Source organism: Melospiza melodia, chromosome 18 (genome assembly GCF_035770615.1).
Source record: "Melospiza melodia melodia isolate bMelMel2 chromosome 18, bMelMel2.pri, whole genome shotgun sequence".
In the NCBI taxonomy this organism is placed as follows: Eukaryota; Metazoa; Chordata; class Aves; order Passeriformes; family Passerellidae; genus Melospiza; species Melospiza melodia.
In genome coordinates this window covers 1,150,786-1,423,150 of record NC_086211.1, presented here as the reverse complement: position 1 = coordinate 1,423,150, position 272,365 = coordinate 1,150,786, and the positions used below count along the sequence as shown (strand labels likewise).

General features: G+C 55.3%; 15 protein-coding genes, 1 long non-coding RNA gene and 2 other non-coding genes across 28 annotated transcripts in view; 10 read left to right on the top strand and 8 right to left on the bottom strand.

Annotated features, from left to right (window-relative positions):
- The window catches only part of MSRB1 (methionine sulfoxide reductase B1), a 2,565-nt gene extending 1,915 nt beyond the window's left edge, over positions 1-650 (bottom strand). Inside the window, exons 1-2 of the mRNA XM_063171614.1 lie at positions 517-650; positions 1-128 (exon numbers count right to left, since the gene is read on the bottom strand). The exon at positions 1-128 is cut by the window's left edge and continues 15 nt beyond it. Coding sequence (XP_063027684.1) covers positions 1-128; positions 517-571 — 183 coding nt within the window. The 5' untranslated portion in view covers positions 572-650. The remainder of the gene's footprint in view (positions 129-516) is intronic.
- An 887-nt stretch (positions 651-1,537) lies between these two features.
- Positions 1,538-11,224, top strand: LOC134426501 (testis-expressed protein 2-like). Of its 2 annotated transcripts, none has more exons than XM_063171563.1 (13): positions 1,538-1,899; positions 4,445-4,607; positions 5,915-6,789; positions 6,873-7,073; positions 7,188-7,485; positions 7,940-8,154; positions 8,299-8,451; positions 8,541-8,640; positions 8,794-8,926; positions 9,025-9,162; positions 9,426-9,638; positions 9,904-10,024; positions 10,660-11,224. In XM_063171563.1, the coding sequence occupies exons 3-13, from the start codon at positions 5,926-5,928 to the stop codon at positions 10,783-10,785; spliced, it is 2,562 nt and encodes an 853-aa protein (XP_063027633.1). In that variant the 5' UTR covers positions 1,538-1,899; positions 4,445-4,607; positions 5,915-5,925; the 3' UTR covers positions 10,786-11,224. The 2 variants fall into 2 exon arrangements, with proteins under 2 accessions (XP_063027633.1, XP_063027632.1); XM_063171562.1 differs by having other exon boundaries at positions 5,884-6,789.
- Positions 11,225-11,676: 452 nt separating this feature from the next.
- Positions 11,677-20,023, bottom strand: RPL3L (ribosomal protein L3 like). Its single transcript, XM_063171585.1, has 10 exons — positions 19,871-20,023; positions 18,732-18,924; positions 17,392-17,560; positions 16,171-16,306; positions 15,264-15,450; positions 14,411-14,571; positions 13,748-13,849; positions 13,566-13,661; positions 12,922-13,041; positions 11,677-11,789 (listed from the first exon to the last, which is right to left on the bottom strand). The coding sequence occupies exons 1-10, from the start codon at positions 19,871-19,873 to the stop codon at positions 11,733-11,735; spliced, it is 1,224 nt and encodes a 407-aa protein (XP_063027655.1). The 5' UTR covers positions 19,874-20,023; the 3' UTR covers positions 11,677-11,732.
- A 747-nt stretch (positions 20,024-20,770) lies between these two features.
- On the top strand, positions 20,771-22,504 carry NDUFB10 (NADH:ubiquinone oxidoreductase subunit B10). Its single transcript, XM_063171612.1, has 4 exons — positions 20,771-20,973; positions 21,646-21,784; positions 22,044-22,183; positions 22,298-22,504. Exons 1-4 carry the CDS (start codon positions 20,826-20,828, stop codon positions 22,420-22,422), a joined length of 552 nt encoding a protein of 183 aa, XP_063027682.1. The 5' UTR covers positions 20,771-20,825; the 3' UTR covers positions 22,423-22,504.
- A 297-nt stretch (positions 22,505-22,801) lies between these two features.
- On the bottom strand, positions 22,802-25,310 carry RPS2 (ribosomal protein S2). Its single transcript, XM_063171604.1, has 7 exons — positions 25,152-25,310; positions 24,950-25,039; positions 24,424-24,531; positions 23,826-23,999; positions 23,573-23,732; positions 23,102-23,193; positions 22,802-22,922 (listed from the first exon to the last, which is right to left on the bottom strand). Exons 1-7 carry the CDS (start codon positions 25,305-25,307, stop codon positions 22,842-22,844), a joined length of 861 nt encoding a protein of 286 aa, XP_063027674.1. The 5' UTR covers positions 25,308-25,310; the 3' UTR covers positions 22,802-22,841.
- On the bottom strand, positions 23,293-23,429 carry LOC134426729 (small nucleolar RNA SNORA64/SNORA10 family). Its single transcript, XR_010030028.1, has one exon. It is a non-coding gene; the product is annotated as a small nucleolar RNA SNORA64/SNORA10 family (small nucleolar RNA).
- Positions 25,311-25,592: 282 nt separating the features above from the next.
- Positions 25,593-26,167, top strand: LOC134426538 (uncharacterized). Its single transcript, XR_010029997.1, has 2 exons — positions 25,593-25,639; positions 25,986-26,167. It is a non-coding gene; the product is annotated as an uncharacterized LOC134426538 (long non-coding RNA).
- Positions 25,795-25,919, top strand: LOC134426731 (small nucleolar RNA ACA64). Its single transcript, XR_010030030.1, has one exon. It is a non-coding gene; the product is annotated as a small nucleolar RNA ACA64 (small nucleolar RNA).
- A 1,081-nt stretch (positions 26,168-27,248) lies between the features above and the next one.
- On the top strand, positions 27,249-36,418 carry TBL3 (transducin beta like 3). The gene is made up of 22 exons (XM_063171564.1): positions 27,249-27,318; positions 27,468-27,519; positions 27,594-27,689; positions 27,898-27,945; positions 28,672-28,813; positions 28,907-28,991; positions 29,389-29,556; positions 29,929-30,004; positions 30,134-30,230; positions 30,850-31,046; positions 31,333-31,474; positions 31,809-31,867; positions 32,609-32,712; positions 33,089-33,239; positions 33,345-33,575; positions 33,735-33,805; positions 34,193-34,349; positions 34,709-34,767; positions 34,998-35,101; positions 35,241-35,312; positions 35,583-35,741; positions 36,214-36,418. The coding sequence occupies exons 1-22, from the start codon at positions 27,266-27,268 to the stop codon at positions 36,324-36,326; spliced, it is 2,436 nt and encodes an 811-aa protein (XP_063027634.1). The 5' UTR covers positions 27,249-27,265; the 3' UTR covers positions 36,327-36,418.
- A 1,337-nt stretch (positions 36,419-37,755) lies between these two features.
- NOXO1 (NADPH oxidase organizer 1) lies at positions 37,756-40,715 on the bottom strand. Its single transcript, XM_063171441.1, has 7 exons — positions 40,641-40,715; positions 40,463-40,526; positions 39,805-39,985; positions 39,395-39,576; positions 39,092-39,205; positions 38,512-38,629; positions 37,756-38,308 (listed from the first exon to the last, which is right to left on the bottom strand). Exons 1-7 carry the CDS (start codon positions 40,713-40,715, stop codon positions 37,756-37,758), a joined length of 1,287 nt encoding a protein of 428 aa, XP_063027511.1.
- Positions 40,716-49,871: 9,156 nt separating this feature from the next.
- On the top strand, positions 49,872-53,831 carry GFER (growth factor, augmenter of liver regeneration). Its single transcript, XM_063171610.1, has 3 exons — positions 49,872-50,099; positions 50,550-50,746; positions 51,553-53,831. The coding sequence occupies exons 1-3, from the start codon at positions 49,872-49,874 to the stop codon at positions 51,713-51,715; spliced, it is 588 nt and encodes a 195-aa protein (XP_063027680.1). The 3' UTR covers positions 51,716-53,831.
- Positions 53,832-61,190: 7,359 nt separating this feature from the next.
- Positions 61,191-77,963, top strand: SYNGR3 (synaptogyrin 3). The gene is made up of 4 exons (XM_063171607.1): positions 61,191-61,329; positions 69,830-70,070; positions 73,476-73,618; positions 75,924-77,963. Exons 1-4 carry the CDS (start codon positions 61,231-61,233, stop codon positions 76,131-76,133), a joined length of 693 nt encoding a protein of 230 aa, XP_063027677.1. The 5' UTR covers positions 61,191-61,230; the 3' UTR covers positions 76,134-77,963.
- A 1,954-nt stretch (positions 77,964-79,917) lies between these two features.
- On the bottom strand, positions 79,918-93,766 carry ZNF598 (zinc finger protein 598, E3 ubiquitin ligase). Of its 2 annotated transcripts, none has more exons than XM_063171548.1 (12): positions 93,518-93,766; positions 92,306-92,418; positions 91,009-91,138; positions 89,527-89,738; positions 88,148-88,365; positions 86,694-86,811; positions 85,516-85,700; positions 85,117-85,189; positions 84,000-84,745; positions 82,901-83,036; positions 81,995-82,139; positions 79,918-81,884 (listed from the first exon to the last, which is right to left on the bottom strand). In XM_063171548.1, the coding sequence occupies exons 1-12, from the start codon at positions 93,764-93,766 to the stop codon at positions 81,537-81,539; spliced, it is 2,673 nt and encodes an 890-aa protein (XP_063027618.1). In that variant the 3' UTR covers positions 79,918-81,536. The 2 variants fall into 2 exon arrangements, with proteins under 2 accessions (XP_063027618.1, XP_063027619.1); XM_063171549.1 differs by having other exon boundaries at positions 85,117-85,186; positions 93,518-93,699.
- Positions 93,767-105,903: 12,137 nt separating this feature from the next.
- NPW (neuropeptide W) lies at positions 105,904-108,067 on the top strand. Its single transcript, XM_063171613.1, has 2 exons — positions 105,904-106,352; positions 107,670-108,067. The coding sequence occupies exons 1-2, from the start codon at positions 105,948-105,950 to the stop codon at positions 107,703-107,705; spliced, it is 441 nt and encodes a 146-aa protein (XP_063027683.1). The 5' UTR covers positions 105,904-105,947; the 3' UTR covers positions 107,706-108,067.
- A 7,960-nt stretch (positions 108,068-116,027) lies between these two features.
- On the top strand, positions 116,028-149,007 carry NHERF2 (NHERF family PDZ scaffold protein 2). 3 transcript variants are annotated; one of them, XM_063171588.1, is made up of 7 exons: positions 116,028-116,271; positions 120,292-120,549; positions 139,658-139,834; positions 141,708-141,861; positions 144,024-144,067; positions 144,454-144,516; positions 146,524-149,007. In XM_063171588.1, exons 1-7 carry the CDS (start codon positions 116,062-116,064, stop codon positions 146,680-146,682), a joined length of 1,065 nt encoding a protein of 354 aa, XP_063027658.1. In that variant the 5' UTR covers positions 116,028-116,061; the 3' UTR covers positions 146,683-149,007. The 3 variants fall into 3 exon arrangements, with proteins under 3 accessions (XP_063027658.1, XP_063027659.1, XP_063027660.1); XM_063171589.1 differs by lacking the exon at positions 116,028-116,271 and adding an exon at positions 118,357-118,473 and having other exon boundaries at positions 139,655-139,834; XM_063171590.1 differs by lacking the exon at positions 116,028-116,271 and adding an exon at positions 118,360-118,473.
- Positions 149,008-149,913: 906 nt separating this feature from the next.
- NTHL1 (nth like DNA glycosylase 1) lies at positions 149,914-156,564 on the bottom strand. Of its 2 annotated transcripts, XM_063171587.1 has the most exons (6): positions 156,510-156,564; positions 155,023-155,246; positions 153,038-153,208; positions 152,249-152,408; positions 150,865-150,970; positions 149,914-150,351 (listed from the first exon to the last, which is right to left on the bottom strand). In XM_063171587.1, the coding sequence occupies exons 1-6, from the start codon at positions 156,562-156,564 to the stop codon at positions 150,228-150,230; spliced, it is 840 nt and encodes a 279-aa protein (XP_063027657.1). In that variant the 3' UTR covers positions 149,914-150,227. The 2 variants fall into 2 exon arrangements, with proteins under 2 accessions (XP_063027657.1, XP_063027656.1); XM_063171586.1 differs by lacking the exon at positions 156,510-156,564 and having other exon boundaries at positions 155,023-155,560.
- A 123-nt stretch (positions 156,565-156,687) lies between these two features.
- Positions 156,688-189,873, top strand: TSC2 (TSC complex subunit 2). Of its 6 annotated transcripts, none has more exons than XM_063171530.1 (42): positions 156,688-156,713; positions 157,999-158,156; positions 158,679-158,765; positions 159,377-159,487; positions 160,091-160,235; positions 160,363-160,480; positions 160,948-160,996; positions 161,332-161,457; positions 161,761-161,834; positions 162,171-162,297; positions 162,937-163,080; positions 163,285-163,422; positions 163,614-163,717; positions 164,503-164,584; positions 165,428-165,583; positions 165,715-165,831; positions 166,312-166,434; positions 166,714-166,820; positions 167,571-167,724; positions 168,450-168,572; positions 168,882-169,016; positions 169,475-169,664; positions 170,032-170,125; positions 170,607-170,709; positions 170,940-171,034; positions 173,473-173,601; positions 175,467-175,631; positions 176,339-176,491; positions 176,637-176,749; positions 177,273-177,494; positions 178,522-178,737; positions 180,286-180,354; positions 182,408-182,571; positions 183,733-184,217; positions 185,085-185,160; positions 185,409-185,495; positions 185,737-185,923; positions 186,711-186,850; positions 187,053-187,131; positions 187,640-187,731; positions 187,983-188,081; positions 188,646-189,873. In XM_063171530.1, the coding sequence occupies exons 2-42, from the start codon at positions 158,019-158,021 to the stop codon at positions 188,811-188,813; spliced, it is 5,484 nt and encodes a 1,827-aa protein (XP_063027600.1). In that variant the 5' UTR covers positions 156,688-156,713; positions 157,999-158,018; the 3' UTR covers positions 188,814-189,873. The 6 variants fall into 6 exon arrangements, with proteins under 6 accessions (XP_063027600.1, XP_063027599.1, XP_063027603.1 ...); XM_063171529.1 differs by having other exon boundaries at positions 173,470-173,601; XM_063171533.1 differs by lacking the exon at positions 173,473-173,601 and having other exon boundaries at positions 156,689-156,713.
- A 371-nt stretch (positions 189,874-190,244) lies between these two features.
- Positions 190,245-265,287, bottom strand: PKD1 (polycystin 1, transient receptor potential channel interacting). The gene is made up of 46 exons (XM_063171528.1): positions 265,049-265,287; positions 237,734-237,805; positions 237,169-237,240; positions 235,672-235,841; positions 233,116-233,784; positions 231,926-232,109; positions 228,632-228,846; positions 227,533-227,645; positions 227,327-227,453; positions 226,190-226,467; positions 224,912-225,640; positions 223,751-223,882; positions 222,195-222,370; positions 221,692-221,825; positions 217,515-221,137; positions 216,416-216,562; positions 214,854-214,997; positions 213,716-213,995; positions 212,394-212,610; positions 211,410-211,560; positions 210,165-210,317; positions 208,481-208,625; positions 207,066-207,668; positions 206,489-206,645; positions 205,979-206,231; positions 205,267-205,462; positions 204,513-204,683; positions 204,067-204,210; positions 203,412-203,622; positions 202,831-202,957; positions 202,157-202,273; positions 201,970-202,019; positions 201,613-201,818; positions 201,050-201,149; positions 200,330-200,448; positions 199,749-199,951; positions 199,097-199,291; positions 198,737-198,876; positions 198,027-198,154; positions 197,227-197,392; positions 196,540-196,665; positions 196,234-196,408; positions 195,520-195,807; positions 195,082-195,216; positions 194,506-194,820; positions 190,245-194,187 (listed from the first exon to the last, which is right to left on the bottom strand). The coding sequence occupies exons 1-46, from the start codon at positions 265,285-265,287 to the stop codon at positions 193,636-193,638; spliced, it is 13,047 nt and encodes a 4,348-aa protein (XP_063027598.1). The 3' UTR covers positions 190,245-193,635.
- Between the last annotated feature and the right edge of the window lie 7,078 nt (positions 265,288-272,365).

Below are 272,365 nucleotides of genomic sequence, written 5' to 3'. Positions count from 1 at the left end.
GCGCTCCTCGCGTTTGGCCACGCTGTCCTCCCGCAGGGTCTCGGTGAACGCCGGCCAGGGCGACGAGTGCTCGTACTTGGCACGGCTGGAGAACAGCTCATGGCCACACTTGGCACACACGTAAATACCTGCGAGAGGGCACGGCAGGGACAGCGCGGGGTCAGGTCAGAGCGGGGACACGGGACACACAGCACTCACATGGGGCACTGCCAGCTGCGGCTGCCGGACCCCGGGACAGCCCCAGGGAACCCCCGGGGCCAGGCAGGGTGTGGAGGGGCAGGACCCCCACTCCCCATAGGGGTTCCCGCAGGGCAGATCCCCACAAGGAATGGAACCCCCTATCGGGACCCCCGTCCCCATCGGGAGGATTCTCCCACCCCAACAAGGGCCGCAGAGAGGGGACCCCCGCCCGGATGCTCCGCAGAAGGAAACCCCCCAAACCCCCCTCAAACCGCTCCCCCGGAGGGTTCCGCCTCGCCGGGTGACCCCCCCGGAGCCCGCGGGGAGCCCCCTCACCCGGCTGGAAGTGGTCCTTGAACACCTCTCCCCCCAGGAAGGAGCAGAAGGACATGGCTGCGCCCGCTGCCCGTTCCGTTCTGTTCCGTTCCGTTCCGTTCTGTTCCGTTCCGCCGGCCCGGCCGCGCCCCCGCCACGCCCCCCCCCCGAACCACCCCCCTGTCCCTCCCCTCCTCGTGCCGCCCCCGTGTCCCGCCTCTCTCGGTGCCACCCCCGTGTCCCGCCCCTCTCGGTACCACCCCCGTGTCCCGCCCCTCTCGGTGCCCCCCCCGTGTCCCGCCTCTCTCGGTGCCCCCCCCGTGTCCCGCCCCTCTCGGTACCACCCCCGTGTCCCGCCCCTCTCGGTGCCCCCCCCGTGTCCCGCCTCTCTCGGTGCCACCCCCGTGTCCCGCCCCTCTCGGTACCACCCCCGTGTCCCGCCCCTCTCGGTGCCCCCCCCGTGTCCCGCCTCTCTCGGTACCACCCCCGTGTCCCGCCCCTCTCGGTGCCCCCCCCGTGTCCCGCCTCTCTCGGTGCCACCCCCGTGTCCCGCCTCTCTCGGTGCCATCCCCGTGTCCTGCCCCTCTCGGTGCCACCCCCGTGTCCCGCCTCTCTCGGTGCCCCCCCCGTGTCCCGCCTCTCTCGGTGCCACCCCCGTGTCCCGCCTCTCTCGGTGCCATCCCCGTGTCCCGCCTCTCTCAGCGCCACCCCCGTGTCCGGCCTCTCTCGGTGCCACCCCCGTGTCCCTCCCATCCACCGGTCCGGTCCCTCCCCGGTCCCGCCCCTGCGGCCCCGCCCCGCCGCCCGCAGAGGGCGCTGCGGGCCCGGCGGTCCCGGGGCGGTCCCGGGGCGGTCCCGGTACCGGGGGGACCCCGCTCCGAGCCCCCCGTTGATCCCCGGGAGCCCCGGCCCGGCCCAGCCCCCGCGCGGGCTCCCGGTGGCGGCGGCGGAGCGGGGGCAGCCCCGGCGGGGGCGCGGGGGGGCGCGGGGCGGAGCGCGGAGCCCGCTCGGGGCTGCGGATGCTCCGTCCGGCCCCGCCGGTGGCAGCGGGGCGGGCGCCAGCCCGGCTCTGGGCGTCTGTAACGGGCAGCGCGACCGCGACGGAGCCGCCGGTACCGGCTCTTCAACGGCGGTACCGCCACCGGTACCGGCAGCGCTCCGGCCCTGCCATCCCGGCACCGGCATCAGTCCTTGGATCCCGGCACCGGGACCGACCGGCCTCACTGACACCGGCACCGGCTCTCCTTCCCCGGCACAAGGTCCCGTGTCCCCGGCACCGGGACTGACCCCCCGTTATCCTCCCCCGGCACTGGGACCACTCCGATTCCCCGGCATTGCTCGTCCTTCTCCTCCACCGGCACCGACCGGCCCTTCCCGGCTCCCCGGGCCCCCCGCCTGCCGCAGGTACCGGCGCTGCGGGGCCCGGGGCGGGCGGCGGGGCCGGGCAGCACCGGTTTGCCCAGCAGGGTTGGGGGCGGTGCGGACCGGGGGTCCCTCAGGCGCTCCCGGCTCTGGGGATGGTGCGGGCACAGCGGGGACCCCCCTGTCCCGGGATGGGAGCGGGCGCAGCACGGACCCGCTGGTCCGACCGGGGTCACCGGGGGATGCGGGGTCCGACCGGGGTCACCGGGGGATGCGGGGTCCGACCGGGCCCGTGGTGGGCGCGGGGATCCCCGCGGGAGGAGGAGGTGACAGCCGGAGTGTGGCAAGGTGAGGGCTCTGAAGGTGAACCTGGGCAGGTTCCAAAGGGGCTGAGCTGCTGCAGCCTCCTTCTCCTTGCAGAGATCAGCAGCACAAATCCCTGCTCGGGGACTTTATCCACAACCTCTCACCGGCGTGAGTCCCCGGGTTTAGGCTCTGCTGGAAGCGGCGCCTTCCTTGGTGCAAGAGGAAGAAATTTTGGTGCTTTTTGGCCAAAAGGCGGCTGTGGCTCCGCCGGCCCGGCCATGCGGGGATGGATCCCCGCTCCCAAATGCAGCCGGGCGTTGCGGGACCCCGGCGTGGGGCCGCTGCCCTGTCGGAATTAGGTCAGGCTTCATCCAGCCCGGGCGGGCTGAGCCCCCGCCGCAGCCCCGCGATTGACGGCTCGGGGCAGGAAGGGCTCCGCACGGCGGGGAACGGGAGCGGGGACCCGCAGCAACACCGGCACGGCACGGAGCGAGGGAGGGAGGGAGAAGGGGGATGCGCTGCTTTGAAAGCGCCTCCCGTAAGATCCACCGAGATCAGAGGAGCGGGATGTCAGGGAAAGCTCCAAACAGACTCCGAACAGGGCCCCGCACAGCCCAGCGCTGTGGATCTGCAGGCGCTGGAAGGAGCTGCAGCTGCCAGGAGCTCCCGGCAGCATCATCCATCGGGAAACTGCTGCTCCCTGCAATTCCTGCGGCGAGGCTGTGCCGGAGGGAACGGGATGCATGTGGGGAGTGGCTGGACCCTGCCCCATGGCTCAGAGCCCCTCTGAGCTGCAGGGGCCACGCAGCTCAGGAAGAGGAATGGAAATTGGGAATGGCTGAGACACAGGAGTGAGGCAGAGCCCAGAGACAGGAAGGGCTCAGCTCCAGCCCTGGGATGCACGGGATGCTGGAGAGGCTTTGGCAGTGGCTCCTGGGGCTGGCAGGCTCTCAGGCATTCCAAAGCTCACCTGGCTCCTTGCTCCCCCAGCAGCACAAAACCCACCCCAGTATCCACCAGTAAAACCCCTGAGAAGCAGCGATGTGATGTGGAGCTGGGGGCAGGGGATGGAGCTGGGATCCCACCCTGGCCGGCCCGCTGGCCACAGTTACATCTGAGCTTGCAGAATTCCCTCAGAGCCACCCCAATGCTCCCTGATCCCGGGATAATGCAGGGACAGCCGGCTCTGTCACGGTGCTTTGTGCAGATAATTGGAGAGGGATTTCCAGCTCCTTTGGCTGCGTGAGGAAAGCGCTGCTGTGGTGCCACTGCCGCCCTAATTAACCACAGAGGACTGAGGGAAGTTAATGAAGTTGATATTTCAATTAACTCCCTGATCCTACAAGCAGAGCAAACACCAGGCAGGCGGTGCCCACCCGGAGCTGCCACCCTGCCAGGCTGTGCCAGGCCACCTCTGCTGCCCTGGCCACATCAGGGAATGTTCTAGGGGGACACACTCCAGGAGTCCAGCCCAAGCTGGGCCACAGCTTGTCTCTGTCAGGTTGTGTCAGGCCCTGGATTTGAACCAAAGCTGGGAGCAAGGAGAGGAATTTTGGGGCTGGAATCCAGGGAGAGGCTCACTGATGGTCATGGCCTTGGTGTGTCCTCACACAGCGAGGGGGGACACTGTCATTGGGGGTCCTGTGTCCCTGCCCTGCACAGGTGTGACTGTCCTGGGCTGGGTGTCCCACTCAGCAGATATCCCCTCAGCCCCAGTCCTTCTCAGGGGTGTCCTGGAAGGGGTGGGATCACCCCTGAGAGCTCTTTGCTGGCACCTCCATCATCCCCACTGCCCTGTGCCCCCATGAACCTACTCTGCTGCACCCGTGACAACCCCTGCAAGGACCTTCATGTCAGATGTATCCTGCAGAGAGCACAAAGATCCCCCTGATCCTGCAGGGCCGCAGCGTGGGCACCCACACACACTTCTGGGCACCCCCACACTCAGTGCTGGGCACCCCCACGCTCAGTGCTGGGGGCACCCCCACACTCAGTGCTGGCTCTCGGAGCCTGAGGCAGCAGCAGAGCCTCCCCCAGGGCTGCACCTGCCCCTGGGGTGCAGCCAGGACACCCAGCAGGGTCTGTCCTGCTGCCCACCCTCCCCAGAGGTGGCTGCAGCAGCAGCAGCAGCGTAGCCCCCCTGTACTCACCAGAGGAGAACTCCCATACAAACCCAGGCTATTATTATCTCTGTCTTCCACCGTGCTAATGGTCTCTCAGGAAACAGACTTCTCTTTTTTTTTTTCCTTTTTTTTTTTTTTATTTTTATTTTTTTTTTTAGCTTTGAAAACCCACGAGTGGTGGGAACGGAGAGCTGGGCACGGTGGAGTGAGCACCACAAGGAGCACCAAGGCCAGCACAGGGAGACACTGTCCCCTGACCTGGCAGGGACACGGAGCAGGGACCGGCCAGGACCCTCCAGGGAGCAGCCCAGGGGCGTTCTGGTAGGAGCAGCCCGGGGTGGTGGGCAGCACTGGGCATACTGGGCATACTGGGAGTGGCTGTGATGGGGCCATGAGAACCCTGCATGGTGAGGGGCAGGGACTGCAGTGCTGGGTGGGAGGGGGACAGGGCCCTGCAGGGTCAGGGGAGGGATCCCTTGGAACCACACACGGAATGCTTTGGGCTGGAAAGGACCTTAAAGGGAAGGGACCTTAAAGACCCCCCCTGCCATGGACAGGGGCACCTTCCTAGAGCAGGGCCCCTCTCAGGCCCAGCCCCACTGCTCATTTGCCCTGCTCACTCCTCCTCTGGCGGTTTTGGTGCCTTGCCAATGGTGCCAGCAGTGCCACCAGCACCAGCCAGGCTCTGCCAGGGGCTGGGGCAATCACCCGTGGATGATCCGGGGTTAACAAGTGGCTCCTGCAAAGGAGAAGCCAAGCAAGAGCTGAGATTATATAAAGGGGGCTGGAGGCAGCTGCGGCACAGGCTGTGATTAATTCCTGGCACCGAGGAGCTCTGAAGATCCAGGGCGGTGCGATGGGAGGATGAGGCAGCCCCAGGGTCCCTGGGATGCATTCCTGCTGCTGCTGCTGCAGGGCTGCTGTGAGGGGAGGGGGACAGGGAGGGGCTGAGCACTCCAGGGACCCGCTGGGGGCTGACTCAGCACCGCGGTGCCCTCAGAGCCCGTCCTGCAGATCCCTTCTCCCTCCCAAAATCACGGAGGGGACACGGCTCAGGGCAGGCCAGCCCATGGAGAGCAGCAGTGAGGGGTGGTGGGGGACAGGACAGCATTCCCTGAGGCCATGGACACCTCAGGACAATGGAAACTTGGTGTTAGAAAAACTTTTGTCCTCTGCATCCCCAGTGAAGGCAGAGATTGCTGACTGGGCACTGGGGCCGCAGCTTGGGCCGGCTCCAGTTTGGATCCATGCAGTGCTCGAAGCTGGGGCCAAACCATGAACGTTCAGAGGAGTCAGGGAGTCCTGCCCGCCGGCCTGGCAGCCCTGGGCTGGCGCTGGGAGCAGGGGAATATCCCGGTGTGGAAAATCCCCCTGTTTGGCTGCAGCCTGGCTGGCAGCTCCGGGCTCTCTCAGCCCCGTGGATAATTGCCTGGCTGGGGTTTATCCTCCTCGGACAAGCAGGTTCTCACACGCAGCCACGGAGGGAACAGGCTGGCAGCGCCCAGGCCCGTGTGAGGGTGCGGGGGATGCAGGAGCAGGGCAGGGATGGATGTTCTGTGCCCCGCGGTGACACGGAGGTGACACGGAGCCCTTTCAGCTCTGACAGCCGCTCCCCTGCCCCCCGGCAGTGCCGCCGGCGATGCGAGCCATGGCAGACCCGGCTGCGGTGGCAGCAGAGGCCTCTCCAGCCCTGGCACCGAGCCCGGGCTCCCCTCGGCGCGGGGACGCGGAGGCACCGACGCCGCACGCCCGGGAGGACGCGGGCGGCCGGGACGGCTGCGGGCTCCTTCCCTCGGCAGACGGGGACACGAAGCGTCCCCCCTCGCCCCAGCCCGCGGGGATGCTCCTGGCCGAGCTCCCGCGGGCCCCCCAGCCCCGGCTGAGCCCGGCCCGGTCTCGCACGGCTCCGCCGTCGCCCAGCGTGTCACCGTCCGAGAGCCGAGCCGCGCTGCTCCGGCTGCGCGACGCCAGGCTGGAGGACACGAGGCGGCGGCTGTCGGAGGCCGTGCAGGAGCCCCTGAGCCGCCTGAGCCGCCTGATGGCCGAGGAGAGCGGGCCCAGGGAGCCGGGGGGCAGCCCCGGGGGCGGCCGCGGGGCCGGGGGCCGCCGCCTGCGGGACTGGACGCCCTGGGAGCCCACGCAGAACTGCCGCTACGAGATCTGCTCCTACGGGGACGTGATCCAGGTGGTGGAGGTGGCACAGAGGGACGCGGAGCCCCCGCCGGTCCCAGCGGCCGAGGAGGCCCCGGCGGCGGCGCGGCCCGGGGGCTCCGTGCCGGGCAGGGCCCTCGGCGGCATCGCCCTGCTCGCCTACGGCTACCTGGTGCTGCCGCTGCCGCCCTACGCCGCCGGCCTCGGCCTGGGGCTGCTCTGCGGGCTGCTGCTCGGCTTCCTCGCCGTCCTCCTCCTCGTGCCCAGGGCTCCGCCGGCCGCTCGGGGACCCTGGGGCCGCCTGCGCCCCAAGCTGCTGCCGGGGGAGCCGCGGGAAGCGCCGCACCTGCAGGTAGGAGCGGGGGCTCCGGGATGGGGGCTGGGGGTGTCCCTGGTGAGGAGGGGAACAGCCGGCTGCCTCTCCCCGTTCTGCAGGGCTGGATGAACCAGCTGCACGCCTACGACCCCGAGCTCTTCCACCCGTCGCTCACGCACTCGGTGCTCGCCGTGCTGGACGGGGCCACCCTCAAGCTGTCCTACCCCAAGAGCAACATCCCGCGCCGAGCCACCTTCGAGGAGGAGATCCTGGACGCCGTGTTCGTCAGCCACCGCTGCTACGACCTGACGGACGCCAAGGTGAGCCCGGGGGTCCCCAGGAGCCTCCTTCCCACGGGGACCGCCCAGCCTGGCCCGGGCACATTCTGCTCTCGGTGCCCCCCAGCCTGGCTCACCCCGCTGTCGGTGCCGCAGGTGTTCCTGTGCCCCCCCAGCCTGGCCCGAAAGCGGACGTGGAACAAGAAATATCCCATCTGCGTGCTGCTGCCCGAGGCGGCCGGGGCAGGGGGCGGCGAGGAGCAGGGGGACACGGAGCCGCAGGGGGACGAGGGCAGCAGGAAGGTGCCGCCGGCCGGGCAGGACAGCCCGGGGGACAGCAGGGACAGGTGCCTGTACCTGTTTGGGAGGACGGGGCGGGAGAAGGAGGAGTGGTACCAGCACCTCGTGCAAGCCTCCCGTGGGACAGCCAGCGGCCACGGTGACACCAGGGCAGGTGAGGGGCAGCCACCAGGGCTGAGCCAGGAGCACAATGGGCAGCAGGGAGTGTGGAGGGACGGGGAGGAGCCCAAAGTGGAGCCAGGAGGGTTCAGGTGGTCAGCACAGGGTGGCTGGCATGTCACTGGTGTCATGGACAGGCGTCATGTCACCCCTGATGCCATCCTGACCGAACAGACTGGATATTAGTGAAAATTGGATATTAGTGAAAATTGGATATTAGTGAATGTTGGGTATTAGTGAGTGTGGGGTATTGGGAACATTTCTTTCACTGAAAGGGCTGTCCAGGCCTGGGGCAGGGCTGGAGTGCCCATCCCTGGAGGGAGTTAAAGCCATGTGGATGTGGCACTTGGGGACACGGGTTGGGGCTGGCCTGGGTGGTGCTGGGGAGTGGATTGATGACATTAGAGGGGTTTTCCAAGCTCAGTGATTCTGTGATTCCACCTCCCCAGGCACAGGATGGGCCCCACAGAGCAGCGGCAGCAGCAGCGGGGGCAGCACTGAGGACATCCCATCCACAGATCCCTCCAGGGATGTGTCAGGGAGCACTGAGGAGATTTACCTGGACTACAGCACCTACATGGCCCGATTTGTGCCAGCACAGGGGGCAGCCAGCCCGGAGAGGAGCCCCTCTCATGGAGCTCTGGGCAGCCCCACGCCCACAAAGGTGAGAGGGACAAACCCAGTCCTGGGAGCGGGCTGGAGGCTGCTGGAGCCACGCTTCCAGCGTGTGGTTTGTTTGAGCAGCCAAGCCCTGGGGCAGGGAGCACAGACAGCAGGTCCCACTGCTCACAGAGCCACCTCTCTGCAGGGGCTGGTGGCTGCTGTCCCCTCCCAGGAGGACACGGCCGGCATGGCCTGGATGAACGCCCTGGTGGGACGCATCTTCTGGGACTTCCTGAGGGAGCAGTACTGGGCAGAGCAGGTGTCCAACAAGATCCAGAAGAAGCTGAGCAAGATCAAGGTGAGAGGCAGGAGCATCACTCAGGGAGCCCTGCTCCCAAGGCCCCACGGTGAGTGGTGACTGTCCCCATGGGGGATTCCCTCCATCAGCTGCCGTATTTCATGAACGAGCTGACGCTGACAGAGCTGGACATGGGCACATCCATCCCCTCAGTGCTCAGTGCCTCCAGCCCCACCATCAATGAGCGAGGTAAGAGCCCCCCAGAGGCACAGGGACCCCAGTGCTGCCTCCAGGATGGCTTTGCAGAGCTGCCAGCCCAGAGCTGGGAGGGCTTGGCAGTGCCCAAGCAGCTCTGACCCCTGTGGTGCTGACCCGATCTCACCCTGTCCCTCTCCCTGGCAGGGCTCTGGGTGGACTTGGAGGTCACCTACAGCGGCTCCTTGCAGATGACACTGGAGACAAAGATGAACCTCAGCAAGCTGGGGAAGGAGAGCTCTGCAGAGGAGAGCGGCCCTGCAGAGGCAGGCAGAGAGGGGTAAGGAACCTGCCCGTGGGTGGGCTCACCCTGCTCCTCCTGCCCCGGCGAGGCGAGGCCGCTGTCCCTGAGCTGGCTGTGACCTCCTGGGCGGGCAGGGCCCGGCCACGGCTGATCCTGCTGGCAGACAGCGACGCCGAGTCCTCCAGCGCCGGCTCCTCCGACGAGGACGATGCCGCCGGTGCAGAGCCCGTGGGAGCCCCGGGGGAGCGGCTGCCCCCGCCCGGCACCGAGGGGTACGGGGGTGCTGGGGGTCTGTCTGGGGGTCTGTCTGTGCCACGGGGGGCTCAGGGAGGGGATGGGGGCGCACAGTGCCACAGCAGCACAGGGGCATGGGGATGGTGTCCATGGCAGGACACACACAGCACATTGTGGCAGCTTCCAAAGGGGACTCTGTCCCCATCCTCTGTCCCCGTCCTCTGTCGCCCTCTGTGCTGTGGCAGAGGGCTGGGGGACCCCCAAACCCAGCAGGGCTGAGCTGGGGCCCCCCTTGCTTTAGGCACGTCAGTGGGAACAGCACGAGCAGGAGGATCCTGCGCTTCGTGGATAAGATCGCCAAGTCCAAGTACTTCCAGAAGGCCACGGAGAACGAGTTCATCAAGAAGAAGATGGAGGAGGTGTCCAACACGCCGCTGCTGCTGACGGTGGAGGTGCAGGAGCTGGCAGGAACCCTGGCCGTGAACATCCCCCCGCCACCCACCGACCGTGTCTGGTACCAGCTCTCCTTCCCCTCATCACATCCTGCTGCCAGCGCCCCTTGCTCCCTGCAAGGGGCCATCCCAGGGCTCTGGGCTCATCTTGGCACCAACAACCCAAAGCTGCTCCCCAAAGGGGCTCACAGAGCTCATTCCTCTGGGTCTGCACCCAGGCCAGCACAGATCTGGGCACCCTGAGCTGTCCCTCCCTAAACCCCTCAGTGGCTGTGGCACACCTGTGATGCAGGTGATGCTTTCTGCCTGTTTGCTCTCCCCTCACAGGTACAGCTTCCGAGTGCCCCCGCAGCTGGAGCTGAGGGTGCGCCCCAAGCTGGGTGAGCGGGAGGTGACATTCCTGCACGTCACTGAGTGGATCGAGAAGAAGCTGAAGCACGAGTTCCAGGTGCCTGGGCTGCTGCTCAGGGCCTCAGCAAGCCCTGCTGAGCCTTGGGCATTGCTGCCATCGGGGAGAGGCAGCCTCAGTTGGGGCCAGTTGTTTCTGCAAAAAGCCAGCACTGGTCTGGTCTGGCCAGCTTGGAGCAGTGACAACACAGAACCCAAAGAACGAGTTCAAGGGCTGAGGAAAAGTGATTTCCTCCCATCATTTGCAGCCCTGCCCCAAGCAGGGAGGGTTCAGCCCCAGAAGAGCTGAATTCACCTGTCCATTCTGCTTTGGGGATGTTTGGGAGATTTGCCTTCCCAAGGGTTTGTGTTCAGCCTCTCAGCTCTGCTCTAAAAGCAGAAATATCCCCACAGATATTTAAGGCCCCCCAAAAGCCACCCATCTGGATGGTTTCCAAATGCTGGTTCCTCCCCTCTGCTGTGACCACCCCTGCAGCCATTGAGATGGCCAGGACAAACTGTCCCTGTTTGTCCCCACCCTGACATCCAGAGCTGGGACCCTCCTGGGGCTGCTGCTGTGGGGTGGGAGCCCAGAACCTCCAGTTTATCCCCACGTGGCTCCTGCCAAGCCACCTCCAGGAGTGTCCCCGTGCTGCTCAAACCCACTGATTTGTTACTCTGAATTCCTCTTTGCAGAAAATCCTGGTGATGCCAAACATGGACGATCTCATCATGCCCATCATGCGCTCTGGCCTGGATCCTTGGCCCCCCAGCCCGGGACCGCCCCAGGATCCACCAGCCACGGGGGACAGGAGGCTCTGAAGCACAACCCAGGGGCAGGGACACTGCCCAGAGCTCAGGGACCTCGCTGGGACACGGGACAGCCAGGCCTGGCCGCTGCCTGCAGCCCGGGCTGTGCCTGGATTCATCCTCACGCTCTGCTTGTGCAGATGAGCCCCCTCAGATCCTGCAAGCACACGTTCAGGGCACAGCCAGGCTGCTGGAGACCCAGGGATTCCACGGCCACGCTCCAGGACTCCTGGTCAAGCAGGCAGCTCGGGGCACGGGAGGGCTGGGCTTCCCACTGTCTGCTTCCAAAGAGGGTGCAGGACACCTGGATCACGGCACTGAAGGAGTTGGGATCGTTGCTGATCCAGAATTCCCAGCTCTGGGGCATGCCCCCTCCCCACAGGCAGCTGGGCTGCAAGGACAGCACGGGTGGGAAAGGCTCCCAGGTGAATAAATCCATCTCTGCCTGGCAGCCCTCTTGTTGTGCACAATTCCCACCTCTGCCAGGGTCCCAGCCACGATCAGGGGGCTTTGAGCAGGAGAGGCCCCCAGGCTGCACCTTCAGCTTGGCAAAAGCAGTGCTGGAGGTGTGTGGGAGAGGCAGGAGGGGACAGGCAGGGAGCTGGGCAGAGCCAGGCCATGGGCTGGCCCAGTATTCCCAGTGGAAACTGGGGCAGAAGTGCTGGAACGTGCTCTGCTCTCTGCTGGATGAGATGGGGGAGACTTCGTGGTGATTTGGGTGAGAGGGAAAAATTCACTGGGAGGAGAGGAAAGGGAGGATCCAGAGGGCAGAGCTGGCACTTGGCTGTCCCAGTTAGTCCCCATCCATGTGGGCCAGTCCCAAATGCCACTTTTCCCATCCCCAGCTGCTGAGGAGCCTGAGAACAGGCAGGACACCCTTCCAGAAGGAGAGAGGAGCAGGCATGGCTTGGAGCCCCTTTATTGCAAATGCCCAGCCAGGCAGCCTTGGATCTCTGTCCTCAGAGCTCTTCCTGCACACCTGGCTTCTCCTTCACCAAATGTTTCTTCTGGGGGCCCTGGAAGAGAGCAGAGAGGAGAGTTTGGATTTAGGGACACACAGACCTGGCTGTGTCCGGGCTGTGGTGACCAGAAAGGCAGCTTGGGCCATCAGCTAAAAAATGGGATTATCCCACAGCAAATCAATCCTACGGGAGCAGGTGGCAGGAATTACTTGTGTCCCTCAACTTCCAGACAAATGTGATGTTTTACCACAGAGTCCATGGGGCAAAATGGCAAAGAAAAGAGCTGCACCCAGGTCAGACCTCCTCCTGTCACAGCAGCTCAGGCTGGCAGTGACACAAGAGGCTTCTGACACTGAGCTGAAGGAAATCAGCTTAACCTCTAAAGAGCTCTGCAGAGGCAGTGCCTCACCAATCCCCCTGGCAGCACTAAGGAGGCTTAGCCAGCTTCACATGGCATTTCTGGCTGACAGGCCACAGCCAGACCCAGTTTACATCTGCGTGGGACACAGACACTTGTTTCTTTCCCTTCTCCCTCTCCTGGTTTACTCAGTGCTTCCTCCGCTTCAGACTCAGACTCACCCCAGCCTGGTGAAGGCTGCAAAACTATTCAGGAAACTGCTGTGTTTGGATTATTTAATTATATTATTTTTTTGCCCTGGATTTAAGAAAAATACACTGCTTGGCCTTCTTGAAAGCTTGTGACAAAAGCACCATGAATCTGCATCTGAATTTGACCCAAACTTTTTTTCCTATGAGAACATTAAAGCTATAAATCATTCCAAACAAATCAAAGCAGTGCACAATTCTGAGTGAAAGGCACCATATGGCCAAGACAGTGCCTGCCAAGTTAACTGCTTGTTTAAAACTTCCCATGGTGAATGTGAACTGGTTGCCCATATGGTCTTTTATTTGCTGGTTGAGTTGTCTTGGATCACTCACACAACCATCCTGTTCTTCCTCAGCATCATTTCTGCTGTGTGAACGGAATTCATGGCTGCCTTTAGGCAAGAGAGCCTCAAACATTCACTTGGCTGTTGTTGTGTTGATGAACACAACACAGAATCATGGAATCATAGAATCCTGGGATGGTTTGGGTTGGAAGGGACACGAAACTCATCCAGTTCCACCTCCCTGCCCATGGAAGATGCTTGGTTGGAGTCAGACAGCGGCAGCCTGAGGAACTCACCATGAAAGCTCTCTTCTCCTGAGCCGTCTGGAAGCGGCCATGGCCGAATTTGGAAGTGGTGTCGATGAATTTGAGCTCGATGGCTTCGTGGGCCCGGCGGCTCGTGTGCACCAGCAGGGACTGGGAAAGAACAGCCACAACAGCAGGGGAAGTGTCACAGAACAGCTGCTCTCATGGAAGCGGGGCTGGAATATCCTCTAAAACATCCCCTCAAAAATCTGTGTTCTCACAGCGACACCCTGGGACTCAGATGGGAGAGAGCTTGCAGAGCTGCTCTTTGCTCAGCATTGCACAGAATCACAGAATCAGCCAGGCTGGAAAAACCTCTGAGATCACCAAGTCCAACCTATGACCTGACCTTGTCACCCAGACCATGGCACTGAGTGCCACATCCATTCTGTCCTTAAACACCAGGGACTCCACCACCCCATCCCTGGGCAGCCCATTCCAGTGCCCACTCACCTTGCTGTGACAACCCAAGGTTTCATTTCTGAAATGAACCACAGCCCTCAGAGCTCTCCAGCTCCATCCACCTGCTGACACTGCACCAAGGACCTGCCCAGTGTCCCTGCCCAGCACTTGGAGGGTTCTCCGTGTGGGGAATGTGCTCCCGGGGAGCTGCAGCCCATCCCAGGTGCTCTCACCTTGCGCAGGGTGAGCACGCGCTTCCTGGTGCCCACCACGCAGCCCTTCAGCATGAGGAAATCGTTGTTGACCTCCCCGTAGTGAGGGAAACCACCCTGTGGGGAGAGCAGAGGGGTGGGTGGGCAGGAGAGCTGGCTGGGAGGGTCAGGGGGGCACGGCCCTGTCACCCCTCAGCCCTCACCATGGGCGTGATGGTCTTCTCGGTGATGTCGTAGTGCGTCGAGGCGTTGTTCCTCACCACCTTGCCATCCTCCACGTGGATCCCGTGGCCAATGCGGTAAATCTGGGGACACACAGGCAGTGGGGATGGAGGCTCTCCTGCCCCTTGCTGAGGAGCCTTACAGGGTGCCAGAATCTCCCACAGAACAACGTGGTTTTTGTTGTCGTTATATTGCAGAAGCTCTATAATCAGTACATTGCAAGGGTTCCATATTGCTAGAGTTTCATACTCCTTCATGTTTCTTGTAGGCAGCTCCTCCAGGCACTGACCCTGCCTTGTCCTCACAGGAACCAACTGACTCCAGTTCTCAGTTCCCCCTCAACCAACCAATCCACTATTTTATAACACTCTTCTTATTGGCTAAAGGTGTGGCCTGTTAACATCAGGCCTGCTCATAATCTTTAATAATTGGTTCAGCTGCAACTCTTTAGTGGATAAGATCACATCCTATACCACCTTCATTTACCCATACCGAATTGCCCTACAGGTTTTTGGCATGCCCTCAATCAGCAGGAAATCACCAGGAAGGACATGGAGGTGTCCAGGGGAACATCCGTGAGGATGCAAGGAGCTGAGGGTAGCGTGGGGAGGAGGGTGTGACAGGATGGAGCCCCCTGGCCATACCTTCTTGTTGATCTCGGTGCGGTGGTGGTAGCCCTTCTGGCCGGCCCGCGCGATGGAGTAGCCCACGCGGGCCGGGTGCCAGGCCCCGATGCAGGCCACCTTCCGCAGGCCCTTGTGTGTCTTCCTGGGCAGCTTCTTGGTGTGCCAGCGGCTGGTCACCCCTGGGGGCGTGGGGACAGTCAGCAGGGCCAGCAGGGAGGGCTGGGGCTGGGAAGGACAGTCCTGTGGCTCCCCTGAGGGACATTCCCTGAGGGACAGTCCCATGCCTCTCTTGAGGAACAGTCCCATGGCTCTCCTGCAGTTATCAGAGGAGGCCGTGTTGGGAGGAGATCAGGAGCTATTCTCACCTCCCAGGGCTCTGATCAGACCTGGAGGTCCCACGTACACACCCAGGGATGCCCACACCTCTGCACATGTGGGGTTTGTGAAATTCGCACCATCACAGAATGGTTTGGATTGGAAGGGACCATAAAGACCATCCAGTTCCAACCCGTGCCATGGGCAGGGACATCTCCCATTAGACCTGGTTGCTCTATGCACTGACAGTGCCTCAGAGCCTCCTGGGAGGAGGCCTTCACTGGCCTTAATCTCAGGGGAAATCCTTCCAACAGAGATTACCTTGTCAGCTCCTCTGTATCTACACCAGAGGTGCCCCTGTTGGATTTTTCCCTTGCTGAGATTAAGGAAGCCGAGCCCTGCCACACCAGAACTGGATGTCATTCTTTAGATGCTGAGGCTTTTTGCTACTCCCTCTACAGAAAGTGAGGGGTTTTCAGCATGGTTAACACTCCCCTACCCCAAAAGCAGCTGCTGGGCAGAGCCCTGTGAGGAGCACAGCCCCAGAGCCCTGTACCTTTCATGCCGTGGCCCTTGGTCACGCCGATGACATCGATCATCTCGTTCTGGCCGAAGACACTGTGCACAGAGATCTGCTTCTCCAGCCTCTCCCGCACCCAGTCCACCTTCTCAGCCACCGTGCCCCCGTTCAGCTGGATCTCCATGATGTGGGCCTTCTTCTGCCTCAGGGGGAGCAGCCTCATCTGCAGCACACCACGCTTTAGGGTGGATCCTTGCCCCACGGACAGGAGGGTGCAGCAGGGATGGGTCCCTCACAATTTGTGAGGGGCACAGGGGTGAGCAGGGCCACTGCTTCATCTCTCTGCCACAGCCACCCCCTTTCATAGCAGCCCTGGGTCAGCAGCTCTTTATAGCTGGGATTTTATGGAGCCAACTCCTTGTCCTTGAGCTCAGAGTCCCTGTCTGGCCTTGAGCCAGCTTAGCTCTCCCCCAGACCCCAAAGCAGCCCTTAACTCCAGGGATCAGCATTAAAATGGCCCTGTGTGTATCCAGGAATCAGCATCTGGCAAAACTGTGCCTGCCCGTGGGGTTATTTTTGCCCAAAACATTTGACACCAATTGCTAATTTGAGGTGATCATGAGGTCCATTGCTGACACAGGACTCAGGACCTGCCCAGGCTCTGCCCTGCTCCTGCTCTCCTCCATGGGGTGTGTGGGCTCCCACTGGGGTGTGGGGGCTCCCCAGGGATCCCAAACCACAGCCCCCATGGCAGCCCTGGAGCAGAGGGCTGGGAGGGCTCTGGGAGCTGGAAAGGTCAGCCAGCACCTCCTATCCCCATCTCACACCCTCTGCTCTCTCAGCCCCTCTGACCCCACCAAAACACCCCCTGATCCCATTTCCAGGCCCTTCAGAGCCGAGGAAGCCCCCGAGCCCCCTGTCCCTGCCAGGGGGAGGCTCTGACCTGTGTGTGCATAATGACACGGATGACCTTGCAGTACTTCTTCATGGCTGCAAAATCCTTCTCCAGCTGCCTTTTCCCAGCCTCATCCTGCCATTTCTTGCAGTACTTGGTGAACGCCTTCTTCTTGCTCTTGTGCCTAGGGACAGGAGTGGTTTAGCAGCCTTCAGAGCTGATAAAGGGCTGGTGACACTGCAGAGAGGGGACAGGTCACCCTGGCTGCCACCTGCTCGGTGGCACAAGGAACCTGTGGATACCTGAGCCTCGCCCGACTGTCGGGACCTTGAGGTGGGAAGAGGGAGGTGGATAATGAGCCCTGAAAAGGGCTCCTTCAAGGGTAATTCAAACCTTTCTGCGTGAGGAATGCAGTTCTCTCCCACTGACTGACTCAGCACCGTCAGAACAGGCACAAAATCAGAGGCAGGAGAAAGCAGGGACAGAGCCTTGGGGTGGGTGCGTCCCCATGGCACTTACAGGGGATTCCTGCAGCCAGGAAATCACTTCCCTGCTACCTATGGGTACCTGAGCCTCACCTGCCGGCCAAGGGCTCGGTGGGAAGAGGGATGAGCATGAAAAGGGCTGACAGGAGCAAACAGGGATCAGCGTGGTGGGTGGGTCTCCATGGCGCTGGGACAGGAGACACAATTCCCACAGCCAGGAAATTCGTGTTCCCACTTCCCTCTCTGCTGAGGGGTGTTGATATTTATAGGGGTCAGGGGCCACATTCTGCATCAATTTTCCCCCTGGCAAATCTGCTTTCAGTCCAGCTCAAGGATTCTGGTTAACTGGGGAGCCGAGGAGCTACACGAGGGAAAAGGAACCTGCCACACGATATTGTGGAGAGAGCTAACTTGGTTCAGCTATTAGAATAAATTTACATATGCAAACGCTGCTCCCCAGCACCGGGCTGTCTGCAGTGTATCCCTGTGCATGACTAAACAGGCAGCAGGCTCACTCCTCGGGATCTGAGCTGTCTGGGCATCCTGGGGAGCCTGTGGGATTCCTGCCAGGGATCCCTCACCGGCAGCCCCACAGGAAAACCCCACTCTGGGGATCTCAGGAGGTTGGAAAAGCCCTCCCAGATCATCCAGTCTGACCTGTGGCTGATCCCCAGCTTGTCCCCCAGCCCAGCGCACTGAGTGCCACACCCTGGGGTGCCTTGGTCATCTCCACCACCTCCCTGGGCATTCCCAGTGTTTGGTGACCCTTTCTGGGAGCCCGTACCAGTTCTTGTAGAAGCGCCGGCGGCACTCATCGCTGATGTGCTCGGCAAAAATGGTCTTGAAATTCCTCAGGCCCTTGGGGGTCTCGATGTAGCCCACGACCCCCACCACCACCATCGGGGGCGTCTCAATGATGGTCACGGCCTCCACCTCCTCCCGCTTGGACACCTCTGCAGGGCAGCAAAGGGAAGGGGTGCTGGGCATCCTCTGGGATCGTTCCCTGAAGGATTCCTGCTGTCACAGAGAGTGCTGGGGGCGAGCTTGTGTTTGATCTCAGCCAGCCACAGCCTCCTCACATCCCAAACTCACCATCCCAGTGTGCACAGTTCCACACTCAGCCCATGCTGAGCTTTGACCATCAAGATGTGGACAGCCAGGATTTAACCCAGCGCTGTGGGCTCCACTGTCACGGACATATTTTATGAAAAATCCTTTTGCTAGGATTTTTTTTCTCCTGAGAAGCTGAGAGGCATCAGAAACGAAATGCAAGCAATAATTATCTACTGCTGTGGAATGCAACAGGTGCATCTGTGATTGGTCTCATGTGTTGTTTCTAATTAATGGCCAATCACAGTCAGCTGTATCGGACTGTCTAGTCAGTAACAAGATTTTATTATCATTCCGTTCATTTCTATTCCTTGCTAGCCTTCTGATGAAATCCTTTCTTCTATTCTTTTAGTATAGTTTTAATATATAATTTTCTTTTCATATAATATATTATTAAATTTTAATATATTTAATATTTTAATATATTTTAATATATTAAAAATATAAACTAATTTATTTTAATATATATGTAATATATTTTAAACATATTTCATATTTTAATATATTTTAATATAATATATATCATAAAATAATAATATGGCCAGTCACAAGATTTTATTATCATTCCGTTCCTTTCTTTCCTTGCTAGCCTTCTGATGAAATCCTTTCTTCTATTCTTTTAGTATAGTTTTAATATATAATTTTCTTTTAATATAATATATAATATATAATATATAATATATATTATATAATATATAATATATAATATATAATGTATAATGTATAATATAATTAAAATAATATATTTTGTTTAATATATTTTAATATATTAAAATAAATTTATATATTTTAATATATTTAACATTATAATATATTTTAATCGATTTTAATATAATATATATATAATAAAATTATAATAAATCAGCCTTCTGAAACATGGACTCAGGATTCTCATCTCATCTCTCATCCTGGAACCCCTGCAAACACCACCACACTCCACCCCCCTTTCCATGAAGAGCCTTTCTTTTCCAGGAGCCCATTCCCAGTTTCCCTCCCGCCGCAGCCCAGCCTTACTGAGGCCGGGCCGGTGCACCTCGCGCACGGTGTGGGTCATGCCGGCCTTGTAGCCCAGGAAAGCCGTCAGGTGCACTGGTTTGCTGGGGTCGTCCTTGGGCCAGGCCTTCACCTTGCCGCGGTGCCGGCGGCTGCGCTTGTGGGGCAGGAAGCCCAGGTGGCCGTGCCTGGGAGCCGAGAACTTGCGGTGGGACTGCGGAGGGGAACACGGAGGGAGCTGCGCGCTCAGCTCAGGGAAATGGGGATAAGGGAAACACGGCAGGAACACGACAAAAACACAACAAAAATCCTCCCTTTCAGATTGGAATGGCACGGAGGTTCTGGGCTCTTCACTGAGTCCCAACAGGACAGGGGTTTGTTCAAGCTTCTGTCACGTACATGGAAAATGACATAGAATATTGGAATGGTTTGGGTTGGAAGGGACCTCAAAACCCATCCGGTGCCACCCCTGCCATGGCAGGGACACTTCCACTGTGCTCCAAGCCCCATCACTTGAACACTTCCAGGGATCCAGGGGCAGCCACAGCTGATCTGGGCGCCCGTGCCAGGGCCTGCCCACCTCACAGGGGAAGGATTTCTTCCTAACACCCTTTCTAAATCTACTCTCTGTCAGCGAATTTACTAAATTTCTGGAGAAATGATGCCACTTAAATAAAAAACTTAAAAAAAACATTGAAGGAGAAGTTAATTCTTTACTAGGTCTGTCCTTCTCTGCTCTTAATGATAACAATTTATTTTGTATCCTCTAGCACCAAAAAGGCCTGCTTGGAATTCCTGGGCTTCATGTCATCAAGGCAAATGGCACAAAACAAGCACAGCCAAGGATTGGGAAAACAGGGGAAAGGACGCCCAGAGGAACTGGCAACACGAACATGCACAGGTTCTACAGGCACCTTGAAAGCCAGGTGAGAAGAGATAAACACATAAACCTCAACCACAAGCAGCGGAGAGTTAGTCCTGCACACACTGCAGCTCCTTCCTAGCTCAGATCAGTGCCAGCGCCCGGCTGTTCTTTCCACCAAGCTCCTTTTCCAGCCTGAGTGGAGCTCTGAGGATTCTGCCCCGTTCCTGTGGCACTACCGGGAGCACAACCCAGCCCTGCTCGCCGACCCTCGCACACACAGCAGCGCTCTACCAACCATGGGACGTCTTCAGGCCAGGCAGCAGCAGAGAGAGGCTGTCAGGAGGTGCCTCCCCAGATTAATACTTGAGATGGGAATGGGTCTGAAGACACAAATTTAGCCGCTCGCTTCACCCGCCGCGATATTCATTTCATTCCTGGCAGGTTGGACACGACAGTTGTGGTGTGGTAAAGGTCACTTGCTGCTGGCTCAGTTTACGCTGCTCCCTCCTGAACAACTCTGGTGTGAATGGCAGGAATTGGGGCAGTTTCCTGCATTAGGGACAGTTTCCAAAAGGAGCACCACACACCCAGAGCTGTGAACACCTGCACCAGGTACCCCCAGCACAGGCTGAGAGTCTGTCAGCCCAGGATTGTGAGCCTAGCTGGAAAAGAGATTGAGACAATGCATCTCCGAATCACAGAGCTGTTTGGATTGGAAGGAACCTTAAAAATCATCCAGTGCCAATTCCTGCCATGGGCAGGGACACCTTCCAGGGATGAGCCCCATTCACTCAAGCCGGGGTGTCCCTGTGTGCAGGACCCAATGGCAATGGCACCAGAGCCATGGGCAAGAACCGATCCCAGACAGTTCCACTGGACACGAGGCAGAACTTTATTCCTGTGCAGTGACCGAGCACAGATCCCACAGAGGGCGTGGAGTCTCCCACGCCGGGGATATCCCAAAGCCATCTGCTCCCAGCACTGCGCCATGGGCTGCGGGATGGCCCTGTGAGCAGTGAGGGGACAGTCGGGACCCGCTGTGAGCAGGGAGGGGACAGTCGGGACCCGCTGTGGGCTCTGCCGGCCCGCCCCATGCCGGGCTCCCCTCACGGATGACGCACACCCGCACTACAACTCCCGGCATGCCCCGGGGCCGCCGCCATATTCCCGCGCCCGGCCCCTCGGGTCGCCGCCATGTTCCCGGGCTCCCGCCCCCTCAGGGGTCGCCGCCATCTTTCGCCGCCGCCGCGATGCCGGAGGATCACGACTGGGAGGCGTACAAGGTGCCTCCGACCCGCACCCCCGTCTCCGAGAGGACCACCTCGGTGCCCAACCCCGTCGACTACTTCCAGAGCGCCTTCAACTATGTCCTCGACTCGCCCGTCACCTTAATCCGAGGTACCGGCAGGACGAGATACCCTTCCCTGTCCTCCTCCCCTGGGAGCTGAGCAGCGGCGCGGGGACGGGGACACGGGGATGGGCACACCGGACACGGGGCAAAGGCGTGAGGACACGGGCACCTGCACAGGCAAAGGGCACGCGCAAGGACACAGGGACACCGGTCCTGACAGTAACGGTAGAGGGACAGGACACTGGGACAGAGGGACACGGGACATTGACAAGAACACAGCATGGACACAGGGACATGGGACACAGACAGATACACACATGGCCTGGACAGAGGGACAGCGCAGGGGACATGAGACACAACATGGACACGGGCAGACATGGACAGGGGACACACGGTAGAACACAGCATGGACACAGGGACATGGGACACAGACAAGAACACAATATTGGTAGTGGGACAGGGACATGAGATGTCATGGACACTGTGAAGATACAACATCAGGACACAGCTCGGACACTGGGAGTGTGCAGGGGATACAGGGACAGAATGACACAGGACATGGGACACAGCACAGAGGGGCAGATACACAGCTGGGCATGAGCTGGACAGTGCGGAGCCACTGCCGCTGCCAGGGAAGGTGGCACTGGACAGTGCCAGCCCTGTGTGGGCTGTGCTGCCCTCAGAGCTGGGCCAGGTGTGTGACCGGGCTGTCCCTGCAGGCTGGATCGAGCGGTGGCAGAACAGGAACAAGTTCTACTACTACCACCAGAAGTTCCGCCGTGTGCCCGACCTGAGCCAGTGCCTGGAGGGCGACTACCTGTGCTACTACGAGGCCGAGGCTCAGTGGAGGAGGGACAGGTATGGCTGCCCCTGCACTGTCCCCGGCTAGCTCACAGCAGAGCACACAGCCCTGGGACCTGCAGCGTTTTGGGGGATGCTGGGGTGCTGAGGCACCACCTCTAGCCCACCCGTGGCACATCTGTGTCCTGCTGTCCCTGCAGCACGTCTGGGCATGGTGACATTAGGGACCAGGACACTGAAAATCCCAGAGCTGGCATTCCACAGGGCGTCCTCAGCACTTGGTTCAGTTTTTCATTCCTCACCCTGTTTCCTGCAGGATGGTTGATCAGCAGATTGTGGAGATAGTCCGGGAAAGGATGGCTGCGTGCAAGCAGAGGGAAGGGCCCAACCAGTTCCAGAACTGTGCCAAGGAGATGGAGCTGCTGGAACAGGTTACCAAGGCCTACCAGGACAGATGTGAGTGTGGCAGCAGCACCCAGGGCAAGGGCTCTGAGCCCAGGGAAGGGGCTCTGAAATCACATCCCACACTCATCATGGAGGCACTGCTCAGGCACCCTCTTTCTTTTTCAGACGGTGAACTGGGTTTCCATGGCAATGCACGGACATGCCTGATGAAGCAGAAGCACAGGATGATGGAGGAGAGGAAAGCAGCAGAAAATCCATGCCCTCCAGGCACTGGCTCAGGTCGGCCCTGACACAGTTCCTCCCTCCGTGGTGCTGGTATCCCAGTGCATGTTGCTTCCTTGGCCTCCACAATAAACAGATCTGTACAGCTGGGCTCTGTATTCATTCTTTGAAGAGTTCTGCAAGCCCTCAGCTCCAGGCACTTGGGGCTGCCACTGATGGGGTTTGCCCTCCTCTCCTCCATGAGCCTCCAGAACATTCTGTGTGCTGCTCTGCCCTGGCTCTGACTTCCCTCACTGAGTGAAGATGAAGTGCCCAAGGCCAGGCTGGACAGAGGTTGGAGCAGCATTGTTCAGTGTAAGGTGCAACTGGATGAGCTTCCAGGACCTTCCCAACCCACCCCAGGTGGTTTAACCCACCTGCCCCAACCCCCATCACACCAAGCATGGGTTCCTGGTTCTCTGATCTCTTTATTGACCTACAAAACCCCTTAGGTGGTGGCCACAGCGGCTGCCTGGGTCCTCTGCACCGACACTCTGGTGTGGGTCTTGGCCAGATGATCAGTGAACTCCTGCAAGAAACACCAACGGGGTTATTCCCCCAGACCCCTCACGGGTTCCTCAGCACCACTCCCACCCCTCGTGTGCACTGAGGTTGGGGTGGCTCAACTTTATAGCTACTGAACTTTTGGGTAGAGAAATCTGAATTTTAGGGGCAATTTTGAGTTCTAAGTTACCAAAACACTCTTACCTGGTAGGGAGACTTGGTGAAGACAGTCTCTTTCCAGAGGTCAGGAGTCAGGTAGCTGTAGGTTTTGGAGATGGCATCGAAGGTGGCTTTAGCTGCAGAGAGATGTCACACACTGTCACACAGTGCCCGCCAACGGCTGCAGAACCAGCCCACTGATCAACCCACAGTTCCAAAATAGCCCCCGGTTACAAAAATGTAGAACTTTGAAAGGATCAGGGAGACCAGGGAGGGCCTCTCTGATGAACCCACAAAGCTCAGGTTGCTCTCTCTCTCCAGTTACGACGATTACACCACGGCACACAAGTGCAATCGCGCAGATTGGGAGATCCGGGAGTGTTGAACCCCACAGCTCTGTCACCAACTCTGGCAGAACCTGCAGCAGCACTGACTGCACTGGCAGCACAAATGGAGCTGCTGTGCCCCATAGGTGACAGAACTGTCCCTAAACCCCGTGGCAGCCCCAGAGCTCACCGAAGTTGCCGAGGGTGGCCGTGCAGCCCCGCGCTGACGTGTAGCAGTCATCGATGCCGGCCATCATCAGCAGCTTCTTGGGGACAGGGGCGGACACGATCCCAGTGCCACGGGGGGCCGGGATCAGGCGCACCAGCACGGAGCCACAGCGCCCGGTGACCTGCGGGGACACGGCGGGGTCAGCCCCAAGCAGAGGGACACAGCGGGGTCAGTCCCAGAGCACAGCCCGGGGCCAGGCCAGCAGGACTCTCACCTTGCAGGGCACCGTGTGTGGCTTCCCGATCTTGTTGCCCCAGTAGCCGCGCCGCACGGGCACGATGGACAGCTTGGCCAGGATGATGGCCCCGCGGATGGCCGTGGCCACCTCCTTGGAGCACTTCACCCCCAGCCCCACGTGGCCGTTGTAGTCCCCGATGGCAACAAAGGCCTGCAGCACAAGAGGAGTTTTCAGTGCTCCAGCCAGGGCTATGCATGGTGGTGTGTGCTTAGCAGGAACTCACAGCTCACCCCCAAACCTTACACACAGCTCTCAAAACCCGTTTCTCCCCTCAGAGTTCATCCTGCAGGCAGAACCAGCCAGGCACTGGAATTCAATTCCTTGCTGCAGCCTCACTATGGTCAGAACTCCCCACAATTCTCCAACAGCACTCCCTGCTTACACCCAAAACTTCTCCATGAAAACCCAGCACTGCTGTGCAAGAACAACTGAATTTTGCAGTGTCAGAAAAGTTTTCTTAACAAAATACTCATTTACTAGATGTCACAGTAACAGAGATTTGGAGTGATTAAAATGGCTCTGAAAGTGCAGAAAGGGAGGTTGTGAGCAGGAGGCTCCAGAAGAAGGGGATTACCTTGAACCTGGTGCGCTGCCCAGCACGGGTCTGTTTCTGCACAGGCATAATCTTCAGCACCTCATCCTTCAGCGAGGAGCCCAGGAAGAAATCGATGATCTCCGACTCCTGCAAGAGTCAGCACTGAGCACACAGGAATCACACAATCCTGGAATGGTTTGGATTATTGGGGACCTCAAAGATCAGCTAATCCAACCCCATCCCAAGGGCAGGGACATCTTCCACTGTCCCAGGCTGCTCCAAGCCCCATCCAACCTGGCCTTGGACACTTCCAGGGATCCAGGGACAGCCACAGCTGCTCTGGGAATCTGTTCCAGGACCTCACCACCTTTATAGGGAACAATTCCTTCCCAGTATCCCATCTGACCCTATCCCAAATCCCTTTCCAGCTCTCCTGGAGCCCCTTTAGGCTGAGGTGTCCCCAGAGCCTTCCCTTCCCCAGATGAACAACCCCGGCTCTCCCTGCCTGCCTCCACCCCTTGGAGCATCTCCCTGACCCCTCCCTTCCATGTCCACAGCAACTCACCTTGATGGGAAGCGAGAAGAGATAAATCTCCTCAAGAGACTTGATCTTCATATCCTTGACCAGGCGGCCGAGTTTGGTGACAGGAATCCACTGGCAGAGAAACCCAGGGGCAAGAGTCACCAGGTGCCAGCACCGGCCGGGGCCCGGCTCTGCTGGCCCATCCCGGGGACTGGCAGCGCCCCCGTCCCCGCTCCCCACTCACCTCCTTATCCTCGGCTTTCCCTCCGCGGGCTCCGCGGCCTCTCCCGCGGCCTCTCCCGCGGCCGCGCCCGCGGCCCCGCAGCCCGGTCCCGAATCCACCGCGGAAGCCCCCGCGGGCCGCTCCCGCTCCTCCCGCAGCACCGGCGTCGTCCGCCATTTGCTGGAACAAAGCGGGACGTCAGGCGGGCGGCGGCGGGCGCGGATGGGGCCGGATGCCGGGCCGGGCCGCGCGGTGCCGCCGCCGCCGCTCCCGCCATACTTACGTGATCCCTCAGCGTAGAAGGCCGCGCCCCGGCACCGCGCGGTATTTATACTGCGCGGGCATCTCGCGAGAGCCGCGCCAGTGGGCCCTGCGCGCTGGATGAGGAATAACTGCGGGCTGGAACGGGTGGTTTGTTGTTATTTATACAGAGCGCGGGGCGGGCGCGGAGCCCGGGGTGTAGGGGCGCGCACGGGCGGAGCGCGCAGAGCGCGGCGCGGCGGCCACAGGTGAGGGGCTGGCGTGGGGAGCTGCGGGTGCGGGCGGGAGTGAGGGCACTGCCGCACCTCCCTCCTGCCCTGCGCCTTCAGCCGCTGTAAAACTGCTGGGAAATGGGAATGGTGCTGCCCGGGAAGGCGCTCCGGGGGCCGCGGTTGTGCCCGGCGCTGTCTGAAAATCATTCGGGGTCTGCGGTGGCCCCGGGTGAGATAACGGCGCCCAGAGCATCGGGAACATTAAGCTTATTTCCCACGGCTGTGTGTGGGGAATGAAACCCATGTTCCCATAAGCGCCGTGCCCGGCGGTACCGGCACCGCGGGGTGTGGGGCTGTGTCTGAGGTTTGTTCCCTGATCCAGGTGCCGTTCCTGGGCGCTGAGAGCGCGGCCCCGCCACGGGCTGGGCTGGGCTGGCACTTCACGGCGATCCCGTCCCCGGAGGAGCTGTGAAGAGCACGGGGCTGCCGTGATGGACGGGAGTCACAGCTGGGAACGATTCGGTTTTGTATTTTGATGTGCAATAAAAGATGAAATGATTAAAAGATGGAGCGTCTTTCTTTTTTCTCATTGTCCAAAGTTCTCCTTTACGCTGTGGTCAGGGAGGTCTACTTTACGCTTCCTTGCGGCGGGGAGGGGCGGTTGTGCTGGAGAACGCTCCGGATGGCGGAAAAATGCAGCGCAGGGGCCGCTCGGGGCCGGGCTGTAGCCACTGTCCCGGAGGAACCGGGATTTCTCATCCCGTTCAGCGGGGCCGGGCTGTGGCCGCTGTCCCGGGGGAACCGGGAATTCTCATCCCGTTCAGCGGGGCCGGGCTGTGGCCGCTGTCCCGGAGGAACCGGGATTTCTCATCCCGTTCAGCGGGGCCGGGCTGTGGCCGCTGTCCCGGGGGAACGGGGATTTCTCATCCCGTTCTGCGGGGCCGGGCTGTGGCCGCTGTCCCGGAGGAACCGGGAACTTTTGTGCCGTTCTGCGGGGCCGGGCTGTGGCCGCTGTCCCGGAGGAACCGGGATTTCTCATCCCGTTCTGCGGGGCCGGGCTGTAGCCACTGTCCCGGAGGAACCGGGATTTCTCATCCCGTTCTGCGGGGCCGGGCTGTGGCCGCTGTCCCGGGGGAACCGGGAATTCTCATCCCGTTCAGCGGGGCCGGGCTGTGGCCGCTGTCCCGGAGGAACCGGGATTTCTCATCCCGTTCTGCGGGGCCGGGCTGTGGCCGCTGTCCCGGGGGAACGGGGATTTCTCATCCCGTTCTGCGGGGCCGGGCTGTGGCCGCTGTCCCGGAGGAACCGGGATTTCTCATCCCGTTCCGCGGGGCCGGGCTGTGGCCGCTGTCCCGGGGGAACCGGGATTTCTCATCCCGTTCTGCGGGGCCGGGCTGTGGCCGCTGTCCCGGGGGAACCGGGAACTTTTGTGCCGTTCTGCGGGGCCGGGCTGTGGCCGCTGTCCCGGAGGAACCGGGATTTCTCATCCCGTTCTGCGGGGCCGGGCTGTGGCCGCTGTCCCGGGGGAACCGGGATTTCTCATCCCGCTCTCCGGAGCGCTCCCCACGTGGTGCCGGTGGCGCCCGTCGCTTACGTCACTGGGGACCGGAAGAGTTCCCTCACTTCCCGGAAGTGGTGACCGGAAGCACGTGGGCCGCGGCCATGGCGGACACGGACCCGGCCGCCGCCGCCGCTCCCGTGCGCTTCAAGAGCAAGTGAGGGACCCGCGGGACCGGGCTGGGGCTGCGAGGGCGAGCCAGGGGCCGGGCCGGGCTGGGTCGGGCTGGGCTGGGACCGGAGCCCCCGGGCCGCCGCCGCCGCTCCGCTTTAACGGAGCCTCCCGGCGCGTCTCTTTCTCTTCCAGTTATGCCGCGACGCGCAAGATCGAGCCGTTCTACAAAGGAGGGCGAATCCAGGTAACCCCGGCTCTGGAGGGACATCCCGGCATGTCGCGCCTCCCGGCTCTAACGTTCCCCATCCCTTTCTCCAGATCAGCCGCGATGGGAAGTTCATGTTCTGCCCCTGCGGGAGCAAAGTCAACGTGATCGATGTGGAAACGGGAGCGGTGCTGCACAGCCTCCAGCAGGTGACCGGCATCCGCCTCTCCTGGGCGGCTTGCGAGGAGCCCGGGGGGTTTCTCGCTGTGGATACAAAGCTCCCGGGAGTGAGGAGCGCAGGGAGGGGGGAACCAAGCAAGCACAGGTCTGGGGTGATCAGCAGAGCCCTTGGAGAAGGGAGCTCGGAGATCCCTGCAGGGATGGTTCAGCTGTGGCATTTCCCCTCTGTTTTCCCAGGATGAGGAAGAGGATGTCACAGCGTTCGTGCTGAGCCCTGATGACGAGGTGGGTTTGTGCTGGGGGCTGTGAGCAGCCTGGGACAGGCTGAGCCAGGAATGGGGGGAATTTTGGAGTGTGTATGCAGGGCCAGGGCTTGGACTCGATGGTCCTTGTGCATCCCTTCCATGGTTCCATTCCATGCCCCGGTGTGCTTCCTGAGGTGCCCTGGGAGCTGTGGCTCACACCCACACCTGTGGCTCACACCCACACCTGCCCAGAGCCTGAGCTCCCCCAGCAGCTCCCTGTGCTGTGTGGCACTGACAGGAGCCCAAACCCATCCTGTGCCCAGGCTGTCCCTTGTCCCCATGTCCCCAGGTGCTGGTGACAGGCAGCAGGGTGCTGTTATCCATGGTTAGGGCTGTCCCCATGTCCCCAGGTGCTGGTGACAGGCAGCAGGGCGCTGTTACCCATGTCTCAGGCTGTCCCCATGTCCCCAGGTGCTGTTACCCGTGTCTCAGGCTGTCCCCATGTCCCCAGGTGCTGGTGACAGGCAGCAGGGCGCTGTTACCCGTGGCTCAGGCTGTCCCCAGGTGCTGTTACCCGTGGCTCAGGCTGTCCCCATGTCCCCAGGTGCTGGTGACAGGCAGCAGGGCGCTGTTACCCATGGTTAGGGCTATCCCCATGTCCCCAGGTGCTGTTACCCGTGTCTCAGGCTGTCCCCATGTCCCCAGGTGCTGGTGACAGGCAGCAGGGCGCTGTTACCCGTGTCTCAGGCTGTCCCCATGTCCCCAGGTGCTGGTGACAGGCAGCAGGGCGCTGCTGCTGCGCCGCTGGCGCTGGAGGGAGCCCAGGTGTGAGCGCAGCTGGCGCGCCGTGCACACCGCGCCCGTGGCCACCATGGCCTTCGACCCCACGGCCACCCTGCTGGCCACAGGTACGAGCCACCCTGTCCCAGGGCTGTGCCCAGCCTGGAGCTCCCACGGCTCTGCCCTCCAGAGCTCAGGGCTCCTCCTTCCTTCTCTTCCAGGCGGCTGTGACAGCACCATCAAGGTCTGGGACATGGTCAAGCACTACTGCACACACAACCTGAAGGGATCCTCTGGAGTGGTACAGTAAGGAGCTGTGCTGTTTGTCAGTCCCTGCTGTGCTGGGATATTGAGATTGAGGTGCAGTTCTGGAGTTAATGCAGCAGGAAGGCAAATTCCCAGCAGGTTCTGGGCTCTTCCTGCTGTTTGAGAGCAGGGTTATGGCTGGCTGTGCCCAGAGAGGAAACAGTCTGGTCAAGAATTTTCGTGGAGTTGTTTCACAGAATTTTCATGGAATTGTTTCACAGAATTCTCACAGAATTCTCACAGAATCATTGGGCAGGGACACCTCCCAGTAGGCCAGAATGCTGTGAGCCCACCCAAGCTGTGCTGCTGTGGGATGTGCATGGTTTAAAGGCTGCTGTGGGATGTGCATTATTCAGAGGCTGGGGTTTATTCCTGTGCTGTCCTCTGCCCTGCCCAGCCTGGTGCAGTTCCACCCCGACATCTCCCGCCTGCAGCTCTTCTCCTCCTCCATCGATTACAAGATCCGCATCTGGGACCTGAGCTGCAGCAGGTGTGTGGCAGTGCTGGAGGGACACTTCAGTGCTGTCACCTCGCTGGCCTTTGCAGATGGGAGCAGCCTCCTCAGGTATCCTGGCAGGGCTGCACCTCCATCCATTCACTCCTGCGGGGCCTGGCTGGCTTCTGCTCTGAGGGGAAGGGGTGGTGCTGGTGCTCGGTGGGTGTGCGTTGGAACCATTGAATGGTTTGGGGTGGAGGGACCTTAAAGGCCATCCAGTGCCACTCTGCCATGGGCAGGGACACTTCCACTGTGCCAGGGTGCTCCCAGCCCCATCCCACCTGCCTGTGTTGCTGGGAATATCCTGTGCTGGCACAGGGAATGCTGCTGCTCTCTCTCCCATGGCCTCTCCAGAGAGGCGTTGAGCTCCCACAGTGCCCCATTTGCACCCAGGGCCAAGCTGGACAGGTTCAGCACTAAAACTGAGCTTTCCATTTGCAGCTCTGGCCGTGACAAGATCTGCATGGTGTGGGACCTGGAGAGCAGGCAGAGCAAACGAACTGTCCCTGTCTACGAGGTGAAACTGCTCTTTGTCCCTTCCTTTGAGGCCATGGTCTCCCTCTTCAGGGTCTGCATGCTGTGAAATCAGGTTTCTCCCCCTTCCCAGGGGTTTTCAGCTCAGCCTGTGCCTCTCTGACTCTTGCAGACCGTGGAAGCTGCTGTGCTGTTGCCTCAGGAGGGAGACTTCTCTCAGCTGGGTGTGAAGAATCAAGGGCTGCACTTTGTCACAGCTGGCAGCAAAGGTGAGTGACACTGAAGGGTGGCACTTGGGTCACTTCACTGCTGTTGTTGCCAGGCTGTGTGTTCTCCATGGCAGAAGCCTTGGGTGGAGAGCAGAGCCTGCTCCTGAGCTCCTTGGGCAGGGTGGGTGAGCAGGAACAGGATGGAACAGGCACAGATCCAATTACCACTCATACAGATTTATCTCTACATTCAAACTCGATGAGTTTGAGTGAACAACCAAACCCTTGGGGCTTTTCCAGCCACTGCAACCTGCCCAGTCTTGCCTTGGAGCTGGGTGGCTTTTCCACTGTGCTTTGGATGGTGTTCCCTGGACATGCACTGTGTGAGGCGGTGGCTCTGCCATGGTTTCTCCTGTCTGTTCCCTGTGTGCAGCAGTGGCTCTGCCACGTTTTTTCCTGTTTTTTCCTGTTCTTTCAGGCATTTTGAGGGTGTGGGACATGGCCACAGGTGCCTGTGTGCACAGCCAGGCTGTGCCCTGTGTGAAGCAGTGGCCCTGCCATGGTTTCTCCTGTCTGTTCCCTGTGTGAGGCAGTGGCTCTGCCGTGGTTTCTCCTGTCTGTTCCCTGTGTGAAGCAGTGGCCCTGCCATGGTTTCTCCTGTTTTCTCCTGTTTTTCCAGGCATCCTGAGGGTGTGGGAGGCAGCCTCGGGTGCCTGTGTGCACAGCCAGGCCGTGCCCTTCGCGCTGCGGGAGGAGCCCAGCGAGCGCAGCCTCTCCCAGTGCCAGTTTGTGCCCGCCAGGAACGAGATCCTCACCGTGTCCATGGAGCACAACATCCTGTTCTACGATGCTCAGAGCCTGCAGCTCAGGAAGCAGGTGACAGCCCCAGCCTCCCTGTCCCTCTGTCCCTGCTCCAGGACCAGCTGTGCTCTGGCAGAGGCACCAAGGGCACCCCTGGCTCCAGCCTGCTCTGGGATTGCTCCATGGGCAGGGAATTCCACTGCTTTGGGGGAATGCTGCCCAGAGATGAGCACAGGAGGGAGAAAGCAGAACAGACTAAGCCAGAAATGCCTCCTGTGTGTAGAAGTTACAGACAGTGTGAAATGAAGAGCAGCCACTCCCACCTCCCCTTCAGCTCCATTTCCCTCTTGGGCCGTTGCAGCTCGCAGGATACAACGAGGAGGTGCTGGATGTGAAGTTCCTGGGCCCTGGTGACTCTCACATCGTGGTGGCCACCAACAGCCCCCAGCTGAAAGTGTTTGAGCTGGCAACGTCCCACTGCCAGATCCTGTATGGGCACACAGGTGGGTGACGGCCCTGCCTTCATCCAGCTTCTCCTGGAGCTCTGGTGGAGAGCAGTCCCCGAGTTCCTGGTGGAGCAGCACCACAGCAGGTTTGGGAGTTGTGTGGGGAGAGGATGTGTCCCTTTGTCCCTGTCCCTGGCAGTGAGATCAGTGTAAGCTGGAGCTGAAGGTGCAGGTGAGTGACAGGCTCAGTCCTCAGGGACCAGCATGTCCCAGACCTGTCCCCTGGCTCATTAACTGGGCTCATTAAGCACTGGGCTCATTAACTCCCCCCTTTCTGTTGTCCCATCTCAGCATTGCTCTGCACCCACCAGCTTTTATTTCTTCTCTTTAGAAACAATCCTGGCTTTGGACATCTTCAGGAAAGGCCTGATGTTTGTCACCTGTGCCAAGGTGTGTCACTGTTCTCCATTTAATGAAACTCTTCATTCCTACTGAACCTTGTGGGCAAAATTACGTTATTTTAGGAATCCAGAAAGGGTTTTCTGTTCATACAATCTCAGTCTGCTGCATGCCCCAAAGGGGTTCTCCCCCTGTCCCTTTTTAACATTGTCCCTGGGAAAATTGGTTGTATTTTATTTTATTGGCCTGAAGGAGATATTTCCTTCTCCAAACATTCTGGTTTGGTGTTAGAGTTCAGAAAAGTTGTTAGTGTGAGATTGATGAGGGAAACAACAACAGACAGAACAAGAGGACACAGTCTCAAGCTGTGCCAAGGGAGATCCAGGCTAGAATTAAGGGGGAAGTTTTTCACAGAAAGAGTGGTCAAACACTGGAATCATCTACCCAGGGAGGTGGTGGAGTCACCATCCCTCGATGTGTTTAAGGGAAGACTGGATGTGGCACTTGGTGCCATGATCTGGTTGAGGTGTTGGAACATGGGCTGGACTCGATGATCTTAAAGGTCTCTTCCAACCTAGAAATTCTGTGATTCTGTGAAAAGGTGCTAAGCCCTGACAGAGCCAAACCCAAAGCTCTGAGAGAAGCAGCAATAACCCTCCATGCTGGAGCCCCAGGGCTGATGTTGCTGTGAGGTTCAGGCTGGAGCAGCAGACACCAGCGGGGCTCAGGGATGGGGTGAAAGCTCAGGGAGCTGCTGTCCCCAGCCAGCTGAGGCTTTTCTGTGCCCCCCAGGACAGAAGCGTGCGGCTGTGGCGCATGGGCAGGGCTGGCAGGGTCACCTGTGTGGCACAGGGCCTGGGCCATGCCCACGGCGTGGGCGCTGTCGCCTGCTCCAGGTAACACACGCTGGGCAGGGAGGGAGGGAGGGAGGGAGGGAGGGGAATGTCCTGGGGGTGCTGTCCCCTCCCAGCTGTGCTGCTCCTCAGCCCTGCTCCCAGCTTCTCCTGGTGCCTGGCTGGGAAGGGATCGTGGGGTGGTTTGGGTGGGAAGGGGCCTCAGGTGTCATCAGTGCCACCCCTGCCATGGGCAGGGACACTTCCCCTGTCCAGCCTGGCCCTGGATGCTCCCAGAAATGGGGGAGTCCCTCTGAAAGAGCTTGGAGAGCCGTGAAACCATTTCCCACAGCCAGCAGTGGCTGAGTGTGGGGATCCCAGTCAGGGAGGAGAAACCACGGAGTTGTTTCCCTGCCCCTGATGCTTTCACTGCTCTCAGGATGAAGGAAAGCTTTGTAGTGACCAGCAGCCAGGACTGCACCATCAAGATCTGGAACATCCCGGAATCCCTCACTTCCAAAGCTAAAGCAGCCTTGGTCTCCAGCCCAGAGCCCCTCCATGCCAGGGTCACTGAGAGGGGCCATGACAAGGTACAGCTCCAGCTGATCTTTCAGTGCTTCAGCCTCTGTTTGTTCAGTGTCCCACAGCCAGGCCTGACCCTCTCCCTCCTCCTCCTCCTCTTGTGGCTTCCCCAGGACATCAACAGCGTGGCAGTGTCCCCCAATGACAAGCTGCTGGCCACGGGCTCGCAGGACAGGCTGGCCAAGCTCTGGTCCTGCTCCGACTGCTCCCTGCTGGGGGTGTTCTCTGGGCACAAACGTGGCATCTGGTGCGTGCAGTTCTCCCCTGTGGACCAGGTCCTGGCCACCTCCTCGGCCGATGGGACCCTGAAGCTTTGGGGACTTCGGGATTTCAGCTGTCTGAAGGTGATGAGAGCTTTGCCTCTTGCCCTGGGCAAAACCTTGGGGTTCCTCAAGGATCCTTCCAAAATTTGGGGCTTATTCCTTCGGGCTTTGGGAGTAACTGGGATCCTTTGGGGTCTCTCCAGAGGCCTGGCACTGCTGAGCTCCCTTTGTGTTTTGCAGACCTTTGAGGGCCACGATGCCTCAGTGCTGAAGATCATCTTTGTGAGCCGAGGGGCTCAGCTGCTCAGCAGGTTTGTGCCTGATTCCAGAGTCAGGGAATGTCTGAGCCCATCAGCAGCACCAAGAGGAAACACTCCTGTGTCCAAAGAATCTTTGGACAGCTTTATAGGAAGGTGCCATGTTTAGGCCAGGCTTTCTGTGGAGGTTATTTTCATCTTCCTCCTCTCCAGGTGTCCCATGGGTTCCATGTGGCTGCTGTGGCATTGCTGGGTTGGGACAAACTCAGTGACAAAGCTAAGGGTGCATCTTGCCCTCCACATTTTTGGTTAACTCTGCTCCTGTTTGGAAGGAATTGGGATATTTGTTCAATTCATTCAAGTCCATCTGATATTTGAGGTGTGACAGAGCAAGAATGGATCTGTCCAGTGATTCTTTCTGTTGTGTTTCTCTTCCAAAAGTGGATCTGACGGTCTCTTAAAACTCTGGACAATTAAAACAAACGAGTGTGTGAAAACATTGGATGGTCATGAGGACAAAATCTGGGGCCTTCACTCCAACAAGAAGGATGACATGGTCGTGACAGCCTCCAGTGACTCCTGCATCACCCTGTGGCAGGTACAGCAGGGGCTGCCTCCTCCCTGGGTTAATAATGGGGGTAGTTGGAGAGCTCAGGGTCCCAGTGGCTTGTTTTTCATGTGTTCTCCTTGTCTGCAGTGTGAAATTAGGTTAACGAGGCTGACCTTGGGGTTTGAGGGTATTTTTTGGCCATTCTGTATTTCCTCAGAGTAGCAATTGGGCCCCAGCAATGAGCTTTGGAGGGAAGTTGGAAATTTAACATTTAAATTACTTGACCCCAAGATTAGATTTTGCTGCAGAAACTGGTCCCACATCACTTGATGGCCAAATCAAAACCCTTCTGTATTAAAGCAGGATTTGATAAAGTTTTAACCTGTTTGTTTTTTTTTTTTTAATAGGATGTGACTGAAATTGAGGAGAAAGAAGCACAGGCTAAACAGGAGGAGCAGATTATGAAGTGAGTTGATCTTGTGTCATGAAGAGCTGTGAAAGGCAAACTGTGCAGTGGAACTGTCCCCACCTGGAGCCATCCAGCTCCACCTGATCCCAATATTGGAGTGAGGGCATTTATTGACGAGCACCACAAACTCCTTAACTTTTATTTCCAAATCTGCTGCTTTTTCTGTGGTTTTGGTTTTTTCAGCACCTGAAGATTTGTCTCACTCTCACTCCTGATTTGTTTTCCAGAGAGCAGGAGCTGTCTAACCTTCTCCATGAGAAGAGGTTCCTCAAAGCTCTGGGCCTGGCCATCTCCCTGGACCGGCCGCACACGGTGCTGACCGTGGTCAAGGGTGAGTCCAGGGCATTTCCTGCCCTCCCTCCTTCCCTGGACACCCCTTCCAGCCAGCTCAGGGCAGTAATTACTCTGAAATCCTGAGTTTTCCCTGAGTGCCATCACCAGGGTGTCCCTGCTGTGGTTTCTCTGCCCAGCCATCCTCAGGGAGCCCGAGGGGAGGAGGCGCCTGGAGGAGAACATTGTTCGGCTCCGCAAGGATCAGAAAGGTTTGTGGCATTGCTGAAGCGCTGAAAGTGTCCAGGTCAGAGGCTTTTCTGTCACTGAAATCAGAATGCTGCAATCCTGGGATGGTTTGGGTTGGGAGAGTGTTCAGTTTTACACTCTGCCATGGGCAGGGACCCCTTGAGTAGAGCAGGACTGGCCTTGGGCACTTGCAGGGATGGGAAGTGGGACCTGAACCTCGGTGAGAGCCCAGGGATGTTTTCAGTGTGGGCTGTGCTGTGTGCCAGCCTGGCCAGGCTTCCTTCCCCCCACAGAGGCCGTGCTGGCCTTCCTGGTGACGTGGAACACCAACTCCAGGAACTGCCACGAGGCCCAGGCTGTCATGGAGACCCTGCTGAGGCACGAGGCCCCCGACACCCTCCTGCAGTTCTCAGGAATCAAATCTGCCGTGGAGTCCCTGCTGCCCTACACAGGTGAGGCCCTGTGGGGACAGGAGGGGCTGGCTTGGGTCAGGGATCATGGAATGGTTTGGGGTGGAAGGGGCAGGGCAGGTAATCCACTCCTGCCATGGCAGGGACACCTTCCTTCCACCATCCCAGGGTGGGATCCCCATCCCAAGCCTCAATGTCCAGCCTGGCCTTGGGCACTGCCAGGGGCAGCCACAGCTGCTCTGGGCACCCTGTGCCAGGGCCTGCCCACCCTCACAGGGAACAATTCCCAATTCCCAATGTCCCATCCATCCCTGCCCTCTGGCACTGGGAGCCATGCCCTGTGTCCTGTCCCTCCATGCCTTGTCCCCAGTCCCTCTCCAGCTCTCCTGGAGCCCCTTCAGGCCCCTCTGGAGTGTTCCCTTGTCCAGGCTGGCCATTCCCAGCTCTCCCAGCCTGGCTCCACAATCGAGGGCAGGGTTCTGGTGCCTCCCTGAGCCTCCTTCCCTCCCTGCAGAGCGCCACTTCCAGAGGCTGAGCCGCCTGCTCCAGGCCTCCACCTTCATCGAGTTCATGTGGCACAACATGAGGCTGGCAGATGTGGCCCAGCAGGACCAGGGCACTCTGTGACCCTCCCTCCTCCCACCAATTGCTCTTTCCAAAGAGCTTTTCCCACCAGGATTTTTACTCCTGTATTTTATAATAAATGTTTTCATTTCTAAGCCAAGTCTGACATTCAGTCTCCTCAGGGATGAATGAAAGGAAAAGGTCATTTCTTTGGCCAAGCCAGGGTTTGCGTTTTCACACCCTGAATTTTCAGACTCACAAACAGTAGGCAGTTTGGGATTTAAAAAAGGCAAAATCCCCATGAGCAGTTGGGATTTAAAGGGTTCATGGAGCTGGGATCTTGCTTGGGCAAAGGCAGGGGTCTCACCTGTGCCCACCCAAAATTTAGCACCTGGGAGGAAGGAAGCACAATTTAAATTCCCCAAATAGCAAATTTTTGAAGCATAAAACACAAGCAGGCTTCAGAGATATTTACATGTATTTTATTTCATAGACAAAAATGTATAAAATTCAAACAACACAAATACCTCACAAGTTCTTTATAAAAATATTAACAGATACCTGGGAGAATAAGTACAAATAAAGCCATCAGTGTAGAGAAAAGTCTTGATTTTCCTGTAACTCTTTTTCTAACTCATTTCTAGCTAATGAGTTGAGGATTAGAATTGTTGTTTCAGTAACTAGCCAGTCCCCTGGAAAGAGGAACGTTTTGTCCATAAAGGTGACCTCTGTTCCCAGCCCCAGGTGGGACAGGAGCTGTGGCTCCCCTGGTTGTGTTCCTGTGCCTGCAGGGAGCAGGGATGAGCTTCCTCCCCAGCAGGTTTTTTATTCTCACAACCATTCAGCACATCCAGCCCATCCCTGTATTTCATCACCTCTCCACTAACCTATTAAAAAAACCTCCAACCAATACCAAAAGTCAAAAAGTTTTTAAAAATACCTATAAAACAGGGGGTTCAGTAGGTGCCTCATACATCCCATCTCTCCCCAATCCCGTGGCTGTGCCAGGGGACACTGAGGCACTCTGGTGCCCTTCCTGTGCCCTCCGTGGTGGCTGTGGCTGTGCCAGCTGATCCTGGCATGGGGAATAGCCCAGCTGCTCTGCAGGGAGGGGAGCACCTGCCTGGGGGAGAGCTCTGAGTGACCCCACTCAGCCCTGTCCTGGTGACTCCCTGGGGAAGCTGCAGCTGCCCAGGGAGGTGGTGGATGTGTGTGTGTCCCTGGGGAGGGACAGTCCCAGGCCCTGACGCTCCAGAAGTGATGGATCTCTGTGTCCCTGGGGAGGGACAGTCCCAGGCCCTGACGCTCCAGAAGTGATGGATCTCTGTGTCCCTGGGGAGGGGACAGTCCCAAGCCCTGACGCTCCAGAAGTGATGGATCTCTGTGTGCCTGGGGAGGGACAGTCCCAAGCCCTGACATCCAGAGCTGCTGCCCACGGCGCCCAGGGGGCTCCAGGGTGTCAGGGCTGTCCCCGTGTCCCCTGCCAGGGTCCCTAACGCTGGCTGGGCTCCGGGAGGGCCGGCCGGGGGGCCGAGTGCTGCACAGCTCGCTTGGTGACGGTGCTGCAGCGCTGCAGGATCTCCTGGGCTGAGGGACGGGCTGGCACCCTGGGGACGCCCGCGGCTGGCGCGGCTGTGGAGGGCTCCACGAAGCCGGAGTCGTTCCTGTCCCTGGCACCGAGCTCTGGGGATTTGCTGCTGTGTGTGCCCAGCTCGTGGCTCGGGCCGGGAGAGCTCCTGGCCGGCTCCACCTCGGGCAGGGACCGAGACAATTGGGGTGTCCAGGCCAGCCGGGCGTTGCCGGCGCTGCTGCTGCTGCTGCCCGAGCTCAGGGAGGAGCTGTCCAAGCCCAGATCCAGCCCTGGGGTGGAGCTGGCCTGGGGCAGGGAGCGGGATCTGCTCCTGGCAGAGCTGTGCTCCTCCCGGGGGCTGAGGCTCGGGGTGCAGGTGTGCAGGCTGCAGCTCAGGATGCTCTGGAGCTTGTGGTGAGGGTTCTGGTAGGGCCGGAGGCACAGCGAGGGCATGTAGCCAGTGCAGCCGTTGTACCTGAGGGCAGGGATGGAAAAACGCTGAGAAAACCCTTCCAGCACCTCGGGCCGAGGGGAGGGAGCACCTGGGGAGCAGGTCAGTGCTGTACACAGGGTGTGAGGACAGGGAAAGCTTCCCCAGCCAAGGACATCCAGCTCTGGGGGCTCCTGTGCATCCCACACAGGAGGAACAGCAAGCAGCTGGGCTTGGGAAAGCCTCACCTGATCAGCCACCAGCCATTGTGGGACGTCCTGAGCACCTCCACGACCACCCCCTGGTTCAGAGAGAGCTCATCTGCCTTCTGGGCCTCGTAGGCCTGCACCACAAAGTACAGACTACCTGCAGAGAGAGGGAAAGGTTGGATTTGCCTTGTGGAGAAAATGCTCTGATCCCTGTGAGAGACCAGCCCAGCTGCAGGGCAGCTGTCCCTCAGAGTGACTGGTTTGCTCAGGGACCCCAGTCTGATCCATTTAAGTTGAATATAAAGAAGTTTTTTTACAAAAAGGGTGTGGAGGCCCTGGAAGAGGTTGCCCAGAGAAGCTGTGGCTGCCCCTGGATCCCTGGAAGTCTCCAAGGCCAGGCTGGACAGGGCTTGGAGCAGCCTGGCACAATGGAAGGTGTTGGGGTTGGAACTGGATGGGCTTTAAGCTCTCTTCCAACCCAAACCAGCCCATGGTTCCATGACCCACAGGTGGTGGCAGAGCCAACCAGAAGAGTCAGAGGTCCAGGCAGGGACTCCAGGCAGTGGGTAAAGTGGTGGGGGTTTACAGAACTCGTGTTTTGAAGGAGGAACAGACTCACCCTCCTCATCTGAGCTGAAGTCATTCTGTATGTCCTCACAGGCATCAAGCTCTTCCAGGTATGAGGCTGGGAACCAGGCTATCTGCTTGTCTGCATTTTCCACCAGCCACCAGCCTACAAAGAGGAAGAACACCCAGACTTTAACAGCCTGCAAGTCAAGACATGACAATAATCCCTGGGTAGGGGACACAAGGGACAGGAGGGACAAGTGCAAACGCCTGAACCCCTGACACTACCTCAGCATTTGCCTAGCTATGAATCCATCTGCCCATCCACCCCAGCACTGAATCCTCTCAGACCTACCAGTCATGTCCTTGATGAGCACTTCCACAATCTCCTCCTGAGCCACTGTAAAGGGTTTGTTCTTTGTGTCTTTGGTTTCAAAGGCCTCGATGCAGCGGTAGCTCTGCGACGCCTGAGGGAGGGTGATGGAGAGGGGCTGGGGGCTCTTCTCCCTTCTGAACACTGATGGCATGATCACAGCACTGGAAGGTGAAGGTGCACATCAAAAACTCACGTGAGAGGTTGAGTTTAGTATTGATTTTGGTGAAATCATTTCTGCAGTAGGCTGAGAAAAGCTTCAGGCACCAGAAACAAAAGTAAAAGCACCCAGCTGAACTGCCCTGGAATGTACCTGGTGTTTCCCTTCTATCCATATCCCATGACATTTTTGCTTCACCAACAAACAAAAAAATACAATTCATATTTCACACCTGTTTTCAGGGAAGGAGGGATCGAGGTCTTGAGTCTGTGCCTTGAAAAATTGAATCACCTCTTCACCCCGGGAGATTTTCACATCAGTTTTCAGCAGCTCCTGGGAATAGGTTTCCAGCAGTTTCAGGATCTCCAGGCACCTGTTCAGCTTGCCACCCTTCCTCTGCTGCATAGTTATTCCTTCAAAATAACAAGGGCACAGTTGGGAGAGGACAGCAATGGATCTGGGTCCCTGGAGCAGCATCTTTTCCCTGAACAGTGGGTGCCCTCAGCCACCACCCTTCCTGCCCAAGCCCAAACTGTACAAAGTCACAGTCCCTGCCTCCCTGTCATTTTAACAGGCTCCTGATAGGATTTTTTAACATCTAAGATTTCTCTTTTTTTCACATGTAACGTTTCAAGAAGTTCTAGGTCAATATTTGAAGTGTAGCATTATTTGCTAAGTGCAGCTATCTATTAAAAAAGCCTTTCTGGGTCATTTTAAGTCTGTACTAGACCCAAACATGATGATGTGACCCAGTGGTGCCATGGCAGGAGCAGTGAGCCCCTGATCTGTTCCAGAGGAAGGTCAGACTCAGAGGCTTCAGGCTCTAACATGGATTGTGGCTGTCCCTGATCACTCTTGGGTTTGTTGATCCATCAGAGATTTGTCCTTACCTTTAAACCTGGGTAAACTCCTCAGTGACCCATTCTCAGTGGGGAATTTTCTCTTCAGCTCTTTCTAAAAGCAAGGAGAAGGAGAGAACAGTGATTCCTCACAGCTGACACATGGCTGGGCTCCTTCCCCTCCCCAGGACAGGAATCTTGAACTTTCAGGAATTGGAAATTCACTTACATGGAATTTCCTAAAGTCCTCAAACGTCCTGTAGATGAGAATGTTGTTCTGATCTGACCAGAACACAAACATCATGTAGTTCTGGGAAAAGAAAAGCAGTTTATTCACAATGTTCAATTTTAGATGCTTCCAGATAATTAGCATTTGCTGTGGGTTAGTTGAGGCTTTTAATGTCACATAAAAAAATTAAATAAAGCATTAAACCTACAAAAATGTTTTTAATTTCATAGCCCCAAATAGGTAATGATTGCTGAAACCGGGAGAATTTTATGGTGACAAAAAGAGAGCAAACCCCAAGATATTAAGCTCATTAAAAACCAAATACCCTTATCCTAGATGCCTAGGCTCCAATCCCAATACTATGGGGAATAAGCAAACATACCCCTGGAAGAGTAATTCAAAATCCTCTAGTCTCCCAGTTTGTAAATTATATTTAAGGAAGAAAACAAAGCCAAAAAAAAAAGAATAAAAATTAAAGTACCTTCTGTTTTTTGCACTGCATGAAGCCCACAGCCTTCACATCCACGGGATATCTGTTAGAGCTCATCTTCCCCACGGCTGCTGCTCCTCCTTCACGGGGAGCCAGAGGGATGGAGAGGGAAGGATGGGAGAGGGAGGGATGTGATCGGGAGGGATGGGAGACGGAGGGATGGGAGCTGGAGGGATGGAAAGGAAAGGATGGGAGCTGGAGCGATGGGAGCTGGAGTGATGAGAGACGGAGGGATGGGAGCTGGAGGGATGGAAAGGAAAGGATGGGAGCTGGAGCGATGGGAGCTGGAGGGATGTGATCTGGAGGGATGGGAGCTGGAGCGATGGGAGCTGGAGTGAGCGGAAATGCAGCTCCAGCCCGACTGCCCAATTTAAATGCCACGGAGCGGGAGGCAGGGCAGAGGTGTTCCCGAGCTTCCTCCTCCGCCCAGGCCGGGCAGAAATTCCGCGATTTCCCAAACCCCGCGTGCCTTTTACCTTTCGCCCCGCTTCTAACATGCAAATGCTGCCGGCTGCAGGAGGGACAGAGTTCAGGGAGCCGAGGAGGAAAAACACGCTCTGTTATCACATCCTTACTCACCAGTGCCGGGAAGGAAGGCAGGGAAGGGAGCGGGGCTGTTTGCCAGCGCTGGGGCAGAGTAGGTCACGGGGGCTGCAGAACCTGGCCCGAGATGTTTCCGGGACACAGGTGAGGGTTTATGGCTGTAATACACAACCTGCAGCTCGGGCTGAGCTCACTCCAGCCCCAAAGGCTGATTTAGAACGTGGGTTGTAAAACACAGATCAGGCACCATTAAATGTGAGTAATATTTGCTGCAAATATTTTTCTTTCTTTGTCCCACCTGCCGAGTTACTTTAAATAGATTTCAGACAGTTTTATCAGTAACTCCATTGAGATGCCGATGTAATGAACAGACACTTTCCCAGGATCTAACTAAAAGACTGAAAGCTCCTCAGGTGTAAATAGGTGATGGAAATTCAGCTCTGAGTGCTCTGCCCTGTGTGCAGCCAGGTGTCCACACCCTCCCAGGGCAGCCAGCAGCTCTTCCTAAGGAGCAGCTCCACTGCCCAGGGGCTCAGCAGCAGAGATAATTCCAGCCTTGGCCAGCCTGTCCTCTCCCTGAACCTCAGGGCTGATGGGCACCGAGTGATCAAAGCGCCTCTTCTTTGATAAAGCCTCAATTGGACCATTCTCACTATAATTATCTTTATCATTATCATTATTGGAACCCAAACTGAGAGGCTCAGCCGTGCCTCCCTTTCATTTCCCAGCTACACCTGGTGTCTCAAACCCTCAGCAATGGCTACAGATGATTTTTCATCTACCAAAAAACCCCCCAGAACTGGAACAGGGAGCCAAACCAGATTCCTTCTGGAAAATACAGTCAGGAGGGTCTTGGTTTGTGATCCATGAGCAAGGGAGACTGCTCCCACACAGCAGGGCAGCAGTTTCTGGAGACAAAGAAAGCAGGTTTATTGCAGTTGGATTTATTGCTGCTGGATATATGACCTGCATTAAAAAGGGAAAGTTATCCAAAGAGCACTTTGGTTCAGTGTGGATTTTGGAGAGAAAATCTGTCCCACAGCATCTCCAAGGCATTTCCTGGCTCAGGAAGGTGCACAGGAGCTGCCCTGTGAAAAAGGGATCTGGAGCAGCTCCCTGCCCTCCACAGCCCTGGAATCAGACCCTCCATCCTCTGTTACAAATCCTCCAGCCAAACCATGCGCTGGTAAATCTCCCCAAATCACAGAGTGAGGATTTTATGGAGTGACAGGAAATCACTTCATCCAGCAGACTTCTTTAGAAAGTTCCAGTCTCTGAGGTGCCAAAACCCTTTGCTGACTCCATGTCCTCAAACCTGCACTCCTTGGCTTCTCTTGGGCAGCCAAGCCAGGGCCAAGCTCCCCCTCATGTGGCTCTGTTAAGTGGCTCTTGGAAATATCTGGGACCAAGACTCCCAGTGAAACACCTTGGCTTGGTTTCCTGTCTCAGAGCAAACACAAACCACGATGTATTTCCAAGAATGTAAAGGTTTAAGCATGTTTATCCTGACTGGGAAAAGCCAAAGACAAGGAAAGCCTTGGAGGAGCTGCAGGATGAGGAGACAGCTGGGGAGGCTCAGAGAGCACCTTGATCTGAGGATGCCATAAAAACCAGAAGAGTAGGAAATGGCCTTGGTTTTGCTGTATTTCATCATTCTCAGGGAATTCAAGCAGAAAGGGGGTGTGGAAAACATCTAATGGAATATTACAACTGGAAGGTGAAGCTACACAGGGGTTTCCAAGTCACCCAAGGCAGAAGGACCAGCCCTGCAGCTTGGAGAGCTGATCTTCTGGAAAAGATTGGACTGACTGGAGCTTGCTGGTGACTGCGGTGTTGTATAAATCCAAACATGAACAAAACTGCTCAAAACTTAATAATTGGTCATTGAGAAAATGTTTTGTGGAAGTGAAGGTCTCTGTGACACAGAACTGAGGTGCAGGGAGGGGAGGGGGAAAGCCTGCCACTCCTCTGAGACACCAACACCTCTGGAGTCACCTGCAGGGCCCAGCTCCAGCTCTGCAGCTGTCACAGCAGTATCGGTGTCCCAGCGGTGTCAAGGGTGATGTCATGAAACTGTCAGCTCCAGGATGACCTCAGGAGCCACGTCACCTCTGCAGTGACACTGCCCATGAAACTGGAAGGAGGCTGGGCCAGATGGCCTTGGATGGGCACAGTGCTCCTCAAAGCTCTCCACAACTCCCAGCCATGGCAGGACCCATTGGCAAGGATGGGTCACCCACCAGCAGAGGCCACAACTCCACTGCTCTGCTGGATGCGTTTGGACTCGCTTATAAAAAACAAGACAAACATTGTTTTTCCGGCATTATCAAGTTTACTTTGTGTTTTCTACAGTTCCCGTGTCATCCTGCCATAAATCAGCGCCTCTCGTGGGTAATAATTAATGGCAGGGGAGGAGGGGGCTGCCCAGAAAAAGTGATACTCAGCAGGAATTACTGGATGCTGCTGTTTCATCATTGATATTTATTTACACAGCTCTGAGGGCAGCAGTTAATTTTCCTTTAGTTGTTTTACAAGGTACCAAAGAGATCATAAATTAACAGGCAATACGCAGGAGTGCACTGCCCAGCTTTGCCAAGATGCAGGACACACAGATTTTTCCACAATGACTCCCATAATTTCGCAGTCTGCTCCAAGAGAGCCTCCTGCACCCCAGCAAGGTGCAGCTCTGCCGCTCAAGGAGCATCACTCCAGCCACAAACAGCTCCTCTGGGGACAGAAACGTGTTTGTGTCACAGCAGGTGACTAAGGCACTGTCACAGGGACTCACACCAGGCCGCCTGCCCCACATTGCCCATGGCTGGGAAGATGAAGGAGGTCACCCAGAGGCTGGAGGAAGGCCCCAGAGTCACCAGGGCTGTCCCACTGAGTATTTCCATTCCAGGATCAGCCTCATTCCATGACAAATAAACACTGATGCTCTCTTTTCTATTCATTTTGGTGTGGATGAGGAGTAACTTCAGCAGAAGCAGAATTGAGTGCACAGATGCTCGGGGGCAGCCAAAGGCAGCTCCGCTCCAGCTCCTCCTGAGCCATTTTCCAGGTCCAACAAGAAACAGCCTTGTCCCAAATGCTTGGAGAGGAGCAGCTGTGTCCTGAACATCTGTCCCACACACACAAGCCGTGTCTGGGCTGCTGTGTGACCTGTGCCCCTCATGGCTGACGATGTGTGGGACTGTGCATCAGGGATTTCTCCTTCTATGGCCGGCACAGGAAAGGCAAAGAGAGGAAAAGTCCTCAAACCACCCTCAGGACACTGCAGCTGCAAGGAAGAGACAGAAAGGAGCTGTGGGCACAGCCAAGGGGGCCTGGAACAAAGCTGGTGGGAAAGCTTCATCTTTCCCTTGCTCACCTTCAGGATCAAAACCTGCCCTTTACTTTTCTTGAAGATCACCTGTGATGACACATGACCCATCAGCACCTTTAATGAAAAGCCCAGATGCTAAAAGCCGATTTTAAAAGTACAAAGAGGTTTTAGACTTTTAATAAATAGAGAAACAGACCTTTATTTAAAAAGAATAATGAAAACCCAGACACTGGAGTTGACAAAAGTCTCCTTCACATCACGAACAAAGGGAGCAGTTGAACTTTCACACAGGCTGGGATGAGAGATTTTGCAGTAACTAATCCAGAAGAAAGTATTTCATTTTATCCTAATTCCAGCAGCTGCTGCAGGCACTAAAGCATTTCTCTGTGGCAGACCCAATTCAGGAAGCCTTTGAGCCCAGGGAGCAGCTCAGCCCTTTCCCACTCCATCACAGGAGCTTCCCAAGGAGCACATCCCTCCTCAGTGCAGGGGGTCACTCACCCCTCACAGGCAGCTTTATTTCAGGATCCAAAATCTCAGCATCGCATCAAACTCCCTCAAACCTCACTCCTGAGGTGTCATTTTCTTTGCAAAGCCCTTGGGATGGCCCTGTCCAGTCCAAGGAGAGCTCTGCCCGTCTCAGGAGCTTTGCTCGCTGCCTGGGGCACGCACAGCGGATGGGCTCTTGTTTACCAAGCACTTGTTGAAATAATTTCCTTGTTGTTTTATAAAAGTGACATGTTTTCCTAAGGTTATGCAAAATACAAAAGCGTGACTCGAGAAAGAATCTTCCAGAAAGGGTGAGAATGTAACTTAAGCTGCTTCAAGAAGAGGAGGTTCCCTGAATTATTTTTTTTTGAAAAAGCTGTGTTTGATGAGTGCATAGCACGAGGGCAGAGCTTTGTGGATGTGCTGTGACCCAGAAATGAGATGTGAAGGCAGAAGAAAAGCAGGGTGGAGTTTCCAAGGACGTTTGAGGCTCTGCAGTGCTCAGCCTGCCCTACACATTCCAAAATCTGGTGGGAGAAAATCCCAGCAACACCAGTACAGCCAACAGCAAGCGCAGCAAGCACGAGTGAACATGAAGAAATACTGTTTTCACTTGGGGAAAATCTGTTCTTACATCACGCTAAATATAGTAAATTGATCGGAGACAGGACCGTTGTGTTCCTTCCAGATTAGTCAGAGATGCTCATCCCACTCTTTCCCTTTCCTCATTCCCCACGGCCATCGAGGAGCAGAGCAGGCAAAGCCTGATCTCTTCTGGGGATTTCACCAGCTAAATGTCCACCTGCATTTCAGAGCAAAGACAGCAACTTGTGTTCCTTGGCCCCTCCAGAAACCAGGGAAAACCAGACCCAATCTTCACTCAAAAGCCTGGTGGGAGAAGAGCAATGTGGAAGGGGATTGTTCTTTCATTTAGGTTTAATTCTTAATGAATCCAAACACAGCAACTGTTACCTGAGGAAAACCTCTCCCACTGAAGGAGATTTCGTGTTGAATTCCTTTGACCTTCCTCTGGAAAAAAGGAATTATCCCAAGTCGGGGGCCACTCTCATATTGCAAAGCCAAGAGGAACAGGAGCTCCTCACTGAAGACTTTGTTTTTCAAGAGCACAAAAGGAACCCCCAGTTTTGCTGTGTTTATCCTCAGAATGGATGAACTGATTCCAGGGAAGCTCAGGGTGGGTCTGGGAAGGAGGAGATAGATTGGAGCATGACACAAACAGAAATAATAAATAATTTGGTTTTCTCCTCTGCCCCTGCCATCACCATTCCTCATGGATTCTCATTTTAATCAGCAAAAGGATCTACACATAAAAATGGCACCAACTTTAAAAGAACAAACTCAGTGTCGGGTGTAGGTGCCCAGATTTGAGCAAGGCAGTGCCTCGTGCTGTCCTTCAGACTGTTCTGAACACATTTCAACAGTTCTGGATGGATCTGATCTGACACACCTCACCCATTCCCCGGCAGGGGGCTGCAGGCTTCTTCGTGATATCTGAGGGATAAATACATGCTTTGGGGAAATTTTGCAGGTGATAAAGTTCTTCTACGCAGGCAGAGAGGATCAATATGATTCACATACCTAGAAATAAACATCTTTTTTGTTGTTGTTGCTATTTCCTAGTTGCCTGTAATTTCTCAAGCAAGTCTATGACTAACTCCTGGTGCTGGTTTATCACTGGTCAGACTTTCGGCTCATACTCGTACCTGTAAATACAAGACAGCTTCCTGCTGTATTGCAGGAATACAACCCAGGCTGCTCCAAACCCTGTCCAGGCTGGCCTTGGGCACTGCCAGGGATCCAGGGGCAGCCACAGCTGCTCTGGGCACCCTGTGCCAGGGCCTGCCCACCCTCCCAGGGAAGGATTGCTCCCCAGAATTGAATTTGTGTGAGGAGTTTGTTTGGTAACAGGTTCTAGCACACCCCAGCTCCTAAATCAGTGCTGGGAGCAGAGGGTTGGGTGGGTTAGGGCTGTCCAAAGGGGAGCAGGAGGGAATGTCCCCTCATCCTTCCTCGGCTCTGCACCACATTCCTTCCTTTGGATGGAAATAGTTTGGCTCTGCACTTGGATTCAATTAGAGACAGTTAAGTGAATTTCCTTGCTCTGACTTCATTTGGAGCATTTCTCTATTTTTTAAACTTTGAAATCATAGCTGATGCTGGAGGTGATGGCAAGTGGAGAAAATTGGGAGGACCTTTTCTTAAAGAGCCAGCTCTGCTGCTAGAGCTGAGCAGGAAATGGGCAAGGGGAGCAATGTGGAGCACAAATCTCTGTAACCAACAGCCTCCTTCAAGGCCTTTCCTTTTCAATAAAAATGCTGATGTTTTAACTGAATCCGTAAATTAAATCACAATCAAGGAAGCAAAGTCTGCTAACGGTCAAACCAGGAGATTGCTGTGACTTGGAAACATCTCTGTGCCTGTTTAATTGCTTGAAGACCAAACAATAAAGCTCTAGAGGAAATTCCCTCAGTATCTCATTCTCTTTTTTCCTGACTTTACAAAAATTAATGAGGTCATGAGCATCAGATAAAACATTTATTGGTGGGCAAGGAAAACAGACATAAAAATGTTGCTGTCCCTACTTGATCTTTTTTTTGCGTGTGAAATTTATCTTTACAGTTGTCTACAACTTTAAACAAAGCCATTCCAGCAGCTCCTACCAGTTACTCACGTGTCTTCTCCCTCCCTCACAAAAATCAGCAAATAAGTATTCCCAAGAAACTGCAAATAAATAAAAATAAAGGAGCACTGGTAAATAGAGACCCCAAGATGGAGATCCAGACCATCAGCTCAGTGCTCCACAGAGCAGGAACAGCTCAGCCACTTCCACATGAAACACAACAAGTGTTGAAGTATTTTTGAGGGCAAGTCTTTGAGGTATTTCTCTAAAATGAGGCTTTTTCTAATACACATTTTACACCCCACTGTGTTAAATAAATCACATATATATTTTTTTCATTTATATTTTTATATATATTTATATATATATTTTAAATTTTGGTCCAGCTCCATTCTGGACATAGATTTGTTTGCATTAAACAAAATAATCACATTTTTCACTTGACCTACAGGTGATGAACAGGAGAAAACTTGAAGTGGATACAAAATTCATATTGTTCATTGTAGGACACTTGTGGCTCTCAAACCTTTAAGAGCATGACAGAATCAAGCCAAAAAGAAGGATGTTAGCAAGTCTGTGCTGCTCTCCAAGTTTTCACTCTCTGACCTCTATTAGGAATTTTGTAAGGCCACAGTTAATTAACATTTCCCAGGGGTGAAAGAGCAAGCTCCAAAGTCTGATGCCAGGCTGCACAGTTGCCCAGGTTACCACCCTCATGTGCTCACAAAGCCTGTGGCTCTTTGGGAATAAAAGAAAAAATGCTAAATTTCCACTCAAGACCCCGGCCCTGAGACCAGGTTTGGCTCTCCATCACCCCAAATAGCCCAGCCACTCCCAGACAGTGCCTGCCCTGGTGTGACACATGCCAGCGCTCCCAGAAAGAGGAAAATCCTCCCTCAGTATGGATTTACAAGCATGTGACGGGTGTTAAAAACATGGAGAACTTCATATGGGCGTGTTGCTATAAAGGAGCATGAGATGAATGGAGTTATCCACTTGTTTGTCCATAAAATCGCCCTGTTGATTGCATGAGTCTGCTGGAGATAACGCTGAGGTGCCCGTCAGCACTGCTGGCACGAAGGAGAGCTGCTGTGTGCCATGGGCTCTGCCACACACAGTATCTACAATCCCACAATAGTGGAGTTTGGAAGAGATCACCCAGTGCAGCCCCTGGCCAGGCCAGGTCACTGACCAGGCCCAGCTCCTGCAGTCTCTCCTCATCAAAGAGATACTACAGACCCCATAGGAACACATATTTATACGTATTTTTGTGCTCATTTGGGAGGGCTATAGGAGGGGAACTGCTTTTTGACACCCACTGAAGGGACATGTCCGAGCCCCCTCACACCCTCGGGGGGATCATGGCTGAGCCCCTCACACTCTCAGGGGGGATCATGGCAGAGTCCTTCTCACACTCTCAGGGGGGATCAATGCAGAGTCCCTCACACCCACCGGGGGGATCAATGCAGAGTCCCTCACACCCTCAGGGGGATCATGGCCGACCCCCCTCACACAGAGGGGAGGCAGAGGGAGACCCCCTTCCGCCTCCCGCTGTGTGGGTGAGCACAGCTCCACCACACCCCAAGGGCGATGTGAGGTAAAATCGAGGATGCACAGACCGGATGTTCTCCTCACACACGACATTTAAACAGAGAGTTTGCTGCTGGTTTTTGGCAAAAACACACCAGGAATGGCACTCGGGCGCGCGCCGGGTCCCAGCCCCCTCACGCCGCCCGGGCGTGAATGGCACCGCCCCGGCCCGTCCTGCACCGCGGCGCCATCATGGCGGCGCCCAGCGAGGGCCGTGCGGGTCGGGGCTACGAGCCCTTCCCGGGCACCGACAGCGGCTCCTTCTCCTTCGCCGTCCCGCAGGGTGAGACGGAAGAGACACCCAAGAAGCCATGCCGAGCCTGCATGGATTTCAAGAGCTGGTTCCGCCACCAGAGGAAGCAGATGGGTCCGGGCACTGCGGTGAGGCGCGGCGGGAGCTCTCCCTGGGGCCCCTGGCAACCCCCGGTCCCTGCCGCGCTCCCTCCGTCCTCCATCCTGCCCCCGCAAGTGGGACGAGGCTGGGTGTTCCCTTCAGGGTGTGAAGGAGCCGGGGACAGGGCTTCCTTCAGTGGGAATGGGAAAGGAGTCCCCATCTTATCCCTGGGGGTGAGGGGCGCTGCCATTGCCCCCGCTGAGGGTGTGAGGGGGCTCTGCCATGTTCCGTGAGGGTGTGAAAGGGTCCTTGCCTTGTCCCCTCAGAAGGTGTGAGGGAGACTTTGCCATGTCCCCACAGAAGGTGTGAGGGGGCTCTGCCATGACCTCAGAAGGGATGTGAAGGACCTGTTCCCCCAGCTCACCTTCCCACCCAGCACAAAAGGGCTGTTTCCCCACCCGCCCCGGTGTCCCCTCACACCCCTCTGTCCCCTGCAGGAGGCGAAAGAGCCCCCTCGGGACTGTCCCCTGGATATCGAGCAGCTGGGCCGCAGCACCTGGGCCTTCCTGCACACCATGGCTGCCTACTACCCTGACCGGCCCACCGGGACACAGCAGAAGGAGATGAAGGACTTCATCAACCTCTTCTCCAAGTTCTACCCCTGCAAGCACTGCGCAGAGGACCTGAGGGAGAGGTGAGTGGGAAAACCCTCAGAGGGTTTTTTCAGGATCTGGGGAAAGGTGAGTTTTCTCAGTGGGTTTTTTGAGGCTCTGAAGGACAGGTGAGTGGCCTCAGCAGGTTTTCTGAAGATCTGAGAAAAGGTGAGTTTCCTCAGTAGGTTTTTTTGAAGATCTGAGGGAAAGGTGAGTTTCCTCAGTGGGTTTTTTGAAGATCTGAGGGAAAGGTGAGTTTCCTCAGTAGGTTTTTTTGAAGATCTGAGGGAAAGGTGAGTTTCCTCAGTGGGTTTTTTGAAGATCTGAGGGACAGGTAAGTAGCCTCAGCATCTCATTGTGCTGGAGGGGCTTGCCAGAAGTGCCGGGCTGCAGCAGATAGTTTGCATATCAGCAGCTCTTCCTGCACTTGGGGATTGTAGCTACCTGAACTGGTTTCTTCCGTTATTGCATCAATCACAGATGCACTTACTCAAAAAACAAACACCTGTCCTCATGCTGTTGGATTCTGTGCTGCCTCCAAGGCTTCCCTGAGGCGATTTTGGAGTTTTCTGATTCAAAATGGGCTTGTGAACAGTTATAGAATTAGACTGGGATAATTTTCAGGAGACAAGTGTTCTTCTACCCTCTAAAATGCCCTGTATTGGCAATCTGAGTAGTGGAGGCAAGGGCTGAAATGGGCTGATGTGTTTGATTTGGTTTGGGATGAGATGATCTTTAAAGTCCATTCCAACCCAAACCATTCTGGGATTCTGTGGTAAGGTTTTCTGCAGCTCTCAGCTTCTTTCTCAGAAGTTTCCACTGATTTGTTTCCCGTTCCCGTTTGCAGATTACGGACGAACCAACCCGACACGAGCACCAGGAGAAACTTCTCCCGGTGGCTGTGTCTGCTCCACAACGAGGTGAACAGGAAGCTGGGCAAGCCGCAATTCGACTGCTCCCGCGTGGATGAGCGCTGGAGGGATGGCTGGAAGGATGGCAGCTGTGATTAACCCACAGGGACTGCTCTGGGAGTCCAGCAGAGCAGTGCAGTCCCTGGGGGGTTGCTGCAGGGACAGAGGGAGCCAATAACTCTGTTTGTGTGCGACTGATTCAGAGCTGATCCAATGCCAAAAGGAGAATTGAAGATCCTAGCCCAATGATATTTTGATAAGTAATGGTACCTGAGGGGTTGAGGCTGCCAGAAACTGCTGAGATTGGGTCACTGACAAACTCATTTCATGATGACATTTCCTGATTTTGGGGGCATTTGCTTATTTCTGTAGCTAGAGTTAATTTTCCCTGAATGCAGTGATGTTCTCCAAGGTGTTGCCTGATGTTTTAGAAAATACATCTGATTAATTGTCACATTAATTTCAGTTGTTTTGATAGAGAAAACTCATGCTGGGTTTTGTGCCAAGTCTGTACCCCTGGATTTCTCTTTCCAGCATCTCCAACATTTGTTGTTACTCTTTTGTCCAGTTCCCTTGGTAAAAGTCCTGAGGGCAAGTACATTTAATTTAAACACTAAAATATGGAGCCCAGATTTCTCAATTTGGTTTTGTATTTCAACTTAACATATCAGAGGACACAACAGAGTCACAGTAATTTTAAGTTCTTCACGTAGGTGACGATCTCATCCCTTCCTGCACTCCTGCCTGGGAGAGGTTTGCACAAACCCTGACAGCAACAGGTTTTTTTTTCCTTCCCTGCTTCCTGCTAAGGTTTTCTTGTCTGTTTTATTGAGCTTCCTTATCTCATGCCCTACAGCACACCTGTGAATTTAGCCTTGGAGTTTTTGGCAAGTTTTGACTGGAAGGTTTCATGGTGCTGCTGAAACTAGAGCAGAGGCACTTCTTATCTGAACCTTTGGTCCTCACACCACTCTGTGGGCTCCTTAGTGGTTAGAGAACCAGGAACACCTCTGGACACATTTTAATATTTTGTGGCACAGTCAAGGCCTTTGAAGTCAGATCTGTTAAATTAATGTGAGACTTTTATGGACTAATGATTTCTGAAACTTCTGTGTCGTAACATTTCTAAACACAAACCCAAATGAACTGATAACGAGACACTGCATGAAGAGTGTGATTGAAGGTGTCACTCAGGTGATTAAAAGTGCTCAGAAAATTTCCCTACCAGCATGTTGAGGTTCTTAGAACAAATAAACCTCAGCTCTTGGGTTTTGTCTTTTGGTAATAAACTCAGTCCCCAAAACAAAGCCTGTTGGGATCCACTAGAGGGGAAAGGACCAACAAAAGGGCAGCCCTCCCTTTTTGCAGGTAGGACCCATCTGACTCAGTTCTGTCAGGACACTTTTAGCAGAGGGAGGTGTGGGCAGGCGTCTCCCTGTGGGTTTGGTTGTGCTGAAGCAGGAATTCTGTGTTCCTCCTTTCCAATCTGCCCTCCACTGTTGTGTGTGACAGTGTCCTCGCCCACGGAGCAGATGAGGAGATTTCTCCCTCGTTTGTTTCAGTGTAAACGAGCAGGTTGGTGAAACACCTGCCCATCCTTTGTCACCCTCACCTGCCAGGGGCCCAGGCTGGGCCAGCAGGGACGCGGAGCCTGCCAGCACTCCTGTCCACTCCCTGAGTGCAGAGGGGAAAGGGAGGCTGTACCCAACACCTTCTGTCACTTTGTGTCCTTCAGGGAGGTGGTGCTGCAGTGCAGGAGGAAAAGCTCTCCTGTCCTGGCAGAGCTTGGGAACAGCCTTCAAGCTGAGTCTGTGTCTTTAGCAAATCCTGCCCAAAAATGAGGCCACCAGCTGTAGCCAGGATGCTTTTAGGGCAGTTTCTATCTTTACCAAGTGGCCATTTGATAAGATCTCTGCTTGCACTTTGTTCTCTCATTGTTTTGGCTTGGCAGAAGAGCTCTGATGTAGTTGTTTCTCAGGCATATCCTCAGCTCTGTGGACTTGACCATGTGAGGATTGGGGGAATTTGTTCTGCTGCTTGTTTGTACCACAAGTTTTAGTCTTGGGTAAGGAATTTCCTTTGGAGGTCCTCATACTCGTGTACAGAAAATTGTGACTTCTTTGCTAATTGCACTTGATTAAATCTAGTTTTAAAACATCTCTGTATTCAAATTGTATTTCCTGTTGATGTAAAAATAATAAAGCAACTGAGTTCACTCCTGGCTCGCTCCTGCTGCATGGGATCTTAGGAAAAGGGGTCGTGCTGAGCTGGTGGGTCCAACCTCTGCATGCCAAGGTACTACTGTTATATATAAAAAACAAGATATAAATATAATTATATATGTGTATATTATAGTTTGGTGGCTCGGGTAAATTGTGTGATTCTGTGTGGATTGATCAGACAAGCTGGGGCTGCTCCTGGTCCTTCCCTCTTGTGCTGTTGAATTGATGCAGTTCTCTGTTGGCCCTACAAAAATGCAGGAATTTGACAGGAATTCTGTCAGGTCAGAATTTGCTTTTATATGGGGAACAGCGGGAATTTTATGGGATGCCAGTGAATTTTTTGGCTCGCTGACAGCGTTGAGAATAGCTCAGCTCTTGCTGGTTTGGAGCAGGGTGGCATCCCTGAGGGGCAGGGTTGGCAATCCCATTGCCTGGAACGGGGAATCTGCTTCCTCTCCATGCAAGGAGCCCTTGTGAGGAAGAACAGAGTCAACAGCTGCCTGAGGGGCTTGTGGGACCTTGCTCAAGAGCTGCTGCTGTGTGACAGGAGCCTGACCAACCCTGCAGCTTCCCAAACTGCTCTGTTTTCGTGGGCTGGTTTGCATTCAAACCGTGCTTCACTTTTTTTCCTTATTTTTTTTTTTAATTTTTATTCCCTGCCCAAAAGCAAAGAGCAGGGAGCCCCGGGGGAATCATCTGTTCCATGGATGGCAGGCAGGCTTGCAGATGCTGGCAGGAGCAGCGCTGTGCCTTTGACATTTTTCCAGGGATTAGCTGTTCCTTTGCAGTGCGTTGGGCGTACGCAGGCTCCTGTTTACAGAAGGATTCCCAAGAGTTGCTTTGTTTTCTCGTGTCTTCTGCTTCAGTCTGTTCCAGGCAGTGTGGGAGATCCTTCCTGTTGGAGTTTTACAGGCTTGGAGAGGGAAGGCTTTGGATTTTTTAGGATTTTCTTTCCTTTCCCTCTAAGCCCTGATTTTGTTGGGGTTTTATTCCATTCCTGGAATGGCTGCTCAGGGCTTTTGTCTGAAGGATGGAGAGGAGCTGTCCACTATTATTTGAAGACAGGATTAAGCACAGCCAACAAGGTGATGTAAAGTCAACTCTTCATTCTGCAGGGTAATGGGAAAAGTAATAAAACATGGAAAGCAAACCACAAATAATGGCATGGAGACAAACCAGTTAAATTGTAATCCAAGGGGGTAAGAGTCAGCCTTGGGGCCAGCTGGGGCACTGCTCTGGGTCAGTCCCACAGGGAAGTGTTGATGAGCACCAGACCCTGGTTCCAGGCTGGCCAGCCCTCAGTTCAGCTGTTAATCACGGTGCAGGGAGCTGAGGGGTGATGCTAGCTGGCATCTTCTGCAAAACTGTGAACAAAGGCTGTTTGCTGAAGATAAATGGGGTTTGTACCCTCCTCTGTGCTGATGCATGTAAAATAACCCCCAACCCAGATGGAGGTGATTTTTCTGTCATTTCTGAACATTTGTAACCGCTGTTAAGATTTCCACAAGTAGAATCGCAGAATATCCTCAGCCAGAAGGGACCCACAGGGACCATCCTTACCAGCCTTTGCTGGGCTGTGTTCCCCTTGGCGTGTGACAGTCCTGCTGAGGGGCGGCTGATCCAGCCCCGAAAGTTTGCTGGCATTTCTCTGGGCTCAGCACCTGGCACGGGCTGGCACCCTAAAGGGCTCCCTGGCACTGGCACCTGCCCAGTTCTGCCCTTGCTTCCTATGGAAAGGTGCCCTCCCCTCCCACGTGCTGTGCTAGTGCAGGCTGATGCTTTTCCTCCCGAGCACTCCAAATCCAGAAGCCCCGTCCTGATCCCAGTTTTCCCTCCTGGTCCCAGTTTTCCCTCCCAGCCAGCACATCCTGTGATTCTCCTTGGCTTCTGTTCCTGGCTGCACTGTGCTTCCTATGGGGAGGTACCGGGAAAATTCCCTCCACATCTGACCAAGCCAACAGTAGAGGGCAACAGAGGATGTATTGCCGTGTATTTCCTCGTATTGCCTTGTATTTCCATGTATTTACATGTATTGCCATGTATTTCCTTGCATTTCCTTGCACTTCCTTGCATTTCCTTGACTTTCCCACCTCTTACCCATCTCTGGAACAAGACTGCTCTGGATACCAAGTGTTTTACCTCATCCTCGTCCCTTTCCTGTGACTTTGGGAGGAGATCTTGGTGTCTTCAATTACTTTTTGAACGAGTGTGCAAGCCTCTTGTATATTTACCAAAATGAGGGATGTGTTACTCCTCTGCCTGCCACTGAAATCTGCACTTGGAAGTAGAATAAAATGCTGTTTCCAGTTAATTTAATGTCTGTCCCACCAGGCATTTCATGTAGCCCCTAAACTTTCCATGTTCCCCAGAACACCAAGCTTTAGTTCTAAGCTCGAGTCCCACAGCTGGATGGAGACTTGCCCTGTGAATTGTGAATATGGTCAGGCAAAGCTGGGCTTTCCCTGCTTTTTCCATCCAGATGTACATAAAAAAATAAAAAAGAAAGTGGATTCTGTGACTGTGCCTCATGTTCTGCTGCTTAGATGGTGTGAAAGATATACAAGGAATAAAAGACAATGCCTTTGTGGCCAGAGCACGTGGCTGGAGGCTCTAGACATCAAAATTCAATTCTTTTTTAGTCATAAGCTTCTGGCTAGACACCAGGTAAGTCACTTCATCTTCTGCAGCTCCACTTTCATTTCTGCATAAGGGGGTAAAAATAGCTGTTAGGGCAGCCTTTGCCTGTATTTCCTGTTTATGAAAATCTCTTTCAGAGAGGGTGTTTTAATGGGCTTGTGCTGCACAAGCCTGGGCCTGAGAACGTTCACACTTATAAAATCCCTCATCTCCATCCATCCCACAAATCTCTTTTCCATCAGGTCGCATCCTGCTCGTGAATCTGAGGACCTGTTGGGGTTGTGTTCAGTTAAACAAAGCTTTTCTTATTTTCAGTGTATTTTGGCAGCAAAGCTCGATGTAGCTGTGGATGCTCTTCACGCCCAGTATGGCTTGAGCTGCCCCACGTCCTTGTACCTGTCAGCTCTGCTCACCCGTGCACAGCTGCAGGTGACAGGCACCAATGTCAGCTGTTGGTTGGCACGTCCAGGCATGGTGTGCTCCTCGGGAGGCCAGTTTGGGACAGCAAAGACCTTGTTCCCCTTTTTCAAGGGGAAAATGGGGGAGCCGGTAGCTGCTCCCAAGGTGGGCAGCAGTGGCTGAATCAGATTAGATTCTGGTTTGCCAAAAGCCCCGAAACTTTCATGCTGGGGGAGCAGAGGCTGAGTTCCCTCCTGAGATGCTGAGGCCACGGCTGCACCCCTGAGAGGAGTTTTGAAACCCTTTGGGGTTGGGTTCAGTTTGGGTTTTACGCAAGCACTGAGACACCAATCCCCTGTTCAAAGCTGCCTCAGCTCACTGAGCTCTGTTACCCCAATCTTCCTTCAGTGACTTCAGTCAGCAAAGTTTTCCACAGGTTTTTCTGGCACTCTTATCCTGGGTTTATCCACGTACAGTAAGTGCTGAATCCCACCTGAGAAACGTTTCACAAGCAGATGAGTAACCAGCTAATGGATGATCCAGATATTTTTAGTGTGGAAGGCATGAAGAGCTTTCTATGACAGTGGGCTAAGGTACTGCTCATCAGGAGCCCATTCTCCCTGCCCCTGGGCCCTATGGGCTTCTAAGCTCTCCTCAATACTCCCATCAACTCATTTTCATTTCCTCATTTGATGGCCGAAAGCAGCGTCAGCCAAGCTCTAATGAAGGGCAAGCAAAGCATTTCAGAGCAACAGCTAAGCATCTCTCAAAGTGCTGCTGCAAGCCTGCTGCCCAGGGAATGTGAAGGACAAGCTGTTTTCCCACCCACGCCCGTGCCAGGGCCAGCTCAGACCATGGGGAGCTGCTGGAATCCGTGTCCAGAGCCTGCCCAGCTGCCTTGTCCAGGCTCTGCAGCCAGGCTGTGTCCTGCACGCTGGCATTGCTCACTCCAAACACACTCTGGGGCAGCTGCTCCCAGAGCAAGGCGGTTTCACCTTGCTTTCCCCACCTGGAGCACTCTGTCCAGCTCTGGGACCCCACACACGAGGAAAACACGGATCTGTTGGGGTCACTGCTCCCAGGGCTGGAGCCCCTCTGCGCTGGAGCCAGGCTGGGAGGGCCGGGGGTCTCCAGCCTGGAGAAGAGAAGGCTCCAAGGTCTCATTGGAGCCCCTCCCAGGGTATCCTACAGGGTATTGGGCTCATTGGAACAGGTTTTGAAGAAGGAGGAAGCCCCGCATCTTGTCTCCTCCAGGTTGTTCATGTCCACATACTTAGCCCTGAGAAAACCTGATGTGTTTTTTTGTGATAGAGACAAAGATAAGAAGTTGGCTTGACCAGAAGAAGCAGAAAGCAAATAGAGGTTTTCCACTACCTTTAATTAAATTCATGTAAAATAAAGACATGGGCAGCTCTTGGGCAGTTGTCTGTGTGCTGCTGTTTGCTTCCTGTCCTTGTTCCCTGTCCCTGAAATCCAGTGGGAAGGGTAAACAGAGACAAAACTTGTTCAAGTCAAACAAACGCTCTGGGAAGGGCCATTTCCAAACACTGCTGTTCTCCCTTTGATGGGGAAAATGTGCAAGTTGCAATATCCTTCCCCATTATTGGCTGGCTCTGTGTATCTGTTGATCTGCAGCAATAGGAAGCGAGGCAGAAAGACAGTTTGTATGTGGGCTGGAGATAGCTCCTGTGCTCTGTTTGAGCTGGAGCAGGGGGAGAAAACTGGCACCCCACGATGTGGGCAATGGTTGTTTAAACCCTGCACGCTGCAGAGGTTGGGGCATGAACCCCAAAGAAAGGACGAGTTTAGGAGCAGGGATTTCAGTGCCTGGAAGGTTATAAAGCCCATACCTGTCTGGAAACGGTCATGATTTGTTCCAGGGTAACATTTCAAAGATCCAGGCAGTGTCCTGCTCTATTGGGCTTTGCATTGTCCAACAATTCCAGCTGGGACAGATGAGCTGGGCAAGATAGGTTAGAAGGAGAAAGAAGTGGTTTTCCCAACATCATCAGAAAATCAGGAGCAGAGCCCAGAGGTCCAGCTGATTCCCTGTGCAGCATCCCTGGGACAGCTGCCTCCTTGGCCCTGGCCACCCTGGAGGAGCAGGGCAGCCCGTGCCATGCCAGGAACTCCGGGCTGGTGGGCTTGGGATGGTTTGTGCCCAAAGCATGAAAAGGATTTCTGAGGATGCTGAAACAGCTGCTGCTAAACTGCTGAGGCTGACTGAAAACCCCACCTCGGGTAATCCCTTCAAGTTAATTTGGTCTTTGTTCCTGCCCTGCAATTCAGGGATGAGCTGGCAGTGATGCTCTTGGCACTGGGCTCCCATCCCTGGCCAGCTCCACGAGCCATCCTGCCAGCAGAAAGCAGGAGGGACCAACCTGTCATTTTCTTCATGGCCATTGTGGTTTTGCCTAGAAAAATGTGCTGGTTCCTGAGCTGGTGACATTGAGGAATGAAGGCCTGAATTCTGCTTTTCCTGCTGCGCGTCAGAAATAGACCTGGAGAGATGATGACTCACCTGTAATTGAGAAAAACTGCGTGGCACCATTATGAGCTTCAACAGTTAAACCCCGATCCCAACCTGCCAGAAAGAACACACTGACAAAGCAGCAAAGGGCCAAGAGGGGCTGGGGACAGGATCCAGCGCCCGGCAATCCTTGGCTCTGTGGCTGCATCGTGTGTGAGGGGTGTGACACACCTGCCCCACAGGTACCCCGTGTGCTGGGGCAGTGACAGGGTCCCTGCCGGGGCAATGGGGCCGCAGAGGGGCAGGGAAGCTGTGTGGGGGCAGGAGAAGCCCCCAGAGCCCCCAGCCCCACAGTCCCAGCCCCAGAGCCCGGGCCAGCAGGGCGGGTGGCTCCTCCCGGCTGCGCCTTTCCCGTCCGGAGCGGGGATGATGTCAGGGTTGTCATGGCATCGGTAGCTATGGAACCGGGATCAGCATCGCTCAAAACCAGCTCGGGACACGGGCCTGGAGCCGCGGGGGGAACTCCCGACATCCGCATTCATCGGGGGTTTCCCTCAGAGCTGCTTCCCTTTCCTCCTTGCTGGTGTCCATGGGAGGGAGCAGGGATGGGGCTTGGCCTCCTCCCGTCCCACGGCAGCTCTGGGCGGCTCCTTCCGTGCATGAGGAAAGCGAGAGGTCAGCCCCCTCCATTTTCACTTCCCTTTTCTTGGAGCAGCTCTGGATGTGCAACAGCAAAGAGCAAAACCAGCCAAACCTCGCCCTCTGCTCTCGGCCACTGGCCCTGGTCTGAGAGCTGTCCCGGCTGCAGGGCCTCTGAGGGTCCCCAAAGGGTGACAGCCGCCCTTTCTGGGGGTCTGCACACAGAAGGGATTTATTTTAGGCTCAGTGCCCACAGCAGAGGTGAGCTGAGCAGTGTGGTGACCTCCCTGTGCTCTAGACCATGGCATTGCCCTCCTGCCAACAGCCCAGCTGCTCACCGGGAGCCCTCGCCATTGCCTGGTGACCCTGGCGTGGCATGGTGACCCGGGCAAGGACACCCCACCCCTGCTATCCCCAAAAGCAGCACCATGACCTAGGATGGTCATTCTTGGAACAGAACAGTGACCCTGGCAGTGGCAAGGTGTCCCGGCTGCTCCGTGGTGTCCCCAGCCATGGCACAGTGACACGGCCACAGCATGGTGGCCATGGCCACAGCACAGTGACACTGGCACAGCTGTGCCATGGTGGCAATGCCCTCAGCTGGGTGACAGTGCCTGTCCCACTGTCACAGTGCCCGTGCCCACATCCCAGTGACAGTGCCTGTCCCACTGTCACAGAGCCCGTGCCTGCAGCTGGGTGACAGCGGCTGTCACAGTGTCACAGTGCCCACAGCTGGGTGACAGCGCCTGTCCCCCTGTCACAGTGCCCGTGCCCACATCCCGGTGATAGTGGCTGTCACAGTGTCACCTCTCCCATGCCCACAGCTCGGTGAGAGTGCCTGTCCCACTGGCACAGTGCCTGTGCCCACAGCTTGATGACAGTGCCTGTCACAGTGTCACAGTGCCCAGAGCCCCATCCTGGTGACAGTGGCTGTCACAGTGTCACCTCTCCCGTGCCCACAGCTCAGTGGCAGTGCCCGTCTCACTGTCACGGTGCCCACAGCCCCATCCCGGTGTCGGGGGCTCAGCTCGGGCTCTCAGCGCCGGGAGCGGGCCCCGCGCCGGCCGCGCGCACCTGCCCGTGCCCACCACCCTGTCCCCCCCCTCACCCCACGGGTGGTTCCTCCCGCCGCCCGCACGCGGCGCTGCGGACGAGCCCACGAGGGAGGGGCGCGGGGGGGGCGGGCGGGCGCGCGGCCGGCGCGGGGCGCGCGCGGCGGGGCTCGGCTGGGCGCGGAGCGGGGGAAGATGGAAGGAGCGTCCTTCGGAGCGGGCCGGGCGGGGGCGGCCATCGACCCCGTGGATTTCCTCAAGCAGCCGCAGACCCTGCTCCGGGTCACCACCTGGGTAAGGCCGAACGGCCGCGGGAGCGCGGGGATGGGCAGCGGCCGTGCGGGGACAGCGCCCGGTGCGGAGACAGCGCCCGGTGCGGGGACAGCGCCCGGGCGATGGCAGTGCTCGGGTGATGGCAGTGCTCGGGCGATGGCAGTGCTCGGGTGATGGCAGTGCTCGGGTGATGGCAGTGCCTGGATGAGGGCAGTGCCCGGGCGATGGGCATTGCCGGGGCGATGGGCAGCTCAGGTGCATCGCAGCCGGTGCATCGTTCCCGGTGCCTGGTGCGGCGCCGGTGTGGTGTCGCTGCCGGTGCCCGGTGAGCTGCCGGTGCCGGTACGGTGCCGGTGCGGCGGGCGCTGCCGGTGCCGGTTCTCGGTGCGCTGCCGGTGCCGCTGCCGGTGCCGCTGCCGGTGCCGCTGCCGGTGCTCGCTGCGCTCCCGGTGCTCGGTGCGCTCCCGGTGCCGCTCCCGGAGCCGCTCCCGGTGCCGGTGCGGCGGGCGCTGCCCAGCCCCGCGGGCACGGAGTTTCCCCGGGAACGGGGCCGGGATGCGCCGCTACCCCGCTGCCGTGCGGTGCCGGAGGATGCGGCTCGGAGCCGCAGGCAGAGGACATTTTCCTGCCTTCCACGCTCCGTGCATGCGTGTGTGTGACAGAAATCCGGGAGCCGGCCCTGCCCAGCTCCCCCGTGCTGCCCAGAGGATGTCGTGCTCGTTGGACGTTCCCATCTGTGAATTCCCGGTGTGAGCAGGAGGTGGAATGGGCAGTGCAGGGCTGAGGGAAGGCTGTGGTGGTCCCTGCCCGGGGTGCCCCCGGGGCCGTGGTGCCCCGATGCCCAGGGCTCAGCACAGCCCCTGATTTGCCTCCCCCAGCCTGGCTTTTGCTGAGATCTGCAGGTGTGCAGGGCCTTGGCAGGTCAGGAATGCCAGGTCCTTCCCAAAAACCCCGCTGTGGGAAGGATCTGCCATCTGCCTGGCTCTCACCTGGCTCCAGCGCTTGGCTGGGGGCTGTGGCTGAGCCTGGGGCTCGTCCTCGCCCATGTCACACCTGTGCTGGCCCTGTGTCACCGTGTCAGCGAGGCAGGGGGCTCACCAAGCCGTGCTGGGAGGCGCAGCCATCCCCAGCTGCCCTCCTGCCAGCGGGCACAGCCCTGGCACCGAGGGGCTCTGCGGCCTGGGCTGCCCTGGGAGAGGCCCCAGCAGCAGCACATGAGCGATTCCAGCTGCAGTCACATGCTCAGAGTCGAACCACACGCTGCAGTGTGAGCCTGAGGGGAGCTGCTGTCCTTCCCAGGCCTTGCAGGAGGCCCACAGCTCCATTGATGGGGGAAAACGGGGCCAGGGATGGATCTGGGGCGTCCGGATCCATGGATGGGGTGTGGATCTTGGTGTGGATCTTGGGGCATTTTGGGCAGGGTTGAGGCACAGGGTAGAAGTTGTTTCCTAGAAGAGAACTTGGTCTGGATCCTCCTTGCTGGCAGTGCTGTAGGGTTTGGGTACAGTTAAATCAACCTGGTGAGTTCAGCCCCCCCTAAAATCCTAAAATAAATGTGTCACCCTGCATCCAGAGGGCTCCCCGTCCTTGTTGGATGGAGGGGGTTGGACACTGCTGGGAAGCAGGACCAGAGTATGGAATGTAGGTACAAAATAAAAACCCCAGTTTAGGAGATATTCCTGTATATACTCAGTGGTTTATTGAGGGGTGAAGGGCTGAATCCCATCACCACTCTCCTGGCTCTGTGCTCCCAGGAAATCAGTGACAAACGAGTGCTCCCAGCCACAGAAATGCACCAGCTGAACTCCAGACAGGTGCAGGGCCAGCAGTGTGCACAAACTGGGATGAGCATGCTGCCATGCTGCCATCCCAGAAGTGTTTGCAGCATTCAGAGCTGGCCAAAGCCCACGGAGCAAAAAGGGAGTTCTTGCCCTTTGCAGTGGGCTGGGGGAGGGTTTATCAGGGTCAGGGATTATCCAGCCTGAGGGTTCAGAGCCCCAGTTTGGTGTCCCAGCCCAGTTTCCCGTGTGTAAAACCAGTTCAGCATCTGTGATCCTGCCCAGTGTGAGCTGGGGCTGCACTCTCAGCACTGCCCTGCTGCTGCTGTGCCCTGTGCCCTGTGCCAGCCCAAACCCGTGCCAGCACAGAGAAACTGGGTGGGAGAGACACCCAAAGCTTTGCGGGGGTCCCTGCTGCCTTCCTGCCGCTGTCCTGGGCGGGTGGCAGTGCTGGTGGCACGTGGTGGCACCGTGCTGGTGGCAGGGCAGGAGCTGGAGCCGATGCCCAGGTGCCATCCCTGATTGCCAGACCTTGCCAGGGCTCCCTGCCTGCCCTCCCAGGGGCATGAGCTGCACGGAGCAGCCACGGTGGGTGTTTGCTGGGCTGGGGGCAGCTTTGGGGTGGGATTTCTCACGTGGTTTTCCTTCCTGTGCCTCGGTGATGCAGCTCAGTGCCCTGGTTACCCTGAGCAGCAGGATCCCACAGCTGGATCCCACAGCTGGATCCCACAGCTGGATCCCACAGCCCTGCTCTGGGTGTGGGCTCAGCCTCTCCCGGGGAAGGAAGGGCTGCCAGCATGGGCTGGGTTGGGTGGGGGTGATGGAGAAACCCCACAGGATTGGGGCCAGCCCCAGTGCCCGAGGTGGGTGACCCCGTCTGGTGTGGGTGATGGCCACTGCTGGGGCTTCCCAGCACCAAAGGAAGGTCCAGTTCCCTTTTCTGGAGCTCCAGAGGCCGCCTTGTGCTGGCAGACATGTGGGGGGCTGGCAGGTGAACAGTGACCAGCACAGAAATCCCCAAATGTCAGCGGTGCCCAAAGGGGATTCCTGCTTCTGCCTCCCCCTGAGAGAGCAATTCTGAGTATCTGAGGGGGAAAAACACCACTCCTGCCTCGAGCTGCGAAATCAAAAGCTGGAAAGAACCATTTAACAGTTCCTCATTCATCTGTTCCCTCTCTGTCTGATGCAGTTTGTCAGATGAAGATGTGATCGCTCTTGTGGTTTCCTTTTGAGACATTTTCTGCACAGCCAAACAGAGTCGATATTCACGAGGGCTGCCTGCAGAACCATGAGCTCCTGTCTCTGTCCCTGCCCGTGCCAGCCAGCCTTTCAAGTGGCCACTCAGCTCCCCAGGGCAACTGTTCACTTAACACAGGCTTAGCTTTGCTTTTTAAAAGCACTTTTGGAAAATATTTTCAGCAATAAAATTTTTCGGTGATTCCTGTGATTCCATGCAGGGCAGCAGGAGAAGCTCAGTGCTGGGTCCCAGCAGTGCATCCTCATCCTCCTGACTCACCCATCCCATCCCATCCCATTATCCCATCCCATCCCATCCCATCCCATCCCATCCCTTTATCCCATCCCATGGATCCCTTTATCCCATCCCATCCCATCCCTTAATCCCATCCCATCCTATCCCTTTATCCCATCCCATCCCATCCCTTTATCCCATCCCATCCCATCCCATCCCATCCCATCCCATCCCATCCCATCCCATCCCTTAATCCCATCCCATGGATCCCTTTATCCCATCCCATCCCATCCCTTTATCCCATCCCATGTATCCCATTATCCCATCCCATCCCATCCCATCCCATCCCATCCCATCTCATTATCCCATCCCATTATCCCATCCCATTATCCCATCCCATTATCCCATCCCATGGATCCCTTTATCCCATCCCAGCCTCCCTGGGGCTCAGCAGAGGTGCAGGGGATGGGCTCTGGATGGTTCCTCAGGGGTTTCACTGACTCCTGAGCTCTCAGGGCTCTCAGGGAAGAGCCCCAAGGCTGCCCTGGCACTCCAGGAGCCCCAGCAGTGCTCAGAGCCATTACCATGATCTGAGCAGCCTCAGACTCCAGTCCTGACCGCTTTTCGGAAGGGTCATCAGATTTCTGCCTTAATTTTCTCTTTCTGCAGGCTGTGGATTAAAGGCAGAACTTAAACTCAACATTTTGGTAATGGAATTATGGGGGAGCTCTGCTGCATCTGAGCTTGGAACGGCTCTGAATTGTCATGCTCTGTCATCTCTGGTTTCAAGCCCTGCTGCTGTGCCGTGTGCTCAGATTGCAGGGCGAGATCGGGAGCCTTGAATGAGCGCCGTGTCTCAGCCCGCGTCCCTTACCACATCAGAAAAAGTAATTGAGGAAAAATCAGTCATGTGGCCATCAACAGACATCCTCCCAGGCTGATTAGCCTGGTGGAGGTGGCCCTAAACCCATTACAGGCAGCATCAGCCCCTCTCTTGCTGTGCCAGCATCCACAGAGGCCTTCCCTTGGTGGCATCTCCATGGTGGGAGATCTGCAGGGCCTGAAGCTGAGCTTTGGTCTCACAGCCCCCAAAAATGGTGCAGATCAGTGCTGGAAACCCCTGTGAGGATAAACTGCAGGGGGAGCAGGGGCTGAGTGCCCCCTGTGCCAGGGGATCCGTGCCAGGGCATCCATGCCAGGGGATCCGTGCCAGGGGATCCGTGCCAGGCCCGTGCACTGCCTGGGGCTTACAGGGAATTAGGGAAACGCCCGCTGCTAAGCAGGATTTGGCCGCTGCTAATTTGACCTGATTTGTTTTCCTTTCCCATTTGGTGGGGACTCCTTCCCTCTGGGATGGGCAGGGAGTGGAGCAGGAGGGTTTGGGGGGCAGTGAGGAATCTCCAGGTGTTTGGGGGCACTGAGGGATCTCAGGAGGGGTTTGGGGGCACTGAGGGATCTCAGGAGGTGTTTGGGGGACAGTGAGGGATCTCCAGGTGTTTGGGGGACAGTGAGGGATCTTCAGGTGTTTGAGGGGCAGTGAGGGATCTCAGGAGGTGTTTGGGGGCAGTGAGGGATCTCAGGAGGGGTTTGGGGGGCACTGAGGGATCTCAGGAGGGGTTTGGGGGGCACTGAGGGATCTCCAGGGGTTTGGGGGCACTGAGGGATCTCAGGAGGTGTTTGGGGGCACTGAGGGATCTCCAGGTGTTTGAGGGGCAGTGAGGGATCTCAGGAGGGGTTTGGGGGCAGTGAGGGATCTCCAGGGGTTTGGGGGCACTGAGGGATCTCCAGGGGTTTGGGGGGCACTGAGGGATCTCAGGAGGGGTTTGAGGGGCACTGAGGGATCTCCTGAGCTTGGCCTGGCTCTCTGCACCTGTGGGAGATGAGCTCTGGGCCGTTCTCCTCGTGGATTCCATCTCCTCCAGGCCGACAAGGATCTGTGTGTGTAACCAAAACCAGGCTCTGCAGTCTCCTGGCACCCCACACCTTCTGCTGGTGATTTTATAGGCCCCAAGTGCCAGAGCAGCTCGTGAGCAGTGGGAAATGCTCACCTTAAGATGGCTGACAGCTCACACCGGAGCTCCCAGCTCCTGCTCTCCTGATCTGTGCTGATGCTGCTTGCTTTCCTCGCCTGCCTCTGCTCAGGCTGAGGGATCTCCTGAAGCACACGTTAGGGGATGGGTGCACAAAGCTGAAAGCAGCAGGGAGAAAACAGTTTGTGTGCTGGGGTGCAGGCTGCTGGAGCTTCAGGGGGAATGGGGATCTGCAGAGCACAGCCCCGGGAAAAGGGCAGGCAGGCTGGGCAGCAGCATCCTCCAGATGGCAAAATGGGCTGGAGGGAGGGCAGGCACAGCTCCAGCTCCATCCACACTGAGAGGTGTCTGCACCCGGGCACCCTGGGCTCTGCCTGATGGATCCAGCAGAATCCTGGAGTGGTTTGGGCTGGAAGGAGCCTCAAAGCCCATCCAGTGCCACCCCTGCCATGGCAGGGACACTTCCACTGTCCAGCCTGGCCTTGGGCACTGCCAGGGATCCAGGGGAGCCACAGCTGCTCTGGGCACCCTGTGCCAGGGCCTGCCCACCCTCTGAGCAGAGAGAGTGTCCCACTGTCCTGTGTCACTGTCCTGTGTCACTGTCCTGTGTCACTGTCCCACTGTCCCCTCCCAGTGTCCTGTGTCACTGTCCTGTGTCACTGTCCTGTGTCACTGTCCCACTGTCCCGTCCCAGTGTCCTGTGTCACTGTCCTGTCCCACTGCCCTGTCCCACTGTCCCACTGTTCTATCCCCTTGTCCTGTCCCACTGTCCTGTCCCATTGTCTGTCCCACTGCCCTGTGTCACAGAAATGCTGCCCGGCCTGCAGAGAGATGTCTCTTCTTGCTTAGAATCACACTTTTTAACCTTGCACCGGCTCAGCCAGGAAAAGCAGAATTTGCTGCTGGTGGAGTTGGGTTGTTCAGATGGAAAATGAAGTGTCCTGTGAAGTCAAATCCTCTGAGATGCTGCTCAGGCCACCGAGCCTCGCTCACAGTGGAAAATCTGACCCTGTGTTTTCCCTTTCTGTCTCTGATGAGCTGCTTGGGGCTCTGAGCCGCTGTGGTTTGTGAAGGTGATGGGGAAATGCTCTTGTACTGTGGGAGCTTCAGAAAAAACACAGGGGGTTTATTTCCCTGCCCACATTTATTTCATCCACCCACGTTTTCCTAAAATAAAAGCACTTTTTCATCCAAACTTAGAAAGACAACGCCAAATTTATTCTCATTAAAACGTTTCACCAGCACCAGTGGGTTTTTAAAGAAAAACCATAACATTACAATCCTGGGGTGAGGGAGGGGTAACCCGTGGCAAGGCACGTTGTGACAGGAATATTCCAGGCAGTGCTGATGGTTTGAGCTCCCCTGTCAAATGTGTGCACTTGGAATTTGCGGCTCCTTTGGCCTCCCAAGGAAAAGCTGCCTGTGCTGTGTTTTGTACATTAAAATGTGCTTGTGTCTCATGGTTTGAGCCACTTGGCTTGTCTGGCAGCAGGAAGGATGCTCTGCTTTCCAAAACCCTTTGGAACTGGAAATTAAGTGATAAAACATCATTTAAAATTAAAAAAAAAAATCAACATTGAGAGCCCCAGGTGTGCAAAGCTGGTGCAGGCACCCCACACCTGTGCTGGGCCATCCTGAATTGTGTTTATGGGACATTTATGGGAGCTCCCCCTCCTCACAGAGCTCTGGGCTGCAGCAGGTCCCCACAAGCCTGGAGCAGGCTGATAATCCTGGGGGGAATGAGTGGAACCTCTCAGAGCAGCTGAGTTCAGGTTTGCTGCCCTGCCCCAGCAGCGATGGTGTGGAATCAGAGCTCCTCAATTATTCATGTTTTCCAGAATCACATTACTCCTTCCCAGGGCCTGCTCCATCCGTGCTGCTGCTATTTCTGATGGTAAATAACAATTCTGCATTATTTATGAGCAGATTTTTACAACTGCCGATGTTACAGCTGCCGCCAAAGCCCTGGGAAAACGATTAGGGCTGTTTGTTGTTGTTTGTGCCTTACACACGGCCCCTCCCGGGTGAGGATGAGGAGGGTGGGGATGGTGGGGATGATGGTGATAGGAGGATGAGGATGGTGGGGATGAAGGTGGTGATAATGATGTTGGTGATGGTGATGATTATGATGAGGGTGATGATGGTCATGATGATGAGGATGAAGATGGGGATGATGATGATATGATGATGATGCTGCCATATTTTTAATAAATCACCAAGCGCTCCCCAAGCACAGCACCAGGAGGAGCAGGGTGCAGGTGCCACAGGGTGACATGGGTGGCCCCTGAGGTGCCACAGGGTGACGTGGGTGGCCCCGGAGGTGCCACAGGGTGACGTGGGTGGCCCCTGACTCGTGGCTGGAGCTCAGGGCTGACCTGGGCCAGGGGTGGGTGTGGGACAGGGCCCCAGGCCGTGGCTGGACTCCCAGAGGAGGAAGAGGAGCAGATCTGTCCCAGTGCTGTGTTAGAGGGTGGTTGGGCCCCGAGGGAGGTTTGCCCACTGTGGGCTCTGCTCCGTTCCCCCTGCTCTGTGACACAGCTGCCCTGGGAGCTGCAGGAGGTGACACAGGTGACTGTGAGAGCCACCAGCTGGGCTGACACTGTGTGACACTGGTGCTGGTCGTGCTGTCCCTGCAGGGACAGCCTCTTATCTCTGCCCTGCATGCCTGGGAGCAGCAGGGAGCAGCAGCGCTGCTGGTGCTGGCAGGGATGAGATCAGAGGCTCCCAGTGTGAGGGAGATGTGCCACCTCCCCACACATGTCCCCTGTCCCCTCCAGCCGCCTTCCAGCCCTTCCCTGGCTCAGCTGCTCAGCTGTCCCCTGTCCCTGGGGACACCAGGGGCTTTGTGGGGCCCAGAGAGCAGCACAGCACAGCACAGAGTCCCTGCAGGGATGTGGGCATCCTTTCCCTCCCCGGCGTGTCTGGAGAAGCAGGTCCTTGCCCCACTGTGCCCAGCAGGGCATTGGGAGGCAGGAGGAGGTTCCAGGATGGAACAGCCAGGTGCAGCCTGGAGCCACCAACCAGAGCAGAGCCGGGATGTGTCTGACAAATGCCACGTTTGGGATGTGTCTGACAAATGCCACGTTTGGGATGTGTCTGACAAATGCCACGTTTGGGATGTGTCTGACAAATGCCACGTTGCCATGGAGCCAGGGCTGGGATTTGAGGGTGGGATTGTCACTGCTGTTGGGGAGCAGAGTTCAGTGCCAGCAGCCAGCTGTGCTCTGTGCCCGCTCCTGCAGATCTTCTCCATCGTGGTGTTCGGCTCCATCGTCAACGAGTGCTACGTGAACAAGGACAGCCAGCACCCCGAGCTGCTCTGCATCTTCAACGAGAATGAGAGTGCCTGCAGCTACGGCATCGCCGTGGGCGTCATCGCCTTCTTCGGCTGCATCTTCTTCTTCGTGCTGGACCTGCACTTCCAGCAGATCAGCAGCGTCAAGGACCGCAAACGGGCCGTGCTGCTGGACCTGGGCTTCTCAGGTACCCTCATCTGTCCTGCTTGGGTCTCCCTTCCCTTCCCTTCCCTTCCCTTCCCTTCCCTTCCCTTCCCTTCCCTTCCCTTCCCTTCCCTTCCCTTCCCTTCCCTTCCCTTCCCTTCCCTTCCCTTCCCTTCCCTTCCCTTCCCTTCCCTTCCCTTCCCTTCCCTTCCCTTCCCTTCCCTTCCCTTCCCTTCCCTCCTCGCTCCAAAGCTCATTTCCACGGTGCTGGAGCACCCAGCCCTTGTTAGATGAATTTTACAGCCCCTTCCGTGGGGTTTGGTGCCTGAAATCCTGGATTCCAGCAGAAGGGGGATGTTGGGATCTATAAAATTAGAGAGTTTTGAGAAAGAAATCCCTCACCCTGGCAGCCTCTGCTCCCTGCCAGCCACGGGGCTGGCACTGCTCCCAGACCCTGCCTCCTGTCCCTCTGTCCCTGGGGTGGATCCATGGGAGGAGAAAGGAGAGAACCATCCTGGAATCCTGGAATGGTTTTTTGGGAGGGACATCAAAGCTCACCTTTAAAGGGACATTGGAAAGGACATTAAAGCTCCACCTTCTGCTAGACCAGGGTGCTCCCAAGCCAGTTAAACCCTCCCAGGGATCCAGGGGCAGCCAGAGCTGCTCTGGGCACCTGTGCCTGTTCCACCCTCCCAGGGAAGAACTGATTCCTGCAATGCCTCTGGGCAGGGACTGGGAGGTGGCTCTGGGTGGCTCACGGCCTCAGGGCCACACTGAGAGGGCATTTGCAGCCTTCTCCTCCAGCTGCTGCTCCAGCTGTTCCCATGGACAGGGTGTGCAGGATTCCAGCCGTGATTAGGGTGGGAACACATCCCGGCTGTTTGCACTCCGTCTGCAGACCCCTAAATGCTCATTATCTCCTTAATTGATCATTATCTCCTTAATTGATCGTTATCTCCCGCGGTGCTTCCTGGCCCTCCTTTCCCCAGCAGAGGAGCTGGGGCTGCACCTTCAGCCTCACCCACGGTGCCAGCTCAGCCCTCTCAGAGGGTTTTGAAATTCCTGTCCGAGCATCACCCGCACCTGGCTGCTGTTACTGGCTTATACTGGGAGGGGCTGGGGGCTCAAAATGGGAAGGTCGGTGCTGCGGAGGGATTGGTGTGGCAGCTGCAGTTGCCAGCGCAGCCGTGCTGGCTGTTAAAATGATGTCACTTTAACCCCTGAGAGCCCGGGGTGCCACTGGGGACACACGGTGGGCAGGGGGGCAGTGCCAGGGAGGACGAGCTGTGCTGGGTCCAGGGCTTCACACAGGAGCAGCTTCCCCTCCACAAACCAGTGCCAGCTGCAGTGCCAGCCCCTTGTGCCAGCCCTCTGTCCCTGAGCCTGACCGGTGCCATCCCCATGTCCTTTATGCCAGCCCCATGTCCCCAGCCTTATTGCTGAGCCCAGCCAGTGCCAGCCCCAGTGCCAGCTCTGTGTCCCCAGCCTTGTCCCTGACTATAACCAGTGCCAGCCCCATGTCCCTTGTGCCAGCCCTGTGTCCCCGAGCTTGTCCCTGAGCCTAAACAGCGCCAGCCCCATGTCCTTTATGCCAGCCCTGTGTCCCCAGCTCTGTCCCTGACTATAACCAGTGCCAGTCTCTTGTGCCAGCCTTGTGTCCCCAGCCCTGTCCCTAAGCCTAAACAGTGCCATCCCCATGTCCCTTGTGCCATCCCCATGTCCCTTTGTGCCATCACCATGTCCCTTGTGCCATCCCCATGTCCTTTGTGCCATCCCCATGTCCTTTGTGCCACCCCCGTGTCCCAGCCCTGTCCCTGAGCCATCTCCTGCTGCTCCCACAGTGGGCTTTATTAACCTTTGGGAGCTGCTCTTGTTTCACCTCGGGGTTTTTGACTCCCAGAGTTTCCCCAGTGTGATTCTGAGCGGTGGCTGAGGGACAGATGTAGGTTTTGGGGCTGGTTCCCATTGCAGGGAGGAGCTGCTGGGGAAGCCCCCCTGGAACAGCAGGAGCAGAAAATATCCCTGGGTTACAGGGTGACCTTTGAGGAGAAAATCCCAGTAAATCTCTGCCCTTTAGTGCTGGCAAGCAGGCACTGTGCTGAAGGGAAGTGAAAATGCTCATGCGGAGATTTGGGTGGGTTTGGTGACAGGCTTGGCTGCATTTGGTGAAGGTTCTGTCATTTGGAAAAGGAAACCAAACTTCACTCCCTGTGAGGGGAGGATTCCTTCCATGGCCAGAACTGGTGTTGGGAATCCCCAGGCCCAGCCATGCAGGAGGAGACAGGGAATGTGTCTGAAACTGCAGTGAGGGGCAAATTCTGAGTTAAGGCCTTGAGCCCTGCACCCCCAGCACTTGGTGTGGATGCTCCCAGGCATTTTATGGCATATTTAGGGAAAACTGGCAAGAGAAATGGGAATAAATGGGAATAAAGGGAGGTTTAAAGGAGGAATAAAGCCTGGCTGCTGACCCTGCTGTGCTGATGATCCTTGGGAGCTGCTGGGCAGCTCAGCACTCCCAACATCCACGTGTGCACTGACACCCAGAACCTGGGACATCAGCAATGATGGGGACCCTGAAAGCAGCACCATGGGAGGGTCCAGGTGCTGCAGAGCTGGAACACACCCCTGCTGCTGGCCCTGTGTGCTCCTGGCTTTTCCTTGGCTGTGCCCTGAGCTGCTTGGCACTGGGCAGGGCTGGTGGCTGGGGATGGAATTAGGGCAGCTGCAGCCCTATCTTGCTCAGCCAGCTTTGCTTCCAGGCAGGAATAATCAAATAATCATCAGAGTGTTCCTGCTCAGCCCCCCGGGCCCAGGGGGGTTCTCTGCAGGGATGAGCAGAGCTCTCACGTGTCCTGGAATCGCAGAATTACAGAATGGTTTGGGTTGGGAGGGGCATTAAAATCCATCTCATCCCACCCCTGCCATGGCAGGGACATCTCCCACTGTCCCAGGGACACCTCCCACTGTCCCAGGCTGCTCCCAGCCCTGTCCAGCCTGGCCTTGGGCACTGCCAGGGATGCAGGGGCAGCCACAGCTGCTCTGGGCCTCCCCACACTCACAGGACAGAATTCCTCCTCCAGATCCAATATAAATCCACCCTCCCTTGTCCTGTTATTCAGTGCCCTTGTGCAAAGTCCCTCTCCAAGGCGTCCAGGGGGGATGTGCTGTCCTAGGAATTCTTTCTGATAAAGAAGAACTAGCGGCAAATGTCACACGAAATTTGTAAAAAATGAATATGTATGAGCCTATTGTGAAATTGTATGCACGTGTATCTGAGAGGGGGATAAAAAGGGACCTGAAGCCCCCAGAGGTACACATGTCTTTTTAGGTCATTTTAGGGGAACGATTCCCACACGCGCCCAGCGCTGTACTAAACATCCCAGCTTTACAACTTTCACAAAAGTTGTGGAGTTCTGATTATCTCCACCAAGCACGTGTTCCCCCGCAGGTTTCCTGGCCTTCCTGTGGTTTGTGGCCTTCTGCTTCCTGGCCAACCAGTGGCAGAGGACGACGCTGACGCGCGGCTTCGCGCAGGGCGCGGACGCGGCGCGGGCGGCCATCACCTTCTCCTTCTTCTCCATCATCATCTGGGTGAGGGGCTGGGGGGGCCACAGCAGAAATGAAACCTGCCCGGGGTGCTGGGGCGGGCTGCCTTTGCAGAAGTGATCCCTGGTGGGTGCAGAGGGGCCGCACTGGGGAGCCTGCACACGTGGAACCGGTGGTTTCCGACCTGGGGAGCTCGGCTCAGTCTCCTCTGCCTGGGGAACCCCAGGCTTCCCTTTCTCCCGGGGCTGGGAGGTTTTGTTCCTGTTGAAAACGTGTGGCCAGGCACGAGCTGCCTTCGTTTCAGGGCCTCCTTGGAGGCAGGGAGTCCCCTGAGCAGATCTCTGCGCTGAGCAGCTCCGTGGGTGCCTGGGGGATCTGGGAGCTCTCAGCTCCTCCTGGGCCACACCAGCCTGTTCACCTGGAGAAGGGGCTTAGGAACCCCCCTTGATCCCATTTCCAGCTCCACCTGGGCAGGGGGGCTCCAGCCAGGGCTGTGAGAAGCTCACCTGGACCCCACATGCACCTCAGACAGAGCAATCCTAACTTTATACACACGACAACAAGCCCTTGGCTGGCTGCTAATACCTGGAGATGTTTGGTGTTTATCATAGCTAGACCCATGAGAACATCACTGAGGTGCTCTCCAGCAGTCAAAAAACAACACGAAAGGCAGAACATAGGAAAATAGAATAAAGAAGAGAGAACATCACAATGGCACCTCAATGCATGATGAGCACCATAATTCTGGTTCAATCACCTGGGAGCCCTCTCAAAGGGAAATCCCAGCATGTCTGGCATCTACCAGGAGAAATTGTAACAAACAAAGGTACCAAAGTCCTCAGGAATCTTATGTTCAAAATATCCATGAACAGTTTGGAAAAGGGCTGAACAGCAGTCTGGCAGAGATGAGGGTCAGCTATGAGGAAACACCAAAGGATCTCATGGAAGTCACTACAGAGCAGGAAAATGGCAGGCGAATTTCAGCAGAGATGTGTGCCCAGAGCTGTGTGTGCAGAGGCAGGGGTGGCTCTGGGTCATCCCCAGCTTCCCCAGGGCACAGAGCCCCGGGATGTGCCCTAATTCCACATTGCCTCCAAGGAACTGGGGCAAAGCCAGGGCAGGCTTTCCAGCACAAGCCTCGCTCCAGTTCTCCCCAGTTTAGCTGCTCCCTGCTTTGTGATTATCCCAGTAAATCTCCTCTAATCCCAGCTCTTCCCCATCTCTGCCACGGATGCTCCCCATCCCATCAGCATCTGCTCCCACCCTGGAGGGCCGTGGGGACACCGCTGTCACCCTGCCCCATCCCGATGGTTGGGAAGCCATTCCCGGCCTCTGCAGGCGTTTTCAGCCTCCTCAGAACGTCATTTACAAACTAATTGAATTGTTAACGAGTCCTCCTGGAAGGAGAGGAGCTCGGGGCCCTCCCGGCTTTGCCGCCCACATCTCCCAGCCTCAATTCCAGCAACCTGGAAAGGGGTGAAGGAGCCTCGGCAGAACTGACCTATTTTCCTGGGCTGGCTCTCGGCAGCTCCCCCTCCCCACAGCAGATGTGTTTATTTGGGCCAGCTGTGCCAGATGTGCACGGCCAGGGCCCCCCAGCCCGGGCAGAGCTCTGGGGGTCCCCCTGCCCCACAGAAACGGCTCTGGAGCGTTCCCGTGGGGTTTGGGGCTGGGGTGGCTCTGGGGTGCAGCAAGGGTGGGGTGGCAGCACGTGGGGTGCTGCGTGGGCTCGGTGCTCTGCAGGGAATGGGGGATGTGGGGTGCTGGGGATGCGGGATGCTGGGGGGATTTGGGGTGATGGGGGATGTGGGGTGCTGGGGGGATTAGGGATGATGGGGGAATGGGGTGATGGGGGAATGTGGGCTCTGGAGGGCTGTAGGGTCCCGGGGGGATTTGAGGTCTGGTGGGTTTGGGGGGGTCCTTGGAGGACATGGGGTCCTGGGGAATGCGAGGTTCTGGGTTTGGGGAGCCCTGGGGTGACATGGGGTCCTGGTGGGATTGGAGGTCCTGGAGATTCGGGGACCCTGGGAGGACCTGGGGTCCTGGTGGGATGCGAGGTTTGGGGGATCCTGGGGGGCCATGGGGTCCTGGTGTGATGCTGGTGAGACACGGGGTGCTGGGGGGACACGGGGTCCTGGGGTGTGTTCTAGGGTGCAGTGGGGTCTCAGCCCTGCCCCGTGTGACGCTGTCCCTCTCTGTCCCTCCATCCCTCCCTATCTCTCTCTGTCCCTCACTGTCCCCCTCTGTCCCCCTCTGTCCCCCTCTATCCCTCCCTGTCCCTCCCTGTCCCTCTGTCCCTCCCTGTCCCTCTGTCCCTCTGTCCCTCCGTCCGTCTGTGGCGGTGCCGCAGGTGGTGCTGGCGCTGCGGGCGCTGCAGCGGTACCGCCTGGGCACGGACATGTCGCTGTTCGCCACCGAGCAGTTCGGCGCCGAGCCCAGCGCCTCGTACCCCGGCTACCCGGGCGGCAGCGGCGTGGAGAGCGCCGAGACCTACCAGAGCCCGCCCTTCAGCGAGAGCCTAGAGGCCAACCCCAAAGGTTACCAAGTGCCAGCCTACTGAGGGGCCGCGGCGGGGCCGCCCCGCTGTCCTGCCCCGCTGTCCCCAGCCCCGTCCCCCCGCCGTGGCCGCTCGGTGCCGGGTCCCTTTATTAGCTCGTTGTGCAGTGAATTCTGTACAGTGGTATTGGTTCTTGTCTTACCTGTCCCAGGGTTTCTAAGAGCAGTGTTCCCTCTAAGCCGGGAGGAAGGAAGGTTGGTAGCACATCGCCTGTGCGTGAGGAGGAGGAGGAGGAAATGTCCCAGATGTCCCCTCCGAGCTCTGCTGGGAAAGCCCAGGATGCCTTTTCCTCTCAGCAAACAGCAGCTGAGGAATTCTTATCTCGTTCTTCCAGAGCTAACACAGAATCCGTGGAGGGTGGGTAGAGCTGGCCCTGGCTGCTCCCGGTGTGGAGCTCCCAGCCCAGGTTCCAGGGAAGTGCCAAATCCACGGGGAAATCAGTGCTGTCTGTGTTGTTTCCTTTGTATATACTTGCTGTACAAAGCAAATATCCAAACAGGTGTTTCCCAACTTGGTTTAGAGGCACAGCAGGCCGGGGTTGGGGTCAGTATCCAGAGGGCTTCTATGCTTCAGCAGGTTCTGGTTGAGGATTTAAAAAGTGTCTGTTTGAAATGGAAACAAGCAGGAGCTGGTTGCTAACTGGGAATAGCCTGTGATCAGTGGGAATGTGGCACTTTGTGGTTCATTTCCTCGTGGGGGATTGGGAAATTCGTAAATTCCTAAGGAATTTTTGGTTGGCAGCGCTGTCGCATCCTCACCCTGGAGAGGTGAGGACCGAGATGAGGGGCTCAGACTCCACATCCAGGGCCATTAGGAGCAATATTGGACTTGTATTTTTATTCTGGGAGCAGCCACCATCTGGCAGCTGCAGCAGAACCCAGGTGGGGACACGTGTGTCACCCTGCAGCCTCCAGAAATGAGGGATTATTCAGGCAGGGACCTGGGAAGGCAGCACAGGCCATTGGAGTCCATCCATCCTGTGTGGGCGCACACTGGGTTTGGTGTGGGGACAGTCAGTGAAAAGCAGCCAGGAGGGAGGCTCAGGCTGGGGGTTCAGCTGCAAAGAGCAAAGAAAAGGAGGGAATGTGTAAAACATCCATTGCCAGCTCTCCGTGCCCGTGTGGCAGCTGTTCCAGGCTGTGTCACCAAGGGCTGAAACCTGAATTCCCAGCCCGGGGGTGGCAGCTCCATCCCTGGGGGCTCCTCCAGAGCCACCACTGCCTTGTGACCTCGAGAGGAGCACGAGCCACCCCTGTGCTGTCCCCTCCCTGCCACAGGGCCTGGTCACTGCCGTCCTGCTGCTGGGATCAGAGCGCTCATTAACGAGCAGCAGGTAAATGCACTAATTAAGCAGCCAGTCGTGCCCAGGTCACTGCCCGTGGCGTTCCCTGCCTTGGCTCCAGGTCCTGGCTGTGCCCAGCCCCTCACAGGTGCCTGACCATGAACACCCAGCCCAGAGCAGCCTCAGCCTCGAGGGATTCCGGGATCTTTGTGGGTTTGTGGAGTCAGATTTGCTGGGAAAGAGAAGAAAATAAAAACCCCGAGGATTTTAATACAGGGTACGGTAGAACTGTAGCAATATTTTCCTTAGAGGGAACACTGAAACTTTAGCAGCACAAACAGTACTTGTGTTAATATTTTAGCAAAATTATAATCAATTTAAATGTTTAAATTGATTGTACGTGAGACAATGTTCGTTGGGTACAGTGTATTTTTTCTAACTATGATATAACTGTTGCAGAGTTTCCGTGTAACCGTACAGAGCTAAAGCTGTGTCTGCCTGCGGGACACGTCCCGTGTGCCCCCTGCTCAATATATCACGCTCTGAATGTCCCCCCAGGCCTGCATTGCCTTTCTTTGCCCCCACACGCACATCCCACCACGCTGTGACCTCTGGAGCAGCAACAGGGACACGGGGATGGCACCAGCACCGCTCCTGGTGCTTCCCAAGGCTTGTTTCAGCTTCCCAGGGTTTCCTTTTCCTTGCTGTGCTGTGCTGGGGGGCTTCTGGCAGCACAGGAGATGCTCCTGGATTAAAGCAGAGATGGAATAAATAACCTGCTCCCTGGTTAAAGCAGAGATGGAATAAATGACCTGTCAGCCTCAGCACTCAACAGGCACCTGGAGGGAGGCGAGCCCTGCTCCTCTGCACCCACAGCGCCCGTGCCAGGCAGGGCAGGGTGGCACCTCTGCTGGGGTGGCACTGGGACAGGCAGGAGCCACACCTGGAGCGTTTTTCCAGGGAATGGCACCGGGCTGGTGTCCCATGGGCCGTGCCAAGGCCGTGTCACCAGGCAGGATGGGACAGCCCCAAACTCCCTGGCTGTGGTGGGAGCCTTCACCCAGTGTCCCCACAGTGTCCCCACAGTGTCCCCACAGTGCTGGGTGTCACCGTGCCCGGTGGCAGCCCTGGGTGTGCCCATCAGGGTGTGCAGGGAGTGCTGTCACCAAACACACCCCAAAGGGGCTGTGGATGGAGAACCAGAGCCATGGCTGCAGTGACCCTGGGCTGCTGGGGGTTCAGGGATCTGGAACATCAATTTTCCTCTTTTCTCCTCTTTTTCTGCCAGCTGTGCAACAGCAGCACTCACCCCCTTGTAAGCACCCAGGCCACATCCTAGGAGGGTGCCAGGGCTGTCCCAGAATTGTCCCAAAAGCGTGCCAGGACTGTCCTGAGCGTGCCAGGGCTCTGCCATCCTCACAGGCTGTTTGTAGCCCTCTGTTCTCCCCAGAGCTCACAGAGGGCTCAGCTGTGCTCAGCCCAGCCCCAAAGCCTCTGCACGGTGTTAGCTCTAAATTCGGGTGTGAAGAGCAGAATTCCAGCCCCACCCAGCCTCTTGCTCCAGGAGGCTCTGTCACAGCCCCGCTGTTCCTCAGCACTGAGCTCACCCCATCATGCACTGTGCATTCAGGCATATTAAAAGATTTGGAGTTTTGGCCAACATTTCAAGCTGTTCCTAGCAAAGGTGGAAGCTTTGCTTTAGTGATGTTCAGTAAAAAACATCCTCCCCCTGCATTACCTGCTGTGTGCCAGGGGCTGGAGCAGAGCCTGAGAGCAAAGCCCTCCCTCTACAGGGCAGCATTTGGGATCTCTCTGCTCTTGGGACGAGATTCCCACCAGTCCATGCCAAAACAACCAGTGAGCCCCAGCAGTGCTGTTTGTTCTCTGCCCACCAGGCCCTCCCAGGGCTGCCCTGTCCCTCCCTGGCACAGCGCTGGCTCCTGGCTCTGCCCTCTGTTCCCTGGGAATTGCCATCACTGCTCCATGCAATGGGAATTTCTCTCAATAAACACTGCTGTGCATTTCAGACCCCTCCCCAAGAGGTGGCTCTGGTCCCCCCGGTCCCATTCTCAGTCCCATTTTGTCCCCATGTCTGTCACAAGCCCCTCTCCCCCTCAGGGAGGCTCAGCCCTCGCTGCCTCAACTTGAAGCCCCAGCTCAGCTGCCTGGATTTTGTTGCAATACACATTCAAACCTCAGCTCCTTTCAGAGTTTTAATCTCCACAGCTCCCACCTGGGGGCTGCTGGTTCAGTTTCTTTGCCAATACCTCTGTCCGAGCAGACGCTTCCAGGAGTTGCAGTTGTCACTAACCTCTGTGCAGTGTAGTATAAAGTGGACTGTGTATGGAAATAAGTTTAAAATGTTTACAATTTTGTATATATTATATATATAAAAATATCTTTTGAGAGAACAATCTGTGATTCTGTATTTTCGGTGTCTGTGTAACCAACTGCAACTTATTTTCAATAAAGAGCTAAAAATGAATAGAAAAAAAAAAAAAAAAATTTGGTAATAACTTTATTGAATCAGGTGAGCACAAGGAACAAGGAAACTGCAACATCAGGCCCCAGAGATGCAGCAGCTCGAGGGAACTCCCAGCAGCACCTCCCAGGGAACTCAGAGCTGCTGATGGAGAAGGAACTGAAACCCAAGGGAAGACAAGATGCTCCTCCAGGGAAGACATTTCACTCCCTGAACTTTGCAAACCAAATGGGGACAGCTGCTGGCTGGAAGTGGTGGCAGCACCCAGCTCCCTCAGGGACCAGGATCAGCTCCACGATCCTGAGTGAGGATCAGGGACTGCCAGGGGCTCGTGCACCCAAATCACCCTCCCCAGCCCCTTCTGGGCCAAACCCAACGTGCACAGGTGGTCACAACAGTCTTAAATATTCAAGAAAAGAAACCCAAAGCACTTTGCAGCCTGAGAGCAAGCAAAAATAACACATGTAAGGCAAGGAAGAGTGGCTGTGGGCAGGAGTAGCTCTTGGGTAATACTCTGAGCTCGATTCCATAGAAATGATGATGCTAGAAAAGCTGTGTTTTCATCACTACAAATTACATAACTTAATGTGAGCTTTGTTCCTACACTTCAGAAATAACTAAACCTGGATTTGGGAGAGAATCAGACACTGAACTACAGCCAGGGGGGACTCCTGGCACTCCATCAGCTCAGAGCTGCTGCTGGAGGAGTCACTTGACAGGAGGAAGAGATCCCCCTCTTCCTCTGGGGTGGAATTTGGGGGTGCCAAGGAACAGGAGCCAAGCCAGCCCGGTGCTACCCAGGGAGCTGCAGGTGTCAGACTACTGTAAACAGATAAATGCACTTAAAGGCACTGCAGAAAACATGGTCAGTAATCAGCAGCATTTAATGTCCCAGGATGCTGTTGGGAGCTCCCACCAGTAATACATCCAAGAAATTAGAAACATGGCAGTCATTAAATAAAATTCCCGTGTGCTTTACGGAGAGTAAAGCCTTAATGCTGTTACTGTACATGCAGGGCTACAAAATCAGCTTCTTGAAAGAACTTTACAGGAAAAGTCAGAGGCAGCTTCAAATCTTGCACAGATCGGCCCAATTCTCCAAGCAGCAGAAGTGACTCTGCAGAAAGGGAAACTGCAGCCCAGTGTGTGCAGCTCCCCTGGTCACACAGCCCAGGGAGCAGCACTCTCTCTTGCACCTTTTACCCCTGACTAGTGTGATTTTCACTGAAATAGCACAAAAAAAAATCAGAATGTTATAAGGGAAGCCACCTCCATTCGTTTCAGCGATCCATAAACTTCCCCCACCCCCAAACCAGAAAGAAACCCCCAAACCAGAAGCTTATTCCCCTAGTGAGTCCCCTGTCGTTCTGCAGATCCAGAAGGATTCCCAGCTATTGCATGTTCCAGGAGGAAGGAGCCCTGCCCGTCCCCCTGCAGCTCAGCCTAACCCCAGCCCAGCTTTGGGAGCTCAGACAGAGGGTGGGGACGAGCTCTGGCACATTCCCCTGACCCCTGTGCCCAGGAGGGCCTCCCAAATCACCTGCTCCTCTCTGCCCCAAGGGCACCAGCCCCCAGCTACTGCCAAACCTCGTTCCAAAGTGCACAGCCACAGCCAGAGCCTGGCTGCTGGCCCTGGGCAGAGCTAACTGATGATCCTGCTGATGGCCTGCAGCGAGGGGAACTCCTCATCCTCCAGGTGCAAAGCTTTGTGGGTCACCACGTCCTGCTGGGTCAGCACCTGCCTGCACGTGGGGCAGATGCAGCAGTCGAGGTCGGCGGGGGAGTCCGTCTGCCAAACGTTCTTTTTGTTCTTTTTGGGTTTGTTGGAGCTTTGCTTCTCCTTGAGCCGGAAGTCGTTGTGGGCAGAGAGCAGTTCCTGCTGCTTGGCTGTGTCTGGCAGCAACACCAACAACTCCTTGAAAATCTTCTTGAAGTTTTCCCCCAGCAGCTCCCGGCAGCTTTTGTAATACTGAGCTGCAGAGATCAGCCCCTGCAGGGGACAGGGAAGGGCAAGAATCAGAGGAAAATGAGTATTTATCTATTAAACATCCCACTGGAATTCAGGCCTCCCAGAAAGGGAGGCTTTGGGAAGCCACTCACCTGCCTGAACTGCCCAGAATGAGTTTTAAATTTATTGAACTTGGACTCGTCGCTCTGAAGAAATTCTTTAATGGATTGTATGAGCTGGATGTTCCTCTGCTGGAAGTTCTCAGGTATCAAGTATGATCCATGACAGGATTTTGGCCTGTATTGGAAAAGACCAGAAGTGACCCTGACACTGGTTTGTGTCACACAAAGATGTCCTGGGACATAAATCACAAGGCTGTTATGGTTTACAGCTGCACGTCCTTCCTCCACCCAGCTACACAAAAGCAGCACACAGCTGTCTTGTCAGGATAATAAAATATGGGATTTCCATATCAGATTCCAGCTTTACACAAGCAGAATGTTTAAAATCCAAGTTTAACATGGCCCTGATGAGCTGCTCTGTGAGCTGGGTGCACTCGAAAGATCTGAGCAAAGACCTCACTGTGAATAAACCAACGGATAATTCAGGTTCTGTATGAAACTGACACAAAGTTTTCCCTCCCCTTTTTCCAAAAACTCCTCTTTCTGTCCCAGAAGAAACCAGAGAGCAGATCCTGAAAGACCACCAGAGCAGTGAAGGTCACCAGGAGAATAAACCTCAGCACCCTCCTGCTGGGACTCCCACAGAATTGATGAGAAGTACAGGAATATGTTGGAGCTGCAGATTCCCAAATAAATCCAGGATAGGCCAAGGTCTGAGCAGCCAAAACATTGCACAGGTTTGCAGTTCCTCAGACTTGTAACTACACAGAGCTGTTTTATGCAATTCTCCTGAATCCAACCCCCAGCACCCTGGGACTTCCCAACGGGAACCTCCCCTGGCTGATCCCTTAGATCACCCCCCGTGTGCTGTTTGAAGCCCTGTGACACCAGGGAGGTGTGAGGGGTCCCACAGCCCCTGGCAGGCCCCTGACTCACTCTTTCAGAGCTGTAGTGACGGGTTCAGAGATGGTGGAGGATGGGATGACAGCGAAGCCCGGGGGGGGTTTGCTGACAGGCACCGACAGGCCCGGAGGCGGAGGAGGGTTCTTCAACAGCACCACGGAGTTAAAGCCTGAGGCAAGCAGGGAGAGACAGGAATTAGAGCACCCACAGACCCCTGGCTAAAACCCACACCAGAGCCTGACACTCTGCAGAAGCACCAAGCAGAGTTTGCAGTGCAGACATCACTATATTGGAGAAAACCTAAAAAAAAATCTTCAAGAAGCACTTGAGAGTGGCTGATGTTCCTCTACAGAGAAAGTGCTTTAATTATTCATTTACTTTCTCAATGGAAAATAATTTTGAAAGCCCACTCCAAGTCACAATGAGAAACACTTTTGCATTATTAAAGTGAACACAAACCACAGGAGGAGGCAGCAGACCCAGCCTGGCCTCTCCCAGCAGGGGCTGCACAAACAGCGGTGCTGGCGCCTCCCGATGTGACCCCTCTGCCATGAAAACCACTCCAGGTCACCTTTGTTCCTGTCTCCCTGCCTTCACAAGGTCATGGCTAAAAGCACGGCAGGAAACCTCTGCCAGCACAGGAGGAAGTGAAGTGACAAGTGCCAGCAGGGACAGGACACAGCCAGATTCCCTTTGCCCGCAGCGGCTTCCAAGGCAGATCTTGGAGCACAGCACACGGATGTGTCAGCCTTGGGGACAGGGAAAAACCAGCTCTACATCCAGGAGCCACCCCCAGAGAGCAAACCCCTCCAGCTGTGGGGCAGAGGTGAGTCCCAGAGGACATTCCAGCCCCCCTGTGACACCCAGGCTGCCTCTACCTGGCAGCTGGTGGCAGAACCACACAAGAGCCAGGAGCTTACACAACACATCCATGTGTTCTCTGGGCTCTCCCCAAGCAAAGCTGGCTGTGCTCAGCAGTGCTTCCCCATCCCTGGAAGTGTCCAAGGCCAGCCTGGAACAACCTGCTCTAGTGTAAAGTGCCCCTGCCCACAGCAGGGAGTGGAATGAGATGATCTTTAAGATCCCTGCCACCCAAACCATTCCACGACTCTGAGCTTCATTCCCTGCTCACCTGGTGGTGGGGGCATCCTGGCTGATCCTGAGCTCCCAAGAGCTGGGAAGTCTTCCTGAGGTAAAGGGCATTTGTTAGTCCCTGGGGGCTTTTTAAGGCCGGGGGGCTCTTTGGGTGCAGCACAGGCAGCTGATGGTTTCTCTGAGTGCCCGTTGACGAGGGGGCCGTGGGCAGCAGGGAAGGCCCTGCAGGGCTGCTCGGCCTCCGGGGGCTTCTCTGTGCCTGGCCTGGGCAATGGTGGCTCCTGGGGCGGGCGTGGGGACGATGGGCTCTGCTTCTCAACCCCCATCTTCTTCTTCTTGCCCACTTTTGTAAAAGTTTGTGAGGTAGAAGCTGCCAGCAAGGACGAGACGTCAAACATGGTCGGGGCGTTGCGGATCTCCTGGGTGGTCAGGCCACCGCTGCCGTCCTCGTCGTCCGATTCACAGAGTTTATTGCTCTTCTTATTTCCTTTGGAGGTGTTCAAGGATGGTTTTTTGGCTGGCTGGTTGACACAGGGGTTGCACATGGCTTTGACTACGTTTTTACTGGAACCATTGTTCCACGCAGATGTGATGTGAGTTACTGTCCTATTGGTGGGCTTCGCTTTGGACACCAGGGCTGGGAAATCCTCCTCCTGGAAGGCTGCTTTCCTGGCAGTGGCTGTGTACATCAGAGACATCCCTGATGAGATGCTGGGAGCTGCAGAGGAGGACAAGCTTGGGAAATCTTCATCCTTAAGCTTAACCAGAGCTGGCTGGGCAGAGCTGTGGGGAAGGGAGAGGGTTGGAGTTACTGAGGCAGCAGAACTCCAAGGGACAGCACAAACCCACAGCTCTCCACTCCCCCTCAGACTGTCACTTAGAGTGACACAACAGGAATTGGACCAGATGATCCTCAGGGGTCCCTTCCAGCTGAGGATATTCCATGGTTCTATTCCATGATTCTAAGATCAAGCCAGGAGCTGATGCTGCTCATGCTGGTGAGCAGCACAGAAACAGCTCCAGGCAGGAGGGGATGGGGCAGGGGAAACTTTGGAGGGATCAAATGATCTGGAAAATTATTTTCCCCAGATATGCAGAACACATCTATCAGCTTCTAAACGTGCTTTGTCCCTGCTGCAGCCCTGCAGACTCACCCTGGGAGAGGTCCTGCAGCAGAGCCGATTGCTGGAAAGTCCTCCTGGCTGAGCACTCCGTTAGCAGCTGCTTCTTTTGGAACAGGGACAGAAAGAGCAAAGACATTGTTTTCAACCCAAACCCATTCATTCCAGAGCAGGGGCTATCAATGGCCATGACTGCAGCACCACCAAGGCCTATTTTCAGCAGCTGGTGATGTCATTAACTGACATTCCAGAAGAACCATTTAAATCCATGCATCACTATTTCCTTCAATTAACTGTGCTGCCCATTATGTTGTGGCATTCAGGAAATCCATGATGCTTTAAATGAGTAAATCATGGCTAAGGCAGAACTTTCTGAGAGAACCTTCCAGACACTGAGATGCCCTGCAGCTGCAGGACCTGTCCAACACTCACCTGTGACATCATTTGAAGACTTTGGCACACGTTTGGAGCTGAGCACGTCGGGATCCCTCAAATCCTCCTTTCTCCCCCTGCTGCTGCTGCCTTCCTCCTTGTCCTCCACCCTCTTCTTCTCTTCCTGCCGTTTGGCTGCCACAGATGCTCTGACTGCTGCTGCAACATCCCTGTCTTCTTCTTCCCTGCAGGACAGGGCAGACTCACTTGGTCAAAGAGCAAGGATCACAGAGCACTGCCTCGCTGCAGTGTCACCTCTGCGGTGCCAGCTCTGGTGACATCCCTGATCTTGTGCTGCCACCTGCTGAGAAACCCAAACCAGCCCCACCACTCCAATCCACTCTGGATTTCCAAGTTCCACGTGTGGGTATAACAATCCAGGCCAGAAGAAACCAGGCTGAACTGGGAGAGACAGTACCAGGGATGCAGGGGGCACCTGTCTCTCCCATTCATTTCCAAATGTATGGAATCATTCTTGGAGGCCACAGGAACTCCTTGAGGCATGGCTGGGCATGAACTCTCAACACATGCAAGATCCACATGTGACACCAACAGAGGAGTGCTTTGGGATGCACTTTTTTCCCCAATGGAATCACCAGTAATGAACCAGCTGCCCGTCCAGCCAGAAAAAGAAGAAAATAAGATGTGCAGGATGTAAAATCATTCGGGTCTGGTGTGGATGAAGACACATAGAAATGCAAGTTTCATTTCAATACTTAACCCTCTTTCTTTTCCAAAGCACTCAGTCTGGCCACACAGAGATCTGTTAGTTCAATGAAAAGCATGGTCCTTAGAACAGGAATTTCATGACCACTCAGACCAAAAACTCCATTAAACCTGCACAGACTTGTCACCTACTTCAGAAAATCCTATTTAGAGAAGTTTGCATAAAAACAGCTGCTGGAATTAATTCAGGGTTCTGAGTTTATCTGACCCAAAAGTTGAGGGTTACATTGCTTGCTTCCTGAGCTGAAACCTCACACAAAATAACTCCATGATGACTGAGCACATAGCCACGACACAGGCTTGGACTGGAAGCTGCCAGCTAAGGATTCACCACAGAGGCTTCCAAATTTTGTATCACTTCCTTCCTCCTAATCCACCAAAATATTGTGAATTGGTAAATAAAAGCCAACACTAAACTGGAGTAAAACTCCCCACAAGGTTGTGCTACTCACCTCTTGTACCTCCAGCTGCCCCTCCTGTTCTGCTGGCTGCCTCGGCTGCTCAACCTGCTCGCCCTCCCTTGCCTGTTGAACCTGTCAACCTCCTCGTAGTCATCTCCACCTACAACACCTAAAACAGAGGGGAAGGATGATTACTCTCAGTTATTTCTCTAGTGCGGGCATCACACTGTGCCTGAAAAATGCAAAAACATACTGGTACAAATAAATTATCTTCATTTCTTTCTGATGACCAAGTCAGCAGTTCTAAAATTACCTGTCCTCATTAAACTCGTACACAGGGAAAAAATCCTATAACAATTCAGGAAGGGATGTCTGGATATCACCTGCTCCAGCCCTTTACTCAAAGCAAGGCCAGCTCTAAAACTACATCAGAGGGTTTTGTCTGGGCAAGTTCTGGTTATCCTCAAACTCTGCAACCTCTCAGCTGGAGAGACCTTCTCAAACTCTGCAACCTCTGAGGTTGGAGAGGCCTTCTCAGACTCTGTAACCTCTCAGGCTGGAGAGGCCTTCTCAGACTCTGCAACCCCTCAGGTTGGAGAGGCCTTCTCAAGGTCTACAAGCTCTTGGTCCTGTTCCAGGGCCTGTCTACCTTGTTTGGGAAGAATCTTCACACCTATGAAATATTCACTGGGCGTTCTTAGAGAATGAGACCCATAGATTGGTTTGGTTGGTGGAAGGACCTTAAAGAACACCTTGCTCCAGAGCAAGGACACCTTCCACCAGTCCAGGCTGCTCCAAGGCCTGTCCAGGGTGCTTCCAGGGCTGGAGCAGCCGCGGTGGTGCCTGCCCACCCTGGTGGGGTGCCCATCCCTGCCCTGGGAGCTGGGCTGACCATCAGTCCTGCCCACCCTGCCCCTCACCCTGGCTGACCATCAGTCCTGCCCACCCTGCCCCTCACCCTGGCTGACCATCAGTCCTGCCCACCCTGCCCCTCAGCCCAGCTGACCGTCGGTCCTGCCCGTCCCTGCCCCTCAGCCCAGCTGACCATCAGTCCTGCCCACCCTGCCCCTCACCCTGGCTGACCATCAGTCCTGCCCGTCCCTGCCCCTCACCCTGGCTGACCGTCAGTCCTGCCCACCCTGCCCCTCAGCCCGGCTGACCATCAGTCCTGCCCACCCTGCCCCTCACCCTGGCTGACCGTCAGTCCTGCCCACCCTGCCCCTCACCCTGGCTGACCATCAGTCCTGCCTGTCCCTGCCCCTCAGCCCAGCTGACCATCAGTCCTGCCCACCCTGCCCCTCAGCCCGGCTGACCATCAGTCCTGCCCACCCTGCCCCTCAGCCCGGCTGACCATCAGTCCTGCCCGTCCCTGCCCCTCAGCCCAGCTGACCGTCAGTCCTGCCCGTCCCTGCCCCTCACCCTGGCTGACCATCAGTCCTGCCCACCCTGCCCCTCAGCCCAGCTGACCGTCAGTCCTGCCCACCCTGCCCCTCAGCCCGGCTGACCGTCGGTCCTGCGCGGGTGCCGGGGCGCGTAGGTGAACTGCAGGTCGATGTGGCGGTTCTGGCGCGCCTCGGCGCGGCTCTTGCTGTGGCAGGCGCTCTTGTGGGCCTTGTAGTCGATCTCGGTGCGGAAGGCGTGCGTGAACTGCTCCGTGCTGCAGCGGCCCTCCTCGCACAGGAAGTGCTTCTCCCTGAAGTGCTCCCGCAGGTACTCGTAGTCGCTGCGGAGGGAAAGCACAGAGCTGAGCCTTCTCACTCTGACACAGTCATGCCTTCAGGTTGAGCTCTCCCACTTCCCACATTCTTGGGAATTCCCTGCATTGGTACATAGCTCTGAACTCTACAGAAAGTGTCAGCAGTTCTCCTCACAGCTCAGGCACACAGAACAATCCTTGTCCAGCCCCAGAACCAAGGACACTGAGAGCAGTCTGGGAGGGTGGGACTGCACAACCTGAGCTGGAATTGGAAAATGAACCCCAACATGGAAATGGACCAAAACTTATCAAAGTGTGAGAACTCCTGACCCATTGTCCATCTTGGGTGTAGCCACAGCCAGGCCCTTGCACTGCCCAAGGTGGATCCTTTGAGGCCTTTTAATAAATCCCTGCTTTATTCCTTTAGCTCTGCCCAGCCTGTTCCAGGCAGACTCTCAAGGCATCAAGGGGAAGTGAGAATAAGCCCTGGTGGTTCATTTGTCCTTATCCCAGGCATGTTTTCCAGCTGACTCTGTTTCTGTATAGCCAACACATGATCCAGGTGTTAACCCAAACCCACAGATGCTCAGCACATCCAGTTGTGCATACAACAAAAAAGTTACCTCTATTCCCCTTGCACACAAACCTTGGAGCAGCAGGATCAAGGAATCACAGAATTAAGGTTGGAAAAGGCCTTTAAGACCATCAGCTGCTACTACCACCATGTTCACCACTAAATCATGTCCCCGGGTGCCACATCCACATGGTTTTAAACATTTCCAGGGATGGAGACTCCACCATTTCCCTGGCTAATCTCTTCCAGTGCCTGACAACCCTTTCCATGAAGGAATTTTTCCCAATATCCAATCTAAACCTCCCCTGATGCAACTTAACACTTCCTCTCATCCTGTCCCCCATTAGAGGTAACACACCAGACAGCTGCTGTCAGGCTGCAAAATTAACTTTATTTAATGAAGAAAATTTTAAAGCATGAACTAGACTCAAAGTGAATATTTTGGCTACTTATTTACAGAATTGCACCTAACCTGCTGCCACTCCTCCACTCTGCTTTGAAACACTACTTACCCCTAAATTCATAGCACACCCAAGGAATTCTACTTCATAATTTAAGCTAGAAAAGGGGAATTTGAGCTGGGAAAAGGACTCCTATCAGTAATGTTTGCTTGCCTGTAGTACTCCTGAGCCCCCTCAGAGTCACAGAAGTGGCAGAAGTAGTGGTCCCTGCGCAGGTGCTTGAGCAGCTCGTCGTTGTCCAGGTAGCGCTCGTCACAGAACTTGCAGAGGGGGTGGCCCCGGTGGGAGGTGTCATCGGGGTCCCCATGGATCCGGTGCCGGGCCAGGTCCTTCCTGGAGTACCATTTCCTCTCGTAGGTGAAGATCTGGAGGGCAGGGATTGTGTTAATGCATTGGTATTTAGAGATTTGTATTTATAGATTTGTACTGTTTCCTATGGACACAGAACTAAACAGAACAAGCCAGGCTGTGTCCAACTTCTCCATCCGTAGGGGTGGAAGATTTGCTTCAGAAAGATGCAGTTTGACCACCAACAACTAAAATTTTTGGTGGACAGGAAGTAAAAATTAACTCATGGATTCAAATTAAATCTAACTTGCATTTCTCTGAACACTGGGAATGAATTTAATTCACTTTTTTCCCTTTGGAATCTTTTTATGCTGTAACAAATTTAAATTATAATCTCTGGAGTGGAAAAAGCCTAACTATGTATTTATCAACAAACAGTATTTTGCATTCTCAAATTTAGAAACCCCAAGGGACCGGTTTTACCTTCCTCTCACAGTACCCACCCCAAATATCTGCACACAGAGGATTCACTTCAGTGAACAACTCGTGTATCTTAAGCCAGCCCTCTGTCCCCACTGCCTTGTGAGCTGTTTTGGTAGGAAGGGTTCTGGAGATGCCAAAAAGATCAACCCAGCCTTGAGAACAGAATATCCTTTATTTCTGGCCTAGATAAGGACTGGGAAATTGCTCTGGGAAAAGGTTGGTTTGGCTTTGCCAAGGCTGATGGACTGAAGCTTTCATGAGTTTAGGAGTTTCTTTTCAGTGGGTATGAGTAAGATGGGACTTTTTTCTTTGAAATAAAAATCTCTACAGTATTCTGAAATTAAAAAGCAACAGTTTTAATGTTGTTTGTGAGAGGAAATGGCAAACAAGTTCCCTCAGTGCTGAGGGAACCCTGGGCATGAAGCACCTCACCAGAGCTCAAAGGACACCAGAAACCAAAGGAAGTCCTGCCCTCGTTTCCCACTTCCCTTCAATCAGCTCCAGGAATTCCAAGACCACAGGAAAGACTCAGCTCAGTTCCCAAACTTATTAGGGTTCATTTAGGTCAACCTGCTCGCTCCTGGATCCCATCCCTTTTGGCAGCAAACTCCAGTTCACCTGGCACAAACCAACTGTGGCACCACCACCGTGGGGTTTAATTTAAAACCTGGAGAACCTCCAGGCCCTCTTCATTAATCAGTTTATGGAAGAAGAAAGGCTTAAAATAAAGCAACTGGCCTCACTGCAGGAAGAGGGAACTTACACAAATCCTTGCTGTTCTGCCTTCCCACTTCCCAGGAACTCCTGGAGGTCATGGAGGGAAACTCCCTCCTTCCCACACATCCAAGCAGAGGCCCAGCTCACCTTTAGGTGTTTAACACAGAGTTTGCAGCAGAAGAGCTCGTGCTGCTTCCTCATGTGCTGTTCCAGATCTGCAAAGGTGTTGAAGGGCTTTGCATCCGGGCACAAGGGGCACTCGTGCTGCAGCAGCTTCCTGAGGGACGAGAGAGATTCCCAAAAATGACCCAACTCCCTCTCAGCACCCCCACACCTTCAGCAAAACACAAATGTTCCATCCCTGGCATCTCCAGCTTTAAGGCTGCCCCTGCAATCTGCAGGGAGGGTTGTGACCTGCTTACTTCAAGAATTGCTTATTGCAAGAATTCTGCTGGATGGCAGGAACAGGATGGAACCAAACTACACCGAGGTTCCAACTGCTGGAGCAGAGCTGAGCAGCCATGGAGCAGGAACCACAGCAGGAACTCACTGCAAAACTGAGTAAACTGAAACAAACCCTTCCCCTGATGGGTCACTTCCAATTCCAGTACACTTCCCACTGTCAGAAACTGAAGAATACAGTGGGGAGAGATAAATTGAAATTAAAGAATTGTATTAGGAAAGGAGGGGAAAAACCCCATCCCAAAACCCCACCACACAGTGGCTCCCAGGAAGAGATGAGCACTGGTCTCACTGGGAGAACTCCCACTCCCTCATTCCCACAAATATCAAGCCAAAACTGTAAATGTCCTAAAGTTACATTCTCAGCCCAAATCAGGGTGAAAATAATGCCCAATTCTCCAAGGAAAAAGCTCCACTGCCTGTATGCATCTTTTACACTCTTCTTTCCATTATCTCAAGCCCTCCCAATTAGGATTGTTATGAAAAATATCTGTAGAACACGATGCTAATGCCACGTTTTTATTCTGCACTGGCTTTTTCACTTCACCTTTTTTCCCTCCCATTCAGAATTAAGATCTTTGTGTGAAGACATTGTTACTCTTCATGCAATACTTTGGCACACCTTGCTTTGGTTAGTCCTTATTCAGCACAGCAGTAATTACAACAGTAATTAAGTCTTTATCAATTTCCACAGCAGCCACACAAGGAATGGGAAGGTTTTCAGCAATTCTGCTGCTGTTAAAGATGCCAAAAGGGATTTTTATCGAGACAGCAAAGGCGTTGTGCTGGGGAATCCAACACAGCAGCCCCAGGAGCTGCTCAGTGCCTGCTCCAGCTGTCACCTCGCCAAGCACACCTGCACAGGTGACTCAGAACTGCCCAAATGCCAGGAGAGCAGAGCAGGGCACCCCGCCCTCCCGCAGGCACTTCCTGCCACGTCCCGTGCGCCACCACGCGCTGGGGACACCGCGGGGACATTCACCTGTACAGCGCGTACACCTCGGCGTCCATGAAGTAAATGTCGTACTTCTTCTCATGCTGCAGCTGCTGCAGGGCAATGGAGGAGAAGGACGGCAGCTTCCTCCCGAACACCACCTGTGGGAACAGCACCGGGGCGGGCATTGCAGCAGGCACGGCCTCGGGGAGCTGCCCGTGCCCGCAGCCCTGTGCCAGCCTCAGCTGTCACCTCCCTCGGGCACTGTCCCCTGCTGCCAGCAGGGCCACGGGACATCTTATCAACCCGCCAGGGATTGGCGCAGCGTGTCCTGTGGAGTTTGAACGGGGTTAGGAAACGCTCCTGCTGTGTTTTGCTCGCACAGCTGTTCGCAGAGTAAATATCCCGCACCAGCACAGCCCCTGCCACAGCCAATGCCCGCCGGGAGCCCTGCCCCCGGCTCCTCCCTGGGCATCGCACGGGCACCGGGAGTTTCCAGGTGACTCAGTGTCTAAGGCTGGCAGGGTAAAAGCACCGTTTCGTGTTCCCTTAACTCCCAGGAAAGCGAGGTGCTAAACACAGAGCACCTCCCGAATCACCTGTACCGCACACCCCTCCCAGGGCATCTCCTTGCTGCCAGCTGCCCCCCGGGCTCGGAGCGCCGCAGCTCCCACCTCCAGCACACACTGCCAGCCGGGAACTGCTGCTGGAGTCACCAGCCCCAGCCCAGACCGGCTGAGACATAAATACAGCAAGGAATTTCAGTTCTTACAGCAAAAGCTACATCAGAAATCTAGAAGTAGATTCCCAGAGAAGCTGTGGCTGCCCCTGGATCCCTGGCAGTGCCCAAGGCCAGGCTGGACAAGGCTTGGAGCAGCCTGGGACAGTGAGAGGTGTCCCTGCCATGGCACTGGATGGGCTTTAGGTCCCTTGCATTCCAAACCATTCCAGGATTTTACGATTCCATGATCTCCCCTAAGAGCTGCAGCCTCCTGGAGCAGGGAGCAAAGGCTCCATTCTGTGCTGCCAGGGCGAGCCCCGCTGACTTCACACCATAAACATTCGCTCTAACTCCATTTTCTCCACGTTTTGTTTCCCACTGGCCCAGTCGGCGGCGGCACCCCCGGGAGCGGGGCACAGGAGGATAACCCGGGCGCTCCGTCCCCGTCGGTCCCACCCGGCCCATTCCCGGCGCGGCCCTGCCCGGAGCTGCCCCGCTCGGCCCGCGGCCCCCAGCCCCAGCCCCGGGCCCGGCCTCACCTGCCGTAGCTCCTCCCGGCACACGGCGCAGTACCGGACGCCGCAGAGCGCCCGCATCCGCACGGAGCAGCGGTAGCAGATGGGGTGCTCGCAGCGGCCCAGGGCCACCACGTCCAGCTCCCCGCAGCACAGCACGCACGGCCCCTCCGCCGGGCCCGGCCCCGCGCCGGCCATGGCGGCCATGGCGGCCTCGGCCCCGCGCCGCCCCGCCCGCACCACTGAGCGCGGGCTAGAGCGCCGCCCCACCATAGAGACGCACGCTCACACAGCGCTCAGCGGCCATAGAGCTCCGCCCAGAGCGCCGCCGCGCTGCCGGAACTGATTCCCCCCCCAGGGCCACAGCGCCGCCATACTGATGTCACCGCGCGGTCCTCCAGCGGCCGGCCATAGAGACGCACCGCGGTGACCATAGAGATGCGCGGGGCGGAGCGGCCCCGGCTGCGCCGCTCTGGTTCCCTCTCGGTGGTGGCTCTGAGACGGAGGAGGACCCCGGAGGCGGTCGGCGGTCTCGGAGACGTTTGCGGTCTCCAGCTCCTTCCTGGCTGTGGGGACATGGGGACTCGGACTCTGCACTTCAGTCTGAGGGACCCAGGGCCGCTCCTGCCACCTCTGGGAGTGGGGACATGGGGGACGCAAGGCTGCTCCTGGTATCTCCGTCTGTGGTGACACGGGGCCCTGAGTGCATTCCCGTGCCCCGCTGCTGATGGATGTGGCATTTTCCCAGATCAAACGCCTCCCCTGGGGTGCCAGCAGATCCTCCATGGATTCATCCCATCGCCAGCTCCGCTGCTTGATTTCATTTTAAATTTTATAACCCAGCCATGCGTTTTCCCAAGTAAACCGGGGGTGATTGGGGAAATAAAAGCGTTAAAAACGTTCTTGGAGCACTGCAGACACTGGGGTTTGATATCCACTACAGCAGGAACACAAACGAGCTCAGTGTATGTAACACGAATAAATCTTTATTTGCTGCAGGGGGTGAGTCCCACACACTTCCCCCTGTGCAGAGGCAGCCCAGGTGTGTAAAACGCCAATCACTTGTTTTTAGAATTTTAAAAGTTTAATAGTAATAAAATGGTTATAAAAATAGTAATATAATTAGAGTAATACAAATTTGGACAATTAGGATTAGGACAATATGAGACAATAAAAACAAAGAATTACAGACAGTCCGGGTACCTTTTCTGGGCAGCACAAGCCCAAAAAAGGACCCACATTAACAGAGGATTAACCCTTAAAAACAGCAGCCTATTGCATATTCATACACCTCATACATGATCCAAAACTGACAGTGTTTCTGCTTAATGTCTACTTCCTCCCTTCATCTTGTAAATCAATTTTCTTGGCTCCTCAAAGTCTGAGGAGGCAATAATTCTTTTATTGAAATCTTGGTGTCTTGTTGCTGTTTTCTCTTTGAAGAATTTCTGTATTATCTTATCCATTCCTTGAACTAGTTACAAAAAGTATTTTTACATCACAAAGTTTCTATTTTAATATTATGCTATAGCCTAAAAACTATACTTACCACACTACTTAAAAATATTAATACAACGTTACTAAAAATATTAATACAACATAACTTTCCAATATAACACATTAATTTTAGTATTTGTGAAGAGCCAATCATATAATATGCATTTCTCATAGATGGGAATTGCTGCTGCTTGGACAGGAGAGGGTGCTCCAGGAGCAGGGAAAAATGCTTCAACAGCAGCCATGTTCCTCTGGAAGTGGGGAAAAAGGAAAAAAAAAAAGAAAAATAAAGGATAGAAGCTTGTTTGGTGATAGCACAGAGGAACACACAGGAAGTTTTTTCAAAGGTTGCAGCCTCTCACCTCTTTTTCCCCACAGATCCCTGCTAAGTGACCGGCGTAGGATCACTGAGTCATAAAACCTTGGAATGCTTTGGGTTGGGAGGAACCTGAAAGCCCTCCCTGCTTTGTTTGCCTCTCTGCTCTATTTCCCCCTTATGCAAGCCCAGCTCTGCTGAGGGCTGATTTGCCTCTTTAAAAACAATCAGGAAATGCCAAAGCAAAGATTTCTGTGCTGGATTGTTTTTGTCTTTTCCGGGATGGCTGGCTGGGAGCAGCGTGGTGGTGTCCCCAGTGTCACCAGCCCTGCACTGCCACCCCCAGCCTGGGGCACTCGCTGTCACCAATTTTTCCTTGTCCCAGAGCTCCTCAGGAGTCTGGGGGGTGCTGCAGGGCAAAGATTTGCAGTACCAAACTGTGCATCCCAGTCCCAAACTGTGCATCCCAATCCCAAACTGTGCATCCTGGTCCCAGCCATGTGTCCTGGTGGCTCTGGTTGTTTGCTGTAACTGCTTGCCCCGGGCCTGGCAGCAAACCCCAAATGAGCTCAAATTGCATGGGGAGGTCACAAACAGCTCCTGGGGCAGGAGGGGCTGTGCCAGGGGCGTCCAGAGCTGAGGGCTGTGGAGCATCCCTGAGGAGGTGCCAGGTGCAGGGCTCTCACACCCACAGGGGGCTAAATCCCAAATAAGGAAATGTGGGCAGAGCTAAACCCAAATAATGAGATGTGGGCATGGCTAAATACTTATTTGGGATTAGCCACGCCTACATTTCCTTATTTGGTCTCTAGCCCCACCCACATTTCCTTACTTGGGTTTAGCCCAACCCACATTTCCTTATTTGGGTTTAGCCCCACCCTCATTTCCTTATTTGGGTTTAGCCCAACCCACATTTCCTTACTTGGGTTTAGCCCCACCCTCATTTCCTTATTTGGGTTTAGCCCAACCCACATTTCCTTATTTGGGTTTAGCCCTACCCACATTTCCTTATTTGGGTTTAGCCCCACCCTCATTTCCTTATTTGGGTTTAGCCCAACCCTCATTTCCTTATTTGGGTTTAGCCCCACCCTCATTTCCTTATATGGGTTTAGCCCAACCCACATTTCCTTATTTGGGTTTAGCACACCCTCATTTCCTTATTTGGGTTTAGCCCAACCCACATTTCCTTATTTGGGTTTAGCACACCCACATTTCCTTATATGGGTTTAGCACACCCACATTCCCTTTTTTGGGATTTGGCCACGCCCAAATCCTCTATTTGGGACCTGGCACTCAGCACAGGACGTTTTGTGTGCTCCAGGCGTGTGCTGAGTTGTTGTTTTGTTTTTCTGGCTGCTGCCTCTCCCCCAGCAGCCCCCATCCATCCCTCTGTGGCAGGGACACCTCCCACTGTCCCTGGGTGTTCTATGCCCTGTCCAACCTTCCCAGGGATCCAGGGGCAGCCACAGCTTCCCTGGGAATTCCATCCCGGCCCCTTCACCATGATCACAGCCAGGAATTCCTTCCCATATCCATCTATCCCTGTCCTCTGGGATCCAAGGGCAGCCACAGCTTCTCTGGGAATTCCCTCCCAGCCCCTTCACCATGATCACAGCCAGGAATTCCTTCCCATATCCATCTATCCCTGCCCTCTGGGATCCAGGGGCATCTCTGGGAATTCCATCCCAGCCCCTTCACCACCCTCACAGCCAGAATTCCTTCCCATATCCATCTATCCCTGCCCTCTGGCAGTGGGAAGCCATTCCCCCGTGTCCTGTCACTCCATGATGAAATTCCTTCTGAATTCCTAGGGTCTTCCTGGAAGGTCTGACTAGCACCTCTATGATCCCTTTCTTTTCCCTGAATTCCTTGTCATTTGAGTCAAAAAGTTGCTCTTCGTTTTCTTTGAGCCATAAACAATCATTTCAGGACAAAGCAACTCATCAAACAGATAATTAAAAAATCCCATGATGTTCACCAGCCTCGGTTAATGACATCTGTGCCATCAAATAAATTAAGTAATAGCTTTGTTAAGTGTTTGGGAGCAGATAATGAAGGATTTCAACGATTTGGATCGTTGGGTACAACAGGTAATATTTACTTTCTCCTAGAGAGCCCCATTTATCCCTCTCAACCTGGAGTGGGATAACACACGTCTTGCTAATCAAGGCTGAAGTGTGTTTGGGTGGGGCTGCGTGGAATAATTAGGAACGACTGGTGATGCTGGCTGTAATTACTCCAGGAAATGTTCCCCGAATTAATGACACTGTTGAAAATGTTTTTGTGCCCCAACTGCATCACCCAATTTTGGAGAGCAATTAGCATGAAATGAGCTGGAGGCTGCTGGCAGTGATGTGCTGCCCTGAGTGTCACTTGGCTGGGCAGTGACACCGTGGCTCGGGATCATAAACACACCTGGAAAGGGACATTACTCACTGCCAGGACAATGGGACAGGGACACTCAGCACGAGCTGGGACATTTCAGAGGTGGTGACATCACTTCCCACCAGCCCAGGAGCACCAAGGAGCTGATCCAGAGCCCTGATCCTGCACGGTGTGTCCACAGCAGTGTGATTTGCCCCGAGGAGGGTGTGATGTTCCTGGTCCTGCTGTTCGCCAGGCAGGCAGCAGCTCCTCAGCTGGGGCATTTTGTGCTTTTGGGATGATATTTGTTATAATCAGTGGCTGGGGGGAAACCACTGAAGATTCCATGTCCCTTCATGGTGCAGGTGAACCTCCCCCAGCTCTGACAGCTCCTGCCAAGTCAGATCCCATCCTCAGCTCTCAGATCCAGGGAGCTCATTTGGCACAAAACCCATGTAAGGACATCATAGCATGGCCTGGGCTGGAAGGAACCTTACAGATCATCTGTGTTCCTTCCAGAGTTCCTTCTGGAGGCCAGATCCATCCCTGGCCTGTACACCCTCCATGGGATGACCCATCCCAGCCCAGATCCTGCTTGTGGCACGGTGCCATTGCCAGAGTTGGGTGTCCTGAACTGCTGCCTCTTGCTCTTCCTCCACAGCATGGCAGGGAGCAGCTTGGAGCAGACCTTCCATGGCACCACAGCCTCAGGCTGCACCAGGGAACATTCAGGGATGTTGGGAGAATTCCCTCATGGAACGGGCTGTCCAGCCCAGGGCAGTGTTGGAGTCCCCATCCCTGGATGTGGCACCTGGGGACACCAGTTTGTGGTGGCCTTGGCAGTGCTGGGAGCATGGTTGGACTCAGTGGTGTTGGAGCTCTGTTCCAGCCTCAGTGACTCTGTGATTCCATGGCTCCATATCCTGCTAACACAGCTCTGCTGCTACCATGGCTTTTCCAGCAGTTGGACACATCTTTCCACAGCTGTAAAATGCCAAAATAAACCTCTCTGTTCCATTTTGTCATCATCATACAAGATATTCCCACTCTCTTGGCATTCCCACCATCAGCAAGCAGCACAAAGAGTTGCTAAAAAGCCAACACTGAAACCTTCAAACTTCACCAAATCCTGTTTCCAGCTCCTCACCCTTCTGGAGAGCCATCCTGCTGGTGCCTGTGAGTCATGTGTTGAGATTCATTTATTTTGTGGTGCAGAGAGGTTTTTATAAGCCTGTTTGAAAGGATTGAATCATTCTTTGCTGATGATTTAAAGATGCCGGTTTATTTCTCTGGTGATTGCAAATGAGAGTCAGATCTTAGCACTGAGTGTGACCCCAAAACATAAAGAAATAAAATTTTATAGAATTAACTGGGTTCTAAATGTCTTAGTTGGTGCTTAGTTCAGTGTGTTGGCAGGCAGGTAATGTTTCCCTCCCAAGAAAAAGGGTTAATATTGACACTTGGGATAGTTGATTTCCATGTTTACTCACTAAATATCCCATAATAACTGCAGGGAAAGGCCTTCTCCAGTCATTTCATCAGCAATAAATACCCTTTGGAATAATTGATCAGTCTGGAGATGAGCACAACAAGCCCATTGCACTCAGCAGAGCCCCAGACCCGATATTTATTGTTCAGTGCCGAGATCCTGTCCAAGTGTAGAACCAAAGGTTGAGCCTTGGATTAATTTCCCATTCCCAGCCTGGTGCCGACATGGCTCATTTGCAGCCAAGGCTCTCAGTGCAGAACGGGGAAATTTGTCTTCATTTGATAAAGTTTCTGCTGAAAGTGATGATGTTCTCAGCGTTCTGTTTTAAGGAAAATGAGTCTCAGCCAGCCCCTGAGCAGTGGCTTCCCACAGTTACCTCACTGCATGGAATCCTGGCATGGTTTGGGGTGCAAGGGACTTAAACCCATCCAGTGCAATCCCATCACCTTCCACTGTCCCAGGCTGCTCCAAGCCCCATCCAGCCTGGCCTTGGACACTTCCAGAGATCCAGGGGCAGCCACAGCTGCTCTGGGCACCCTCCCCACGCTCTGAGTCAAGAATTCCTTCCCAAAATCCCATCTAACCCAGCCCTCTGGCAGGGGGAAGCCATTCCCTGTCCTGGCTCTCCAGGCCCTTGTCCAAGGCTGCACCAGGGGAGGTTCAGGTTGGATATTAGGGAAAATTTCTTCATGGAAGAAAGGTTGTCACACCCTGGCAGAGGCTGCCCAGGGCAGGGCTGGAGTCAGGGTCCCCGGGCTGCTCAGTAAATGTGTGGATGTGACACTTGGGGACGCAGGGGTGAACGAGGAGGGGACGGACTGATGGTTGGACAAGGGGATCTTAGAGGACTTCTCCAACCTTAACCTGTGCAGATTTGCCTGAAGGCAGATTTATTCTCATCTACACCCCTCCGAGCCCTCCAGCCATCTCACACGTGTGTGCTGGAGAGCCTCAGCTAATTACAGTTCAGGAGAACAGGAGAGCTCTTGGGAGTGGCGTGCACTTTGGTTAGGAGATCTCAGGACTGTCAAATGAAAGATTCATCTCCCAGCTCTTTCTCCTCACAGCAAACTCTGCAGAGCAGAGCCAAATGTACTCTGCACTTCACACATCTGGGTATTAACTCTCTGGTGGAGTTGGGAATTACTTCCAGGAGAAAGCCTGACTCGTGGACTGGAGGGAGCTGAGGATCTGCTCACATTTCAGACAGCAGCCCATGGCATCTTTCCTCCCTGCTCTTTTCCCTGCTTCTCTGAGTTTTTGTCTTTGCTGCTTTCCTGAGGCAGCACTGTCATCCCCCATGGTGGGGAATTTCTCGTCACGGTTCCTCCGTGGTGTTATTCACACCCAAACCACTCTGTGATGCTGCTGTTGCAGCCCTTGATGTGTTTGAAGACTTATCATCTTGTGCCAAGCGCAGGAGAGGCAAAATACAGGGCAGGGTGGGCGATGGTGTCTCACAGTCCATCCTCTCACCCAGGAGGCCCCACCAGAGCTGGGCTCTCCAGCTGATGAGTCAGGCCAGGAGTGAAGGGTCACTCCTGCAGCTTGCAGGGTGATGGACAACTTCATTAAGCTGGAGGTGAGGACCCCTCGGTGGGTTTGGTGAGTCTGGACCTCTGTTTGGTTTTGGTCTCCCATCAGTGATTCAGTGATTCCCTCTCTGTACCTGGCTTTGAAGCAGAAATAATTCCACTGACTCACCTGGGGCTTAGCTATTGTCTGTAAAGGGCTTTGAAATCCTGAAGGATCAATGCCCTGAGAGTGTGGGTGATTGTGGTGTGAGCTCAGCACAGAATCCAAGAGAGGAAACCAATTCCCTTGGCTTGGAGCAGCAGCTCCGTGGAGCTCTGCACAAGCATCACAAGTCTGTGGGGTTTTTTCCTTACCTTTGTGCTAATGGATCCATTGTTTCGTGTAAAGGTTTCTCCTGCTCCTGTTCTATCCTGTGTGACATTTACAGTACTCTTTGTTCCATTAGCAAAGTAATTTGAGATAGTTTATTATCCTTTGGAGACTTCACTGCCTTCTGTTTAACTTGCACGTGACTGGACCCTGAAGACAAAACCTCTTAAAATAGTGCGTGAGGCTAAAAATAGTGGGGAATAAGTTGCTTCTTAGGAGTCAAATAATTAATTTAGTGCACTTTAGCAAGATCTGCAACAGTAGGAAACACCCCTTGTTTTCTCTTTCTCTTCAGAGCCACCAAAGCCTGCTGCAGCTTTCTCAGGAGTCAAGGTGTGTTTTACCTCACAGCTTGAAGCCGTAATTTGTTTGTAGCAACTGCAGCTCCTTTATTTCAGAGGAACAGACAAATAGCATTTAATCACGTTCTGAATCACCGGGGGCAGGAATTGCTCCGTGATCCGAGTTTGTTACACAAGGACACACTCGAGATGTGAGAAAATGGCAAAGGTTGTTATTGCTGGGGCTTTGTGGTGTGCTGCCAGCACAGCACCTGAGGCACAGGGGCTGTTTGGGTCCCCCTGGCTGAGTGCCTCATCCCAGCCCCACACAAACCCTGCTCTGATTGCCCAGGAGCTCAGCACTGGGATGGGTGCTGGAAAACACCAGGATTTACTGAGCACACGTGTGGGAATGTCCTTTTCTTGCCATCAAGACTTTGCTCACTCCCAGGCTGAAGTAAGGCAGGAGGCAGCAGGGATGTGAATGTGGGAAAGGAGGGGAAGTGCAGGAATTTGGGCAGGGCTGGGGAATCAGAGCAGCGACCTGGGCAGCAGGGTGTTCACACAAATGTGACAAAAATGTGACATTTCTGAGTGGGGCCTGCAGTCCCAGCTCGCTCAGCTGCTGAGCTTCCAGCCTTGTCTGGAAATCACCTCCTCACAGCAGCACTGGCTGTGCTCCACCTTGGGCACTGCCTGGCACTGCCTGGTATGGCAAAACTCATCCCTTCTCCAACCTCCAACTTCACTTTTGTGCCTCCAGCTGATTTCACAGCGGTGAAGCTGCTTTTGGCTGATTTGTGTCCGTCTCTCCAAGGCCAGCCTGCACAGGAAGGCAGAGCTGGGCAGTGGCCAAGTGAAGGCTCTCAGAGCAGGAGGCTCCAGGTTACTCAGGCCAAACTGCTGTTCCTTGGGTGGTCTTTGGCAATGTGCTGAATGCTGTGCCTCAGTTTCCCAGCCTGAAGGACAGGATGATCCCAATTAGCAGAGTTGGATGAGTTTGCAGAGTGCAGGAGGGCAGGCTCTGTTCCTCTTCATCCCAAGTGATGTCACCTCCATCCTCTCATACTCCCACAGGGACATGCTGGAGAGCCCAAATGGCCCAAAAATGTCATGAATAGAGCAGGCATTAATGCCCAAGAGTGCAGAGGCCCCATGGCAGGGCTGGCCTCTCCGATTGCTTTGTTTTCCTGCTCGCTGAGTTGCTAACCTTCCAATAAACACCAGAGTCATTATCATAAAAATGTGGAAAATGCTGTCATTAAACCCCACCGGTTTCGCTTTCAAGTGCCTCTTTCTGGGACATCAAATTCATTTAGCTCATTCTCCAAAGCCACAAATCCTGAGTGGCTGCAGTAATGTGTGTGGTGGGAGGTGAGAGCACAGCAGGAATGAAATCGGGTGGAGAGGCTCTTCTGAGAGCTGGGCTGCGTTTACTGCAGGGGTGAAGATGTGGTGCCTCCAGCTGCTCACCCCTCTCTCCCCTCACTGTGGGGTCCCTCTGGATGTTTTCCACAAGCCCCAGTTCGTGCTCTGGAGCTGTGGTGGAGATGGTGGGTGCAGTGCAGAAATTGGAGGTACCCTCTGGAGAACCTGAGCATCCAGCAGGATGGGGGTTGCAGCAGAGCCTTCCTCTTACAAAAAGAGGGATTTTGTTCCAAAATGAGAGAAGAAAACCTTAAATCGTTTCAGCAGCAGAGACATGTGGTAAATCCCTATGGTTAGGTTCCTCAGAGAAGCTGTGGCTGCCCTATCCCTGGAAGTGTTCAAGGTAAGGTTGGACAGGGCTTGGAGCAACCCAGGATGGTGGAAGGTGTCCCTGCCCACAGCAGGGAGGGGACTGGATGGGCTTTAAGGTCACTTCCAACTCAAACCACTCCAGGATTCTGTGATTCAGTGATGATCCCATTCCTCTTCCCCTCAGCAAATGTGGAATGACATCATTAAAGGTTCATTTGAGCACTGGGATGAACCCCAGCACTGGGAGCTGTGTCTGTGGTTGGGAAAATGTGATGCTGGAGCCAAAATCTGAGGGTTTAAATATGAACATAAAAATGGGGTTTCCAAAAGGGCTTGGGGTCAGCTGGACCCTGCCCGAGGTCGATAAACACCTGCAGCTATGGAAATTACCCGAGAGGCTGAAATCTCTTATTCCTGTGAGTCTGTACAAGACTTCCATAGGAACCAGGACTTCTTCAAAAGTTTTTTATCTCCCAAAAATAAGCAGGATTTTGCTCCTCTGGGGGAGTTCCTGGCACAAGCCCACCCCGGAGCAGCTCGGTGCCATGTGCCCGCTGACGTGCTACGGTATTTGCAGAGCATCGACTTCTGTGAGGGGAAGAAGAATCCTAAAATTATCTTTACTTACTTAGAATATAAATAGCAGACAAATTGCTTATCAGCTGTTTCGTTGGAAAGATATTTAAAAATACTTGGGAGAGGAAACGTGCACTCTGCTGGAGATCCGGAGCCGTGCTGCATCCCAAGGCTCTCGGCCTTGCGGACAGAGCTGCTGGCTGTCAGCAGGGATCATTCCCGGGAGGAAAGAGTTCAGTTCATGGAGAGTTTATCAGGGTGACAAGTTACCCAAGTCACACCAAAAACACACAGAAAAGACACTTCAGGCAGATCTCTGGGAATGAGAAAATCTTCCTTTCCTGCCTGGGAAGGTTGAGCCCACATTGGAGCGTGGCTGCAGTGAAACGGGAGCTGCTAAACCTGCCTTTGTTTGGGCACAGGGCAGGTGCAGAACGAGCCAAGAGGAGCATCAGGTGCTCCTGAATCGATCCTTCCCTCGTGGGGAGGAGGGAGTGTAATGGCTTTAGCCGGAGGGAGCAGAGCCCTGGAGGCAGCGTGTCCTGTGCCAGGTGACCGGGGATGCGCTGGGCTGCTCCGTGAGCTGGGCTGTACTGCTGCCATTCATTAATGGCTCCAGCAAACAGCAAAGTGCTGAGGCCTTCTAATGTCCAGAGCACTCAGGGGTGACCAAAATAGCCCATTCAGCCAGGATTGGCTCCCAGTGAGACGGGAGCAGCCGCATCCTTACTGTAAACCTGGGCGCTTCCAAGAACTCAGGCCGTGCCTGGGTTGGACTCTGCTCTGGGTCATTACAGGAACGAGCTGTGCTCTGCACAGACGTAACTTCCAGCATCCTCTCACGAAAGGCTGGATCAGGCTGGATCACCCTCCTGCCGGCTGGGATTTGCATTCACTCCCAGCCTTCTCAGAAGAGGAAAACCGAGAGGCTCCAGACTGACACTGCCCATCCCACATGCCCTGATCCCTGCCGGGCCGAGGGGCTGGCTCCCACAGGAGCAGGATGTTGCTTGGCTCAGATCCCACACTCTGAGGGGTTCCCAGTGTGGTTCTGTCCCCTGTGTGAGCCTGGAAAAACATCCCCCAGAGTGGAGGGGCACAGAACACCAACAACTGCAGGCTGGGCTGTTAAAGTTTCCACTGGGGACTTGTGCTTGTTGGGTGGGAGAAGAGGAGGCTGGAGGGTGAAGGACTGGGGGATCCCAATGATGGGAAGCAGCCTGGATGGGATTCCTTTGGACTGTGTTAAAATGAAATCCACAAGGAGAAATTCCAACCTCTGCCCAGAGCAGCTGAGGCTGCCTCATCTCTGGAAGTATCCCAGGCCAGGTTGGACCGGGCTCGGAGCACCCTGAGTTACTGGAAGGTGTCCCTGCCCAGGGCAGGGAGTGGAACTGGAGGGGCTTTAAGGTCCTTTCCAAACCAAACCATTCCGTAATTCTAAAATGCTGAGATTAAAATTAATCTTTGTGTGGCCTGAAAAAACCCCCAGAAATTATTTAGTCCTAGTTCAGCATATAAAGAACTTCCCTAATCAACAAGAGGAACTGGAATTGCTCTCTGCTGAGCATAAACTTGACCTGCTTGGTTTCATTAAGGAATCTGGAGGGGGGAATCAGCTGACTGCAAAGGCAGAATGGATGGCGATATCGTATTTAAGATCTGAGTGGCAGAAGAGGAGGGCAAGCAGCCTGGCAAACCCACTGCAAATGGCCCTGAGCACTTCACCGCAGGGACCACGAGGATGCTCACGGATGCTTGGGCTGCTCCAGGCTCCGGGGGAATGCCCAGAGGATGCTCGAGGCCATGGGGACGGTGCTGAAGGCTGCAGGGAGGCTGCTCAGGGATGCTCGGGCTGCTCTGGGTTTCAGGGGGATGCTCAGAGGATGCTGGGGGCCATGGGGAGGATGAGAAGGCAACAAGGGGGATGCTGACGGGTGCGCGGGGTCCTGCGGGCTGCGGAGAGATGCTCGGGATGCTCAGAGGATGCTGGGGGCCATGGGGAGGATGCTGAGGGGGATGTTAAATGGGGATGCTGACGGGTGCGTGGGATGCTGCGGGCTGCAGGGAGATGCTCGGGGATGCTCAGAGGATGCCGGGGGCCATGGGGAGGGTGCCGGCATCCCGGGGGGGGGCTCTGCCGGGGGAGGGCGGCCGGGGGCTGCCGGGGCGGAGCCGCGGGGCCCCTCCCGACGGCGCTATAAACCGGCGGGGCGCGGGCGCGGGGCAGCCGTCGCTGGGGTGCCCGGGGCCGGGCACAGCCCTGCCCGCACCGTGCCCCGCGCCATGGCCAGGGGACAGCTGTCGGGGGGCGCCTGGGGGGCCCTGGTGCTGCTGGGGCTGATGCTGCCGGCCGCCCCGGCGGGCGCCTGGTACAAGCACGTCGCCAGCCCCCGGTACCACACGGTGGGTCGCGCCTCGGGGCTGCTCATGGGGGTCCGCCGCTCTCCCTACCTGTGGCGGCGGGAGCTGCCGGCCGAGCCCCCCCGGCACCCCGGGAGCCCCGCCGGGGACAGCCCCCCCGCAGCCCCGGGCCATCCCGGCGGGGAGAGCCCCCCGGGCGCCGCCCCGGCCCCGCCGCCGCCGCCCGGCCCGGGGCGCCTCCTGCAGCGCCTGCTCCGGCGGGGATGGGGATGGGGCGGCCCCCGCCCGGCCCCTGCCCGGCCCCCGCCCGCGCCCCGCCAGCCTCAGGTAACGCCGGGGACACCGCGGGGCTCCGGGGGATGCGGGGCAGCGGCCGGTCCGCGGGGCTGGGGATGCTCGAGGGGAGCCCGGGATGGGAGCCCTGCGGTCACTCCGCGGGGCTCGGGATGCTCGAGGGGAGCCCGGGATGGGAGCCCTGCCGTCACTCCGCGGGGCTCGGGATGCTCGAGGGGAGCCCGGGATGGGGAATCCTGCGGTCACTCCGCGGGGCTCGGGATGCTCGAGGGGCGCGATCCACCCGCGGGCTGGGGAGCCCTGCGGTCACTCCGCGGCTCCCGGGGTGCTGGGGGTCACCGGGTTGTGGGGAGTGTGGAACCGTGCAGGGGTTTCAGCAGGAAATTGGGGTTCGAGGAAGCTTGGAGGGGCGTCACCGGGTAAGTGTGTGTTTGTAGGGGCTGTGCTTTGCCTTCAGAGCAGAAAAAGGTCAGGTTGGACGGGGCTTGGAGGAACCTCGTGTAGTGGAAGTTGTCCTGCCCATGCAGGGGGCGGAATTGGGGGATCTTTAAGGTCCCTTCCAACCCAAACCATTCCAGGACTGTAGGATTTCTGTGTCCCCCATTAGGTGCATCACAAACCCGCACTCTGTGGGACCGAGCTGCCCGTGCCCGAGGGGTGTCCCTGGGCTATCCATGGGGTGTCCATGGGGTATCCATGGGGCTGGGAGCCCGGTGATGCCGGGATGATCCCAGCATGGCCTCCCCCTCTCAGGACCCTTCTCCTGCCCCTCGGGGCTCAGCCGGGCTGCGTGGGACTGCCTCGGGGCCGGCTCCAGCCTTTACATTTCTTTCCTCTTATGTAAAGCTGGAGCCAACATCCAGCTGAAATCCACCGAGGCTTTTAGCTGTTGGATCAGCCCCTGAAACATGTAGCTGTATTCCTCCCCCACTTCATTTTTTGGAGGAAATCTGGGATAAGAATCATTTTGGGAAAGCTCAGACAGGTCAGCCCAGCCCTGGATACGTTGTGCTGTCCGGGGCTCCACAGCTCTGACCTGGGTACACCCTTGATTAAATCCTTCTGATTTCCCAGCCAAATCCCCACTGGGAACCCTGTGGGCAGGTCCAAACCTGGAATTTGGTTCTGCGTGGGGTTTATCTGCGTGGGGTTTATCTGCGTGGGGTTGATCTGCATGCACGGTGGCAGAAAGGGAATCTGCGGGTCACATCTGAGCCTGTGGAGGAGGAGATTTAATGAAACTTGTGAATGGAGCTGTGCTTTAAGCACTGAAACGGGGTCCCACGTGGGGAGGGAGGTGGTGCTGGAGCTGGATACTCCAAAATAATCCAATTCCTCTTCTCCTTCCAGCTCTTCCCTCTTGAGGACCTGGCTCTGAGCCGCTGACAGAGTGGTGGAGATGCTTCCAGAGGAGCACTGGCTGCCCCGGGTGGGAGCTGCTCACCTGGCTGGCAGGGAAGGCTCTCCTCGTTGGATCTGCGGGCACTCTGACCTCTCTGAAAGCACACAGACACTGACATCCCAAAACTCTGATTTCTCACAGCCGCTGCCCAGCTGCAGCGGTAAATCCATCTTGTCTCCAGGCCAGCCCTGCGCTATGAACTCGGGGAGAAAGAAACAGGGGAGATATTTATTTTTGTTTATTTTTTTTACATTTCTGTACTGGCTTGTTTGCATTCTTACAGAAACGTGTACTGTTCGCTTCCTCGGAACCTGCCCTCATTAAAATGAGATGTGATCAAAGGAAACTTTGGCTTCCTGGTGCTCTTGCAGGGTCTTGGTGGGGATTTTTTGAGAGCAGAACCTGGTCCAGCTCTGCATGGGGCAGACACGTCAGCAGTTGGGTCAGTCCCAGATTTTTCTGGCATGATTTAACTCCTTGACACAATTTTTTCTGTAGTTTTACAGTAAATCTCTTACTGCCTCTTGAGGAGTCACTGCCAGGCCAAGTGCCAGCTCAGATGACAAAATTTTGGGATATTTCCTCAACTGGGCTGTACAAAAGCTCTGCGAGCCCTCACTGCTCTGCTTGTGTTTTACGGTTTGATTTCTATATATTCCCACTGATGGAGATAAATGTCAATGCCCATTAAAACAGGGAGAAGCCTCAGGGCTGGGCAGGAGAATGTGGGGAAGGGGCATTGGAGGGGGTGGCATCTGGGATTTAGGGAAAACTGAGGTTTAGGGGGCTGAGTCTGGCGCTGCTGAGCTTTAACATGCCAGCAGATTTTGCAGGAAATTTGACAAAAAGAAACATTTATTTCCACCACTTTTAGATGAACCCCCTGCTCCTGCCAAGGTTTGTGCTGCCTTTGGTTGGGGTCTGGAAGGAAAATCCCCTCCGGGGGCATGTCAGTGCCAGGCCAAGCCCTCCCTGCCATGCTCCCCTCACCCCGGGGCTCTGTCACCCTTCACAGGCTCTCAGGGAGGATTTTGGGGGCTGTAAACCATGAAGGATCATTCTCTCCCAGTTGTTTTCCCCACCAGTTTCTCCTCCATATCCCCTCTCCTTCCCCCCTCCCACGATTTTCCAACTCCTGCCCTTGGATGCTGGAATGGGCCCGATGAGACACAATTGCTGCACTTGAATCCATCCTCGGCAGGAGCCAGCAGCCCCTGGAGTGGCCATGAGGCCAATTCCTCCAGGAAAAGAAGGGGTAAAATGAGGCAGAACAGGTAAAGCTCTGCTTTGAACAGGAGGGTGCCCAGGAGGGTGAAGGGTGATGGGATTAGAGACCCTCATCTGTTGGCAGCAAACACTTGAACGTGCCACTTGCTGGAGTGAACCCATGAGACATTCAGCAAAAACCACAAACCCTTCACTCCTCACCTTGGAAAATCATTTTTCCTGTAGAGCTCGAGCTGATTCCCCACCGGGGCTGTAAAATCATTTCCTCTGTGCTGCTGTTTCTCTGGAGACATCTGGGCCTTCCCTGGGGGTCAATGAGCCAAATAAAAAGGAAGGAGGCTTAAAAAGGCATTTAATTACCCTCCCACCTCAGGGCAGGACCCAGCCATCCCTGATGGATGTTAATCTGATCCTTTCACTCGCTGATCCCGAGGGAGATCCCACATTCTTCCCCATCACATTCCCTCGCTGGCTCGGAGGGGCTGCGTGCCTGCACCACCAAGATCCCATGGCTTGGGCCACAGGGACGCCCTGTCCAGGCCCCAGTGAATGCCCCAAAATGAAATGCAGCCACAGGGATGCCCAGGGGGAGTGCCAACATCTGGGATTTACAGCTGGGAGCAAAGTGAGGGGACAAAAGCTTTAGAGAGGAGCAGGGAGAGGCCCAGAGCTGCAGCAGTGCATTGGCCCTGGCCTCATTCAGGGTCCTGGTCCTTCCCTGTTCCCCAGAGCAGCTGAGCAGGGACAACTGCAGCCAAGGAGGACAATTCCCAACGCCACTTTGGGATGGGGGGCTCAGAATCGTCCAGTGCCAGTGGCACCAACCATCCCTTCCCTCCCACCATGTCCTGGGGGCTGTGGGGAGGTGGACAGGAGGTGCCACCAGGAGTGCAGTGACAGCCGGTGCCTTCCCCAGGCCCTCTTGTGGTCACAGCAGCCACCATGGAGGTTGGGACCAGCCCTGCCACCACGTCCCCATCCCTGCACCTTGCAGAGCAGGGAATTGCCCCCGTGGGTGCCACTTTGCCTGCGTGGCCCCAGCCAAGGCCACAGGTCCTGGAAGGGATGGATGTTCCGGCTCTCTGCTGTGCCCCTGCCCTGTGCGTGGTTTTGGGCAGCCCAGGGATGAGGCTGCTCAGGGTGCCCACGCAGCACACCTGGGCTCTGGAGCTGTGCTGGGGAAGATGGAAGAGGAAAGCCTTATCAATATGATTGTCTGACAAAAGATGTTGAGAATATAGAAACTATAAGTGAGATTGAAATGAAAGCAAGCTTTGAGATACCTCAGTCACTGAACAACTGGAAAACAATGGCGTGGCCAGCTGAAGGTGATCCCCTTCTGATGGAACAACACCCTCTGCTTGCAGACAGGCCCAAGGGGCAGAGCAGACCCTACAGCTTGGCAGAAGGGGCCCAAAGAGGAGTTTTTAGGGTTTAAAATGTAACACAGTGTGGTAATGTAATGATTCTTACAGGCTGTATGTAAATGCTGTAGGATTTGTATCTTGTACTAGATTGGTTAGTGAGAATTAGAATATTCAGCACAGAAGATGATCTATTGTATTGTAACGAGCACTTCACTCTTACCTTTTTTACTCCCTTACCCTTTTACTCTCTCACCCTCTCATCCTCTCTCCCCCTCTCTTCTTTCAGTCCTGCTCTGAGCTGTGGCAGCTCCCAGCAGGGCCCTGCACCCAGGCCCTGTGCAATAAACCCCAAATTCCTGACCTGGTTTCAGGGATCTCTGCTCCCCATCCATCCCAACCATTCTACCCCCGTTGCTCCTACGGAGCTGGATGTGGCCCGGGTCCATGCCCAGGGCTGCCTTGGCGTTCCATGGTCACAGAGGGCCTGGCAGTGCCCGCGGTGCCCGGTGCCAGCGGGCGCTCCGTCCCAGGCCCAGGGCGGGCGAATCCCAGCGGCTGTGGCGGGCAGGAAGATGTCCCACCCCGAGCCGGGGCAGCTCCCTTTCCTTCCCGGCTCCCCGGCCTCTCCCAGGGGAGCAGCAGCAGCCAGGGGGGGTTTGGGAAGGGCAGAGGCCGGGCAGGAACCGGGGGAGCTGCCGTGAGCTCACGCTGGGCTGGCCCGGGCACACACAATGGCCCCTGCGGGTACCAGGAGGAAGAAAACTCCCCAAGGAATTTCCTCCAGCGTCGGGGCTGCTCAGAAGCTGTTCCTCAGGGATGCAGGCCAGCACTGAGCACATCCCTGGCTCTGGATGGAAGTCCCTTGCACAGAGCTGGCTGTCCTCCTGGTCCCTGCAATGGCCCCAGATGGCCCTGTGGGCACCAGGCTCCTCAGGAGCCAGTCCCTCTGCAGTTCCATTATCCACGGGCCTTTCCTGTACCACCACACACATCCCAGCTCCTGCGGGGAAAGGCGTGTCCTGCCTGGCAGAGGCCGTGGGTGTCTGTCCCACGGGGACTCTGGGTGTGGGAGCAGCATCCCTGCAATCCCCAGGTGGAGGCTCAGGTGTGGCCAGCCCGGCTGGGCCCGTGGCCAGCTCACGCCTGCACAGCATCCAGCAGCACCAGCCCCACCAGCTCAGCTCAGCACGGCTCAGTTCCCACAGCTCAGCTCCCACAGCTCTGCCACCTCCTGCACATAATAAAGGAGCTGCCAGCTTGTGCAAGATGGATCTCCCGGCTCTCAGCGGCGTGGCTGAACTTTCTGGACTTTCACAACCCACAAAACCAGTAATTAATCGTGCTAATGATCGGTTCTCCTTCTATCCCCATCAATCTAACCTGGGGAATGTTTACAGCTCAATAGTGCCACACACAGAGGCTCAGGGAAAATGAGATGGGGTTTTTTATGAGCTCTCCTCTCATTCCCGGTTCCTCGGGCAGCACAAATAAATCATCCCCTTTGAAATCGTCCCCTGGGAGCAGGCAGGCCCAGCAGCCCCACGCTGAGTGATGGTGAAACAAGGGAGGAATGAGCACAGAGCATCCAGGCCAGTGGGAAATGCCAGGAGTTCATTTATTCCCAGTTAGAGCTGATCACTGCAGTGGCACGGGCTCTGCACTGCCAGCAGGGACCATCAGCACGAGGAGCAGCCCTGAGCTCCCTCCACAGCCAGCAGAAGGTGCTGGGAGTGCTGGAAGTGGAGCCTGGTGAGCTCCAGCTGTGGGGTGGAAAGCTGGAATGTGGATAAACACCAGCACTGAGGAGGAGGAGGAGGCTGAGCAGGAGGAAGAGCAGGAGCAGTGTCCAGCCCTGCCCTGGGCCAGCAAAGATCCCAGCCCTGAGCAGGATGAGCTCAAGGGAGCGACCAACATCCCGGGACATGGAAATGCCACCAAATCTGCCCAAAGCCACTCATGGAGCCATGAGTGAACCACAGGGCTCATGGCATCTCAGCAATGAGTGTGCAGAAGGACCCAAAGGCACCAGGAAAACCTCCCACCCCTCTGGAAGCTCTGGCACAGCCCAGCAGCTCCATCATCACCATCCTCCTCCTCAAAGAGCTCCTCAAACACCCTCCCACTGCCTCAGGGACAAACCTGACTGAACAGGCTTGGGGGGTCAGCTGAGGATTTCCCAGTTTCTGAATGAGGATGGACTTTGTGGCTCCCCAAAATCCCCACTTGGAGCTGACAGGGAGCCTGGAGGGTGACTCTGATTTCCATAACTGGGAAAGTCTTCACCTGCATTTTAAATTAGTGTTGCAACAGCATCAGGCCTGAGGCAAAGGGAGCAGGACACAGGTGGGATTCTCTGTCACTGCTCAGCCACGTGCAGGGAGGGAATTGGAAGCAGATGTTGGCCAAAAAGAGCTCCAAACCCTTCCAAGCCACTGAGCTCACAGGTCCCTGGGCTGCCTCTGCCCCCAGTCTGGGCTTAGAGATCTGCCCAAATCAAAACACCCAGAAATTTAAATGGAAAACTTCTGCCTGAGCAGGATCTGCTGGATTTACCAAGGCTCTGCCATTCCAGGGTGCAGGAACCTGTCTGTGCTCTCTCATTTTGCTTTCAGTGAGACTTGGGAGGATGGGAAAAGGCAGGATGGGCAGAACCAGAGGGATTTTGTACCTTGTGAGGATGCACATTTGCACAATGTATTTTAATTTTCCTTCCAGCTCCTTCTCCATCAGCTGCAGGGAAAAAAGGCAGGATTTCCCTGAGATCCGTGTTTGTGCCAAGGGATGCACAGGCTGTGTCCGAGGACAGGCAGGACAGCCCACAGGCTGTGTGCCAGGGGCACAACCACAGCTCCTAAAGCAGAGGGATCACAAAATAAATGTTTGATTTTAGGATCACAAGGTGCTCAGGCAAAGATCCAGTGCTGAGTCAGGGCTCTACCAAGTCCCCTACATTCTCTACAATAAACAGATGGGGTTTTTGGGGGAAGGAATGGCTTTTGCAGACACTGAGGTTGAAAAAAATCAGTAAATCCAGAGCACACTTTAAAAAATGCTTGTACTTTAGAAAAGAGAACTTTTTAAAAATTCAAATGGTTTTCCCCCTTTTCAAAATATTTTCCCTCTGTTTTATTATCTTTTTAAAGTTTTTCATGCTCCCAATGTTTTCAAAAAGATATTCAAAAGGGTTAAATATTCACTCTGACCACCCGAAAGATTTTCTCCCACCGTGTTTTTATTGCGCTGAATCAAAAGAAAAACTTTTTGGTTCAAATAAACTTGAAACAATTCCTTCTCCTCCCCCCTTCCCTCCAGCATTTTGGTTTAGCCAGTGAGTGGAAAAATCAATTATTCGCACTCCTCCAGCCCGATAAAAAGCTTCAGGACTCCACAAAGAGGCTCGAGGGAGCAGTTGTGTTGTACAGCAAATGAAACGGGCTCAGGTTCTCAGCTCTCCTCCGGGGTCACCCGGGATCCTGCGCTGAGCTCGGCGCTGCTGCGGGGACACAGGCAGTGGAGAGGCAGAGCACTGTCACTGGGGGAACTAAAACATCCTCCTGGGGGGACATTGCATCCTCATCACATCCTCATGGGGGGACATCACATCCTCATGGGGGGACATCAGATCCAGCTTTGGTGGGACTTCACATCCTCATGGGGGGACATCAGATCCTCCTGGGGGGACATCACATCCTCATGGGGGGACATCAGATCCTCCTTTCGGAACACCACATCCTCCTTCTGGTGGGACATCACATCTTCATGGTGGGACGCCTGTCATCCTGGTGGGACGTCACATTCTACTTTGGTGGGACATCACATCCAACTTTGGTAGGATATCACATCCTCCTGGCGAGACATCACACCCTTCTTTGGTGGGACATCAGATCCTCCTGGGGGGACATCACATCCAGCTTTGGTGGGACATCACGTCCAACTTTGGGGGGACATCACATCCAGCTTTGGTGGGACATCACGTCCAACTTTGGGGGGACATCACATCCAGCTTTGATGTGACATCATGTCCAACTTTGGGGGGACATCACATCCAGCTTTGATGGGACATCACGTCCAACTTTGGGGGGACATCACATCCAGCTTTGGTGGGACATGAGATCCTCATGATGGGACATCACATCCAACTTTGGTGGGACATCACATTCTCCTTTGGTGGTTCATCAGATCCAGCTTTGGTGGGACATCACATTCTCGTGGCGGGACACACGTCATCCTAGTGGGACATCACATCCTCCTGGTGGGACCTCATGGCTGAGGTCCCTGAGGAGCTGAGGCTGCCCTGACCCATCTGGAGCCAGGGCTGAGCCCGTTCCCAGCCCACAGTGACAGACACCCCAAGGGACAGCCCCAGTGCCCCCAGGCAGCCCCTGCAGCTCCCAGAGCCACACTGCCTGCAGGGAATGAGGGGGAAGGACTGGCAGAATGGAGATAAATAATGCTGTGATGTTTCAAGATACAGTCTCCAAGCGTGTTTTTGGTTGCAGGGTTTTTAAGGGTGAATTTATGCATAGCTGCAGTGGAAGTAGGGTTTTTAAGCAAACTACACATTAAAAGTAAATCAATATTAATTTCTGGAGCCTTTTATTTCCAGCCTCCAGCTGGCTGCTGTGTTTGCTCAGCCCTGTAAAATCTGGTAGGAAAGCTGTTGAGGAAGGAGAAGCTGCAGAAGAAGGCCTGAGAACATGTGTCAAAGGAATGTGACACTCAGGGCCATCACTGTGACAGCTGCTCTGGGTCGTGTCCTCCTTGTAAAAGATTTCAAGGAAATGAAGCTGAGGAATGCAGAAAGGTGAAGACGGGGATCTCTGTGTTTCACTAAACAAACTCAGCCCAGGTGAAACCTGGGTGGCCTCCAAGGGTCAGCCCGGATGGAGCCGGAGCCTTTTCCCACCAGGAGTCATCGAATCCTGGAACGGTTTGGGGTGGAAAGGACCTTAAAGGACTTAAAGATCCGGTGCCACCCAGCCAGTGCCACCCCTGCCCTGGGCAGGGACACCTTCCACTGTCCCAGGTTGCTCCAAGCCCCGTCCAACCTGGGGACACTGCCAGGGATCCAGGGGCAGCCACGGCTTCTCTGGGCACCTGTGCCACAGGGATCCACCAGATCGCCGCTGCTGGGAGGGTTTTGGCCTCGGGGCTCCATCAGCCGCTGGTGCCGGGGTCAGTGCCGGTTCCGGTGCCAATGCTGGTGCCGGGCATCCCCAATCCCGGGGCTCCATCAGCTGCTGGTGCCGGTGTCAGTGTCGGCTCCGCTGCTGGTGCCGATACCAGTGCTGGGCATCCCTAACCCCGGGGCTCCATCAGCTGCTGGTGTCGGTGCCGGTGCCGGTGCCGGTACCGGGCATCCCTAACCCCGGGGCTCCATCAGCTGCTGGTACCGGTGCCGGTGCCAGTCCTGGTGCCGGTCCCGGTGTCGGTTCCAGTGCCGGTGCCGGTCCCGCCCCGTCCCTCGCTGCGGCTCCGCCCCGTCCCCTCCCGTCCCGCCGCCGTCCCCGCCCGCCGCGCTCCCGGTGCCGCGGGGCAGCCGCAGCATGGCCGAGCTGCGCATCGCCCCGGCCCCGAGCCCCGCCGCTGCCCCGCTCCCTCCGCCGGCCGCAGCCCCAGCCCCGGCCCCGGCGCCGGCCCCGGTCCCGGTCCCGACCCGCCCCTCGGCGCCCGCCCCGAGCCGCCCATAAAAGCGGCCCCGCGCCCGCCCAGCTCCGCCGCCGCCGCCGCCGCTCCGCCGCCGGCCATGGCCAAGGACCAGCTGAAGCCGCGGCTGTGCCGAATGCTCAAGGGGGAGAGCGGCTACGGCTTCCACCTGCACGGCGAGAAGGGCAAGAGCGGCCAGTTCATCCGCAAAGTGGAGCCCGGCTCGCCCGCCGAGGCGGCGGGGCTGCGCGCCGGGGACCGCGTCGTGGAGGTGAACGGGCTCAACGTGGAGCAGGAGACGCATCACCAGGTGCGGCACGGAGCGGGGGCACGGCCGGGCACCCCGGGCCGAGCGGGGCTGTGCCCGCTCCAGCGGGGGTTTCACCCGAGATATCCCGAAATATCCCCGCTGGAGCATCCCCGGCCTGGCTGCGGCGGTGGGGCTGTTGCAGCTGTGGGCGGGTGCTCCGGTGGGTGGCTGTCCCGATGGGGTGGGTACCGCAGTGGGGTGGGTGCCCCGGTAGTGTGGATGCCCCCCGAGATGCCAGGGCCGGGCTTTGCGTGGCCCGGGAGCCGCAGCTCCGTGCGGGGTCGCGGCGCCGGGCGCTGCAGTCGTGTCGAGGTGGGGAAGGCGAAGGAAGGTGTGTGTGGGGCTGGGCAGGGCTCTGCCGCGTTATGCAATCGGTGGTGGAAAGGAATGGGGAGACCCGGGCTTTATTTCCGGCTCTGCTGTGGGTTTTCTTGGCTGCTTTAGGCGAGCTGCGCCTGCCTGTGCAGCTCGGAGTGTAGGAAGATGCCTGAAAATCTCCAGATAGAGCTGTGCAGATGTTCAGTGGTTGGGCTGGCCAGGGAGCGATAGGGCTCGGAGGGGAGCCCTGGCTCTTTCTGACCACGCTGGGACCGGGCAGCTCCGAGGGTGCTGTTTCTGCTCCAACAGAAGCTGTTTGTTTCAGGCTCTGGCATTTTCTCCTTGTAAAACTGAAACTTACATTTGTCAAACAATTTAGTCTAAAAAACCCCAAGAAATGCGGAAAAAAACAAGCAATGAGAACAAAAACAAACAAGCGGTGAGGTTCAAGCTGCTCCAGTCCTGCTGGACTCTTGGAGCCTGGCAGGGGCACAATTTGCCTCGTGGTTTGTGGGGCTCTGCAGGATTTGGTGTTTTAGTAACTTAAAACATCTGCTCAGCCCCGCTGCCAGCACTGCAGGGGACAGACATGGGATGTGCCTGGACCCCGCAGAGTTTTGGGGGGCTCTGTGTCCCTAGACCTCGCCCCAGGTGTGGATGTTGCTGTGCTGAAGGTGAAGCTGATCCTTCCAGGTGGCTCCAGTGAAGCCCCGTGTGCTCCCCCCCATGAGCCTGGTGGGGTTTGGTGGCGAACTGAGCTTGTTTTGATGCTCTGAGCCAGCCGTGTGAAAGTTGATGTTTGTCCTGAGAGCGGTTTCAAACCCCTTGAAGGAGGATCCCCATCTTTGATGTGGCTGGGCAGGAAGGAGGGCTGTGTTCCTGTGGTGCCTTGGCAGCCAGCAGAGCTCCCTGCTGGTGCTGGGCTGCTGGGGACGGGCGATAGCGGAGCCAGCTGCGCCTTTGAAACGTGCTGGGGCTTCCCAGTAGGTCAAGTGAAATGGGAGGGGGGGGAAATTTCTCTTTCTTCCTTTTTTTTTTTTTTTTTTTTGGTTGTTGTTTGTTTTTGTTGTTGCTGCTGGCGGCAGCATGGAGCGCTGGCACTGCCTGCTGCAGGGCAGTGATTGGAGCAGGGTGTCCCATCCAGGGTGTCCAGGAGCGCGGCGCCACTCTGGCTGCTGTGGCACTGGGATCTGTGACAGTGCCACTGGTGGGAGCCCTGCCTGCTCTGGGATCACCATTTTCCTGCCTCGATGCCACAAGAACCTCTTCATTCCCCAAAGCACTGATGGGCCGTGGCGAGGGCGATGCCCCGGTGGGTCACGCGATGGCTCTGAGCAGCCACTTCACCGTGGCCCTTCCTCTGCTCCTTGCCCAGCCTTGAACAAGTAACACTTCTCTGTGGCACAGGGGAGCCCGCAGCGCACAAGGCCTCGCTGGTTGGGTGTAACTGTGTTTCCAGCTGAAGCTGGCAGCATTTTTGTCTTTGTTCTGTTTTTTTTTTCTTTGGCCATGCCCAAGGAGCGAAGGCATGCTCTGTCTCAGGCTTGCATGCTGGGTTCCTCCGAACCGGGCAGAGCTGCAGCTCCTGGGCACAGAAAGGCTCCTGCTGCCCGGGGAGCCTGGCAGCATGGAGCAGGGCACGGGCACCTCTGTGGGAGCTGCTGGTGGCACCGTGAGTCCTTCCTGGGCGCTGCTGTTTGGCAAGGGTGGCGGGGCCGGCATTGCCGGGCTGGTGCTGCTGGCGCAGGGGTAAAGTCTGCCTGGGTGGGGCTGCGGAAATGGTGGGGCTGGCTCGGGTGCTCAGGAGGTCCCAGATGAGCAGGGCAGGCTGCATTGTCTCCAGAAGCTGCGGGACTCCGGCCTGGGAGCATGGCTCGCAAGCGGGTATGGCGCTGGGCAGGAGCTGCCTCCCACCTCTCTGCTCTGCCCCCAGGGACACCTGCTGCCTTGGGGGGCTCCTCGCAGCCCCTGCTGCCTTGGGGGGCTCCTCGCAGCCCCTGCTGCCTTGGGGGGCTCCTCACAGCCCCTTCTGCTCGTCCTGCTGGTGGGGAGGGGGCAAGGGGCTGCTCTGTGCCGCTCTCCAGCCCTGCTCAGCCCCCAGCGCTTGTGGGATCTTCACTCCATCGCTGCTGTTGCTGTTGGGGGGCTCGGCCATGGGGTGAGCCCAGCACTGCTCCGTGCCAGCTTTGGACCCTTCTGCGGACCCTCAGAGTTTCTCTGCAGTCTGTGGGAGCCCTGTGATCCCCTGTTCTGCCTGGAGAACCCGAACTGCAGGCTCTGGGGGTGTCCCTGCAGGGCCGGCACCTTCCCCGTCCCCATCTTTGCTGCCGTGCTTTGGCTGCTGCTGCTGCTGCCAGGTCCCCTCTGGGAGAAGTGTCCCTGCACAGGCTCTGCTGGTGTCAGCAGCACTGTCTGATGGCAGATGTAAATGGATCTGAACGGGAGCAGATGGGTTTTGTGGGCCTGGTGGATCAGCAGCCTCCAGGCTGGTTCCAGGAGGGATCCTGGATCACTGCTGTGCAGGCAGGGCTGCAGTGGATGAGTTGGTTCAGCCCTGGCTGCAGCCTGTGCATTTCTTCCAGGCTGGTTTTTCTCTTGTTTGCAGATACCGGCTCTGTTGACCTTGAGTGGAGCTCGCGGGGAGTAAATAAATGCTGGTTAATTGCGTATTAGGCTCGTTTGTCGCTCTAACCTTGGCGTGTCTGGCCGCTGTGACCTAGATCAGAGCAGGAGCCCTGCAAGGAGCCCCGGGCTGCTCTTGGGGGGTTCCCAGCATGTCTGGGGTGTTCAGGGCCGCCCCATGGCCGGGGATGGTGGCTGAGCGGCGCTTGGAGCAATGCCACCCCTCCTCCTCCTCGGGATGAAGGCCTGTGCAGGGAGGAGGTGCCCTGGCAGCTGCCAGCAGTGAGTCTGGAGCTGGTTTCCCTGTGGATGTTCTGGGTTTTCCCTGTTTCCATCCCACTCTGGTGGGATTTAGCCCTGCCTGGCTGTGGGATCAGCTCCTCCTGGCTCTCTGCAGTGTCAGTGCCTGTCGGAGCCTCTGCCAGGCCCTGATCCTGCAAAGGAGCCGGGCACAGCAGGACAATGTCCCCATTCAGCCCTGCTGGAGCTGGATCCTGCCAGGGACGGGCTCATCTCCCGCTCCCAGCACTGGCTCCCCTCTTCTCTGCTGCTTCCCAGCACGGGCTGGGGATGGGTGCATGGATTGGGCTGTTTGCTTCCTAAATCTACCCCTAGCCTGCACAATGGTGTGGTGGGAACAGTCCAGCACCTGACTGCCCTCATTGGTGCTTGGAGCCTTCCTGTGCCCCCTGGCTCGTGCCCTGCCCTGGGCATGGGAGTAGAAGGACACCCTGGATTGAGGAGATGAGGGTGTTTGCTTGGTGGGATGGAGGGTTGCTGATGCTCGAGGGGCAGTGCCAGCCTCTGGAAGCTCCTGACCGAGCAGGAGGCCATCCCAGGTGTCTGGGCAGGGTGATCCTGGCTGGCAGAGCTGCTGTATGGCTGCAGGACCTGGGCTGGAAGAGATCCCCGGGGATCTCCCAGAGCTGTGTCCTTGTCCTTTCTGCCCCATCACCTGTATCTGGGAGCACAGCCCCGTACCAAGAGCGGAGCTGCATTGCTCGGGGGGAGCTGACGGCCCTCGGGTGCCACCCCTGAACGTCCCCATGGCTCCATCTGAGCCGTCCCTGTCGTCCCCAGGTCGTGCAGCGCATCAAGGCCGTGGAGACGGAGACGCGGCTGCTGGTGGTGGACAAGGAGACGGACGAGTACCTGTGCAGCCTGCGGCTGACCTGCACCGAGGACATGGTGCACAACGGCATCGTGCTGGGCTCGGCAGTGCCCCCTGCCAAGGGCCTGCCCAGCGACAACGGCGAGCTCTGGAAGCCGCAGCTGGATCTGAGCGGGGGCGGCCTCCAGAGGCATTCCCACAGCTTCTCCTCCCACGGCAGCAGGAAGGTGAGGGGGCTGTGGGGAGTGCGTGGGACCCCTGGGATCTCCTTACTCCTCGGGCATGGCTTGTCCCATCAGAGGAACCCTTCTGTGTGTGGGACTCATCCTGGAGACCCCCAGTGTCCCTGTGGAATCTCTCGCTCCAGGCAGTTTGGGGCTGTACATCCCCTTCCCCCCGGTGTCCCGAGGGTCTCTTGAGCTGCTGGGGGGCTCTGGGGGGCTGCCAGTCCTGGGGACAGTGACCCCACGGTGCCTCAGCCAGGGCTGGTGTCCCAGCCTGGGTCTCAGGCTGCCCAGAGCAGGGCCGTGGCCAAGCTGGAGCTCATGAATGAGCTTCTCTGCCTCCATTATTCGCCGGAGGGAGGGAACATCTGGGCTGAACGTGTTCGCAGCTTTTTGCTGAAATGGGAAGTTAATTGGCTCTTTTCAAGCGGCCTGGGTCTGGCCTGGGACTCGGCACTAAGTGCCTTTTATTGGTAAACTGCTTTCCAGAAGGGAAGGAATTCGGGGTGGAACAGGTCCAGTTTCCATGGCTGCGGGGCTGGAGCCGGCGCCGGCAGGAGCGGGGCTGATAGCGGGGCTGGCAGGAGCTGCTGGGTGCTCTGTGCCCTGCTCCACGGCCATCTGTGCCCTCCCGTCCCTGTCCCCTGTCCTGTCCTTGCTGCTTGGGCTGCTCAACAGCCTCTGCAGCACGGAGCTGCTGGGATCCCCTCCTCCTCCTCCTCCTCCTCTCTGGGGGCCCTGCAGGGGCTGCACTGCCCGCCCGGTCTCTGTCCCCTCGCACTGAGGATGAGTGCTGGCCCAGAGGTGGCCACTGGGCTGCCAGGAGGACATCCATGGGAAGGTTGGGAAGGTGCTGTGTCCTCAGGAGCCCCCCGTGCAGAAACCCCCGTGCAGATAAGGGTGATGCTGGTGTGAGGCAGGAGAGGGGCTCCCGCCTCTGGTGCTTCCCTCTGGAGCTGTTTGGAGCCTTGCAGAGAAGGCTCCCCCTTCCCTGGGCCAGCCTGGGAGGCTGGGCTTTATTTCCCTTTATTTTCCTTTACTCAGTGCCTGATTTGAAGCTGTGTGTGTGCGAGGGTGCTGCTGGCTGTGTTTCCCTGGGGCTGCAGCCCCTCGGGACAGGGACAGGAGCCATTCCCAGGGCCAGGGGCATTTCCTGCGCTGGTCGGGCTCTGGGGGCTGCAGCCCCCCGGGACAGGGACAGGAGCCATTCCCAGGGCCAGGGTGGCTCTCGCAGGGGCATTTCCTGCGCTGGTCGGGCTCTGGGGGCTGCAGCCCCCTGGGACAGGGACAGGAGCCATTCCCAGGGCCAGGGTGGCTCTCGCAGGGCCGTTTCCTGCCCTGTTCCCTGCGCTGGTCGCGCTCCAGCAGCGGGAGCTGACGGGAAGTCAGGCCGGGGAACAGGACGGTCCTTTCCGGCCTTTGGGCTGTGGCTCCTCCGAGGAGAGGGTGGGACAGGGAGAGCAGGGCTGGCAGGGGGAGGAGAGCCCCTGTTCCCCCCAGAGAGGCTGTTCCTGGGCACTCAGTGCCCACTGTGCTGGACACAGGCCTGATGTTTGGGCTGGACACAGGGGAGCTGGTTCTAGGGGTGATTCCCCCCCTTGTGGGGATGGGTTTGCTCCTGCTGAGCACCCTGGGGTGGTTTGTTCCTGCCCCAGTGGCTCTCAGGAGAGCTGGGCACTGCCAGCTGTGCTGCCAGGGTCATTTCTCCATGCCAGAGCCGTGTGTGACTCTGGGGTGAGGCCAGGGGTGGCTGGAGCAGCAGGACCCGCATCCCGCTCCTGGGCCTGGCCATCCTGCCTGACTCAAGGTGGTGAAACCTGCCCCAGGCTCCTGCTCTGGCTGCTGTGTGCCCCTTGCTGGCTGCCAGAGCAGCAGAAGCGGTGCTGGACCCCGATTTCTGCCCTGCCCTGTGTCCCTCCATGGGGCAGCTGGAGCCTGATCCTAACCCAGCAGCTCACAGGCACTGCAGTGTGCAGCTCCTGGATATGGGAGATTGCTGCTGCTGCTGCAGTGAGGCTGGGATACACCCAGGGATTGTTCCCCAGCCAGATTCAGGGCTGTTCTGAGCTTTCCTGGAGGCGTGCAGTGAAGGAGAGGAGGCAGCTCCTTCCCCCTGCAGAGCCGTGGCCCCAGGCTGTCCCTGTGGGAGCTGGGGCTGCTGCTCCAGGGAGCTGCATTTTTGTCAGCAGCGTTTGTTTATAGAAAGCCTGGAGTTTTCCTGGATTTGAGGCCGGGGTTGTTCAGGGCAGCCTGAGGAGAGGAGCAGCTGAAACGGAACGAGGAGGGAAATCTGGTGGTGGTGATGGAGCAGGAGGGTGGGCACAGCCCTGCCACCCCCCAGAGCTGCCCTGGCTGTGGGGAGGTCACCGTGCACCCCAGCAGGGAGCTGTGCCCAGCACCTCGTGCTGCAGGAACCTCGCTGGTGCCATGAATAATTCAGCATGTATTTAAAATCCTGCCCGGGGAGCAGGTCAGCAGGGCTGGCAGCCAGCAGCTGTGCCCGTCACAGCCCTGCTGTCCCCAACACCGTGGCTGTGGTGGCACAGGGAGCCGGGGCTGCCCTGACCCACAGCGTTGTGCCCGTTCCTGTCTCTGCTGGGCTGGGGAGGTTTGTCCCACTCTGTCCCCTGGCAGGGCACGTGTCCCCCATGCCAGGTTCCCAGGGCTCTGGCTGTGCCCTGCCTGGAGTGCACAGGTGGGGTTTGGGGGTCCCAGCGTGCCAGGGCTGCTCTGGGTGCTGGCTGTGAGCTGCTTTAATGGCAAAGGTGCCCTTGGGCCACGGCAGGCTGTGATAAACCCCGGGGCTGGGGGTGTGTGAAAGGCAGGGGAGCTGCAGGGCTGCCAGCACCTCACCTGGGTGCTGCTGCTCGTTCCAGAGGTGTCCTGGTGGCACCTTTGCAGGGCTGTGGCTCTGCTGTCCTATTCCTGCGGGGCACTGGGACCCCGTTATGGCCATTGGGGACGTTCTTGGGACTCGCTGCCTTCTCCAGGTGTGTTTGTAGGAGAAACAAGAGCAACAGCAAAGCCAGAGAGGCTTGGGGTGATGCAATTGCCTTCCTTCATGCTCTGGTCTGCAGGGGTGGGTGTGAAAAGGGACCTTTACAATCCTTGTGAAGGATAAACTTCTCCAGGGTTTATCCTTTGGAGGACAGACCCACATCTTGGGGCTGCTGGATTCCAGCCTGTTGAGTCTGGGGATTGAAATGGGAAGGAATTAGTGGCTGGTTGCTGATTGTGCTGTACTGGGGAGGGATGGGGCACCTTAGGGTCACTGCTGGCAGGAGCTGGGGGCAGCAGGATGGTGTCCCTGGGGTGGCAGGGGGTGGTGGCAGCAGGATGGTGTCCCTGGGGTGACACAGGGGTTGGTGGCAGCTCCTGAGCCCCGCATGTGCCTGGGGACAGCTGTGCTGCTCTCTGAAGGACAAAGGACCAGGTGTGGGGTCAGTGCTGACCTCGAGGCAGTCAATATTTACCCTTCTCTCTGGGCCAGGAGTCAGAGCTCGTGTCTGTCCCAAACAAACGCCAGTGCTGTGATGTGTCCTGCCCCAGCTCTGTGAGGGGAATAACTCAGCACAGATGTCTTTGGAGCACTTTGCCAGCTCAGCTGAGGCCCAAAATTTAGGGCTTGTAGAATAACCACAGAGATGTAATAAAACCAAACATGAGCAGAAATGTCTGCAGCAATTATGCAATTTAAAAAAAAATAAATAAGTGGATGGTTTGAATTAAAGCGCTTCCCTGCAGCATCTTGCACTGCCCGCGGCAGGCTGGGCTCTGTGGGAGAGGTGGGAAGGATGGCACAGCCCAGCCCTGGCACGGCCTGGTGAGGCTCCTGCTGGGCAGGGAGAGCTGTGGGGAACCCTCTGTGTCCCAGTGCATCCCTGCCCTTCCCACAGCAGCTGCTTTTGGGGATGCTGTGGGTCTGAGAGGGCAGAGATGAGGGGAAGCTGTGTTTGTGCCACCCCGGGGGCACCAGGGATGTGCCACTCTCGGGACTTTGCCCATTTTTGCCTTAAAAAAGCACTTTGCAAAGCCAACTGTGCGCCTGCAGCGTGGAGCTGGCCCTGGCTGAGGACACGGATGGGGTGGATGAGGAAGGGAAGGTGCCTGGAGAGGCTGTGCCAGCCCCACGGTCCCTGCCACGGGCACCCCTGTGTCCCTGAGGGTTTGCCTCGGTGGGAGCTCAGCCAGGATGGCGCAGGGCTCCCTGCTTTTGGCATCTCCATCCCGAGCAGCAGCAGCAGCCGTCGGGCGGGGCTGTGGGGCCGCCCTGCTGACCCCGCTGCATTATTGATGTCCCCGGGCTGTGGCATCGCGTGTCACCGGCTGGGGGTGGGCTCGGCAGCGGCTCCAGCTCCGCACCGGGGGCTGGGACACCTGGGGATGCTCGTCCTCATCTTCATCCCTGGGGATGCACATCCTCATCTTCATCCCTGGCACTGCCAGGGCCAGGCTGGACCCAAGCTGGGGATAATGGAGGCGTCTGAATGAGATGGACTGGGAGCTGCCTTCCCATTGTTAGGAAACTTAATCCACAAACACCCGAGGTTTGTGTCCAAAAAGGAGACAGAGGAGTCCTTTTACTTTATTTGAATGAAGGGAGAGGCCATGGGGCATTTCCCAGGATCTCCTGAGTTTTTGGAGGACTCAGCCTCCTTTTTATCCCAATTTCCAGCCACATTTCGCTTCTCTCTTTCCCCATTTCTTGAGAGGTTGAGACCTCCCAAAACGCCTGATACCAAAGATTTCCCTCTAATGTAGACCCTCCCTTTTAATTTTTAGTTCTTACAGAATTTAGGTGTTTTTCCCCATTGGCTGAGGTACTTGGGAGGTTCAGACTCCCCAATACACCTGATACTGAAGATTTCCCAAAGATTTCCCTCTAATGTAGAACCCTCCCTTTTAATTTTTAATTCTTATGGAATTTAGGGGTTTTTCTTCCCCATTTCATCTTTCAGTGTCTAATTTCGTTCATCAACAAACCGAAAGTTTATTTATAAAAGCGAATATCTTTTTTCCATTCATCAATCAGTGGAATCCTTCCCATTGTTTCTTTTATCTCCCAGTGCTGGTTTTGTCCTCCAGCAGACCCACAGCTGGTTTGTGAAGACAAATCCTCCCTTCCTGTCACCATCCCGGGATTCTGTGATGGTTTTGGGGTGCTGCTGCTGCTGCAGAGGGGGGTCTGTGGGGTGGGGCAGCCCCAGCTCTGGTGTCTGTCTGTCCCTGTGTGCTGTCCCCCTTCCCTCTGGTGCAGGTTTTGGTGAGTTTGGGGCTGGCAGCGCAATTCCTGGAGCCGTGTTGGGATGAGCAGCGTGTGCTGGGCATCCCTGCAGCGCTGCAAGGAGGTGCTGGCAGAGATTGGAGCCCAGTCCTGCTGGGAATGCTCTGGCCAGGGTTAGTGTGGCAGGTCCTGTGTGCTGGGGCAGTGCTGGCAGGTTTTCCTCTTCTGGCTGTCGGTGTCAGAGCTGAAACACCTCCTGGGAATGGGGTGGGTGGTAATTACAGCTGTGGCTGCATGGAAATGGGAGCAGCTTCTCTGCTGCTCCTGCCCAGGGATTTGTTCCCCATTTTCTGCTCCTGCCCAGGGGTTCATTCCCGTTTTGTGCTCCTGCCCAGGGATTCATTCCCATTTTCTGCTCCTGCCCAGGGGTTCTGCTCCTGCCCAGGGGTTCATTCCCGTTTTGTGCTCCTGCCCAGGGGTTCATTCCCGTTTTGTGCTCCTGCCCAGGGGTTCATTCCCGTTTTGTGCTCCTGCCCAGGGATTCATTCCCATTTTGTGCTCCTGCCCAGGGATTCATTCCCGTTTGCTGCTCCTGCCCAGGGGTCCATTCCCATTTTCTGCTCCTGCCCAGGGGTTCATTCCCGTTTGCTGCTCCTGCCCAGGGGTCCATTCCCATTTTCTGCTCCTGCCCAGGGATTCATTCCCATTTTCTGCTCCTGCCCAGGGGTCCATTCCCATTTTCTGCTCCTGCCCAGGGGTCCATTCCCCATTTTCTGCTCCTGCCCAGGGGTTCATTCCCACTTTCTGCTCCTGCCCAGGGGTTCATTCCCGTTTTCTGCTCCTGCCCCAGGGGATGTGGCTGGAGGATCCCGGCAGGGCGAGCTCCGGTCCCGCATCCTCCTGGTGCTGCGGGACGGGGATGGATGCCCAGAGCTTCCCTTTGCAGTCCCGCTCCAGAACGCCCCTGCAGAAGGGGCCGGGGGCTGTTTCGGTGCTCTCCCCGCTCCAGGCTGCCCTGCAGAGCGGGCCGGGGGCTATTTCTGTGCCGGGGAATTGCAGGAAGCCCCTCCCGGGGAGGAGAGCATCCACCCCGCAGCACGAACTTCCTCCCCGCGGTATTTTTAGTGAAGCACAAAGCGGGCGGGAGGCAGATCAGCGTCGGGAGGAGCCGTGCCCTGCCAAGAGCCTTTGTTCCCGGAGCCACGGGGGACGGTGGGGTCACCCCGGGACCCCCCAGCTCCCGGGACAGGGGAGGATGCTGCCCCAGCCCGGAATGGGGATGCTCAGGGTGGTCCAGCCGGTGCTGATCCCTTCTGCATCCCCCAGTAATCAAAACCTTTCCCTCTGATATTGAGTGGGAGCTGCTGGAAGTGCAGCTCCATCCCTCCCCAGCCCCCTCGGCTCTCAGGATGGGCTCCAGCAGCTTTCCTTCAAACCCAGCCCCGCTCACCAGTGGGCTCCCGGCCAGCTGGGGACGGTTCTGTTCAATGGCAGAGCTATTAAATGGTTTAGAATAAATTAAAAAATCTTCTGGCAGCGGCGGGGCCCCGTGCGTGTGCCCTGGCAGCTGCACAGAGCCTCTGCTGTGCCTCTGCTCCATCCCTGGAGCTGCTCCAGCCTGCTCGGCCCCGGGGGCTCCACATGGCACAGGAAACCCTCAGACAATGTCGGGCTTGGGCTGGGTTTTCTTTTGGATCCTCTGTTTATTCCTGAGAGCCAGCTGTGGGGAAGGGGACGATGTGCTGCCGGTTCCCAGCTGTTTGTGCAGGGCTGTCCCAGAGGGATAAATCATCCCAGGGGTTTGGATGTGGTCCTGGGGGATGCTGTGGCTGTGGGGGAGTCCCAGCTCCTCCTGCTCCCGCCTGGGGCTGTGGGATTGCTGGTGGGCAATGGAAACTGGGGGGGCAGAGGTGCCAGTGCTGCTGATTCCAGCGTGAGCCCCCAGGCTGGAGGGAGCCAAGGCTTCCACACACGCCTGACTGCCAAAAGAGGTTCCAAAGAGCTCCCTTTAACCGTTCCTTGGGTGCTCTCAGCCCTGGCAATGTGGCATCGCCTCTGTGTGGGTCATTCCTGCCCTCCAGGCTGGGGGAATGATGTACCCAGCACTATAAATTGCTCGGGGTGCAGGGAAGGTCTGTTCTGAGCTGGTTTTGTCTCCCAGTCCTTTGCTCTGGATATGGAGATTTTACAGGCACTGCTGGTGGGGGACTCCAGGCTGGGATATGGGAGAGCACAAATTAAACTTGCAATCAGTGGAGGCTTTCTGCAGATCCACAGGTCTCTATAAATAAGGAATTGAACCTCAAGCTGTTGACATAATTCTTTCTGGCAAGATCCATATTGTAATTTAATTTCATTACATTTTGCCTGGACTCCTGAATGTTTTGGTTCCATTGCTGTGCACGTTCAGACCACATCCAGACCTGGAGCTGGATTCTGTTGGCTCAGTGTCCCTCTTTTCCCACTAAGGCTTTGCAGGAGTTTGTTTCCAGGTACAATAAGCTGGTGTGGGATGTTTGTTTAGCGGTGAGCCTGTGAGAGCCAAATTTTAGTTGTTTTATGAGCACTGGGAAGGGGAGGAAGACAATTCCCTGCAGGTGCCAGTGCTGTGGAAGTGTGAGAGGCTGCTCAGTGGGCAGAGAGTTCTGGAATGGTTTCTGGAAGGGGCAGGTCAGTTAATCCACCCCCTTCCACCATCCCAGGGTGCTCCAAGCCCTGCCCAGCCTGGCCCTGGGCACTGCCAGGGGCAGCCACAGCTGTGCCAGGGCCTGCCCACCCTGCCAGGGAACAATTCCCAGTCTCCCATCCATCCCTGCCCTCTGGCAGTGGGAGCCATTCCCTGGGTCCTGTCCCTCCATCCCTTGTCCCCTCTCCAGCTCTCCTGGAGCCCCTTCAGGCCCTGGCAGGGGCTCTGAGGTGTCTCTGGAGCCTTCTCCCCTCCAGGCTGCACAGTTTGGGCTGCCTGGCTGTGCTTCTTTCCCCTGGGAGGGTCTCCAGCCTGGCACTGAGCAGTCCCGGGGGTGCTTGAGGGAGGAGCAGCAGTGCCTGGGTGCCCAGATGTGTGCCCAGATGTGCTCCAGGGCCTCTCCATCCCCGTGTGCTGGCAGTGGGGTCGCTGCCTGCCCAGGCAGAGCCTGCCCCGCTGCCCCTGGGCTGTTGTGTGATTAACCCCTCTCATGGCATTACAGGGGCTAATCCCGCTAAAGCCCCCAGCAGCACACAGGGGGCAGGGAGGGCTGAGCTCCCAGCACCCCTGGGGACGTGGCCCTGGCACCTGGCTGAGCTGGCACTGCCTGGGCTGTGCCAGGGAATTCAGTTCGCTGCTGCTGGGCCCTGGGCAGGGGCTCCAGGGGCTCTGCCCAGCCCTGGCACCTCCTCCTGCCCACCACACCGGCAGCCAGGGGCCATCCCAGGTGAATCAGTTCGCTCTGGCTGTTCGTGGTTAGCAGGATTTAATTAAGACAGGCCCTAATTAGCTGTGAGCGGGTGAGCAGCCGGCTTTGCCTGGAAGGGTTCCCTGCCCCTGTTTGGCAGCTGGGCTGAGCCAGGGGGATGTGAGACCCTGCTCGGGGCTGGGCTGTGGGGATGAATCCTCTGGGAGGGGCTGGTGGGCTGTGCTGGGTACCCAAATCCCTGTTTTGGGTTTGCCAGCACCGTTTTTGGGCTGTTCCCCCTTTCTGGGGGCTCTGTGTCCCCCTGGCACAGGCAGGGATGGCAGCGTGCCCAGCGCCCCAGGACCGGCCCTGGCACCCCCTGCAGCCCAGGCTTATCAGCAGGAGCAGCTGGTGCTGGCTCTGGGGTTATCTCAGAGATCCTCCCTGCCCCAGGAACCTGTGTGTGCTCTGCCCAGGGCTCCAGGGGCCAGCCCAGCCCTTATCTGCCCTGCCCTGCTCAGCTGGAGATAAGCTCAGCTCCCTGCCAAGGGCTATCCTCATCTTTAAGGAGCTTGAGTCAAAAAAATGTCATTTTTGGAGCTTGGCAGAGGAGCCCTGATGGTCCTTGGTCCTGTCAGGTCCTGGGTTGATCCTGGGACCTGATCAGATGGGATCACTCGGGTTCATCCTGGGTTGATCGGAGTGTCCCAGCAGGGCTGGGGGATGCCCTGGTGCCAGCATTGTGCAATGGGGGCACTGACAGCAGGGCCGAGGGTGCCTGGGGAGGTCACAGGAGGCTCTGGGTGTGCGCCCAGCCCAGCAGATCCTGTGCCGGAGCTGTGGTTTGGGGGGTTTTGGGACAGGGGAGCAGCTCAGTGTGGAGCTGAGGGCTGGGAGCAAGGCCCCTCACCCCCCAGTTCTGGAAAAGGGCACCCTGGATGTTTGATGGCAGGGATTCTGAGCACAAAGGGCCCCTCTCACACTGGGTGACCCCAGGGGGGTGCCCTGAGCTGCCTTTGCTCTCTCTCACCAGGAATGCAGAGGATGTTTGGAGCCCTCCCCCTGCCCCATTTCCTGCAGCCAGCTGGGCTGCCTGGCCAAGACAAATATTGGGAGTAAACTCTTGAACTTCCCTGGCCCAGCACTCACAGAGCAGAGCCTGTTCTGGGGCAGGGGCCGGGCTGGGGGTGCACATGGGTCCCCGTGCCCAGGGGGGCAGAGCAGAGGGAAACCAGCCCCAAAGGGACAGCAGGATGGCTCGTGCCTCCTTTCCACCCTGCCTGTGCTTTGTGGGCTCTGCCAGGCTGAGTGCAGCACCCGTGGCTCTTCCTCTGGGGTCTGGGGGCTCCTGGGGGGCACCAGGCTTTGTGTCCTTGCTGGAATGTGGTGCAGGACAGTTCTCCCCATGCTGGATGGGATGCCTGGCTAACAGCTGGCTTTCTGCAGGATTGCACCCTGTCCCTAAAACTCAGCCTTCAGGGCAGGTCCTGGTGGGTTTGAGCAGTGGGCGCTGGCCCTGGTGGGGTTTGCTGTGAGGTGACCCCAGTGCCACAGCCCTGGCACGGGGAAAAGCAGCAGGACAGAGCCTGAGCAGCCTCAGTCTTTGGGAAAAAACCTTTCCTTTCCCAAAACCTCCCTGTCCCGGGGTTTTCCTGGGAGCCCAGAGCTGCAGGACCGGATTCCTGCTCTGACCCCGGGGCACTGCAGGACAGGAATGGGGCCAGCCTCCACCAGGGTTTGTGATTGCTCAAGGCCTGGCCTCCAAAACAGCTGGGGAGGCCAGAGGGGCTGGGCAGAGCCTGGAGGTGCCTGGTTCCAGCACAGACCTGGCTGAAGGCAGGGCTGGGCTGGGCTGGGCGCCGTGCCTGGCACTGCCCTGTGCAGGGGGCTCTGCTTGGGGTGTGCCATCGAGGGGCACTGCTCTGGTTTGGGGTGTGCCATGGGGGTTTGGGGTGTGCCTTGGGGCTGGCAGGGCTCTGGTTTGGGGTGTCACAGAGGGGATGGCATTCCTCTGGTTTGGGGTGTGCCATTGGGGTGGCACTGCTCTGTTTGGGGTGTGCCATTGCTCTGGTTTGGGGTGTGCCATGGGGTGGCACTGCTCTGTTCGGGGTGTCACAGGGTGGGACAGCAGCTCTGTGCTGCAGCACAGCCCCAGTGCAGGGAGGGAGGGAGCGCTGTGGGACTGGGGAATTTCGTTCCCAGCATCGTTCATTCTCCATTCCCGTTGTGCACACAGCCCCTCCTCTGGCCCGGGGGTTTGTGCTGAGCGTGGGAAGGAGTTTCTCCCCTGCTCCAGCAGCTCCAGCTCTGCTCGCTGACCAAGGCTTTATTAATAATAAATCCAAGGATTTATTCCCATTTGCTCTTTCCCCTCCCACCCAGCAGAAAACAGATCCCCGTGGATCTGCTGAGATCCCTCTCAACGCAGAGCAGAGATTCCACACTTCTCCTCTTGGACAAAGCCCATCCTGCCAGGCCCCACATCTGTGCCCCGCATCAGCCTGGAGCAGAGGAGCTCTGCGGTGCCCTGGCTGTGTTCCCTTGGCAGAGCCAGCTGGAAAAGCGTTCTGTGTCCGTGCAGACATGTGCACGTGGCGCTTGCTGCCTCCTCCGTCCTCCCTCCATCCCTCCCTGGGCTGGCCCAGCTGCTCCCTGCTCCAGCCTAAGCCCCTGCTGCTGCCCTGCCCGGGGCACGGCGTGGGTGCTCAGCCTGCTCCTGCTCCAGCACAGGGGGAAATGCTGATTCCCACAGCTGGGGCTGAGGCACTGCCCGGGATGGGGACAGATCCCTCCCTGCCGGGGAATCAGCTGAGCCCTGTGGGTTTGCCAGGGCACAGGGACAGCTCCATCCCTGCTGGGCCATCGGGTGGACTCTGTGCGGCTGGCAGGGGACAGCTCCATCCCTGCTGCGCCCTCTGAAACTGCCTGGCAGCTGTGGGGCTGCAGGGAATGGGGACGGGGACATCCCTGCAGCTGCATCCCTGCTGCACCCCGTGGGGCTGGGCAGAGCCGGTGTCCCCACATCAGGGCTGTGCCCCTCAGGGGCCCTCCCTGGGGCCGTGCCCACGGGCACGGGAGGTGCCAGGCAGGAGTGGCCGTGCTGAGAGCCCCCTTTGTGCCCAGGGATTTCCCCAAAGCCGCGGGGATGGCGCAGAGGGGCAGATCCAGCTTAGCCCGGGGCACCGAGGGGAGGCTGAGCTGGGATTGCTCTGCCAGGAGGGTTCTGGAGAGGGGCCCTGTGGGGCTGCGAGGGCAGGGCTTTTCCCAGGGCTGGGGCTGGGCTGGCAGCGGTGCCCTGGCACAGCCTGGCAGTGCTGCCGCCGTGGGCTGCACCTCCCCACCCTCCACGTCCTTCCTGCCCCTGTTTTCTCCTGCCTGGCACTTCCCTGGGCTCACGGGGCTCTGGCACAGCTCTGCCTCCCACAGCACCTGGCACTGAGCTGGGCACTGGGTGGGGGGCACAGGGAGCTGCAAACCTCCTCTTGCTGCTGCTCTGGTGGCGTGGGATGGGGAAGGGCCTCGTTGACCTCTTGTGGTGACTTTTGCACCACCCTGGCACCCCCACTGTGCCCTCAGCTGTGCCCACAAGGGCTGCAGGGCTCAGGGAAGTGTCCAGGACCCTGCTGAGGCTGAGGATGGTGCCCACGGTGGGCATCATCCTTCCCCTCCATGCAGGGAGCTGTGCTGTGAGTCTGGGTTTTCCATGGCATGGCTCATCATCCTCCTCCTCCTCTCAGGGACTGCCTAAAAAATCAGAGAAATCCCAGGAATATCCAAATTGCCAGGAATTATCCCAGGGATATCCAAATTGCCAGGAATTATCCCAGGGATATCCAAATTATCCCAGGAATTCTCCCAGGAATATCCGAATTAGCAGGAATTATCCCAGGAATGCCCAAATTGCCCTATCAGCTGCAGCCTGGCCGTGTGTCCTGCTGAGGAGCCCAGGCTGGATGTGTTCCATTGCTAATTGGAGTCACTCCCTGCCACCCTCACCCGCTGCCTTTGTGCTGCCTGCTGGCTCAGGGCGTGTGGGATGCACCCAGAGGGAGGCAGGGAGGGATGGAGCACCCAGAGGGAGGCAGGGATGCATCCAGGGGGCACTGGGTGGGTGCTGGTGCAGCCCCTGGATTGGCAGGAGGGAATAAACCCTTGGGCAGGGGCAGAAAATGGGAATGAATCCCTGGGCAGGGGCAGAAAATGGGAATGAACCCCTGGGCAGGGGCAGAAAATGGGAATGAATCCCTGGGCAGGGGCAGAAAATGGGAATGAACCCCTGGGCAGGGGCAGAAAATGGGAATGAATCCCTGGGCAGGGGCAGAAAATGGGAATATTCCTGGCTGGTGCACGCCCCTGCCTGGGGGTGTCTCTGGGTGCTGGATGTGCCCATTCCCAGCCTGGCCCTGCAGGAAGGGCAGGATCATCTGCTGGTGTTTGGTGGGGCTGGCGTCCCGGTCTCCCCTCCCCCTCTGTTATTTATAGCATTTCACCAAACATCTGGAATTTGAGCCCGCTCAGGCTGGCTGCAGCTGGAGGAGGGGATGGGGGAGAGTGTGTGGCCAGCAGGAGGGACGGAGGGAGGGATGGAATGAGCCCCGAGCCCTCCCAGAAGTCCCATCTGGAGGTGGGGATGACACCAGGGCTCTGAGCAGTGCCCTCTGTCCCCTCAGGACATCCCCAGCCCCGGGGGGCTCTGCAGTGAGGTTTGTTTTGGAGGGAGCAGAGGAGCCCTTTTGCCACTTTCTGACCCAAACCACAGGCAAAGGAGAGGGAACGCCGTGGCTGCTGGCTGAAAGCGTGCCAGCAATGTAAATGAGGCAGGAGTGCTCCTGCCCGGGCTCTCTGCAGCCCTGCCCAGCAGGGATGGAAAGGTTTGACCTGTCCTGGGTGACCCTGGAGGGCATCCAGGGGCTGCAGTGTGACCGCGCTCACAGGGGTCCCGGGGTGAGGGGGGTTCAGAAGGGTGATTCATTATTTTATCATTCATGTTATATCAAAACTATACTAAAATAATAGGAGAAAGGATTTCATCAGAAGGCTGGCTAAGAATAGAAAAAGGAAGGAATGATAACAAAGGTTTGTGGCTTGGCTCTCTGTCCAAGCCAGCTGACTTTGATTGGCCATTAATTACAAACAACCACACGAGACCAATCCCAGATGCACCTGTTGCATTCCACAGCAGCAGATAATCAATGTTTGCATTTTGTTCCTGAGGCCTCTCAGCTCCCTAAAGAAAGGATTTTCCATAAAAGATGTCTGTGACAGTGCAGCTCCTGCAGGGGTGCTGGAGCTGTGGGCACAGCCCCTGGGGTGGCACAGGGAGCAGGGGAGGGGGTCCCAGGCAGGCCTGAGCTGATTAGGAGCCCTGATCCTAATGATTGTGATTATTGTGGCACACCAGGAGAGGAGCTTGGTGGAGTTCCAGCAAATCCCACTGCGGGCAGGAGCAGGGCTGGAGCTGCTGGGACACCCCAGGGACACCCCAGGGACACCCTGCCCTGCCAGCCTGCAGGAGCCACCAGGACCCAGGGTGATGGTACCAGCCTGGCCTCGGCCTCTAGAGTAGCTCTGTGTGTGTCTGTGTCCCCCTCTTCCTCCTCCTCGTCCTGTCCTGGAAGACCCAGCGTTCACGCTGGCACTGGTGTGGAAATTTTTATTTTATTTTTTATTTTATTTTTTATTTTATTTTTTAATTTATTTTTAATTTTTAATTTTTATTTTATTTTTATTTTATTTTTATTTTTAATTTTTTATTTTAAATTTTTAAATTTTAATTATTTAATTATTTTATTTTTTTATTTTTTATTTTTTATTTTTATTTATTTTTTATTTTAAATTTATTTTATTTTAATTTATTTCATTTTATTATTTTTTATTTTATTATTTTATTTTTTTTATCTTTTATTTTATTTTTATTTAGGAATAAACCCCTATTTTTTATTTTATTTTTTTTTTAGGAATAAAGCCCCAAACCGTGGCTTTCAAAGCATTTTAGCCCTTTGTGGGGCAGAGGGGCTGGGGACAGTCGTGGCACCTGGCCACCAGTGTGGAGAGCCAGACCCTGGGTGCTCCTGCAGCTTTCTGGGCTGGCTCTGAAATGTCCATTTTATTTATTCCTGTCCCTGCCCAGGGTCAGGCTGGGCTGGGGGGAAGGTGCAGGTTGGTTTTTCCTTTGGGACAGTGGTGACACAGGGCTGTGGGGACAGGGACATCCCTGTGCTGGGCTGGCTCACAGTGGCACAGGAGAGTCCCTGGCACTGGGGTTTGTTGCTATAGGATCCGAAAGAAAATCAGTGTACACTGCTGCTTTTGAGGTGAAGGAAAAGGGGAGTTTATTTTCTGACTTTAGCATTTATAGTTTTCTAAAAGTGACAGCGGATTGGAGGGTGACAATGACACCTCTCCAATGACACTGGTCCGACTAACAGTTTATCAACTTTCTCTTCTTCTATAAAGGAATGCAAAACAGTGAGTTATTTACAGAAAGTGTGTGAGAAAGTTCTCTACACTTCAACATCAGAAGGCTGAGAAAATCTTAAAAACCCTTAAAATCTTAAAAGGGTGAGAGGTGTTGAGCTGGGAGGGGTTTTTGTAGGGCCAGGTGGATTTGGTTGGGTAACCAAAGCTTGGGGGCTGCTCTGCTGCCCCTCAAACCCAGGAGGGGAATTTGGCTCCTTTTGGGAGTGGGTTCTGCTTTCCTGGAGGCTGCCACGTGCTAATTAATGATGTGGAGCCCCTCGTTAATCAGGGCGGGTGACATTTGTGACAAATGGGCGCAGCCCTGGTCAGTGCAGGGGTGGCACAGAGCCAGGGCTGGGGCACCCGTGGGCCAAGGGGCACCCAGGGGAGCCCCTGAGGGGCCCCAGTTCCCATCAGCAGCGCTGAGAACTCCAAGGGGAAATCAAAAATCAGATCCTGCAAAGAGTTGCCGTGCGATTGTGAGAGCTGGCAACACCCAATCGGGTTTTTCAAAATTTTTTTCTGAAAGCATTTCATTGTTATTTAATGTCTTGTTTGTGCTTTTTTAAATGGAGCAGCTTGAGCTGAGCTTCCGAAAGGTTTTCCTTGGAAAATGCAGCAGCTCCAGGGCTGGGTGTGAGTGCAGATCACCATGCAGGGAGGATTTATCTGATTTACCTGCACAGACACCCCTGGGCATGGCAGAGACAGGGATGGAGTGGGCCCTGCTTCAGGCACTCACTGGAAGGGCCTGGATTCCTGGAGAAAAATTCAAAAAATCTTCATTTTTTTTTTTTTTTTTTTGGCAAAAATCTTCATTTTGCAGGGTTTTTTGGGAGACAAAATCTTCATTTTGCAGGGCTTTTTTTTTTTGCAAAATCTTCATTTTGCAGGGTTTTTCTTTGGCAAAATCTTCATTTTGCAGGGTTTTTTTTTTTGCAAAATCTTCATTTTGCAGGGTTTTTTTGGGCTAAATCTTCATTTTGCATTTTTTTGGCAAAATCTTCATTTTGCAGGATTTTTATTTTTTTTTTGGAAAATCTTTATTTTGCAGAGTGGTTTTTTTTTTTTTTGCAAAATCCTCGTTTTGCAGGGGTTTTTTTTGGCATAATCTTAATTTTGCAGGGGTTTCTTTGGTGGGTTTCTTTTTTTGTTTGGTTTGGGGTTTTTTGGGGGGTTTTTTGGTTTTGTTTTTTTGTTTGTTTGTTTGTTTGTTTTTGGCGTGTGGGCAATTTTTGTCTTTCTGAGACAAAAAAAACGGGGTTGAATTCAGTTTATTTGCAGCACGCTTGTGTCTGTAACTGGACCCTTTGCAGCACTGGCTGTGAGAGGGGCGCAGCCTCCCCCGGAGCCCCTCTCAGGCAGAATCCCGTGAAGCCCCCACGATAACCACACTACTCTTCCAGAAAAACTCGGGTTTCACTGCGGCCAAATCCCCCGGGAAATGGGGAAATATGGAAATACCTCCCCAGAACACAGCCAGGGAAAGGAACGCAAAAGGAAAATAAAGAGAGGAGCTGGCAGGAGAGGCCGTTCCAGAGCTGGGGGTGTGAGCAGGGGCTCAGCCCTAATCCCAGAGAGGGGCTTTGCAGAGCTCAGCTCCAAAAGCTGTTTGCTCCAGCAGCCAAGGATTGCGTTAGCTGGGAGGTTTAAGAGCCCAGCAAAGCCCTGGATCATCTCTGCGGGAGGATAAGCAGTTTTCCCTGAGGATTTCTGCCCAGAACAGATGCTGAATTGGGATTTTTTTTTTTTTTTTATATGTGTGTATTTAAAAATAAACGTCTTGGATTTGTTCCAGTTAAGGGCCTTAAATTGAAGGTTTTGCAGTGGGAGCAGCACAAGCCCACGCAGGACGTGGCACAAAGCAGCAGCTCCCAGCCTGGGGATCCTGCAGGGGAGCTGTTCCCTCCCTCTGGGGTTGGTTTAGTGGGTAATTTGATTTCACTGCTGATCCCTGGAGGAGGAGGAGGAGGGACTGACCCTGCCAGGGTGTCCCCAAGGGATCCCCATGCTGGGACAGCACCTCCAGCCCAGATTTTGGGGTGATTCTCAGTGATTTCTCTGTGTTTTCACACTGCTGCCGGAGCTCTGGCCCTGCAGGGATGGAGCAGGAGGAAAACGGCATTAAAAGGTCCTTTTTGGACCCGAATAGGTGATGCCAGGTGGGTTTTGGTGATGCCAGCTGCACTTTGGTGACCCCAGAGGCGCTGCCCTCGTCCCGCACACAGAGCCCCGTGTGTCCTTTAAGGTCACTGCAGTTGAATCATTTCCTGTTTTCCTCAGAGCCTGAGGAGCTCCGGGCAGGCTGGAAATGTTTGCAGATAGGGTGAACTGCCTGCTCTGGGGCCATGGGAAAAGTGCAGCAGGGTTCAGGGTGCACGGGGAGGGGATGGGGCTGCAGGGCTGCCCTGGTGTGAGCAGGCACAGGAGGGCCTTGGAGCCCCATCCTGGCTGGGCTGTCACTGATACAATCCTTATTCCCCTTTATGAGCCCATCTGGGGGTGAGATGCCAACACCACCAGCTGGTTTTGTGTGAAGAACTCATTTGGTGAAGGAATCTCTGTAAAATTCAGGAGCAGTTTTGAGTGTGCCCCCGTGCCTGTGATGGGCACTGCTGGTGGTGACCCTCGTGTGAGAGCAGTTTCTGAGGAATTTGGTGGGTAAGGTGAGCAGTTTTGGTGGGTAAGGTGCCCCTCCTGTGCCAGAGGAAGGACACAATCCTGAGTGATGGGATCTGGGGAATTCTGCTCAAACAAGGAGATTGGATTTGGATGACTCTCAGTGGTTCCTTCCCTCCTGAGCCATCCTGTGTGCACAGGCTGCTCATTTTGCATCCCTGATTCTCCCTGGGTGCTGGGCTTGGGCTGGTCCACATCTGGAGCCCTGACCCACATCTGGCTGCCCCTGGACCCTGGCAATGTCCCAGGCCAGGTTGGACAGGGACCTGGGACGGTGGGAGGTGTCCCTGCCATGGCAGGGGACTGAACAAGGTGATCTTTTCCACCCCTTCTGGAATTCTGTGCAAATTCCATCCCCAGCACAGGGATCCCTGGTAGATCCCTCTGTGTGGCCCCACTCTGTTCTCCTCTGTAAAACCCCTCCTTGAGGGGGTGAAGGAGTTGGGAGGTTTGGAGTTTCACGGTGCCTTTCAGCCAAGGGAAGGAGGAGGAGGAAATTGCTGCCTGGATTTTTAATTTGGAGGGAAAGGCTGGGAGAGATTTCCCTGGGAATGTGATCCCAGACCAATCCTCTCCGTGGGCAGGCAGGGAGCAGAGCTGCTCCTGCTGAGGAGGGTTAAAACTCATCCAGGGGGGAAGTTTTCCTTAAAGCCTGGGTGAAAATGAGCACGCTGGATCTCTGAGGTGCCTTTGGCAGGGATGTGGTGCCAGGAGCTGGAGCTGCTGCTGGGAATGTTGTGGGTCCTGAAGAGCTGCAGAAAAACAGGAGTTGTTTCTCCCTGACTGCCCTGAGGAGCCATAAAGCATTTTCCATGGCATAGGGAGAAGTGCTGAGCTCCTCCTGTGCCCCTGTGCTGTTCATCCTGCCCAGCTCAGCCTTCCCCAGCTGCAGGGAGCTCTTGGATGTTGGGGTTCATCCCCTCCCAGCAAGGAGGGACTGGGATGGTGGCACCAGCGGGTGATGCTGGTGTCACCGAGACCAAGGGAGTGGCCCTGCCTTAAATACCTGACTGAGGTCAATCCCAGGTCTGGCCGAAGCACAGCTGGGTCTTGGTTCCTCCCTGCCCAGGGCTAGGGCTTGGCTGCTGCTGGGAGGGTCCCAGCCTATGGGTGGATGAATCTGAGCCACTCCTGCAGAAGGAAATGCATTTTTTGTTTTGTTTTCGTTTTTCTGGAGTGCTTTTGGACAATTGGGTTTCGAAAATAGACTCAATGAGAGGAAATCCATTTGTTGAGCTGTCCCCAGGCTGAGGACGGGGGGCAGATAGGGCGCTTCCTCGGGGCTCTATTTGCGGTCACATCTGCCTGGAGCCACCCCAAATCCATCCATTAACCCCTGTGCCCTGTCTCCCCTACCCTGTCCTCCATGAAGCAGGACCTGAACGGGCAGAAGGAGCTGTGCCCACGCCTGTGCCACCTGAAGAAAGGCCCCAATGGCTACGGCTTCAACCTGCACAGCGAGAAGTCGCGGCCGGGGCAGTTCATCCGCTCCGTGGATCCCGATTCCCCCGCGGCCAGGGCAGGGCTGCGGCCCCAGGACCGCCTGGTGGAGGTAACAGCGAGGGGGCAGCAGCAGGGTGGGACCCTGGGCGAGCCGGGACAGCCCCCAGCCCGTCACCTTCCCCAGCTGATCCCCCTGTGTTGCTCTGATTGGGGTGCCAAGGATGGCATGGCTCTGTGCTCGCTCCTCGCCTCCAAGTGGGAGCTCTGGGGAGGATTGCAGAGTAGAAATTTGGGGTTGTTCTTAGGCTGGGAAAGCCCTCCAAGACTGCAGAGTGCTGCCATCCCCCAGCTGTGTCCCCAAGGTGCTGTGCTGGCTCTGGCTGGCACAGGGAGGGTCGGGCAGGGGACAGTGGGCACAGGGCCAGGCTGGTGCTGCCAGCTGAGCTGATGCCCTGCCAGGGAGTGCTTGGAAACATAGGGGAAGAGGCTTTGCAGAGATTTTAAGACACAAAATTATGGAAGATGGGGGAAAAGTGTTCTTGGAAGCATCTCGCTGGTTATCACGTGCTGGACAGCACTTCTTGCCAAGACAGGGCTGGGAATTGCCCTCTCTTTGGCTTGTGTGCTGTGTTGTTCCTGGAGAAGGAGGTGCCCCCATCCAGAGCTGCCTGTGTGGGCAGAGGGGCAGGCACAGCAGCCATCCCCCCTTTCCCTGTGGGAGCACATGGATATTCCCTGCTTGGGCTGAACCCCAAAACCACCCCCAGGGACCTCCCTGTGGCCTTCAGAGCAGGAATGGGATTGGCACCCCTGCAGGAGTGTGAGCTGGGATAACCCTGCGGGCAGAGCTCTCTCCTGCTCTCCAGCCCCGTGAGGAGTTACTGCCCAGGCAGTGGGAGCTGTGCCTGTCCCCAGCAGCTGAAAGTTTAATGCTGGGACAGCGTGGGGCCGGGCCGGGCACGGGTGGCACTCCGGGCTGGTGTCACATCCTGGGGTCCCGTTATTTATTAATGGGCTTGGCCCGGGGCCTGGCACACACAAAGCAGCTCGGGGTGAGCTCAGAAACCCGATCCCCTCCCTACCTGCTCTTTGGGGCTGGGATAAATATTTGATGCCCCCAGCTCTGTGCTAGGGTGGGGGAGAGCAGCCCTGGCATGGATTGGGGTGAGCTGGAGTGGCAGGACAGGGATGGAGCAGGGCTGTGAGCTGGCAGCTGAGGCTGGCAGAGCCTGGCATGAAGGGGTTGGAAGGGGTTTATTCTCACCCCAGCCTTGCAGCTGTGCCCTGGGGAGCAGGGGAGCCTGGTTCCCTGCAGAGGACCCCAAGTGTGGAGCCCAGGCTCTGCTCGTCCCTTTGGAGGAGGAGCAGCTCTGGGTCATGCCGAGGCTGTCGGGCCCTTCCCGGTGGGACAAAGGGTGATTCATTCACCGAACAATGTCCTGAGTCACCATTGTCCCCTCCTGCAGGAACAATCGGGATCGGGTTCCCTGGAGGTCCTGGCTCTCACGCAGGGCAGGGCAGGGAGGGAGGGATGAATCTCTGCCCATCAGGGGCACAGAAATCTCAGGTTTTCCCTCCAGAGCGATGGAGGGTGGCACAGTGATGCCCCAGGACACGGGGGTGCCCCCAGCCAGCCCCCTGTGCCCACGGGGAGATTTGGGGCACATCCAAGGGAAAGGCTGGGCTTGGCAGCACCAGAGAGGGCAGGCAGAGGGTTTTGGGGGCAGCCTGGGGTGTGTGGTTGCCCATGGATGTGTTTGGGATGCAGCCAGAGGTGTGAGGTAACACAGAGGATGCTCTGGGGGGGTTAGGAGAGGGAGAAGGGAAAAGCCTGTAGCCTTCCTGTCATCCCCACGGGAAGAGAGAAAGGAAAATGCCACAATGCCAGCAGGAGTAAAGAGAGGAATCCTCAGGGAAGGAGGGTTCTGGAGGCAGGAGCAGCCCGTGGGCTGGGTTTGGGCTGTGATGCTGTCCCTGCGCAGGTGAACGGGATAAACGTGGAGGGGCTGCGGCACTCGGAGGTGGTGTCCCACATCAAGGCCAGGGACAGCGAGGCCAGGCTGCTCGTGGTGGACCCCGAGACAGACGAGTACTTCAAGAAGCTGGGGGTGACCCCCACGGAGGAGCACAGCAAAGGTGAGACCTTCCCTTCCCTTCCTTCCCGGGTGACTCACGGTGGGATCCCAGATCCCAGCACAGTCACATTTCCCTCCTGCCTCATCCCTCAGTGGTTTCCTGAGAACCACCCAGCTATTTATAAACTCTGAGCATACACCCTCCCCCTGCCAAAAAACACTCTGTGGCTTTTACACGGTGAATAATTAACTCTGGAACTCCGAGGCACTGAGGTGTGCTGGGCTTTGGGGTACTGGAGCACGGGTACTCGCGTGGATGTACCCAGCAAAAACTAACAGTGAGGGTAGGACTAAGCCCTTTGTCCTTGGGTGTGTGGACATCTTCAGTGTCGTGATTTTTATCAGCTATGAGAACGTGAAATTTGGTGGGTTGATGATTGATCATCATCGCTGGGGGGGACCCTTCAAAGCCAGGTTGGACAGGGCAGGGCTGTTCCAGTGCAAGGTGTCCCTGGGTGAGCTTTAAGCTCCCTTCCAACCCCAGTCACTCCACAATTCTGTGATTCTGTTGCTCTTTGCTGCAGTGAACGAGCCCATGGGCACTGGAGATCCCTGTGCAGAGGGAAGGGCTCCACGCCGGCTGAGCAGGGCATGGCTGGGGCAGGAATGGTTCTCCTGGCTGGGGCAGGAATTGTTCTCCTGGCTGCAGAAACCTGGCAGGGAAAGCTGCTCATCCCCTGCCCAGCCTGGCCGTGCCCTGCTCAATGCCCAGCTCTGTTTCCCAGCACAGCTGCTCCTTATCTGAGCCCCGGGATGCTCAATGGGCAGATTTGTCCCCAGAAATGGGTCAGGCACTGCTGGGGAGCCACAGGGTGTCAGATGCTGCAGGAGGAGCAGGGCTGGCTGCTGGCACTGCCACAAAGGAGCCCTTGTTCCAGCAGGGCACAGGGCAGGGAGCCTGGGGGCTCCAGCATTCACAGGGAGCAGAGTTTGGCACCTGCCAGGTAACAAAGGGCTCTGGGAAATTCTGCTGTTTGCAGGCTGAGAGGAAATAATAATAATAAAAATAAAAATAAAAATAATAGAAGATATATAATATATAAATAATAATAATAGTAATAATAATAATAATAATAATTATTATTATTATTATTATTATTATTATCCTCTTGAACTGAGCTGCTTTGACCTCACACTGACACTTCCCAAGCCCTGCAGCTCACCCTGAGCACCTCAGCCTTTAACCAAATGAGAGGCTTTTAGATGAAGCATTTCTAGATGTGGCTAATTTGGTTTTGAAGTCCAATCCCACTTTTCTATTCCTTGTCATCTGAAGCTTTTTATTTAAATAATTTAAAGTTTAGCTACTTATGATACCAGAGACATAAACGTCTGTGTGAGCTGACTCTTCTGATGCTCATTGCTCAGAGCTTATCCTGCTCTAAACACGAGTCCAGCATTCACTGCAATAAAATATTTAAGGATCCCAAAGCCACACAGAGGTTTTTGCACCAGCACGCTCTCAAAAATCACAATTTAGGTTTATTTTTCTGCTTTGCCCCAGAAATTCCTGCAGTCTGCAGCGATGCAGCCCCCAGTCAGTCCCTAGGGAAAGCATCCATGCTTGACATGATTCAGTTATTAATCCTGTCCCAATTAACACATCTGTTAGTCTGGGACAGAGACACGGTAATGCCTGGGGCAGTGACTTGATCGTGGTGACTGGCAGCTTAAATGCATGAAATTGCCATTGTGTGGGCTATTGTTAGAGTAAATCATTGGAAGTGAGCAAAAAAAAAAAAAAAAAAATTAAATTCCAGAGTGCCTGGAGAGGGGGTTGTGTGGCAGACACTGCTGTGGCAGCACCATCATGGGGATTTTGATGAAGCTTTTTGAGCTGGCTTTTAAGATTTTTGAATAAAGAATTTATGAAAAAAAAACTAACAGTAAAAAAAGAGAAAAGGGCAGGATGGTGGCTCTGTAAGGAGGTTACTTGTTCCTCCTCCTGGCAGGTGTTTTCCTCTGATCAAAAGGGTGAGGTGGAGTGAATTCAGGGGATGTGGTTGTAGAAGGGCACGGGGAGAGGGGAAAGGCTTCTTCTGTGTGGGCTGGGGAACAGCCCAGAGTGGAGGGACAGGGTGGGCAGGGCAGGAAGGGGTGGGTGGGTGCCAGGTGCTGCTCAGGGGGCTCACTGTGTGCTCTGTGTGTGTTTGCTGTGCCCAGGTGTGCCACCCCAGCCCATGACAAACGGATCTGCACAGACCCAGGTGAGTCCTCACCTGCCCCAGAGAGGACAGGAGGGGTCAGGGGCTGTCCCTGCTGATGCTCAGGTCCCCAGGGCTCGTTTAGCTCAGCCTTACTGCTGCCTGCTTTTAATTGCTGCCTGCTTTTAATTGCTGCCTGCTTTTAATTACTGCCCGCTGCAGCTTTAATTCGGGGGTTGAACCGGGCCAGTCCCAGCCCCATTTAGTCCCAGGGGGAGAGGAGGAGGTGCAGTGTCCCAGTTCTGCTGGGGCTGGGGGCTTCTGTGGGGTTCCAGGGGCTCCCCTGTGTGCAGGGACCCCTCAGCAGCTCCATCCCCTCCCCTCCCTGGGGGTTTATTGTGTCCAGCTCTGCCTGGCTCACACCACACTGACATTTTCCTTTCCTCCAGCTGAACGGGGGATCCACATCGTCATCTCACAGCGACCTGCAGAGCCCTGGGAAGGAATCCGAGGTGAGAGCCCCAAACCAACACCTCCTGTCCCCTGCACACCTCGTGTCCCCTCCGTCCTGCCCCACTGGGCTGTGCAGGGATGAGGTTCCAGTTTCTCTCCCAGATTTGGGTTCATTGTACCCACCCAGGCTTTCCTCTCATCCCTTGCACTGGGGGGCTCCCTGGCAGCTCCTTGGGCACTGATTCCTGCTTGGATAGTTTGGGAGGTGAAGGGATGTCTGCAGGGTTTGGGGTCTCAGCTAATTACACTGATGAGCCACAGCAAAGCTGGGAACCCATAAGGAACACAGCTGTGAGGCCCAAGAGCTGCTAGCAGGACAAAAGGCAGAATTTGCTTTATTTAATATTTTTAATTTATGATTTTTTTTTTTAGTTTGGAGCACAGAGAATTTATCACAGTGTTTAAATGAAGGGAGGAGTTGTTTTTGCTGCCAGGCTGGGCTGAAGGGGTTTCTGTGGTGTGGCTCAGCACTGGAAAGGGGCAAAACTTGTTGGGCAAGGTGAAGTGGCAACCAAAAGTCAACACAAGGCATAGATTGGCATTCTCAGGAGTTAATAATTCAGCAGGTTTTTTTCCTGTTAAAATAAGAAGTGAGGATTTGCAGAGTGCTCAGAAATTTGTCTTCAGCACAATGTTCTGCTATGAACAGAGCAGGGTGTCCCTCCAGGTGCCCAGCAGCAATGTGCCAGCCCCAGGTGCTCAGGTGGCCTCTGAGCACCCGGAGCCTCCCGGGCAGCAGCTGTGCCAGGCGCCTGCAATCTGCCCCTGTCCCTGTGAATAATGCATGGCCTGCTGCAGTGGTGTGTCCCGGGAGACCCAGGCTGTGTCCTGTCCTCTGGGGAGCCTGTGAGTGTCCCCTGAGCCACCCTGGCTGTGACCGTGCTCACAGGGGTCTGAGGACTGGGGAAGAGACGAGGCTCTGACTCCGTGTTTCAGAAGGCTGATTTATTATTTTGTGATATATATTACATCAAAGCTATACTAAAAGAATAGAAGATTTCATCGGAAGGCTGGCTAAGCTAAGAATAGAAAAGGAAGGAATGATAACACGGGCTTGTGGCTCGGTTCTCTGCCCAAGCCAGCTGACTGTGATTGGCCATAATTACAAACAACCCCATGAGACCAATCCCAGATGCACCTGTTGCATCCCACAGCAGCAGATAATCAATGTTTGCATTTTGTTCCTGAGGCCTCTCAGCTGCTCAGGAGGAGAAATCCTAAGGAAAGGATTTTCCATAAAAGATGTCTGCGACACCTCGGGCTGCTGCAGGGTCACTGCAGTCCCAGTCAGGGTCCCTGGGGTGGAGAGGGTGGAAAATGGGCTGTGCTGGTGCCCTCCTGCCATGGGGACACCCCAGGGCTCTTCAGGGCTGTCCTGGCTGTCCCTGGGGCTTTCCTGGCCTCGGTTTGGTTGGTTCAGCCCAGCAAGGCTGCCTCTGTTATTCAGAGAAAGTGAACCCCAGAAATATTCTTGGGAAGGTGTGCCTTGCTTCTGTCTGTGAGGAGAAATGTGGGGCTGCAGGTGTGGGGCACAGCTGGGGGGTTTGCAGCCTTGGTGATGCCCCGAGGGGCTGTGGGCACTGCAGTGCTGTGCCATGGGGTGATCCTGGGGGTTCCCAGCCTCAGTGGTGCCCCGAGGGGCCCTGGGCACTGCAGTGCCATGGCATGGGGCACAGCTGGTGATCCTGGGGGTTCCCAGCCTCAGTGGTGCCCTGAGGGGCCCTGGGCACAGCAGTGCCATGGCATGGGGCACAGCTGGTGATCCTGGGGGTTCCCAGCCTCAGTGGTGCCCTGAGGGGCCCTGGGCATTGCAGTGCCATGGCATGGGGCACAGCTGGTGATCCTGGGGGTTCCCAGCCTCAGTGGTGCCCCGAGGGGCTCTGGGCACAGCAGTGCCATGGCATGGGGCACAGCTGGTGATCCTGGGGGTTCCCAGCCTCTCTGGTGCCCTGAGGAGCCCTGGGCACTGCAGTGCCAGGCCGTGCTGGCAGCTGTGTCCCTTGCAGGACGGTGACACGGACAAGAAGGACCCGTTTGAGGAGAGTGGGCTGAGCCTGAGCCCCACGGCGGCCGAGGCCAAGGAGAAGGTGAGGGCCAAGCGGGTGAAGAAGCGAGCGCCGCAGATGGACTGGAACAAGAAACGGGAGATTTTCAGCAATTTCTGAGCCCTCCCTCCCGCCCAGCTCGGACCTTTCTGAGGTGCCTACGCCTGTCCTTCGGTGTCCACGTGAGATGCTTTGTGCTCTGCTCTTCACTGGTTGCTTTTACAAGGCGTATTTTAAAGCCCTTTTTATTTTTATTTTTTATTATTATTATTGTTGTTGTTATTATTATTATTGTTACTCACCAGCGATTCTCATAAGAAAAATGTGACCAAAGCTCCTTTTCTTGCTTGCTCTGAGCCTGGCTCCGGCTGCCTGCCGTCCCTGTTCTATGAGAAAGGACTGGAAGAATTTTAACTCTTCTTTCTTACCTGCAGCATTTAGGCTTCTGTTACTTCTTTTTTTACTTTTTACGTGGGGTGTTTTGGCTTTGTGGGTGTCCCAGGCTGAGCCCCGTGGGATGCTCAGTGCCCCTGTGGAAGCATCTCATGGCTCCTGGTGGGGGTGCCAGGAACCCCCTCCCCAGCATCAGCTGCTCCCACCATGGGAAAATGGACTGTGGCTGGAAAGTGCTCGTTGGCTTTGCTGTCGAAGCAAAAATATTTGTTTTGTTGTTTTTTTTTTTTTTTTTTGCTGTTTTTTAATGAAGTCCATGTGTTTCCAGTTAGTTTAGGAGCCTCCCCCTCAGCAGCAGCTCCTGCCCAGGCAGTAAAAGCCCATTAAAAGCCCATTTTCATCGAACCAAGCAGCTCTGCAGAGGGGAGAGGGTTTAAAAGCAAACCCCAAACCCTGAGAACACAGCTCTCCCCAGCTGCAGCCGTGGATGTGGCAGGAGAAGGAGGAGCAGCAGGGCCAGCCCTGCCCCACGGAGCACCGAGATGAGAACCACGAGATGCTGCAAACCCCTCTGGACAGGCCTGGCATTGGGGCTGAGCCCACATCTGCTGCCAGGAGGGAGCCCAGAGATGCAGCTGGGTTGGTGTCCCCAGCCTGGCAGTGTCACCGTGGGAAGGACACCCTCCAAAGGAATCCTCCAAAGGAATCCTCCAAAGGAACCCTCCAAAGGAATCCTCCAAAGGACTCCCTCCAGAGCCCGGGGTGTCCCTGGGGCTGCAGGTGGAGCAGGCTCTGCTGTGATGGCGTGGGCAGCACCCCTGGCCCCCTCCAAACCCACTCTGGCCATTCAGAGTGTATCTAAAGCACCACAGATGAGTCCTTTAACCTCTTTATTGTTCCCTCTGGGTGTGTGGGTGAGGGTGGCCCAGCTGAGCTGAGGGAGCAGGGCTGGGTTCCAGGGCTGGGGCTGCCCCACTGCTCCCCTGCCCCTGCAGGACCCCAGCCCTGCTCTGGGGAGGGACTGGGGGCACGGAGCCCCTGTTCCCAGCTGGGATCAGTGATCAGTGGCTGAGGGCTGAGCACAGAGCTGTGCCCTGCCTCCCTCAGCCCCTCTGGGATGGAGCCCCTGGCTGGGCAGCGTGCTGTGGGTGTGGGAGTGGCTCTGCACGGATTTCCCAAGGAATCCCCGAATTGTGGAGCTCAAGGTGCCTTATGCCATGCTCTGCTGTCCTCAGCAGGGGCTGGGGCTCAGCACAGGCTGTTGGGCTGCCCTGGGCAGCAGCTGGTGCCCCTGGCCTTGTGCTGCTGGCAGGAGAGCGTGGAAAGCCTCAGGGGTGAAGGAGATGAGTTCTCTTTATGAAAGTGATCTTTGAGGATTGTCGATGGGCTGAACAGGTTGGAAATAATGGCTTTGGAGAGGAGCTGGTGCAGGTTTGGCTGTGGGTGACGAGACGGGACATGGGGGTGATGGGGATGTGGAGAGGCTGCCTCCCCTTGGGGCTCTGCCATTAGCCAGACACCTCTTCCCCATCCCACTTCAAGCTACCTGCTCTCTTTTTGACCCCCCAAAATACTGTTTTCTCTGTCTGGGTGATGTTTGGAAGGAGCCCCTCTTTCCCGTGCTGTGCCCACATTGCCAAACCCCGGCAGTGCCCGGGCTGTGCAGGGCAGAGCAGCCCCAGGACACCCTGGTGCCCATCAGAGAGCACAGACCTGGTGTCAACGCCCCATTCCTCAGCCCAGACTGCTGGACTTGAGGGGAGAAAGGAAAAAAAAAAAAAAACCTTGTGTAGTGTTGAATGTAGATCAAAAGAAATCAGGCGTGCAAATCCGTGTTGGTAAGATTGCAAATCTTAATCTGTCAGTGCAAGGAAACTGCTCCTGGTTGAAGCATTACTGCATTCCTGACATCTTGTTGTAGCTCAGTAGTAATTATTCAGTTCCTGTACATTTAACTTGGAAAAGAAAAATCAATAAAGTCTAAGGCTGGCAGCAGCATTGCAAACCCATATGTACACTGTAATGTCAGTAATAAACTTGGTTTGCCATGTACCCAGCACTTATCTGCTCCTTCCTCAGCTGCTCAGGGAGCCCCGGGCGGAACTGCAGCCCTCCAGCACATTGTAAACTTTGCTTCCTCTTCGGAGAGGAGCTGGAATTACCCTTTGAAGCTCCACAATGAAGTCAGCACTGCCCTTTCTTTGAAGAACAAAACGCTGGGGTGGTGCTGTCCCTGCCAGCTCCTGGGGACACAGCCTGGCTCCCGTGGCCGTGTGACCCTCGTGGCACACACAGAGTGGCACTGCTGGTGCTGTGCATCACCCAGAACCCAGGGATTGCTCATCCAGCAGGGATTCCTCTGCTCCTGGCTTGGGAAGGCTCCAGCTGCACCTCGGGATCACCAAGGCTGGAAGAGATCTCCAGGATCGTCAAGTCCAACCTGTGCCCCATTCCCTGCCTTGTCCCCATCCCCTGCCCTTGTCCCCATCCCCACCTTGTCCCCATCCCCACCTTGTCCCCATCCCCACCTTGTCCCCATCCCTACCTTGTCCCCATCCCTGCCTTGTCCTCATCCCTACCTTGTCCCCATTCCCTGCCTTGTCCCCATTCCCTGCCTTGTCCCCATCCCCTACCCTTGTCCCCATCCCCGCCTTGTCCCCATCCCCACCTTGTCCCCATCCCCAGAGCTCTGAGTGCACATCCAGCTCTGGACACCTCCAGGGATGGGAGCTCCACCACCACCCTCCTGTGCAGCCCCTTCCAGTGTTTAACAGCCTTTCCCATGAAGGAATTCCTGCTGCTGTGCACCCTGTGTGTCCCCTGGCCCAGCTCCTGTCCTGTGGTAGGTTCTGCTCCCTGTTCTCAGCCTGGCAGGGTTGCCATGGCTCAGCCCTGCTCAGGTCACCCACGTTCTCCTCCCCTCGGCCAGTGCCACACAAATGCCAGCAAACTCGTGGGTGCAAAAAGCCCTCACCACCTTTATTAAACAATATTTACAAGCAGCAGCAGCAGCTCCCCGAGGACAAAGCTTTTCCCTGCAGTGACTCAGAGTGGCACAGCTGGGCTGTGCTCAGCCATTCAGCCAGGCTGGAGCGTGCAGCTCTGTCCCAGCAGGGTTGCTGCCTCTCCAAGCCCCTTTTCCCTCTGCAGAGCTGAGCCGTGGCCAGTGGCTGTTCTGGAGCTGCTGAGCAGGCTCCTGTCCCTGCAGCCACACCGCCAGCCCTGTGCCAGGCCCGAGCAGCTCTGTGGCTCTGCCAAGGCTGGATGGTCCCTCAGGGTCTCTTGGCAGCAGGGCAGATGTCCTGGTTGAGGCACTGGCTGCAGCGAGGGCTCACAGGCAGGCAGGTCTGCTGCCCAAAGCCCACCAGGAGCCAGTTGATCTCCTTCCAGAGGTCCCTGCAGTGGGGGGACAAACAGCACCATTGCCATGCAGCTTGGAAGGGGTGAGAACAGCCTGTGGTGCTAATGGGATCCTTTTTCCCTTCTGCCTGTCCCTTCTGAAGGTGAGTCCCAACCCTGCCAGATCCCTGCTGGAACAGCCCTCCCAACCCTTGCTGGTCCTGCTGGGCTGGGGGGAGCAGTGCCAGGTGTGGGGCTGCCCCTCTGCGCCGGCTGTGTTTGACACTGAACAACAACCACCAGTGAGGCCAGCATCCAGCCCTGCTGCTCTGGCCACTGGGCTCAGCAAGGAACAGCACCTGGCCTGGGTCATGGTAAACCTGGCAAGGCAAAAATGAGGGATCAAGGGCTGCACTGGTGGTGCCTGATCCATCTGATAACAACAGAGCCAGCACACAGGTGAGAGATTGCTGCTGTGGCTTGGGCAGAGGGGAAACACTGCGAGCCTGAAAGGAGGAAGGAGCCAAAATGCAGCCCCAAGCAGGGCTGTGTGCAGACACAGGGCCTCACCTGGGCAGCCACTGCTCCAGTGCCACCCGAGTCTGCTCGGGGCTCTTGGTCTCCTTCTTCACCCACTGGAGCCTGTTGGAGATCCTGTGCACGTGGGTGTCCACAGCTGGGGAGGGAGAGCCAGAGTTCAGCTGGGGCAGGCACAGAGAGAGACAGGGCAGAGCCCCAGGTGTGTGTCACAGCCCCCAGGACACAAGGACAGAGCAGAGCCCAGGTGTCTGTCACAGCCCCCAGGAAAAGGGGACAGAGCAGAGCCCCAGGTGTCTGTCACAGCCCCCAGGACACAAGGACAGAGCAGAGCCCAGGTGTCTGTCCCAGCCCCCGGGACACAAGGAGAGAGCAGAGCCCAGGTGTGTGTCACAGCCCCCGGGACACAAGGACAGAGCAGAGCCCCAGGTGTGTGTCACAGCCCCCTGGGGCAGCAGAGCACCCAGCTGGGACAGAGCACAGGGCAGGGGGGGCTCACTCCAAGAACAAACATTTTCTTCCCAGGCCTGCAGCCAAAAGCATTTGGGGTGGGTGTCTGTCTGTCCCTCCCCAGGCTCACACAGCCTCTCCCAAGGCTCCCCAGCCCCATGGAGCAGGCACAGGCCTGGCCCCTGCTCCCTCTGCACGTTCCCATCCTCCCAGAGTTTCAGCTGAGTTACGCAAACTGTGCTCTCTGCCCCTTCCTCTGCCCGCATGGAAAACACATTTCATAATACCCACCAGCAGAGAGGGCTTGGGAGGCTTAAAGCAGTGTTTATAATGTGCTTTGAGCTCAAAAGCTCTGCATGCAAAGTGTATTATTGTTAGATCAGCGGTGATAAACCTGTCTCTGGGGCTAATTGGGCAAAACCCAGGAAATTGCTGTAAACAGGAAGACTGAGCCTTGCCTCCCAAATCAAACCCGAGCACACAATTATTTGGAAAGCACTTGGCTGCTTTGGCTGCCTCTGGACTTCCCTCCCCCACAGCAGGAGAAGGACAGAGCCCAGGGGCTGCTGGATGCAGGGCAGGGGCCACAGCCTGTCCAGCTGATGGGGCTGCAGCTCCAGCTCCCACCCACCCGCTCCTCCTGCCTTTCCCAGGGCTCTCCCATCCTTCTGGAACACTCCTCTGTCCCCTGGGGCCCCAGGGCAGGACCTGCAGGTGATGGTCCAGCCCCATCTGGCACCAGCTCCCCAGGGCTGTGACTTCCCCTGGGGATGTCTGTTATCAGATGTGGGGAGGAACAGCAGCTGCTCACATCCTGCAGCTCCCTGGGTGAGTGCTGAGGGTCACATCACTCCCTTAGGCAGGTACTGATCCAAGGGGTGTTAGCAGGCTGCTGGGGCTGCAGTGCTGCCCCTCTGCCTGGGGATGGGCTGGGATTTAGGAGAGGGCTGGGAGAGGCACAGGTTACCTATCCCAGCCACGCTGTCCCAGGCAATGTGCATGGCCAGATGGGCCATTTTGGGCCCAACTCCTGGCAGCTGCACCAGCTCCTCCACAGTGCTCGGGATGTCCCCTCCGTATTTCTGCTTCAGGATGGCCGTGGTCTGCTTGATGTACTTCACCTTGTTCTGCAAAACCAAGGGGAGAGGCACACAGTCCAAGCTGCCCTGCAACACAGGGAAAACAGACCCACAGCCCAGGAAAGCAACCATTCCTGAGTGTGTGTTACAGGTGAGGCCACACACGGGAGCTGTGCAGGAGACAGAGCCTCGGCTTCTACATGAAATGAAAATGCTGAGAGCTGGGAGCTCCAGCCTCCTCCTGCACAGGCCCTGCAGCCAACAATCCCATCCTGCTGGCAACACCAAGTGCCAAAACTGGTGTCAAACCCAGCTTCTAGCCTGATTCCAGGGGAGAGAGGAGGGCACGGGGGCTCTGTGTCTGTGTGGCAATCCTGCACTCACCTGTCACTACAGGACATGAAATAATACAGTGTGGACACACTGCTCTTTTCAAGGCAAAAAGAGACTTAATTTTTGACTCTTAACATTTATAGACTTCTAAAAGTGATAGTGGATTGGAGGGTGAAAGTGCCACCTCTCCAATGACACTAGACAAATCAACAATCCACCAAATTTCTTCCATAAAAAAAATAGAAAACAATACGTTATTTACATGAAATGTGTAAGAAAGTTCGTTACACGAATGTAACCATCAAAAAGCTTAGAAAACCCTAAAAGATCAGAACAGCACTGACCCTCCAGAAGCCCACGGGGTAGATGATGTGGCCCAGGCTCTCCTCGTCCATCTGCAGCACGCTGTCCACGGTGAGGCCGCGCCGGCGCAGGCGCAGCATGGCAGCGCTCGTCACCTGGTCCTTGGTCTGGCTGGACAGCATCAGGGCCAGCAGCACCTGGTACCGCCTCACCTGGGCACACAGGGGACACAGGGGACACTGAGATGCCCTGGGGGATCCATGGCAGCACTCGTCACCTGGTCCTTGGTCTGGCTGGACAGCATCAGGGCCAGCAGCACCTGGTACCGCCTCACCTGGGCACACAGGGCACACAGGGGACACTGACACACCCTGGGGGGATCCAGCAGCTCTGCACCACCCTCAGGGCAGGGTGTGCTCCCACCCTTCAGCCCAATCTGCCTCCCAGAGACTGGTAGGCTGCAACAGGAATAATCCATAACCAACAGGAATAATCCATAACCTTCTAATTCCACCACACAACAAAGGGAGAAAAGAAACCCCTTCAAGCTCAGCGGTCAGTACCTGTGAGAGGGCAGGGAGCAGCTCTGCCTGCTGGAATACTCCTAAGACAGTGCTGAGCCACAAAGGGCTGGACATAGCTTTCCCTGAGGATGGCATTCCCAGGAGAGCCACAGGATGCACGGGCACAAACAGCCAATGATTTTTCATGCAATGTCTGCTCTAAGCAGCTTTTGAAAATCCCAACCCTTTCCCACCAGGCTGCAGTAGGAACTGGTGTCTGGCTCCAGTGAGCTCCTCAGGGAACCAAATCTGAACAACTGGGATGACAGAGACTGGGAGGAGGAGGACAAATCCCAGGAACTCCTCTGCTGTTGCCATGCAGGGTTTAGCCAGGCCATCACCTCCTACTTCCCAATTCTTTCTTCCCAGATGTGATTCCATCCCACCAGAGTGAGGAGGATGATGCAACTAACCCACAATGACCCTGGACAACGTGGGACACAATTCCTGCTCCAGCTCTCCTGCAAAGTTTGCAAAACCAGGTGCACCAGGAAAAAATCCCTGCATGCGTGGAAACAGGATAATGTCAGGGTACAGAGAAATGGTGTGAGGAGCTGAGGGTTACAACATCCACTTTTTCTTGGAAGCAGCAAGGCAGCTTCCCCAGGGAAGAGAAGCTATTTCCATGTGGTCCCAGAGCTGCCAGCCCACGCGGCTGAGAGCGTGTGATGCTGCCTGGTGCGGGGTCACAGCTCGTCCTTCTCCCCAGGGAGCAGCAAGGACAGCACTCCCTGTGCCAGGGCTGTCCAGCTGTGTCCTCCAGAGCCCTCCCTCAGAGCCCAGCACGTCCCACTGCTCCTCTGGATGATTCCCACTCCAGAGGCTCCTGCTGCTCCAAGCCCATGGGGCTGGATTGGTCAGTCTCCAGTCATTTCCAACCCTATCAATTCTGGGACTCTGTGATCCCCACATCCCCGCTCCAGTGCCTCCCACTGCCCCTCCAAGCCTGCCCCACACATTCCTCTGCATTCCACAGCCACCTTGCTGGATACCTTCCCTGGACTCCTACAGAGATTTTTAAGGAAAATAAGAACATGGCTTCATGCCCTGCCAGCCTGCTCCACAAAGCAGCACTGCCCCTCACATTCATCACATCCTCTGGGACCAATCCCAGCCCTGATCCTGATCCAGTTTCTGTCCTGGAAACATCCCAAGTGGGACAGATCCAGGGGCAGCAGGAGGACGAGGGAGGCTGTGTTCTCGTGTGCCTGCCAGAGCGGTCACCCATGGATGCTGTCACCCGTGGATGCTGCTCCCTGTGGGAATGCTGTCACCTGTGAATGCTTTTCCCTGTGAGAATGCTGTCACCTGTGGATGCTTTTCCCTGTGGGAATGCTGCTCCCTGTGGGAATGCTGTCACCCATGGATGCTGTTCCCTGTGGATGCTGCTCCCTGTGGGAATGCTGTCACCCGTGGATGCTGTTCCCTGTGGGAATGCTGCCCCCATGGAATGCCTGGGTTACCTCTGGAGGCGCGCTGGTGTCGTAGCACCTGTGCACTCCCATCTCATCCACGGGAGCATCCCTGCCGCTCCTCATCTGGCGGATGCGCTGCAGCTGCTCCCGCCAGCGCGGCGGCTCCCAGCGCGCCTCGGCCCCCTCGCCCTGCCCTGCCTCATAGGCAATGGCCACGCTCTTCCTCCTCCTGCTCTGCCTCGGCACCGCGGGCGTGCCCTGGAGCTGGCTCCCTGCGTGGATGGCAGAGATTCCAGGTTCAGGAGAGCTGCCTGCACAGAGCTCGGTGACAGCCCCATGTGCCACCATCCACCAAGGGGACCCTGAGCAGGGCGAGTCCCTGCCCTGAGTCCCAACCCAAACACTGAGCATCCCCCGGCCCCAAGCAGAGCCAGCACAGGGTGAGGGAGGATGGAAGGACCTGTGAGACAAATGGCAACAGGTGACAGCAGTGGGGTCACATGTCACACCATGGGGACAGTGTCCCAAACACAGGTGAGGCTGCTGGAGGTGCATCCCCAGCCCAAGACAACTACATCCCTCACTCCAAGGGGGACGTGACAAGGACACCCAGCCCCTGTCCCAGCCATGCCTGGGCCTGGTGCAGCCCCAGCCGCTCCCCGTGCCCAGCACACCCCGATCCCCCCTTCTCGTACCAGCGATTCCCCCTCTCCCATACACCCCGTGTCCCCGATCCCCTCCTCCTGTACCCCAGGAAGCCGTGATCCCTCCTTCATACTCTCCATCTCATCCTGTATCCTCATCCTCTGACCCAGACCCCCATCCCCTATCAGTACCCCATCCCCTGCCCACACCCTGATCCTCTGTCCGTACATCCCATACACTGCTCCGCACCCCATCCCCTGTCCCGCACCCCATCCCTTATCCGTACCCCATCCCTTATCCATACCCCATTCTGAGTCCCGTACCCCATCCCCTCTCCGGTACCCCATTCCCAATCCCATACCCCAATCCCTGCCTGTACACTCAAACCCTATCCATACCCCCATCCCCTGTCCGTACCCCATCCCCTCTCCCATACCCCATTCCCAGTCCTGTACCCCGATCTCCTGTCCCGTACCCCCAGTTGCCCTGTCCTGTACCCTGTCTTGCACCCCATCCCCTGCCCGTACCCCATTCCCAGGCTCCTACGCCATCCCCTGCCCGTACCCTGTGCCGTACCCCATCCCCTATCCCGTACCCCATCCCCTATCCCGTACCCCATCCCCTGTCTCGTACCCCGTCCCCTGCCCGTCCCCTGTCCCGTACCCCATCCCCTGTCCCGTACCCCATCCCCTGTCTCGTACCCCATCCCCTGTCCCGTACCCCGTCCCCTGCCCATCCCCTGTCCCGTACCCTGTCTCGTACCCCATCTCCTGCCCGTACCCCATCCCCTGCCCGTACCCTGTCTCGTACCCCGTCCCCTGCCCGTACCCCATCCCCTGCCCATCCCCTGCCCATCCCCTGCCCATCCCCTGCCCGTCCCCTGCCCGTACCCGCGCCGCCCCGGGCCGAGCGCAGCCGCCGCAGGCCGGGCCGGGCCGCGCTCATGGCGGCCCCGCGAACTACCGGGCCCGGGGCGCACCGGGGCTGCCGGAACGGGCGGGGCGAGCGCGGGGCGGGGCCGGCACCGGGCACCGGGCACCGGGCCCCGAGCGGAGCGGGCCGGGGCGGCGGGACCGGGCCGGGCCGGGCTCGGGGTGAGTGCCGGGGGAGCCGGCCCCGGCAGGGGACCGCGCTTTGGGGCCGCGCTGTGAGCCCGCGGTGTGTCCGGGGGGCCGGGCCGTGACCCGCGGTGTGTTTGTTTGGGTATGGGATGTGACCCGCGGTGTGTTCGGGGGCTGGAGTGTGACCCCCGTTGTGTTTGTTGGGGTCTGGGTGTGACCCCTTTGTGTTTGGGGTCCGGCATGTGACCCTCGGTCTGTTCGGGGTGTGGAGTGTGACCCTCGTTGTGTTCGGGGTGTGGAGTGTGACCCTCGTTGTGTTTGTTGGGGTCTGGGGTGTGACTCCCATTGTGTTCGGGGTCTGGGATGTGTCCCCCGTTGTGTGTCCCTAAGCGCTTATGGTATATCCTGGCTTGGGGTGGGTTGTGGCGTGTTTGGATTTCGGGTGGGATGTGGCACGTTCGGGCTTGTTCAGGGGTCGTGGGGGACAATGTGCCATCACCCGGGGCGGGTTAGGGTTGTGGGGGTCCCCAGGGAGGTGTACTCCAAGTGTCCCTGGGGACAGAGGGCTGGGGGCTGCATGTGTCCCCGGGGATGGTGGGCTGGGGTCTATGGTGTGTCCCCTGGTGACACTGGGATGGGGTCCTTGCCATGTCCCCTGGCCACACTGGGCTGGTCCATGCCATGTGCCCCGGGATGCAGGGACACGCTGTGTGGTGCATCCCCAGGAGCAGCAGGGATTGCTGTGCCAGGCTGTGGGAAGGCCATGGGATGTTCCTGGGGCTCTGGGGTTGTACAGGGTGCTGTGCCCAGGGCCAGGGTCCCCAAGGGACAGTGGGTCAAGCAGGGGGAGGCAGTTTCTGGAGGTTGATGTTGTAATGCCATCCCTGTTCTTGCCCATCTTTCCCTTGCCTTGGCAGGACTTGGATGTTCCAGCACTCAGATTTGTGGGTCCTTCCTCGCTTCCACATTGACAGCCCAGCACGGTGTGCTTGTCCTTTGCTTTGGGAACAAGTGTCCAACCCACACCCTCCAAAAAGTGTGTGCACATGGACATGCTGCAGCAGTCACCCTGTGTGCTGGGCTGGGTGTTCAGAGCTCCCAGCAGAGGGTGTCCCAAAGGTCCCTGTTCCATGGGGGATGCAGGTGCTGAAGGCAGGAGCAGCACAAGCTCCTTGTGTTTCCTCAGTGTTGGGCTTCTCCCATGTTTGAAAAGGCTCAAGGCACCCAAGCTCTTTGAAGAAGCCTGGTGTGATGCTGTTTCCCTGCTGAAATATCCCCCTTGGGCCTCCCTTAGCAGAGCCCTGTTCTGTGTTTGCAGGGCCTCAGCGCTGGGCAGCCATGGCAAAGCCTCAGAGCAAGGATTCCGGGCTGAAGGAGAAGTTCAGGAACCTCCTGGGGCTGGGAACATCCCGGGGAAGCTCCAAGTCTTCGGAGGGCAAGCAGACAGAGTTCATCATCACTGCAGAAATACTCAAGGTGTGAGAACTGAGTGGCGTGAAGGTGGGGATAGTGCCTGGGGTACCTCAGCTGAGGGGGTCCTGCTCCTTTCCTGTTTTTTTGGCACTCAGTTCCTCTCCATGATTCCCTCTCCTGATTCTCTAGTGAGCTGGATGTAGAACTCACCTACTTTGCAGCTCCAGCATTTGAGTTATTCCCTCTTTGAGTGCTTTGGAGATATTTGTTGTGTTGGGTTACAGGCTATTTCCCTGACCCCTCAATTTTTTATGGTCTGAGCTTGATGAAGTTTCTGTGGTGGCAGTTTCCACAAGCTGGGAACTGTTTCTGTTTTATGGAAACCTTACAGTGCTGTGGAAATGAAAAATAAAATAATTGATTCCAGTAATTGGTACCACAAGTCTTTAAGCAGAATCGTTGGCACATGAGGAGGAAAATGCAAAAAAAAAGGAGAAGGAGACCAGAATTCCTTCTCCCCTTGGAGAAATGGAAAAGTGTTTCTGGTAAGATAAACTGTTAGCCTATTTCTCCATTTCTTTCCAGGAACTGAGCATAGAGTGTGGATTGAGTAACAGGATACGAGCAATCAGTCAAATCTGTGAAGTGGCAAAAACCAAAAAAATTGAAGAGGTGAGTTCCAAAGTGTTCAGTGAGTATTGAAAGGATGGAAATTAAAGCAGCAGCTCTTGGACTATTGTAAGGGACTCCTGTTGTTTAGAAAGCTTTTTAGAATGGGTGATCCCAGAGGCTGCTTTGTGCTGTAAAAGGGAATTGGTCTGCCCAACACTCCAGCTCTGCAGCAGAGGGGATGAAGCTGTTGGGCTTCCTGCACCATCCTGGAAGGAGAATGCTGGGGATGTTCAGGACAGCTCATGGGAGATGATGTTTGGAGAGATTTCCTTATCTCCTGGCTTGTTAATAAGCATCCCCCACTTGGTTTTTAACTCATCTTGTAGCTGGGTGGAGGCTTCTGCACAAATATTCCCACTTGCATTGAGTGTGGAATGAGGAATTGCAGTTCCCGGGGTGTAGGGCTGGATTTGGGGTCTCCTGGGGTTGGTCTGAGTGTGTGACCAGGTGGGTGAGTGTCCCTCAGAGCAGAGAGCCCCGCACATGGAACCCCTGGATCTTGGTCGTGGATTGCCATCACTCATTGTGCCCTGCTGGCTGGAGCTCCTGGAGGAGCTGAGCTCCCCTGCCTCACGCTTTTGCCGTGGTTTTGGTGTTTGTTGTGCCCCCAGCACGCCGTGGAGGCCGTGTGGAAGGTGGTGGCTGACATGCTGCAGCCGGAGCGTCCCGCCGAGGCCAGGCACGCCGTGCTCCACCTGCTCAAGTCCATCGTCCAGGGACAGGTGACAGCAGCCCCACGGGGCAGGGGACACTGACCTGAACTGGGCTTTGTGCAGGCGGGAAAATGGGAGAAGCACCAGGGGGCTCTTCTCTACAAATGTTCATATTTGTAATTTTGGTTGCGTCTCAGAAATGAGAAGAGGAAGCGTTTTAGTTTTAAGTCTTGGTTTGACCTCGCAGCAAAACTTTTCATACAGCTCATAGAAAGCTGTTCTGGTTTGGGGTAACACTCTTGAGAAAGAGGAAATACTTTGGGTTAAGTTCAGCATAATTCAGCAGATTTTATGTGGTCTTTGCCCAGACCTTCTAGTCCCAGTTTGCAGCTGGTTTTGATGTTTCAGGTATGCAAGGGGTTCTGTGTGAGACACTTCTAGCCTGGCCAAGTTCAGCACACAAGGAATTCTTCAGATTTCCCAATGTGTTGCACAAACATGGGGCTGAATCAGCCCAAATTTGTCATTGTCAGTGTTCTGAGAAAGCAGGGGTGGGTGCTTATGAAGGGAGTAGGCATCGATTCAAGAAAAAGCTGATTTAAAGCATGAAGATTACTGAGGTGTACCTTGCTAATGTCCAGGCCTTAACCCCTTCCCTTTTTTCATTTCCAGGGTGAGAGGCTGGGCATCCTCAGAGCCCACTTTTTTAAGGTTATTAAGGATTACCCCTCCAATGAAGACGTGCACGAGCGGCTGGAAGTGTTCAAGGCTCTGACGGAGAACGGGCGCTACATCACCTACCTGGAGGAGGAGCTGGGTGAGCATTGTCCCAACTCCTCTTCAATCTGGGGGCAAGAAATCCAGGCAGAGACACCCAGTGATAACACAAAAAGTAGTGGTGTCACTCCTGGGTAGAAGGTAACAGGGTTTTTTCCCTTTTTTAGCTGATTTTGTGCTACAGTGGATGGATGTTGGGCTGACGTCTGAGTTCCTCCTGGTTCTGGTGAACCTGGTGAAATTTAATAGCTGCTACCTGGAAGACTATGTAGCTGACATGGTCCAGTAAGTTGGGTTTTTTAACTCCTACCTGCTTATTCCTGGTAAATTACAGAGAGAAAGTTACAGATCAATACACAGACAACTGGGATATTTTTGTCCCCATCTGGATCTGTTTCATCCTAGGTGATTTCTGACAAATATTTGATTTTCAGTTCTTGCGGTGTTCAGGTCTGTTTCAGCTTAACTAAATGTGCTTCTCCCATTCCCATTCCATGGGGTGGGCCTGTTTGCATTGCTTAGTCTCACAAGGGTCTGTGCTGTTGCATTACCTGAGCTGCATTTAAGTCTCCCTTTGACTTTATAAAAGAGATTGTAGAGCTCAGTGTCCCTTGGGCTGTCACCACCATTGCCCCAGGAAGGGCAGTGAGGAGTTAAATAGCATGGCAATTAACCTGACTGCTCTGGCTCTTTGTAATTTGCCTAAAATCATGTGGAGCAAACAATTCTAATTAAATGTTCTTTCTTAACAGCAAGATCTGCCTCTTGTGCATTCAGACTTCATCATCTATGGACATAGAGGTCAGTGATCTGAGCTTCTTTTAGTACTGCAGAACTCTTTGAAGTTCTTTGTAACTTCTACAAACAAAATCACATTGTCAGACTCTGGGTTTATTCTCATCTTTCAAGAGAGCTGATGCAATATTATGTTATTTGTAAGCCAGTAAATCTCACACACCAATAATTTATTCCAAAGCAAACAGAGCATTAATCAATTTGATAAACAAATCGACAGTGCCTTTTAGAAAGAAAAAAAAAAAAACAAAATATCTTCATCCATTTTGACTTCCAGAAGATTTTCTGGGTGTGCCAGGTGTGGATTTGACCTGGCTGATTGACTTTTGTCTTTCCCAAAGATTTCCTTGCAAGTCCTGGATGCAGTTGTTTGCTACAACTGCCTGCCCTCGGAGAACCTGCCCGTGTTCATCATCACCCTGTGCCGCACCATCAACGTGAAGGAGCTCTGTGAGCCCTGCTGGAAGGTCAGGAACTCTGCTTGCTTTCATGAATTCACCCCTGGATGAGGTGCCAGACTGACCTGGGCACATCTGCCACCAGTTTCAGCTTGGTTTGAAGAGTAATTAAAATTAAAACTTGTTGAAGTACTGAGGGATCAGCTTCTCATTAGTGCAAGTTGTGTTATGTCCATGGGATTCTCTCCTGGTTTCAGCTGCTGTGGCAGGGAAAGGCAGGTCATGTTTACTCAGAAGCATGGCCATTTAATCCATGTTTAGGCACTGAGTGTTTGAACAGCTGGGGATTGAGGTGTTCTCTCTGCACTGCAGCTCATGCGCAACCTCCTGGGGACCCACCTGGGACACAGTGCCATCTACAACATGTGCAGGATCATGGAAGACAGGTAAGGGAGCAGCATCCAGGAATCCACGGAACTCAGGAAGGGCCTGGTGAGATGGATGGGGAGTCACCAACCTCAGCGGGACAAGCTGAAGGTTCTGGTGCTTAGGAATAATTTCCCTTTCTAGTTATTCTGCTGAAGTGCTCATTTAGGGCATTTCTGAATTTAATTTCCCTCTGTTTAGAGTTGTGGTGAATGATTTGCTGCTTTTCATGTTTGTCCATTGCTGTGCAAGGCCCTGATGTGTAACAGCTGGGAATTCCTGTTGGGACAGGGCATATTCCTATTGACTTTGTATGCTGAAATAATTGTGGCATCTTGCCTCCCCCCTGTCCTTAGATCCTACATGGCAGATGCAGCCCTGCTGAGAGGAGCTGTGTTCTTTGTTGGGATGGCTCTGTGGGGGGCTCATCGCCTCAACTCCCTCAGGAACTCCCCCACTTCAGTGCTGCCTTCATTCCTCAAGGTAGGATGGGATGCTGGGGCAACTTTTTGATTACTTGGAAAAATTCAAACCAAAACCGTGGCCCCCTACACCAAAGGGATCTTTGTAGGCCTGGAGGACGAGAGGGAAAAATTGGGTGTGGGGTGAAGCAGGGAGAAACAGTAAAACAAGTAAAACAAGAGGATTTGTGTCTGTAGCTGAGGCCTCCTCCTTGCACATCTTTGGCCAGAAAAGCAAAATTTGAATCCTTTCTAGCAAATACCTACATTGTGGGTGCTTTACCTTAAAAAATAAAATAAAAAGCAACAACTTTCACTCTTCCCAGTGGGTGGTACAAAAAGTGAGGGAGGCTGTCTGCAGGGGAAGCCTCAGAGCTCTCAAAATTTCCTCATCTGGGTGCCTCAAGCAGGAATTACTGCCTTTAATCCCCTTGTCTGCCTGTAGGATGGGGCTGTGTCTGCCATCTGAGGCACAGCTGCTCGCAGGAGAGCAGAACTGCTTTGAGAAGGTGGTTCTGTGCTGTGTGTGCAGGGACCCAAATGGATTTATCTCAGGCCTCCAGGCCGATTCCCTAATTAGCAAGGCTTGTTGCATTTGGGTGCAGAGGGTTTGAGGGCTCTGCTCCCCACCTGCTCACTGATGAAGGGCTTTGCTTTGCAGGCCATGACCTGTCCCAACGCCGTCGTGTCCTACGAGATCGTTCTGTCCATCACACGCCTGATCAAGAAGTATGGCAAGGGGCTGCAGGCTGTCACCTGGGACATCCTCCTGGACATCATGGAGAGGCTGCTGCAGCAGCTGCAGGTGCGTGCTGGGCCTGCCTGCAGGTGCTTTCAGTGCCATAAATCCTTCTGCAGATTGATCTGTTTGTGCACTGGGGAAAGGGGAGCTGAGAAAGGCTTAGCCCGGTTCTCACTGCTGTGGTTCTCTGAGTTTTCTGTTGGTGTTTAAAATTAGCACTTTTTGGCAGGGTGGAACTCTTACAGAAATGGTTTTGTCTCTTTTCAGGTTCTGGAGAGCCAAGAACTGAAGTCCATTGTACATGATCTTCTGACCACAGTAGAGGAGCTCTGTGACCAGAATGATTTTCATGGCTCTGAAGAGAGATTTTTTGAGCTGGTGGAAAGATGTGCTGATCAGAGACCAGTAAGGCTTTATTATTGTCCTCCTTTTGGGTTTGTTCTGTTACAGCTGAAATTTGAGAGTCCTAAAATAGGAAATGGTCAGAAAACCCCAGCAAGGACTTCCATGAGCCTTATTCCCATGGAGGGGGTTGGGGAAATGGATTTATTATGTTTACTTATGCAATAAAAACATTGCTTGGTCTTTCCATGAAGGAATCTTCTGTGTTAAACCTGATAACATACAGAGCTCAGTCCATCCACCCTGCCAAAGATGGCTGGATCCACAACCTGCAGCTCCTAATGGAGAGATTCTTCAGGTAGGAAATCATAACTTTGGGAACTTCTTAATTTAAGAAGCACTTTCAAGTGTTTCTTGCCACCTTGTCATGCTACATGATTTTGTTTTCTGAAGTTCTAAGTCAGTAAGTGGCTGCTGAGAAGTGTGGTAGTCCCAGGGCAGAGCACATGAAAGGACTTCTTTAACAGAAGAAAATCTTTCCCCTGAGTTCTTTATGCTGCTTTTTTCTCCTTCTCTTTCATTCCATTCAATACTATTCCAATTAGCTTAGGCAGTTGTGTTCCACTCCACAGCACTTTGTAGTTCTGACACCAAACAAGATTTTCCTGTTAAGCATTAGGGTTGCATATGGTTATCCAGTATTCCAGTTATCTGGTTTTGAATTGGTGCTCCCTAAGGGATTCTGTGCTCTGAAACATCAACCCAGAGCAATAACAAACTTGTGTCTCCTCTGTGAAATGCTGCCAAAGAGCAGCTCTTCCTCAGTGCCATGTGTTTGCTTTTAAATTCGCTCACCAGAGCACTTGTTCTTCTGCCATGTGCTTCCTAGTTTGGATTGGAAATGGGAAAGTGCAATTACAGGTCTGCAGAAGGAGTGAAAGCTGACCTGGGATTTGAATTTCCAATTGTTCTTGAATCTGATTTCAGGTGTAGAGACATTAACTCAGGGCTCAGCTGATCTCTCACAGTTACTGCTCCAACTCTGAAAAAGTTTCTTATTTTCCTTTAGTTTTACTTTTCCCCATTCCCTAAATACCAGCAACTCTTATTTTATTAATTTTGGATTTGCTTTTCCTGTTTTAGGAACGAGAGCCGCAGTGCTGTTAGGATTAAGGTCCTGGATGTGCTGTCCTTTGTGCTGAGCATCAACAGACAGTTCTATGAGGTGTGTTTGCCTGGGGGCCAGGTGAGGTCTCAGGTGGTGGGAAAGCCTTTGGTAGAACATTGTCCTGGGGGTTTCACGTCCCCTCTGCCCGTGGGGAAGGCACAGCCCTGGGCTCTCAATCCCACACAGAGCTGTTTCTTTGGGATGCTTGTGAGGGGATTTGCCATTGTTTGTCCTTAGCTGGATACAGAAATGTGCAATTTGCAGTGGGAGCTGCAGGGTTCTGAGGACAAACCTTGTTGTGTCCTGGCTTCCCTGTTTTAAGGCTGTTAAATCCATGTCTGTTTTGTTTTGGAAGAATTGACAGTTGATGACAGAGTTTCAAAGCTGATTTAAAAGCTTTGTAAAAGGATGGGAACTGGAAATATTGGGCAGTGTCTGGTCTTGGTGCTTGCAGTTTAATTGCTGTCCAAGATGGAAACTCTGTGAGAGAGAAGTTGGGGATATCCAGGGATATCTTGATCTCCTCAGGATGTGCCCAAAGTGTCAGAGGGCAGGAAGGGGCAGAGATGCTCCTTGGGTTCCTTCAAGATTTGTGAAAACATGAAGCTGTTGGGGTTTCCTCTCTCTCTCAAAGAATCAAGGCCTAGAAATCCCTGTCTGTTTGAGCCTGGGCTGTCAGATCTCTAGGACAGACAAAACCCAAAGCACTGAAAAGTTCAATAAAGTCACAAATATCTGGAGGGCTGGCAGACAGAAATAGCTGTGGGATGGAAGGGGAGGTGAAGGAATGAAGCAGTGGAGGAGCGAGCCTGCTACCAGAATAGCTGAGTTCTTTTGTTTGCAGTTGTTTCTCTAACGTGCTGAACATCTGACAGCTTGGGAGGGTCTGTCCTCTTGCAGGAGGAGCTGATAAACCTGGTGGTGATCTCCCAGCTGGCTCACATCCCAGAGGACAAAGACCACCAGGTCCGAAAATTGGCCACTCAGCTGCTGGTGGACCTGGCTGAAGGCTGCAACACTCACCACTTCAACAGCCTGCTGGACATCATTGAGAAGGTGAATTCCACCTTCAGGGCTGGCAGCTTTCCCAGCAGGGGTGCCTTCCTGAGGCTCTGAGGCTTCCAGCGTGGAAGCAGAGAAAGGATGTGCTGCAGGTTTCAACCACGTGTTGCTTTTCTCTTTCAAAGGTGGCTGCACATTCTCTGTCATCTCCGTCTGAACTGGAAGAGAGGGACTTGCTGTCATATTCAGCTTCTCTGGAGGATGTCAAGACAGCAGTTCTTGGGCTCCTGATAATTCTTCAGGTAAATGCTGCAGAGCATTAAACACAGATTGTTCCTAATACTCTTCTGCAAGACTTGGCTTTTTAGATAACTCTTCTCCCACTCTAAATATTCTGACTTTTAACTATTTAATGTTTTAAGTCTTGTTTTGGTGAGTGCTTTGATTTTGAGCACTGTGGAACTGTTTGCTGAGTGTTGTATTTTCTTAACTCCCACTGCACAGCCCAGCACATTTTCCTGTTTGGAGGGAGGATGTGGCCATAAATTAGCAGAAAGGAGGAGCTGATAACCTTGAGTGGATTTAATAGATCTGTTGTGCTTGGGCAGCATGTCCTGGGCTGTGCTGAAGAGCAGGCTGTTCTCTGGAGCAGCTCTGGATCTTTGCAGATGTTCCTTCCAGAGCCATACAGTGAGGATGAAGCTTTTGCTGCATTTCTGCTGGAAGTGGCAGTGCAGCCCAGGGGTGTGACAGGGCTGTGTGTCTGTGTTTCTGTGCTGCAGACCAAGCTGTACAGTTTGCCCTCCAGCCACGCCACGCGCGTGTACGAGATGCTGATCCAGCACGTGCAGCGCCACTACAAGTTCTGCTACAGCCTGCCCGTGGCCAGCAGCATCAGGCTGCAGGTAGGAGCAGCCCCTGTGCCCCCAGAGCTGCACTGCACAACCCGCTGGGTTCCTGGGTAAAGATGGGGACTGGGTGCTCTGGGGCTTGCAAGAAGTAGAATTAATGTTCCTTGGCTCACACGGGTGTAAATGCGATGTGTTGCCAGCAGTGATGCCTCCCGCAGAACAAGCTGTGGCATCTCTTAAAAATCCTTCTGCACCAGGAAAAATATAATGTAGGGGTGGGAGAGTATTGCAGTGGCTGAGGTTTGAGTGACTCCAGTGTGTTCCTTGTTGCAGGTGTTTGATTTCCTGCTGATGCTCCGAGCTGACTCCCTGCACCGCCTGGGCCTTGCCAACAAGGATGGAGCAGTGAGGTTCAGCCCCTACTGCCTCTGTGATTTTGTGTAGGTTTCTCATTGTGTTTAGCAAAAGAATCACATAGTGGTTTGGGTTGGAAGGGATCCTAGAGCTCATCCAGTGCCTCCCCTGCCATGGGCAGGGACACCTTCCACTGTCCCAGGCTGCTCCAAACCCCACCCAACTTGGCCTTGGACACTTCTTAATTTATTTTTATTTTTAAAAAGTTGTTTTCCAAACTAAATTGTGTTTCCAGACTAAATTGTGTGCTGAGCTCAATGTTCCATCAGTAACAATCTGCAATTTTTCTAAATCTTCCACATCCAAGACCAGTCTGTATTTACAGACTAGGATTGTCTGAACCAGTAAGGCGTTGGTGAACTGTTCTTACAAATCACTTACCTGCAGAGCTCTCAATCTCAGACATGAAATTTAAGTTCCTGCTCACAAAGCTTCCCCCAAAAATGTGCAATTTTTTGCCTCATACCGGTTCCATGCTGAATTTGATTCAATGATTTGTACAAATCTGGCTAGTTTTAATTTTATGGCTTGTCTAAAGTTGTGTAACACACCCCAAAAGCTATCTTTCTAAATTAGATAGAAAAATCCTTTATTGATCAAATTGGCTGATTGCAGTGTGTCTGCTGAGCAATCCTGTGCTTTTTAAAATTGAAAATGCAGATTACATTGTTCAGTCTTTAACCTGGCTCCCAAACAGGGTGGTGCTGTAGGTCACATGAATAAGCTGTAAAAATGACAGGTATTTTTCTGTATTTTTCTCCCTTTCTGTGCTGCAGAGAGGCAGAGAAAAGGGCTTCTGAGAAAAAGCCCCCTGGCACCCTGTCCCCACCTTCAGGCAGCCCCAGTGTGCCTTCCCAGGGTGGCACCGTCCGGGTGGGACACCTGCCCTACTCCATGGTCTTTGGGGTCCTCCTGCAGTGTTTGAAGCAGGTATGTCCCCTCCTGGCATCCTTGTGTCCCCTCCTGGCATCCTTCTGTCCCCTCCTGGCATCCTTCTGACCCCTCCTGGCACCAGCTGCCTGTCAAATTCCAGCCCAGAGATCTTAAATGTATCCTGTAAAGCAATTTCTGCTCCTCCTGCTCAAAATCTGGGTGTGATTGTGCAGCTCCACAGCCACCAGTGGGAGCAGCAGTGCAGCTCTTCAGAAAATGAGCACAGCTTTCCCTGCACTGCTTCAGAGCAGGCAAGGGCAAAAGCTGAGCTTGTTAAACAAGATCCAAGAGGCCATCCTGCTTCTGAAAGGGCATTTGGAATTAAAACCTCTCCCACTGCGAGTTTGTGAGGTGTTTTGAGGATTTGTGAATGTTTCATCAGCAATAAACTGTAAATAGGAATTGTTCCTGAGGGTGGCATTGGACACGGTTCTGTGCTGAGGGCTTGGCTTGCTCTGGGAGTTAATTGGTGCTGGTGCTTTGGAGAATTGGATTCTGGCTGTCAGATCTCAATATAATTCCTCTTCCAGTTTGTGGTGCCAATATTGCACCTCGAGCTGGGTGACAGACAGGGAGAAACTTGTGACTTCTTTTTCTGTATCAACCACGACAAGGCCTACATCTGCCTAGGAAATGACACATTGTCTGCAGTTTGATTGATCTTCCAAACTCAAGTGAAATCATGCAAAAATTTTGAAGCTTAACATTTCCTGTCTTTGCAGGAGACAGACTGGAAGGTGCTGAAGTTGGTTCTCAACAAATTACCCGAGTCCCTCCGCTATAAAGTGCTATTTTTAACTTCTCCTTGCAACATAGACCAGCTGGCCTCTGCACTGAGCTACATGGTAATGCCACTGAAGCACAGTCCCCAGCTCCTTGGCTTGCTTGGGAATTGCTTGGAGGGGATTTTTGAGTGGTTTTTTTTTGTCTTCAGACTAATATTTTAAAGATTAGCAGGCTGGTTGTCAATCCTTACTCACCCTCTCTTTTATGAGGGTTGTTCTAGGTACGGAATAGGTAATAATTGTTTCTTTTAATGCATGTATATGGATATATGTATACACAGGTCTTGGGGAGCTGTGGGCAGTGCCTTCTGCTGCCTTTCAGAGGGTGTTTTAGTGAGAGGTGCCCTGACTGGCTGTGTGATTTGTCAGCTCACAGACAAGAAGACCACGGACAGGCTCCACGGGACCCCCGAAGGCTTTTCCCGCACGGATCTGCACCTGGCTGTGGTCCCCGTGCTGACAGCACTGATATCTTACCACAACTACCTGGACAAAGCCAAGCAGGTGTGGGGACACGGGAGGCTGCAGGGAGGGCAGAGCCTGTACAGCATGGTTTAGCCTGGGAGCTGGTTAGGAGACAGGAGTGCAAGGTAACACTGCCTTTTGTTGGTGAAAAAACACTTTGGTGACTCCATGTAGGATTAACTGTGGGTTCACTCCTCACCTCTCCCCCCTCACAGGTCACTGAGTGATTCTACCCTCTTATAAACACAAAATTTCTGTTAAATCAGTAACTTTAAGTCTCAACTACCTACTTGATTTGAGTTCCCTGATAAGAGTTTGGCCTGGGGTATCTGCAGCGTTACTTAAAGCTCAGTGTTAGCACTCGGCTGTGTCACCCAGCCTTGCAGCAGGGGTACCTTGCAGCAGGGGTACCTTCAGGGTGTTCTGGGGTGCTGCCAGGAGTCAGGGGCGCTGTCAGGGTGTTCTTTGGTGTGCTGAGTGTTTCCCTGCCCTGCCAGCGAGAGATCGTGTACTGCCTGGAGCACGGGCTCATCTACCGCTGTGCCAACCAGTGCGTGGTGGCACTGTCAGTCTGCAGCGTGGAGATGCCCGACATCATCATCAAGGCACTGCCCGTCCTCATTGTCAAACTCACCCACATTTCTGCCACGGCCAACATGGCAATCCCTCTGCTGGAATTTCTGTCAAGTAAGTCGTGATGTTCTTCTTTTCGGTGTCTGTAGTTGTGGGTTCTGTGTGGAATGGGGGGATGTTGGTCATATGGAATGCACTGTGATGCCCTTGCTCAGGTTATAAATGTTGGATCACCTCATTTGTTACAAGTTTTCTGTATGAAGCTCTTGCTCTGAAGAGAGAAACACACTCTGTGTTGTGCAGCCATACAGAAATACCAGCTGCTTTCTTCTTGCATGATGTGATTTAACTTCCATGTCACTGATCATTCAGAAAAAACCCAAAAATTTAGAAATTAAACCGAGTTAGGATGTTGAAGGGTTGTGCGGAAGGGCTGTGTTGAGGGCTCACCTGTGCTGGTTTTGCTGTTGGACTCTTGCAGCTCTGGCCAGGCTGCCTCACCTGTACCGGAACTTCGCGGCAGAGCAGTACGCCAGCGTCTTCGCCATCTCCCTGCCCTACACCAACCCCTCCAAGTAAGGCCACAGCAATGTGCTTCTGTCATCTGTGAAACTCAGAGCTTGGAAAGCCTTTTCTTGTTGTTCTTAGTTCAAGGTTATTCATAGGATGTTGCTCATTCTGGTGTCACCAGGCTTTTCCTGAAGAAGGGATATTTCTGCCCTGTGAGGGTGGGGAGGCCTTGGCACAGGTGCCCAGAGAAGCTGTGGCTGCCCCTGGGTCCCTGGAAATGTCCAAGGCCAGGCTGGACAGGGCTTGGAGCAACCTGGGACAGTGGAAGGTGGAACTGGATGATCTCTAAGATCCCTTCCCACCCAAACCATTCTGTAATTTACATGATACAATTCTAGGTCATCATCACCTTGGACAAAAACCTGTTTTTCTTGAAGAGAATTTTTGAGGGCTTTTTTTTCCTTTACACTCTGAGTAGGTGAAGGAGCAGTTCAGTGTGCCAGGCTGAGCAGAGCACACTGAGCTGGGGTGTCTGTGCTGCTGCAGGTTTAACCAGTACATCGTTTGCCTGGCCCACCACGTCATCGCCATGTGGTTCATCCGCTGCCGCCTGCCCTTCCGCAAGGACTTTGTCCCCTACATCACCAAGGTAATGGCACTGCTCAGCCCAGCAGCACTCAGGGGACCTGATCCAAACTGAGCTGAGATCTTTGAAGGTTCTCTTTGAAGCCTGCAGAATTCTGGTTTTCTTGTCAGCATCTCTGTGAGCTCTCGTGCTTTGAGCTGCAGATTTTGAGTTGCAGATTTTGGGCTGACGATTTTGAGCTGCAGATTTTGAGCCGCACGTTGTTCACGTTGGCACCTCCTGTCCCCACACAGGGCCTGCGCTCCAACGTGCTCCTGTCCTTCGATGACACCCCAGAGAAGGACAGCTTCAGGGCTCGCAGCACCAGCCTCAATGAGAGGCCAAAGAGGTAAATTCTCTTGGAGCCCAGCAGGGTTTGGTGTTCCTGCTCTGGTGCTCACGCCCTGCCCTGCGTGTCCCTGAGGGAGGCTGGGTACTGATCCCCATCTGGCAGTGCAGTAAGCAAGCAAAGTAAACCTCTTTAGGTCAAAGACTAATGGGGTTGGTGAGAGGCTGGGATCCAGTCAGGCTGGCAGCCTGGTGGGGCAGCTGAGGCAGCACTGCCTGTCCTGCAGGCCTGTACAGCCCTTTTGGTGCTCACTTCTGAAAATCAACACTTGTGTCAGGTTGGGGTGTGTCAGTGCAGTGTTAGCAGAGATGAGAGAAGAGGGTGATACCAGAGATAACAGAATCCCATGTTCATGTGGATTGTGTGAGCTCCTTTTGATGATTGATCTGTAACGAGTCATTTTCAGATCATTGCCAGAGAAATGGTTGTGATCAACGACCTGGATAAATTAGAGAGCCAGTACTGTGTTTTTCCATGGTGTTCCCAGCCAGGTCAGTGCACTGGCTGGCACACAGCTGCTTTCTGTCCAATCCCTTTTTTATTTTTTGAATTTTTGAAGCCATCAGGACAGTTTTAAGCAAAGCCTTCAGAAGTCAGAGCTGTTCTTGCCAGCAGTCATTCAAAGTAACATTTGCCAGGGGACAAAGATTTTCCTTGGAAGGCATTCAGGGTTTCTCCAGGGTCCTTTTACCTGCAGGGGTTACCTAAACTGGTTCACTTAACTTGCTTCAGTGTTGTGAGCAGTGAGCACATGGTGGCATCTGAGCCCTGGGGAAAGTGCCTCTACTTCAGCTGCAAGGCTGCAGCAGTCTTGCAATGCAGAAACACCATCCCTGCCCTACTGCTGCAGCTGTAAGCCTTGTGTTGTGTTTCATCTCTCCCATCTCCTCCTCTTTCATCCAGAAACTTGGAAGAGAAGGCTTTTGACATTCATCTCTCCAATTAGAATTCCAACTAATCTTTTTTTTTTCTTTTTTTCCCCCTTAAAAAAACCTGTTAAATTCTACCAGGTTGGAATACTACTGTCTCTAAAGGCTTTTGCTGGATCACTTTCCACAGAGATCTCTGCTGAGGAGTGTGGCTGTACTCAGGCAGTGCCCAAAGCACTGGAATAGCAGGATGCCACTGCCTCTGGGCCTGGCTGAGCATGGATTCTGGCCAGGGCACAGAGGAAAGGCCTGGAGCAGATTCCAGTTTCCTTCCTGAGAAGTTTCTGGGCTTGGTTTTCAGTCCTGAAGCCCAAAGAATGTTTCCCAGCCATAGCTGAGGTGCTGGGTGTTCCAAGGGATAAGGATCCCAGCAGTTCCCAGGGCTGCTGGGTGTGCTGATGTTGGTGTAGGGGATGATGCCTGAGCATGAGCCTGGGCTCTCTGCAGCAGCTGTGGCCAAAATTATCTGGGAAAGGTTGCTGGGAGAAGGACAAAGAAATTCTGATCCCTGCAGGTGGCAATCTAAGATGTAAGAGCTCACTGAGATGAGGATGGCAGACAAATTGTGTTTAGAAAGAGCCAGAAGGGTTAAATTAGTGCCTGCATTTTATCCCTGGGGATGGGAGCTGCTGGACCAACTGTTCTGCCCAAATTAGCCCGAGCCTGGCGTGCATCTCAGTGACTAATTAAAGTGCCTCTTGGATCTTAATTGGATCTTAATTGCTGTCATCTCCCACGTGTTCCTGGCACTTGCCAAGTGTGCACAGTAATTTCCTTTCTGTGCCAGCCCAGAGCCCAGGGGGTTCCCTGGAGCCCGGGCTGAGGCACAGGAGCATCCCCAGGGCTGTTTGCTGGCTCTGCAGTGTGGCAGGGTCTGGAACAGGGGCTCAGTGTCCCCAGGGCCTCGAGCTGGGCTAAGGGACACCTCTGGGAGGCCCTGGGTGTGCTGTGACTTGGGGGAGAGCTCAGCTTTGGGCCAGGCTTAGTGAGGACAGAGAAGGCTGTCATGGTCCCTGTCTCTTATTAAAAACTGCTGTGACCTAGTGCAGGTAGAGCATTTTAGGATCTGTGGAAGCCCTCAGGTGTTGAGCCATGGTGAGTCGGGGCAACACAAGAGGGGGTTGAAGTGCACAAAACTCCTCAGCCTTGAGGAATTTGTGCCAGGGAGCCCTCAGGTGCCCTTGCCTTTGCTGAACAGCCCAGTATTCCAACTCTCATTTCAACCAGTTTTTTTCTTTTAACTTGTACTAATTTCATTTGTTTTGTAGCACATTTAAAATCTTGTTTTCAAAATGTGGTTTGTCTTTTTAAAGCTTTCAGCTCTGCTTGTTTGTATGTTTTAATTTTTGTTTCCCTTTTTTTTTTTTTTTGGCATTTGTTTTATTTTCCATCACCCTCCGGGATCCCCCAATATTGACCCTGTGACTGTGACCTTTCAACCTACATCCCTACAATGGTTTCCTCCCTTCTGTGACCTCTTTTGGGGCTTGGTGCTTCTCCACATAGTAGTTTAAGACTAGCCAAAAATGCAAAGCAAGGCTTGAATAACTCTCCTCCAGTGAAAGAGCTGAAAGAACCCTCTGCAGTTGATGCCTTCCGATCCCGCAGCATCAGTGTGTCTGAACATGTGGTCCGCAGGTAGAGGCACTTTGGATGGGGACAATCCAAGAGCAGCTGGGCCCTTGGAGGTTTTGCTGCCAGGGTGGGTGGAAGCAGGGTGGATTTGCATGTGGGATGCTTGCATGACTTGGTTATCCCATGAAAAGCCGGCCTCGGGCACGGGCGAGGGTTTTGGGAAAGCATCCCGAGGCTTCCCAAGGCCACGTCACACCCTGGGTGTCTGTGCTCACCTGGCCACGTTCTCTGGTGCTTTAGCAATCAAAGATTCTGTTTTCAAAGTAAAGGTAGTGAAGGGGAAAAAACCCCAAACAAACCCACACACAGAAAAAGGAAAAAGGTTGCATTCTGCACAAGTGAGAATCCTGGGTACAGCTCGCTAAAACTTGAGCCTCTCAAGCAGGGGTTTGGTTCAGGAGAGGCTCTGGAAGCTCTGCAGAGTCATGGAGAGCCTTCCTTCCAGTCTAGTTCTGGCCTCAGTTTAGGATTTGTTCTTCTGAAGGAGCTGGTGAAGTCTCCTGGTCTCAAGAATGATGCCATGAAAAACCTGGATTTGTCTTTCCAGAGAGCAGTGAGGGCTGTGCTCAGCCCATATGAATTGTTGCTTTCACAGCTAAGGAAAACAAGATTTGATTTCAGAGATTGATTTGATTGACTGACAGGTTTTGATGGCAAGCATTGATCTGCTCAAATGAAAGATCTGAAATAATTGATGCCAGTTTTTAAAACATATTTCTGGATCACTTCTCTTGAGTGTTAAACTGCTGAACCTGAAGATTTGTACCTTAACCTGTAGGATTGCTGTCAGTGAAACTTGATTTGGTTTATTTTTTTTTATTTTTGGCTCTATGTAGTGTTTGGGGGAGAGAGGCTGAAGTGACTGAATTGCAATTCTAGTTCTGACACTTCATGTTATGGGAAAAATCTTTCCCTGGGAGGGTGGGGAAGCCTTGGCACAGGTGCCCAGAGCAGCTGTGGCTGCCCCTGGATCCCTGGCAGTGCCCAAGGCCAGGCTGGACAGGACTTGGAGCCCCTGGGACAGTGAAGGTGTCCCTGCCATGGCAGAGGTGGCACTGCATGGGCCCTTCCAACCCAAACCCTTCCAGGATTCTCTGATTTCCCCATTAATCATGAGGTGATTTTCTTCTCTTGCTTTTCCATGTAAAGGGTAGCAACAAAAAGTTCAGATAATTGCCCTTAATGAAGCCAAAGAAGTTGCCACGTGATAACAATTTTGGCTGTGCCTCAGCTTAGTTTGTTTTACAATGACATGAGGAATTGTCTTTATAAAATATTGCAGTCCAGCCTAAAACGGAAATGGTTTTAAACTGCCTTGCTGATTTGGCTGATTTGAAGGCAGACCTTCTCTCTATTCTTGTGCCAGTTTCCTGTTCAGAGTGCAATGTTTTTTCCTATTTCAAGTTAAATTAGGTTTTACGTAGCTATTGAATTTGGAGGGGAAAAAAACAATATACAGAAGAGATGCAACGGAGAAAACAGCAAAGCACAGGATTGTAAAGTGAAGTGTGGAGTGCCCCAGTTTCTGGCTCATGGGCAACCTGCTGCCTGGGAAGCTGGTGCTGGTCATGGGGTGCTTGCCCTCAGCATAGATTAGGAGCTCAAAGCTGCCACTCTCTCCTTGCTTGGTGCACTTGCCCATGGGCCACCAACGTCAGAGAGCGCTGGCACTGGGGTCTCTCAGAGAAAATCCACTTGCTGCAAGGACAGCCTGGGAAGCACAGCACCAGGCTGACCCCAAAATCTGTTTCCCAAGGCCTGGGTGTGCTGGCTGGCACGTGCATGCACAGCAGGGGCTGCATCCCAGCATCTGTGAGCATAGGGACGTGGTGCCATCTCATCGGGCACCTGGGGACTTTCTCTTCCAGCCGCATCCAAACCTCCATCACCAGCTCCAGCCTGGGCTCTGCAGATGAAAACTCCATGGCTCAGGCTGATGACAACTTGAAAAACCTGCACCTGGAGCTGACAGAGACGTGCCTGGACATGATGGCTCGATACGTCTTCTCCAACTTCACCGCTGTGCCCAAGAGGTCAGTCAGGGACACACGGGTGGGATTCAGGTTCATTTTTCACTTCATTGGTGGGAAAATGTTGGGATTGTGGCAGGCTCAGGCTCTGAAGCCTTTCCTCACTGATAAAATCTTGGCTAAAAAGGAGGAGATGAGGGAAGACTGGAGATGGGAAGGCTGTGGTGAGGTCTCAGAGCCCCTGAAGGGGCTCCAGGAGAGCTGGAGAGGGACTGGGGACAAGGGGTGGAGGGACAGGACACAGGGAATGGGTTCGCACTGCCAGAGGGTAGGAATAGGGGGGATATTGGGAAGGAATTGTTCACTTTGAGGGTGGTGAGACCCTGGAATGGGTTTCCCATAGGATGCCCCATCCTTATAAGTGTTCCAGGCTAGTTGAATAGGGTTTGGAGCAGCCTGGGATGGTGGAAAGTGTCCCTGCCCATGGCGGGGGATGGCACTGGATGGGCTTTAAGGTTCTTCCCAACCCAAACCATTCTGTGGTTCTGTCAAATCCACTGGAGCAGGGCTTTGCTCCCCGTCCTTGCAGGATAATCCCCGTGTGCTGCAGCAGCTCATCCATCATCCTGATGGATAACAGGGATGTGAACAGCCAGGGGGGGTGGCACAAATGCTGTGTAAAGGAGAGCAGGCAGCACCTCCTGCATGGTTAATGGCACCAGCTCTGTTCTCTGCCTCCTGAGGAATCTTCATCCCAAATGTGCTCCCAGGTCTCCCGTGGGGGAGTTTCTGCTGGCTGGAGGAAGGACCAAGACCTGGCTGGTTGGTAACAAGCTGGTGACCATCACTACAAGTGTTGGAACAGGAACAAGGTCCCTGCTTGGCCTGGACTCTGGAGAATTCCAGAGCACCCCAGAATCAAGGTAGGTGTTGCTCCCATTTCTGGAAATCTCCACCCGACAAAGTCACCTAAACCACTGCTAAATCTTTGTAGCATAAGAGGAATGTTTTATTTGTCCAGCACACCTGATTCCTCCCTCAACATCACCAGTATCTCCTTTCCTACAGCTCAGACCCTGTTTTGCAAGTGAGACAGACCAAGGAGGCTCCAGCCAAGCTGGAATCCCAGCCTGGGCAGCAGGTTTGCAGGAGCTCCCGCAACAGAGTCCGATCCATGTCGGGTGAGTTCCCATCCTGGGCTCTCTCCCTGCCACAGCTTGAAGGTCTGGGTGCCTCCTGTGTCTGAGCTAATTGGAGATCTGGAGCTGTCTGGTGTTTAATGAGGAGCAGGTAGCAGGAGCTGTTGGCTTTAGGTGTGGTGGGGCTCCTCCTGCTCCCCTCTCTTTGCAGGAGACCTTTGATAATCACATAAACTGGTTTATAAAGAACACATGGAACATCAAATTCTCTTTGTGGTTTAGCCCCAGATGGCTGCTAAGCCCCACCCAGGTGCTCACTTTGTCCCCTACAGGGAGATGGAGGAGAGAGTTGGAAGGGGAAAAGTAAGAAAATTTGCGGATTGAGAGAAGAGCAAGTTTAATAATTAAAATGAAATAATAGTAACAATAATAATTGTAATGACAAGGGAAATAAAACCAGTATATTGTGTATGCAGCTGATAGAAGAGGTTAAAAGCCTCATTCCTGAGATATTTTTGGGGCTAACTAAGCATATCTCTCCCTTGGATTGTGTCTGTCCTGCCAGGTGGTCATGCCTTACGTGTTGGTGCCTTAGACAGCTCAGCCTCCCACTTTCCCAGTGGCTCAACATCCCAAGGGACACAGGGCCCTGCTGCTGCTGCAGCCCGCCCAGACAAGGCCAGTCCTGCTCCACAGACTGCCCTGCAGAAGGAAAAGGCCAACTTGGCTGCCTACGTGCCCCTGCTGACCCAGGGCTGGGCAGAGATCCTGGTGCGCAGGCCCACAGGTGGGTACCTGAGTGTGGGCTGGATCCTGGGGAGAGACCAGAGCCTGGGGGAAGGAGAAAAATCCACGTTTAGTTGTAAATGAATCTGTTTATGGCTTACTGCCTTTTGAAACTGTAGAACCATGGGATGGGTTCCATCCAGTGCCACCCCTGCCATGGCAGGGACACCGTCCACTGTCCCAGGGTGCTCCCAGCCCTGTCCAGCCTGGCCTGGGGCACTGCCAGGGATGCAGGGGCAGCCACAAGTCTGGGCAGCTCACTTGTGTTTGCTCTTAGGAAAGGAATAACAGCCTGTTCAAGGTCAAAATGCTTGAACACCAATGTGTTCCACGACATTAACAGGAATTATCTGTTTCAAGTGAAAGCTGTTTCATGAGAAAATAACTGACCTGGTCTTAATTAGGACACCTGAGTGTTTTGGATGGCTTTGGGAATCTGCTGTAGCAGTGAGTTACCAGGGTGGGTTTTGAGGAGCTTGGGGTGAAGTGCAGAGCACTGGGAGTAGCAAATTAATTGAGTTATTCTGCTGAAGAACCCAGAACTTGCTCTGTTTGGATTTTTTCCTGCATATCCAGAACAATGTGAGCATTTCCAACAGGAGCTGGGAGAGCTGGGAGTACTGACCACTTCCCTGTGACTGTGTTCACAGGGGTCTATGTTAAGGATCTGACTCCATGTTTCAGAAGGCTTGATTTATTATTTTGTGATATATATTACATTAAAACTATATTAAAAGAATAGAAGAAAAGGTTTCATCAGAAGGCTGGGTAAGCTAAGAATAGAAAGGAATGATAACAAAGGTTTGTGGCTCAGCTCTCTGTCTGAGCCAGCTGACTGTGATTGGCCATTAATTACAAATATCTAAGATGGGCTAATCAAAGATCTACCTGTTGCATTCCACAGCCGCAGATAACCATTGTTTGCATTTTGTTCCTGAGGCTTCTCAGCTTCCCAGGAGGAAAAATCCTAAGGAAAGGATTTTCCATGAAAAGACGTCTGTGACACTTTCCCCCCTTGTCTGGTGCAGGCAACACGAGCTGGCTGATGAGCCTGGAGAACCCGCTGAGCCCCTTCTCCTCAGACATCAACAACATGCCCCTGCAGGAGCTCTCCAATGCCCTGATGGCTGCAGAGCGCTTCAAGGAGCACCGGGAGACGGCTCTGTACAAATCCCTGTCCGTGCCCTCCTCCAGCCTGGCCACGGGCACGGCCAAGCCCTCGCTGCTGCAGCGCTCCAACACAGGTGGGGGCTGCGGGCAGGGCGGGCCAGCTCCGGGCTCTGCTGGGTCCCTGCAGGGCTGCCACAGCACCTGGGAGTGTCAGGGGGGCCAGCACTGAGAAAGGGAAGCGCTTCTTGTCCCTAGAAGGGAAAAATTCCCTTCCTCTTTGCTCATGCTGGCGTGTGGGGGAGCAGGAGGCTGGGGAGTAACGGAGCTGCTCTGGAGGAGTCGTGTGGTTGGTGTGTTCCCCAAATGAAAATGAACAAAGTCATGGATCTGTTCCCTCTCCCACTTGTTTGGGGCTGATCTGGGCATCCCACTTGTGGACGGATCTTTCCATGCAGTGTTTCCATTTCCATTTGTCTTCAGTTTGGGAGTCTGTGTCGGGCACTCGGAGCTGCAGGTTCCTGGGGCATGGTCTGTCCCAACCCTTGCCAGCCAGGAGGAGTGGGCTGCCTCTGGCTTTTACAGCAGAATGCAAATCCTCTTGGATTTACCCACCTCTGGAAAGGACTGTTCAGCCTGCAGTTGAACCACTCGAGTTTCATTTGCTGGCTTGATTTTAACACAGTGGCCAAGGATTTTCACTCTATTTAATGTGGTGCTAGTTCCTCTTAAAAACTTGTTAGTGTTGGGAGATTGGTGTTGACCAACAGCTGCAGTTTTTAAAGCTTTCTGCAGTCCCTGCTCGAGCTCTTACCAGTGATATCCAACACTGAGGCTCTGAGCACTGCAGGCACCATCAGAATTGAGCAGTGGTACCAGCAGACCAGGCTTTGCTGGGGAAAATGGGATGGACTGTCTGGAAATCTGGTTAAAAGGCCAGTTTTCAGCTTTCTTTTAAGCAGGGCAGGATGTGTTTTAGTGTTTTAGAACATGTAAACACAAAATTGGAGCCAAAATCAAATTATCACCTCTTAAAAACAAACAAAAAAATTATTCTCCGTAAACACTTTTGTGACTCTAAAAATTTGTGGTATGTGGAGCTAAGTGGAGAGCTGAACCCATGCCACCTGAATGCCCCTCCTGTGCCAGTCTGGGAGTCATTTGGGCCCCATCCTTGTTAACCAGACTTGCTGGAGCTGGCTGGGCAGTGACTGGAAGAAGTTTTGCTGTCCCACTCTCACATGCCTGTTCTGCCCCTTTAGAGGTTAAACCTCTGTGGGTCTCTACCCAGATTTTTCAGACTCTTCTGTGGGTTTGAAAGTGACCTTGTGCAGGTCAGGAAGGGCTCAGCCTGGTTTCCTGTGTGTGCTGGGATATCAGGAAGGGATTTTCTGTTCTTAAGCCTGACAAAATGCATTCTGCAAAGGGAGCAGTTGGAGCCTGCACTGTTGGATGTGTTTATTCCTCCTTATTCGTGTTGAGACCTCGTGCCCTTAAAGTATCCCTTTGGCATCTGGTGAGCTTATCCCAGCTTGTTCTTTCCTTTGTTTCATTTATTTATTTGTTTGTTTTAAACTAGGCTCTTGGTTACATTTTAAACTCTGTGCTTTTTAATTTTTTTATATTTTTTTCATATAGTCTCTCCTTCCTTTTGATGTAGCTGCTCACTTGATTTCCCTTTGCAGTGGCCTCTTTCTCTTCCATGTACCAGTCCAGTTGTCAAGGGAAGTTGCACAGGAGCATATCCTGGGCAGGTATATTTATATATCTTTAAGGAAAAAACCAACCAAACAGTATTGCCATAGAAGAACACCTCTGATTCATAGAAAATGTATCCCTCATTCCTCATTTTCCCCTTCCATGTCTCCTGTCTGTCCCCAGTCTCATCACTCTCAACAAATGGGATCTTGACTAGCATGAAGAAGTCCAAGCCAGATCCAACATTTGCAAGTGCAGACAGTTCCTCAAAGCAACTTTTAGCTGGGGTGGCTTGTGAGTCATGAGGCCAGTGTTAAATGACCTGTCAAAACATGGCTGGGTTAATTAATCCTTCATTTGCAGCTTCATTTTCCAACTGGCTTTGTGTTGTGCCCAGTGGAAAAGCACCCAGCTGTGAGGAGAGCAGCGTGTGCTGCAGGACAGGCTCCCCTTGGAGCTGCTCAGCCCACAGGGATCTGCCAGAATTGGGCACAGAAAGATAAAAGCAGCTGATAATATGTATAGATTTCATATATGGATAACGTTCAGCCAGCATGGAGCCTGGTTAAGAGCTTTTTAAATAAAAAAAGAAATATATTTCAGCAGAAAATCTGCTAAATTTTACCTTTCAGAAGCTCTACAATAACGTCAAATCTTTCTCCACTTCAGTAAAATTTATTTCATAATTAAATGAAGTGGAGATCAAATTACACACTTTATGAGCACAACACCTGCATTGCTTTGATAACCTGCAATGCTTTGTGATTTTAATTAGAGGGTTCAAATGTCTTTCTGCCTCTTTCCTTCACTGGAAAGCTCCCAGCAGAGCTGTGGGGTGTTCTGAGCTGCTGCTGGCTGCTGTCAGAGGCCTCTCAAAGCAACACAAAGCTGCTGCAGTTCAATATTTTTCTGTACTTCCCCCTGTTCCTGTTATTCTCTTCCCACCTAAGGAATAATTAGTGCTTGGGTTGTTTCAAAGCACCAGCAATCTTGGCAGTGGTGTAGGAGGGGAGCTTGGCAGCACTGGGTATCTGCAGGTGTGTTCTGGCTTGGACAGCTAACCAGATCAGCACGTTGTTTTGGTTCCTTTTGGTTTGTTTTGTATTTTTAGAAGGTTTGTGTGTGCAATGCTAACTCTTAATTGCTTCTTTGAAATAACTTTGGTCCTGCGAGCTGAAATCAATCCAGGAAAAGCTGCTTTAGTGATTTTTTTTCTTTGTATATTTTTTTTTTAATTTTGCTGATTTTCTTTATACTTTTTGTGTGTGCTAATTTTTTGGTTTTATTACTTTTATCGTTATTATTTTGGAAAACAAATCTTGGCCTTTCAGATTGGTCTTCCAGTCCCTTGTGTGCATAATGGGAAGCCTCCTGTTCTCCAGCCTTTTCCTCAGGACAAAAAGCAAGGCCAGGAGGAGCCTTTGGTCAGACTCATCCCTGTGGTCAGTGCCTGGAGTAGATCCAAGGTTAAATCCTCCACGTAGGCAGGGCTTCCATGGAGCTTTTTTGTCAGTGTGGTTCCACTCTATGTGTGTGTGAGCAGATGCCACCGGTGCCCCTGTCACCCCTGCTCTCGTCCTTCCACACATGTTCAGGGCTGAATTGTTCTGCTTCTCCCGAGATGTTCTAGGAAAGCTGCCAAACTGCAAGGAAATGGCTCCTAAGAAAATTTCTGATCTCCTTGTAGGCCTCAAGGCTCGGGAGCATTGCATTTCAGTACAAGGAAAGCTCCCTTTGAGAGCTGATGTCTCCAGTGAGCTTTTATCCTGTACTTTCCTACACCTCTGTAGTTCCTGTCTGTCCTGGTAACCCACATCCAAGGTCCCGTTTCCTCATCCCATGCCCTGTTGTCCATCAGCAACAAATTGGAAAAAACAGCTGCATTTCCTTGGCCCAAAAGGCAGGCTGTGAGGGAGAGGTGATTTATTCCCTGCAAAAAGGGCAGCCGGGAGCGAGTCTGACGTGCCAAGAGATGCCAGGGCACTCACTGGGCATGGCCTTCCGTTGAGATCCCTTAGGGAAAAGGCTGGTGCCTGAGAGGAGAGGAGAGGAGAGATGGGGGCCTGTCCCCGTGTCCCTCTCTCAGCTGCTGTGCCCGTGTCTCCCTAGAATCGGCCGTGGTGCTGGAGGAGGGCAGCCCGGGCATGGACATGGAGCTCAGGGAGGCCGAGTCCCCCGCCGAGTCCCCCGAGAGCGAGGACGCCGAGACCTCGTGTTCCGAGCACGTGCTGAGCGAGGAGAGGTTTGGAAAAGCGCAGGACTCGTACAGCAGGGTAAGGACAGGCCCAGGGTGAGACAGCCAGGGGGGGAATGGCCATGGGCTCCCTCATGGTGCCCTCAGGAGCTGATCGCTGATGGTGCTGGGGGGGGACAGGGGAAAACCTTGATCCACATTGCTTTGTACTCCTTCCTGCCCACCTTTCCTTGGAAGTGTTGGGGTGCCTTGAGCCTTGCTGCTGTCAGCTTTTATTCTGGCTGTCAGGAGAAGGAGGGAATCGGTCCCTGTGAGGGTGGGTGGGCAGGCCCTGGCACCAGCTGTGGCTGCCATGGATCCCTGCCAGTGCCCAAGGCCAGGTTGGACGTTGGGGCTTGGAGCAGCCATGGTGTGAAAAACGCCAATCACTTGTTTTTAAAATTTTAAAAGTTTAATAGTAGTAAAATGGTTGTAAAAATAGTAATACAATTAGAGTAATAATAATTTGGAGAATTTTAATTAGGAAAATATGAGACAATAGAGACAAAGAGTTATGGACGTCTGGGTACCTTTTTCTCGGCAGCACAAGCCCGAAAAAGGACCCAGGTTAACAGAGGATTAACCCTTAAAAACAACAGCCTGTTGCATATTCATACACCTCATACATGATGCATAAATTCCATTCAAGTACAGGATTCTGTCTGGTCAGTGTCAGCTTCTTCCTCTAAATCCTAACAGTGCCTTCAAGGTGGGAAGAAGTTTGTGTCTTTTGAAAGAGGGCAATAAATTCTTTTTTGCTGATATGTCCTGTGGCTGCTATCTCGCTGCAAGTCCTTTCTTTTAAAAAAGTACCCTGCATAGCCTAGTTTCTATTTTAATATTTTGTTATAACCCAAAACTATATTTAACACACTATTTAAGAGAATCAATGCAGCATTACTTTCTAACACAACACGTATAATATTCAATTCAATATTTGCGAAATGCCAGTCATAAAATACGCATTTTTCAAAGGTGGGATGAGCATTCAGGTCTATCCCAACGCAAACCATTCGGGGGTTCTCTGATTGCATAAAAACTGTTAATATTTTCTCTCTTTTTTTTTTTTTTTTTTTTGGGTTTGTTTTTTTTTGGTTTTTTTTTTTTGTTTTTGTTTTTGTTTTTGTTTTTTGGTTTTTTTTGTTTGTTTTTTTTGGGGTGGTTTTTTTTGTTTGTTTATTTTATTTTATTTTCCCCCCAGTCCTCCTCCACGTCCAGCCAGGAGGAGAAGTCGCTGCGCTCGGAGGAGCTGTGTGAGGGCGGGATCCCCATCGGGCGTGAGGAGGGCCGCGCGCTGGAGGAGCTCTCCTTCCAGCCCTCACAGCCCCTCAGCAAGTCCAGCTCCTCGCCGGAGCTGCAGACGCTGCAGGAGGTGCTCAAGGACGCCAACGGGCGGGAGGTGCCGCGGAGGCTGAGCACGGAAGTGAAATCCAAATCCCAGTCGGGGAACCTGGAAGGGGAAGGCCTGGGCGGATGGCCGGGCCGGGCCGAGGACGGCAGGGCCGCCGGGCAGGGCGGCGGCACCGCGGCTGCCACCTCGCCCCGCTCGCCCTCGGGCCACCGGCCGCGGGGCTACACCATCTCCGACTCTGCCCCGTCCAGGAGGGGCAAGAGGATCGACAGAGACGCCTTCAAGGGCAGGGCAGCGGCGTCCAACACGGAGAAAGTCCCTGGGATAAACCCCAGGTGGGTGCAGAGCCCCTAAGCTGCTCCATCACGGCTCCTTCGGGGGGGCTGCTCAGTATCCCATTAAATAATTAATCATTCAAATTATCACCTCTTAAAATAAACAAATTATTCTCCATAAACACTTCTGTGACTAAAAATTTGTGGTACATGGAGCTAAGTAGCCCATGCCACCTGAATGCCACTCCTGTGCTAGTCTGAATAAAGCTCCTGCTTTATTCAGGAGCTGATACAGACCTGTTGAGCACACTACCATGAAATGAACTTAGGGATTAGGAGACAGAGCCCCAAAATGGTGAAAGAAATAGATGGGTAGTTTCCTCCTGAACTTAATGTACTTAATTAGGGGCTGTGGTTTGACCATAGGTTACACAGGGTTAATTTTGCTGTGAATGATGTGGATTGCTAGTTTTGCATTTTGAGAAATAGAATGTGCAAAATCCTAAGAAGAAAGAAAAGAAGGGTTGTAATAGAACCTGGGTGTTGTTAGCTGTCCAAAATTGCATGATGAGACAATTTTCATCTGATTGAGGGCAGGTAAAATGCAAATGTCTGCACAATCATGTGTCTGAGAGCCTAGAAATGTCCCCAGAGCTGTGGAGGGCATTCCTGCTCCTCCATTCCCTGCCTTTGAGCAGGGAATTTGTGTGGCTGCTGCTGTTTGACACAGCATTGTTCTTCAACAGGGGTCTGTTGCAAACTGCAGGTAGTCCAGGCACTCAGAGTGTCTCTAAAAGATGAATAATACCCTGTTAGCATTTTAATTCCTCCCATTTTTTCTGCTGTACATAACGTTCTTACCTCCAACAGATCAAAACTGACATTAATTTTTATGGTAACAGACTTTTCCCTCCTTCTCTCCTCCAGCTTTGTGTTTTTACAGTTGTACCACTCCCCCTTCTTTGGTGATGAAAACAACAAACCCCTCTTGTTGCCAAATGAGGTAGGCAAGGAGTTGTATAAATCCTTAATTTTTTTAACCTCATAACTGTCTTGGAATGCAGATGATAATTACAAATATCCAGCTCAGGTGCTGTAGTTTAAAGGTGTTTCCTATCAGCAGTGCCACAGGTGGGAGGTCTCTGTATTGGGGTTGTGGAGGGGATTGTTTAAAGCTGGCAGAATGCTGGGATGGTTTGGTTGGGAGGCACCTCTCAGGCTGCTCAGGTGGGGTCTCTGGTTTGGTTGCAGACGTTTGAGAGGTCGGTGCAGCTCCTGGATCAGATCCCATCCTATGACACGCACAAGATTGCAGTGCTCTACGTTGGGGAGGGCCAGGTGAGTGTGTGTAGGGGTCTGGATCCTTGTGGGGTGTTGGGAACCACTCCAGCTGTGGGGTTTCTCTGCTCCAGCTGTGGGATGTGCCCTGCTCCTGCAGCAGTCTTCATTTTCCTTAATTTCCTGTGCTAAAAATTAAACCCTTCTGTGAGGGCAGTCACCTGATCCCAGGAAGGGTCTCTGGTGCTGGTGCAGTGCTGCTGGCACTGAGTGTGACACGTGGCACGTCCCTGTGTCCCAGAGCAACAACGAGATCGCCATCCTGTCCAACGAGCACGGCTCCTACCGCTACACCGAGTTCCTCACGGGCCTGGGCAAGCTCATCGAGCTCAAGGACTGCCAGCCTGACAAGATCTACCTGGGTGGCCTGGACGTGTGTGGGGAGGATGGACAGTTCACCTACTGCTGGCACGATGACATCATGCAAGGTGGGCTGGAGGGATGGTTTGTGTCTCCTCACCCTAACTGACCTGCATCCTCACTGTTCCTTCCCAGGGATGTGCTGGGCTCTGATCCCCTCCTGTTCTCTCTGGTAGCTCTGCAAGCCATGTGAGAAAGCTCAGGCCAAAACATACCTGCCTTACTGAACAAAAAGACATCACACCAGTTTATAATGGTCTGCTCTGTAAAACAGTGTGCTCTGTGAAAAGATCTGTTCTGTAAATCTGTGAAATTGTCAGCTCTTTAAAGGCTGGCAGGGTTTGGTTTGCAGATTTAGCTGCTGTCCCCAGCTGCTGTAAAAGCTCCTCACTGAGGGTGGTGTCAGTTTAGCTGTGTTTCACTGAAGAGTATTTCAGAGCAGAGGGTGTCACTGCAGTGTCACCCAGCTCCTGCAGCACCAAGCAGTGCAGAAATCATCCAGGATCCAGCAGGATATGGTGAACTTCCCAAATTTTTCAGCACAGCTCTTTGCTCATCACATGGAGTCCAGTTCCACCTGGGGCTCTGCAGGGCTCAGTTAGGGCGAGTTCTGGTTTAAGCTCTTTTGCCTCTTTCCTCCCTAACCAGGGTCTCCTCCCTGTGCTGCTGTGGTCCTTCCCACTGGCTGCTTCACTCCATGCTCCAGAGAGTGCTGGAGCATCCAGTGGGACTGGATTCAGCTGTCACAAACGGGGACAACCCTACTGAAGGAGCACAGTTTGTATTTTTATTATTGGCATGTGACCATTGCTGCTTTCCCAGCCCAGCCTAAGGATCTGTGTGTTCCCTCTCCAGCCATTTTCCACATTGCTACTCTGATGCCCACAAAGGATTTGGATAAATACCGCTGTGACAAGAAGAGGCACCTGGGGAATGATTTTGTTTCCATTGTTTACAACGATTCTGGAGAGGATTTCAAGCTGGGCACAATAAAGGTAGGGGATTTTCCTCGTGGGTGTGTTACAGCAGGAGCACAGGGTTGTACCCTCATGTGTGTGGGTGTTTCCCTAAAAGCTGTGTGGGGATTATGGGGGGAGCTGTTGGCTGTGGTGGGTTCACTGCTGTGTGTTCATGGCATTCTCAAACCATGATGCTGCCAGGGAAATGTTTCTGACTGGTGCATTGGCTTCTCCTCAGGGGCAGTTCAATTTTGTGCATGTGATCATCACCCCCCTGGACTACGACTGTAACCTGGTGACGCTGCAGTGCCGGAAAGGTGGGAGTGAACCTCAGCCTTTGCTGTGCTGGGGGTTTGTGTTGTAAAAGTTAAAACTTCCAGGAGAAACTCTCTGGAACCAGTTTGCCGAGTTAGATCTGGGTTTGCCCTGCTCATGTACCCTCTCTGGATTGCTCATGCTGTGTTCAAGCCCAGGACCCAGTGCCAGCAGCAGAGCAGATCCCTCCCTCCAGCAGGTCTTGGGAATGCTGGAGGACATGGGGGGTTCAGCAGTGCTGGTGCAGGTGTTTTACCAAAGGTGTTTCTGGCCACACTTGGCTCATGCGAGAGCTCACAGGCTCTCCCCAAACCTTTATGGAGCAGCCAAGATTGAGAGCCAGTTGTGTTAAACTGCAGGGCAGGTTCTGTTAGAGCGGGAGCTGTGGAGCTTGTGGGTACTTGGTTGATACAATTCCTCAGGTTTATTTGACTTAGATATTTAGTTACTGGCAACCTTTTGCTTCTTAACTGTCTTACAGTATTTTTTTCTTATTCCTGTAAACTAAAGACATGGAGGGTCTGGTGGACACAAGTGTTGCCAAGATCATCTCTGACAAGAACCTGCCCTTCGTGGCCCGTCAGATGGCCCTGCATGCCAACGTGAGTACCCCCAGCTCCCTGAGCTTCTTGGCCCATCACCAGCTTCCAGGGAAACAGGCAGGCCCTGCTAAAGCAAAGAAACAACTTTTCCACTTGACCTTGAAGCCAGAGTTGGCACCTGAGCAGTCCTAACTCAGTGCTGATTGCAGTTGCTGTCAAACTGCTCTGAAAAACTTGATGAATTTTATTGTTGAGGTTACATTAATGTGGTTCCTCTCTTTCCCTGCTTCTCCCCACCCTTCCCATCCCAGATGGCTTCCCAGGTCCACCACAGCAGATCCAACCCCACGGACACCTACCCCTCCAAGTGGATCGCGAGGCTGCGCCACATCAAGAGGCTGCGGCACCGGGTGAGTGCAGCTGCCCTGAGGCTGGGACTGGGCTGCTCTGAGCCCCTGCCTGCAGCTGAGGCAGGTGAAACCAGCTGTCAGAGCTGGCTGAGTGACAGGGGGGCTGTGTGTACAGAGCTTAGAATCCAGCTGGTCATGGAATCACAGAGTTTGGGTTGGAAGGGACCTTAAGGATCATCCAGTTCAAGTGTGGCAATGTCAAACAGTTTCACTGGCAGTAAGGGATTTGGGAAGCTTTATCCTGGAATCCCAGAATCACTGATATTGGAAAAGCCCTCCAAACCCATTGAGTCTAATGGATGTGCAATGCCCCCCTTGTCCCCAGCCTAGAGATTGCCACCTCCAGGAATTCCTTGGGCACCTCCAGGGCTGAGGACTCCGAACCTCCCTGGGCAGCCCCTTCCAGTGCTTGACCACCCTTCCCATGGGGAAATTCCTCCTGGTGTCCCATACCTGGACACAGAGTGGCACTGCCACAGTGTCCTGGTAACCTGCCCTGCCCAGATGGAGATTTGGAAGAATTTTGGAGAGAATGGAGCTCACCTGCTCTCTGTTGCCTTTCAGCTCCGTGAAGAGACACAGTACCAGAGCCCTGGCCTTCCCCTGCAGCTGCACCCCTCTGCCCCCACAAAGCCCCCTCCCCAGATGCCCCAGGACCCCCCTCCCAGCTACGAGACGGGGCAGAGGAAGAGGCTGATCTCCTCCGTGGATGACTTCACTGAGTTTGTGTAGGGCCAGGCTCAGGGTGTCCCTGCAGGGACACTGGGGCCATGGAATTGTGTTCCCTGCCTGCTGATCCTGCACCTGCATGGACACAGGGATTGGAGGCACCGCCTGGCTGCTCCTTGCATGTGGACTTGGCACTGAACCTGCCAGGAGCTTTGAGTGCCCCTGAGGATGACACTGGATTCCCAGCAGAAGCTCCCAGAGGACCAACCCACTGTGTTTGGTTTGATTTGAGCTGTTTCAAAGCTTCTCTGTTGGGAAATTCCCTGCAGAACCTTTCCTTGGACTCCTTCCACAGCAGCTCCTGGTGGAAGCAGACAAAGGATGATACTCTGCAGATCCTCATGTGAAGGTACAGGAATTGTGGGATTTTTGAGGACTTTATTGGGAATGAAATATGAAGTATTGAAAATCCAGTTGCTATTTCTGAGCACCCCAGAATCCCAGCTCCTCCCTGAATCTCAGGGCTGTCAACACTTGGACTCTTCAGGCTCTGACTCATTCTGCTGCCAGCTCTGGAAAGAGTTAATTTGCATTCTCTCTTGCTCAGAATGCTGCTTAAGTTCCCAAGATTTGTCTTCATTTTGGCTATCTGCAGAATTTTCCTGGCTGCAGGAATGCTGGGGTGTCTCACCCATCCCCATGCACCTGATAAATCCCTTTTTGACTGCTGCCAAGTCTTGGGCATCATCTCCCCACGAGTTTTGCCTCTTCCCTGACAGGGAGGCTCTCAAGGGAGGCTGAAGCAGCTCAGCTGGAATGGGACTTGCAGCCTGTCCTGAGGCAAGGAGGGCACCAGACACTACAGCACCCAACTGGGAGGCACCTCATAAGCTGGACTATACTGTGAGAACTTCATCTCCTGCTTGCTCCGTGAGGGGAAGCGTGGCTGTGGGAATGGCTGCCAGCAGGGAGATGAAGTGCAATGTGCACAAAGTGGGACTGTGAAGGGACAGGTGAGGGACAGAGGGACAGCCCTCACCTGTGCAGGTGTGTGGGAACACCAAGTGTCCATTGTGTTTGAGTGTTTATGAGTCATACAGGAAATAAAATATTTGTCTGATCAGTGCGGTCTTGATATCCTGGGGAAGTTCCATATAAATCCTTCCTCCTATCCTGGTTTAGTTTCCCAGCCTGGTTTGCTCATGGACCACCCCCTACCCCTCACAGTGTTGGACGCACGGATTCCTGGCTGTGTTCCAGTCCTGGACTGGGATGTTCCCTCTGTGCTGGGGAGGGGACTCTGTCAGCTTTGTCCTTGTGCCACCCCCAGTACCACAGGTGAGCTCATTCATTAACACCAGCCCTGACAGGCTGGAGGATTTTAGGAAATGTCTTGTGCTGTGCAGGAGACCTTAATTAAAATTAAGCATGCAGAGAGAATGCGAGTGGGGTGGAGAGGAACAGCTGGAGCAGGACAAAACCACCTGAGCCAGGTTTTAGCAGTCAAGTGTTTATTTGACTTTGTCATTTTGTAAGAAACATCCCCACAGTTACAAAATACACCATTTTTTTTGCAGTGAAATGCTGACCAGACAGGCACTGTTGGCATTTTGGTCACAATCATTGTTCTTTAAAAAAAACAAAAATTAGAAAAAATAAGGCACTTACAGAAGTCCCTCCCTCTCCCTTGGAACGAATGGATGGGGGTCTCATTTTTCATTTAAGCAGCTTGATCCTGATACATCACTGTGAGATTCAAGGCAATAAATAAGACACCATCTCTCGGTGACTACAGACACAAAAATATACATTCAGGGGGACTGATGGGCTTTGAGTCAAGGTTATTGCTGTGAGGGTGTAACTCCATGGCTGAATCCCCTTAGCTGGGACATGGAGGGGAGCCTGGGACCCTGCTGGAGCTGGCACAGGAGCTGCTGGAGCGGAAGTGAGAGTGCTGCAAGCTGTGGGTGCTGCCCACCACGCAGGGCTGGGCTTTTCCAGGGACTGTGGGGGCACAGCTGCTCCCCATACTTCAGGGAAGTAGGGCAGTTGTCTGATCCCTTCCTGCTCCCCTGGCATCAGGAGGAGCACTTGGGAAAGGCACACACACCGAGTCACACCCACACACACACACAGGGCAGGGAACAGGCACTTGGAACAAAATTCCAGATGGATTTGGGGAGCATCTTTGTTCCAGCTGCCCCTTAGCTCAGGAAGGGCTGCTCAGAAACATCTGGGACCTGCTGGCCCCTCCTGCTCCCAACCTCTTCTAATGAGGATACTCCGGCTGAGAACTGACCATCAGGAATTGAACTTTTTGGCTCTTCAAGACACTTCCAAGACCTGCTTGGTTTATTTGGGACGTTTCAATCACTGAATATTCCCACAGAGCCCGTGGGGTGGCTGAATCTACACCCCTGGTGCTCCATACAGGTGAGACGGGCTGTGCCAGGGCAGGGCTGTGGGGAAAGGAGCTTTGGAGCTGGAGAGACTCCAGCCTGGGCTCTGGGGACATCCCAGCTCTCTGGGACACCTCACCACTGCTCCTCTTACTGCCTTGCTCTGGGAACATGGCACTGGCTCTGTCACCAAAAAGGAGTCATGGACATGAGCCTGGTGCTGTGCTGCCTGGGAAGGTAAAGGAACAAAAAACCCAAGGCAAATAGTGTTCTATCTGTGGCTTGAAAACCAGGTTTTTTTTCTGAGCACAAAGCTGACCAGCACCTCGTCCCAGCCCTGGGCTCAGCCTCCTGCCTGCTGCAGGCACCTCCCTGTCCCACTCCTGCCCTCTGGGCCCCTCTCTGCCCTCTCTCCCCTTGTCCTGGGTACCAGGATTGCATTTCTCCCCTCTCTGCACTCCACTTCTCTGTGCTCCCTGCTCTCCAACACCTCCATGCTGACCAAGCACCACCTCGTTTGTCTTCTCCTGCCCTCATCCCTCTGCAACCTTTCCACAACATCTGTCCTGCACAGCACCTGAGCTTTCCACAGGTAACTCAGACCTGGCCCAAAGGCACTTTAGAGCCACCAGTGTCCCCTGCAGCCACCCTGACTCACACAGCCAGGGGAGCACAGGGACACTGGAATGAAATCTTCACAAGTATCCAACAGAGCTGGGGGCTGGAGGGGAGGCTCAGGAGGGCATGGAGCAATGGAAGTGCTTTAGGAGCCCCCTCTCTCCACCTGGAAAAGTCTCCCTGCCCTGGGAAGGTGCTTCCAGGCCCACCAGCACCAGAGGCAGCTGAACCCAAGGCCCCTGCCCTGCAGCTCTGCCCCCTCATCCTTCCTTCCACCCTCTCACTGTCCAAAGCATGGAGCAGGTTCTGGAACACACAGAGGAGCCCACTGGGGGCTCTTCCCCATCCACCTGTGGCCACTGCCCCGAGCCAGCCCAGGAGAGCACACACACCACACACACACAGACACCCAATCCTTATATACACGGGACATTCCCAGGAAGAAGCACTTAATACATCCTTTAAATAACTCTGACAATAGTGTTCTGTCTCCTATCTACATGTTTCAAACACGGTACCGATGCTATGAAAATATAGCAAACATACAAAAATATATACATTTAAAAACCAAACAAACCCCGTATAAATTACTTACAATAGCCATAAGGTGAAATGGGGCTGAGGAGGGCAAGGCAGCCCCTGGGGGGCTTCAGGCACCCCCAGGCTGTGATCTGGGGGGCCCCATGGCACAGGCCAGCTGTAGCCCAGCAGCTGTAGCCCAGCACATGGTGAATCCCAGCTGGCAGGGCTGGAGGGAGCCCAAAAACAGCTCCCTCAGGGCTCCACCTGCCTCCTTTGTGCTCAGGGAAGGCGCTGGCACTGCTGCCCGAGCTGGGGCTGCGCTGCCCTCCTCCCTGCCCATTTCAGTTTATGATTTAAACAAACAAAATACTGCTTTTGTGATATATTATCCCATTCTTAGCTCGCACGTGTCACTGGTAGCCGAGGAAAGCCTTGTTTAAAGTGCTGGGCAGTACATAGAAACAAGTAAACCAAAAAAAAAAATACATATACTTAGGGTAATACATTCCTTGGGTTAGAGAAGCCAAGCAGCCAGCGGCGCCTGCACCCCGGGGCCACAGTGGGGGGACAGGGCAGGTGGGGACCTCAGTGACACCAGCACGTTGGGAACCCCATACTGGGAGTTGGGAACCCCACGCTGGGAGTTGGGAACCCCACAATGGGAGGTTGGGAACCCCACAATGGGAGGTTGGGAACCCCACACTGGGAGGTGGCTGAGGCAGCCCAGGGGTCTCTCGTCCCCAGCTCGCTGCAATGTCCTTTGTTTTAAATATTGGATTTCTTTAAATACAAATAATAGTACCAATTTCTGGAGGATAAAAGTAGCCAATACTGGAAATTAACTGCTCTGGGTGTAGATAGCATTTCTCTATATATCTATTTATGCTTAAAAAACAAGGAGGGTTAAATACCTTCTAGAAAGCTGTCGCTTTCCTCCACAGTGCGTCTGGTCGACAAAAATCCAAGACTTGGTTCAAACCTTCAAGGCCTGGGGCTCTCCTTTCCCTTTCCCACCCGGCACAGCCAGCAGGGAAGGGGGGAGCTTTATCCCGTCCCCCTGTGCCCACCCCAGTCCCACCTGTGGCCGGTTGCAGCCGGGGCCGTTGAACACCCTGTGAGCCAGCAGGGGCCTCCTGCACCTGCTCACGCCCCGGGGAAAGGCTCGGCCTTCTCCCCGTCCATCTCTCCCCCTGGAACGCTCCCTGGGGCCGTTTCTGGAGGGCCGGTGGCCGTGCCAGCGGCGTGGCCGGAGCCCCCTGTGCCCGGCCGGCCCAGCCGCCGCGGCAGCTCCGGGCGGGCACAGCCCACCCAACAAAGCCCTGCCAGGGCATCGCTCCCGCACCCCGTTACTTGACCGTGGGGTGCACCCGGTTCTTGGCCCGCAGGGGCCGTTTCCTCCTGGCCGTGCAGGGCTTGCCCGCCGTGCCCGCGGCCGCGCTGACCCCGCGGCTGGCCCGCAGCAGCCGCCCGGGCACGGGCACAGGCACGGGCACGGCCCCGGCACAGCGCGGCGACAGCGGCTCCGTGCCCGGCGCCTCCGGGGACGGGCCCTGCTCCGGGCCCCCCTCGGGCCCGCGGTGCCTCCTGCGGGCGCGGCGGCTGCGGGAGAACTCGAGCAGGTGCTCGATGCGGGACACGTCCTCCGTCACCTGGTTGACGCGGTCGAACTGCACCAGCAGCATCTCGAAGAGCGAGAGGAGCCGCTGGATGTCGGCGTCCACCTCCAGGCTGTCGCGGGCGCTCAGCACCAGGCTCAGCCCGTCCAGCTGGCTGGAGGACGTGGAGGTCCTGGAGCTGTCGGAGGCGGCGCTGGGAGTGGGGCCACGGAAGGACTTGGAGTCGCTGGAGTCTCGCGAGGGCAGCGGCTCCATCCCCTCGAACCTCACCTTGTGCCGGAACTGGGGGGGAGAGGAGAAAGGGCAGCGTTAGGGCAGGAAGGGGGAACACTCCAAACAGCTCCAGGGCTGCTCCAACCATTCCTGGTGTGACAGGCACGGGCTGGATCCCACGTGGGACTGTGGGGCTGAGAATGGGCAGCTGATGCCTGTGCAGTTCCCATCTCTCTTGGGCCCCCAGGGGTGGCCACTGCTCCTACCCTTGCCTGCCAGAGAAACCCATCTGCAGGAAGGAGCCAGAGGCAGGAAAAGGCTAAGGATGGCAGGTGCTGCTCTGTGCCACCATGCCCCTTCTCCACAGAGCCCCCAGGCTGGCCTCACCTCCTTGGCTTTGCTGAAGCCCATCCACATCTTGAGCCTGCGCATGAACAGCTCGACCATCTCATAGTCCTGGGGCTCGAAGGCGGGCCGGTAGAGCTCGAAGTGCATCTCGCGGTAGCTGTGGATCAGCACCACCGCCAGCAGCCGCAGCACGACCCACGCCTCCAGCACCACATAGGAGGTGCAGAAGAGGCAGTAGAGCCCCGAGGCCTCGGGCAGGCAGGGCCGCAGGCTGGCGCTGCCCCGCAGCAGGGCCAGCAGCAGCAGGAGGCTGCTGCCCACGCTGCGGAAGGACTCGGAGGAGGAGGAGAAGAGCTGTGGAGGGACAGAGGAGATGTGTGAGAAGGGAGCACAGCAAAGTGTTCTCCTGACCTTCAATATGCCCTCCCACCTGGGTCCTGAGGGGTGGCCCACAAATGGGCTGGGGCAGGGACAGCCCCTGGCCAAAGGTGCCAGCGGCAGGATGGGCACAGAGTGCCCAGGGGACCCAGGGGCTTTGCTCATGTCATGCCAGAGAAAAGGGGCAGCAGGAGCACCAGCAGCCCCTCTGTGAGGGAGGGGGACAGAGGTGCTTACCAGGAAGCCGAGCTGGGCGTAGGCCAGGAGGAGGAGGGCGAAGGCCACCCCTGCAGCCATCAGCTCCTTCACGGACTTCTGGAAGGTCTTCCCAAACACTGACCACTGCCGGACAAAGCGCAGCTGCTGGGCAGCCTGGGAGGGGAGAGGAGGCAGTTACAGACATACCCCCAGCCCAGGAAGGGTGAGAAACACGTGAGAAACCCAAACCCCAGCAGAGGGTTCCTTGCACAAACGCCCCAGCCTGCAGGTTCCTTGCAGACAGAACCATCTGACTGAATTCCCCAAGGGAATCAAGGGCTCAGACACTCAAAGTGCCCAGCACAGACACAGGTGGCCTCCCTGCCACCCCCTCCCCTGGCAGGGCTGTGCAGGGGTGACAAGCACAGCAGGGCCAAAGCACCAGCATCCACGTGCAGCTCCCCCAGCCCGCTGTACCTGCACGGTCAGGAGGAAGAGGAGGGACGCGGCCAGGCTGCTGAAGACAGAGCTGAGGAAGGCCACCTGGTAGAAGTTGGTGAAGCCCCTGCGGTTGCTGAGGTACCTGAGCCACTGCTGGTCAGCCAGGGTGGCCTGGCTGAGGTGCACCAGCACCGTGCACGTGGTGAGCAGGATGAAGAGCCACTGGCTGTAGTTGCCCCACAGGGTGAAGTAGGCTCTGCCTTCCTTCTTGATGGCCAGACACTCTGACACCACGAAGTAAACCACAAACAGCATGAGGAACACCTGGGGGAGGAACAGAGCGGTCACCAGGAGAGGTGATGGAGACATGACCAGGAGAAGAGGAGTGGGGAAGGTAACAGGAGATGAGAGGACAAGCCCTGACTGCTGTACTGCACCCAGGACAGCAAAATCCCCCCAAACCAGGCCAAGCTCCACCACTGCACACCTGGGGCACCCCCTGCATCCTGCCCTGCCCTCCTCGCTCATCCAGCACCCCAATCCCTGCTGAAGGCCCCCAGTGCCCACAGCCAGTGGCCCTGTGGCAGGGTGGCAGCACCCAGGGGACGAGGGCTCTGCTGACACCCACCGAGGCAGGGTGACAGACGTGGGGACAGGCGGAGCAGCTCGAGCCCACAGTGCCCAGCTGGGTGAGGGTCCCCAGAGCGCCCCAGCAGAGGGCAGGGGGTGCAGGGGAGGCCCCACACTGACCATCATGAGCAGCTGCAGGGTGACCCCCGTGCTGAGGCGCAGCAGGGGGAAGGGGCTGATGGTGACAGCGGCGACGGCCTGGCCGGCCCCAGGGAACTCCAGGCGCAGGGTCAGGGCCACGTGCAGGTCCACGCTGGGGTTGTACTGCAGCAGCTCCACAAACACTGCCCGGCTCCTGCAGGGCACAGCACCAGCTCAGGGGCCACTCTCGGGGGGGACACGGGTCCTGTGGCCCTGTGACACCCCAGCAGCACCGCTGAGAGCCCAGGTGGCAGCAGGACACTCCCCCTGCCCTGCCTCACTCACATGTTGTCGATCCACGTGTGCTGCTGCAGGAACTCCAGCTGAGCCCGGCTCTCCTCCAGGGAAGGGCCCAGCTCCTGCACGTAGCCACTGCTGTCGTAGAAGGAGATGTAGCCCCAGTACCAGATCCTGCAGAGGAAGAGGAGCTGTGGGTGAGGCTGAAGGACACTGGCTGCTCTCCTGCGTGGCAGGCCAGGATGTGGTGTGCAGATGCAGACCCTGCCCCTCAGGATTTATTTCACAGGACAGATTACAGGGGTGCATTGATCCACCTCAGTGTTCCCAACCCCAGAAGAGCCCCAAGCCCTGTGGTGGCCCACAGCTGCATGGAGATGATGGCTCTGGGGACAAACTAGAGAAGAAACCAAGTGTGATTTATGTCCTGCCCAGGGTGAAGGACAACCTGCTGTCACCCCTTGAGCAGAAATCTGGGCTGCTGGCTTCCCCTGCCCTGTCTGTGCCCTGGAAGGAGCAGAGTTGATCCCCTGTCCCTGGGCCCCAGAACAGCACAACGCAGCTGCTCAGGCCATTCAGAATTTCCGTGTCCATCCCCCCTTTGCCAGGCTCAGGGGCTGAGGTGAGGGCTGGGAACAACCCAGGGCATTGTAAAGACCTTGGAGAGGTGTGCAAGGGTCCCTGGAGGAGGAGCAGGGCTGGCAGCAGGGCTGGCAGCAGACAGGGCAGCCTTACCCTGCCAGGTCGGGCGCTGAGTGTGCCCACGCTGCCGTCCCATTCCCGGCTGGGCTCTCCCAGCCCACGCCATAGTCAGCAGTGGCAAAGCTGTGCTGGTCAGTGCAGCTCCTCTGGGCACTGCCCATGCCCTGCAGGATGTCCTGGGCACTCTGCTGGCACTCAGCTGCAATGAGACCACCCTGTGAGCCCAGCATGGAGCTCAGCTTCCCTCCCAACCCCTCTAAACCCATCCCCACCAGTGCCCCAGGGTGAGGGAATGGGCATGCACAAGACAGGGATTCAGGAAAGGATGGATATTAATAATAAAAATAGATGTCAAATTTAGGAGTCATGATACAGCCATGCCTCCAGGTCAGAGTGGATTAGCTGGGTACCAGTGGAGGAAAACAGAGACATCCCAACTGGCCTTGGGTAACCGGGGACCTGACCTCTGGATACATCACTGGCTTCAAACTGCCAGAGGGCAGGGTTAGATGGGATATTGGGAAGGAATCTTCCCTGGGAGGGTGGGCAGGCCCTGGCACAGGTGCCCAGAGAAGCTGTGGCTGCCTCTGGATCCCTGGCAGTGCCCAAGGCCAGGAAGTGTTAGGTGTCCCTGGATGGACTTTAAGGTCCCTCCCAGCCCAAACCATTCCATGATCCACTGTCCCAGTTCATGTGTGCAGAGCAGAACCACTGCCTGCCCAAGCTGTGCTCCTCCCTCAGCCCCACTGCACCCAGAGCTGTCCCTGCAGGACTGTCAGCTGGCAGAGTGACAGCAGTGCCACCCTCCCTGCCCTGCCCTCCCTCCCTGGTACCTCCGTGCAGGCGCAGCTGCCGCAGCCGGGCCGTCCCCAGCGTGGTGCTGTGGCTCTCCTGGCCAGAGCCATTGTTGTACAGGTAAGGGAGGAACACCTGGGACATCCACACCCAGAACTGATCCGACCTGCAGGGGCAAGGTGTGACATTGCTGAGTCGAAGTTCCAGGGGCTTTAGGGCATGAACAAGCCACGCTGATGTGCACTGAGAGCCCAGGGCTCTGCAGGGGCACAGCCCCAGCCCAGTGATCCCAGTGCCAGGCCAGGCTACTGGGAGCTCCCAGGGCTGTGGAAAATCAGCTGGGAGTATTGAATCCAGTTAAACTCATGTGCAGAGTGAGGAAAGGCAGACTCTGGCCAAGATGCCATTTCTGGCTCTTGTGACCCTATTCATGGCTACAACTTGTGGCTGTAAATTCTGGAGACAGAGAAACTCTTGTGCTTTAGAGCAGCTCCAGGAAGATCAACATCAGCTCCCACAGCCCCTTCCCACTGGGGAAACCACTAAACCTCAGAGAAATGAAACCTCTCAATCCCCAGAGGCCCCTCTGCTCTCCAGGGAAGCAGCAGAACCACAGAGACAAACAGGAGCTGCTCACTGCTGCGGAGTGCCCAGCTCCCCATGGGCACCAAGGAACCTCCTATGGGACAGAGTGTGGAGCACCAGCCCAGGAGCCGACCCCCCTGACGCCCCCAGGGGCTGGCAGTACCTCTTGATGAGCAGGAAGTCGTTGCTGCCCAGCTGCTGCTTGATGGAGCTCTGCAGGAGGAAGGCCCGGCTGGTGCGGGAGGCGTCCCCGTAGTTGGTGAGCAGGACCACCAGCAAGAACATCATGTAGATGAGGAAATTCTGGGAAGCAAAGGGTAAAAATGGGATGGCATGGAAGGGCTGGATCCCCATGCTGCAGCAGAGCAGTGCTTTCCATGGCCATGCAACAGGATCAGACCCAGAGGCTGAGAAACTGAGGCAGGAGCTGGAGCCAAGCACTTAGAGCATCCCAGCCTGACTGGGAGGGCCCACACTCAGATGTGTCTGAGCCCTGGGCACCAGGCAGCAGCAGATGTCCCACCTTGAGCATCCTGTGCAGCAGCTTGACCTTCCTGGCCTCCTCCTTGGCCTGGAAGAGGGCAAATCCCTGCGGGGGCCGGACCTTGCTGATCCTCTCGGACACGTGCTCCACGCAGGGCTGCTCCACCAAGGTGTCATCCTCCTCTGGGTGCAGCCTCTTGGCAACCAGGGAGAAATAGAGGGCTTCCAGCAGCACCTGGGGCACAGGGAGAGAGCTGAGCCTGCAGGGAGCTGGGCCACCAGCAGCAGCTCCCTTGGCACAGCCAGCACGGCACAGCTCCTACCCGAACCTTCAAAACCGAGTGCCACCAGCCCTGCCACCAGCCCTGCCAGCAGCCCTGCCTCTGGTGTCCACATCCCACCCTTCCTGAGGGATGCAGGGATGGGAGAGACCATTCAGTGCCCACGCTGACCCCATTTCTTTGTGCAAGGCCTTGTCAGGCATTGGAAGGGGCTGTGGTGGATTCACTACGCCTGGAAGTGCTCAAAACCCACATGGATGTGGCACTTGGGGACACGGGTTAGTGGTGAACACGGGGGTGGTGCTTGAAGGCCCTGGTAACTTTAAAGGGCTTTTCAAACCTCATCAATTCCATGACTGCGATCAGCAGCTGGACAAGTTAATCCCACACACAGGTCAGTGCCATGCTCACCTTCAGGGGCTCCCAGAGCAGGAACGATGCCAGAAAGCTGAATATCCCTGAGATGAGCCACATGAGGGCCACGCTGGAGGAGAAGCCCACCCCGATCCACACGGAGACGCCCGCGGCGGCGGCCAGGAGCAGGAGGCTGATGCCATGAGCCAGCAGGGAGCACCAGGGAGGGAGCAGGCGCTTCCTGAACGTCTGCTCTGCAACTGGGGGCAGCAGGAGGAGCAGGGAGAGCGGTGTGAGCATCACTGCAAAGGGCCCGTGGGCACAGGAGGGGCTGGGCTCAGCGCCCATCCCAGCACAGAGCTGCCACCAGCCCGGGAGGGTTTGGAGGGACCAGCCCACACATTCTGCAGGGAGCAGAGCAGAGCTCCCCAGGGACACTGCAGGCACTGGCACAGCACGGTGCTGGCCCAGGCCTCACTGAGATCCAGGCTCCAAGAGAAGCTGACAGGAGCAGTGATATCCCAGGCAGGGAGCAGCCCTTCCCAAGGCTCCTTTTGTGTTTTATTTCCCATTTACCCCACAGAGCCGTAGTGTGGAATGGGCCCTGTCCCCTCACATCCCGGGGCACACCCTGGTACCTGTCCAGGTGGACTTGGCTGATCGGCTCACTTCCCTGGCAGGAGGTGCCACGCTCTGCCCTTTGTCGTTCAGCCTCTGCATCATGACAGCCTCCACCTTCTCCCCAAACACGCTGGACCTGCCAGGCACAGGGGGAACTGCTGAGAGCTGTGTCTCTGCTGGCCCTGTGCTGAGCAGGCTGGCACCAGGGGGGCTGAATGCCAGCGCCAGCACCAGGGCTGGGACATCACACACGTCCCAGGGCACAAACACTGCTGTGTGTCTCATGGACAGGGCCTGACTGTCCCTCCCCGCCCCTGGCTGGCCACTCTGCAGTGCCTGGGGGCTGCCAGCCCTGGGGGTGCTGGTCAGGGTGCCCAGCAGGGTATCCTGGGCTTGGTAACACTACAGGGATTTGGGGAGAATCCCCTTCTCCCTCCCATCAGTGCCATGAAGGGAGCCCTCATGCCAGCACTGTGCCCAACACTGCTGGAGACACGGCTGTGGCCTTAGGGGATGCTCCAGGTGGGAAGGGAGCCCTCATGCCAGCACTGTGCCCAACACTGCTGGAGACACAGCTGTGGCCTTAGGGGAGGCTCCAGGTGGCTCCTGGAAGGGTGGCAGTGAGTTGTGGCTGTGGGGGCTGCAGGAGCCATGGCCAGCAGGGACAGTGACCCGTGAGAGCATCCCAAAGGCAGCTCAGCTCAGCCCCCATGTGGCTCTGCTCCCCAGACACTCACAGGCCTGAGATCAGATCTGTTTCTGCCCTCATGTACGGCCCCAGGTCCTGGGAGATGCCGCTGGCTCCTTCTGCCAGGATCTGCCGGATCAGATCCTCATCTGGGAAGAGAGAGCACAGCCAGGGTTGGCAGGAGCTCAGAGCCCAGCCCCCAGCACCACCCCAGGGCACGGCTCAGCACCTGCTGGAGCTGGGGACGAGGAAGAGGAGGAGGAGGGTCACAGCCATGTCCTTCCCCCAGGACAGCCCTCCCCTGCTCCCTGTCCTCCAGCTCCTGTCCATCCCAGCTGGCCCACAGAGCTGGGCAGACAGAGCTGCTTCAGAAGGCAAGTTCTCCTTCTCCAGCCACTTCCAGAGCCTCAGGGCCACCCTGTGGCTTTGAAAGCAGTGAGGCAGTGCTGGCTGCTTGCAGCATTCCCACGGGTACACACCTCTCCTGGCTCCCACCCTGCTGCCCAGTAGGATTTCTGTTTTTCCAGACTAAAAGCAGACACAACCCTCTGCCCTGCCCTCTGGGGTGCAGCCAGTGCTGATGCAGCAGCTCTGCCCGGGCCAGGGGCTCACCTGAGGCTGAGAAGTAGCGGGGCTGGCCCTGGTGGTGGATGCCCAGGGACAGGGTGTCCTCCTCGGGGGCCAGGGGCGCCTCCAGCCCCAGGTGGCGGCTGGCCCGGCCTCTCTTCAGCCTCTGGATAGTGTTGCCCATGATGGAGGGGTCACTCAGCAGGTCTGGCCAGCTGAGCAGGGCCTCGCTGGAGGGCCAGGGCACCAGGCTGTGGGGAAATGGGAATGAGAACAGTCAGGAATGAGGGGAGCAGAGGAAAGGAACCTGGTGGGACTGCAGAAACAGCTGTGGGAGCCAAGCCCAGCCCAGCAAAGCACAGACTGGAGCCCTGATTGCTCCGTCTCCAGAAACCCACTCACCTCTTGGAGTCCTCCAGGAACAGATCTGTTTTGGTTTGCTCAGAGAAGGCCTGTGGGGAACAGGAAGGTTTCAGGAGCAGGACACAGGTGTGTGCCTGGTCAAAGCAGTGGCTGGGAACACCAGGGGTCACTGAGCTGCTCCCAGCCCTCCAGGAGCCCGCCCAGCTGCAGGGAGGGAAGCACTCACCTCTGCCTGGAGCCCAGGGAAGGTGGGGAAGGAGCTGTCAAGGATTGAGGAGTCCAGGTAGTTGTCGATCTCCAGGGACTGCTGGTCTGAGTGGGTCACGGTGTGGCTGATGGAGACCTGCAGGGCACACAGGGGGCACAGAGGTGACACTGCCACTGAGACCAGCCACATGCCATCTCCTCTGCCCCCCAGACACCTGCAACCACACGTGCCACAGCCAGGGCCACCCAGAGTCTGAGAGCTTTCCCTGTGTGCTCTCAGCAGCATCAGCCCCATGAGCTGCTCATCAGCGCCCAAGCAGCTGGCTGCAATACTTAATGGGGCTGCTAATTGTGCTTAACTAGTCGGTAAATAAATCCCCAGCTAATCCCTGCCCAGCTGAGCTTTGCCCAGGGCAGGCATCAGAGAGGCTCCACTGAGCAGCTCCCGGCTCCTGCCTTGGGCATTTGGGTGCCTAAACAGCTTCTAAAATCTGTCTTTTGTTGCCTGGGCACTGACAGAGGCCAGCAGCGATCTGAGCTCAGGGGACAGAGGCCAGGGAAGGGTCTGGCCCTGGAGCAGCACAACCAGGCAAGTGCAGAGCCCAGCTGGAGGAGAGAGGTCCCAGGAAAGGCAGAATTCAACCAGGTGCCTCCCACCCACCTGAGCAGCCTGCAGCCATCCCCCCTCCTTACCTTGCCACGAGCCATCCGGAACAGAAAGAGAATGAGCAGGTAGAGAGGGTACACCACCACGCTGGACACCAGGCCCACAGCCACCGTGTCCACGCTGACAGGGAGCAGGCTGGACACGGCCACGTTGCTGCAGGGAGGGAGCACAGACAGGGTCAGCAGCAGCCCTGGGGCTGCCAGGCAAGCAAACGGCAAACAGTGCACAACCAGGAATTCCAGATGTGCACAGAAGGAAACGGGCCTGGAAACCAAAATCAGGCTGGTTTGGGTCATCCACCATCCACGTCCTGGTCCCAGAGTGCTCAGAATGGGGAGGGCACACCCAAGCAAGGAAGCTCTTCCCAGCAGATGGAAAATGTGTCCTGCCCCAAGGGGACAGGCAGGGTGGGACTGGCTGGGGACACACCTGAGGTGGACACTGCCCACCACGCCCTGCACACACCTGAGATGGACACTGCCCACCACACCCTTTACACACCTGAGATGGACACTGCCCACCACGCCCTGCACACACCTGAGATGGACACTGCCCACCATGCCCTGCACACCTGAGATGGACACTGCCCACCACACCCTTTACACACCTGAAGTGGACGCTGCCCACCACGCCGTACCACACGGCGTTGGCGCAGAGGAAGAGGAAGATGAGGAGGCAGCAGCAGGTGGCCCTCTGGACGCGGGTGAAGCGGGAGCGGGGCGGGCGGTCCCACAGGGACAGCCACACGTGCTTCTCAAAGAAGCCACGCTGCAGCTCCGCCACGAAGATCCGCCAGAAGCTCCTCAGCTCGCTCTCACCTGGGGACAGAGGGACACGCTCAGGGTGGCTGAGCTGGCCACACCCATCCCAGAAGCTCCAGAGTACCCACACTCCATCCACAGGGCTCCAGGTCTGAGGATGAGGGGCTGGAAAAGCTGCCCAGCAGAAAAGGATCTGGGGGTGATGGGCTGAACGTGAGCTCAGCTGTGTCCAGGTGGGCAAGAGGCCAATGGCACCTGGCTCGCACCCCAGGGCAGTGCCTGTCCCTCGTGCAGGGCATTGCTGAGGAACCTCCAGTCCCAGGGTCAGTTCTGGGAACCCCATAAGAGGAAAGACCTGGAGGGGCTGGAGCATGTGCAGAGCTGGGGAAGGGGCTGGAGCACCAGGAACAGCTGAGGGAGCTGGAAAGGGGCTCAGCCTGGAGAAAAGGAGGGGCCCAGGCAGCAGGGGTGGGATGAAGCCAGGGTACGTGGGGCACTCACTGGCAGCAAACACCTCCCTCTCCACCAGGCCATCGTTGTCCTCGCTCTCCACTGACAGCCAGTCGTTCACCAGAAAGAAATAGCTCTTGCTGCTCTGCAGGTCCCGCACGATGACGTGCTGCAGGTACCACGAGGGGCTCAGGCCTGAATGGGGGCACACAAAGGAAATATTGCATGGCACACATTCCCTGAGTGAGCCCGTGAAGCTATAAGCACTGTCAGAGGGACAGTGACATGGCTATCACTGGTGGGCACTGCACAGCACCCATGAGGGAAGCGTGGCACAGCCCCCTCACGCTCACCCTGAGGTGACATTTATGGTCACAGTGCATCCTCTGTGTCTGGGGTGGCACCTGGCCAGTCAGTGAGGAGTCCCCCCAGAGTGTGGGCCCAATCCAGGGGCCAGCTCCCCCCGTGCAGGCCCCTCCTGGGGGGCTGTGCCCCACCTTTGTTGTCGTGCCAGATGCGGATGCGGCAGACGCTGCCCAGGCTGCGCTCTGTGGCGATCTGGAACACGTCCAGGCTGTTGCGGTGGAAGGCGTTGTCCCCATCCAGGTGTCTGTGCCCACTCTTGTTGTCCACCCCGTAGAGGGCGATGCCCACGTGGGCCGTGGTACCTGCAGGGAAGGAAGGGGCTCCCTCAGGGAAGCCCACCTGAGCTCCCCAGCCCTGCCTGTGACAGCTCTATCTACAAACCAGACCCAGAGGGAAGCTAAACTTGGTGCCTGCCTGCTGTTGGGAAGGATTCAGAACAAAGTGATGGGTCCTGGAGGACAGCAAAAGGAGCCATGCAAAGGGCCAGCTGGGCAGGAGAGGGTCAGAAGTGAGGAACAACCTCTGCCTCTGCAACCACAGCCCAGTCAGGGAAGGAAGGATGGGGGCATTTCTCTCCTGGGTGGCTCCTTCCAGCAGCAATTGCTTGTCCCACCACAATGGTCAGTGGTGGAGCAGCCTGGGCTAGTGGAAGGTGTCCCATGTGAGGAGTTTGGAACCAGAAGGTTTTTGAGGAACCTTCCAACCCAAACCATTCTCTTGACCTGCCCCATCATCACACAATAAACCCTGGGAATGCTGTGGGGAGCCCTGGCCTGAAGCTGCAGCTCTCGGTCCTGCAGGGAGTGTGACGTGCTGAGATGGGATCTCAGGTGAGCTACAGGTGTCCCTTTGGGAAGCAGACACAGGAGCAGGCTGTGGGCTCACCTGAGCCTCTGCCCCAGCCCGTTTTCACCAGGATCTCGTATTTGTACATCCCGTTCTTGCCGCAGAAGGGGATCACCCCCACGCGGTGCAGGTCGATCATGTCCAGCTTGTGCACGATCAGCGCGGCCACCGAGTAGGTGACAAAGCACACGGCGCACGTCAGCAGCACGATGTAGTTCAGCCCCGGGCCTGGAGCCTGCACAAGAGAGAAGTGTTGAAAGGCCAGCCCAGGAGGATCCCGTTCCCATTCCCGTTCCCTGCCTCCTTCCTGGCCGTGGCCCCACTCACGGCCGCGGCCCCGCAGCTGCCAGGAGCTCCCTGCTCCTGCTCACGTCACAGGGACACAGCCAGGCAGGGCTGGATGCCCCTGGGAAGCAGGGAGCAGCTGGCAGGTGCAGCTCCCTGGGATCAAACAGTGCTGGGTGACAGCTGGGAGGAACCTTTGGCATCTCCCCAGGATGGGAGCACAGCGTGAGGTGTCCAGGCCAGGGACTAAAGCCATCTGCAAAGGTCTGTTTCCAGCCAGGATTCCCAACCAGGGGACACAGCTTCTCCTGAGCTGTGCCCATCTGCACCTCCCAAAGGCTCCCAGATGCCTGTGCTGGTGCCAGCTTGGACGTGAAACCAACAGGAGCCTATGGCTTTGCTCCAGGTGACAACAACCTGTCCTATGTGTGACAGCACTGCACTGCCTCTGCTTTGCTGTACTCACGGGAAAGATGAACTGGACAGAGTTTGGGGGCACAAACAGGCTGGCCCCAAAGGCTGTGAGGTGCTGGGTCAAGCACACGGCCTGGTCTGGCCTGGTCTCCTCCAGGGGGACAATTCCTTCTGTCTTCCAGCGCTTCTCCTGCTCGCTGAAGTACTGGCACAGGGACGTGTACAGCCCCAGGGTCACCTCCACTGCTGACCAGCTGAAGTGGTTGGTGATGTTCAGGTAGTATTTCTGGATGGGGTCATCCGTTCTGGGGAAGGGAAAGAGCAAGGAGATTACTCCCCTGCCTCCTGAAGGGACACCAGCCCCATTCTGGTGGAGGTGTGACCACAGAAAGCTTCCAGCCACAGGGGCAGGGATGCACTCAGAGAGGAGGAAAAGCCCAGTGAACGTGGTGTAATTCACACCCTTTGGCTGTGCAGGTACTCAGGGGCTCCACAGACCACCTGAGCACCCCTCACACGCATCCACAGCACAGCCTGAGGCTGACAGGGAGGCTGCTCTCACCTGGGTGAGGTGAAGAAGGTGTAGAGCTTGTGGTCACTTCCAGCCAGGGCGTCCAGGCTGATTCTCTTGGAGGCAGAGCAGTTGTGCTCGTTGGGCTCGGGCTCGTGATGGAGATAGGCCATGATGAAGGGCTCGGGCTCACTGGCCAGGTAATGCTCTGTGGGGAGGGGAAGGAACACAAAGGGCGTTAAAAACCCCTGGCGGGCTCAGCCACAGGTCTGGGCTCAGGGAAGAAGGAATGCAGAGCTGTGGGAGATGCTATTCCAGACTGTGCTCCCTCAGTGTGCACCTCAGGGGATCCCTGAGCACTGGGTACCACTGGGCCTGCACCCCAATGCCTCCCAGGGCTAATGTGGCTCAGCAGAAGGGCTGGGAAAAGCAAAAGGCTTCTCAGGGCCAGAACCCACGAGCAAGGATGACACTGGGCATGGAGGTTGTCCAGGACACCAGAACCTCGACCATGCAGAGTGAAATGTGCTGCTGGCACCCAGCATCCTTCCCACACTGGTTATCCCTCACACCCAGCCCTCCCCTCCCTCAGGAAGGACCAACCAAGAGATGGATTTGTCTGCCCTACCATTGAGGACTCTGTAGGTGAGCTGAAAGTGCAGTCCTGCTTCCCTGTTGTTGCTCTCCATGATCACAATCAGGTTCACGGATGATCTCGCCTCGATGACCTCAGTGCCAGCCACGAGATTGTCGGGCTCTGTGCTGTTTGAGACCATCACAGTGATGGCTTTCTCAGAGTCCAGGCTCCCGATGGGGATCTGCACCCCGTTGTGTGTCTGGAACTCCATGGAGGCCACCTTGGTGGACACGGTGTAGTTGCTGATGTAGCCAAAGGGGAAGGGATTGGAGTCCACCTGGAACATGACTTGGATGACATCCGTCAGGTTGGAAAGGGTGGAGTTGAAGGCCTGGGGGATGGAGAACTGGCAGTTTGGTGTGTTTTCGTAGCACAGCAGGTTAAAGGGGTCAGACCTCTTGCCTGTGGCCTTAATTTCTCCTCCCACCAGCTCGAGGGGCTCTTCGTTCAGCACCCGGGATTTCATCAGGATCCGCATCAGGCTGGAGGACAGGTTGTAGGCTTTGGGAGCCAGCAGCAAATTGTGGGAATCAGCCAGCAGCTCCTGGGGCTTGGATTCTTGTGAAACTGTATTGACAAGGTGGATCAGGTCACCTGCCAGGAGAGACATGAAGAGGAGGTGGTAAATGGCCTGGATAACTGCTACAGTCAGAACCCCTGACACCTTTCCAAAGCAATCAGACAAGGCTTTCCTCGCTGTCTTCTCACTGTTCCTCTGCACATGACCTTCCTCACTGGAGTGTTCATAGCCCAGAGCTAAAAGCAAAGCTGTCAGCAGCTCCTGCAGCCTCTCTAATCTACCGGGTTTGGTGAGGAATACTTAATCACCACACGCTTGATTTCCCTCCTGTGTAATGAAGAGAACCACAGCTCAGGAAAGAGGGAGGGAATGGATAAAACAAACACATGTTCCCAAGCTTCTGCACCATAAAGTGCACAACGCTCAGAAGGGAGTGCAGAGGTAACCAGGGGTGCAGAGAAGGTGTCTCTGCTTCCCCCAGGTCACCCAGGTGGGAATTTCCACACAGTGCTCCCAGATGCCCCAGTGAGGTCTGACAGCCTCCTTGGACTCCAACCAGGAAGACAGGCATCTGGAAGCCATAGCTGTTACTCATTGTTTACTAAAAAGAGAATCCCCTGGAGGATTTGTGAGCTTATTAGGAGTATTAGTGGGTTATATTAACAACTGTCAGATGGAAATGTCCACAGAGCAGCTGCCAAAGCCAGGACAGCCCTGGGAAAAGCGCAGGGAGCAGAGAGGGCTGGGATGCCACACTCCAAATGGCAGATGCCACTTCCTAAAAATCTGTGCCAAAGCCCAGATGGCAGAGGAGGGAGCCTGAGAGCTCCCCTCAGGCTGCTCCTACCTGTCCCTGTCCCTGTCCCCACCAGAGGCCGAGGCTCACCTGTGATGTTGAGGATGTTGTCGGCGATGCCGGTCGGGGTCACCGTGCCCTGCGTGGTCTCCCCCTGCAGAATGGTCATCATGGTCTCCAGCTTGTTCAGGGTCCTTGTCAGGCACGACTTGCACACCAGCTCCTTGCTCACCACCTGCAAAGGGCCCAGGGTGTGACAGGGCAGGAGCAGCCCAGGGAAGGGAGTGGCTCTGCCCTCAGGAGAGCTTTCCCTCTGGGCAGGGGCCAGCAGGGGCTGCCCTCTCACACTGACACTGTCAGCAACCTGTTGGTGGCCCCAAGACTCTTCCATCTGCCCCCCACAACACTCCAAAGTGCCAGTGTACAGGCAGGCAGAGGATGCTTTTTGGTTGGGAAGAGGAATAAAGGGAGGAAATTGCTGCCCAGAGAAGCTTTGGCTGCTCCATCCCTGGAAATGTTCAAGGCCAGGTTGGACAGGGCTTGGAGCACCCTGATCCTTCCAACCCAAGCCACTGCAGGATTCTGTGATTCTAAATTCATGTTTTCCCTGGTGTGCACACCTCCTCTCTGGGACCACACACAGCAACCAAGCAGGAGGAGCTGCATGGGATTCCTCCATCCCCTCCACGACCTCCAGTGGAAGCAGGATTTAGCCACAACCGAATCCATTTCAGTGTCCAAATCCTCCTGAACGCTGTGGGAGGAATCCTGCCACTCAGGCATGATGGATGTCCCTCCCTCTGCTCCCAGATGTGTCCAAGAAACAGAATGTTCCAGCCATGGCCTGGAGCTCCCTGCACTCTCCAGGGCTGGATGGGAGGGACTGAGGAACACATGGAAGCTGTTACAACCCCCTTCCTCGCTCTTATTCATCTTTTTTCTTTTAATCATCACAGGATTCAGCCGTGATTCACCATATGTTTTGGTGAAGAATCAAAACAGCATCTGCAGGTCTTGAATTCCCCCTTTTCTGCTTTATTTGTAAGCTCTGAGAAGCCAGGACAGGCTGTGTGAACTGGAGGCAGGAATCAGGGAGGTGGGGATGACACTGGGTTATGGGGAGGAACCACCCAAGGGCAGCTCCTACTCAGGGAGGAGAAACGACCAAAAAGTCCAAGATTCCTTTTTTATCCCTCCAGGAGAAACTAATTCTGATTTTTCCTCTCCCTTGTAGGTAAAATCAAGAATGTACCAGCCGTGATGGACACTTGTGCAGGAATGTGTGAGCTCCACTTGTCCCAGCCACCTGGGAATTTCTGGAGTTCTGTTTTCCTAAGCTTTTCATTCCAGCCCAGAGCACAGAGTAATCCTGGAATGTCAGCTTTCCCCGTGGAATAAAAATTCTATTTCTAGCCCTAAGCTCCCACAGCAAAACCAAGTCACGAGGCAGGAGGAGGTGGGAGAGGCAGAAACAAACTGCTCCAGCACAGAATGGGATGTGCTCAACCCCAAACCCGGGCACCCACTGAAAGAAGGGATTTATGAGGTTTGCAGGCTCAGAAGTGGTGAGGGAGCAGCTCAGGACTCTCTGTTCAGAAGAAATTCTGTATTTCTTCTGAAATGTAGAGTCAGATCTATGTCTCTTCCCTCATCCTAAGACCCCTGTGACCACCGTCACAGTACCGGGCAGTGCCACCTGTCCCTGTGTGTGTGGGCAGAGCCAGGTAGGCACAGCAAGCCCTGAGGAGCTGCAGCAGAGGTGGGGTGGCCGTACCGTGCACTGGGCCAGGGCAGCTGAGATCTGCTGGATGTCATCCACCGTGTTGACCTTGAGCGCGTTGAGCGTCTCCGTGATGGTGTTGCGGGTCCAGGTGCGCAGCTCCAGCTCCTGCCCAGCCTCGGGCTCCAGCAGCTCCGACCGCTCGTACTGCGGGTGGGAACAGCAGGAGGAGGTGAGCAGGGAGGAGAGGAAATAACACAGTGAGTGCCGGGGAAGATGGAACAGGAAAGCCTTATCAATATGATTGCCTGGCAAAAGATTTTGAGAATATGGAAACTATAAGTGAGGTTGAAATGAAAGCAAGCCTTGAGATACCTCAGTCACTGAACAACTGGAAAACAATGGTGTGGCCAGCTGAAGGTGATCCCCTGTTGATGGAACAACACCCTCTGCCTGCAGGCAGGCCCAAGGGGCAGAGCAGACCCTGCAGCTTGGCAGAAGGGGCCCAAAGAGGAGTTTGTAGGGTTTAAAATGTAACACAGTGTGGTAATGTAATGATTCTTACAGGCTGTATGTAAATGCTGTAGGATTTGTATCTTGTACTAGATTGGTTGGTGAGAATGAGAATATTCAGCACAGAAGATTTATTGTATTGGAACGGGAACTTCACGCTCTTACCCCTTTTACTCCCTTATGCTTTTGCTCTCTTACCCTCTCATCCTCTCTTCCCCTCTCTTCTCTGGGCCCGCTCTGAGCTGTGGCAGCTCCCAGCAGGGCCCTGCACCCAGGCCCTTTGCCATAAACCCCAAATCCCACGACCTGGCTGCAGAGATCTCTCATCTCCATCCGTCCCAACCATCCTACCCCCCGATGCTCCTGCAGTGAGGAGTGGTTTCAGAGGCTGCTGAGCTGAGCTGGAGTCGCCTGTTCCCTGCACTCCCCATCTCCTGCCTCTGCTTCTCCCCAAAGGGATCTATCTAATGAGCTGGTTTTCCAGCAGAACTTCCTCACTATCACTTCTGTTCTCCAAGCAATTATCTGAACAGCCTGGCACTCAGCAGCTCACTAGTACCTGCAGTGCAGTCCTTATCCAGCTAAGCAGGGTGCCTGTGCCCAGGGGGACCATCCCTGCCTGGCTTCCAGGTGTACTGCAGCCTCTTCCTGGGCAGGGAAACAGGAATATAGCCCCGAATTCCTGCCCTGCCTATAGAGATCGTTGTACAAAACCTGGCCCAAAAATTCTCCTGGTGATTGCAAAGATCTCTGGAGGCCCCTCTTGGGCAGAACGAGCTGTGTTACCTCATTTAAGATGGTGATGAGGGCCAGGGAGTACTCGATGACCTGCTGAGGGTCCCCTTGTTTCACCAAGCCCTGGAGCACGGTGTCAGTCTGGTTGTAGAGCCAGTGGGAGAGGCTGGGGAAGCCCTCGGGGAGGCCGATTTCCATGGAGCTGCAGGGAAAGAGGATCTGGGTGAAGTGCAGGCTGGGCTGGGAAGGGACAGGAGGGGAGGCAGGAGGGTGACCCACAAAAGCAGCACTGCTGCTGCTGCTGCTGCCGCCCTGGTGCCCCATCTGCATGAGAAACACCATGGACCTGCAGCCTGGCTCCTGTCTGACCCAGCCCTGGGACTGCATGACCCCAGGAGTCTTTCCCACTTAACAATTCCATGAGTCTATGAAAGCAGTGGGAAAACCTCCCTGTCAAGAAATGATCCACAAAGATTTTCTGTGTGCACTTCTGCTGAGCCTCCCCTCCCTCTCCTGCCAACAGCCTCTTCCAGGAGGCCACCCCTTTGTCACAGACATCTTTTATGAAAAATCCTTTCCTTAGGATTCTTCCTCCTGAGAAGCTGAGAAGCCTCAGGAACAAAATGTAAACAATAGTTATCTGCTGCTGTGGAATGCAAAAGGTGGATCTTTGGCTCATGTGGTTGTTTCTAATTAATGGCCAATCACATTGAGCTAGCTCGGACAGAGAGACCGAGCCACAAGCCTTTGTAACCATTCTTTCTTTTTCTAGTCTCAGCTAGCCTTCTGATGAAATCTTTTCTTCTATGCTTTTAGTATAGATTTAATATAATATATATCATAAAATAATAAATCAAGCCTTCTGACACATGGAGTCAGATCCTCGTCTCTTCCCTCATCCTCAGACCCCTGTGATCACTGTCACATCCCTTCACCCAGGACAGGGATCCCCTGGCCCAGCCACGAGCCTGGGACGGGGGATCCGAGGTCGGGCACGGGCCGAGGGCCAGCCCAGCCTGCCCAGCCGTCCCTTACCGGTTGACGGCCACCACGGTGGCTCCCAGCTGGTCCTGCACCAGCACGGCCACGGACACCTGGAAGCCGCTCTCGTGGAAGCCGGGGGGCAGGAAGGCGCCGTGCTCGGCGCGGCTGCCCTTGTACACGCACAGCTCCTGCCAGTGCCCGGGCCGGCGGCGCGACGCCAGCAGCGTGAACACCAGCGGGGCCCGCGCGTCCTCCGTGTCCCGCCAGCCTGCGGGGAAACCAGGGAGCTGTGACAGGGCCTGGGGAGCTGTGACAGGGACCTGGGGAACTGCAGGCACTGCCCCTGCTCCGCCAGCCTGCAGGGAACACAGGGAGCTGTGACAGGGACCTGGGAAGCTGTGACAGGGACCTGGGGAACTGCAGGCACTGCCCCAGGGGAGCTGGCACTGCCCCTGCTCCTGCTCCTGCTTCTGCTCTGCTCCTGCTCCTGCCCCTGCCCCTGCTCCTGTTCCTACTCCTGTCCTTGCTCTTGCCCCTGCCCCTGCCCCTGTCCCAGCTCCTGCCTCTGCCCTCCCTTGAAGGGTGCCATCCTGCTCAGCCCCGCAGCACAAACAGGGTTTGGAGCGACCCAGACCGGCACTGCCACTGTGTCTGTCACTTCAGCTTAAAAACAATCACTAAGAGCTGAAATCCCCACCATTCCAAGGGGGAACTGATTCCAGGGTTATTCTGGATAGCTCAAAACACACCAAAGTTAGAACCCCAAACCCTGAACACGTTTCTGCTGCTCCCCCAGTCTGGTGCCCAGCCTCGGAGGCAGCAGGGCTCATCCCCTCCCAGCGTGGCTTCCCGGCACTGTGCACAAACAGCTCTAATCTCCACCACGGATCATTTGGGGAAATCTGGTTTCCAGAGGCACTTAGTCCTTGGCCCAAGGCTACGGGACATCGGCCAGGCCACTTTCCCAACGCTGGGCTCGCTGCTGCTGTCTCTGCAGCTGGTTGGGAAGGTGGCTCTGGTGGGAACATCCAGCCCACACAGCAGAGACAGCCCCACTGCTTCATCTTCTGACTCTTCCCACATACTGTGACTCAGTGTTGGGCACCATCTTCATTCTCCTGCACTGAAATACCCAGCCCCTTCCACAAGAACTGGCCTGGCCTGGATACCATCATTCACCTACGTGGGTTAGGAATTTTTAAACTGCCTGCCTGCTCTGGGGAGCTCCACGATTGGGGCACACAAAGCTGCTCATGGTCCAAACCGCTGCTGAGCCCAGCCCTGGCCAGCAGCACCCCGGGGCAGCAGTTTGGGGTGAAGGGAACCTCTGTGGCAGGAGCAGGGGGTGCTGAGGAGCAGGGGCTCTCTCTCACCTGCACACTCGAAGTGCACCTTGGTCTCCAGCGCCCGCAGGGGCCCCTCGGGGGACAGGCGGCAGGAGCCCCCCACGGGGGGCTGGTTGGGCAGCAGGTCGATGGAGGCGAAGCCCTCCTCCCCCGTGGTGAGGTCTGTGATGTGCAGCGTGAAGGTGTAGCCCTCGCCGTCCCGCAGGGCTCCTGGCCTCAGCACCAGATTCATGCCCGTGTCGCCGGTGGACGTGGTTGTTCTGTCCAGGATGAGGGACTTGTTCTTGAAGCTGTGAGCTGCCCACCTCTGCAGGGGGAAAGACACCAGAGGTTCGGTTTGAAGCTCAAGTTATGTCCTTAAAATGTTTTCAGATTGAGTCTTTTATAAAAAGTAACAGATTTCTAGTGGGAGCGTCTGCCAAATTTGCAGTTGATAATTCAGCTTTAGTCTTGTGTGCTACAGCAACAAGAACTGGAACCTTTCCAAAATGTCTGGTGGGAATATTTCCACTGTGAGATCTACTTTAGTTTCTGGAATTACATCACCCTCCAACAGAATATTTCATAATACAGAGTACAAAACACAGGAAATAAATGAAGGGCTGGTGGAGTCTCCACGGGATACCGTGTTTTATGTGCTTCAAGCTGAACGTGGCCTGGGTGGTTACTGTTAATAGCATAAACCTACAATTGTGATAACAGGAGAAACAGTGAGATAACCAAGCAGAAAATGCCAAGCAAGGACATGCTGGGCTTTCTGGGAGCAACAGGACTTCCAGTTCTGAGACTGCTTCACTCCACAGGCTGCAGGGGAAGCTGGAATTACAGGAGAGCACAAGAGGGGAGACTGAACCACCTTTGCTTGAACCATCAGAATAACGGGCAAAATGCCAATCAGCAGGGAGAAAAACTACTTCACAGATCTCTTATAGGAAAAAAAAAGTGGCTTTTGTGTGGAAAGACCTGGTCACTCATGGCTTTGGCTTAGAATGACTCCATAAGGACTCAGCCAGGCCCACCTGCTGCTGCCTGTGGCCAGAGATTGCTTCCCCTCCTTGTCTCCACAGCAATTTAGGTCCAGGACCTCACTTCTCTTTCCCTCTCCACCTCTGCCTACCCCTTCTCCCAGAGCCCCCAGAGGTGAAGCAAAGCCTTGTGACTTTACCCCAAGCTTGGAGTCGTTGTGACAGTTCTGGCAGGTGCCCTCCAGGTACACGTAGGAGCTCTTGCTGACCTCGTAGACAGACTGAGCCTTGCAGGAAACGCACTCCAGGGACACAATGGGGACTCCTCCCCTCTTGATGAACACCTGGGAAGGCAAGAGGCTCCATCAGAAGGTCTGACACCAAAGCACACACACCTAACAGTTAAGGACACACCCCAGCACCTGGTGCTGCAGGGAGGAATTGCTCTGCACCAGCCCAGTCTGTGCTAAGGAACAGCAGGAAGGCATTCCCAAAGGATCTGGGGTCAGATTTAAGCTGCATCTCCGCTCTCACACTGCCCAGTTCCATGAGCGGTCTGCCAGGGCCACCCAACACCAAGCTGGGCCGATCTAGGTTATTCTGGATTTATTTATTTACACTTTTAAACAACATAAATGACTTCTGAAATGGCCCTCTGGTCCCTGGTGCTGAATTCCCAGCAAACCCTGCTTGTGCTGCCAGGTGGGGATGGAAGGACCACCTTTTCCAGGGAGCAGCACGTTGTTCCAGGCTTCCAGCTGGAATCCGACTGCACATCTCCAGACATCCACCACACCTTCCTGGCAGAGCACTCGAGGAGCTCCAGAGGCACCGGTGGCTCAGACACAACAGCAGCTGAACTCTGACTCCTGCGCTCTGTCTAAATTCCTTTAATCCCTGAGGAAATGGGCTTGTCCAGCACTGGACTGAGCCCTCTGCCCTGGCATAACGAGTGTTATGAATTCAAAGACAGTAATGAAGACATTGTTTAACATGGCAGACCCTTAAAAGGGGATGAATATTCCCCAGGCCTGCGCTGGAGCCCCGCTCATCCCGCCGGTATCTGCACATTTCCTGCGACACTGGGAGCGTTGTTTTGTACTCCTGCATGGAAACCAGATAGTACGGAATGTCCTTGAAAGACTATCAATTTCATTTTTTTCTTTTCATCCCGCAGCTCTGGTTTCAAACCCGGGCTGTAAGAGTTTCCACTTCCAGCCTGAGTCCATCTCCAGTTGCCAACTGCACCACGATGGATGTTCCCGACAGAACTGAGAGGGTGAGCTCAGCCCTGGGATTCGTGGGACACAAACAACGTGCCCTGAAAAAACCCTCCCCTAAAAGAGCTTGGAAGGTGAGAAGAGAGGAATTATTGACAGTAAAACTGAGCCCTGGCTCTTAGGAAGCTCTCTGGGTAAAATGAGGGCAGAGCCTGTAGCATGTGAAGAGCTGGGAATGCTGAAGAGTGGGATAGGAAGTTTCCTTTGTCTATAGAAATTTCCTTGGGAAAGGGACTAATTCTTCCCTGTGAGGGTGGGCAGGCCCTGGCACAGGTGCCCAGAGCAGCTGTGGCTGTCCCTGGATTCCTGACAGTGTCCAAGACCAGGCTGGACAAGGCTTGGAGCACCCTGAGACAGTGGAAAGTGTCCCTGCCACGGCAATGGGTGATCTTTAGGGTCCTTCCATCCCAACCATCCCAGACTCTGTGCCTCAAAGGTGGCTGTGCCACACAGAGAAGGTGACAGCTGAGTGTGGTACGTACGGTTTGGTTGGTGGCCTCGGGACTCATCCCTTCCTTCCTGACGGTGAGGTCGAACGTGTACTCCACATCTGCCTCTAATAGAGCTTTGGAAATTGTGACAATTCCTTCCTTGGCACTGAAATTCAGAGAGCACCCTGCAGCCGAGCTCTGCTTGCAAGGAGAAAAGAACTTTCAAACCCTCCTTGGTAAGGGTGCACATCGGGTTAGTCCACAGCCAAAACATTCAGGTCCACACAGAGTCACTGTCACAGACCTTGCTGCGCAGTGCCACCACTAGGGTGGGAGAAACAGGGCGTGTTGGACAATAAAACACATTATCCTACTCTTCAGGTTAGTAAACAGTAGTTGGAATACTCCTGTATTTCATCTGAGTTTCACATTTGTAGTTTACAGCAATTAATTCTTCATTAAATACCTTACAAACATTGCCAAGCAACACAAAAAGCTCACATTAAACCAAAAAGTCCAACCCCCACACACTTCACATTTGAGAAAAAGATAGAAAACATGACATTGTACAAGCAAAAGAGTTCCACATTCAATCAAAAATGCTGCTGAGGTGGATTCCCATGGGGATTTGCCAGGCAGGTCTCCCTTGCCCTTCCATCAGTGCAGGGTCAGATCACTGCAGCACGAGGACAGTGACCTGCTAGTGACCACAAGCTATGGTCACTCAACCTCTCCAAAGTCTACCTTTGTCCCCTGATGGCATTAGAGACATTTAACTGTTCATGGGAGAGGGACCAGAGCCCTGAGCTCCCAGGCTGCATCAGCAGCTCCGTAACACTCTCAGGGCACAGAAACAGCATCAGTGACAGCGGGGACCAGAGGAAAATGCCATGGAAGCAGCAATGCCCATGTCTCCCTCTCAGAGCCAGCCCTTCTGCCCTGCCCAGGGGCACTGCACTGCACCACACCTCACACCAATTTCTGTATCATCATCCTGAGCTGGGAACTGAACGTTTGCAACCCTCCTGCCAGAGCAGCTCTGTTAGAGATGCTCACAAAAGCTTCCCGCGACACCATTTCACCCCAGACATGTTTGTGGAGGAGCTGGAGCTCCTAAATGGTCACTGCGGCTGGGCAAGGCTGCTCTTACCTTGGAGGAGGATGTGCAGGACCACTCATACAACAAGGGGGTCTGTTCCCCATCATCCAGGTTCGGGTCATAGGATTTCTCCCCATCCAGGATTAAGTCCTGGGTGTTGGACCATACACGGTACGAGCCCCCATCAATGATTGGGACCAGCTTGCTCGGGATCACAGTCACGTTGGCAAAGATGCTTTTGGACAGCGGGGTGTCTCCAAAGGAGACAATAAACATGAAGCAGTAGTTCCCAACTTCCAGGCCGAGCTTTGGGATGACCAGCTGGGGCCTGTTCACGTCGACGTTGGGCAGCCGGATCCTGCTGGAGTCATCCAGGTTCATGCAGCTGGGCGCTCGGTAGATCTCCCACAGGTGCTCTGTCTGGTACTTGAAGCACCCTCGGAGGTCAATCTGTGCCTCCAGGTAGTTCCTCTGGGATCTCTTCATAACCACCTGTGGTGGCAGGGCCAGCTCCACCTCGGGCTCCTCGCACTCCAGGACTTTGACGGTGACAGTGAGCTGGGCTATGAAGAAGCTGATGAGATTGGTGGCATTCACCTCCACCAGGTAATCCCCAGGGCTCAGGTAGGAATAGTTGGCCACTGCAACCCTGGTGGTTTGAGTGGAAGAGCCATCCCCAAAGCTCCACAAGAACTCAACGCTCCTGCTGCTGGGCAGCACCACGGCTTCAAACAGCGCCGTCCTGTTGACAAAGGCATTGGTGGCACTGAGGGACACCTGCACTATGGGGTCCTGCACCTGGATGGTTCTGGTGATGTTGACACTTCCCAGATCGTTGAAGGCAGTGAGGTGGATCTCCAGCAGCCCTGCAGCTTCTGGAGCATAGGACACTCTGTCTCCTGACGCAGCAACCACGGAGCGGCCTCGCTCCTTCCACAGGCAGAACTGCCAGGAGAAGGACACGCGGGAGCCGCTGCCCACGCGGGCACTGAAGCTCTTCTCCGTGCCCGTGGCAATGCCCTCCTCGCAGCAGTTCAGCAGCCTGACACCCTGGATGGGCTCCAGGACAGAGATGAGCACCTGGGCGTGGGCGATGCTGATCTGGTTCTGCACGGTCACGGTCACCAGGTAATCGCCGCTCTTGGTGAACTCGTGGCTGTACCTGGAGCTGTTGAGCACCACGGAGTAGTCCCCACTAATGCTCACCAGGTAATTCACAGAGGTACCTGACAGCATCCTGATCTCAAAGGTGACCTGCTCTCCTGGCTCCACCACCTTCTTGCTGGCGACGACTTCCAGACCTTGAATCCTGTCCAGCACGGAGATGTTCCTGCTGGCCAGAGCCCAGCTGATGTCGTTGGAGGCGTTCAGGTGGACCGTGTACCACCCCGCCGTGGGGAAGGTGACTGCCACGGACTGGCCACTCAGTGTGCCATTTGGCACCTCCCACAGCCAGGTCACTTCAGTGCCCCTCTGCAGCTCCCCCTCAAACACCACCGTGGAGCCTGAGGAGACATACCTACAGTCCAGCTCTGCTGTCCCTATACTCAGCCCCTCGATGGCCTCCTCCACACACACAGAAACAGTGGCATTGGTTGAATTCAGCTTGTTTTCTGCTCCCACAATGACCTCAATCATCCCAGGGCTTTGGAAGGAGTGTATAATAAAGGGTTCAGAGGTGACAGGAGAGGAGCCATCCTCCAGGTACCACACGTACATGACGCCAGTGCCACTGGTTATGGTGGCACTGATGTTCACAGAGGCATTAACAGCAGCTGGGTTGGGGAAGGCATAGGGCTTTAGGACACCAAGGTTTTCAATGAACTCCAGTGTCCTGTTAGCAGTGGCACAGCCCAGCATGTTGGTGGCCTTCAGGTAGACAGTGTAGTTCCCAGCTTCCAGGATGCTCAAGAGGAAGGTTTTCCCAGTGAAGGTCTGCACAGCACTGCCATCCCTTTGGACCACCCAGCTGTAGGAGATGTTTGTGCCCTCTCTCACCACGGCCTGCAAATGCAGTGTTTTGTTGGTTGGGAAATACAAGTCCTCCACCAGGTCGGTGCTGGCCACCTGCAGGCCCTCAATCTGCTCCAGGACGTAGACAAAGATGCTGTCCTGCAGCGAGCTGATCTTGTTCTCGGCCGTGACAATGACGTTGAAGGTGCCCACAGAGCGGAAGGTGTAGGAAATGGTGGAGGAGCCCTGGATGGGAGTACAGCGGTCACAGAGGATCCACGAGTAGCGGATGGCAGTGCCAGCCACCAGGGTGGCCACAAAGCTCACCGAGCCATTCAGTGGCACCACTGTCCTGCTGGCATTGACGGTCAGGCCAAAGAGCCGCCGCTTCACCGTGACATCAATGGTGGTCTCGTTGGAGCTCACATCGTTCTGCCCCATCACTGTAATGCTGTAGTGCCCTGTGCTGTTGTAGGAGTGGGTGGCCACCTGCCCAGGCTGGACAGTGCCATCCCCAAAGTCCCAGCAGTAACTCACTTTGGTTCCATTCATGCTGGCAGAGAACAGGTAGATCTGGTTCAGCTCCAGAACATCGGTCCCGTTATACTCAATCTTTGCTACCCCAACCGGCTCCTGGACCTCCACAAAGGCCGTGTCATTGTTGAAAGACACATTGTTGGAGACGGTCACCGTGACCAGGAAGACCCCTGTGTTCTTGTAGGTGTAGGTCACCTCAGTGCCACTGGACCTGGTGGACTCGTTGTTGCCGAAATCCCAGCGGTAGCGGTACTGGTAGGGAGGCACAGCACTGACCTGGAAGGAGGTCTCTTCCCCGAGCCTCACAAAGCGTTTGGAGGGCAGGAGGGTGACGTTGAGGATCTCTGGCTCCACACAGACACTGGTGAAGTAGTTAGCCTTGTTAAAGCTGCTGGAGAGGGTCAGGGTGAGCGGGAACGTCCCGCTCCGGGTGAAGTTGTGCATCACCACAGGGTCCCCGCTGACTGTGACATTGGAGGAGCCGTCCCCAAAAGTCCAGTCAAAGATGTACTCCTCAGGATTCCCCGTCACGTAGGCGGTGAGCTGCACGTCGGGGTGCTCCAGGATGCAAGAAGTAGGCTCTATTTTGAGTATTTCCAGGACAAATATCCGGACAGGAACCGCCTGGGAGACGGAGTTCACAGGATTCACGGCTGTCACGTTCACGGTGCAGTTGATGTCCTTTATGTACACATGTTCCACCACTGGCACCTGACTCCTCAGCACTGTCCCGTCGCCCATGTCGAATATCCAAGTGATGCTGTCCCCAGTGTGCACAGAGGCGTTGATGGTGACAGGTGCCCCCTGCTCTGCAGCCTCATCAGCGGAAACGCGCAGCCCCGTTATCTCCTCGAACACCTGGTAGCACTCCACGGCGCCCACGCTGCTCACGGTGTTGTTGGCTGTCACGGTGACGTTGTACACCCCTCGGCGGGGGTAGCTGTGGGTGGCTGTGGCCTGGGGCTCTGTGAGCAGCGAGGAGCTGTCCCCAAAGTCCCAGGTGTACACCACGCCGTACGGGGACGGCAGGGCGGTGGCTCGGAAGGTGACCGGCCGGCCCACCACCAGAACATCCTGCTCTGCCTCCACCTGCACGGCAACCAGGGGGCTGTGAACCTGCACTGCGCTCAGGTGCGTGAGGTTCTCGTACTGGTTGGACACAACAACCATCAGGGCGTATTCTCCTGCGTTGGGAGAGAGCAGAACAAGGGCAGGGTGAGGACATGCCTGACAACAGTGCTGTCATGGGGTGGGGAGTGTGACAGGGGCTGCAGGGGACACTCTGCTCCTGTGCTGTGCACACTCTGGGCTGTCCCGCTCCAGCCCAGGACCAGCAGGAATTACACCAGGTCATGTGTATGGGGACCAGCATCATGAAAGGAGCCAGTCCAACAGGTAGAGATAAAAGATTTTCTTACTGCTCACCCACAGAACTGACCCCTCCTGCTGCCCACCCACCCCACCAGCCTGGGGGTTGCCTGCCCCTCATCCTTCTGCTGAGACTGCCCACAAAGGGGCTGAGTGTGGTGGACCTGCTGCTTACAGCATGGCCAAACTTCCCTGGGAAACAGGGTTAGAGAGGATGGCAGCTGCTAGAGACACTCAGTCACTCTGGCTGTCTGCTCAGGAATCAGACAATGATTTACAAGCCCTGGGTGTTTTGGAAGTGTCTTGTGCACACCCCTCAGACCAAAAATGCCTGAGCCCCTTCTTCCCCAAAGAGCCTTGCTGAGCATACCTGGGTCTTGGTAGATGTGTGAAACGTTGTGCTCAATGACAACCTCATGGACACTGGGATCAGGAACAAGGAAAGACTTGTTGTAGGGAGGTTTGAACAGGTATGTCTCCTGGACACCATCTCCAAAATCCCACCTGGAAAAACAAGCAAACCACGTTACACTGCACAACAGGAGAATCCAAGAAATCCCAGAGCAATCCTGGCTTGTCTTTCAGGACTGGGTTCTCCAAAAAAACCACAGGAAACAGAATGCCAAGTACCAAGCAGCTGTGCTGAGAGGAGGAGGAGGAGGAAGAACCCAAATTAAAGCAGTGTCGTAACACTTCAAATGGAAAGGATTTCAGCCTGAATTACAGGTGTGTGACTGACCCCCACTCACAGAGATTTCACATAACTAAACAGCAGCTGAGAGGGACCAGCTGGCCCTGGGAAGAGAAACTGTGCAGGCAAGGTTAGATGTGCACAGAAGGATCCTGACTTTGGGGAAGCAGCACAGGACTCACAGGAACAGAGCCTCCACAGCCGAGTCCACGTGAACGCGGGCGCTGAACTCCACGCTGCTGTTCTGGGGCACCACGGGCAGGGCCCCCACCACCGTCAGGTTCCTCATCCTGTTCATCATCTCCACCGTCACGTTGTAGTTGACTGTGAAGTTGCTGACGTGGTTGGAGGCGGTGAGCTGGGGAGGACAAGGGACAAAGAATGGGTTTGGGGTCCCCTTGCTGCCCTCAGAGTGGGGTTTGCTGGACTGAAGTGAGCAGGTCAGGGCAGAGAGAGTGGCCAAGTATTCAGCCCTACAGCCAGTCTGAGGAAGGGCTGGTGCTACAGCAAGAGGACAAGGAGAGGAGCTTCTCATCCTTTGCCTCTGAATGTGCCAGCTGCCCCTCTGCCTGCTCCAATGTGCCCTGCAGCTCCAGCTGCTGGGCACAGGCACCTGCTGCCACCAAGGGGACAGGAGCCACCCAATTTCCTCAGGAGAGTGGCAGAAAATGGCTTCAAGCACAGAGCAGGGAGGGGAGAGGCTCATAAAACCAAGCACAGCAAGGGCAGCTCCGGGATCCTGGTGTGGTGGGCACAGAGAGGGACAGAGGCTGGGCAAAGGAGGGAAAGGGACACAAGAAGAGACATGACAGAAGTAGAGCAGAATCCTCATGGTTTTCTAGGCACGTAACACTGACAGAGCAGCTTCACCTTCTCACCTGCAGCAGGGCTGAGCTGCTGGTTTGAGTGGCTCAAACCCACTGGGACAGACCTCCTACCCCAGCAGGGACGAGCTGCCTGGGCTGCTGTGGATGTGCTGCACTGAACCCAGAGCCCCCCAGGCCAACAGCACCTTGGCAGCTCTGCAGGTGAAAGCAGCCCAGGCCCTCAGCACAGTGCTGCACCCAGCAAATTAGTGCTGCCCTCAGCAAATTAGTGCTGCACCCAGCAAATTAGTGCAAGCATGGCCTCAGGGCTGGGCTGGTGTCTGCTCAGGAGGCCAAGGGACACCCTGAGAGCAGATCCAGCACCTTGCACCAGAGCAGGGCAGGACACACAAAGTGCTGGCCAGAGCTCAGCTCCTGCCCCACAACACACAGCTCCCCTGGCCCAGGCTCTGCTCCCTCCTTCAGGGGCCGTGGCAAAGCCAGCACTCCAGTCTGCACCAGGAGAAACAGAGCAGGACAGAGAACGCAGCAGCTCGTGGGAGAAGCTCTGGCCTGCCTATGGAAGTCTCATGATGCACCCTGCCTCTGCCAGGCTCTGAATCCAGATTTCCTGCCTGCCAGAGCAGGGGCTCCCTGCTCATTCCTGCTGGGGAAACACAGACACTCCATGAACAGAATGGGGAGCTTGGAGAAAAGAGGAGAAAGCACAGAGGAGGAGCACAGCACAGCAATGTAGGAGTACAAGAAACTATCTGCATTTGCAAGAGCAGCTCCGTGAGAAACAGCAAACGAGCACAGTGAAAACCTCAACTCAACTCTGCCTTCTCTCCCTGCTGCTTTTCCTGAGGAGTTTGTGGGATGGGATGGAAAGCCAGGGGTGAAATGGTGTCATGGGAAAGGCCTTGGCTTACCGAGAGCTTGTACACAGCTGGGCTTTGGTAGATAACGTTGAAGACAACATTGTAAAAAGTGAAAGATGGCTTATCATCTACTGTCCATCGGAAAGTCACATCTGAGCCAGCCTCCATCACAGGGATGTAGCTCTGAAAGGCACGAGAACATTTCACACTAGTGCAAGAGAAAAGCACGCCCAGCACTTCCCAGAGACCTCCAGCTGAACTGGAGAGGGAGCAGAGCCAGACTGGGAGGCTCCCACAGCTGCAGTGCCCTCAGGGCATGGCACAGAGGTGACAGATCATCTGTGGCTCTGCTGCTGATGGAGAAATGCAGACCCTGACTCCATTAATCCCCAGCAGAGCTGGGAGCAGACCCCACACTCCCTGCTCCCACAGCCCAGCACTCTGCTCTTGTGATCAGGTCCCTGTTGCTGACTAAAAAACCTTCTAAAATCTCTGCAGAAACAGTCCGGCTTTAGCTACACCTGTAAGCTGAGCCTCTGACCCTCGTCCAGGGATGGTGCCTGACCCAAGGACTGAAGAGGCTGGACAGGGCAGGTCCCTCCTCACTCCAGCAGTGCCTCCTGAGCAGCCTGTGGCAGCAGGAAGGGTGAGACCAAGAGGTGCAGGCACAGCATCTGCCAGAAGCAGCCAGAGCTTGTACAGAGCATATGGGGCAGTTACTGAGCAGCTTCCCAGGCTGTAGCTGTGGGGATGGGGGACTGGAAAAAACAAGACTGCAAACTCCAAGACTTGGAGGGGTGGAACATCTCTACAGCTTCAGCCAGCTGCTGTAAGGATTAAGCAGAGCAAATCTGAACACCTCAAGGAACAACTATCTGGACAAGGCAAAACAAAGTAGGCACTGGCCTCTCCTAAGGTCCCTAGTGTCCTGGGGCACTGGACAGGCAGTGACCCCTCTCAGGAGGCCCTGCCTTGCCTCAGGGGCTCCAGGGGGACAGGTGAGCTCAGCTGCCCTCCTGCTGGACAGCACCAGTGCAGGTGCCACATGCTGTGCCTGCAGCAGCGCCCGGCCTGGCAGCTTAGCAGCAAGCAGCGCCCCCTGCCCCGAGGCAAACACACCCTGGCAGCTCAGGGGAGGATAAACCCCCCAGGGGAGGGACAAACCCCCCCAGGGCAGGGAAGGGTCCAGAGCAGCAGCAAACCAGCACTCACCACCCTCGTGTTCAGCAGCACTCTGCTCTCGGGGTCAGGGGTGGCCCTCAGCCCGCGGATGGGCTCCTCCACCTTGACGGTGACCGTGATGTTCTGCGAGCTCACGGCGTTCTCTGCCACCAGCACGTGGGTGCTGAGGCCCTCGCCGAGGCCGCCCAGCTGCAGCACAGCAAACCAGGTGTCGTTGTTGTCCCTGGCGCAGAGCGCGGCCACGGCCGCGGGGCAGGTGGCCACGAAGGGCACGCTGCTGCAGCCGGCCCCCAGGCAGCTGGCCGTGGCGTTGGTCCCCGAGGACAGCCTGAGCAGCAGCCAGGTGTGGTTGGTGGGCAGGTACACCCTGGAGCCCTGCGGGGCCGGGTGCAGCACGCGCAGGCCGGACACGCGCGAGGCTGCGCGGAAGGAGCAGGACAGGTTGGCACGGAAGAGCCCGTTGTCCACGCTGGCACGGAGCCTGTAGTGCCCAGGCTGCTCCAGCCCCGCGTTCCCGGGGCTCAGCAGCGGCACCAGCTGCTCCTCGGCGTAGCGCACACGCACGGAGCACGCCGTGCTGCCGGCCCTGGGGGCACCCACGGGGCTGGGGGACGGCCCCAGGGCCCACCCCGAGGAGTTCCTGCCGGCCACGGAGCTGGCACTGCGCTGGCACTGCAGGAACGAGCCCGGGGCTGCGCTGTGCTGGATGCTGAAAACGTCCCCAGGCCTGACAAAGATGTTCTCATTGCTGAACGGGACCTGCAGAGAGAGAGGAGAGGGTTTGGGTTAATGGCTCACGTTAAGAGCAGGCAGCAGCCAGCTCCTGCCCCGGCACAGTGCTGGGTTTCCTGCCAGGTGGGACCAACAGAAAAGGTGCAGATCCCAACACAGCACAGGGAAACCTGTCACCATCCAACCCTCCTTGGCCTCTCTGAATCAAATGTGCCTGCAGGGAAATCAGCTTTATGCTCCATCTCCACTGTGCTAATGCCATGGGAATAGCCTGCGGAATCTGCACAGCCTTGACATGGAAACATGGAATGGTTTGGATGGGAAGGGACCTCAAAACCCATCCTGGACCTCAAAACCCATCCTGTTCCACCCCCTGAATAGGCAGGGACACCCTCCAGCACCCCAGGCACAGCAGGGCACTGCAGGGAGCCCACAGCCCCTGTGCCAATGGGCACATTCTTTCAATCCAATGGACTTGAGTGGCTCCATCTGCCACAGGGGAACAACCCAAACTCACCCAAACCCCCAGGAGAAACCTGCCCCACCCACCCACTGGTCCCAGCAGTAACCACTGACCTGGTACTGGGAAGAGGGCCCAGCTGGCACCATAAAGAGGAACTCCTTGAGCAGCTCATAGCTGGGCTGGCTGGTGTTGGGCTGCAGGGACCCAGGGGCAGGGCTGCTGCCAAAGGAGCTGTTGGCACACTCGCTCCCATTGCAGCAGCTGTTGTGGGATGAGCACAGGTTTGTCAAAGGACACCACTGGAAACCAGGAGGACACTCCAGCAGGGTCCAGTTCCCATCATCCTGAGCACTGGGGAATGGTTCTGTGGCATTGTTTCCCTCCTGGTAGTCTGGAAGAAGTGAAAGAGAAATCAGTGATAGCCACTCTGGTGAGTAATGCTACTAATGCACTCCTCTCCTCATAATTCACCCTTTTTTCCATTTTGGTGATGGCTCCACTCTTAGCAAAAGCTGCAACTGCAGCACATCCTGCTGCTACAAAAATGTCCTCTTTTACTGGAAAAATCCACCAAGATCATTAAACCCAAAGTTGTCTCTTTTCCAATGAGAACGTACCAATTTGCAATCTGAAAGGATCAGTGCTACAGCGAAAGCCGGTCCAAGTGAAAGCAAGAGCTGGCCTTGACATTGAAAACACATTAAGCAACTTTTCTGAAGTTAATGTTTCCATGTCAAAGTATCAGCATGTCAGTGTCAGAAAAGATCCTTTAGTAACCAGCCAACCCCACGGCTACAACAAACATTCTGCTGCAGAATTAATTGTTGCCAAAACTGTGACTGTTGAGCTGTTGTACAAGGAATAAAAGGCTTTTTAGATTATCTCATCCATCAGGAAGAAATGGGCTCAGGAAAATGTTCTTCCTTGTTAACCCGTGGGGCCAGATGGACCAGAACACATTCTCCATTTGACATGTGTCTTCACAAAGCAAAAAGTACAGCTCAGAAGATTAATGAGCTTCTCCACATGGTCCTCACACTCTCCTCATGCATGGAGAGAGGTTTCTCCCTGTTATTTTCTCCAGGATAACCACTGCCCCAAGGCTGTGGGTCCCACCCCTCGATCTCCTCCAGAAACAGAACCAAACTTCTGAGCCTTTAGGGGTCAGAGGAGCAGAGGGGCCACAAGGCCAGCCCAGATTTGATGGTGTAACCTCCACCAGCCCCACAGGAGCTGAGGAGCATCCTCACCTTCTCCATCCAGCAGTCTGTGCAGCTGGAACCTCACTTGGACGGGCTGGTGCAGCTCCTGCGCCGCGAACTCCAGGGCAGTGAGGAAGCCGTGGTGCCTGAAGGGCAGCTCTGGGAACTCCAGCACCTGCAGAACACGCACAGCTCTCACCTGCCCGTGCCCCCAGGGCTCCCCGGGCAGCCCAGGAGGAGCGGAGCCCCCTCACCTCCTCAGCCTGCCACGGCTCTGCTGCTGCGGCCTCGCTCACGTTCCTCAGGGCCTCCCGTGGCGCCAGCGCTGCGTCCCCCTCAAAGAAGTTCTCGGCGTTGAGGAGAACTCCTGTTGGCAAAGGAGATTTGGAACAAAGCTGTGAGGCTCAGCAGGGCCTGAGGCCATTCCCTCCCTTGGACCACTCAGCAGAGCAGCAGCTCCATAATCCTGTACCCTCCTTCTCCTTACAGGTATCTTGATTTCTCTCTCATCCAGCACAAATAACATTTCCATTTGCAGCGTTCAACAATTTTGACTTCCAGGAACTGTGCAAGTAATTCTCCCTTCCAACAACTCATTATTTGCCTGGAATTTCTGAGCACCGGGTGCACCTTCTCATCCTCCCTGTGCCCCTGCACTTCTTGGGCAATGTGGCCACAACCAACTGCTTTCCAAACACTGCTGGCTCTCTGGGGACTGGCCAGCTGCTGCTGCTGCCCCTCTGGCCATGGCTTTTCCTTCTTAAATAAACCTTCTCCCCTGTTTCATGTCCATCCTACTTCTCTTTCTTACTTGTGTGGAAGATTTGGGAAGCTGAATAACCACAAACCTGCACAGCACATCACACCTCACCTAATCAACTTCTGAGCCACCCCAACATCTCCCAAAATACACAATGGGGTACACCAAGCCACCAAGGCAGCAGCACGGCCTCAGATCCTGGCAGCAGCAGAGATTGCTTAAGTAAGAGCGAGAAGCTATTTCCAATGCTTTGCCTCAGAACTTTGCTCCCCTCTCTGCTTCTGCTCATGGCAAAGACTGGAGTAAGCCAAACTCTTCCTTTTGGAACTTTGCTCCCCTGTCTCCTTCTGCTCATGGCAAAGATGGGAGTAAGCCAAACTCTACATTTTGGGCTGAAGTTGGGTTTCTAGAAGTTGGGTTTGGGACTGTTGCTGCAAGTCACACTCGCTTTGTGGTGATGCTCCGGAGGAGCCTCTCCGCGCACCCCTCTTTATCCTTCTTTATCCCTCTATATCCCCCTTTTTCCCTCTTTCTGCACGCCAGAGGCAGGGAGGGGAGCCCTGGCCAGCCCTGGGGGCAGCAGCAGAGCCCACCTGGTGGCTTGTACTCGCAGACATAGCTGTGCTTGGCCATGCACAGGTCGGTGTTGCACTGGCCCGTGGGGCCCATGCGCACGCAGTGGTCGGCGTTGGAGGGATGGGGCTCTCCAGGCAGCCAGTTCTGACAGCTCTCCAGATTGAATCCTTCCCCTCTCTGCTGCGCTCCAGGGCTTGCAAAATCATTGAATCCGATCCAGACATCCAGGCTCCTGCAAAAAAGGGAAAAAAAAAAAAAAAAAGAGAGAAGGGGAGGGTGGATTTCAGGAAATCATGAGTATTAGAAAGAGCTGGGACAGCTGCCATCTATGGTTCTCTCTAAAAATATTAACAAAATAACGGCAGCTCCATCGGAGTGCCATGGGCTGTGTTTCATGGAGCCTTTTAATTACTGAAGGGTTTCAGTATATCCACTGTACCAGCAGGACCTCAGGAACTGCCCCTCCGCTGCACAGCATCACTCTCCTCCAGCCTTCCCCAAGAGCCTGGTGAGGGTGGGCAGGTCCTGGCATAGGTGTCCAGAGCAGCTGTGGATGCCCCTGGATCCCTGGAAGCGTCCAAGGCCAGGTTGGACAGGGCCTGGAACAAGCTGGGACAGTGGGAGGTGTCCCTGCCCATGGAAAGGGGTGGAACTGGATGAGTTTTAAGATCCCTCCCAACCCAAACCATTCCATGATTCCATGGCTCAGGTTGACTTGCTCTCTGTCAGCAAATGTCCCTCCCAGACTCTGCCCTGAGTCACCACCCCAGAGGGATGATGTGGTCACACAGAGCTGCCTGGGACAGCTGAATCCCTCAGGACATTTGTGCTTTTCCTGTGCACACCTGGGGGATTCACCACCAGCCCATTCTCCCCTGCAGGTGGGGCTGGCCCCAGTTGAAGATTAAAGCTCAGCAGGTTTAGGAGCTCTCCTGGATGCAGCTCCTGGGCATTATGAGCACCATGGAAAGCAGCAGGCAGAGGGGACAAGCAGAGCTGGAGCACTGCAGGCAGCTGAACCCCTCACACACTGCCAGGCTCCTTTAGACATGAAATGTCCCTGCCCCATCTGGAAACTGGCTCAATCCCAGCACAGACCCAGTGGAAAGTGCTGAAAGGTCTGTCATGGCCACAAAGAGCCTGGAGAGCCGTTCCTAATCTCAGCCAGCAGAAAGGGAAGCATTTGTTCCATATTAACTCCTATTAACTTCTCCATATTAACACCCTGCGCCCTCCCGAGCTCTCAGCTCCTCCACGCTCCCTCCTGCAGGTGGAAATCAATCCAGCCCTGCCCCTGCCTGCCCCAGAGTGCTCCCAGGGTGGTACCAAGGCAGACTGGGGAGATAACTGGTGCTAACTGGTGCCTCTCCACCCCCAGGCTCAGGCCAGATGAAATGATTCATGAGGTCATGCTGAAAAACGATGACAAAAATAACTTGTTCCATGAATCAGTAGTTTTCACTGCAAATGAGATTAAAAAATAAATAAGGGCTGTGTTCTGCTCCTGAACCACTGGCGGGGAATGAGGGAGAGCAGGGTAGGAAACTGCCTGCCTGCTGCCATCAGGAAAACTCAGCGGAGATTTTCCTCTTCTAATTCCAGCTATGATCTAACTGCAAGTCATCAGGAAAAAAAAAATAAAATCAAAAAGTAAGAAAGAAAGGAATAACTAAAAGACAAGCTGCTGGCTGGCTCCCACCCTGCCCCACTGCCCAGCCCATTGCACTGCAGGGGAAACAGGAGGACTCTGAATAATCTTTCTATAAAGCAAGATGTGAGCTCTCCTCTGCCTGTGGGGAAGGACTGAGCTGCCCTGCTGGGGCAGGAGGAGCAGAACAAGCCTGGGGAGGCTTGGGAGGGCTCTCAGTGCTGCCCTGAGAGTGGGGTGCCCTGGATGGTCCCATCCCCTGCTTCTGCAGGCAGGGAGGGACCAGCCCAGCACATGGGGAGGGCAGCCCACTCCAGCAGCAAGGCAGAGGAGACCTGCCCAGTGCCCTAAAACAGGGAAACAGTCTCCTGCTTCTGCCATCTTCCTTCCCATCAGAAACTGTGGAAGAAGCTGCATGTTCCAAAAGCTCGGCCCATTCGCCTTTTATCAGCAGGGAAATCACATCCTGGAGCTGCCTCCCCCATGTTTATCTGCATGGATTAATAAAATAAACACATGGGCTGGAGGGGGCTGGGGAGCAGAGGCTGTGGGGCAGCAGCTGGGGAACAGCCTGGTGGTTCCAGCAGCTCCACACGCGATTGCTGCACATCCCAGGGGCCACGGCCAGGTCACTGTCACATCCCAGCTCATGCCACATCCCAGCAGCCATGGCCAGGTCATTGTCACATCCCAGCTCATGCCACATCCCAGGGGCCACGGCCAGGTCACTGTCACATCCCAGCTCATGCCACATCCCAGGGGCCACGGCCAGGTCACTGTCACATCCCAGCTCATGCCGCATGCCAGCAGCCATGGCCAGGTCATTGTCACATCCGAGCTCTTTGTCACATCCCAGCAGCCATGGCCAGGTCACTGCCACATCCCAGCAGCCACGGCCGCCTCCCTGCCACATCCCATGGCCAGCTCCTCACCCATTGAGGGACAGGCTCCCTCCCCAGAGCAGAGAACACGTCTGCAATGTGAGTTTGCAGCCCCGTGTGAGGGAACAGGGCAGGGGCACGGTGTGGGAAGAAGGAGCTGCCAGCCCTGGAGCTCACAGCCCGCGTCACACGCAGCTGCTCCCCTCCATGTGCTCTCTGGGATGTGTTTGTGAGGAGCCCATCTCGCACAGCTGCAGCTGGGAGCGCTGACAAGGGCTGTGAGAGCTCTGCCGGTTGTGCTCCCTGCCCCGGAATGGCTGGCTGGAGAAAGGGCGCTCCGAGGGGTGGGTTCAATCACAGGCTGACACTTGCAGCACTCCCTGTTTATAAAGGCCAGTGCTGAGGTGGAACAGATGCTGCTGGAGAGGAGCACTGCTGCTTCCCAGGGCGAGACACAGAAGGGGAAAGGGTCTGGGCTTTGGCTGCAGCCGTGTCTAAGGGCACAGGATCCCTTCTCACATTCCAGAGGCACCCACAGGCACAAACACAAGGCACACAAAGCCCTCCAATCCCTCAATTCCCAGCTGTGATTCTTCCCATTCCTCTTCTTCCCTCCAGAGCCTTTAAGGAAAGAATCCAAGTCCAGAAGGGCTCGAGCTCTGCTCATTCCCCCTCTGTGTTCAGCAGCCTCACCCCCTCCATCTCCTCATACCCAGACCCCTCTGCCCTCAGGAAGCCAAACCCCGTGCCCAGGCGATGCCAACCTTGCCCTGCTCACTCACCTGATGACATGAGCAACCAGGAAGCTCTGGATGTCGGGGCTGCTGACAAAGGCCAGGTCCCCGTTGCCCAGCTCCTGGCAGTGCCGCTGCGCCTCCAGCCACTCCGCCTTCTCCACCACCAGCTGGTAGCAGTGGTTGTTCCCCGGGAAAACCAGCCCCTCAGGGGGGCACATGGGGTGAACTGCTGCAGAAAGAACACAGGGGTGATGTCCTCTCTGCGGGCCACACAGCTCTGCAATGTGCCAGCCCTGGAGCCAACACGTCCCACCACTGCAGTTAAAGCACAGAACACAGCTCAGCCAGGGACACAGCACACCCAGAGGAGCCAGCCCTCACCGGGACTGCAGGCAGAGGGGACCAGGAGGCAGTGCCGCTGCTCCAGATTGCAAGGCAAGATTCTGTCACCATCTGTATGGCAGATTGTCTTTGGTCAAGTGGGCAGTTTGCCTTATCTCTCTGAGTGACCACATTCACACCTCCCTCGGGAGGGGACATAGCTGATAACAGCTATTGAATGTCACTGCATGGCTGATAAGAACTACAGCATCCCACTGGGAGATGTGAGCCCAGAGGGAGGAGCCAAGCATTCCTACCCAGGTATAATCCAGAGGGAGGAGCCAAGCACTGCTACCCAGATATAATCCAGGGGGAGGAGCCAAGCATTGCTGCCCAGATATAATCCAGAGGGAGGAGCCAAGCATTGCTACCCAGATATAATCCAGAGGTTTTGGGACACCAGCACGGCTTTCCCCATGGGATTCCCCAGAGGAACAGCAGCTGTCTCTTCTTCCACTGGATCTTCAGAGGAAGAATACATCCTTCCCTACAGGATCCCTGCTCCAACAGAACCAGCCCTGACACTGCAGGAGGGCTGAGCCACAATTCCAATGGGACTGCCACCAACACCCTGACCCACAGGGTGTCAGGTTGGGTTCTGACTCTGCCAGTGTTGTTCTAGTGTACTGCACTGTTTATTTTATCCTTTTATTTTCTTCCCTATTAAAGAACTGTTATTTTCTGCTCCCGTATCTTTGCCTGAGAGCCCCTTAATTTAAAATTCATAGCAATTCAGAAAGGTGGGGAGGGATTCCATTTTCCATTTCAGGGGAGGCTCCTGCCTTCCTTAGCAGCCTCCTGTCTTTCCAAACCAAGACAGCCACCTGCCCCAGCCCCCCAGGAGCCCTGCTCACCCCTGGCCAGCTCTCCAGGCCCCGCAGTGATCCCGTAGAGCACAGCCAGCCCCGTGCCTCCTCTGTTGCGGATCCGGATGTCCAGGCTCTCGTTGGCCACCACCAGGGAAGGACACAGCAGCTCCAGCTGCTGGGGTGGAGCCACCACCTCCACCTCCGCCTGCTCCTGCAGGAGCCTGGAGCCCAGCAGGAGCGTGGCGGTGACGTTGTAGCGGCCGGGCAAGGCGTAGCTGTGCACGGCCGAGTGCGCAGTGGTGTTGAGAACCTCGCTGCGGTCCCCAAAGTCCCACAGTAAAGTGCTGGCAGCGATGGGAATACTGACATTGAGGAGCACGGGCTGCTGCAGGCTGTAGCGGGGCTGCAGGCCCGTGAGAGACACAGGCAGCTGGGCCTGGAAGGGCGAGGGGACGAGCGAGGGGCCACCGCAGCCCTGCCCAGACACATGCTCAGTGCAAAACGGCAAACAGCCGGAGGAAGAGTTCGTTCCGTGGGCAGTTCCACACAGACACTGCCCCTGGGGGCTGAAAGCCCCGTACTCCTGGTCCTGGGAGTAACACAGGGCACTGCAGGTCTCCTCAGTGAGGTTCCCAGGGTGCACAGACGTGAAGAGGATGACAAGCTCAGCTTCTTCGGTGTCGTTTCCTGTCAGGCACGTGATGTACTGAGCTCCTGCAGGACAGAACAGAAGATCCTCTTGCAAAACAGACTCTGGGATGCCATGGATTGGTGAGATGCTCCAAGAGAACCACCCCACACTCCTGGGAATGGAATTCTCCTGCTCAGCTCCTACTCTAAGTGTTTCCTTTTTGAGACTTGCCTGGGAAGTGTTTAATCCCCCAGCAACAGTTTCCAAACTCTTTATGCTAATTAGTGATGACAGAAATAACAAGCCAGTCACACAGATTTATGGAGCAGCAGCACTCAGTAAATAAAACGGGGCTTTGGAGAGCCTGACACTCCCATGGGACATGGAGCCACTGAGTCTGGCACTCAGAGGAGCCCACAGGACTTGTTTCCAAGTGAGACCATGACAAAAGGATGTCCTTTGGTGGCTTGGTCAGTGCAGAACGTTTCACCATGTGCTGCCTGGGACCTCCAGCAGCAAACCCAAAACCAAACACCCTTGGGCAGTGGCACAGTGGGGAGACACTGATGGACCCTCCACGAGACACCTTCCTCCACGGGGAGAGCCAAGAATCTCCCTCCTTTCAGGAAAATGTGGAACTGCAGAGGAGGCAATGCCAGGCCCAGGAACGCCCATGGCAAGGATGCACGGGAACAACACGAGCTGGGACAGGGAGCAGGGACACACATGGACACAGAGCCAGGCCCAGAGGAACAGCTCAGTCCCCTGGCCTGCAGGGCTGGGACATTTCCCTGCCACAAACACCCAGGCAGGGCCTCTCTCTCCCTCGCCCTCTGCCCACGTGGCCCGGCCACGTTTGCGCTGCTGTTGCTACAACATCTCCCCCAAACATCCCAACAGCTCCAGCCCCTGTGATCCTCCCAGATCAAACCCATCCAGCTGTCCAGCTTCCTCCACGGCCTTCCTGCAAATGCTGAGCCACTTCTCCTCAGAGCAGTCCCCGGAGAGGAGCACGGCACGGGAGCTGCTCGGATCCCACCACCAGCCTGGCCATTCCTCATCCCCTGCCGGTCACTGAGAGCTGGCAGGGGCTGGCAGGCTGTCCCAGCCTACTCCCATTACACTGAATTACCCAGAAGGCAGCCTCACATTATTGTTTCCACACTGGCTTGAAGAAGTGCAAGAGGGAACAACTAATTATCAAGAGCAGCAACAGCGCCAAGTGTTTTCCCCTTTGATAATTCCTGCAAGATGCTGCGAGCTTTTCTGGGGGAAGAGGAACAATCACCACCTGGATTTCGGTCCTGGGGAACACTGTGCCTCAGCAGGCAGCTCAGCTGGCTCCCACCAGCCTCAGCTGGCTCCTTCAGCCTCGGCCCTGCATCCTCCTGTCACACAGCTCTGGGTCCTCATCCCTGCATCCTCCTGTCACACAGCCCCAAATTAAAGGAGATGCCTGCTGCCTGCCACAGGGAGCCCTTGCTCTCCCTCCCTCTCTCTTATTCTGGAATAACCGAGCATCCAGGCAGGATTAGTTTCTTTCAGGCTATCCCTTTCCCAGGGAATCACTGCCTGACATTTCTCCTGGCCAAGCAGTCAGTAAAATGCCCCTGGAGCAGTGGCTGTAGGTCAGGGCAGTGTTCATTCCCTCCCAAAGTGGAGCCCTGCCAGGTCAGCCTGTCCCAGGTGCCATCACCTCCCATGAGGTTCCAGTGCTGGGGGTCAGCCTGTTCACACCCTGGACAATGACAGCCTGGGGCTGCAGGTCACAGAGCCACTCCTGTGGTGTCTGCTCTGTGCTCAGGGCCAACCTCAGCCCTGCTGTGGCTGCCCTGGTCCTCGGGGCACAGCCTGTGTGACCGACATCTGATTCATTAGATCAGAACTGGTCACTGAAGGTGTGAGGGGGCCCCAGGTGCCCCCGAGCCCCCCAGTCCCACTGAGCCAGCCCCATCCCAGCCCCTCCTTACCACAGGAGGCATTGAGGACCAGCACATCGAACAGGGACAGGTTGGCCACCTCGGGGGGGTGGGCACATCTCGTGTCTGATGCCTCAAGGACTCTCACTCTCCTGTCTTCCACCCAGCGGGGCAGCCAGGACAGCTTGCAGTCACAAACAAATGGATTCCAACTTAAGTTTCTGTCAGAGGGAGATCAGAACAAGTTAGGGATTAATGTGACATGTGCTAAGCCTTAATTACAGCAGTGTGCTGAGCCCTCCCTGCTCCCATCTGTGCCACTCCACTGAAAGGCTTTGGAATAACTGGGAGAGGAGTTAATGAATAGGGAATCAAGCAATAATTAACGTGATTTTTCTAGAGGCTAGAATTAGGCAAGTACTCCAAGTACTTTTTTAACTCTACAAATAATTGTTGCAATTAGAAGCAAATGACAGACACAATCATATATCTAAAAAAATCTGCCATGCAAGAGCCCCAGGGTATGAGAGCAGCCTCTCCTGCTCAGGGAGACTATTTACAGCCCCATTAAAAAATAGCTAAGAGAATAAAATTCATCTGTCAAAAAAAGAAATGCAAAGTCAATGATAATCTTTCCATGTGGCAGCTCAATGAAAAGAGGGAAACTTTAATTGCAGCTAAGCTTGATCCAAGTTAGAGCCTCTGGCTCTCAGCTGTGAGCAGGACAGAGCTGGAGCTGTGTGTGCAGCTGATGCCAGCAGGGGCTGAAAGCAGCACCCTGGGGCTGAAAGCAGCACTGTGCCACCAGGCTGAGCAGGGACAGCTCCCTGGGACTCAGCCCTGGGTTTGTGTCCTTCCAGAGCCACTGGGGAGCCAAAGGGCAAAGCTGAGGATGCCCCTTGTGTCCTGTCCTCAGGGACAGCGTGGGGCTGAGCTTTTCTCTCTCTTGCCAGGAGGGCTTGCACAGGGTTAATCCTAATCCTGGGGTTAATCCTAGTCCTGGCTCATCCAGAGGCAGAACTGCCACTTGTGCTGTGACTTCGGGGATCCCTCCCAGAAATGTGTGGCTTCCTCTCACCTCCCTTCACTTAGCATCAAAAGACCTCAATTAAACAACAAAACTCAAATCACTTAAGGACAACCTCCTAAGCGACTTGGACAGCTCAGTCAGGACCTACCATGCTGCAGGAACCACTGGGTGCTCCAGGCCCAAGGTGTGACCACGCCAACAGGACAGTGTGCCCATGGGCAGAGACAAGAACCTCAGCAGAGCTGGTTTGGGAGAGGAGCCAGGAAGAGAAGAAGGCAGCAGCAGAGGTTGGAGATAGCAGGAGACAGAGGCAGAGGCAAGGAGGAGGTCAGGACTGGAGGACAACAGGACCCAACAGCTTGGGAAAAGAACTGGAGACACCCCAAAAGCAGCTGCTGGGGTGGGCACCTGCCCAATATCTCTCCAAGCCAGCACAGCCCACACCACAGCAGGAAAGGAAGGGATGTTTCAAGGAAAGGTCTAAGTAAAGAACTGGGAAACAAAGGAGATGAACTTACATTTCACTTAAATTAAATAAATTATCAAATATTCCATCTTCTAATGTAGAAATCTGGTTGTGGCTTATATCTCTGTAAAAGAGAGAAAAGTTCATCATGTTACAAGCAATTTCCTCATCAGTGCAGCTCTTCCCTGTGAGGGTGGGCATGCCCTGGCACAGGTGCCCAGAGCAGCTGTGGCTGCCCCTGGATCCCTGGCACTGCCCAAGGCCAGCCTGGATGGGGCTTGGGGCACCCTGGCACAGTGGAAGGTGAACTTTAAGGGCTTTAAGGTCCCTTCCAGTACCAAGAGACATCTTGTGATAATTCTCCTTCTCTGGCCTTGAGCTCCTCTCCACCCAGCAGCGCAGAGGGTCAAACCCTGCCCAGCTCCAAATGGCAATAATTCCCAAATCCCTGGAGTGAGCAGCTCAAGGCCTCAGGGAAGGAGCCCATGGACAGGGGCACGTGGGGCTGGGGAGATGAGGTGGAGCAAGAACAAAGCAAACCAGTGCAACACGAGCCAGACCCAGCTCAGCCGTGCTGGGGGGCACTGGGGGGACTGGGGGGAGCAGCAAGTACTTACAGCTTTGCCAGAGAAGTCAGGCTTCTGAATAGCTCAACATCTAAACCACTGATCCTGCTATTGGAAAGATTCCTAGGGAAAGAAAAAAAGAAAAATCCATTTTCAGCCTTCGTTCAAGCCCATTTTGTCACACCTCCATGAGCAGACCTCAGAAGAGCCTCTCTCCAAACCCCAGCCAGAATCCTGACTGGAAACGGGATGTGTTCAAGGCAAAGCATTTTTCCCAGCCAAAGAAAACACCTTTCCCAAAACCATAAAGCATTTGCTGCTCACATAACCTGTAAAGAGAGACCAGGAGCCTCAGGATGTGCCCCCAGTCTGCAGCACACCTGGAGCAGTTACACCATGCCACACGTGGTACCAAATGTGATTCATCCTCTCAAAAGACATTCAAGTCTAATCTATGCTCAAAGAAGTCATTAAGAAGTACTTTAGACTCAAGCAGTAATTAACTCAGATACAAATTTATTGTGAACTTCCAAGTGTGTTTCTCGTGCCAAAACCCTGATCAGTAATTACACAATTGATGCGTCAACTCTGCGTTTTAAACAACTTTTTGTCTCTCTTTGGAAAAGCTTAAAATGGAAGAAAAAGCAGCAATAAAGAATATTTTCCATTTGAAATCAGGACAGACTGTCATTCTAAAAGAACACTGCTTAAAAAATCTCCCAGTAACACCAAGAGCCTTCAGCTCATCCAAACCAATGTCCCTGTCCAGCCCAGCTCTCTCCTCACCCATCATCTTCCTCCCCACATTTAAAAGTCACTCACAGAAATGAAAGTTTCGCTCATCATCTCCACTTGTTCCCAATAAACCTCACCATTCGTTTTCAGAAAAATCTCCTTTGGCCTAAACTTCCTTTCAGCAGCACCAAAACCCTTCCTCCAAGCCCATGGGATGGTTCTGACCCTTCATGGATTCCTGGCTGAGCTCCCAGGAGAGCACAGGGTTGGACACACTTTGCCATCTCCTTCCTCACCTTTTTCCTACAAACACCTCCTCTCGCTTCTCCTGGCTGTCTCAGCTGTTATTCCTACCCCTTAATCAATTATTTCTTGGTTTGATCTGACATTTAAACTTCATTTATCCAAATGAAAAGAATTCTGCCAAACTGGCAGGAAAACGACGTGTGATTCCAGGAAACTGGGGATAAGTGACAGGGATGGATGGCTCTTTAAAAGGTTTATTTTCCCTGGTTTTGCTGTCTGGGACTTATTTGCCAAGCTGAGGCTGGATTCGGAGGAGTTCACCAGCAACTCCAATACAGAAGCCCAAGAAATGTGCAAAACACCAGCTCAGTAAATACATTAGAAAAAGGACATTAATAGAAATATTGGATTACGCCAGTGATTGGAGCACAGAGCAGCCCTGGCTGAGCCCCACTCTGCACAGGGACAGCAAAGCCACCCCAAACCTGCTGCCAGCTCCCACTGAAGATGACACAGAGACAGCTGGGACTGGACCCAGGTGCTCCGGCCAGGACAGACCCTCCCTGGGGATACCTCAGCTCCATCTCCCCTGAGCATTTCTGTACCCTGAACCCCTCTGGCCCTGCTGCACCCGTGTGGGGAAGGACCAGATCCCAACAGCCACCCTACAGGGAGAGCAGTGCAAATACTCCCCTTCTCCTCTGAAATACCTGGAAATCGCCCATTTGGTTTTCAGGCAGCACCTCAAGTCCAAGGAAAGGAAATGGGAGCTCCAGCTCAGATGCCTTCCTGCTCCTCGCCCAGACAAGCAAAACCTCCAAAATAAACCATTTAGCTGCTGCAAAAACAGGGCTCTGCCATGTCCCAGAGCCTCTTCCAAGGTGCTCCTTGGCTGCAGGGGAGTGTGGGGCAAGGGGAGCTGGGGAAGGTGCCAGACACTGGGATCCTGTTTGGGGAGGCAGCACTGCTGTGGCTCACAGCTGGAGAGGGCTCCTGTGCCTTGCTGTCCTTTATCTGCTGATAAAGGAGATGTCAGATGGCATCCTGCACATCCTCCATTCCCTGCTGGCATCAGGCGTGGTGAGCTGATCAGTGATGATCAGTGATGAGCTGATCAGTGATGATCAATAATGAGCTGAGCTCATCACCGCAGACCAGCACTGCCCCTTCCCAGGGCAGGTAACGCTCCTCAAACCTTTCCCTTCAGAGCTGCCAGCCCCAATCTGCTCAACCTTCAGGGCAAACAGCCCCCTCCAACACCTGCAACTTTTCCAGGTTCCTGGGTGGTTGCTGAGGAAAAACAGTTTTGTGTCTATTTTAGCCCTGCCTGTCACTTGATTTTCATCTCCAGTAAGTTTTACCAACATTTTCTTCAAGACCACTCTGAGCCAGAGCCCAGTGTGCAGAGATCTCCCAGGGGAGAGCTGGGCTCAGCTCCATTGGCTGAACCCCTGGAGGCTGCAATTAACCCAAACCCTGACATTCTGTCACTCCAGCCCAGGTGCTGCCCAGGGATCCCCAGCTCTTGTCTCCAGACCCTGCTGAGCCCCATCCAGGTCAGGCTGGCACCCCCTGGTACCCACAAACCAGGGCACCTCCTTGCTGTTTCCTTGCCCTCATGATGCCATGAGGAACTGCTATAAAACCCCTCAGTTTTCATCTCCCTGACCTGCTGGGTACACAGGGAAGCAGAGCTGCTGTGGCAGCACAGCTGGGAGGATGTGGAACAGTGGTGGAGCCACCTCCAGCCAGGAGCTGCCCTCTCCCCCTGCTCCCTCTGCACCAGGCATGGAAAATCATCCCTCATTGCCTCCCTGGCATGGGAGAGGTGCCTGGGCTGCGGAGAAAAACACAAACCAGGAAACCCTGAGCAATGAAAGGCAGGGCAAGGCTGCGGGACGCAGCTCCCAAACTGCCACGACTGTGTTTTCCCAGCCCACTGCCAGGCCAGAGGAAATTCAGAGCAGGTTCAAGGCAGAGCTGGAGCCAGCAGCAAACAAGGCTCTCCATTGACATTCCCTGCACACACAGCCTGACGCCCTCCTCAGAGGAGAGGGAAAAATGTCCTTTCCTGTGGCTTGGGGGGGCTTGGGGAACACGCTGTGCCTCCTGGAAAGGGCAGCCACGAGTCACAGCTGCTCAAATGGAGCCATGCAATGTCACTCTGTGGGACGTGGGGCACCAGAACTCACCAAGCCACAGCACAGGGCACAGACTGTGTCACTGAGAGCTCCCCACACTGCCACGCTCCACTCCCAGCCCAGCTAAGGCAGAGATGCAAACACCCTGGAAAAGGGAGGTGCTTTAGTGAGGAAGGTGAAGCTTTGGGAAATAAGGGAATATTCAGTAATGAGGGCATCAGCCTGAGCCTTGGGAGCCTTCAGCTCCATCCCAGCCCTGCCAGGACTCGCTGTGTGATGCTGGGTGCATCCCTGAGCTGTCATAGCCACACAGAGAGGGCGAGGGTGGATCCAGCACACACAGCACCAGCCAGACTGCTGCCCATGGAATCGGGGAATTCTGGGGGAAAAGCCCCAAGAACTGGCTCCTTTCTCAGCTGCTGCAGTGCCAATGGAAGAGGGCGGGAGTGAGAGGACTGAGGGCAGCAGGAGGGCTCAGTGGCACCCCTCCATCCCTCAGCGATGCCCAGCAGCCCCCTCAGTGCCAGCCCAGGGGCTGTGGCCAGGCTGGGTCTGGGCACTGCTGTTTGCTCCCTCCTTCCACGGCACACAGAACGCCCAGCAGAGCACGGCCCTGCTGCCAAGGCTGATGTCATGCTCTCATTATGTCATTTGTGGGCTCTGCCTCCATCTCACCAAAAGGGAGGGAGGCAGAGGCAGGGCAGAGCTTCCCCAGCCCCTCTGGTGCGGGGAGCCCTGCCAGAACAGTAATGGGAAAAGCATCCAGAGACGGAGAACGTCTGAGTGAGAGGAGCCCATGGCTGGGGCAGAGCAGGGAGAGCAGCCCCAGGGCTGAGAGCTCAGCAGGGCCAAGGCTCCAGGTCTGAGAGACACTGAGGCAAAGTGGAAAATTTTCCAGGGCAGAAATCCATTTTGATTTAGGTGAAATGTACATTTTTGAGTTAAGTCTGTAGTTTGAAACACAGCTATGTAGCCTGACTGCAAGGCCTAGGCTCAGGGATTCAGTGAAGGACAGAGATAAGGGGAGACAGATAGAGACTGCTGTGAGAGCAGGTCAACCTGACCCAGGAATTCTTTCTGATAAAGAAGAACTAGCGGCAAATGTCACCTGAAATTCGTAAAAATGAATATGTATGAACCTATTGTGAAACTGTATGCACGTGTATCTGAGAGGGGGATAAAAAGGGACCTGAAGCCCCCAGAGGTACACATGTCTTTCAAGGAGAGCAATCTCCGCATGCGTCTGGCGCTGCAATAATAAACATACCGGCCTTACAACTTGCACAAAGTTGTGGAGTTTTTGGCTATATCTCCACAAAACACCACCAGCAGGGCTGAGGCTCCTGAGGGGCAGCAAAGCCCCCGAGGGCACAGGGAACACAGCTCCCAGCACTGCTCCCATTTCTCACCCCACCACGCAGCTGTGGCTGCCCCTGCATCCCTGCAGTGCCCAGGCCAGGCTGGGGCACCCTGGCACAGTGGGAGGTGTCCGTGCCATGGCAGGGCTGGCACTGGGTGGGCTCTGAGGGCCCTCTGAACCCAAAGCACTGCAGGATCCTGCGACAAGCCAGGGCGCACTGTTCCACACCCCGCGAGCAGTGACAACAAGGACAGGCACACGTGGGATGGCTGGTGAGGCACAGCAAAGCCCGGAGCTTCCAGAGCCTTCCATGGCCTGCCAGATCTGCCCAGAGATGCCCTGCAGAGCCCCAGGGCTGCCTCCAGGTTGCCATGGCAAGCACTTGCCTGTCTGCAGGAACAAAAGGCAGCACAGAGCTGATCCTGCCTGACACACAGAACAGACTTTCCAGAAAAGAGCAGGAAAAACTCTGTGTGCTTTTGCCTGCCCGAGCCAGGAAAAATTACAGGTTTTTGCTGATCAGATTCCTTTTTTCCCTTCGTCTTTTGGCTTGCACCTCTCCAAGGAAGCGCTGCAGAAGCAGCAGCACTGGTGTGCAGAGGTGATGAGAGAGATTATTTCCACAAATGGCTCTGGAAATCTGGAAAGCCAGGGATTTTCCTGTGTGCTGGGCACAGGGAGCAATGCTGCGCTCCTGCAGTAGGGACAGGGACACCCTCACACCTCTCCTGCACCAGGAGCTCTCTGCTTTTCAACACAGGCAGGAGGGAAATGGCACACGGAGATATTCACCCACAGTTACTGGTTTCACGCTGAAACAGGGGTTTTCCAAGGCAAAAGGGTTCCAGGTCCCAGCCACAGCCAGGGCACCCCAATCACACCCTGGACATCCTCACAATAGCCAGGGCACCCCTGTCACGGCCAGAGCATCTCAAGCACACCCAGGGCATCCCAAGCACACCCAGGGCATCCCAATCACACCCAGGGCATCCCAGACACAGCCAGGGCATCCCAGCCACAGCCAGGGCACCCCAATCACACCCTGGACACCCTCACAATAGCCAGGGCACCCCTGTCACGGCCAGGGTGTCCCAGCCATGGATGGAGCATTCCCAGCACGGCCAGGCAGCCCCAGCAGGGTCAGCACAAGGGCTCCCTGCAGGTGGGAGCTGTCTGCAGAGCAGCTGTGCTCCAGGAGCAGCTCCTCAGAGCCCTGCAGGCAGCAGCTCCCCGCAGACCTTCCCAAAAAAGGCTGTGGAGCCTGGATGGAGCCTGGGACACAGGGATGTGTGACCTCAGGCAGGACGTCAGGCTCTGGCAGCGCTGTCCTGCAGCCATGGCACCCTGTGCTCCATCCCTCTCCCTGCCCAGGGCGATCCCAAAGCCAGGACATGCAGCTCAGCCCCTTCCAAGTCATCCCCACCCTGAGCTGAGCCATCCCTGCATCCCCAACACCCAAACACAGAGCCAAAGGTGAGGGGGGCGCTGGGGCATCAGCAGCTCAGCTCCTTCCAATTCATCCCCACCCCGAGCTGAGCCATCCCTGCATCCCCAACAGTCAAACAAGGGAGCCAAAGGCAAGAGGGGCACTGGGGCATCACCAGGAGAGCTTGGGGAGGCCAGGAAGGGGACAGGGAGGGGGATACAGGGATGGCACCAACCTGAGAGGTCCCTGCCACTCTCTGAGCCACCAGGAGCAGGCACTGCCTGGGCTGGCACCAGCCCTGCTCCTGCCCTCTCTGCCCAGGGCTGACCTCAGGTGGCACAAAGCAAGGAGAGAGCTCAGCACAGCCAGCCCTGTGCCAGCAGGGCCAGGAGGGGAAGAGCAGAGAGCTCCAGAACCCAAACACTGCAATCAAGCCGCTGTCCGCAATTAGCGCCGCACGCAAACGAGCTGTCTGCAGCTCCAGCCAGGGAAATGTCAGCCCTGCAAACACTCATCTGCCTCATGGAAACTCTGCAGAGCAACCAGAGATGTGATAAATCCAACTATCTTCCCAGCACACGTGGCACAGCTCGAGCAGATGCTACTGCAGCCCAAAGCCAAGTGCTCTCCATGCAGGTCACACTTCTTCCCCCAAAATTCATCTGTGCCCTGTGTGCCAGCTCACAGCAACCCCAGTGCCCAGCTCTGCCCTCCTGAGAACCCAGCACGTCTCCAAATCAGCCTTTGGGAGCCCAGAAACATCTGATTTCACCATAAAGAGGGAGCCCTCTGGAAGCTGTAATTTAGGGATTACACAGCTGAGCCACTCAGTGCTTCATCTTCCTTACACAAAGTGAAGAGTTTTCAATAAATGTTCAGGTATTGCTGATATTAACTCACCACTGGGACAGGGAATGGTGTAGATAATCTTTGCATCCTGGTTTTTTATGACTCAATTTGTATTTCTTTTGTAAGTGAGGCTTTTCTATTGGAATAATTCCTTTTCCTTGGACAGCTGTCCTCTAGGGACGTGAGAAACAGTAAAACCCCAATTCTATCCCACCCTAGCACTGTAAATTCTGCAGTGCACAGGAAAGGAGCCACGGGCAGGGCTCACAGGATGCAGAGGGCTCGGGATGATGCTGGACTGGTCACAGGGATGTGACACTGAGCAGGAGCCAGGGGACATGGAGAACTCCAGGAACCTTCTCCAAAGCACACATCCCATCTGCAAACACTGCTAAAGTCTGAATGTTTCCTTGGAAACCCCCTGGGGTATCTGTGTTTTGTACCCCAAAAGGAACAGGGGAGCAATTTGGGCATCACTGATGCAGAATGAGATTCACAAACCAGGCTTGACCCTCCAAAACCCAGGGAGACCTGCAAAACCCTTCCTGCCACTTCTGAGCTGGGCTCGGAGCATAACCCAGCTGAGGGAATGTGAGAGTGATAAGGCAGCCTCAGATCAAAAGGCATTTCTTCAGACAGCTGGGAAATAACTCTGCCATTCCTCACACAGAGCAGGCGGTGGTTGTCAGGCACCAGCAGCACAAACAAAGGGAAAACAAAGCACAGGCAGCAAAACACAGCCCTCACAGGGATCAGGGACCCTGGAATGGTTCAGGATTACCTTCAGGATCACCCAGTTCCTGCACCTTCCACCAGCCCAGGGTGCTCCAAGCCCTGGAGCTCAGAAAGGATTGAGGCTTCAGCAGAAACAGCAGCAAAGCCTCTCATGGCAGGTACAGCAGACACACATCCAGAAACGCAGGAATGTCTCATGAAACACAGAGAGACAGCAGCAAATGTTGTTTTACCAACAACATTTCATTAAAGAGGCTCCCCGTTTCAGGCTCTCACCAACATCCTTCAGCTCCAGCATGGGATGTTCCCTAAACACTGATGGGGAAAAGGACAAGAAGGAAAACTCACTGAGGTCCTGGCAGAGCATTGAGAGCAAAGGAAACCAACTCTGAGCAGGGTTTTGCAGCACAGCCTGTGCTGGAGAGCTGATGAGCCTCCTGATTTATTTTCTTCCTCCCAGAGGGAAAACTCACGGATCTGGGGCCGTCAGATTAGTGCTTGATATGTTTAAAAATAGCCCAAAGTAAACTCTGGTGCTGCTGTGTGAGGCTGAGCACAGCCCTGGGTTCACAGCCACTGCCTGCGACAGAAAACCCCCAGAGCAGCAGGGCTGGGAGCAAAAAAAGCAAAAAGTGCAGCATGTTCAGACCCCAACCACAGCCAAAGCACAGCCCAGGGGTGCTTTCCACCCATGGCTCATCCCAACAGCTCCAATATTGCAAACCATCGGGTTCCACACAGGTTCCACGCTCCTGTTCCTGCCCGAGCCCCAGCAGGCACCCCCAGCCTTCCAGAGGATGCTCCCGTCCCACACAAACACTGAGAATCACCGAAAGGTTTGGGCTGCAGCAAACTGATCTCGGGGGAAGCGTCCCTCCCCATGGCAGGGGGCTGGAACTGGATGGCCTGGAGGTGTTTTCCAACCCAAACAATCCTTTGGGTCAAGTCTGTCCTTCTATGAAACATCCTGGAGCCAATGTTTAATCCCTTTAACATCTGTAGTGCTGCCTTTTTTCATTCCAATGTCACAAATACATGTGACATTGAGTCAAAACTCAAAAACTTGACTCAGAATTCAAATTCTGACTTCTTGCAGAAATCAGATGTGTATTACATCAACATCAGCATCTTCTGCTCCTCCATCTGCAAAGTTACTTAAAAGGCAGAGGTTTGGGAGATCTTTTTTCCATAAGTGGATTTTCCACGTTGACTGCCACTAATTACACCGTGCCCTTTAATTTTTAGCTGATGCCATGCTAGGCACAGCATTGTTTCTCCCTGGGACAGAAAAATCAGGACATTGGGCTAATGAGTGTTTGTACCACCCCATTTACCTTCTGTTAACACTGGCACCACGTTTGTTTTGATCCAGTCCCTGGGAATCTCCCCCAGGCCCTAAAATCCATTAAAAGTGAGCATTAATAGCCCAGAGGACTCTTCAGCCAGATCTTTTAAAATTCTTGGATGGAAAATCTCTGAACTTGCTGGTTTAAGAAGGTCTAACATTAATAGCAGCTGTTTAACATCCTCCCCGGTTACTGTTGGAGTGGAAAGTGTTTCATCATCCTCATATGATACAAATACATCACCTGGCTTTTTCCCAAATAGAAAACAGAAATATTTACTGAGCAGTGCTGCCTTTTCTGTATCTTCATTGATAACTTGACCATGTTCATCTATTAACAGACCAGTATCATCTATCTCCTTTAATTCCCAATATAATTGAAAAACTCTTTACTCTTCCCAACTTTGCTGGACAGAGACTTTGCTTTAAGATTCTTTTGCTTACCAGTGTTCAATGGGCCTGAGCTGAGCCCATGCTCATCACAACCAACATTTCTCTTTTCTATCTTGTTTATCTATTTTCTCTAAGAGCTTCCACTGCTAATTCAGGCTCTCACAGTGCCAGAGGCAGAGTTTTGAGCATCCACAGCTTCTCTGGGCAATATGTGCCCTGGAAGTGTTCCAGCACCCTCACAGGAAGAATTTCTCCCCAGAATCCCACCTAACCCTCCCTGTGCTGGTGTGAAGCCATTCCCCTTGTCCTGGCCCTCCCACGTCCCTCTGCAGCTTTCCCTGTGTCCATCACTGACCCTTTAAGGGCTCCTCTTTAAGGACCTGATGCCCCAATGCTTTGTTCTCCCCTTCTTTGCACTGAAGATGATAAGGAAAGAGAAAATTAGAGAAGTAAAAAATATTAATGCTCTGCTGTATCATCCTATTAAAAGAGGACCAGCCCTACCACATATCCCTCAGGGATGGTTACAGCCTTAATTTGAAGCTCCTTAATTTGAAGCTGTTCCATAAAAAGCAATTTTCAGCCTTCTCCGCTCTCCATGCAATCTAATTTTTTTTGTGCAATTAAACCCCATCTTCCCATTTTCTCTAATTCTGGCACATCCACAGCAGCTGCTTTGTCCTTGACATGCACAACCCTTGGATACCTGTGGGAGGTTAATGATGGAACCCCAGGGTGGTTTGGGTTGGAAGGGACCGTAAAGCCCATCCAGCTCCAATCCCAACGCCTTCCCCACTAACCCATGGTGCTCCAAGCCCTGTCCAACCTGGCCTGGGACACTGCCAGGGATGGGCAACCTGTGCCAGGGTCTCACCACCCTCTGAGTCAAGGATTTATTCCCAATATCCCACCTAACCCTGCCCTGTTCCAGTTCAGAACCAACGGAACCCAGAATGGTTTGGGTTGGAAGCGACCACATCATCCCGAACCACCTCATCTGCACCCAGCCAGCCACAGCTTGCACAACCCCTCCAGAAATCAGGACTCTGTGGGACTGTGTAGGACCCTCCGAGAGACCCCTCCGTGACCAGCCCAGCCCAGAACCTCCCTGGGCTCCAGCAGAGCCTGGGTTTGCATGCCCAGGGCCGGGCACCTCCGCGGGCCCTGTGTGTGTGAGCGTTTGTTTGGGATTTTGTGAATAGGGCTGCTCAGCACGCTGAGTCCTCCCCGCAGGGCTGGTGTGTTAGAGCCCATTGGCTCCCTATTCCCCGAAGGAAACATCTGCACATTCCAGACACATTCTGTAACGGGAGTGAAACCCATCCTTGAAGTGAAATTTTACAGCCTCCACAGCGCAAAGTAACGATCGCTGGCAAGGGCCAGTGGAAAAGTCATGTTTAAAATATTATTACAGGGAAGCGGCTGCCAGAGCCTCAAATTAATCACTTGAACGTGTCTCTGGTGCGTTATGTAACGCTGGGCCAGCTCCTGCCTGGAGCTCTGCTCCGGCCACATCCCTCTGTCCATCCTGCTCTGGCCACTTCCCACTGTCCAGCTCTGCTCCAGCCACATCCCCCTGTCCAGTTCTGGTCCAGTCCCATCCCACTGTCCAGCTCTGCTCTGGCCACATCCCCCTGTCCACCCTGCTCTGATCAGATCCCTCTGTCCAGCTCCCCTGCCCTCCCCCAGAGCCAGGACAGAGCCAGGCTCCCACTGCTGACATCCCCTTGGGGACCACATTTCTTCCAGGTGACCAACCTTTTCTTGTGCTAAGGGAAATCCCCGGAGAGACAAGACCAGGGGTGTTTCTCCATCCCCTCTGAAAAGCAGCAATTTGTCACAGCAGCAAGAGGAGCTGCTTCCCACTGTGGCCCTACAGGCTTGCTGGTTAAACTGGTTTGCTGGTTAAACTGGTTTGTGGTGGCCCACCTGGTGTGGCCACGGGGCAGGCGACAGAACAGGGACAGTGTCCCCTCCTCGTGCAGTGATCACTAGCTGGCAGGATGCAAATGTGGTAACAATGCAACTGATGCACAAAATAAAATTTTAAAAAGCCTCTGAAGGAAAGCAGGAGCAGCAACAGCAGTGGATGCAGAGCCAGCTCCAGGGCAGGGAAGAAGGAAAGGCACCAGGGAGAATCCTGCAGGCCCTCAGGAGGGATGTTACCCGGCCAGAAACAAGCACAGAACTCTCTGCCCACCAGGCTGAAGGCACCACACATGAGGCAGAAACGCTGCAGATGAGGATGTCTCCATCTCTGCTGCTCCAGCCCTTCCAGGTGCAAGCCATGCCCAATTCCAGGGGCAGGGAGGTGCTCTGGTGACAGGTAGCTCTGAGTCCTGGGTGGTCTCTGTGCAGAAGCCCCTCCTGAAGCTTGAGATAACAGCGTTTCCAGGAATCCAAGGGAGAAAGGGCTTCCAAGTTTAGCTGTAAACATCTCTCTAGCACAAAGGCTCCATAACTCAAAGTCAGGCCCACAAATCCCTACTGGAACAGAAACACTCGAGGAATTCCTTAAGCAGCAGCTCTGGTGGATGCTCAGGGCTGTAAATCAGAGGGCAGGGCAGAGCCCAGAGCCAGGGACAGACAGCACAGGGACCTGGCCTGGAGATGCCACAGGACAGGCTTCCCCTAATCCCTGATTCGAGCTCCCCCAGCCTTTTTCAAACGTGCTTGTTTGGGTTGGAGGGCTCTGCTCTCAATGTTTTTGCAGCATGTTCAGTATAGAACCTTAAATATCTTCCTTCTGAAAACAAAACCCAATTAGAACCCAATATAGAGCTGCTGGTTCCCGTACAAAAGCCATTTGCATGTTTCTGGCATTAATAACGTGTGTGGTTGGGCTGCTTCCTCTCAGCATTAGGAAGTCTTCTGTGATGCAGTCAGAATATTTCTGCCTCAAGAACGCTGATGTTCAGAGGCCCAGGGTAGGTACAGAGGAAAGGAGCAGCTTGCCTGGGCCTCAGCTGCCCCTCTAGGAGACCTTCAGAACAGGTTTGGGAGACAGAAAACCATCTAATCCCTGCAAAGCTCACAGAATCCTGGAATGGCTTGGGTGGGAAAGGAACCCAAAGCCCATCCAATTCCACCCCCTGCCATGGCAGGGACACCTTCCACTCTCCCAGGCTGCTCCAAGCACCATCCAGCCTGGCCTTGGACACTTCCACACCTTCACAGGGAGGAATTTCACCCCAATATCCCACCTAAATCTGCTCCTCAGAGTGCTCCCAAGTCAGAGCACGTGCAGGGGATGCACATTTCTGGTTCTCTCTCAGCTGGAGGGTCCCAGGCCAGGCTGGATGGGGCCTGACCAACCTGCTCTAGTGGAACGTGTCCCTCAATGAGATGGTCTTTAAGGTCCAGCCCAAAGCACTCCATTGTTCTGTGATTTTCCTCTGAGGAATCAGAGGAAGGATAATTCCACTCACTTCAGACTGCAATCCTGTCAGGGATCTGTCAAAGGGAGGATCACCACAGTGCCTGTTCCCTTCTCTCACAGCACCAATGCCTCTAATCCTTTTATAAGAACATCATTACGGGGAATAAACTGTCTAGAGGGGAAAAAAGAGAAAGGTCTTGCAACTCTGCTAATCTCCTTAATGATTTAATACCTGCAAATACTGCTGGGAGGGATCCCTTTCCTGATCCCATTAAACACTGCTGTACAGAACACCTCACACACTGCAGTCTGTCAGCTCCAGGGACATCTGCCCTGGTGGGTCTCTCGTGGCTCATTTGCCCTTTCTTGGTGAGTTTTTCACAGTGTGATGTGTGGAGACTTTAGGTATTGGACTTATCTACAGCAGTAAACACCTGGAGTTCAGGTGAATCAACCCAGGGCCTGTGCTGGGGAACTCTGGACATTTTTCCTACAGTAAAACAGATTGATTTTGTTGTTGTTGTTGTTTTGATTCATGCTGGTTAAAACAGAAGCCCAAGGCTGATGCTTCACTTATGGCTCAGGTAACTGTCTTGGACCGTGCCAGTTTAATGATTAAATCCCAAATCACTCTTCCCTATTCTGCAGAAAGCCACCAGGGTGATTGTGCAAGAGGCTGTTCACAGCACACACAAACCACCAGCAAATCTGCTTTGTTTAAAAGGGAAAGAAGAGCAAGGAAACACCGAGGCAAGGCCAGGACAAACAGAATGGCACAGACAGGGTGCCCCGAGGAGCCAGGGCATGCAGAGTGCTCTGTGCCCTGCTCCCAGCCCTGCAGGGACTCCAGAGCAGGCTGGGACCAGCAGGACACCAAAGCCTGACCCCTCCTCAGCTCCACACACACGCTGCAAGCTCTGGGTAAACATCCCTGGCAAACTTTGGCCACCACAGAAGGATGACACTCATAAATCAGCAGGAGGAGAATCTGCCCTCTCTCTCAGCCCCAGCACTGAGGATTTGCAGCAGACACTGAGTTAAGCTGCATCTCTGGTCTGATGCTAAACCACCTTCTTGCCAAGGCTAAAAATTGCTGCATGGCGTGATCACAAACCGAGGCAGAAGAGAGAAATAATAAATTTCATTCCCATATAATAACAACAAGCTAGGTTTCCATAGCACCCCTCTTCCCGTCAGATCCAAGAGGACATTGCTGCCCTGGCTCTGTGCACAGGGGTTGTGTAACCCACACAGGCACAAGGACTGAACCTCCAGGGTGCTGCTGATCCATGGGCTGCTCTGCAGGGACACCTTCCACTGCTCAGAGCTCCATTCCACCCACCTTGGACACTTCCAGGGCTGGGAAGAGAGAAGGAAAGGCACCAGAAGCAAGGTCACCCCCTTTTGTCCATGCTCAGCCTGGGCTGGAACTGCAGAAAGGGCTCTGTGCTCCTGACGGTGCTCCCATGTAACACAAAAAGGCAAATCACAGAATCGCCATGGTTAGACCTCTAAGTCACCACTCAGAGGCCTGAGCATGGATTTCACATCTTTTTATCACATTCAGAATCATCAGACATTAAAACATTTTTGTGAAGCAACCTGCAGCCCCAGCTCCTACATTCAGCCGAATTTGAGCAAATAAGAATTTGCATTTGTTTCTCGTGTGCTGGGCTGCTTTTTTTTAATTTCCTGCTGTGTGAAACAGGAGGAGCAATAAAATCCAACCCTTGGAAACAAATGACAACTGTTGAATGGAGTAAAAAGGAATCCCAACACCATCCTGGGCTGTTTATGCCACAGCTACTCCACGCACAGCTGCGCACACAGGTACAAGAACAGGCTCCAAGTCCAGACTTCCTCACTTTTATGGGTTTAAATTGGATCCCACTCAGTGTTTAAGGCCATTGTTGAGCTGCTAACACATTCTGCAGCATGACTAACACCAACTGGGTTATTTTTCACTCACATGTGACAAATTCCTGTACCTGGTCCCATGGTACGTGGCTCTACATCACTCATCCTCACCCCAAAAACAATTAGAAAATACACTCAGTTTTGTCCTAAAAGAAGTGGTGGGTTCCCTTGTCTCCTGGAATCATGACAAAAATTATAATCTCTATTTTTTTCCTTCCCTTCTATTTTGTTGGAATCTATTATTGCTCTGTATCTCCTCAGTGAGACACAGATGCTCCCAGGTGTCTCCTACATGGGAGTCACAAAAGGCATCAGCATTGGGCCTTCTTTTGTTTCATTTTAATCTCAAGATTTATGAGAGGTAGTTGACTCATGTTTGGGCTGCCAGAGCTGGACTTTTGTAAGCAATTGCATCCGTGCTATTTTATTAATTAAGATAACTTCTCTCACTTTTGTCTGAGTTGTTGGGGATTGACTACTGTGAGAAAAATATAGATATTTCCTGGGTGTCAGGCAGTGAAAGTGCAGACACTTCCTCCTCCAGGGCCTGGCCCAGGCACCCAAAGGGAAAGGTGAAAATATATCAAATATATCAAATATCCCAGCACTGCTCAGATCATCCAAGCGTCTCCTCTCAGAGGGGAGCTCCACCCTCAGCACAAGGCAAGAAATCCTGCACACACCAGGGCTACTGTGAGCTGCTAAGTGTGGTTTTGCTCCACACAGCCCCATTTCCTTTCCAGCAGCAGCACCAGAAAAAACACTGAGGAGAGAGCTTGCAGCCGAGGAATTCAGTGGATGATTAACTCCATCCTACCTATTAACCACTGCCTCCTTTCCCTCCTGGCAGCCCCAGAGCTGGGCAGCAGAGCTGGGCCAGCACCTGATCCCCCTGAGTGCTGTGCAGGGTCTCAGGTGATGTGCTGGCTCTGCCTCTGAGCTGCAACCCATTAAGGGCACTAATGATTAATCCAGAACCCCAGCACGGGCCCAGGATGGAACCTAGGTCCCCTTGTGCCACCAAATGGTCCCCCCTGGCTCCCCCTGTGCCACCAAATGATCTCCCTGAGAGAGAGGCTCAGGGTGGACAGCAGCAGGAGTTTCCTCATTGAAGGGCTGGCAGGCAGTGGAAGGGGCTGCCCAGGGAGGTGGTGGAGTCACCATCCCCAGAGGTGTCCAAGGAAAGGCTGAGGACAGGATTTGTGGTGGCCTTGGGGGAATGGTTGGACCCAGGGATCTTGGAGGGTTTTCCCAGCCTTAACAATTCTGTTATTCCACGACTCTCCTGCCACACAGCCTGGGAGGCAGCCAGAATTAGGACTCCAAGAAGTGCACAGGCGGGTTTGCAGGCAGGAGGAGGATGGGAGCCCTCCCTGCCATCCCAAACTCCGTGGGAACACTGAAATGCAGCCACACTCCCCTCAGGAGCTGCTCCCTGCACTGCACACAGCTCTGACCCCCCAGCTGGGGCTTGATGTCTCTGTTTGGGAAACTGATGGCTCTGCGCTGAACAAAAAGTACAACTTGGGCAGAAAACTAATCTTGGCTTCTTTTCCAGATGCCTTAAAAGCAAAATTGATGTTGTCCAGCCACGGGAGCACAGTGGGACCCTGCTGCTCCAGGACCTGCCACTGGGGATGTTTCCCCAGCACAAGGCTGTGCTTGGTGCAGAGGATGAGGAAGAAGAGGCTGAAGGCCAAGCAGGGGTGGGAAGGCAGGACCAAGGGTCCCAGTGATCCTGTCAAAGTGAGCCCACATCTCCATTTTGCTGCCCTGATGCTCACCTTGCTCAGGGTGGAGATTCACCTTCCCAAGAGCTGCTGGGGATGTCGTACTGGAGGATGAGCAGAGCACCAGGCAAGCAGGAACCACAAAGCCAGGGCAGCCAAGCACTGAACACTCCAGGAGCACCGATTCCCATCAACAAGCAGGGCAATACTCAGTGGAGCCTCAGCCACGGCTCAGTCAGGAGAGGGATGCAGAGGAACCCTGAGAGCCCAGCCCGCAGCAGCAGCAGGGTCGGGCTGCAAACAAGAGCAGGAATCCTGCTCCAGCCCTTAGACAACACTGCCCCCAGTAGCTCGGCTCCCTCCCAAGCCAAGGTACGCACCGAGCACCCAGGGCACACACAGGAGCTCCTCTGGCCCTGCTCACAGCCCCCACGGCTGCTGCAGGGCAAGCAGGAGAGGGAACAGCAGCTCCAGGAGCTGCCCCTGCCCCGGGGAACAGGGGAGCTGTGCTCAGTGTGCACAGGGAGCTGAAGGGGCTGATCAGAGCACCCACCTGTGAGAGCAGCATCCATCCTCCAAGGGGGAGCGGACACAGGTTGGACTCACTGAGATCAGAGGTGTTTCCAACCTAAATGACCCCGGGATTCTGTGAAAAGATCCTCTGATGATTCTGGAATGTCCTTCCCAAGCAGCCAGAGCGGAGCTAGCTCAGGGGAAGCTGTGGGTCCTGCAGGAATGGGTGTTGGGAGAGGAATTCCCAAACTCTCCTGTGCTGGGAGAGGAATCCCCAAACTCTCCTGTGCTGGGAGAGGAATCCCCAAACTCTCCTGTGCTGGGAGAGGAATTCCCAAACTCTCCCGTGTTGGGAGAGGAATTCCCAAACTCTCCCGTGTTGGGAGATGAATTCCCAAACTCTCCCGTGTTGGGAGAGGAATCCCCAAACTCTCCCGTGTTGGGAGAGGAATTCCCAAACTCTCCCGTGTTGGGAGAGGAATTCCCAAACTCTCCCGTGTTGGGAGAGGAATTCCCGAACTCTCCCAGCTCCCTCTGAAGTGACAGGCTCAAGCTAAAGACCTGGATGTGCCTGGCTAATCCACAGGGACACAGAGCACAACAGTGGGCTCTGCTGGCTTGCTTGAGAGATCTGATGGCCAGCTGTAATTAACCCTTTAATTGCTGCAAAGACACTGATCCAGAGGGAAATATTCCCACTGGCTGCACAGCACAGGGCACTACACACAAAGCACAGCAAACCCAAGTTAATGCCACTTAAATCTGTGGCTGTGGCAGATGCAATCTGTGCATGAAACCAGAAATTGAACTCCCCAAGGCCAGTGGCACTGCTACCTTGACAGGTCACTGTGCTGCAGGCACTGGGAAGGCACAGAGCTCTCCGAGGAATGGTTCAGATCTTTCCAGGGAATGGTTCAGAGCTTCCCAAGCAATGGTTAATTACTGGATGCAGGGAGGGACAGGAGGGAGCACACAGAGGGCTCTGGAGCTCGGGGTCTGGCTGCCGGGCTACTGAAGTTATTGTGTTGTACAAAACCCAGATCCAGGAGCCAGGGATGCTCCTGGCAGTCCCTGCAGAAAGCAGGGTGTGTCCTCCCTCTCAATTAAACCTTGGCAACTGTCTTGTGTCAGCGCAGCAGAACCTCGAGTGCCACCCAGACAGCTCCAGCTTTGTCTCCAGGGCGCTGCTTGATCTGTGCTCTGCCCGGCACAGCTCTCCTGCACACAGGAGAAGCAGCTTTCCTTTAATTTTCCTTCAATAAAGCCCTTCCTCACTGCTGAAGGAACACAACCCACCACAGATACCAGCTACAGTGAATTTTCTTAACACAACCCAGAGACCAACAAAGCCTAACCCTTGGCTTCTTCCAGCTTTTGTTTTCCCACCTCAGTTTTGTCTACAGTAATTTTTTTAAGACTTCTGATCCAGCCTTTGCACCGATCCATGCAATCAGGGGTGGCAGAGCTCAGCCTATAAAGCCACTGACTTCATGTTTTCCCTCTGCAGGAGTAAAAATGTTCCCACACTCCAATAGGAACCTTTGCTCTGCACAGATTTAATTCATTACTTATGAATCTCCGGCCAACGCCACTCTCCTCATGGCAGTGGCTCTGTGTTTGCTGTTGCGTCCAGAGGCTGGCAGGACAGGGAATCTCCTTTTTGCTGTGTAGTGAAGGAGCTCAGAAGGGATCCTGACTAACGGCTCCACCAACTCCTGCTCGTGTTAGCAGCCCTGTTCCAGAAAATCACCCAGGTAGCAGCAGCAGGCTGTCCTGCACAACTGCTCCACAGAGCACGGCTGGGAGCCAGGATATTTTCCAATGGAAACTCTCCTCCCAGGGAATCACTCTGCAGCGTATTTCAGATGAGAGCTGTGTTTGGCTTTAGGGAATGGGAGAATATTTCATTTCAGCTGTGAGGGCAGTTCTGGGACACAGATCCCTGCGGAGTCACTGTGCATCACTGGGGAGGCTGGGATGGCAGCAGCTCTGCCAGCCTCAAAGGCAAGTGCCCATGCTCCAAGCTGATGCTTTTGCACGATTGCCTGTATCAGGTCTCAGGTAAGAGCTGCCCTTTTGCTATGCCTGAACCAATCCAGGAGACCCCAGAGCTGGTGCAGCAATAGGAAACATGGAAGGTGCCACTTGATTGCTCTTTCCCTATCCAAACTCCTCCTTTGCAAGCTCACTCTTTCCACAAAGCTCTCCAAACCTTTTTTTTTCATCTGGGGAGGGGTGAAACCCAACTCTGCTGAGCACCACACTGCCTGCACAGGCTCTGCCAGAGCTCAGAGCCTTTCACCAGGTCCCCTGTGCCAGGATGGGCATCCTGCTCCTGGAAATGTGGCATTTGGGAGCACCGGCAGCAGAGGCAGGAATGAACAGCTGGATTTTCCAAACCACACGTGCAAAGGCTGCATTCAAACCCTAACACACACACCCAGCCAGCTGCGAGACGAGCGGGTGAGCACAGAGGTACAAAAATACAAAAATACCAAAAGTGCCTCTTCAAGCAGCATTTTTGTGCTACAAAAATACACATACAAAAAAAAAAAAAAAAGAGAGAGAGAGTGATAAAGAAAAAGATCATGTTTTTTTGGGTTTTTTTGTTTTCTTTTTTTTTTTTTTTTTGCAGCTCCCAAAGGGATCCACGCGCTCCCAGCACGGTTTTAGGGATGAAGGGATCACCCCCAGCTCACCACCCTGGGGCTGTCGCTGCAGGAATGCCCCAGGACAGCACACAGACGCTGTCACCAACCTGCCCCAAACCCAAAGCCGCAGCTCCAGCCCGGCCTCGCTCCACCCCCGGCCGGGTTTGAGAGAGAAACGCTCGGCTCGGGCCAGCACAGCCCGGCCGGGCTCCGCTTTCCCAGGCTTAGCTGTTCCTCGGGTTCCTCCCTCCGGAGGCTCAGCCCACACCCCGGGCCCGCTCCTCGGAGCGCCACTCCCACGGCTCGGCCGGGAACCGCTTAACCCGCTCCAGGAGCCCTTAACCCGTTCCAGGAGCCCTTAACCCGTTCCAGCAGGAACAGCACCCGCTCCAGGAGCCCCTTAACCCGTTCCAGGAGGAGCAGAGACCATTCCAGCAGAAACAGAACCCCGAGCAGCCCGCTTAACCCGTTCCAGGAGCCCCTTAACCCATTCCAGGAGGAACAGAGACCATTCCAGCAGGAACAGAACCCCGAGCAGCCCGCTTAACCCGTTCCAGGAGCCCCTTAACCCGTTGCAGGAGGAACAGAACCCGTTCCAGCAGGAACAGAATTCCCCGGCAGCCCAGTTAACCCATTCCAGCAGGAGCAGAGCCCATTCCAGGAGCCCACTTAACCCATTCCAACAGGAACAGAACCCCGAGCATCCCAGCTAACCCATTCCAGGAGGAGCAGAACCCATTGCAGCAGGAACAGAACCCATTCCAGCAGCCCAGTTAACCCATTCCAGGAGGAGCAGAACCCATTCCAGCAGGAACAGAATTCCCCGGCAGCCCAGTTAACCCATTCCAGCAGGAACAGAGCCCATTCCAAGAGCCCCTTAACCCATTCCAGGAGCCCACTTAACCCATTCCAGCAGAAACAGAACCCATTCCCAGCAGCCCGTTTAACTCATTCCCAGGAGACCAATTAACCCATTCCCAGCAGGAGCAGAACGGATTCCAAAAGGAACAGAACCCCGAGCAGCCTGCTTAACCCATTCCAGGAGGATCAGACCCCATTCCCACCAGGACCAGAGACCATTCCCAGCAGGAGCAGAGCCCCCAAGCCCTGTCCCAGGGCTCCACAGCATCCCTGCCAATCCCCCAGGCCAGGGGCAGGACAGAGAGGAGCCACTGCCTGTCCCTGCAGGGAAAACCCTCCCTTGCCTCTGGATGCTGGTGCTGTCCCTGCCAGAGGAGCCCGGAGCAGCCACAGGGATCCTGAGGGAGCCAGGGCTGAGGGGCTGCCAGGGATGTTGCAATGGAGCTGGGAAGAGGCCATGGCTGGGGATCTGCAAGCACCACAGAACCAGGGGATCACCCAATGCTCTGGGCTGGGAGGGACCCCAGAGCCATCCAGTGCCACCCCTGCCATGGCAGGGACACCTTCCACTGCCCCAGGGCGCTTCAAGCCCTGTCCAACCCGGCCTGGGTAATTTCCAACTTCTCCAGGCAACCTCACAAGGAACATTTTCCTCCCAATATCCCATCCAACCCTTCCCTCTGGCAGTGTGAAACCATTCCCCCCTGTCCTGGCACTCCATGCCCTCGTCACAAGTCCCTCTCCAGCTCTCCTGGAGCTCTCTGAAGGACCAGGAGCTCTGTCCAAGGAGGTGAGCACAGGCTCTGGGAAGGCTACAAACCCACCCTGGATATGTCCCTTCCAAACCAGGGTTAGACCCTGTGGCTCCATCACAGACACACAAACTGCATGATACAGAGCCCAGAGTGCTTCTCCACACAAGGAGCTGCCCGCACAGGCTGGCACAAAATGAGCTGCCAGCTGTCACCAGGAGAAACGAGGCCATGGTGTGGTGGCCAGGGACAATTTTGGATGAATAGGAACAAGCTGGTGGAGTCATGGCTCGGATCCAGACCCTGTGTCCCTCCAGGCCGCCCTGCTGGAACAAGCTGCTGCAGGCTGGGGCTGCTGGGGCGGCCAGCACAGCCCATGGTCCCCCAGAGCATCTGCCAGCACCACTGCAGTGAGAAATGGGGATCTCCCCAGCTCCCAGAGGGCACCCACAGCCTGCAGGAACAGCAGGGCCACGCTCCAGCACCCAGCAATGCCGTAGGTGGGAGATCTGCTACACAGAGTGAATGAACATCCAGTCCTGTCACAACCCAGCCTATCACACTGCCTCAGCACGGGCTGCTAATTGAATTCAACATGACAGCAGGTTAAACACAGTCACACAGGACCATATGCCACGTCTGAGACTTCCCTGCTGAGCTCAGCTCAGAGAGGTTCCTCCAAGGCCTGATGCCAGGAAGGAGAGGGGATTTACCTGCTCCTAACCTGAGGGCAACTATTCTGCTGTTAATGCAGCAGAAACAGCTGGCTGAGGAATTTGTTTAATTATGCGTTTTGCTTATCTGCACATCATCAAAAAGGATGTGATCTTCCAAGGGAAAGGGAAGAGCTGGAAAGCTGAGGAAGTTCAGCCTGCAGAGGAGAAGGCTGCACGGAGAGCTCACAGCACCTTCCAGTATCTAAAGGGCCACAGGGAGGCCAGAGAGGGACCTGTAGTGACAGGACAGGTGGGAATGGGTTCACACCAAAGAGGAAAAACTGAGGTTTGATATATGGAAAAAATTCCTCCTTGTGAGGGTGGGCAGGCCCTGGCACAGGGTGCCCAGAGCAGCTGTGGCTGCCCCTGGATCCCTGGAAATGCTCAAGGCCAGGCTGGACATTGGGGCTTGGAGCAACCTGGTCCAAAGGAAGGTATCCCTTCCAACAGCAGAGGAGTGAAGGAGATGCTCTTTAAGGTCCTTTCCCACCCCAACTATTTCAGGATTCTGTGATTCTATGACAAAATCTCTTCATTGGTCACGGTTCCTATAAATACACTGCAAATGCTACAGCTTGAACGTTTTTGATGCTCTTCCTGATGACAGCTCTCCTTTAAATAAACATGAATGGCAGCAATCACATGAGTTTTGCTTTTTGTGCCCTTTGCAAAGGAAAAAAACCAACATTACATTTCAATTGACATTTTTAGTTTTGGCAAACTGAGATGCCAACTTCGCTTCAGCGTCTACGTAAAGAGCAGGGATTCGATATGAAAAACAGGCTCATTCTTTACTGCAAAGGAAGGCAGAGAAATGAGGGCTGGAGAGGTCTGGTGGGACACCACCACCCTCCTTTGGGGCAGGACAGTGTCCTTCAGCACAGCTCATCTGTGCAGCTGAAGGGGAGCGTGGCCGGCAGCTCCGCAGCCACCGCCGCTTTCCAGCCTTGGAGCCACATTTCAGCAAGGGCTGGAGAGAAGGGAGGGATGGCGGGGAGGGAGAGGAGGCTGGTTTGATGTGGGGGGAGAAAAGGGTGGGCTGGTGAGCAGCAGCAGCCATTCCTCTGAACAGCAACAGCACCGTGAGCACAGCCGGGAGTGGAGCTGCCAACTTTCCACTGGGGAAGAGACGGGAAATTTTCCCTCTGAGCCTGACAGAGACTGCCTAAAATCCTGCTGTTGGCCGTGGAGGGACTAACTCACAAGTGCTGTGTCCCCCAAAATCCATTCTATTGCCCACACTGCTCCATGCATTTTCCTCACATCAAGAGCAAGATGCAGGCAGCTCCCAGCCCGCTCCACCCTGGCACTGGAATGCACAGCTTTGCTCCCGAGCTGTCCTTCTTCCCCTGCTCACTTTGCTACTCACTAACTACAACTCAGATAAATGTTTGGGGACATGTGGAGTAAATAAAACACAAAATCAAGCTGAACTGCAACAATCAATCAAAGGACAACAAAGCTTGGAGGAACGGGGAAAGGATGACGCCGAGCCGCGTTACGGAAACCACAGCGTGGAAAACATGGCATGACAAGAGATAAAACAAGGAATCCCATTAAAACGGGATAAAAGGCAGAGAAGTACTAACAAACCATATGAGTTCTACCTTCTGAGTGAGTGGTTTTCTTTCAAATCCACTCTTTGTGAGAGCAGAATGAAAGCAGCTGAGTGAGACGCAGAGAGACCTGCCGGGGGCTTGCCAGCAGGAGAAGAGCAGGAGCAGCCCTCACTTTCACTCCAACAAGGAAAAGGCAACACACAGAAAGAGACCACCAGGAAACTTCAAAATGTCAGGAAACACAGGGAAAAATCAGTGTAAACAGTGCACAGGAAAAAAACCACACCAGGTGTCAGAGGAAAGCCAGAGGGTTCCGCCAGCAGCTCGTCCTGCCTCGTGGGGCTCCAAGAGGTTTAATTACAGTTCTTTAACATGTGGGGATTTGTCACTACTGGGGTTTGCAGGCTTGGCTGCACCACACTACAGATCACAAAAGTGAGACATGTTGATGCTGCTCGGGATTATTCAATTGCAATTTTTGCCACAGAGCAGGAGCGCCTTCAAATCCGCCTCTCCGGTGGATGCCTGTTCTTCCTGAGCTGGACATTTCTCTTAATACACTCTGAAACACCACTAAGAAAAAGTTTTCGTTTTTAAAAAGTTTCTCAGTGGTGGGAGCAGCACTGAGAGTTCTCTGGAGCTTTAGGAAGGAGCACAATAAACAGCCCAGCCCTCTCTAACAGCGGAGCCCGTTCTGCTCCGACACCACCCCACAGAATCGCCTCCTTGTTCACACTCACACTACAGAACGAGCTGCTCATGGGGCTGGTCCCTTCCACAGGCTGAAAGAATCTCGCTGGCAAAATATTTATCTAGCACCTCATTTGGGCAATTTTCTCCTCTCCAAAATCTCTCACAAAAGAGAAACGCAGCCTTGTTTTCGCTGGGATATGGCTCCCTACAAGAATGACATTCCAGGCTGTCTCCGTTTTTTCTAGGAACGGCAGCAGAGCTATTTTGCTTTTGTGGCCTGGACATTACTGTACAGACACTCCACTGCCTGTGGGTTTACCTGAATTAGATTTTAATTTAAACTGGAAATTTTTGTCCCCTCATGGCTTTTGAAGACACCCCAAGCCTTGAAAAGACTTTTCCTGCCTCATGTAATAATATCAAAATCTACCAATCGCTGCCGACCCTAGAAATTTAAAATTCCAGATCGCAGGTTCCTGAATCACAGGATCTGTTTATTTTAAGGTTTATTTAGGTGAAGTCACCGGCTGGGCAGTGCAACCCCAGGGCTCACTGCCAAATCCACAAAAAACCCCACTGGGTTTTGGATGGGAGTTCTGATCCCCACTTCTGCAGGAGCCTGGCAACAGCAGAGCTCGTCTGATCCCAGCTTCTCCTTCTCACCTATCCACAAACACTACTCCATCCTAATGAGGGGAAAATAAAGGAAGTTTCCACTCTCATCCTTTTAGATCGAGATTCTAATTTCCACTTCAAACCCGCCACGACACCGAAGAGGTGTCAGAAGAAATCAGTATTTGCAAGGGAAAGTCGGAAAGCCTCGATGAGATTTATTTCCACTCCAGGAACGAAATAAGCGATGAAAGCTCAAGAAACAGCTCAGGCTGAAATAAACGTGAACAAAATCCAGTAGCGCTGAGAGCAAAGCACTTGAACAGAGATAGATCAGAGCATTCCTGGGATGCAGGAGCTCAGAAGTGCAAACTCTGCCACTCCAAGCCTCGCTCCCCCAGTCCAGATCCGCGTGTCGCGCACTGCGGATTATTTGGGAAAACAGCCCTTGCTCCTGGTTCCAGGCAGACTTTGCGTTACCCTTCAAGAACCTGCCTGTGGCCACGGGAAGGGGCCAATATCCCCGCTCGCTCTGCCTGGAGACCGCTTCCAGTGAGCTATGTGCTGTCTGCGAGCAGCAGAGCCCATTTCCTTAGTGATTCCTTGGATGGGACATTTCCCCGTGCTCCTGGTAACAGCGTGGCCGCGGTTGGCATTGATTTCCTCAAGGCTGCCCCGTCTAAAACGTCGGAATACAAGAGGAATTCATTTCCTAGGCCTCCCTGCCACAGCCAGAAATTCGGAATCGCAGTCGCTGAGCGCTGCTGCGAGCAAATGGCCGGGAATTCTGGCGTTGGGAATTTTCAGAACTTGGCCTTCCTAAAGGCTGCTTTCATTCCAGAATAATTAATTTTTTAAAAAGGGGTTGTTGAGATATTAAAAAATAATTTTTCCTCTAATGAGAGAATATATAAACGTTATTTATCTGTCCGTGTTCAACAAAGGGAATGTGAAATTATTAGGAAAAACCACTTGCATAACCTCACGGAGCCATGAGCAGAGTCCCTTCCATCCCAACAGAAATCAATCTGTAAACTCTTCATGGTTTTAACAAGAGTGGGTGCACCTGCATTCTCTGCCATCACCAGGAGGCCAAACAGGGCAGTAAACCTGAAAGAAACCCACTTCAGCCCAGCCCTCAGAACAGGACCAGCACACATTTCCAGCCAGCACACACAATGGTGAGCTGCCTGACGGGGATGACTCCACAGCCTGAATTCCAAACTCGAGCTCTGTGCCCTACACAAACACTTCTGCAATCAGAACACAGTGCCACAAACACCATCCATCGCTCTGGAGCATTTCTCCTTCCCATGGTTTTTGTTCACCTGCAAGAGCTTTACGTCCCACTTCCATCTGTCACTGCACAATATCCAAAACATTCTGGGAGCTTTTACAACTCAGCGCCTCTGAACAACAATAACATAGTCTCAAACACTTACTACCAACATCAATAACCACAGAAACACTTTGTAATAGCCCCAAATCCTCAAAAAGCCAAGTGAAGGACTGATCATCACAGCCTTCAGGAGGCTGCTCCACAGTGAGCAGCGAGCAGCCTGGGGAGCTGCAGAGCCCCATCTCAAAGCAACAACAGATAACAGAAATCCAGAACCTCCTTAATAAAAACCAGTCTTTTCCAGTTAGGGACTTTCTGCAACAAACAATGGCTGGTTTGTTTGCAGAAGTCTAAATATATCTAGCAAGAAAAGAGCTGGAAAACACCTTGGCTGCTGGATTTAGAGATGTGCACATTTTCCTGAAGTTAATCCAGACACAGCCTGCGAAACCTACAATGTATGTTTACTGTGGTACTCCACAACCTCTGCAGTATCTCTGTGTTGACACTAAAAGTGGAAGCTTAGCTAAGAATATCCAAACAGAGAAGCAGACCCTTCAAGCAGCGAAATACCACCAGAAATTAGCTCATGTGAGATCTGTGCACCACGCCAGGCCCCACGTCATCTTTCTTATATGAATCACTCGATGCTTTTGTCTCGTCAAGAACTGAAAAGCTGCTCCCTATGGAAAACCAAACTTTTCCCCTGCGTCTGTTTCTTGCGTCACGCAGCGAGCTGATTCCAGTGACAGAGCACATGGACCATTGCAGTGCCACTCACGAACGCGCCTGACTGACCTACCCACAACAAGCAGACACAAACACATCTGTCATCCCGGCCACGGAGAAAGGCTTGTTACGTGTGAGCTGCGTCTTTCGGGTTGGCTTTAAAACGTGTGCAACCCCCCAATTTATTCAAACACTCGCTCCCGCACACCCTCCTCCCGCTATTCCCCAAGAACTTCCCGAACACGAAACCCCCCGAAATTAAACTCCGAACACGAAACCCCCCAACCCAAACTGCCCGCACAGAATCCCCCGAACCAAACTCCCGAACACGGAGCCTCCCGAACCAAACTCCCCACATGGAACCCCCCAAACCAAACCAAACTCCGGATCGGAGCCTCCTAACCAAACTCCCGAACATGGAACCTCCCGAACCAAACTCCGACACAGAACCCCCCAAACCAAACTCCTGCATGGAACCAAACTCCGGCTCGGAGCCCCCCGAACCAAACTCCCTGCACAGAACCCCCCGAACCAAACTCCCGACCACCGAACTCCCCGCACGGAACCCCGCAAACCAAACTCCCGACCGCCGAACTCCCCGCTCCATACACCCGGCAGGCCACCGCGGTTGCTCACGTCCCGGTGCGGGCCCATCCCCAGCTGCCCGGCCGCGCCCGGTACTCACAGCGCGGTGGCGGCGGGGGGCACGGCGGCCCCCGGGCTCTCCCCGACGCGGGCCGAGCAGTTGAGGGCGCAGGCGGGCGCGGCGCAGGCACAGCCCGGGGCGCAGGGCCGGCAGGCGGGGGCCGGGGTCGCGGCGAGCCCCCCGCACAGCAGCGAGCAGAGCAGGCACCAGCCCGGCAGCGGCAGCCGCGGGGCGCCATGTTTGCGCGGTGCTCCGGCGGCTCCATTTCCCAAAGGCATCTCTCCCTACGGGCATGGCATGGCCCCGGCGCGCCGCCGCCGCCCCGGCCGCCCGCCCCGCCGCGCTCCGCCGCCGCCTCAGCGCCCGCCCGCCATGGCCCGGCCCGCTGGGGCCCCGCTCGCCGCGCTGACAGCCCCGGCCCGGCCCGGCGCCGCTCGGCTCTGCCGCCGCTGCTCCGCCCGGCCGCGGCCGCCCCCGCTCCGCCTCCCGGCCGGCGGAAACACGGCGCCGCTCCAGCCCGGGCCGCCCCCGCTCCGGCCCGGACCGCGGGCACCGCGCGGCTCCCGGGGCACCGGGACTGCGAGCGGGGCCGGCAGCAGGAGCGTCCCCTGGGAAAGGGGTGTCCCGGGGGGCAGGCGGGATCTGGGGGACCGGGGTGTCCTGGGAACAGCGGGATCCCGTGGGGAAGGGGTGTCCTTGAACAGCGGGATCCCGTGGGGAAGGGGTGTCCTTGAACAGGGGGATCCCGTGGGGAAGGGGTGTCCTGCTGAGGGCAGGGGGATGGCGCGGGACAAAGCTGTTCCGGGAGAACGGGGATCCCGGGGAACATGAGCATCCCCGGGACAGGAGAGTCTCGGGAACAAAGGGTTATCCCCGTGGGGGCAGCCCAGACAGCGGGCAGGGCACAGAATGCGGCAGGGAATTGTGTCCCAGTGCCCGGGCACACGGGGCGGTGTGCCCACCTGAGCCCTCCCTAGGCTGTGCTGTGGGATGCCGTAGGGGCTGCAGGATGTGTGTCACACCCCCAGGTAACACAGCAGGTAACTCGGGTGCCTCGGAGAGAGAGGAAGAACGAGGCAGGTACTTTGCAGTGTTTTGGTTTTTTTTTAGCATGAAACACAACAAATCTGTCAGGTTTCAATGTCACTTTCACCCTGCAATGGCCCCGGGCACTGGCTGTGCCTCAGACCTGGTGAGATCAATCCATCATCCCACAACATCTCCCAGGGAACTGAAATGTTTCTGATTTTAAAATATAACTAAAATAAAATCTCCATTCAACCAAAGGAAGCCTCATTGCAGAGGGCATCTCCCCAAACCCAGCCCCACTTGGAGAGGGTGGAACAGCAGTGACAGCTGATTATTGCACCCTGATTTGTTGGTGTTTCACCTGTTTACTCAGGACAGAGAAGGGTTAGCCAGGGTGATGGTTTGGGTTTGAATCATGTAGGATTTCTGAAGGCATTTGTGATTTTGGGTATATGGGATTCTCTAGGGAACAAGGGACTGACCCTTCAGCACTGCAGTGCATCCACTGTGGGCTGTGAATCCCACCCAGGATCATTTAAGTTGGAAAAGATCCCAACTCTGGCTCTGCCCTGTGGGATTGACCCAGGATGGTCCTGATCCAACAGAATCCATCAGCACCTGTGTGGTTTTAGCTTTGGGATCGCCCTGCTGAGGCTCTGGCTTCCTGTATGCAAACTCTGAACAAACCTGAAATGCAAAGCCTGACAGCATCCAGCCCCCCTCCTTGGCATGGTGCTTAACGTATGTGAGAATTTACTTTCCAAAAACATTTTGTGCCTTGAATGTTGGGCTTGAAATGTGCTTGAAAGACACATCATCCCTTGCATGATGTATTGTGCCCAAAATAGCTCCATGGTTACTATTTCCTCATGTGAGTACGATATATTTATTTCCGCTCCCTCGATTGTAAATTGCTTTTTGTAGGGTTCTTTTCCCTTTCTTTTGTACTGATGCCCATATTCTTTCAGATAACAGCAAGGAGAAAATATCCTGTGTGTGGATTGTAATCAGTAGATTAGCTGGCTAATGGAATCCAGCTGATGGAATGGAGTTAAGGGCTCTCCCCCAAAAGCCAGGGCTGCCAAGCAGTAATGAGGGCAGCGAGCAAGGAAATACTTGAGTGAGTGTGCAAGGAGAGAGAAAACCTTGACGCAGCAGCGAGAAAATCATTTGTTCACATCAAATCACGATTTTTCATCTTGGAGGAAAGTCTTGCCGCTGAGCTGGGATGGGTTTTAAGACAGCAGCTGGGGAAAATGATGGAAGTGGAAAATGCACTCTGGGCTTGGGAGGCTGGGAAGGGCTCGTGGTGGGGAAGGGATTCTGCTGGATCCTCCCCCTGGCGGGAACAGGAGAGTTTCCCAACACTGCTTGCTTGGAGCAGAATTCAAACCCCAGTGAGGAGGCTGCTCACTCTGCCCGTCCTGCATGCAGGCACCCAGCCCGTCCCAGACACACCGTGCTCAGCAAAACGTGACAGAGCTGCGGCTGACCAGGAATGCCCCTGCTGCCTCCGGATGCCAAAACCACTGCAGATGGCTTTGGACAGCCCTGGAGCCCTGTGGCACCCCCTCTCCAGCACAGGAAACACAGGGGAAAACTCCTACAGCGCCAGGTGCAGGTCCAGGAGCAGCCACGCAGGCACCTTCTTGTCCAGGTGTGTTCATTGCCCACGGAGGGGAAACTCTGCACAGCTGGAAATTGCATTGGAGCCAGGACAGGGAGCCTTCTGCCCCCAGCAGCACCCATCCACTGTACCTCGTGGAGGTGCCAATACCCATGAGAGCTGCAGGATATACCGGCTTCTTTATTTTTGAGCCTGTTTTGTAACAAAAAAATCAAAAACCGTTGTTACAGTATTTGTTAGCCAAGTCAGCTGAATTAAGCTAACTTTTTATTTATAAACAATTTTCTTAAATACATTTTAGTGTATTTTCTCTTCCACCCTACCAGTTCCTTGAGAAACATAATCACTCTGATCAGTAGGAGTTGGAAAAGACCACGGAGTCCAGCCATTCCCCCAGCCCTGCCGAGCCCAACGCTAACCCGTGTCCCCAGTGCCACATCCGTGGATTTGTCACATCCCCGGGGATGGGGCAGTGACACCCCCTGAGTGACCCCCACAGGGACCATCTCCATCACCCAGTCCTGACTCCTTCATATCCCTTCTCCTTTTCCCATCTCGCTGCTCCAGCGTTCCCCGGTGGCAGCAGCAGCCCCGGCAGCTGCCCCGGTCCCGGTGCCGGTGCCGGTCCGCGGGCCCCGGGCGCCCTCTAGCACCGCGTCCGGGATAGAGACCGGGAACGGGCCCGGAACGAGCCCGGGATCGCGGAATCACAGAATCCCGTGGGTCCGAAAAGCCCTCTGAGAGCAGCCAGTCCAGCTGCTCCCCCAGCAGAGCCAACGCCACCTCTAACGCGTGTCCCCCAGTGCCACCTCTAACGTGTGCCCCCAGTGCCACCTCTAACATGTGCCCCCAGTGCCACCTCTAACGCATGTCCCCAAGTGCCACCTCTAACGTGTGCCCCCAGTGCCACCTCTAACATGTACCCCCAGTGCCACCTCTAACACGTGTCCCCAAGTGCCACCTCTAACCCGCATCCCCAAGTGCCACCTCTAATGTGTGCCCCCCAGTGCCACCTCTAACGTGTGTCCCCAAGTGCCACCTCTAACCCGCGTCCCCAAGTGCCACATCGACATTTTAAAGGACAAAGGGATTTCAAAGGATAAGGGGAGCGGCTTCCCGCTGACAGAGAGCGAGGAGAGATCAGGAATTAGGAACTGATTCAGAGCTCTGAGTGCCTGAAGTGCCCGCCTGCGGCTGCCCGTGCTGCTCGCACACTGTCATTTTGAAATAAAAACTAATTGCCCGAGCTCACTGGATTTTTGCTAAGAGGAAATGTCCGGCCTTCCTTGGAAAACAGTGACAACAGCCTTAAACTCGGAGCTCCACAGTCATGGTCATCACCCAGATTGTTAATTACCCGGAGTGGCTCATACTCGGGTTGGGAATGTCACCTCAGGTTGGGAATGTCACCTCAGGTGCGCCAGAGCAGAAAGACAAAAGCTGCTGGAGCCCACCCGTGTCTCATCAGCCATCTGCCGCCAATTAGCGCTGATGAACGTCTGGGCACGCTGCGGGCACTCATTTGCGTGTGCCCAGCTCCTCCCTGGGCTCAGGATCCGGCTTTGCCCTTCCCTCGCCGGGACGTGCCCGCAGCTCAGCAGTCACACATCCATCTCCATCCTGGGTCCCTCGGGAGCCTCTCCCCAGCTGGCCCTGGAGGGTGACTCGTTCTCCAGAGCAGCAGCTTTACGAGCCTCTGCACATTTCCGTGCTGCTCATTAGCACTGTTTATTGTTTTACAAGGGCCCAGAGCGCTGCTCGCATCCCAGGGCTGGCCCGTGGGAGCTCTTGGGCTCCGTGGTGCCAAACTAATTTCCAAAGATGAGGGTTTTCAGCGATTTGTTTGTTCCAGCTCCTTGGGCTGTGCTGTGATGGCTCCAGGCAGTGCCAGGCTCGGTGCCACTGGCTGCTGTGAATCGCTGTGGGATGGAAATGGCCAAGTGTGCAGGGATAACCCAGGCACCTGTGACATTTACACCCTTGCTTTGAAACCACAACCACAGCCTAGCCCTTCCCTGGCTCAGGATGTGCTTGTGTACAGCTACAAAATACCTCAGATATTTCCAAGCTGACATATTATACTCCTAAAATATTTGATGCCGCTGAGGCACATCAGAAAAGCATCTAAAATATACAAAATAGCCTGGAAATATCTCATATTAGGGAGGCTGGCACTTGCCCTGCCCTCCCTCTGTTCCAAAGGCCTTTTGAACATCCAACCCTTCATCCTGTCTCAAAGTCCTCGTGGGTGACTGCCCTGCACTGGTGCCTCTGCTCCCGAAGCCTTGGCTCGTGTCAGTCCTGGCACAAGGAAAATTCATGGCCTGGCCTCAGCCCAGTGCCAGCTGTTAGGACCTGGCACAGTCACCTATTTATGCATGGGAGGGGGCAGTGGGGGCCAGGGCAGCCCCAAAGTTCCTTAGGGATGCCCATGGGGCCATGGCAGGCATGAGAGAAAAGCTCTGCTCCAGAGGAGGGCACTGAGCTCCTGTCCATCCTCCTGCTGCCACTGTGGGTCCTCCTCTTGAACACTGTTGGGTTGGCATTTTCATTGCCTTGGAGAGGGAGAAGGGGCTAAAGGGGCACTTTGGTGGGGGAAGGAGGGGGCTCAGGCTCTCCACATGCTGGAAGCTCCATCTCTGCCCAGCTCCACGGTGTCCAAACCCTCCTGAGGAGCTGGATGCTGCTCTTATGGATTTGAACACCAAGAAATGAAGAGTTAGGAACAGGCTGGGCTCTCCAAACCTCCCCAGGGAAAACATGGCAGTGGCTGGAGGGAGCCACAGGTGGGAGCTGCCCCTCAGGATGGGCCCGAGCAGCGAAGGAGCCGCAGATGGAACCAGAGGGGCTCTGAAGAGGAGAGGTGGAAAATGAAATATCCAGACAAAGGAAAGGGGCTGCGATTGTAAGATTTGGCTTGGCAGCATAAGAAAGGGAAGAGACAAAAGCAGTCTCCGAGCAAAACGCTGGAATTTAACTTTCACAGCTGCAGAAGGAAAACAATGACTTCCCACACAAAACTCACTGATGGGCTGCGCTGATGAGGAGATGGCTGAGAAATTTCAATTAAAAGCCAGCGACACTGACAAAGGGATGAGATTGAAGCGTTCAGAGGTGAGTGAGCGATGGGAGGGAGAACAATGACTGGCGAGGGAGGGAACGGTGCCTGCTCGGGGCTGCGTGGGCTGCGCCCTTCCCAAGGCAGCAGAGTCCGTGCCCGCCCTGCCAGGGGCTGGGATCCTGCTCCAGCTGTGCCCTGCCAGGGGCTGGGATCCTGCTCCAGCTGTGCCCTGCCAGGGGCTGGGATCCTGCTCCAGATGTGCCCTGGCAGGGGCTGGGATCCAGCTCCAGCTGTGCCCTGCCAGGGGCTGGGATCCTGCTCCAGCTGTGCCCTGGCAGGGGCTGGGATCCTGCTCCAGCTGTGCCCTGCCAGGGGCTGGGATCCTGCTCCAGCTGTGCCCTGCCAGGGGCTGGGATCCTGCTCCAGCTGTGCCCTGCCAGGGGCTGGGATCCTGCTCCAGATGTGCCCTGCCAGGGGCTGGGATCCTGCTCCAGATGTGCCCTGGCAGGGGCTGGGATCCAGCTCCAGCTGTGCCCTGCCAGGGGCTGGGATCCAGCTCCAGCTGGACACTCTCCAGCCCCTCCACGTCATGGAAGGTCCCAAAATTGCCCCCAGGATTTGAGGCAAAGCTTCACCAGCACCAGCAGAGACAGAGAAGCCCCCAAGGCCTGGCTGGTGGCACTGCAGCAGGTGACAGCAGAGGCACCACGAGCAGCACATGGGAAGAGCCTGCAGCATCCTCCCTGCACTCACCATGCAAGGAAGATGAATATCTCCCAAGCTGGCACAGCTGACATGGTGCCTGGTGGGAAAAGCTCGTCCTTGCAGGCTGCCTGCTGGAGCAGCTCTGCTCCCTCTGAGCTGGCACCGGGAGCTGGCACCAGGAGGGCAGCAGGATGGGCAGGCTGCTGGGACAGGCAGGGATGGATGGATGGATGGATGGATGGATGGATGGATGGATGGATGGATGGATGGATGGATGGATGGATGGAGCCTGGCCAGGCCCAGGGCATGGAGCAGCCAAGGCTGGGGAGTGTGGGGGCAGCCGTGGCACGAGCCAGCTTTGGATCAGCCCTGAGCAGCAGCAGGAGGCAGGGAGGGAGGGAAAGGGAAGGGAGGGAGGAAAGGCCTCACACCGAAATATCTCCCTGGCTCTGAGCACGGCACGGAACTTCTGGCACACAGAGCCCTGCCAGGTTCCGTGCCAAAGCAAACAGGCAGATTGGGAGCCCTGAGGCGCAGTGTTTGTGCAGAGCAGCTGGGCAGAGCCCAGCACCGAGCCCCGGGTGGGCTCCTGGTGTCTCCAGCCCTGTGCACAGCTCTGCTCCCTGGCTGAGCCAAGGGCAGCTGCCATCCCCGCGGCTGCTGGCACAGGTGGCACTGGTGGCACCATCTGCCTCTCCGTGCTCACATCGGTGCAGCAGCACAAGGGCCCTCTTGGGCTGACCATGGTGACGGGGACAAGCTGTTTTTCTGCCTCTAAGAACAAATTTACATATATGTAGATGGCTCGGAGCGCCGGCCCCGCTCCGAGGCGCGCCAGATGCCGCAGCCCCGCTTCCCCGAGGCAGCCGTATCTCCAGGCGCCTGTTGTTCCATGACGCTATTTTTAGCAAACATATCCCCCTTAGTTCAGCTG

What these genes read in the sequence shown, in the direction of transcription:
- ZNF598 (XM_063171548.1), bottom strand. Translation starts at nt 93,766, where the DNA reads ATGGTGGGGCGGCGCTCTAGCCCGCGCTCAGTGGTGCGGGCGGGGCGG. An exon ending in GCCGGGAGGAGCTACGGCAG is followed by an intron (nt 92,419 to 93,517) that starts GTGAGGCCGGGC and finishes CTGTTCCCACAG; the next exon opens with GTGGTGTTCGGGAGGAAGCT. An exon ending in GAGGTGTACGCGCTGTACAG is followed by an intron (nt 91,139 to 92,305) that starts GTGAATGTCCCC and finishes CTCGTCCCTCAG; the next exon opens with GAAGCTGCTGCAGCACGAGT.
- RPS2 (XM_063171604.1), bottom strand. Translation starts at nt 25,307, where the DNA reads ATGGCGGACGACGCCGGTGCTGCGGGAGGAGCGGGAGCGGCCCGCGGG. An exon ending in TCTTCTCGCTTCCCATCAAG is followed by an intron (nt 24,532 to 24,949) that starts GTGAGTTGCTGT and finishes TGACTCTTGCAG; the next exon opens with GAGTCGGAGATCATCGATTT. An exon ending in GGCAGCGCACCAGGTTCAAG is followed by an intron (nt 24,000 to 24,423) that starts GTAATCCCCTTC and finishes CTTGTGCTGCAG; the next exon opens with GCCTTTGTTGCCATCGGGGA.
- NOXO1 (XM_063171441.1), bottom strand. Translation starts at nt 40,715, where the DNA reads ATGATGTTTGTGTTCTGGTCAGATCAGAACAACATTCTCATCTACAGG. An exon ending in CCCTCCTTCCCTGAAAACAG is followed by an intron (nt 39,577 to 39,804) that starts GTGTGAAATATG and finishes TTCACCTTCCAG; the next exon opens with TGCTGTGATCATGCCATCAG. An exon ending in GCTCATCAAGGACATGACTG is followed by an intron (nt 39,206 to 39,394) that starts GTAGGTCTGAGA and finishes TCCTCTTTGTAG; the next exon opens with GCTGGTGGCTGGTGGAAAAT.
- TSC2 (XM_063171529.1), top strand. Translation starts at nt 158,019, where the DNA reads ATGGCAAAGCCTCAGAGCAAGGATTCCGGGCTGAAGGAGAAGTTCAGG. An exon ending in CTAATGGAGAGATTCTTCAG is followed by an intron (nt 163,718 to 164,502) that starts GTAGGAAATCAT and finishes TTCCTGTTTTAG; the next exon opens with GAACGAGAGCCGCAGTGCTG. An exon ending in TCTACGTTGGGGAGGGCCAG is followed by an intron (nt 185,496 to 185,736) that starts GTGAGTGTGTGT and finishes CCTGTGTCCCAG; the next exon opens with AGCAACAACGAGATCGCCAT.
- LOC134426501 (XM_063171563.1), top strand. Translation starts at nt 5,926, where the DNA reads ATGCGAGCCATGGCAGACCCGGCTGCGGTGGCAGCAGAGGCCTCTCCA. An exon ending in CCCCACCATCAATGAGCGAG is followed by an intron (nt 8,641 to 8,793) that starts GTAAGAGCCCCC and finishes TCTCCCTGGCAG; the next exon opens with GGCTCTGGGTGGACTTGGAG. An exon ending in CCACCCACCGACCGTGTCTG is followed by an intron (nt 9,639 to 9,903) that starts GTACCAGCTCTC and finishes CTCCCCTCACAG; the next exon opens with GTACAGCTTCCGAGTGCCCC.
- RPL3L (XM_063171585.1), bottom strand. An exon ending in GTGTCATTATGCACACACAG is followed by an intron (nt 15,451 to 16,170) that starts GTCAGAGCCTCC and finishes GGTGTGCTGCAG; the next exon opens with ATGAGGCTGCTCCCCCTGAG. An exon ending in CAAGGGCCACGGCATGAAAG is followed by an intron (nt 14,572 to 15,263) that starts GTACAGGGCTCT and finishes CCACGCCCCCAG; the next exon opens with GGGTGACCAGCCGCTGGCAC.
- NDUFB10 (XM_063171612.1), top strand. Translation starts at nt 20,826, where the DNA reads ATGCCGGAGGATCACGACTGGGAGGCGTACAAGGTGCCTCCGACCCGC. An exon ending in GCCCGTCACCTTAATCCGAG is followed by an intron (nt 20,974 to 21,645) that starts GTACCGGCAGGA and finishes CTGTCCCTGCAG; the next exon opens with GCTGGATCGAGCGGTGGCAG. An exon ending in GCTCAGTGGAGGAGGGACAG is followed by an intron (nt 21,785 to 22,043) that starts GTATGGCTGCCC and finishes TGTTTCCTGCAG; the next exon opens with GATGGTTGATCAGCAGATTG.
- NHERF2 (XM_063171588.1), top strand. Translation starts at nt 116,062, where the DNA reads ATGGCCAAGGACCAGCTGAAGCCGCGGCTGTGCCGAATGCTCAAGGGG. An exon ending in CCTCCCACGGCAGCAGGAAG is followed by an intron (nt 120,550 to 139,657) that starts GTGAGGGGGCTG and finishes TCCATGAAGCAG; the next exon opens with GACCTGAACGGGCAGAAGGA. An exon ending in CCCAGGACCGCCTGGTGGAG is followed by an intron (nt 139,835 to 141,707) that starts GTAACAGCGAGG and finishes GTCCCTGCGCAG; the next exon opens with GTGAACGGGATAAACGTGGA.
- SYNGR3 (XM_063171607.1), top strand. Translation starts at nt 61,231, where the DNA reads ATGGAAGGAGCGTCCTTCGGAGCGGGCCGGGCGGGGGCGGCCATCGAC. An exon ending in TGCTCCGGGTCACCACCTGG is followed by an intron (nt 61,330 to 69,829) that starts GTAAGGCCGAAC and finishes CCGCTCCTGCAG; the next exon opens with ATCTTCTCCATCGTGGTGTT. An exon ending in GCTGGACCTGGGCTTCTCAG is followed by an intron (nt 70,071 to 73,475) that starts GTACCCTCATCT and finishes GTTCCCCCGCAG; the next exon opens with GTTTCCTGGCCTTCCTGTGG.
- PKD1 (XM_063171528.1), bottom strand. Translation starts at nt 265,287, where the DNA reads ATGCCTTTGGGAAATGGAGCCGCCGGAGCACCGCGCAAACATGGCGCC. An exon ending in CCCCCCGCCGCCACCGCGCT is followed by an intron (nt 237,806 to 265,048) that starts GTGAGTACCGGG and finishes TTCTTTCCCTAG; the next exon opens with GAATCTTTCCAATAGCAGGA. An exon ending in ACACATCTACCAAGACCCAG is followed by an intron (nt 221,138 to 221,691) that starts GTATGCTCAGCA and finishes CTCCCAACGCAG; the next exon opens with GAGAATACGCCCTGATGGTT.
- NPW (XM_063171613.1), top strand. Translation starts at nt 105,948, where the DNA reads ATGGCCAGGGGACAGCTGTCGGGGGGCGCCTGGGGGGCCCTGGTGCTG. An exon ending in CCGCGCCCCGCCAGCCTCAG is followed by an intron (nt 106,353 to 107,669) that starts GTAACGCCGGGG and finishes TTCTCCTTCCAG; the next exon opens with CTCTTCCCTCTTGAGGACCT.
- NTHL1 (XM_063171586.1), bottom strand. Translation starts at nt 155,529, where the DNA reads ATGCACCTCCAGCAGCCTCACCTGTGTTTGGGACACTGTCCCCATGGT. An exon ending in GGACAGCGTGGCTGGGATAG is followed by an intron (nt 150,971 to 152,248) that starts GTAACCTGTGCC and finishes CTCCCTCCCCAG; the next exon opens with CTGTGGACACCCACGTGCAC. An exon ending in CTGGAGCAGTGGCTGCCCAG is followed by an intron (nt 150,352 to 150,864) that starts GTGAGGCCCTGT and finishes CCCCCACTGCAG; the next exon opens with GGACCTCTGGAAGGAGATCA.
- TBL3 (XM_063171564.1), top strand. Translation starts at nt 27,266, where the DNA reads ATGGCGGACACGGACCCGGCCGCCGCCGCCGCTCCCGTGCGCTTCAAG. An exon ending in GCCTGCAGCTCAGGAAGCAG is followed by an intron (nt 31,047 to 31,332) that starts GTGACAGCCCCA and finishes GGGCCGTTGCAG; the next exon opens with CTCGCAGGATACAACGAGGA. An exon ending in TGTTTGTCACCTGTGCCAAG is followed by an intron (nt 31,868 to 32,608) that starts GTGTGTCACTGT and finishes TGTGCCCCCCAG; the next exon opens with GACAGAAGCGTGCGGCTGTG.
- GFER (XM_063171610.1), top strand. Translation starts at nt 49,872, where the DNA reads ATGGCACCGCCCCGGCCCGTCCTGCACCGCGGCGCCATCATGGCGGCG. An exon ending in AGATGGGTCCGGGCACTGCG is followed by an intron (nt 50,100 to 50,549) that starts GTGAGGCGCGGC and finishes TGTCCCCTGCAG; the next exon opens with GAGGCGAAAGAGCCCCCTCG. An exon ending in GCAGAGGACCTGAGGGAGAG is followed by an intron (nt 50,747 to 51,552) that starts GTGAGTGGGAAA and finishes TCCCGTTTGCAG; the next exon opens with ATTACGGACGAACCAACCCG.